The following is a 210916-nucleotide window of genomic DNA, read 5'->3' on the forward strand; positions in this document are numbered from 1 at the left end:
AAAAATATGAGGTGAACATGAAAAAGTGCCATCCGCTAACCAATGTTCACATATTTGCATTAACTTTAAATTTGTTTGAGTTGTAAAAATTAAAAACCTATCATGGTAACCGTCATAATTAACACTATCATACTGTAAAAAAGTCTCACCACTTGTTGTTTTCCTGTACTCGTCTGGTATTTTAAGATCATTTAGTGATTTTGGAATAGGCGGAGCACATATTTCGATTTTTCGAATTCGTTGAACGGTAAGCTTTAATTGATTTAAACTCGGTAGTTGTCCCGCTGCGCTTTGTGTAATCTATAATATTATGTAAATTATTGTCTAATAAAATAAAAATATAAAATTATGATTATAAAAATGTGTAATAAAATTTACTTCAGATGTTATAGTCCCCACAACACAGTGAGTTGTTAGTTGCGTATTTTTTGCAGTTTCTTTTAATTTTTGGATGGCCTTATGTCGGGAACGTGATTATTATGATCGGTTGTATGAACAACAACTTCACCTAATGAATGTAAACGTCCACGACATTTTTTTGTGGTATATTCCAAACACCTCCAAATGATTTTACCTGTTGTTTCACTTTCACGTTCTTTTTGGTACAAAAAAGATTTATATTTTAGTATTTATCCACCTTTTTGGTTGGTAATATACTCCATGGTGCTGGCTGTGTGCTGTGTTATATTACCAAAAGAATACTGTCGTGTGAGGACGTTCGTATACGAAAAAAACAAATTATTGTTATCTTCTAAATAATAAATTCTGCGATAATAATGACGCGCGAGATTATTGGTTTGCTATAAAATGAACCGCGACGTTATTTCCGCGATATTATTACCGCGACAATATTGTCGCGATAATTTGACGGGACACCAATTATCTTTACTGGTCTGCATGAAATGGATTCTTCTGCCCGTCGTTTGCACTGTTTGCAGTTTTTTCTTATAACTTGCCTATCGATTTTTACTGTGCATTTGTAGTATGATTATGACTATCAGAGAAGTCACCAACCCTAGTTTTCCCAGTTTCAGGAAAAAGAGCGCCGTGCAATTTATTTTTATTTCTTGAACATCTCTACTTCAATTCAACGTATTTTTTACGATACCATAAAATATTTATTTATGTAACTCGACTAATGCTAATTGTTTTGGTACCTCTTTCAGAATTAATAAATAACAATATGCACGAACCGATGATTGTTATCAAAAATTATTTATTTATTTAAATATAATAGAAATTCACACCGAGTAAGTGCATTTCATCTGTACATATTATTGTAATGGTAATAATACTGACGATTTAAAATACAAAGCAATATTTTTAAAATTATATAATCTGTAAATATTATGTAATACAAGTTATTTTTTTTCCATTGGTCTTGAAATTTTATGAATTTCTGTTGCAACAAATAAGGCCATTAACATTACATTTATATATAGGTACATTTTACATTTTACTTAATTGAGAGAAGAATACAAATAGGAGATAAAGATATACTTAAGTAATTAAGTTTGTAAATGAGAAGGTGATTTGTTGTTTTTGTAGGTGTCAGATTCACTTTCAGTTTCCATTTTGTTCCACTTTTGGACTTCCTTGAACTTTTGTTTGTTATTTGTGTGATATTATTTTTAGCACTGACCGAATTTTTCAGCTCTCATTAATGCTAGAGTTTAAAAAATACCTTTCATCAATATTTTTCTAGGTACACTCATAATTATTTATTGTATTCCATATATTACTATTAATGCTTCTGAATTAAATACTTAAACTCACCACTAAATATATTAGGTATACGAGATTAAAGATTCTGTTTTCTTGCACTAATGCACTTGCTTTACACCGTAGAAGGTTAATCATAATACCTGTAGATCCTTATTATTTCTCAAAATATCAAGAAGCAACCGCGACTTCAATAAAAATTCATTAATGCCTATCAAAATGTTTCGTTGTAATGAGATAAGCCAAATTATTTATATATATCTATATTATAAAGAGCTTAATATACATAAAAAACAAATTTTAAGTTATGTGGTTTAACCTTAGCAAATGTTGTACATGTTTAAATATTTTGTTATTAATTAATTTAAAATGTATTGATTTATTTGACATATATAGCTTCTCCTACCATGTATTTAACTATAAAGAGGTTTTTGAAAATCATATCTGAATACTAATAAATAGTTAATAAATTATGAAAATACCTTGTAAACATTTATCATGAGTTTAATTAGTATCCAACTACTACAGCTGTTTAATTTATTGTTTAAGTAGCTATTGGTCGAATTTCTATAATAAAGGTTAATTTAAATCGTGTTGTTAAATCTGCCTATCTGGAGGTCAAATAACAAGTTTAGTTACAGACTTACAGTACTATGTTTTCTCTAGAGAAACCATTAATCACCTCTGTATGGAAAAAAAATACCCTCATTGAAGTTAGTTTACAATCTCTGACATAATATTTGTAAACATAACACACGTGAATATGAATAATGCATTTAACGTAGTAAATTAACTCATGTCGGATATTGAATTTAGTCTATAGAGTATAGACTATAATATTTATTTCATGTAAGTATTATTTTTCAGAAACCTGTTATAAATAATGTGTACAAATAAATTTGTCTTTTGTTTTCAGGTTTACTATACCTACCTAAACAATTAAAAATTTAAATTAATATGTACTCTTGATTGGTGCAATATTTCAATAGTTAAAATAACTATTATGTACCTATTGTATTATTATTTATTTATACATAATATTTTCATTGAACTTTGGAACTTACATAAACAAGAAGTATGTTTAAAGTTGTATAATTGGTTGAGAATATTATAGTAGATAAAAATTATTGTATTTAATATAATATTATCTTGGATTTATTTCATATTCCAAGTAAAGCTATTCCATGATACCTTTTATTTTATTTGTTATTATTTACATTTTTTACATTCAACTATAAATGAATTTAAGTTAAATAATTTTAAGATGGTCATATAAATAAAAGATTGAAGAATAACCAAATTACTCGTTTCTAACAAAAATATATAAGTACTTACTAAACAATGGAAGGTTGCTGTTAATTTATCACAAGAACCTAGATGACAGCTTCCTCGGAATTACGGTTTTAGTAAATTATTTGCATTTTATAATATAATATTAATAATTCCGTTTAATATTAAAGTTTTAGATATCTTCTGAAATATTTGATGGAATTAATAAATACAATTATTATTACCTAGCTATCTTAATATTGTTATTAAAAATTAAACTGTTTTTGCTTATAGAACAACCAAATTCAAAAAAAAAAATGGTATAAAAAACGAGTTTGGGTAAATTGCAACTTGTACAATAATACTAAAGTACACTAGTAACTTGACGCATTCAAAAAGGTTAATTATGGTGGACGTGTCTACTCGTTAATTGTAGGTTGAAAATACAATACGAATAGGTATCATATTACTTTTAGTATTCTATATTAAATAAATTACTTCAAAAGTTAGCATAAATTACCTCATTAATTTTAGGACTGAAAATTAATTAATACACCAAATAAATACATTACACCTTAAAGGATTTGATTCAGATCATCTTAAAATTAGTGAATATTATTATTATGAGTTAATACAAATATTATGGCTGTTCAAGTAAACTTATAACCAATAATTGAATGCTAAAAAATAATTTAATTTAGGTAAACATAAATTTAAACTTTAAATTAATTAATTTAACCATTTTAAGTAGGTACATTGTTAAACTTAATATTTATAGACACTACTTTATAATAGTTTATATTATACTAGAATATATTACTCATGTAACTCTCTCATATATTAAGGATGTAATTGGAATTTATTTATTCCATAATAAACAACAATATTATTATAACTGTTGTCGTTTCAGTTTTATGTGGACCATTGTAAATATTAAGTACCTAAATGATGATCATATAGATGATAATAATAATATTTAATAGATGCACAACGTAAATGATTTTAGTTTTTATATTAATTTAATAAATGCAGAAAAATACAATTTTAAAAAAAGAATCAAAAATTATGCAAAAGAAATCTATATTTTATTAAAATAAATGTGTGAGGTTTCAGACCATTGACCTTATATTTTTTTTAAATAAATCTTGTTTTTTTTAATATTAATAGTAGAGATTGAATTTCTTGAACCCATTTATTTATTTATTTAAAGCACTAATGCTTTTGGAAAATGGTAAATTTTTTAATTGAAAAATGTATAGTTAACAGCACTTAATAATTGTACTTTATATTGGTTATAATGACCAACACTGACCCGTAAACTTTTTGTTTGAAAAAATTATAATATTCTCTACAATTGACAATTTTTAGCCATTTACAATATTTGAAAATAAAATGTTCCTTTTCTCATATTTATACACGAAAAACAATGCACCAATGGTCAATAGGGGCATCATAAATACAAACTTTGATCAACAATCCCCGTCGTTTGTGTATAATCCCCTCCAAAGTTACTCGTGAGTCGTGACTTACATTGGACGGTGCTGTAGATAATATGCTAAATACATACGAGTATACGAGTACCTACCTACTTTAAATTTTGAGTCCGGACAAAAGCTGTCTGTTAACGCTACGTTTGTGCAGGTTGGCGTTCAATATTTACCTGCTTTATTCATTTTGGGATTTTGGAAACAAAGTTACCGTCTATGATAAATGTAATATTATAATCACAAAAGATAATATTGATAAAATAAATAATGGTTTTATATTTAAAATCTTAATATTTTGTTGGACATTTTTAAATGGTTTTTAAATTATTTTTAAATTGTATACCAGTATATTTTATTTTATGTGAAATTTTACTATGTTTTGATTAAATTTCGACATTTATTTTTACCAACTAAAACTTAATTCTAAAAATAATTTTAACAAATAATAATAATAAATATACCAAAACTCCCATACAAATTTGTTATATAAGTTAAAATTTAAATTAAAACTACGAATAAAATATTGTGTTTGAAATTTTCGATTTGTTTCTCCAAAAAATATTTTTTTGAACGTCTTTAAAACTATATTACATAATATACAGGTGTATGAAAATACTGGTACTTACTGATTTTATATGTTTATACTTTATACAGGCCATTATAACATACGATTAACAACTTTTAATACACAATCAATGAGCCAATAGTGGCTAGTGGGATCTAAATAATTGCTTGTTGAATTTACTACCTGCTTCAGTCTTCATTTTCTTCATAAGATGATGTTTGCAGCCTAAATTCCCATCCACTCACGCCACAAGCAATAGTCCGGTTATACATGACTTTGTCGCATCATAACTCCCGTAAACTAATTCCTTTAAATTGAACTTATACAATATTAAACACTTCATAAATTGATAATAATTTAGGTACATGATTAGAATCAATTTAAGATTATTAATACAGTTAGTGGGTAAGGTTAAATTAGGTTAGACAATTTTAGAAAACTACAGTTTTAAAATTTTATAAATTGACTTATGCCTTTCAAAAAAATCAATAATATTTAAATCATGGTCAGAACTTATTTTGACAAACTTATATTTACTGTTGAGATGCTCGGACGAATAAAAATATGCTTTATTAGATAGATTATCTAGATTAGACGAAGAATAACAAATGTGAAGGTAAAATCATTAAAATTCGAAAATATTAATATATCGAGTAGAAATAGTATTTAATTACAAGATACAAAGTGCTTTCTTGAGAAAAAAAACTCAGTAGACTGCGACAATACTGCCAATGTATCCCGGACATAAACTATACAAACATAATATCGACATGTCTGCTATAAAAAGTAGCGAAAAGTGCTGAGTCGTGGATATTTGAGTAAGAAATCATATGAGAAACACTCTTGTGAAACATTAATGCACTTTTATTGCCTCAAAAACGATTTTCTGAAAAAAATGTCATTATAGTTCAATAGTAACTTCATCGTAAGCGTCCAAATGTTTTATAGTAATATATTTTAAAATGCATAACGTCCAAAATCCTAATATCATATGAAAATATTTTAAATACAAATAATAAGAAATAATTTTCTTCACTAATCTATTAATTAGAATACAAATATCCAACTCTTTCGATGATTTCCATTTTGGCCGTTTATTATAAAGTTTGCTTTATTAGTATGGAAACTATGTACCATGGGTCAGCTAACTATAGAAAACTATACTTAGTTAGCTAATTTATGTCTTACAGAAAGTATACGCATTTTCTGCATTTTCAAATATATCATTTTAAAGTGCATTGTTTATTTAAAAACTGGGAAGTTAAAATTGCCCATTAATTTATTATATTAATTCAATGTACAGTTTACATTTTATAATTTAAGTGTTATGAACAAATTTATAATTATTTATTCCAACATGAATTTGAATTCCTCATACTTAACTATTAAATGCTAAACTTATTAACTTACAATATCGATACTGCAATATAAAACATGTTTGGAATTATTTAAAAGTCAGCCACAGACTGTCAGTCCATCCCAACAAATTGTAATTACGTGGGTAGTACATTGAACAGTTTTAAAAAAAAAAAAATAGATTCATTCATTATTAAAACTGTTTATATAAAAATAAAAATCAGTATCAGATTAGTATTTATCGTCCTTTTTATAGATTCTTACACATATTTGATAAAACTTAATCATTTTAAATTTACTTCTACTTTTTTCATTCATAGTTCTGTGACGCCAATCAATTATACCTATACAGTATACACCCATAGTACCCAACTGAATTATTGTCTAGTGGTAATTTTTTTAATTAATGTTCTTTTAATTTTAAACTATAATAAACCTTGCAAAAGAATTAGTATCTACAGTAATAGTTTGATTGTAATATTTAAATACACCTGTTTATTTACCACGATATCACATCATAGCTTAATAAAAATACGGAATAATATGGATGTTTTGCAAATGTATTAAATTAATAACGATTGAACATGATTCATTATTAATGAATAATGATTAATGACGCACTGGTGTTTAATATATTATGTTTATTACATGCTATTCATTTTATACATTTTAGTTATATTTATGTGTGACTTTCGACAATTCAATTATTTGTAAATGGAGTATACTTTAGGACCGAGTAGTGTATATGATATATGGTGTGGGATATATAATTTGTTTCTTGTTTTTTTTTTTTCGTTTTCTTACAGAATTGCTAAAAATGGCGTTTATTTTTATTTCAAACAATAAAAACCTCTTTTTAAAATTAAAAAAAAAAATGTTGTAGGTATAGAAAATTGTTTAAACATAACAACGTTGCTTGTTTACATTCCGGTAATAGGACAAGTATGCCGTAAAATAGTACCGTATAACAAAAATAAATCTCACGGAGTCTCTAATTTGGAATATTTTTAAAAGTGTTTTTTTTATTTTAAAAAGAACGAGTTTTTATACAGTGATCAAATAGTTACTATTTTTCTTCCTATGGTGTTTGTTTCATTTCAAATACGGGTATGAATTCATAACTTAAATTACCTTGGGTCCAGCATATTTTCCATATATTTCATTAGGTATTTACTGGTGGTTCTGTATAAATGTCTCTTTTATTCTACATATCCTTATAATTCGAGTGCTCAACACTAAGATCAATTGTCATTGTCTTACAAACATTGAATATTTATTGAAAGTAGTATAACAGATTTATTTGATTAGGTCGAAAATCAATAGTTGCATTTCAAGATCCGATATAATAATATGCACTAATAGGTAAATGTATGGATGTATTATACTTGCGTTGTCAAGATCAGACATCTTAAGTCAAAATAATAGCTATTCTTGGATACCAATAAATATGTGTTCATCGTAAGCTCTTATGTTCCTTTTATGTTCCCTTCTCTTTATTTTCCACCCAGATGATAGTTATATTAATAATAATATTAATAGTATTAATAATAATAACACTAACACTAATAACACTTAGCTAAACCTATGATACCACTAACGATTCTATACCCTATAAGTGTCACCTAGAAATTTTCGTTGGCAACTGTTCATTTTTACACAAAGTCTACCAGCGATTTCGGCAATCGACTAATTAGTATTCAAAGCTCTAGAGTCTAGAATATTATTTAGTGTATGTCTTCAATGTTTCATAATTGAGCAATTAAGTTAGCTGCTGGTGAAGATATTAGGTACGTATATCAAATGGTTGAGACATTGAATCAAATACAGTAAATGGGTACAAGTTTCATTGCATAGTTATTTAGTGCATGTCTTGTCAGTGTCACATTAAATAAAGTTTATTATTATTTTGTATGATGTTTATTGTTTTATATTGTATTTATTTGTACGTGGTACTATTTATTTTTATATCGTGTTGTATTTGATTTTATAACTGAAATAAACGTGAAAATTTAGTAATTAAAGTTTTAAGCTATTTAATTCTAAAAATGTTCTTCATAATATATTCTTACAATACACATCAAAAATAATTGCCCATAATTTAAAGTTAAATTTTAAAATTAACAAAAACGTTATGTAACATTTCGGAGTAGAATTGTTTTATAAGTGCTATAATTTATCAAAGCTTTAAGATTAAGAACAATTGTACAACACTATCGTGCTAGAAGTTGAATGAAGTGTGACGAGTGTTCAACACCCAGACATTGTAATGGAACATGTAAAGTAAAGTATAGAGTATGGGACCCTACACTTTTGTTTCAACTTAAACAAAGCTCAACATTTTGAAGTTTGTACAAAAGTTTAAAATTGAATAAATTGAGCTTTGAAAAAACGAAGAGATAAAAATAAATAATCTGGAATAAACGTTATTGAATGTCATATTAGGTTATTTTGGGAATACATGGTAATATTATATTAGTCAATAAAACTAAAAGTGGATACTCAAACATTTATTTTTTAAATAAGATGAACATAATAATTATAATAATTATTATTGATGTGATGATAATATTTTAGACATAAATTATTACATTGTTAATTAGCATCTAATTGTATTTTGAACAATGACGGTAATTGCTTTTTTCTAAAAATTAAAATTCAATTTTTGAAACCCGGGGATGTCGCTCTTCTATATTGCAAGGGTTGAGTACATTTTGTCGTTGAGTAAGTCACTGTAAAGGTCATAGTAGATCGGTGCGAATGGCATAAAACTAGTGAGATTAGTTTGAAAATTTCTTTGTGTTCAGAAAATAATAATATAGGTACTATAGAAATGGCAAAAAAGTCTCTGCTATGGTTAATGTTTTGTGAATTGAAAAAAAACAACTTAAATCGTTCGTGGAAAAGTCTTACTTTTCGTTTAAATATTCAATTTTGTCAACATTTGAACTTCAAATAGGTATAGCTATACACGCAGACCATGCATATTATGTATTTTATATATTATTACATTTTTGTAACTAGTAATAACTTTTAAGTCTTAGACATTAGAATTGAATATTTTATAAAATTCAACTACAAAATGATTTGAAAACTGTTTTATTAACATTTGAACTTTGAATTATAAGCTGATAATGTTTGGAAAAAAAATAAGGGGTTTAGTATTTACTATTTTGTGAATTATAACATACATTTTAAATTTTTAACTGGAAATTACTCATGTCCAAAATATTTGAGCGGCGATGACTTTGTTAACTCTAAGTACACCCCTATAGACATAGGTTAGGTTAGGTTAGGCAGACATAGAAATAAGTTTTTCCGGTATTAAAACATTCTTTTGGACAATGGTCATTGATTAGAGTTGAAATTATTTACAGAATCTTTGTTAGTTTGGTGAAAAAAAGTCTACAGCCATAAAAAATAAAACAATTATTAAATGTGGGCAGTGATGAATGTATTGATTTTACATTTGTGTGTTTTTTTTTTGTATTAGTATACACGAAAAGTGGTCAAAAAATTATTTGATTTCAATTTTGTGGAAGGTTTCTGTTAGAAAAATGGATTTGTACATTTAATTGGTATTTTTGAGAGTTAAATATTTAAAATCACAAACACAAAATTGACTGTTTCTATAGATTTTACACGTTTTGTTTTTTTCTACGAATGTCAATAAAAAAATTTCAGTGTCACAAAACGCATGGAAATTTAATACAAGGTTCTTCTTCAAAGTTTTACAATTTGAAAATATTAATAATACATGTGCATGATTTTTTTGCAAATAATTTTGTATTTGAAAATGTATAAAATGTTTACTTTGTATAGCCTAGGATTGACAATTAAAGACATGGTATATCTAAAAATTGTATTTAAAAATACTATTTGTTGACATTTAATAGGTTAGGTCATTGCATTTTTTAGTATATCATTAAATTATATGTATAGGTACACAATAATATTTTAAAGTCCAACATTTTCGGTAAAAATTAATTCAACCTACTTTATTGCTAAAAGTAAAATAAATATACTTGTATACCTTTTATTATTCCATTTATCATAAAATATACTTAACGATGTCTTCGCTCATAATCGTTGTTCGTATGTAATGATTTATCATTGAATTTAAATTTAACTCATACATAGCAGTGACTTACTCCTCTATGACGAAATATACTCGACACAAACTGTTCGTAAGGAGCCCGGTCACATACCAGTGGCGTACACAGATATTTTAAATGGAAGGTTTTATATAAAAAAATTAAGTGTATGTATTTGTATCAAAATATTTTTTTTTTTAAATTGTATTAATTTTTATACATCATGCATATAGTAAAAATTACCAAAGGAGGGTTTTAACACCCAAAACATATATACCCCTTATTACTTTTGACCGTACACTGTACTACTCGTTGTCTCCGAATTCCGAGTTTCCGACAGTAATCAAAATGTAAGTTAAAGAAACAGAGATGCTACTAATGGATTTGTCTCTTCTCCCATGTCACAAAGTATATTTATATTTATATTTTGTCATTCATATAATTTATTTATTATGCCACTATATTACTATGTTAGTATTTAGTGAATATTCTTTTAAATAAAAATAAATAAATTTAAAAATCAAAATGTAAACACAGCAGACACACAAAAAAAAAATTCACATCATTGTAAATCCAATAGATTTATTGCTCTGTACAAAATCAAAAAGTTACATTTAGAAAATAAATGGCATTAAGATGTTAAAAGCAGAGACGTAATAGCAGGGAGGATGGGTCGCAGGATGTATTTTGTCACTCTTTTTTTTCTGCGTTTCATTACAGCTTTCTATATCATTTACAAAAGCACCGATTGCCAATGCATAAAAGTTTAAAGTTATTATTAAAACCATAATGCATAGAATATAATATGTATGGAGGTAGAGAATATTTTATTATTTATAGATGTATATTATTGGTATGTATAAAAAACTATTTTCAAGTTTCAACATTCAAATTTTTCAATTCCTAAAGTTATTAATGATATTATTCTTTATACTATACATACACACATAAAATACACGTATTTAATATGATGAACAGAATGGGCCTAATTATAATGACAATTTGGCTGGCCTAAATTTTAGCACCCCTATTAAACAACTTTATAGACACCATAGATTATTGGCCATAATAAAATTTCATCCAAACGTATTAGGTTGAATAAAATATGTTATACTATAATTTAAGTTATTTTCATTTTAAACTCACTTTAGACTACCAACTGCATGCATTTACATAACTGATGAGTGATAACTTATAAATAATGGTTATCTAGGCAGTCAGAAATTATATTATGAACATTATAAAAAAAAAAAAATTAAATCAGGATTTATCTATGAACTGTATTTATTGTCAACTAAAAATACTAACCAACGGAAATGAAGAACAAAAATTTCACTTGAACAAACTAATGCTTAGGTAGATAATTAAAAAAAAAACAAACAAATATTTCAAAACAAAATAGGTATCGGTCGCACTTTCATCTCTTGCTTACGATTCATACCTAGAAAATATTAGATAATAAATGAAATAAAAATATCGATTAAAGAAAAGTCAATACTGAATTTAACAAATGTTGGACTAAATTAAAACTCAACAAAATGTTTACATTTTGATTGGACTTGAATATTTAATTTATAGAACCTATAACGTCTGTTAACCATGATAACATTTACAGTTAAATTAACAAACAATAGTTATGTTTTGGGTAAAACTGTATCTACAAGTGTCTATGACTCCCAATGGTATTGCAGAAAATTAATTGAAGTTCTCAAAATTAATTTCATTAAGCTTTAATAAAAACCATTAAGTAAGAAAAGGAGAATAAATAATTTAAATAACTATGGTTACTAAAAAATATAAGCATTATTATCATCTTCTGAAGCACCAAATATTTATATATTATTAAATTATTATAGTCACATGATGTCAATAATTGTATGGATATAAATCATAAAATACGACGGTCGACGACACATGTTTTTACATTGCAGTTTGTCATTGTATTTTTTAAGATTAAAAATTATTAAAAGGTTTTACGATAATATTAAAGTATTACATTATGCAATCCAATATTCAGCGAAATTATAAAAATAAATATATATTTTTGGTTTGATTATGTTTTTTTTTTTTTTGGTTATTTGTTAGGTAAATAAAATTAAGTGAAAATATCAAAATAATATTGTTTTTTTTTCAAATTATGTTTCTTGTAATTTTGGGTTATCGATTATCTTTTATTTTTGTTGTTCTTATTTTTATCGGCTTGTCTTTGTTTAACCTAGAATTTTTGGTTTTTGAATTTACGGTAATTTTGTGAGCTATGCTCACGTGTAAGTGGAATTGGCTAAGAACTTAAATAATATTCAAGGATGAATTCAATTCATTAAAATCTTAACAAAAAAAAAATTAATGAGGTTCTTTGTAAATGTGTATATCAACTAATTAGTTTCATCGAATCTTCAGTGTACATTTTCCGTAGATTCTAAAGAGTAAATTTACCCTTATACAGGAAAGAACTAATATAGAAAACGTAGACCGTTATATTCTTTGATTATAAGTATCCTTAATTATAATTCAAAACAAAGTAACATTTTTTTTACTTCTATTCTAATTCAGAGTAATCATTCATAACCAAAAATTAAAATAACTTATTCAAACTCAACTTATATAGTTCCAATTTACGTAACTATGTTAGAAAAACAAAAAAAGTGGGCCAGTAGGTACCATTCTCCTGTACATTAGATGTGGTGGTGTGGATCACTATATTATACATGTGTTCAATTTGAATTCAATGATATAAAATGGTTGAAGAAGATTTTTTTTGAGAGAGAAGACTGTCCGTCAGCCTGAGTGTGTATAGTTGATATGAAATTATTAATATTCAATAAATATATTTTGCTGTTGCCAAAAAGTGGATGAAATTAATTTTCACCGAAAACATTGCATTGGACAACGTATACAATTTTAAACTTTAAAATTTCGTTAGGAAGAATTTTTTTTCTTTGAAAAAACGTTGCTGTGAAGCCAATATATTCATCGCTCCACCCAGAGTCTAAAATCTCAATCTAGTTAAATAAGTTAAGCAAATATGTTAAAATCAGCATAACTTCAAATTATAATTCAGTAATGATTAGTCTTGAGTAGAGTATATCCTATAGTATATATAGAGAATATACTTTATGTAAATGATTTCATTATTTAGTTAAAACAATATACATTATAATATACATAAATATAATAAATGTCTATAATATTATAATATAGTTAATTTAAGGCGTATTGTGTAAAATCTTAAAGAACGAGCAACTGTAAAAGACGGAACGATTAACGAGCATCTACCTACAGAAGATTTTAATCATGGTTTGAATATTTTTGTAGAATTGGCGAGAGAAATGTAGTGGAAAAATCGAAAGAACGAGCTTCATTTACAGACAACATTTTTTGAACAAACAAACACAGATTATAATACATTTTGTTTAAGGTAAGCACATCATAACATTTGTTACACTCGTTTGTAGAAGTTTCAAACAATTAGTTCACAAATTGACAACTTAATTGTTTTGATAAATAATGAACATATTCAACTATTGATTTATGATAATATTAATAACTTCAAACTTGGTATTATACATAATAAAAAAGACCTGTTTGTAACTTCAAAAATAAGTGGTTCAATATTTTGAGTAATTAAAGGTAGGTTTTATTGATTTTATATTCTTATTGGAAACATTTAAATCAATTGTATGTATGCTACTGCCTATTTATACAAATCTATACACACCATGTTTGACGGTAAGTTGCCAAGATCGTACTGACTCAAAATTAATTTACAATAATGAATTATTACAATAATATGATGTAAGTATATTTTATGAAATCAAAATGCAATATTTTTAAAAAATTGAACTTACTGAATTACTTATTGAAAAAAAAAATACTCTAGAACTTGTACCTACAAAATATACATCATTAATACATAAATAATATATATTGATAGACTGTCTTCGCTCAGAATCGTTTTCCGTATGCAATGATTTATCATTGAATTCAAATTTAACACGTCAATAAACACCACAGTAATTTACTCGAGGACTTACTCAATGACGAGATCCATTCAACACTTACTGTACAGCAGAGCAGTTACCTACTTTATCCCCTTTTTTGTTTGTTATTACGTAATTGGTGTATATAGAACGTTTTCTATTGTGAACCATTGCAATTTTAACACACACACATATATATATATATATTTAAGTATAGTTACTATATCTGAGAACAATGTGAAAACTAATCCCTTTTATCATATTTGCCATTTAATTAATTTTAATTAGTAAGTCTATAATTATTGTCATATTTAAAACTTTACTACAGTTTTCAATTAATCAGAATCAGAGACAGTGACTCATTATTTAGCCACCTCTTATAGCCACCTTAAAACGTCAGCGAATATGCGATCCAGACCAGCATAAAATGCTGTTTGAAAACATTATGATTAATAAAACAAAAAATTACTTCTTCCGAGTTCCATTTAAAATCGATTTTTGATTTTTGACAATATGACATAAATATATTTTAGAGCACCTCTAATCAAAACAACATTACCAGAATAAAAAAAATAAGCCACTAACGATCAAAAAATATTTGAATCACTACATTTAAAATCTAATGATATGGGTGTTATAGAAGAAACCCCTTAAAACATTACTCAGAGACAAAATGTTCTACTCACAAATATAATAGTGCACTATAATTATAATATTGCATATTAATTTTCCAACATATAATTTTTCATTAAAAACATTAATGTATTTATACATAAAGTTTAAGCAAACATGATTAGGTTAGTTGAAGACGTTAATGATTCATGAATGCTCTATTCTTAGACGGTTGTCATATTTAAATATTTTATATCATCAGTTGGTTTTTAGATAATACGATAAAACTGTTTACGGACATACTATGTAATATACAGTGTAGATTTTCAGAGGCATTGTTCGTTTTATTTAATTTTATTTAATAATACGTTATGGAATTACACGATGCACCTGTGGAAGACCGTACAAGATAAGTCATGTTTCACGTGCGTAAACCAAAAAATGATGAAACTAAAATATCAGTTCGGGCGATCTTGGGTAGTGTGCAATGCGCTGATAATAAGCTAAGTACCATGGACGTGGTAAAACTCGCTAACAAACCGCGTCTGTTGCGTTTCATGAAGCTTTGGGAAAAACATAGAATAAAAGCGATAGGAAATAACATCGATTGGAAATAAATTAAAGACTAAAGAGTAAAAATAAAATGTTCGCAAAAACAATTTTGCACTCCCACGTCAGTATTATTCCACACGCAATTAAGCTTTTTACTAAAGCATAAGTTGTCAAATTAATTGACTAATGATAAAATTATTGAGTCAAAGTTATACAAATACGAATCATTGCCTGAAATTATAAATATTTTTAATTTTCCAATGGATTTCTCCGACTGAACATTTTCCTTAAAGATACATTCACTAAAACCAAAAACTCCAATCAATTTTCCCGAAAACCATTTCTAATACTGAAACCAGGAATTCATTGACTGCAGTGGCTTCAATTCAGGAGGGGTAAAAGTTTTGACCATGTCTCATAACCAAACAAAAAAAACCAGATCACTTTACTCGCAAACTAATTTTCACTTATATTTTTATCTCGATATAATTCTGTGGCAAAAATAGTTTCATTTTATAAGAAAAAAGACTTGGAGGAGCTTAATAATTACAATACATATTTAAGTGGAGTGATTTTATATTTGTCTAGAGTGGTCGAACAAATTAAATAACAATAAGACAGAAACACGATTGCTAAAATTTACATGAAAAATTTAATGATTTTTAATAGGTGCCTTTAATGTGGTTTATTTGGTGTTATGGAGCAATTTAAGTAGTACCTAGTGGCCGCTTTGCTTTTAGAATTGCTACAATATCAACGTCTATATATTTGAACTACAATAAAACTATAAAAATGCATAACAATTGTATTACATTTATTTTACGTAAGTACCTACATTTTTTTCTATTACTAATACAATTTTCGATCATAAACTAATTCTAGTTTGGGAGTTAGTAAAAACTTTCGTCAACTCTTAACCTGATGCATCGTTATTGAATATATTTTTATCTTGGCTGCATATGTCTCATTTTTAACTATTTTTTTTTCATTGGTTAAGTGGAATCAGCATATACAAATGTCCAACAAAATCGATTACAGGCGGAATTGACATTAAAACGACACAATCGATAAAACCCATTTGCATCACAAATCAAAATAAATAACAGTCGAAGTAGTATACAACATTAAAAGACTAACAAAAAAAAAAAAAAAATACTAATAATGGTATTAAATAATATGTTGCCACTGTAATACCATATTTTCAACTTTTCATTCAATTTTATTGATTATGTTTACGCCATAATTATCTCATTTACTTAAATCATTTGGAAAAATTTCGAAAAGAAATGTTTAATTATGTTATAAGTTAATAAAACTAAAAAGTTTGATCGTGATCAAAGAAGTATGGCATACCTAAAACATTGTATATCAATTATGTAGACAATATTGAACTTGTCTGTATCAATGTGATAATATTATAATATCATTGTAGTTATGGCTTCTTTTATTTCCATAATTGGTATAACATGTAGTTGTATTTATTATTATCATTACTATCCTTGGTTTTTAAAATATTTAACAGGAGTGGTACAATTGACATTAAATTCTATATCCAACTTTATAAATTTAATTAGGTGTGCAGTATTAAGATTTTTATTTTTATTTTTCATTCATATGTATACCATGTTACCAATATAAAAAAAAAATATATATTATTTTAACGTAGATTTATATTTTGCTAATTGTCAAGTCATCGAATTGAAGCCAACGAGAAATAAAGATCGATAAATATTTAAAAAAAAAAAATTATAAAAGCTGAATGAATTACATAAAACTAATTTAATCAACCCAGTTGTTTAATTACTTATTTATACATGGTATAGTAAAAATAAGTATCTATTTATAGTTCCTATTACATATCCATATACAAATATCGATGAAAAAAAGTCCTTCAAAGAGGACTGTACTTGTTATTCATTTCCAGTCATACTAAAAAATGAATAATAAATTATAGAGTTAATTTTTGATTACTTCTCTCCATCACACAACATTTTATTCCCTTTCTAAGTGCTTCAGAAATATTTACATGGTTTTTAAACATAAATCCATTGTCCAAACCATAACATTTTAATGTTAATTTCAGACGTGTTTATTACGTTGAAGTGATATAAATTATAGAATCTCAATCATTGATACGTTAAACAATATTTTTGGTGTAAGCTTTTGGTAAATAATACAATATATTATATAGTAGGCTGTGCTTAGTGTTACTAGGCACTAAATTCTATAGTAAAAAATTAAATTAAATGTTCACTTTTAACTGAAAATTATTTGAAGAACATAACTATACATTAATGAATTAGCTACTAAACATTTGATTTGAGTATTATGAATAATTTATTTGTTCCTTGGTCATCGTTATATAACTCACAAAATCGCATACAATATCTGAGATAAGGTAAAAATGTGTGTCATATCATTAAACTTAACTTCACGAGTACAGTCATTTTTTATTTTTAATAAATAATTAGTATTATGTACCGAGTAGTAGCATAGGTATAATATGTAGGTTGATGGTGTTGTGTGTACGTGTGTAGAAATTGAAATAAATGTCACACATATTCACAGAAAGTATTAATTATAATAATTTTTATGGTAACTCAAAAAACACAATGAAAAATAAAGGAATTAAACATAGCACAATTATTTATATCGAAATGTATAAGCAGGCTACTTATGTAGGCATTTTGTTGAGTTAAAATGCCAAAAGTTCATAAAACAATATTCTGTTATTATTTTAAAATAATAATAATAATAATAATATTATAATAACAAAATTGAGTACGTTTTGGTGACGGCGCGGTGTATAGGCAATGTCGGTACATTAGCGTGTAGGTGCTTATGAACGGTATCTGGCTGTATTAATTATGTTCATTACATTTTATAATACAGCTAACTAACGCCCCTATTCCAAATTTATAAGAACATAACATTAATTGCATCTAATCAATTTGGATGCAATTTGCAGATAAACTGTTCACATAGGAAAATTGCGTTTAAATTTTTCATTGCTTTCATTATTTTCTACTACAAGGTTTTATAATATAGGTGAGTTAGTACGTTTAAGTTATAATCGATTTAAATCTACTAACGTGTTGTTGTGGTGTATTTATAAATTATATATTTTAAATCAATATGATAAAACTAAACAATAAACTAATTTATAGCTGTTAACAAAACATGGTAAAATTAATGTATATTACATTTTCATGTACAATACCTATGATATATTTATGATCAATTATAAATTCGTCAGTATTTATAATTTAATATTTGGAAGACATGTTTAACTAATAACAGCAATCAATTGAACATTTGAAATATTTTATGTGCTTAATAAATACCGATATTATTCATTAGAACGTATATGCATTGTATGATAATTTATAATGTTATATTAGTTTTCTTGCTTGACAACAGTACATCAAAATAACATAACAACATTTTTACAACTCCAATAACCTATTGGTATATTACATGACAAGTAACTTGCGCTTGAATGAAACTTCGCCTTATTTTTTTTTATGAATTCATTGGGCCATTAGGTGTTTTTTATATTAGGTTTTTCAACTGTGGGGGTGGGTAAAGTTGGTTTGGAACACGTCTATGTGTGGTAATGATTTTTCACTAACTACCCTGTGGTCACCCATCTGGGAACTAGTGACACCAGCCAGTGTTGGCAGTTTGAGCACATTTCTGACAGAAGCCAGACGCCGCGTAACAAAAAGAAAATTAACCACCTTATAAATATTTTATTGGGAGGAAAATAACGTAGTGCAGCCACGAGTGTAACTTAATCATTATATCGGTTTGTATTGTTCGAACTTGCTTTTGTTTGAACCACGAAATAATTATCATCGTAACTTATGTTTAAAATTAAATTCTGCTGTATATGAAATTATAATTTATACTTGTCGCTCATATCAATTCTATATTATATTATTATAAAACGATTATTTTAATTTTTTGTAGAATTAGGTAAATAATTGCTATATTAAAACTTTATTATTGATATTCACAAAAAATGTTCATACATTTTTGAAGAAATAAGTAATTATGATAATGTTAACACAGAACTATATAATTACGTACTCGAAACTGACTGTAATAATATTATGTATGCACTAAATTAACAATAAATCAACTCTTGAATTTCGTAATACGATTGAAGTTATACAGTGAATTTAACAAAATTATGAGAAAAGTAATTAATATTAATTGTTGAATTCCTAAAGTGACTTTTAGTTAAAAATGAGTTTAAAAATAATTAGATGGGATATAAAGCGAGGAAATAACATATAAAATAAAACAAATTATTTAATATACTTACCAACCTACCTATTCGATATTTTTTGTAAAGATCACTTGAACCTTAATTTAAACAAAACAGTTATAAATATATAAAATTTCTATACAGATAAACTCATATAAAATAAATCATAAAATATATTAATTCATGTTTGAAATCTTTTTACTTTATACAAGTGCTAAAGTGTTTAAGGAAAACGAAGGAAATTATTGTAAAGCTAATTAGATAAAATATTATTAAAATTGATAAAAATGAAGGAGTTTTATTTGGTATACAAACTTATAAGTTTACACTGTTCATGGATATTATGTGATTTAAAGCATATCCATTATCTTTTATAAATTAATGCAAAATTTCGATATTTTAGAAAAAAATACAACGGATAGTATACTGGTTGAATATAACTCAACTCACTTTGTATACCTTAACGTACAATAGTGGTGTGTTCTTTTATTCAATACAATAACAATAATCAATTGTTTTACATTGCTAAAAATAATGTTTTTGAACGAATTTCGATTTAAAATTAAAAATATAGGTACTTGTTTCTTAGCTACTAATTTCTTCAAAATGATTCTGCGGTTATTTACAGTTTTTTACGCTCTCAGGAAATATATTTTTTGAGGACTCCCTAAGTAAAAACCAAAATTATTTTTGAGTGTTCTAGGACACATCTAGTTTCGTCCTGCTTACATATATTGGGTAGAGTTATTGCTGAATTTTGCTTATTAATGTTAAGGCCATTAATAAATTAAATATCACTTATTTAGTACTTTGATCTTCTATCTATAACAATATTATAGGGCTGCAGGTACTAAATATTTCCCTTTTATATTAACTACCTAGTCATATTCATAACTCTATTCATATCAGTAGCAAACAACTTTTAATGATTACATAATATTAGGCATTTGATTTTTTCTACATGATAAAAAAATATGTTATAATATAAAGTGTGTATTGTCAACTATTGAGTTGGTCTAGTCGTATGATTCCTAAAGCTGTTTATGTATTCATTAATTTTAGTACGTTTAAATTGATGTTCATAATTTATGGTTAAAAATATTAGGCCGAGGAAAAAGGTTTATTGTTTGGCCACCTAAGTGCAAATCCCCGAACGTCCTTTTCCGCATTCCATTCCACTTTCCATCCATCGATCCGCTTGGGTCTGGGATGCTTGGCATACAATGTACAGTAACAATAACGTGACTGTAATTTGTCCCCGTGGCTACGCCTCTACGAAGAAAAAAAAGCTTTAATGGCCATTGAACGCGAAAGTTTTAGGACATCCGATATTTTATGGTCCAAGCTTTTATTATTTTTATGTTATCGGGAACAAAAAAAATATAGCTCATGTTTTTATGTGCCAATACAACAAATGTACTAAATTTGATTCAAATATATACCTAACGCCATATTTATAAAAATATAAGTGTTCAAAATGAAATAACCACGTAATGTTATGTAGATTTTACATACGTTTGTATATTTTTAGAGGACTGTATACAATTTGTGTGCATTCCTATTTAGTACATTCGTGCATGTTCCATTTGAAATCATTTTTTATAGGTAGTTTATAACACATGATAAATGGTCCTGCTAAATTTGTATTTTTTATTTTAACACTGCAGATTATTAATAAAAACATGCAGACAAGTACTATAGGTTATTACTTTATTAGTAATTATTAAAATAACTAAATTAATAACTAATTTATAGTTCATAATATTATATTTTATGATTGAACGATGTAATAAGGTATATATATTTTTTCTCCATACATACTAAATATCATTATGTATTATCATAATTATACCATTAATCATATATAAATGGTATTTCTTTAAATCAGTCCTTATAATTTTGTCTTAATTAATATTAATGTATTATCACAATATGTATCTAATTTTACGTAAACGGTATCTGGTTTAATGTTTTTAACTTTAACTTTTAGTTTTTGATAAGAACGCGTAAGATGCATGGTGTATACCCATTAAATATTTATGACAGTTAAAAAATAAATAATGATATTATGTTAGTAGGCATTAGTTTTTCTGCTATATATATTATGTATATTTTATACAGTACTTCTAAATAGTTAATATAGTAATTATAGTAATATAATATAATAACAATACAATAGAATGTTAAGAATAGAAAAATAATAATTTACTATAGGGATATTTATCTGATGTTTTTGGGTAAACTTTAAGTATGCAATTACAGTTTTCAATGCAATTGAAAAATTATATTTGGATTGAAGAATTGACAAGAAAATATTTGATATTTTAGTTTAATAACATATTATATACAATCCATGATGTTAATTCTTACTTTTTACTAAGTAAAAAAATATGTATTGTTAATGCCATCCAACTATACATTTTTATCTTTACAGAAGATCTTTTTTATACACTTGTCGTTAAAATTTATTACTACTGACCATTTCCCGTAAAAACTATATTTTTGTTAATTGAAAAAAATGACTAAAATAAAGGTGTTGTTTTTATAAATTAAATTTCACTAAAGATGTGTAGCTTATGGAGGGGTTGACACTCCCGGAAATTCCTGGAAACGTTCCTGGAAATTCACAAACAGTTACTGGGGCAGGGTAGTTTCCGGGAAAACAAAAAAAAAACATCTGTTTTATTGTAGGTAATTTTTGTTTTTGTTTTTAATAGGTAGATACTTTATTATTTTAAGTTAAAATTATTTTTTAATAAAAATGTAATATTATAAGAGAGTAACGGTAGTAAGTAAAAATTTACCAGTCATCAATTAACTTCGATTTCTTTTCATGTTTTAATTTTATATTTTATACCCACTCACATCTAAATGTTGGATACATCTTCCATAATAGCATTTAATATCGATACTGTATATTTTGATATGAGTAAAATATCAAAATTCAGTATAATATTATATATTTTGTGGTCGTACAAAAATACAACTAAAATTACCAAATATTTACTAACAAAAGCACAACGCACTTTTTTTTAAATATTTGTTTTATTTAAATTAGTTATTAATTCTTGATTGATTGATTTGATGATTTCAATTTGAGTGGTTTTTATGTAAAATTGAACTATGTATTGCATTAGATCAAGTATCTATAAACTCATGTTGGTAATACATATGGTAATAACGTATGTGATTGATGATACATGATAATACTCAGTAGGTTTGTCATAATGAAGGCCACACTCAATGCCTATAGGCCATGTGATAGGAAAAAAATAGGATTTATATTCCCATATAGGTTCTGGGACTAATTATCATGGTACAGTAAATTATAAACATAATATTAGCATTAATTTATACTATTATCATTAAATGACAAATAATGGTTGTTGTATTATATTATATAGGTATGTTAAAATACACAGACTAGGTGTATAGAGAGTGTTATGCTTAAATTTATTTTAAATAACTAACATGGGCACTTCTATTTTAATGTAATTTATTCAAACCGAAGTTAATCGTACTTAGTAAACAGGACAGAGGAAGATTATACCATTACTACAATTAAATAATATAGAACATTAGAATCCACAAACATATTTGGCAATAAGCAACCCTGTAAAACATTTCAGTAAGTGTCAGGTCCTAATTTTTCAATTTACTTGAACTACACAACCGACCATAATTTAATACAAAATTGAAAATACTAACCAATACATACTGAGTGAAGCTATGAATGTATCAATTTTGTAACGTGTATTTTTTTTTGCCAGTTTTCACTTTTTGCAATATGTCTTAAAAATGTTTAGATTTTCAAGTTCAATGTCTTATCTGATACAAAAGAGAATCTAGGTTTGTGGGAGGAAAGTGGGGAGCTACAAAATTCATAATTCCCAGTATTTCAGTATTTTTCATAATAATGGATACAATTTTAATAAAATTGTATACAAATATTATAAAGAAAAATAATAATAGTATAGTTATTTTGATGTAATTTAAAAATATTTTTCACGAGGATTTTAAACTTTTACGTTTATTATTATATTGTATAAACAATATGTGGCGGTGACATTTGCAAAACATTTAGTTTAATTTTATGCTATTTATGATTTGTGTGGTTACAATATAAAACGCGCTATTGACTATTGCCAATATGATAAAATTGAGTTCTCGAGTTATATCTTTTCATACTAAGAACGGATGTTAAGCAAAAATAAATTTTAATTCTGCTGCATCTGTAATATTTCAAATGTAAAATGAATTAAAAAATATGCTTTTTCCCCAAAATGTCTTATTGCAATCTTAGAATTAAGTCAAAATGTATTATTGCTTTTGTTGTAGGTATTAGAAAATTTAATTTTTGGTTAAAAACTGAAGTACCTATTATTGTTGTATGTTTTTTCCAAAACGTGTTATTGCCCATGTTAAACGTGTAGAATGGAAAATATATTTTAATCGAAACCTATTATTGCCAATTAGAAATATACAACTAAAACTATTATTTACTTAATTAATTGTTTGATGTTATTTATTTATTTATTTATTATTTTAATATTTTATTGTATCAAACCAAAGCACATATTTTTGCCTTGAAAAAAACAAGATTTTTCACCTGTGATCAACTGTTAAGATTTTAATATTACTTAAAATTGCGTCAAAAAATGCTTCACTTTTATCGGGAAATCGAACAATCAATTTTTATTATAATAAACTTACGGTAAAGTATTTTTATGATGTAAAATTTTAAAATATTAATTTTATTGATTTTGAAATTTAGTTGAACATGGTTTGGAAGAAATACCACTAAAGTAGGTCATTTTTGACTCAAATTGTTCGTGTTATGGCTAGCTTTCCTGAAACAAATTAAAAGTGGCAATAGCACGCGTTTTGTATTATAGCAATATGTTTGTATCACGACCTATTCACACAACGTAGAATATTGCGGTAAGTCGGCATTGGCTTAAAAGTTGGTAACAATAGTATAATCTGATATAAATACATACGATCAAAATAATTAAATATTAATAATATAATGAATGTAATGTTTTCGTCAACAATTGGCGGAAGAATTTCAGCGTTTTTTTTTGATCTTAAAATGTTTCCGCTACAATATGTGTGAAGTACCTACCGAATCAGAGCCGAATCTAGAATAATCTGGAACTCATTGTCAGCAAAAAACAGCGCTACAGAATTTGAGGCCAAAATAAAAGTAGACAAAATAATCAATTTAGGAAAGTTTTCAATATTTGATGAAGCAATAGCAACTGATATTGAGCTTGTCAAACAATTGGTAAATATTAATTCTCAGTCATTATAAGTTCGATTTTTCTTATTTTAAATTACAGATTTTCAGAAATGTTTTATGGTGCTCAATATAAGAGGCACTGTTAAAATCAGTGAAAATCTAATGACAGTTGTTCCTAGAATTATTTCTAAAGATTTCCAACTACTGAATACGGCATTCGGGTGAGAAATTAATGGAAAGAAAAAATTAAATTTTCCAGTACTAATACATATAAAAATACTTACTTGCTGTTATATAGCATCATTACTTATAACCAGGGCTGGTAAGTCCTCATACTAATAAACGCCAAATTCTAATGTGCTCTTAAAATTACTCAAACATGTACTTACAAAAAAACAATTAACTACATGATATGTAAATGCGTCAACTTATGAACCCTGGGTTATAATTCTTATGAATCAATATTTTGTTGAATGTTTAATTTTTAAATAAGTACCTAATAGTAAGTAAAAATAAAATAACTTACAAGTATCCTTAGTTATTGTTCCCCAGGAGCGAAATATAGAGAAGGAAGCATACAATTAAGAATAGCCTTAAAATAATATTTGTTTGAAGCATTTTCTCAAAATACACTTTTTTCACATTTATCTTCAAATGTAGTACAACAAAAACCTAAAATACCCAGTTATATAGTTCTAAAACAAATAAATGCATGCAGAATTAACAGAGAAGTCAGTACCTCTGATACTGTTAAAGTGAACATTCGGTATAACTGTATCGAACAATTCAGGGAAGTGAGAGTCCAGTAATGGTTGAGCATAATTATGCCAGGTATATTACTCTAATAGAACAGCCATTGCAGGTGCCAACATAGATGGTTAGTAGCGCGACAGTATTAGTTTCAATACTCGACCAGTATTGACTGTCACTCCTTGACCAGTACTGATAAAGCGTTATCATCCCAGGTCAAATGCATACAATGTATAAATCAGATTTAATAAAATGATTATTTGTTGCTTTTTTTTTTGTTCCCGAATTCCATATAGTTAGACGAGTATATTGTTTTCTTTTCTTTGTAGTTTATATATTGATGGCGTTTGATTAATAATTGTTAATTTTTCTTATTTTCCAAATGTGAAACATGTAGAAGAATCATCCTCTTTGGCGATAAAGTATCCATGACCTGTTATTATTGTATGGTCAAAACTTAGCCTTATGACAATAAGTACTGTAATAAATCAAAATTACCCAATTCAAAATGAAAATATTCATATCGAAATAAATCAACCCAGTATTGAAAGGAATTAATTTCAATGAAATGATTTGTTAAATAAAACATAGCATGACATTTGGTAAAAGACTTGAACTTTAATATAAATTATGATCCTTTAAATATGTATTACAACATCGATGAGAATCGTTGCTCATGCTTTAGAATATATAATGGTGTTAAACGTTTTAATCGATACTATAACGAACAAGAGAAACTTAGTTTATAAGAAGGTCAAAATATGGGTGGTAGCACAGTTAAGCAAGTTAAGATAAATAGTTAATATGGTTTGTTAAGTTTAGACAACCAAAGATCATTAGGTAGTAAATTATTGAATAAACCTACCCATTGGATACGGATAAAATATTAATATAGCTAAATATATTTCTCTCAAAATTACCCTGAACCATAAAAAAAATTTTAATTTTATAATGTTTTTAAAAAAACACAATTGGTTGTAGTGATTGCACTTATATTTTTATTTTTTTCTAGTTTTACATGAGTTAAAATTTATGCGTTTTTTAATATTTTATTTAATATTTTAATATTAAAGCACAATTTGATTCGATTGTCGGGTTTGTTATTAGTCAACAAAACTGATCGATACGAGAAAAAAGTAAACACATAATTGTCACAAACTCAAAATGCTTTATCGTTTATTGTGAAGAACTTATTCACAATAAGCAAAACGATCGAACGGTTCGTTTATAACATAAACAATTCAACGCCATCCTTCAAGGAATTGTTTTATCAATAAGAATTTTGCTTTGATTATTATTCTATGAAGAAAATCAAGTAGAATAATATATCCATCTTATTATAATTTATTATCAAGGTAAACGTCGTGAAAATATTTAATGATTTGTTTTTATTTGAAATTGCAAGATAACAAATGCGTTTTTTACTATACACACAACATACATCATGAATCATGATAAATAAAAAAAGTATTCGATTTTTAGTGATCAATTTTATGTTAAAAGGCTCAGTTATTACCAAGGTGACTAAGGTTAGTGTCATTATTAAGTTAATTAAACATTAATAAATACGTTAAGTTAAAAATGTAACATCTTCACCTTTGTCAAAAACAATAGTTGCCCAAAGTATATTACTAAACATATTTAATTTCCAATTAAAAGTCATAGAAATAATAATACATACACATAAACAACTATATAGTTATTATTAACTAACTATATTATTAATATTGTCCTATTAAAGTTATTTTTCAAATATCCGGGAAAAGTTGAAGTAATTTTAAATATAAAGCTGCATAGTGACAACTCTACAATGCTTCTCAAATCGTAGCTTTCTATCTTCAACCTCGAATATTTTTGAGAAAAAAAATATTCCATACTAATGAGACACTTGACCGCAACAGACCTCATACAGTATCTACTCTCCATTCACTTATTATAATAACTGCAGAGTAGATGTACAAATGATGCCTTTGAAAAAAAACTACCATAAATGAGCATCAATACAAGCTTTTGATATTATACCACGCATGATAGTACTTTAAACAAGTTAAAAATATAAAAGCCAACATAAATTTTAACCCGATTAAATCTTCCCACACATCATACAGTTTCAACTCATGTGTAAACGGTAATATTTAGGAAATAAAAACAAAAACGTCTTTAAAATAAGTATAGTAGGTATACCTAATATTTTCAGAATATGGCAAATATTTAATTATTTTAGTTTTACACTTAAGAATTCCCTACAATAATAGGACGTTAATATAAACATATAATACCATTATAATATGCAGGTAACAGCAAAATAATATACTTAGTAAGGTAAGATTGAAATATTTTCCAAAATATTCAAACACCTGACATATCTTGAAAATTGTAAAATATTAAATAGGTATTATTTAAAAATATTACTTGATTAATATACATTGTTCACGTTATATATAAATAATTATAAATTATGACACTTTCTAATTAATTTATTATAAAATTTGTTTTAGTTAAGTTTAATCACTAAACTGAGATTCGCATATACTTCCACTAAATAATTACAACTAATAAATTGAAAGTTATTAAATTTCTAAATAAAATATCATTGTGAAAATGGGGATATTTTAAAAACCATTTTATATAATATAATCGGTTGACGGTTAGTGGTTACTAAAAATAATATGTTAACATATATTTCTAAATCCGAACATCTGGAATTTACACGTTTTGGATTAAGTATTTTATGGGACTGACAATATATTTTATATATATTTTCAGAAAAAAAAAATAAACAGAACCACAACTTCGGTCCCACTCTGTTCATACATCATCATAAATATATATAGATATATTGATTTGTCATTTACATAGCATGAAAAAAAAACTATCGTCGTTTATGACTAGAGCTGTAGTTGTAAATCGTAACTCCAGGTTACGTTTACATCATTTGATAAATGTGAAATATCATACTCACACTACAATCTTTAAAAAAATGTAGAGTTTGTGCAAAAGTAAGCTGAGTTATTAATCCAACGGTTAGCTATAGTTATTTTGGTTTTGATGTAATGATTGATCCCCGATTCTGAATTTAATTAATTTTTTTTTTAGATTTATTAAAAATGTCGGTTATAAATTTTTTTCACACTTCAGAAAATATTAATAAAATCAATAAAATATCAAAATTATAAATTTATTAATTTATGTTCTATTGACTAGGACAGAGTTAACAAAAAAGGTGCAGGTATCTAAAATTTAAATATTAAAATTAAAAATTATTGTAGAACCTATACATTTGATAAAAGTTATTATTATTTTAATAAAACAACTTATGTCGATAAAAAAGACTAATTTTTTAAGAATATTTTTGTCATCGTTCAAGGGTATATTTAATGATGAGCCTATAAATACGAATAATAAATAATAATATAATAATAATAATAATATCGAACACTTGAGTATAAAAAAGAACTTGGAAATCAGTTGGGTAAAATTTCATATAAAGTTGTAAAAATAAATCACCTCATGTTTTAAATATACATATCTATATATATATATAGATAATATTATTCAAAAAAAAAATTGCTTTTTTAGTAGCGCCATTCCTTTGACAGTCTAAGGTACCAACAGAATATTGCACTTGTCATAATATTTTACATGATAACATTCAATTTTTGAAATGCTGTTACCGACTAAACTTGATCCAATCGTTTCAGACCGGAACGATAAAATCGAACGAGTTATCAAAACTTCCACCTCGTAGAAACCGTACGGACGGTGCAAACCAATTTCCGTCGGTCGACCGCAGTGAAAGTTGCTGCCCACTTGCCACTACCTACTATAGTTCTTGAACGTTAAAGCCGCCACATATCCTAAACTGTCGAGTTTAGGATTCGCCGCAGTCATAAACAAACTTTACACCTCTATTTGTACATAATATACATAAATGTATACGGAGCGAACAGCGTAAAAACGGTTGTTTATAAACATATACGCATTATATGCATTAATAACGAATGATAGACCGATTTGGGCGGCCCTTGAGCAGCCTTAAAAGGAAATAAAGCATAACATAATCTCTATTAACCAAGTCTCCTCTGTAGACTTCCCACACATAATGCTGCAGTTTGAAAATAATGTATTTGTTCAACATCTATTTTCTTTTGAATGTATGCAGCAACGTTGTTTTACAAGAGAAAATATCAATTCACCCCTCTGACGATTCAACTGTCAAATACTTGTGTACGTCTAAAACTAAAACTGTTACCAAGCCCCGTGGTAGACCACGAGTTGTCGAGAGAATAATGACTCACTTGACTGCGGAAAATGTCACGTGTTCCGATGATAACACCTCAGCTAATTATAGGTGTTGTAATGTATTCAAACAGATTGTTCAAAAACGACTCAAGTATTTCAAAGCCACCAAGAAAAAAAGTTCTTAGTCATTCCGGGATAACAAACCAGAGTCTTTCTTCAAAAACTTTTTCTACAATAGTGACTATAATATGTACTTTTACACTGTATTGCAGTAGAGTTAATTCAAGAACAAACATCAAATATTACTGATAACCATATTTTTATCATTGGTATTTAAAACCACACTATACTTCAGCGCGTTGCACAAATAGTTTAAAATACCCTCGAGAGTCGAGAGTCTAAGACTATTTCGTGTATCAACCTAAATGATGTACACTTTTACAGGTCATAGATGTAGTCATATAGATGATTAATTGTAGCGTAAGTGCAAAACAGTTCGATAGGTATAACAACTAAATAATCGATTCTATAAATTTGCCTAACTTTGCTTATAATATACGTAATTTATTATTATTATATTATATCACCTAAAAATATATTTTTTGTCCATGATCATGATTTTTGCTATAATATAAATCCGAAATAATATTATTATCAAGTTAACAAAGTATCACAATAGAGCCTTTTTAAACAGTTGATGTCTATGTTATAATATTGAAGTTCGTAAGATATTCAACTTAATTATACATAAACACAGCATTTCAGTATTCAGTTCATTGCACACAAAACAAACACACACACCTGTTAAATATTGGGATAAGAATATGATATCGTAAACTCATCAAATATTAAAATTAGTATCAAAAATATAGTTTAGTGTATTTTCGAACATACTATCAATTTCACTTTGTAATAATAAAATATATTTAAAAAAAAATGAAATTATATATCACGTCATATAAATCCATCATATTTTAAATTTTAATATCAAATTTACTTATCATGCTTACTGTATAGATTTTAAGTATTCTTTTGTTAAATAAAACGAAAAATATACACCCACCAAACTTTATTTTCGATTCGTTGATTTTTTTTTTTGAATAATTCATATTATGTTCAGTATATTAAGCCATTATATATAGGTCCCTACCATATATATCGCAAAAAAAAATATATTTTTCTTTGATAAGAACGTTTTGGTGAATTTAACTGAATACTAATTTTGTTTTACAACTTAAATCTACAGCATCATTTTTACTGAATAGGAAATATATACTTTGAACAATTAAAATAATATGTATTGAATAAAGAATATACAGTAGAAGTAAGGGAGGGGGGAGAATCGAGCACTCCATATGACAAAATTACGAAGAAAAAATGATTTATCGATTCAATGTTATAGTTTTTGAATAAAGTTTTAATTTAACTAAGTATAATATATATTATATGTTATGTATTGTTTTTATTAAAATTTAAAAGCTATGGTAGGCACTAAATATTAACTAGAAATAAATAGAAATAAGTATTGACAGGCACGATTTAATAATTTATTTATCATAGTATGGATTTTCTTTTTAGAAAGTACCTATAATATTGTATTTAAAATAATTGAAGCTCTATTTTTTTAAAGTTCTCCTATCTGCTTCGATTAGGTACGTTTTGATCCACTTCTATAGGTTTTTATTTTATGCTCTCAAATAATTATATTATGAAAACACGTTGTATCATCCTCGTAACATCGATATGTTTATAACGACACTCTCCACAAAGACACAAACTTTCTCTATCAGGTTTGGCTAACCTGTGGTATACAGGCCCATTCAACACAAACATTTTATCTTAATTTATCCACTATTTCAAATATTTTTGTTAATGGTTTACGTACAGATAGATTTGTCTTATATGAACTGTAGTTAAGTATAATGTGTGGATATCATTGATCTTGAATTTTGAATGTATAGTTTTTTGTATAAGTTATTTCATCGACATTAAATTAATTCGTCGATATTTTTTATAAATTCATAAATTCTACATAATGACACAAGAAGACGGATATCAAACTACAATACTTAGGTTCATTATTAGGTAAACAGACTTATTTTAAGATCCAGTATCAATTTGTAAAATAACTTAATTATAAGCTACGATTCTACGACATATAACCATTGATTATAAATATTAATTTTTAAGTATTCATAATCAATAATATAACAATTATGTTTTGTATATCATAGATACCTGATCATATTTGTGAAAGAGTAATATAACCATCACAAGAGATTGTATTATAATTTATTAAATCAATATAAAATGTATTGAATTTTTCTTCTTTATTTATATTACTGAATAACAAATTAATATTAACATTCTATATTATTATAAAATGTTTACAACTTAGAATTTTTTTCATGGAATGTTGGTTTTACAATAATTTTTTTCTGTTATATATTTATATGCTTTTAGGTTTGTAGTTCATAAAATGTCAAATACCACTTATATAGATAGAAATAATGTAATTTAGTACCTATATCGAAAAGACATTTTTTTTTGTTTATTATTTCTTTTCATAACAAAAAAGAATAAACCATTTAAAACCAACAATAACAATAATTTTAATAATACTTCAGTAGTAATAAGAACAATTTGATATCATAATAATACTTTTAAATGAGAAAATTGTATTTTCAAAACACATAAACTGATTGAGAAAATAAGTGTCATGCATCAAATGCCCATATTATTACCCTAGATACTGGAAATTTTCTATATCATTACGCTTGGTCGATCAAAAGTGAATGCGAGCAAAAGGGAAAAATATATCATATAAATTTAAATAATACAGCTATAAAATATTTACTGATAAGGTAGGGAACGACCTGTTCAATAAAACTTTTGCATGGGTCATAAATATTTTCCGGAAATTAAAATTGCTTATATGTATAGTATTATTTATTCATTACATAAACAAATAACCAAAAACTATTTAATTTCTTTGATAGAGGTTTTTATGTAGGTATATTCCTAATGATACGAAAATATTCATGTGAGTAATAATTTATTTGTCTTCGCTGCTGTTCTCCTTAAAGGTAAACCTACATTATTTAGCACATTTTATAACGATTTTTCTTTTAAAAATAATATTTGGTTATAAATAAAAAAGGAAATACATGATTATGTTTGAAAGAAGTATTTTCTCATATTGTATACAATATACAATGGAAAGTAACTATGTTTTTATACTTAAACATTTCATATGTAATATATATATATTTTTAGAAAATAAATGCAAACCCTACTTAAGAAGTATAGGTAGGTACTATTTGTTATTTATATTTCTAAAGTATCATTCTAATTATATAATAATAATATTGTATCAAATATGCGTTTTAATCATTGAATAATGATAAAAATCCATCTCTATAGTTATAGTTGTATTGTAATCATTTCGAATAAAAAAATATATTATAAAATAAATTTGTCAGTAATGATAACAAACACGCTATGAAATACAAATCGTAAAAAGCTTTAACTCGATTGCTAATTGATTGTAAATTTAAATAATTGCATAGTTATATCAGCAATAACCCTGTTATTGATGCCAAAATTATGTAAAAAAAAATTAATAATATTATGTACATAATTTATTTTAATAATAATAATTTTCATACTCACGCTATATAAATATTAAATATCAACTGTAATGTGCATTATTCTTATTCAAATTATGTACTTGACGAATGGATGAATGTTAAGTGACATTTTATTTGTGATTTAAATTTAAAAATGAATTAAATCATTGAATTAATTATTTTGATTTATTCTATTATATTATACCCCATAAGCTCTAAATGGCATTTATATGTTGCAGGCAGCAATGAGTTGAGTTTGTAGAATAATATTGTATAAATGTAATAAAAATTATATATATTTCAGAAATGTGATATTTTTTCAAATTTTATATGTTTATCTAGATATTTATAATCATGATCAAATAACACCAATTGTGTTTAAAGACATTTTTAAAATACTTTAAGATTCTAAGCGGAGGAATGAATGTATATTAATTGTTCTATGATGTGTGATTATTTTGTTTCTTTTTAGGTAATGTTTTTGTGTTGGTCTTCGCTTTTAGAACATTTTTTTGTTAGGGAATTGTAACTTGTTTAATACTTGGATGAAAGCTGGGGGAAGGGGATGGAGTCAAAAGGAAAAATTCCTAGTACCGCTTTCAATTTAAAATTATTCGTAATGTTTATAGACTTTTTTTCAAGCAAGTCACACAACCATATGAATAAAATTAATAATGTACATAATAAATGATAATAATACTGTCCAGTCCATAGACACGAGTTTAAGAAAAATAAGTATAAATTAATATCATCAGGTAGTATATATAAAAAATAAAATGTAGTGGTTTTGAATAAAAAAACTTCCTATTAAATTATAGTATGAAAAAAAAGAAAAAGCTTAAAGTGTCAGAAAAATAGAAAATAGAATTCTAGTACTCTGAAAATGGAGAATAGACACCACTAGTAATGCACTAGAAATTCGTACAATGGACCTAGTAGTAGTATGTATAAAAAAATATAATAACAATAATAGTAAAAACAACATTGAGTAATAAAAAGTTTGCTTAAGTACTTATCAACTATTAGATTGAATCTGAAAATATTTTACTGTCCAAATATATTTTTTATTGATTATTTTTGTGGAGTATATTAAACTTAAAAGTAGATTTTTTTTATTTATATTAAGTCATAAAGCAAAATTATTGTATTATTAATCTTAATATTGTGTATTTCAACCATGTTTGATACAATTGTCTATAAAGGCATGGCAACTTTTCTAGTTTTATGTATGTATAACCACATACTATGTTTGATGTCAACTTATTGTACTAATGATTAATACCATAATCCTTATACTATTAAACAAGAAATATATATAACAACATCTCGCAGTCATGTATTCTGTCTTTCTAAAAATAAAAGAATCTATATATCTTACCATGCTTGCACACACTAACATGCGTACTAGTAATCGAGTAATCAAAAAGCGCCCTCTATAGCTCTATGTTGCTACGCTTTCCATACACTCATTGCTTGTCTAGTAATATAAGTTCTATGATTAATATGTACTTACATTTTTTTTACCCTATTAATTAATATCTTAAGTATTTTCAATATAATTTATTTATTAGACGTATGACATTTAGTAAGCTTCCTATAAGTTATAATTTATAATACTGACATAACAATTATAATAGATGTATCGATATTTTAAACTTGTAACAATTTAAGACTGTTGCTATTTAAACTTAATATATTAATTTTAAACAACAACAACATTTTCATCGAAACAACCTATTGAGGAATATCGTTTTTCGTTCATGCTAAATCGCAAGATAGATAATGATGACACTTTAGTAATAAAGTTATTGTGATGACCTTTACAATTTTAAACTCATAACAATATATTGTTTTCAATTTTTCTTTTGGCGAGTCTTGAGAGCAGATGGTTGACAAAGATGGTTTAAATTGTTGTATTCGATTTAACCGTTCAGAATCTGATGGATTATAATCAATATAATCAAATAGATGTGCGCATTCGCTGTTTACACTTTGAGAACGAGTCCAATGCATCAGATACAAAGGGACGATAGATTCCTGTTCGTCTCCTGTGTACCACAATCGAGTATTATATTGTAAAAGTTGAATTTAAGTGTAAATTGTAAGAGCAAGATTTAGTTTAAAGTAACGTAGGTACCTACTGAGTTGGAACGATGTTTCGTGATGTCGTGAATGTAACGTTCACTTTACGTCGAATTCGGTTGATTGTAATTTTCTATGGTGACACTCCAACGCCGATGTTGCTAAACATCTGATTATCTGAATGCCAGTCAACACTTTTCATCAGCAATCTCATAATAACCATTTGATTGTTCCGATCTGAATTACAAATTAAATCCGTAAAATATTCGGCCAATGATTTATTTATTTTTTTAAATTAGTTATATTTGAGTTTTTCAGTTTTTAAATAAAAGTATTTCATTGCCGCTGAAGTAAAATAGCAATTATATTTATTGACAAATTGCTCTTAATTTTTGTTAATTATTCACATAGTCGCATGGATGTTTACGAACTTCCTTGAACTCCAAACTTAGTAATTAGATTAATTAAATATATAGATATACTCTGGTATATTCACAAATTTTCCATTTATCATTTTTCCTTATAACAATTTTTTTTCTTAAGTGATAATTGTGCACTCTTCTATTTTTCTAAGCTTAATCTATATAATTTAACAAATTTAGTATAAATATTTTGAAAAATAAAATAATCATGTATAGGTAAAGTCTCATTATTGATTATAGGATTTTTTAAAAATAATTTGTGCATAAAATAATTTTATAGCACCACAAAATATTTATGAGTAGAATATATTCTAGGTATGAAATAGGCAATAGCTAATAAATGCTAATATTTTGAAAGCGTCATCTGTTTGTATAATATAAGAATATAAGCAATAATGTTCGCACAAATATTATTTTTGACTTACGAAAAAATAGGTACCTATCTAAAATCGTAATGATTCGTTTAAATATCAGTTTGGTCAATATTTCTAATTCAATTTTGTTTATATAAAAAAAGTGTGTAAGTACATATTTTTTGATTTACAGGTTTCGGGAAAAATTACATATGCGAAATCTTGTATTAAATTTTCAAGGTTTCTTACCCAAAACAAATAGTTGTATTTTACTTAAATCTGAAATCCCATCTTCAATTGGTCTAACTCCCTCACAAAAAGAAGAAAAAAAGTAACAATAAACAGACTCTGCATCGGGCGCACTCGACCAACGCATGGATACCTTATGGCAAAGAATGAAAAACCTACGCTACTTGCAGAACCGAGCTATCAGTCAACCATATCCATATAGAATACCTCCAGCATACAGAGGAACTCGACAAACTCAACATTCCCAACATCCTTGACGCAGACAAAATATACCAAATTATAACTTTTTAAAGAAAATCTGAATAGTTCAATTTAATTTAAAATATAATAATCAAGAATATACATGAGACAAAAAAATTGTAATTAATACAACAACTAATGGCCGTTGTTTAGGTAGATAAAAAAAAATTTTAATTAAAAAAAGTTGAAAAGTGTAAGTACCCGTAAATAGGATACTAAAATACCATTGTAACATTTTGAAAATATTTCCATGTCCATTGCTAATATATTCTGTGTATATTTTGAGTCATAATAATTGTTCGTTTTTTAAATTCACAACAAAATAAGAAAATTGATTTATTAGATAACCGATTTTAAATCATTTTTTTTTTCAATTTTTTATTAATTATTTTAAAGAGGAGACTGGTAATGTTTTACTTAAACCACCATCAAAGTATTTTTACCGCTCCAAAAGTGACGTCAGATAGAAAAAAAACATTATTGTAAATTCATTCAATAATATGCATCTCTTCTCTCAGAATCTAAACACTAAGATTTTGCTTTTCATAGTATGTTTTTTTCATTTTTTATACATTACTTAATTAATTCAATATTTACTGTAGTACAAATTAGTTATTAATTACACATGGATCTTAAATATTTTAATTATTATTATTATCCACGAATCGTAAAATTGATGTAATAATATTGATTGGGCTTGTCTGGCCCTAAAGGTTTTGGGCTTAGCGCTGGGTTAACAATTAACAACCAAACCTTGTAAAAAACCATGTTCAGAAATCGAATAAAAAGCTTCGGAATAGTGGAGCTAGAGAAAACAAAAATGGAAACTACAAATCGGAAATATCTTTGAGTACATAGAACGTTTGCACATTATTTAGCACTGGAGTGGCACATACAGTGAAGCTAGAAATAATAGAATAATATGAACTTTAGATCGTTACTATTCAAGAAATTGGATTCCGGGAAACGGAGTCTCTAGACGTTAATAATTATACCATTTTCCATTGAAAATGTGATGATCAACAATAATTTAGTGAAAGTTTCATAATACATAAGTCACTAGTACCATCCATAATAGAACTTAAGGCGATTAACAAAAGAAGATTGTTATTGACAATAAAAAAATATTGGTTTGATATTACTTCAATTACTCCCCTACTGAAGGAAAACTCATGAAGAAAAATGAAATTTCTATGATGAATGAGTAAATGTAGTAGATGGAATATATGTAACAGAATATTATGTTATTTTAGGAGATCTAAATGCAAAGATTGGAAAAAAAAAAATATTTAAACCAAAAATTGGCTTTTATAGTTTGCACGAAATAACTAATAATAATGGTCTTAACCTTATTGACTTTGCGACAAGTAGAGGTTTAGTGATCAAGAGTACAATGTTTCCCTATACAAAGATCCTTAAGGGAACATAGAAGTCGCCAGATGGGAATTACACAAGTAAAATTTAAACTGTAAATCTCACTGTCTCAACTGTAAACGTCATGACAAAGAACTCGAGGAACTGTTCCAAAGCCCGAAAATTGCGAATACAATCAAGAAAAGGAGGTTTACATGGGTGGGGAATGCATGGCGGGGAGTAGGATCTATAGCCCGAAGAACAATTAAAAAGAACCCGGCCATTAAGAGACCGCAAGGAAGCCCACGTCTACATCGTGAAGATTGCGTGAAAGTGAATGCGGAAAGCATCAAACCAGAAGTACCATGGAGAATATAGGCGAAAGATAGAGATGGATGGAGAGAAATTTGTTTGGCGGTAAGGTCTGAATGACCAAAAACCAAAAATAAAATAAAATTATACTTAACATCTTCAATCTAGCAACCAGACGTGTAATATGCCAATGTGTAACTTGGCCAACTATACAAAGCTAATCCAGAAATCAAAAGACAAAAACCTCAAACATCTTAACCATTTAATAGGTCCTAGAAGAGCTACTGATAATTATTCGACTACTACAAGTATAGAAAAAATTTCAAAATTTACTCCTCAGGTCATCCTCTTTAATCCACTATATGATTATGTTACAATTAAATTAACAACCTTTAATCTGTATGTTTTTTCAAGGCGATTTCTATCTTACTGAAGTATCTTGACTAATTTATTGTATCACATAGCGAAAAAAAGACTTTGAACATATATATTTTTTAAATGTTATTGGTCGTTGTAATGAAATAGTTACCAACTTATATTCAATACTTTTAAACTTTAAAAAACAGATATAGTTCGATTATAATCGAAAGACTTAAAGTTAAAATTGTAGTTTCAAACAATTCTGGTCTATATTTGACCATACAGTGGAACATCCTCTAATTGACACCACCAAATAGCAGGACATTTTTTAAAAATTAACTACAACATTTAGACTATAAAGTATAGATAGTGGACAACATTTCAGCGACAAGGTATCTTGTATTTAGAGGTTCACTGCATTTTTAAAAACTCGTATATCCTTGTATAAATATTTTTTAACACTATTTTTAAAAACTATCTTATTGAACTTATTGATTAAATTAAATTAAATTAAACGACGAATAAGTAATAAATATTAGATCAAAAAAGTTTACATTGTCAGTAATAGTAAGTGTAACTGCATGAGCTTATTAAGTGCCGAGAGTGCCAGAGTAACATGTTGGCTAACACTTTTACTCAACATATACTGAATATTACAACACCTAGGTATAGACATGTTACCATGGGTATTATATGGTTAAAAATGTTTGCTGTTTGCCAATGCTCGTAAGTCAACGTAAGTTCAAATTTAAATACAAGATGTGGGTGACATGTCAAGAATCGTTTACATTCATTCACATCAAACACCTAAAAGCAACGAGTAAATTTTAGTGATCTGGAACAGTTTGAACTTCGCACAGATAAACTAGGTTGCAAGAAAGTGGTAACATGATTTAAATAAATTCCAATAGGAAACACTTTCTAAAGTGTAGACAGCCCCTCTAGGGGACTATATTCAATCCCACAATTTTTACTACCTTCGTGGTAACAATCAATTCTGTTTCAATCTAAAACTACAAGATCTTTGACTCGATTACAAATATATTTTTTTAAATCAATTTTTTAATACATATTATATGTGTACAGTATAAATAATTAAAAATATATAAATCTAGTGAATAATAATTTATTGAACTATATTATGATTGTATTAGAGATACATTAATAAAAAAAAAAAAAAATTCTAAACTAATTTGTTATTTTTATTATCTATATCATCAACTTAGTGATTCAAATAAGCATAAATTATTTATAAAATAGAAAATGTATAAAATATTATAATTACCTAATCAATAATCATAATTTGTATGATAATATACCCACTTCTAATGTAACACTAGATTCCCATATATTAATACGGAATAGGATATTTAGTTATTAGTTTTTAATTCCTATCACGATTTATTTCTATGAAGTATAAATATCGCATCTTTGAAGTAAATAACGATGGTGTAATTCTGTAAATTCCAATATTAAAACACATCATATTTAGTGCAAAAATTCAAGATAAACGAGACTCATTATTAAACATAATATAAATACTATATACAATATAATTGACCATTAGCGTACCCTCTATAAAAGGTTTTATGTACTCAGTATTTTTTAGATGGCCAAATCATATCATGTTATTAATATTTAATGAAATAATTTAAAAATTGTTTGTCTATATATAATTATATGTCTAAGAAACGTGCTTTTTTTAATATTAATATTAACGTTATTGCATAAAGATTTTATAAGATACGCCAGTAAATCGTTAAAAGTTATATTTTAATTTCTTATGATATAGGTAGTTATTAAATATTTGAAAAAAATATATTTTATAAATAATTTATGAGAAAATTTGAATAATTGTATATGGAATGGTATTAAAAGAATATTAGATTAAAATGATTTAATAAATTCCGAATACAAATCTCTTAACAAATTATTTATAATATTATTGATTTTACTTGAATAATTAAATTTAATAAAAATAATGTATTCTTTTTATTTTTATTTTACAATTTTGAATTAATAAATAATTGTATTTGTATGTATTACTATTACGTTCGTATATATTGATTATTGATAACTTATATTCCATACTACATAATTAATACTAAATCACGTTATAAATATTTTATATTTTCTGACTCAATACTAATATATTTGTTAACACTTCATCATTTCCATTATAATTAGGAACTAGGTGATTCATATTTATATTTAAATTGCATTTCCAAAATCGTTCCAAAATATTAGTTTCGAACTCCTTAGAAAATTTTTGTCACTTGTTCAAATGCTAAATTTAACGTTTATTAGTCTTTTAATTTATTTTTTACTTTGAAAAACTTCAGTTCTTAGTAGTTTCTTAATACTATCTGCATTAATGGTAATTACGGTTTCGTTTTAAGTATTTTTTTCTTATACGATATAAATAAATGATCAAAGAAAAAGTTAATGCATTGTTAAACTTAAATAAGAAACAACCAAACAAAATCTATAAATGCGTCATATTATAAAATTATTTTGTTCATAAAAAATATATAATAGTATTGTTGTTTGTGTAAATTGTATTTTAGTAAACCTTAAACCTGAAATACTAGGTAACAGGGACATAAGGTGTATGTCATATATTATTATACTGTCGTTAAAAAATGTTATCACTCTTGATGATATTTAGACTTCGGAGGTGTTAGAAGCACCTATGTTCGTAAACATTAAAATGTGGAATAAATGATTTATACGCACATACAACTACGGATTGTTAATATATAATAAGTATTTAACACAATAATCAGCTATTTTTTTTTTTTTTTTTATTAATCTTAAGCTTTGGCAACTGAGGCCATTAGCTGTAGTAGAATTTGTATTGTAGGTTTGTATTGTATATTTTTTGGGACGGTAGGGGGGAACACGTGTGTGTTTGTTTTTGGCAGAATTTCGAATGGGGCACCCGTAGGTTTCTGCCATGCCCCGGGGGTGGGGGATGGCAGAATCAACTATTATTAATGCATTTTATTGAAATTATTTAATTGTTATGGTTTTGTCTGAATAAATAAATAAATAGGTACAAATTATTTAACAAATTAATAAACTATTGAGATAACATTTTATGATAATATTATTAAAACCAATAATAAGAAATTGGTTAAAGTTGCAGTTTTGGTTTAAAATCATTTTTAATTACAAAGTAATTGGTACAAATGTACATTTATTTTAAAGGAAAGAGAATACAGATGGAACTCATTGCTGTAAGGTATACCAAACATTGAATACGTACAGTAAGTACAAAAAAAAATAGACAAATAATTAAAATATGAATATACTGTGGATCATTTCAAGTTTAATTTTATTAGATACAAGTTTTAATTCACAGATCTTGCCGCTTTAGTTGATACTACAAAAAAATAATAATAGCAGAATAGTGACTATGCAGATGTTGACTCGATAGCTTTTATAATAAAATAATATATATTTAGGTATGTAAGTTAGTTGCCATCAACTTATTTTCAACGAATGAGATATATATAGTTTTAGATTCTGAGTTGAGTAATATTGTATTAGTTTAACTAAGTTTCATGATTTTTTTTTTGTTCAGCTAACTTTGATAGCCTTTTGGAGCAGTAAAAATTCAATTCTCAACTTTGAGTGTGGTTTCTAGTAGAAAATTGTATCTTGTTGGTACCAAGGGATCAAGAGCAACAATTTTCCAGTACTTATTATCTGCAGGAGAAAAAAGAAACCGTAGATGCTTTAAACATTTCACTGTTACTTAAATTATCATTTTCTGTATAGAAACAATTGAAATTTTTTTTAAAAATGCTATATGCATTTTTAGGCTCGATCAAAAAGCTTTGAAAATGCGTTTTACAATATTTTATATACTCTGTTCTTATAGAAATTAAAAAATATTAAATATTGATTTGGGCACAATTTTTTTTTATGAGTTTGAAATTAAAATGTTCACAAATTGTATATTTAAACAAAAAAATCATGGTTTTAGTTATTTTGTTGAAATTCAAAAATATTATTGGTTACATGCAACTTTTACGAATATTATTAAATTGTATTTTATACAGTAACATTTAAAAAATATTTAAATTAATTTAAGGTATGCCCATTTATATCATGTACTTATTCGTGACCATTCTACAGTAAAACGGTATGAGGGTCAGTATTGGGTATTGACTCAAAAGTTAATATTAACAAAAGTTAACAAGTATATTTTATACTCTATTGTAATAATTAATAATATAATAAAAGTTAAGCTTTTGGCAACAATTAGCTGGACGACTTCAGCTTTTCATACTGTTAATAGTAAAATAAATCACAAATATAAAGTATATTATAAAATATGGGTAGGTACTTAGAATTATAGGCTGACGTTCCGTCTCAGTTAAGTATGGTATTTTGAATGCAATGATTTATCATTCAATTCTAATTTCACACATACATTGCAGTGATTTACTCAATTACGAGGCAAATTCCATATACATATACATTCCATACAGCAGCAGAGCGAGTACGCCGATTTTATTCGTTGAAAAACAGCTAATTACCTGTGCAATTATAATTTATAAAGTATATCGATAGCTTTGATAACCATACAATAACTTAATCTGAATATCAACGTATAATATTAATTTATTTCTTGACAAGTGGAATTGTGAAAACTAAGTTAATCTATTTTACGGCATTGACAAAGTGCTCAAAACAGTTTGGCCCTCATGATTATTATTGAATTTGTTTTCCTTCATATAAACAATCATAGTATTTTATATTATGAAACTTGACAAACCACATCACCAACCAACACATATATCTTGAACTTCCAAGTAGTTCTCGCATTAGACATGTTATTTAATTTGTACAAACAGTACTTTTTATGAAAATATTAAATAAATAAGTTCATATAGATCTTTTTCACTTTGCTGTCTTGCTGATATCATTAATTTATTGAATATAGATTCAAAGATATATCATTCGAATGTATAATATGGTCCTAGTTACTATAATATGGCAAACTCTGACATTCTACATCAACAAACACAATAGCGCAGTACCCAGAGTAAAGTTCAATTCAATTAACAGACTTAATTGCGCACACAGTTTTACATAAATAACAATAATAGTAGCACTTTGTCAATTATTATATAACATTCAACAAATTAATTTTTATTTTGTATTCATATATTCATAAATCATAATCCATAAGACATAATCTATGTATTGGCTGTTAAAAAAAAAACAAGTTAAGAAAGCTCACTAAACGAGAGTGCAGCTAAATTCCCGGGTTCAAAACGTATTTTAATACAACGCATTAAATTATAATTCCGGCTACAATTTATGAACAGTAACTACGGATATTGAATAAATAAAAATCAACAATCGTAATTATGTATACTGGTAACTAACGGACGGATGGACAGACACAACGGCGATGTTAAGGTGTTCTCCAACATTAGAAACGTAAGAACAATGCACATCCTAAATCCCTTTTATTTTGTTTTAACAACAATTGTTTGCAATGAAATCCAACACCTCTGTGTGTGTTAGTCCTATACAATTGTATTATGGCTAATTATATTTTTTGACCTAAAGAAAGATATATATATATATATTAATATAAAATATTTAAATCACAATTAATTTAATATTATTGATTAGGTAGGTAGGTATAAAAATGTGATTTTTATTTTTAATTGACATACTGCCGTCAAAAGTAATAAGTATAACTGAGTTAAGGGAAAGGATAAATCAGATAATTTGATTGATTTGGTATATCATTCTATTGACATTGAAGCAGATAGGTACTTACTACTTATCATGGTTAATTAAGAATTTTAGAAACTTCGTCACTATACTTTGACTGGCTAGATATTTTTTAAAAGATTTATTTATAATTATTTTCAGTACCAATATAGGTATTATATATAATTACTATTGAAAATTAGGTGACTACCTCTCCTTGCGTAGAGCTCTCCAACTTCCATTTAATCTTTTTTTAGAGACTCGAGAGTATATAAGCCCAGTATAAACTCTACATAAAAAATAATAAAACATATTTTATAAATTATCAACATTAGTAAACTTTTAAAATAAAATATAATAAACATATTACAGCTATGCCTCTTCAAAACAATATTTAAAATTAATTTCACTAAACCATGATTTCTCCTCGACTTTTCCACAGTGAAAACGTAATATATGATTATTGACCTTGTGTAAATATAGTAAGCTTTTTTTTAAAACTTAATATATTGGTTGCCATGGTAATTATTTTTGTATAATAAAGAGATACTCCTCAGCAATTTGGCCATTGGCTGACAATAGTTTCTTTTTTCTATGAATAATAATACTTAAATAATAAAATAAAATTAATCATTGTTAAGGTTTTGCTTACAGGGTATGTATTTTTTGTTATAATACATTATAATGTATATTAACTTATTTCATGAATAGGTAAGTTTTTCGGCTGTCTTGTTTTATCCTGTGGATTGGCAGTAGAACTCAGTAATAGTATTTTTGACTGAAGCCGCTTTCATTTACCTGCATTCATCAAGAAAGTGTTTCACTGTTAGTTAAATTCTGTAGGTTGAGAGTTTGGTTTGATAATCTTTACTCATAAGTTAATGCCGTGTGTGTATATGGAATGCCTCATTCTTAAACTTTGTTATTACCTATCCTTTTCGGTTTAAAGATTTTGTTTTTTTTCTCACTTTCAGTTGTTTGTATTATTTCTTTTAGCTTGATTTTCTTCTCTATTTTAGTAACCATTTTATTTTAATTGTAATATTGTGAATCTTCAGAGAGAATTTATTAGTTCAGTGTTTTAAGTGTATTCAATTATAAGCTCATTGTTTTTCATCTACAACGGTAGCTTTTTATAAATCAGAAAACTATGTCTACGACAACAAAAAATGTTGAATGTTTAACAATATATTCGGTAAAATGTACAAGCGTGAATAAATTCGCTTAAAAAAAAAAGACAAAAATGTCAGAAAAAAGCATATACAAGTTATCGCTACTGTATTAGATACTTAAATGTTACTCTCAGTTGGATTAGTCACCTTTAGAATCATGATTATCATATAGGTTTACTCGTGTGTTTTAAATATATACCAATATACCATGTACGAACGAATTGCATTGGTCAAGAGTACAATATACCTATACAAAATTTCAATATTGTTTGCAAATCTAAAAATATGAAACCGTAAATATCATATCGGCGTGTATGAAAAAATAAAAATAAAAATAAAAAGTTAAAAAAAAATTGATCGTTTTCACGTGCGTAATCGGTGCTATTTAGAAAACAAAACGTGAGATTTACGGCCGTACGCGGTGGTCCCCAGTTACACACACACTGAGTGCGAGTGCGTAAATCCACATAATATATATATATTTATTTACATGAGTGTGTATTTGTGTGCTTGTACAAAGCAAAAACCGATCTCTCTCTCTATATATATATATATATATATGTACACATAAATATAGGTATATACATAACTTTGTTTGTGAGTGTGTGTATGACGTGTGTGTGTGTTTATCCAGCACCAGCGCACCTAGAGCTGAGGGTAGTTAACGGTTTCACGTTCGCCCGATTCCCGCCGAGTACGCGCGCTCCTATCGCGCCACCGACGCCGTCGTCGTCTCGAGGCAAATAGACCAGTGACTAATTCGGAGCCATCGCGGTTCGACTTGGGTTCGGCGTGGTATCTCGTGGTTAGGTCTTCACGGTCGTCTTCGCGATTAAGACATTATTACTATATAGTCGTGCGTAACTCAACTTGCCGGACATCGCGTCGTTTCGTGTGCTTAACATATTTTGAGTAAATTATTTATATTGTTTATGCGATTGTCGTCTCGACTGGACCTCTGTTGTGCCATGAATAGACCGTCGTGTATATTGTAGTTTTTTTTTTTTATTTGCTTGGATTACTATTCTAATTTATTTAATTCCATCCGATCCGCTGTGCACCAATAATCGTATTGACTTTATTTTTATTTTTGTACAATACTTGGTGATTGCCCATCACATCACAAACGGTTGTCTTTTGAATAAAGTGCCGGCGAGTTGGATACAATTGGTAAGTATATAACAATAACGAGCGCTTTAAACAATAATTCCACGGAACTGTATACCTACACGTTATATTACTTTTAAGTAATAGTATTATTATAGTTAGCAAGTCGATACTTCATATTATAATAGAGGCCTTGGCGTTTAACATACTCGTACATGCTTTTGCCTGATATAAGTTATAAGAAGGATATGATAAAACAAATTGATACTTGAAATATTTTTTATTTTTTATGGAACCATAATCAATAATATTTAATATACGATCATGGCTAGACAAATATCTAAATCGGTAAAAAAAAAAAATTAAAATTCTATTCAAGATTGTAATCCCTCTAAATTCAACAGCATCCTGGTATCAATGATTTAAGGAATATTCAAGCCAGCGTGATTGTTTAACAAGTGACTTATAGAGTTGCGTGCGGGGTAACGCATAATATTTTAGATGGAAAAAAATTGACCTGTCTGCCAAGTGATAAGAAAAATCTGAGAAATGTTCAGAATTCGCAACTGATATTATTATATATACACGTATTATAATATTTTATGGATGCTGTCGTGTTCGGTGATAAATTGTTTCGCAACTTTTTAGTGTTTCGGTTTTATTGCGGTTAAACCGACGGTGACGCTACATACCAACATAGCGGGTAGGTGGCTCCAGAACCACGTTCTAACAAACAGGAAGTACAGTCGTTGATTTGCTTCCTAGAATATTGTGTAATCCACGGTGTCTGTACAACTCGGCAAGTTCGATTTTGGTTGTAGACGATATAGTCTGTCATCGCTGTGCAGTTAAACGTACCTATGCAAATAAGACGCAACTGTATCAATGAGTATACATCAGCTATAGGGGTGTCATACTTTGAGATTCTCCACTGTGACGAGGGTGTTGTAGATGTGTTTAACAGATGGTTAATATTTTATTTATTTTTTATTCATACCATAAGTAGCCTTTTTTCGGTTTATTACGTTTGCATTTCTTTTTTTTTTTTTTAAATGTTATTGTATGCTCGTAAAAGTTGCCTCTGTAAATCATTTTCACTACGTATTTCAAATGGTAATATTTTGAACGCAAGTTTAACTAACCTATATGAGTATATATTATATGGGTTCATAGAGCCTTGATATTCATTCAATAAATTAGCTTGACATTGTAATTATTTTATTTTAATATAACTGATAAACGTTATTAATCACGACGTTATTCATGACGTATAGGTATATTTTATGTATACAAATTATTGTTAATAGACACAATATTGTTATATTCGTTTGTTTCTAATGTTAATTCTTCTCGCATTCAGGTTTTTCATATAATACAAACAATAAAATACACAAAAGTAAAGCTACAAAAGTTTTCACTTTTTAATTTCACGTCTCACTATTTCGTAACTTACACTAGGTATTATATTTCTAGAATTAAAATTATATTTCTGATTATTGTTACTCAGATTTAAAACTTTAAATTAAATTTTTTAAAGAATAAAAACTTATACTTAACTGAAATTAAATATTATCAAACATCATACCCAAACTCAAAGTCGAATTTCTATATATTTGTTTTTAATTTACAAAAAAAAAGTATTACAATAATTCCATGTTTTTTTTTTACCTATTATTATTTAATATTGATTTAAGTTAAATGCAATATTATTTAATAAATAATAAATGTTTTGAATAAAGTAAAAATAATTTATATGCTAAAATATATCCAAGCAATGTTTATAAGTAGTATTATAACATATATTTTTCCCAAAATGTGTGTATGTATACCACTAAAACTTTTTACAAGTAAAAACAAATGATAATATATTGATGGATTCAAACAAATACAAAGATAATGGCTATATTTTAACAACGAATTATTAGGAAGTAAACAAAAAGCAGTAGGTATAATGGTGTATATCATTATAAACTTAAAAACAATGATAAATCATCGAATTCAAAACTTAATACTTAGCAGAGCTATATTAAAAACAAGCTTACAGAGATTTTTTAGTAAATGGTCGTCAAGTGTTGGTTAGCGTTCTTTACAATAAGTCATGGAAACTTATGAAAAAACTGAAAACCATATTTTAAGAGAAGTAAAGAACTAACTATACTTGATTTATAACTAATATAATAGATGGAGGTCAGGGGATCATGCAAATTTGAAAAAATGCTATCTGTCCTTAACTTTATCAAAATTGAGAGTTAAAATAATACTTATTAAATTGAAACTAGGATAAAAAAATTAAAAAGGAATGATGTAGAATAACTTAGAAATACGAATAAGGAATAGCAGAATAAGGTATAATAAAAATAAAAAATAAAAAATAATTACAATTTTATAATTAGGAGATAGGTATTAGTATAATATTTATTATATAATTGTAATATTATAATATGCACAAATTATTTAAACACACTCTCATATATTACTTAAAGCTATGTGGTATTCAAACCGTTATTTATTAATTTTCTCGGAGTCTAAAATACATAAATTATGTTTCACGTAACAGCCATATTATTATAAAACTTAAATCTTTAAAATTAATATTTAATTACGTTTATTAATAATCATGCAGTAATACAATTGAAAGAAAGTTATGAACTATCGTGAATGAAACAGTCTCAAAAGAATAAATTAATAAATTAAAGAATCGAAATATATTTAATTAAGTTAATTAAATACGGTCATGCATGCTTATATTGAACTATATAATTTTAAAAGATTGAAAACATGCCACACATTTTATACGATTGTTAAGAAATCAAAGTTTAATTTACTTTAAGTGGTTGTCAGCACTTGACAGACAGTTAGGAATTCTTACTGACAGCTACTTAATGTAATTTTCTCATAAAATATTGTGATAAATACCACATTTTCTTACTATTACACGCAATGGACCCCAAAAAAAATATGCTCTACTCAAAAAACTATATTTAACACATTATTTAATCATAACTATACGTAATAAAAAATGGGTATGCCATTTGGTATTATTCGATGTTCAACTATCAAGACGCGGTGCACATTATAAGGTCACGGTTACGGATTTGAAAGATACAGTTATATCATAAAGGTCGACGTTATTTATGATAAATCTCAAAGAGTTAAAATAGCGTTATAAGATATTGCTATAAATGTGTAAAAAAAAAAATACTGTCAGAAACGTTTAAAGTTATTTGCTCATTTAATTTGTATTGCAGAGTAGACAGTAGCAATTTTGGCATTAATTTTTCGACAAAAGCTTCAAACACGATTTTCAAGCCAATATCAACACTATCGCTATTGACAAAACTCCATCACTCATGTATATTAACATTGTATTATTTTGAATATAAGTATGCTCTTGAAAAACTAAGTCAATTAATCAATAGTATTCTATGTGGTTTATTTCACACTAAATCCACATTTAGGAGTAAGTTTCGTAAAGTTAAATCGTACACCAGCATTGAGGGCTATTAGAAAATGTTGATTGACGATGAAAATCATAGCCCACATAATATTATATCATAATCATTACATCTTTATAATTTAGGGTAAATACGTGATCACTTTTCGTTAAAATAACATAGAAATGAAAAAACCAACATATCTCAGTTTATTGAACCAAAATAACATATTATACATATATATTTTTTTAATGACGTGAGTTGGATTCTTTTGTAGAATCTATGGTTGTGAAACCGCTGGTGGAATCCTAAGCGAACTGGCATGATCACATTCTGAATGAACGCTGGTGGAGAATAAGTAATGCCCTTCGGACAATAGGGCTCCAATATATATTGTATAATATGAGGTTTTTTATTTTCTTTGGAATCAAGTGTGCATCTAAAAGAAAAATAAGAAAACTAGCTAACAATGCTAAGAACAAATATATGTATAGTGTATACATATTATACACAGTAAAAGTAAATTGCGTTACCTACAAAATCATTAACACATCGGTAGTAGTACTGTAATAATGCGTATACTATTATCATATTAGTAGTTTACTATTATTTACCTATCAAACTATCATTTACAATGATTGTAATAATTTAAAGTATAATGCATTTATTTTATATAAGCATACTATAAAATATAAATCATTTACCTGTATAATATATTGTTTTAATTTACTATTAAATTATACATTGTGTGTTTTTTTGTTGTATATCATTCATATTCTAAGGTTAGGTTACACATTTACAACTTGACCGATTTAATTCCAATTGGTACCTACTTGGTCCATAGTTTATTTTTATTTTTATTAATACTCTATAATTCGACCAGGAAGGTAGGTATTTAGTAATGTTTGGTTATTTTCTCAGGACTTGGTAAAATCCGGTTTTGGGTAGGTTCGGTTTATATTATAGTTTGGAACTGTAATATAATATTACTCTCCGTTTTTGAACTTCGTGAGAACGTTAAATAAGGTTCGAATCAAAACTATCTCCAGTGAAGTTTCAGAAGTTTGGTTACAACTTTTCGTGACGCCCGTGCACACAATGTAGTCATATGTTTTGTAGTCCATAGAGTAAAAAAAATTGTTTTACAAATAGTTATTTTAATATATTTAACCATGTTTCTATTTTTTATATTATAGTAACCGTGAAAAAAAAATATTGTTGTTGGTTGAATGTGGCAATACGTCAATTATTATGCAACACTACACATATGATCTTAGTTTGATTTAGGTTCTTATTATGTTCATCCCCCTAGACATAATACTCATCAATTATCACACGCTCATCTAATTTTATTTACATCACTGTAGGTCAGTAGTACTGGTGTATTGTGTATCACATTTGAAGAAAAGTCTCAGCACATTCAGAAAATAATTCATAGCAGATGATGAGTTCAGTTATCAGACTTGCTTGCGTTTCTTCAATATTTTGGGTAGTTTTTCCTTATCCTTAGAAAAATGAAATATTACATTTTTGAAGTACAATAAGCAATTCATTTTAATATTTAAATGGCCTATATTATATTTTCGGAGCATTCCTTTTACCCAAACAAGTATATTAATAGAAAAATATTAAATATACCATTATTGTTAAACTGATACATTCCTTTACATTCTTTGCTTCATTCAGAATTTAAAAATTAATTTAACAATATGCATTACCTATAAGAATGTACAATAAGAAAATTTTGTTGCAATTAGTATACATGAATAGAATGCAAATTTGTAATTACAAATATGCAAGACGACCAATTATTTGTGTAAAAGTAAAATTTTCAGTCAAACACAATACCTAAATTAATTAATACATTCATAGTTCCTACAAATAACTCATATATTATAAGTATGGTTTACGCTTATTTGAATTCTGACACCCTTTTTTCAAATAAAAGAAGATATAGCCATATAGGTAATAGATATTGAAAGGAATCAATATAAATGTACAACGGCCAAATTGACAAACCAAAAGTGGTAAATTAATAATGCTATTGAAATGTTTTTTAAATCATTTGAATCTACATGAATGTCGTCTTGAACCTACTTAAAGTGCTGCAACAAAATACTGAAGTAGTTGCCTTACACAAAATTAAAAAAACTAATCCAAACGTTTTTCTTAAGTCATTACGTTAGCAATATTCGGCGTGTTCAATTATATATTTAAAAAATAAAATAATAGTTTTGATAATTCTAAATCCATTTAGACTTTTTTTTCACTATGAAAAATCGAATTTAGTTCGAACGAATAAAAAAAATGTCTATCAATAATAATTCAATGGGGCAGTAACTGCAGACCGACTTCACTTTATATCCACAGCTACACAACTGCTAATGGTATTGCCGTATAATATACCCTGGTAAGGGTATCCATTATTGCAAATCTACTATCTATAATAAGCGACCGAGATCGGCCTGTAACTGGGACTTCCGGCAGAAGCTAACCCGTTTCACATACTGCACACGGCGCACATGTAGGTACGTACTCGGAGTGAGCGCAGATGGGCGTGTGGGTGCAAAGGGGTCACCTCCAGTGTTTATCTGCGGGCTGACATTAATTTCGACGTTGGCTGATAATGAATGACAGCTATTGCTTTTAGCCCAAGACCGGGTAATTAATCACCCGTCTATTCGGACCCGATGATTTGGATCCTTTCCGTCAAAACTAGCTACGTGGCAGCTGTATCGGGCGTCGGCGGCATCGTCGTCGTCGACCCAATCGCGTACCCCGCGGAACACCCTGTTGGCTGTTACGTTCCAAATTTTTATTCCAACTGCGGTGCGCGCGCGCGCGTACACGTCGTATTAAAAACGTGTCCAGGCAGATGGTGCGGGCAATAAATTTCTTGGCCCCGGTGAGTATAAAACCGCTGAAAAACCATTAAAAGTTCAACGGGAGGACTTAAATCACCGCGAACTCTGAAAACCCGTCGACACACGATAACAATTTTGGCCCGACTCCATTGACCACAATACCCACCGACCGACTCGAAACGCTGAAAATATAAATAAATGCCATACATTGCCGAGGTTTTGTTGAAATTGAAAAAATAGCTCGTGTCCACCATTTACCACGCAGATTTATGTCTTTAGGCTAGTGACTAAGTGGATCATATCTACGCAAAAGGTTACGTACAAATTACGCCATAACATGGACTTAATACTTTGGCAAGACGCTTGTACACAACTTGCTGTATCTCACACGATTAATATCCCTTTTGTTTACAATGTGGAAATAATTAATAATAACAATTATTACGTATTCTTGGAAAGTTGTATTGAACGAATATAGCAATTAATATTTATTATGATTTATGATGTATTATATTTATTACATGTATTGTGTGGGTGATACGAATGACCTTACTTATGGTTTCAGTGATTTTTTTTTTTTGATAAAATATTTTAAACAAATGATTGAAGTAGGTACACAACAGTGAAAATTATTCATATTAATCAATATATTTTAAAATATTGTTTTCACATTTTAATAAATAAATATATTATATTAATGTTAATACACTGAAAAATATGACTTATATTTTTATTTTTTTAAATTATTGTTACCTTACTTAATTAGGCATTATAATGTACATATAATATTTAGCATCGTTTTATTTATATAAATGAATATAATATTAAAATAATCAACAATATTAGTACATTTTACAAAAAAAAAACAATAACTTTGTTACTGGGCAGATTTTTATAAATAAATAAATTAAAACTATTTAACAATAATTTTCTTATTTTACAATTAATCTGTAGATTTTGGTAATAAAAAATTTAAACATTTTAAGACTGGAATGAATTGTAATGGAAAAAAATCACCTGCATTATTAATAAATTATCATATATACCATGAATAATAATAATAATTATTATTATTATTAAACTGAACAAAATTTTCTAACAATATTTTTATTTGTTGAGAAAAATGTATTTATAATCTATACAGTATGATACAATATATATGTTTGATAGCTCATTAGATTCATACTATTAACGGAGAAATAGAAATGCTCTCAGCAGAGTCACCTGACAAAGCAATTCATTTTTTATTCGTGTTTTGTTGTCTTATGTGTTCAACAATTCCTTGGGCCATTGTATTTTGAGTCTTTTCGGTATTTGTGTGGCTGAGGATAATTTTTGATTAATGAATTCGTATGAGAGTGTAGTTTTGAATAGAATTTAGGGTAGTAGGACTTGGCTTATATAATTTATTTACATTTGAATATAAATTATATATAATACATACACTGGTGGCTATTACAAAGTTCTAGTGAAAAATAATATTATACAATGTTATAAGTTAAGTAATATTAAGTTATTTTCAAAAAACTAATTCAATGCTGTATTAAACTAAACATGCATAAATAATCTAAAGAATGATATTATATGCTGACAACATGTCACGCAAAATGTACAAAAAACAAATACAAATAAAAATATTTGGAGAGTTGAATGGTTTCGTAAGGTCCACAGGCTAAATTGTATAGTATTTTTATCTAGCTTATATAAATGGAACGGTTTTAAAAGAAATTCAATAAAATGGTATGTTACTTAATAATAACGCCGGCACTGTCACACGTATGACCTAACTGAAAAGAGGTACCTATATAATACAAATTTCACAAAATAAATTATAGTTCCTTCAGTTCGTTATGAATATGGGAATGGTATTATGTTGAGAACCCCTATTATAATGGTAATCTTTAATCGTGGATTCGATAGTAATACCATGTGCAGTTGCATCGATTACCTTAATACATTGAATAATTATGTTCACTAATAAACTTATATGGTAGATTAATTGTTTAATACAAATTAAAAACTATCATGACTTAATGTAATAATTATACGAATATAGCATATAGTATCTATTATATTTATATAATTTGTGTTATGTTTGATAAAATTTAAAGACGTAAAGAGATTGATTTTTAGATTTAGAAATGTTTTATAGTATTCAACAATCATAAGTTGACAATTTTATTCGATTGCCATATAAGTAGGTTCAGTTACTATAAATATTTTTATCATCCAGTTATTTGAGGTAAAAATATAAATTTTATAGACGTTCTATAGCCGAGGATTTCAAAGTACACGAATTTTAATCATTGACCACTTTTAACAAGTTTTAATAACTTTCACGTTTTAAATTTTTTTTTATTTCACGCCTATTGTTTGAAAAAAAAACATTTTAGAAGAGCGAGGGAGGACATAATAAATTAGAAAGTAAAAGTTTTATTTATACTTTACACTTTACTCTATAATCAACTTAAATAAAATAAACTGTTTGTAGTATATTGAAATAAAAATATATTCTTAAAACCAATAACAGTAAATTATTTCATAAATTATTGTAAAACAATTTTTCAACAAGTAAATATACACGTAGGCTGAAATATTATAATACATTCAAATGAAAACAGGAATATTCTTGTGTAAAAGACATGTAGTATTTATCCCTAAATCCGCGTAGTTACTAATTTGTAGTTACATACGAAGCACATGTACTTTTTTATTCAACTTTAAGCCCTTGAAAAATAGCTGATTATTTTATTTTTATTATTCGTACCAAATACCTATTAAAAACTTATTTCTAATGTGTTGAATCTTGGGACTATAATTATTTAATAATACGGTAGTTATATATTTTTGCTTAGAACGTTATGAGTAATAATACAAAATGAAATTAAATGAATAAATTGAACAATAAATAATTATAAAATTAACAAAACTAATATTGATAAATAATATATATATATATATAATAATAATTGTATATATAGTGTTGACGAATATCAAAGGGTGACGTTTAATTCAATTTAAATACAAACTAAAAGACAAGATGAGCATTTTAATTAATTAGTTAGGTGTTTCAACTTAAATAATGCTAACGAATTATTATTTTAATTTAGTAATTCATTTTTCTGCAGCTCAAGAACTTAATAAATATTTGTTAAATATAAAAAACAAATAGTAAATATCATATTGCTTAATTACATAATACTTTTAATAAATTTTTCCTCAAATGGTTGTTAACATAGTCGAAAATAATTTCCAATCTAAAATTGAACGATTATACAGACACACAGTATCCATGTACCAACTTTATTCTTATTAATTTAAAACCTGAAATATTTATCCGATATTTCAAAAATAATATATAAATTGATTTAAAGTTTTAATGATTACATAAAATATGGTACACAATATTTATTGTTTGAATGATAATAAACAAAAATAAACTTGTTTTCATGGCCAGTTTAGGTACCTAATCAAAAAGTCGGACTGGAGGAAATTACTTTATAGAGCAATGAGTTTAAAGTTAAATCAGAAATTGTTAAGTATAAAATAACAATATGTTTTCTCCAAAAATTTAAGACCATTCTCGTAAAGTCGTTGTGAATAAACCAAATTAGGTAATTCATTTAATTTCATAATTTAAACTGACATTAAATTATAGTACGAGATTATAATAAAATTTATGTTTCTAAAATATATAAAAAAACAATTTTTAAATAGGTTCTAACTTTTGAATTTATTGTAATAATATTATGATCAATTATTAGTATATAAATTATAATTAAAAGGTATATCTATATATTTGAGGTAATAATATTTATGTTCCTGGGATTTATTTAAATACAAAATAAAAGTTTTTGTAAACATAACTTAAAAAAGGTACCATGAAAATATTGAGGCTTACTTGAATGTGTAGACTAGTAGTTTTGTGTATGAGCTATAAAAAAGCAATAATTGAGAAAATTTGTTGGGATTTCGTTGTGAAAATAAAACCGTTGTAGGTTTTTTCTTATTCTGAATTCCTTTAAAAATTCGTTGAATATTGTTTTCAATGACTTCAAAAACACATTATCATACTCTATTCATATATTAGATATAGGTACGTGTACAACCCTTGCACGTCGATTATTCTAACTATACGTGATTCACCTTTAGTATATTTAATGCAAATTTTAATTTTATTTAAATATTTAAACATTTTAAATTACGTCACTCGCTGGTTATACGCTTTTAAATGCAATTTAAAATGCTGAACGCGAGTGACACACATTATTTACACATACTATCGATAGCAGGTCAATAGGTTTAACCAACTGTTTTTGTTTTAGACCAATTTTAGCTGTCACAAAATTTCGTTTTTTTTCATCGGACATATTTATGGACTATGGTAGACGCGCCATTGTGGCTTTGTACAAAGTAATTCATTTAACACAGTTATTTTACCGGAGGCAAACATTCATTTTTGATAAATGTACAAATTAAAAAAAAAAACCTGGTACTTGATACTAACTTAACACAATTCATTTTAAGGTTTATGGTTTAATTTATTTACTGCGCAGCGTTCTTATACATAACGCGGTATATTAAACCATGTTTCTTTTTGAAAGTCAAACAAGTTTAATTTAACACGGTTATTTATAATTTATAATGTACCTATACGTATATATAGGTCACAGATTTAGTGAATCTGGTCCACAAAGTTCGTCATTATCACGTGTACTCATATCGTTATTGCCTATTTTGATTTTAAAATATGCGCGTTGGTCACAAATGGTGTTTTGAATTATAAATATTATGGCAGGAACGTATAATATATGAATAAGAGCTTTATAAAGCAATTTTGATGTCTGTCATTCGGGTTTCTGCTTCCAAACATTGGGCGTAGAGTCGTTAAAGAGAAATGCTTGCCTATAAAACAATGCAAATCCCGATTTTTTCGCTTGAATAAATATGCAATTGCGGAAACCCTGTACGGTTATTTCACTCTTCTTTCCCTCTACGCGTAACGAGTTAAATGGATAAATTATTGATGATCATATGAATAGAGAGACCTACAAAGCGACTTAGGCACTCACAATATTTGATTCCGTTGTAGGTATACGATAGGTTTAAGCACATACAGAGATCACTATGTTATGAATAAAAAATATTACACCATGCACTTCAAAAATGTCCTAGTTGTGTTTTTAGTTTAAAAAAAGTCCTAAACCTACATTTTTTATTGTCTATGGTTTAAGTATTTTGAAAATTTAAAGCTTAAAACTTATTATCTAGCCTATTGCTTAACATTTTTTTCTTAAAATAATACAATTAAAAATAATACATAAAAGAAATACTTGTACAAACTGCATTACATAAGACAGCTAAATGAAACACTTCTAATAAGTATTAAAATTACATTATGAAAAAATCTTTTTGGCAACTTTATACCATTAGCACTTAATATCGTTTCCTATTATAATATGTAATCATTTCAGAATTAAAAAATTTTAAATTAAAATGTCCAAATTATTTTTTATTTTTTCTTAATTTACTATTCATTTTATTCAAAATTTGTATTATTTATTCAAGTTAATCATGTTTTAATGCATCTAATACTAATTACAATATATATATTTTTAAAGTTATGAAATATGGTGAGATATAGTGGAGATATTTTTAATTTACTATTTTTTTGTAATTTTATTTAAATTATATGGTATCAGCCGCCGCTTATATTATAGTTTAGCAGTATGTATTGTAATTTGTAGTAGTCAATCAGCAGTTGACAAGGATTATTTAATCATTTTTATCAGAAGATGAGTGCATACTTTGTTAGCTTAATGTTCTATGAAACCTATTACCCTACAGTGAAGTAATGCTATGTTGAGAAATGTTTATCTAAAATCCAAATACTTGTTGTGTAATTCTTGGTTGACATAGCCTTATTACTTATTACCACAGTAAGTGAAGACACTACGTATACGCTTTAGAAACATATTCGAATAGTTTAAACCGTATATAATATGATATAATAATGTTTTTAATTGAAATTAAGTCTATATAGTACTAATATCTGTATTAAAAAAAAAATTAAAACCGCAAATCCTACAAAAAATTGAAATATAATCGTTACAAAAATGATGTTATAGAACTATAAATAATCAAATTTAATATGATATAGGTACTTTATTATTTTAATCAACAAATAAAACTGTTATACTTATAAAGTTCTTCTTGAATCCCAATGGATGGACTCGTCTAGCTTTCTTTACCTCAGTATAGGAGAGTAGAATATAGTTCGGTGTAAATGTGTGATGATGGGATATTATAATTGGGAATGATAAATTCAATGATAAATCATCACATTTGAGCGAAGATTGTTTGATATAGCGCTTTCCGACTTTCAACATTTCCCGGTTATCTGTATTATGTTTCAAGAAAATATTGAGAAAATCGAAAAATTACTTGTTCAAAGTACTATCCAAACTCGATTTTCCACCCTTTATGATACTAACCGAAGCATTGCGAGTTATCCTTTTACCCGGATAAGTGTTAACCATAAAAGATAATAATAGGTACACAATAAAGGTACCGTTCTAAAAGCAATAGATCTTTACTACACTATGAATCTTAAAATTATGCACATGATATCTCTATATAATACTATGCAGGTTGGAGTAACCTAAACTAACCCTCCCCAAAAAATATAAATACTCCACAAGTCAAGTCAATTGTATGCCTACTGTAAACTAATTATTAAATATTAAACTGATAGCCGTCAACCAAAATCAACCATATTATACGCATGTCATGTTTAAAGGATATAATTTAACACTGCGATGTAAAAATATTGCATTATACGAATTATAGGGAGACACAGTGTTGTAATAGTTAATGTTAAAAATCGTTTTTATTTGCAGATAAATATAAATAAATTGATAATAGATCATAATACTCGTTTGATATTAATAATAATTCAAGAACTACTCAACAATATTGTGACATAATAAAATAGGTAAATATACTATATTACAGCAGAGTTGTGGATGCAGACCATTTTTAATGACTTCGATGCCAACCACATTAAAAGTGCATTTCAAGAAAGACAGCGTTTGTGTGTGTGCGCGCACACGTATATTGTGAATGATAATAATTAATAACGCGTGTAACTTACCTTCGGTTATCACCACGTGTCATATTATGTCTCGTAGTCACAATATAATGGCATGGTCGCTGACGTGTTGATGATTGATTCACGTGCACGTCATTTTCAACTGAATTTCAAGTCTTGCAGGTGTTTTTTGACGGCACGAGTAATTTATTCAGACAGCCGCCGACTGTCTGGATTTCGGATTCTTGCATGGCTACGATCTTCAACAAGCATAATGATCACAGACCACCAACAACTCCACCATCGTCGTATATTTAGTTAAACTCACGAATGAGACCGTTGACCTTTCGGTGGTTTACACGATGACAATGTTAATGTCAACCGAGGAGCAAAGTGTACATCAATTGCGGTCCATCGTATATCGCTCGCACTATACCGTTGACCACACTTCAATCGCGGGTCCGAGTGCTGGTTGATTCGGCACCGACCGTGGGGACAAGTCGACTGGTGTCAAATCTGAAGATCGACTGAGGGGAGGGTCATTAAACTTTGAATACGACTCTCGACACGGGCTCTCAGCCTCGGTTTAATATAAACTATTTGATTTTTTTTTACCCGTAATATTCATTTTTTTTTTTTTTGGTTTAACGCTAATTTTCCAATTGTATTGCTTCAGATACAATTATAATATTATAATATATAAAGCCAAGGTCCGCAGACTGCAAGTTCCACTGGCAAAAAAAACACAAATACCGGTGATCAAGTATGCACTCGGTTATAGCTTACAGCTTTTGACTTCAGGTTTTCAGAGCATCAAAGGGCACTTATTTGTAGGTTATTATTTTTCGATGCATATTATATTGGTGCATAGTAAATTGTATAATTGTATTTATATATCGTTTAATAATATTATATCATCACGTCTAAACATGTTTTCCGCGGAGACCTGTGTTTGGACCTCTTACCAATATTTGCTCGTTATTATTGTCGTCCGTTGTCATTGTTTCGGCGTTGTCACGATCGTCCCTCATCGGTTATTTGTTATTCATTTGACGTCCCTTTAACGGTTATTGGAGTGGTGGCTCTGAAAAGAATATTTTCGTACGTATCTCTACATAATATAAATCCTTATACACGTACTTACTATTCTTATAAATCCTCAATGTAGGTATATATAATCGTATGGACAATATGTTACTATTACAGTAATAAATATAGGACATAGGTTGTAATAAAAATATATATCTATGTATATTTCATAAAAAGTCCAAATTATGTGTAAATATTTTTTATTTTTTGTAACCAAACCATAAAAATGAAAATTTCGTTTACAATAAGTTTCAAAAATACCTATTGGCATTATAATAATTATGTAATAAAAAAATAATATATAAATATGAATACATTTCATAAAGTGAACAGACACTGCCGTTTCATGTTGTTATTCAATAATTTCACCGATGTATAAGGTATTAAATATTTATGTATATGTACCGTGCGTCAAACAAATATAATATTTTATATAATATAATGTAGTATATTATACCAAAACATAATATGTATTGGCCTAGTGTACCACACATTATTCATGACTGTCCCTTACATTTTCATATCAATTATAGAAAACTAAAAAAAAATAATGTTTCGAATCGCGGATTTTTATGTCTATATGTATCTTCAAACAATATGCTGAAAAAAAACTAATCTAACATTTTTAGTGTATTATGATATTATATTCTCTAAATATTTTGAATATTTATTAAAATATCATCCATACGATTTACAATTAAAACACGATATTATTATATAGGTGAGTATACAAATATTATTAACACTTATGAAATATTATGTATAAATGATACGAAATATCCATATTATACATATATAATATATATATACCATAGAACTGATATTATTTAGGGATTTATATTTCATTTTTTTTCTAAGTAGGTAGTCAATTTGGGAGGCGGTAACATACAAATTTTTTAAATATCCATAAAACAACCACCATAATACTTTAAACAGCCACGCCCGGTTATTATTTTTTTGAGAGAAAAACTACCTACTATCTACTAAATATTAAATGATTCTTGCTTAATGTCGTTTTTTTTTTTTTTGTAAAACAGTAATCATATATTCATCAATAAATAATACCTTACACAAGCAAAAAAAGTCATATGATTAATTTTTGAATTAAATGGATAATCATTATTAATTAATACCAATTGTATACTCATTGCTCATACAGTGTAGTATACTGTATAGGTACCTACTACAGCGCATAGTGATTGAGCCATCGTATTTTTAATCATTTGTGTATTAAGAATAATAGTAATAATAAATAAGTGGTTTTAGATATTTTTATAAATGAACTGATACCCATGAAAATAATTGTAAGACTGTAATAGACAGTAAATAAGTTAGGATTCATGAGTTTAGATGAATAATGAAAATGAAAATAAAATGTATATGTTATATAATCTCAAAATAATTAAATCTCTTGCAGAATGGGAAACTGTTGGTGAATTAATTACATTATTTGAAAGAAAACAAATGACATATTTATAAGTTGTATTATGGTAGATAGGAAACGTATGCAGCGTCAAAAACTTAAAGGAATTAAGAACTGAAATACGAATATTAGAGGAATCAGGATTATCTTTGTACACGAAATTGGGATCCGGTTTAACGAGGGATAAAGACAAGGATTTTAAGCTTAAGACGAAAAGTAGATAGATTAATGCAGTGAGTATAATGAGTATTTTTTAATTAAGTTGAATATTTTCGATTTTATTATTTGATTAAGTCTTTGATTTCACTTCTAGTATATTTTATGATTGGTGAAAAATGAAAATAACTTTATAATGTCTATTTAAAAGAAATGTGTACTTCAAATAAATTAATATTACAAAATATCATATCTTATGATTTATAAGATATTTAAATTGTATTAAGATAGTGTTATAATAATTATAAAACATGATTCAATATTTTAATTAAAAAAATATACTACTTACTCATAAATATGTTTGTATTTACTTTTTAGATTAACTTTAAATTTCAAGTAATATTATTTTGTCAATAGAAAATATGGGGGAAAATGAATCCAATTATCTTATTGCACCAATAAAAGTATTCAATATTTGAATAAATAAAACATGGTAATGTACAGAACTTAAATTTTTTTTTTGTAAATTAATTACATTATTTATGATTATGAGTTATACTTATTATGAACGTAAAATGTATACGTGTTTTTTTGTTCAAATACTTGTATTTATAAATCTTTGTAGGTTATTAGTGATAAACTATAAATTATACTCCATTTTCCTATATTTTTCGTATAATATTGTTTGTTGAATTGATAGAGTAATGAAAATGTAAAAATTATATCATTTATTTTTACTTTATTATAGTGGACCAAAATATGTTGTAAAATGAAACATTTAGGCAATGATCCAAAATTAAAGTTTTAAACATTTTTTCTATACGTGTAAACTATTTACATTTTAGTTTATTCTCTTAAAATGTTATATTGATATTTAAAATCAAAAGTAGGGTGACAATTTTTAATCTACAAAAGACACTTCTCCAGGCATCTTCTGTGGTTCTAACGCTCATTAATTAACAGAATAATTATTATATCCTGACCTATTTTATAACGAGTTGAAATATTCGGGAGGGAATTAAGAAGAGTTAAGTTAATACAAGCAAAGCACACGAGTAGATATACATACGTATTATATACGTGTTTGCCTACTATCCCTATGGATCTCATGAATTTGAATATTCAGCTAATTTATTGTTGCCTAAAGGTTATAAGTTTATAGGCACCGTTTATCTAAATATCATACGTTATTAAAACTTAGATAAACAATATGACAAAAATAGAAAGATTTTAACGAACAATCAAATTTGGATAATAGAGGCTAATAATTATTATATTTGAATATCAATCAATGTACCTACTTACCAAAAATAAAAAATAAAAATTGTTTTTATTTTTTGGTATTCTTTGTGGTGAGTATTTTTGTCCAAAGAATAATATTTCTTTTCTTAGTAGGTAATTGATTTTAAAATATCAATTAACAATAAACATATTATTATAAAACTAATATAATGCCTAATGCAATATGTTTGAGGTCTTCCAAATATGGTGTGATAAAAATTAAATGTTGTTAGAAAAGGTTTAAATAATTTAAGTAACTTTTCTCACAGAAATCTCAAAATCTCAAAAATGCAAGTGCATCATTTTTTTATTATAGAAATTAAATTGATATTGGATATTAAAAAAAACAACAATTTAAATTGCTATGTTAAATTTCGAAAAATATTATTTGTAGGAACTTAAAAATTTTGCCTTCGTGCTCTATGCTTATTATCTATAGGACAATTACATTTTCAAAATATTTAGGTTTATTTTCAGCTATTTATACCATGAAAATTTTCACACCTTTCTTTGGTAAACCAATATTTACTTATTCTAAAGTTAGTTACAACTTGTAATATTATGTGAAATAAAATGTTTATAATTATTATTTTGAAATATAATATGCAATTAGTTTTATACATTGTTTTACATTATAAATCGATAATACGTATACATAAAATATCCATAGAAACATATTCTGACAAGTGATCTTCGCTCAAAATCATTTTTTATAAACAATTATTTATCATTGAATAAAAATTGAATACATCCTATTTAGGGCCTTACTCTATGACAATGTACATTCTAAAACGACTTACTAAACTACACAACAGAAGCCTTTCAAGTTTATTTAAAAAAAAAAAAACATAATTTGACACGTTTACTTTAAAAGTTTAATACGATCCTAACTTATTTCATTATATGTGTTGAATATTTAAATTTATCAGAGGTTTTTACATACAAATTCGTATAGTGAACGCGTGAGCTGATCTCATTTTAAATTTTCTGTGACTCAAATTTCTGTCAATAACCTACAAAACTGAAATGAGAAAGTTTTGATGATTTCTGTAATTTAATGTATTGGTTTTACAATAATCTTTGTTTTTATTTTTGGATCTGTCCACTATCCGCTGACCTTTGGAGCAATAAACATGCTTCGACCATCAACTTTTAAGGTGGTTTCTAGTATCAAATTTAATCTAGTTGATACTCTATGGGTAAAAAGTATTACGTTTCCATTACTTTACAAAGTAATCGAGAGGGAGGAAGTGGATGGAAAACCAAGGTTTTAACTTAAAATCGATTATGTTTATTTGTTGTAATTCAAAAATGAGTAAATATTGTCAGTTTAGAGACTTGAAATGTTCACGTAAATAATTATTTTGCTTAAACACAATACGTTTTTAAAAATATTTAAATTAATTTTAAATTATTTAAACCATACAACTATTCACACTGTTCATCCTTGAATCTACTGTATTATTTTAATAGTAAAAAAAAAATTACAAAATAAAAACCAGTTTAAATATAAAATAAAATATTCCTTGTAATATAGGCTGACAGGCCAGGATTATTTTTCGTATACCTACAAAATTTAACATTGAATTCAAATTTAACATATTAATTACAGTAACCACTCAATGACGAAGTATCTCGATACTACCTCGATTACCTACTACTTAGCAGAGTAAGTTTTTTTGTTGCCCATTGTTTGAGTAGTACTAACAGAATTTGTCGAATCAAAATAATTTATGACATAAAGTTGAATATGTAGTTTAGGTAAGTAAAGGTACTGTACATTTTCAATTGATTTTTATTATTTTGTGTTCATGTATTTTCTTCCTAACTCATTATGATATTTAACATGTTCACTGTGTACGGTGTGGTGTTTGAATTTAGCGTGCAGCAAAAAGTTTAAAGGGTGAATAATTCGGTTATACAAGAGTTGAGCTCAAATATATTTGTATACAAATTTAATTCCGAAATGTTTTTGGTGATACGCTAGTTGGGTCTTGGATTTGTTTTGGTATTATACTAGTGAGGTATCGAATTGTTGATGCTTGTACATACCTAATTATTTCAATATGCATAAAATATTGTGTGAAATTATCATAACGTTATTTTTGTTTTGTTTGTTTGTTTGTTTTATTTATTTTACAATACGCGTCAACTACCAGGGTTATTGGCGTTTCTGAGAGAACGCTATGATGTTATTTTATTTTTCTTATTAAGTATCAACCGATAAAAACATACCAATTTATCGTTTCTAAATATCGCATGTAACTGTAACAGTATACTCAAAAAATTACATAACTACATTATGTTTGGTTTGTTTCTTCCAGTAAGTACTCGCTATTAATACATTAAACATTACCAATAGGTGATAATATAATATTCGTATTCAATTATTATGAACATTTTAGTTGATTAACTATATTCTATCATTTTCTCTTTCATTTTTAATTTGCATTCAGATACTAAACCGTTTTATTTATAGTCTTAAAAATAGTTATTATTTCTAATAAAAACCAAATCATTCCTATTGCATTGTTTTAATTCATCATTAAGGACACACTTTTTCTGAATTTCAGTCATCTAAAACCTATACCGAATCGCTATTATTAACTATTAGCCAAAGGGCTATAACTTAGATAAAATAAATCCACAGCTAAAATATAGTTTGTAATAAAAACCATTATATAATATATATATAGACTTAATGTTAAGAAAAACCGTGATAAATTATTCGTATGACTTTTAAAAATCCCTAGCCTTTAACTAAATCATATTTATTTTATTTTATAATTATCCAAGTAATGCTCTTAACTTAATTGAATTAGTAATTGTATTGGCTGACGAATTATAGCGATAACATTACCTGCAGACTACACTTTAGTACATAGTCGAATTTCTTGAAATTATATTTTTTTATATCAACTTTTATAATTAAAAGAAAATAATATTTGAGCACTGGTAAAATATATATTATAAAATTCGTGTATATAATGCGTGTAATTTTGTGACGTTAGGTTGAGCTTGTTCCAAAATATGAGTACAGTAAAATGTGAAATTTGTAAATCATTATTAACCATTATTATTAGTAGGTAAATTGTGCTCATAAGTTACAAGGTCTATGATTAAATAGTTGTTCTGAGTATGATAACAATTTACTTGTCTCAGTTTTTCAATAATTGATTAGAAACAAAATAAGTCAACTCAATTTAAATATATTATAAAGGGAATCCTAAATTCAATCCTATCACAAATTACCAGAGCATCAATGAGGTTGGCAGAGATTATAGTCTGAAAAGCGAAAACCCACGTTTTACTCTGCAGTAATCAAAAAGCCTTAGGTGAATATTGCTTAAAAGCATAGCCGGAAAAATATTTTTATTATTAATGACATTTGAATAAATAAAAATGAGTACATTTTTAATTTTTAGTGACAACAACCAAACACTGTTTACATATAAAATCATCATCTTTAAAAATACATTATACTCATTGCATGGAAATTCAAAACTTTTCTTATTGTATTAATTCAAGTATAACTTTCATTTATTTTAAAAATACTAAACTACATTTTAGTCGACTTTTATACTATTCATTTTTCGTGGTGTGATCATTGCTTTTGATATGAATGAAGCAATATAGTTGACCTAATTAAGAGTTTCAATTTAATTATAATTAGACCATTTTGACGATTTTATTTAACCTTTCGTTAAACGTATGCAGTTATTTATCATAGATACACGCAACACACAATTTATGCATTTTTACATATTACATTTAATTAAAATTATTATTATTGTAATTTTTTGTTAGAGCACATCGAAGAAATTTTAGGGGAGACGAGCTTAGGGAGGCTTAGCTCCTTCAATATTAAAATTAGCTCCTCCTCGAATAATATTTTTGTTGAAATACTAAATCCTCCATTAAATTCTTAATATATAGAAGACGTGTTTTGAAGACGTTATTTTATTAGATGTAAATAAATATTCAATATTGATATTGGTTTAGATATCAGAAACTGTTTTTAATATCATTGAAATATCATTGAGACATATGAAAGGCTTTGATTAAGATTAAGAATTAGATTCGAAGAATCAGGACAGATTTACAGATTTACAGATGTATAGTTACTCTGAACTGGAATTGTTCCATGCATTGTTAATAAATTATAATGAAACAAATTTTGGATAAATTTGCAATTTTCGAAAAATAGAATACATTTATTATAATCAATATGTAACTAAATATGGTTATTTATGTTTGAATAAAAATGTTTGTCAGTGTAGTACGTAATAGATGTTACAAAAATAATAATAAATTAAAATTATTAGAATATATTAGAATATCTACTAAATGCAGGAAGTTGGCTTAAAAATAATATTAATATATTTACATGTCGCATTAGGTATTTTAAATAAAGTAAAACAGGTATCCACAACAGGAAGTGTAGAGGGGGCTGAGCCTACGATGTGTAAGTTTTAAATACTTTTTTTCCAACATACTTATCAATAAAATATTTTATCTTTTTTATTTGTTTTGTCCTTTTACGTTCTGTACGTTTGTTACTTTTGTTAGATATGTTCATTAGATTTCAATTTGCTAGGTATATTTGCTGTCCCATCCTACAATCATCATCAAACGTTTATTATGTTTACAAGATCACTCTGTGTTTTCATTCAGAAATTTCCAAGGACTTATATTTGTGGAGGGTTTTGTGCAGGAATATTGTGCTCCTGATGATCATTCATTTTGAAGTTACTCGTGATCCGTTGTCGTTGGTCAGCTCATTTACTATGAGCTATACTTTCTTTTCCATTGGTGAACAGATGGACGTGATTTTTTAGATTTTTTTGTTACATATCCTTCTATATATTATTTTTATTGAACACCATCTGATATCGTCATACATTCTTCTAAGTTTCTTATGAAATGTATCCATTTTAATAATTGAAATATTATTGACTTAAGTGGATTTTTTCGGCGTATGCTATTACGTTAATAGACTTAACTTTTAGTTGTATTGTACTTATACAAGTTCTGATTTAGGGTTGAATTCGTATTCACTTTCCATGGCATTTTTGTATACCTACTGAAAATCGTATTCCAAAATTATGTCTATTTTCTAATCCAAGTTAGAAAATGTTAAGTTCCCAACCACAACTTGTCCATCCTTCTTCCTGGAGTGCTGCTATTGTTACGTTATAGCTTCTTGTCAATACCTATACAAGATTATGGCATCTGTCTGTTCTGAAAACACTGAGTGTGTTCTATGTTGCAATCATAAAATCCTTTGATCCGTTTTTGGCTAGGTTAATCTTATTTTGTCTGTTGCCCGGGACTTTTGTATTAGTTTCTAAGCCCGTTGGTTTTAAAATGTGGAGTTGTTAGTTCCATGATAAACCCCCATACCTAAGTGGACTAGGCTACCCCAACACATTAAGATCCGAGCGGGGCTACTGCCAATGCACGTTGAGTGCATTCGGCGATGGGTTGCCACTTTCACGACTCCAGCAACAACTTAATTAAATTAACGAATACTATATACGGGGTATTAAGATTTCATTTTTTTAATTTTAATACGACTACACTATAATGTATATACGTATTGTGATCTGTACAATATTAAAATAATTATTTTTATTTATGTCATTTCTGCATATGTTACAAATAGTGAAGTAGACACACTTAAATAATAATTAATTAGTTGTACAATTAGATATCAAGATTTAGAACAATTTTAAAATAAGTTATTATAGTTAAAAGATATGTTGTCGTATTTAAAAGTTCTTATACCATTACAATTGATTTCAACGTATTACTGGACAAACAAGCATCAGAAACGTCTGCATATACACTCGATCTTCGTAAACCTAATATCATATCTATAATCGATTTGAGATAGTCTATTCATAATTCAGTTGCATTAAATATTAAATAAAGAGACTTGATGAATTTATATCACATTGGTTTCTATTGTTTACAAGCAATTATGACGATTCTGGATTTGGTGTATTGGTGATAGAAATATAATTTGTTTTTTTATAACGGAATAAATTGTATTATTATTGTTTAATATATACAGAACCCGCACTATCAGGTACGATAAGAGTACGTGCTGATTTTAATTACAGCAGTAATGTACATGTACATAAATCACTTGACGAAAAAATCCATCCATTGATCATAGTTCTTATTTGTTTTTGGTTTTTTTTATTGTTATTATGATTAAGAGCTCTGATTAATATTAATTGACCATTACAACACATGCACTTTGGGGTTTTATAAATTGCATTAGTTGATTAGCTTTAGATCATAAAGGGATTAAAATTATAAATAAGACGAAAGTAGTACCTCGTATGGAAATGTTTTTATTCTCCATAATTTTTAGATTTAGTTTAGACAACGAGAATGATTACGACAATAATATTGCGTATGTATGACAGTCTGTATTCAAACACAGGGATATGGTTTTTAGTTCAATCGATATTTTTGCCTTGGCGAGACTGCAAAATAATGAAGTGTTTTTGTAAATACATAAATTATTATCATCTCACACCTATATTATTTACTCAGTATATAGAAAAAAAGTTTTATGTGAAGGTGAATGGCTATTTATTTTTGCAACTTTATTTGTAGAATGATGCAATTACTCATGTAGCATCAAGAATAAATATGTGAGTACTTACATATAAAGTTTAATTTTTGTATTGTTACTTTACATTTTTACATTAAATCATACATTTTATTAAAAAAAAAATCGTGTAATTTACCTTACTAAAACATACATAATGATTTTTTTTTATGTATTGTATATATGTTTTTATATATATATTTTTTTTAATACTGAAATTAATCGGAAATAATTTACTACATATCTATTCGGTATATTGCTGATGAATACTAATGAAAATATAAAATAAATATGCAACACAGGTTTTACCGTCCCCTATTAGTTTTAAAATATGTTATTGATTAAACAATTTAATATAGCGTATTATGCTGAATCTTCATTTTCAAAAAGGACAAATCTATTTAGAGATCCTTGGTTATTTTTCTTTCTTTCACTTTGTGAGAGAAAGATTTTAATGACATATTTTAATTATCAAATATAAAGTAAACAATAAGAATAGAATAATATTATTTTCTATATGTGTTTTTCATTATATATTATATTCTTTAAAACAAAAATATTTGTATGTAAAACCGTTTGCTTGGATTTTGAACATGTTTTTTTTTAAAATAAAGTTTTACTGTCATCTTAACTTATTGTTTATAAGTACATTTTTGAACATGTTAAAACAGACAATTATTTTTATTCACAATAATAAAGTATTATAAATTGACCATAAAAATAAAATTAAAGCACAAGACACTTTAGTTAGCTAACTAAATAAAATAATATAAAAAACAAACGAAATGAATGCGTTATAATAGTTTTTAAGTACAAATAAAATATTAATAAGTAGATAAAAAAAAAAAATTAATTTTATGATGATGGTTGGAAAATTTCTTCTTCTATTTTCGTGTACTTTTGTGCTGAAGAAAATTCTGATTTTAAATTTGGAGTGAGACACACCGTCTTTCTGGCTTTTTGAGAACAAATTATTATCGAATATTGTAGTTAATTTTAAATTTTATATGTCACTACGACTTTGACACTAAGACTACATAATGTTTTCCGTGCGCTAGACACTCGTATACAATGAATATTATTAACAAATAATATTTATAATTGTACAATGTACATAGATATAATATTTTGGCTATTATAAAATTAAAATATAAATAGATATTGATAGTCCACAACACAATCACATTTGATAACAAACTTTCTGAAGTAGGTGAGCATGTACTTGTTTAAGCACACATCCATACAATAACAGTAATAAACTAATAACAATAATAATGTTGCGTACGATTTAGGTGGTACGTAGCCGGCAATGAAGTGATATTAGTTTATTAGTTTTTTATTTTATACCAGCATCCATTACAGTCCTAAAAAGAACCTAAAGTACCACTGAAAATTATAGATACGAGTAGTCTATTGAACATTGTCCAGCACAAAATATCGTTTCGAAGAAACGTGTGTTTTTTATAAAATTAATTTCAAACAGTTATAAATTAACAGTAAAAAGGAAATTAATACGGGACGGACTTAAAAAAAACCGGACGAAATGTGGCCCGTATAACGTTTGTCAGGACAACGAGGCACAACGTTGAAATACTGGACAATCACATATAATACGTATTATACTATAGTAGTATAATGTACATGATAACACTATAAACAATATTTTACAGCAGTCAGTAACTCTCAATTCAATGTCGTATTTCTTATGACTTCGATTTTCTTTGTTTTATGAAATTCTTAATACAACATTGATGCAATAATACTATAATATAATAACAACGTTTATTACTTCGAGCAAAACAATCGTAAAATGCGTAACTATTGAGAAAACCAAACCATGCTTGTGCTTATATTGCCTATCCAACGTGCCGTGTTAAGACTGTAAATATATTTAATATTATGTTTTATGTATAATATGTTACATTATTATACACTTATAACATTTTCTATACCTACTCCAAGTTGCGCAAATGTTTTTTTATTACTTTTGCTCTTGTTCGTACGAAAATTATATTTTGACACGTTCTGCAGTGGTCGTAAAATTTGAATAATTAATAAAATCTTAAATGACTTTCATATTTCCTGGTATCTTACAGACACTATAATAATATCAACATACTTATTGGTCTGTTAATTTTGTGTGATATTTATCAGTTGGGATATTTTTTTCCAGGGTTGACTATATTTTTATTGAGCAGAGCACGTTTGATCTAGTTCGAACATTATATATGAGACATGCCGGAGCCCGGAGTCTTGTAAACTGAATTCTGAGTACATTTTTCCATCATATTTGTATAATTCAATCCTTCAACCACGGCGCTTAGTGGTAGACCTCAGTGTACGTACGTGTGAGCGATTAAAAATTAAAATATATTTTTGTTTGATCTTGTGCATTCCACAAGAGGTGACCATGCAGAAAAAATTCATTCGAGTATCGATATTGTATAAAACGTCGCTCTCATGTTTACCTACTCGTACAACAAAATGTTTTGTTATGATATGTTTGCATTTATGTGAAAATCGTTAACGTTTACATTTGCTCTACGGCGTTTGTATGAAGTTTATAACATCGCCACATTTGATATCATATTTTATTATTGTATATTATATTACGTACTAAATGTCTAAGTGTGTACATCATTCATTATATCTGTGTATATATTATGTATTAAATATTAAGCTCCAACCCCCTGAACTAGAAGATTCTAGTATTTACTAGCTCTCGACCAATTTTTCCGGAGCTGACAATTTTTATACGAATTCCCTTTTTATTAAATGAAATCTATACTTGGACCAGTGTAAGATATATTAAGTAGGCTTGCTGTCTTTCCAAATCGAAAAATGATTAATCTTCACATTCTTAAAATCTTTCTAATCCAAATATGGCGTGTTATGGATTTTAGCAGTTTCACAGTTTACAATATTATGCAGGTTTTTGAGAAATAATGGACATTTTCTAATTTTAGCATGTGCAAATAAAATATGGCAATAGTATCTTATGTTTGATCAAGTCCATCTGCTACAAAAAAACTACTGTAATATATATTTTCATAAGCCATAAACTTTTCCTGAAATAATTAGATAAAAAAAATATGCATATAATGAAAGTCAGATGATTTTGAAATTAAAACTCTCACTAATAAAATTAAAATAGGTTTTCCGGGAAAACGGGATCACTCCCTTCCACCTGAAAAAAATTATCGCAACCTTAAAAAATGTTTTGCAAAAATACAGTATAATAAATATAATAATAACATTTATTTATTTGTTCAAATATTAAAAATTAATTATATTTTTCAGATGAAAGGAGTGATCTCATATTCCTATCGCCTAATACTTTCTTAATTTTCAGTAATTTAATATTTTATGATATCACTATTCACTATTGTAGATTGAACTTTATAATATTATACATAGTAAATAATTTTTTTTCTAGAGTCTTCAAAGAATTGATAAGATACAATATTTTTGCGTTTTATTAAATTTATTTGGGTTTTAGGTTATAATTTAAAAACTATAACAGCTATAGGCATTTTTAACTATTATTTTTCATATCAATATTTTATTATCTTAATATTAATATTATGGTCCTATGATCATTTTTATGTATGAATAATTTATTAATAATTAATAATAACACACACACTCTGTCTCGCTATTTATTAAATGAGTGAGTAACAAAAATTAACTAATAACATTAAAAAAAAGTAATAACCATAAATCAACAAATATATATTACATTTATTGGTACATAAGACGACAACAATAATTGTTTTTGTTGTTTTTATAAGAAAGTAGTAGATGATTCTACATTATTTTTTTATAAATTGATAAACACTAGTAATAACTAATGGAATAACTGATATCGATAACTTATAAGTGATGTATTATTTAACTTTGAAACTTCTTTTCAAAATAACATTAACATTGCCAAGATAATGTTTAAAAAAAGCCATTGAGTTATAATTTATTTATAATATATTATATTATATTTTTAAAATATTTTAATACAAATCTAAGAATTTTTTTTTCAAATAGAAGTGGACCAAATAAAAAAATATTAGGTTATAATAGCCGTTCTCAATTCATATACTATATACATGTCTTATGATTTACGCCTTATCCTCTAACACACACACATTACATTCAACATTTTATTTCTATACAATTTTATCAATTATATGATCTAAAATAATTAGTATTGGGGAGTCCAAATATACTAAAATATAAAAACATTCATTGTTTTTTTTTTTTAAATAGGTAATTCATAAAATTAATATTAAATCATTATCCAGCTAAAAATATCTTAAGCTAGACATAACTTCAGTAATCCGTTGGTGACCTCTCATCGTAGTCTTAGAAGTACTTGAGAGTCTTATTAATTATTTGTATGGTTATTATTATTCAGCTAGCCGATCTTTAACATGGTCTTAAAAATGTGAAGTAAAAAAATAAAAAAATAATGTAACAGTTCATTGAAAACTAATATTTTCCATAAAAAAAAAATATATGAAAAATATATGTTCTGTCTGATACTTAATAGTAAATTATAGTCAATAATATTTACGTATGACTTTAGGAATGACGATGAATCCAACGATACCTACTCGTATATTTGATATTATTTACTTATTATAATTTATTACAATTCAATAATTTAGGGTAATTTTACCATTGTGTTATTAATAATATTGAAACAATCATACCGTAATGTTTGATAAATTCAAACATATTATTGTACCTACCTCAATTTATCGGGTGAAAATAATTTTTAAATTGGAGTTGAAAACTATTTAAGCGCTTTTGTTGTTGACCAGTGTGGCATGTATATAACTAAATACAAACATAATGTAATACCCCTATAGCTGCCACTATAATGCAATTAAAGCGATTGGAGATTTTGTTACAGTTTTTCGAAGACTTTCGTTTGGCTAAAATCCAGTAATCGGTAATCCGATGTATAATAGTCAGGCAAACATTGTGTTATCGAAACGTTTTAGTACTGTAAAATACATTATAGTATATATCTAAATTTAGTTTCGTAAAGCTTTCAAGTCATGACAGTTGTAGAATACAGAGGCCAAACTATTTTCACAAGTTAAACATAACAAAGGAGATGAACTATTTTGGAAGATTGTAGGTTCCTCTAAAGTCCATCAGTTAAATCATTTATATAATTGTTTAATTACAAACGCTTATGGTGAATCATGAGTAAAATGCGGCTAAAGTTTAAACATACTCAGGTGATTATTCTTAGATCTGCTTATAATATAATAATGTAGATAAATATTCAATAATATTTTATTTACAATCCCAATCTATATGATAGTATGATACCTTAAATTTTGTATTGTTATGACAATATTTGAATGTGTCATATATTTAAAATTTATTTTTTATTTTTGTAATTTATAACAGTATTCCAGTATTCCATTTTTACTTTTTTAATTGACTTGAGAATCATTTTCAAATACAATTGTATCTATGAAACAAAAATATAAAATACATTACAACTATAACAAAAAACAAAATTTAAGTATTTGTTTAACACATACAACGCATATTAACTATACCCATCAATTTAAGCTGTATGGTTCATACTAAAATAAGTTTGAATAATTTGACTTATTTCATAAATCTAGAAGTAAAAAAAAAATATTTATTATGTTTAATAGAAGTTTAAAACTGAACACCAGTCATATTATTATCGGAACTTAAGCATTATAATAATGAATGTGATAGTTAAATAAATGAAAGGTAGCTTTTTTTCAAAATATTTACGTACCTTCCCATTTATAAACATAAATTATGTATGCTATTAATTTATTAATATGTGTATTGTCAATTGATTTGATGATTTATGTTTTGGAAAATGTATAATTAAAAACATTAATTATAACGGTTAAATACCTACAAGGAAAAATGTGTAAAAACGTATTTTACTCGTTCAATACTGACATGTACATCTGTAAATCTAAATAAATTAAATATTCTTGACAACAGCATGTCGAAGTGGATTCTGAAACATGGATTCTATGGCACGTGGCAATTGATATTATATTTTTATGTATTACTTGAACTAGTCACATCAAAACTCTGGAATTGATTCAATAATAAAATGTTACGACTATTTTGTATAATACGTCTGAGATCATTATACTGCTATATTGTATTGTGTATGAAAGTTCATATTACAAATTATTATAATTAGCCTACTTGAGTATGTTGTATTTAAATGTCTTTAAAATGTAATGTCGACATTTAATATTAATGTAAGATACAATTTTTTTTTTTAAATGGCACATAAAATCCTGAAACATATACGTTTATCATTTTTGAATTTTTGAGAAATGTAATAAATTGTTTAAAATTAATAAAACATATTTATAATTTTAAAAAGCAATTTGGGACAAACTATACCTATACTTTTTTGAATGTGTACATAACAAATAGAAGAAAAAATCAAGTGTGGATTCAGACAATTTATTTTGGAAGTGCTCAAGAAAATAAAAGAGTTACGTATACCTTTCTATTTTAGATTACATACATTTTAATACACATTTATATAACGGTGTCTCCTACAAGGGGTATAACGTTTAAAAAAAATGCTTCGTTTTTACACTTTGGGGTTGGTAACTGGTAGCAAATTGGAACTACATAGTTGGCATCTACTTTTGATAAATCAAAATTATAAATCCTCAATATTTTTCTTATTAATTGGGAAAAACTAAAAAAAATTGTAGAAAAACTTGAATTTTACCAAAAATCATTTTTTGTAAAAATAAATTTTGTTTTTTCTTGGCTCATAGTTATACATCAAACTTTCACCATAATTAATGCTTGTATTAACATTTTGTGTACATGATAACATTTAAAAAATATTTTGGAGCTATTTATAGGCACTAGTATCATCCATTGGTTGAAGTTCTACCAGAGAAACTGTTTCGATTGTACAATCACACACAATTTGTTATCAGTGTGTTTGCACTTTTTTTTATAGTGCAACTCCCACTGATGTATTCTAATTTTGTATCTTACTAGTAACTTTATGTGCGACATTGTTTCTGGTGTCACTCAACTAGACAATACCCTTCTAGTAATATAATTACTTCTCCCTACTGTGTATATCGGTGGAGTAATTGGTACGAAAAAAAATGCCTGCGTTTTAATTTGATAAAAATTAATAAAAATTTATCGACTTTTTTTTAGTATTTTTTCAATAAGGTATTATAAATAAAAACATTTTTATAGGGTCAAAAAGCTTTAAAATGTATACAAAGTTTCTTGTATTTTTTTTTTTATTGTAATTGAAAAAAGTTGAGATTAATTAGCAATAGTTTTTAATGAGCGATTGAAATTAAAATGTTGACGAAATTCGTCAAAATAGTGAATAATTTCAAAAATTAATTTTTTTTATATCTAAGACTTGAAAATTGAACATAAGATTTTTTTAAAGTTTATCGACCTAAAATAAAACAAAAAATTAGATGAAATTTAAATTAATTGTTAATGAATGTTTTATTTCAAATTTTAAAACATTGAATATTCATTCAAGAATAATAACAATTTCTCCTAAAACAATTTTCTTATTTTGTTTTAATTCCACAACTAATCACTTGCAACTTTCACAAAATATATATAAAAGAATATTTTAAACATGGCATACTGGTGTAATTTTTAAAATATGATTACTCTTTTTTAGCAATAAATAGACATTTGACACCATTTTATTTATAAAGTTTTTTTTCAATAAATATTGCTACAAATATTGAGTGACGGGTTATCTAAGTCTAGCATTATTTTTCGCATACAATTACGTACAAATCATTGAATCAAACTTAACGTATCCATTACATAAATTTACTCAACACCTATTGTTCAGCAGAGTGTCCACTTGCACTTTTTTTTTAGAACTTATTATTATATTTTATTACATTTTATCCTTATGACAAAGGTTATTTTTAAATATATATATATTTTTAACTTTTAACTTTGATTGAGTATACACGAGTTATAAAAGTGAATAGACATATTAATAACAAAATATAAATATTTGTACTTTTTTAATTTAATATAAAATAATAAAATATGGGACTGTAATAAAACAATACGATATATTTAGTAGATAATTTTTCATTTATGTATCTCAACTCGGTACTTATGTGAAATAAGTAAACACTCTTCTCATTTTTTATTTTGGTACAATACACTTATAAGTACTAGAATATTATTATGAAGTGTAATTCTGTTGGCTATTGAAGTAAAATAATAATCTGTTCCATGAAAAATTCGAACATAATTATTATGCGATATCATATTATGGCATAAAAATAATAAATACAACTTTTTACTAATCATATTTATTATGGTCCATGGAAATACTTCTTAGTCAAAATCAATCAATTGTAAATATTATATATAATACTTGTAACTTTATCAAGGTGAAAAAAATAATATATTCATTGAACTTTTTCAATGGATTTTTTTATATTACCTTTACTTATAGTTTATTTTTATTTTTTAATATTCTTTATCACTTCTATTCAAAAACATTTAACAAAATTAAATCCTTAATTTTAATTAATATATTTCATAATTTAAAATTGGTTTAATAACTGATGGTTGTTTAGGTACTACCTACATACAAAATATGCATAGTTGTTTACATGTATAGTTATTTATATCATTGGAGATACCTAATAATAAATGTACTCAAATTCTGAATTTTGGAATTTCGAAATATAATCAAAGATCATATTTTCAAATGCTTGTGTTAAGGATAATAATCTTTTAAACTGGTTTTACATACATTTAAAATAGACATACAATTAGATCTTGTATTTATTATACTTGGGCCATTTTTAAAAATTATTATTATCGATGGATTAATATTTATGATAACAATTTTAAAATCACCATAGCCCCCATATTTTCTTATAAACTCATTACTATGGGCCTTTTATATTTAAAAAACAAAGTTAAATAACTCAAAAACTACTAGTACGAATTTTGATTTCAATACGTCAACAATTTTAGGAAAATGATCTAATGTAAAATTTATAGTTGAACAGGGGTGTTCTTATTTGAAAAAGAGAAGTTTGCATCTTCACGTTACACTTCTTGAGTAGTGCGAAATATCTCAAGAATTTGAAAAAATGGTTGGAATATATATTTAAAAATTTAAAAAATCAGATTTTGAATAGCTGCATTATTGAAGAAAAAATTGGTGAATCACCCCTTATAATTAATATATTTTGGTAATATACGACTTAAAGCTTACAAAATATACATAATACTGTGTGAATATAATACAATATAAATAATACTCGTTTATCAAGTATGTGCAAACTGATCGAAATGACCCAATAATTTCGAAAAATAATACGACAGTAGTGCGGTTCTAGATTATTATTAACATGAAACCTATTTGTATAGAAACAATTACGTTGCTTCAATAACCCATGATGTGGCTCTATTCACGGTAGTTACTACATTTTCTAATGGTATTTAGCAAATTAATTTAAAAGCCCATTTCAATTCTTATTGAATGCAAAGTAAAACGTCATTACAGTTAGTGGGACATACTATTTCATACGGTTCGACGTTTTAAGTAAGTTCTGCGGAGGTGGCGGACGATGAATTCTGAATAGATACCACGAGGGACGCGTCACAACGTAAATAAAATAATCCCGTCTCAACACGGTGGATAATAATATGAGTCCCCGTAGTCTGAACGTCCAGGACATTGTTTAAGGATTTGATTTTACGAAAACGTGACGATTATACGTATAAATAGAGCGACGGTCGTGCGTCGGAAGTGGTTTACCATGACGGAAACACTCATTAGGTACGTTAAATACGGACCGGAGAGATGATAGTTGGGTGGGTAAGTACATGCACCCACCACCACCATCATCACCACCGCCACAAACACTTCCTGGACTAGATGCGTACAGCCAAAGAGAAAAATGAAAAGAAAAAACTGCGGACAACTAAAATAACTGTATAGGGGCCGGTAACTGTGGCAACTGTGGTACATAAATCTTTGGCTTACCGTCGGAAGTGGCGAGTTTATTTCTTGAAAAAGTATTTAGGTGGCCTTATTACGTGTACAATAATAATGTAATGCAATAATAATAATTATGCTATTATAATAATAGAATAGACATCGTACAACAGTCATGTCCTAGCGTGATTTTTGTTGCCATGATACATTTGTTTCCAAAATAAAAATGTTGATTTTTTCCAAATGTTATATAATTTCTTATGGGAAGGTAGTAGGTACACTGTAGTCTGTACACTGTATAGGAATTATTATTTTCGATCAATTGTTTTTCTCAAAAGTTTAATATTTCAGAAGATTAAAGCAATCAGCATTTACAACGTCCCGTTCAATAATGTTATTAGGTACCTTTATTTAGTAATAATCGTTGTTAAATATCAAATTTAAATTATATAATGTGAAAACTAAAAACCATACATTATAGGTGAAATTGTATTATTTCATAGAATATCATACCTAATTTGTTATATTCGTAGAAATATAATATAATTTATACACGTTTTGTATAACATTGCTGTTCGAGTAAGCGGTGACAATATTATAGCTTTTTGCTATACATCTCGCCTGTTTATTACGACCTTACCGACAACGGGTTTTAGTTGAATTTTACTATCATTTTTCCTATTTTTTCTGGCGATGATAACATAAATATATTCAGCCGTATGTGTTATATTATGTTTATACCTACAGATGTGGAACACAATATATTATTATATGTCTGTTAAGGGTTTTCTGGATATATTATCCGTAAAAAATAACTCGCAGTCAATATAAATATAAAAATTCCAGTGAAGAGTAATTTATATTAAACTGTATATAGTTACTTCGTGTCAGTTAAGTTTTATTTTTTCGCTCGTCCTTAATAATGCTGGCCCAAGATCGAACTTGCAATGCCACCTTAAACTTCAGAAGGAATGCTTAATAATTTGGCCTTAGCACGTGCAGACGGTACTGCGTCGAACGATTTCAGGCGTCCCGTCCATGTTCACGTATTCGCACGGATAATATTGTGAAGTTAACCGCATTTTATTAGAATTTTTACTTAACAGCGTATCAAGATAATATCTGCTTACGAAATGCAACTTTTTGGGGCGCAGAAGATGTGACGGTAGAAGGGACGGCGGAAAATAAAAATAAGAAAAGAAAAAAAATTATAATGATTTAAAAACAATCATTGTTCTCGGTAGACAATCGCCAAACGGGGTCTGGACCCACCCCTGCAGGTTTATGACTATAAATCATAATATACTTCAGAACCGCAATGTCTTCGATGCGCTTTGAACCTTATCATCGTCGACCGTGTATAATAATATTATTTAGGCGCGTTCTGATCCGTGACCGGTCCTGGGCCTCCACCACTGACTGAGTTTTCACCATTATACCAGGTCACAAGACCCTACGTAATCGGCTCTACGTGGTCGTTTCATATTTTAATCATAGAGGTTTTGTCCACCGTTTATTCATATCGGGCGGTTGAAGGAAGGACACCACACCCATTTCAAAAATATCTTTCCTAATACGAACGAATGTTATACGAACTGATTTTGTATTTATCCTGTCATGTTCATATTGTACAATGTGTATTAGATTGTGTAAGTTAATTAACATGTTGATAATATAATGTCTCATAACCGCATAGTACCTATACTATTACAAGTAACGATCTATTAGGTTGTTTTTGTAAAATTATTTCAATTCGAAGAAGATCTACAGAATTGTACTTATTACTAAACAGGGTGAAGCACAAAAGACCTTTTTTTTATGAACCTTAAATTTTTTATATTTTTTGTACCACTTAAGAAGTGTTTTGTGGAGATGTAAACTTCTGTTTTTCAAATGAAAACACTTATATTCAACTATAAATTATACAATAGATAATTTTCTAAAATTGTTGACGTATCAAAAACAAAATTCGTACCAGTATTTTTTGAGTTCTTTAACTTTGTGCTTTAAGGATAAAAGGTCCATATGATGAGTTTATAAGATAATATAGGGGCTATGGTGGTTTTAAATTTTTAATCATTTATATTAATAATTTGTAAAATATAATAAATACTAGATCCAATTTTGAGTCTATTTTATATTTATGTAAGACCAGTTTTAAAGACTATTATTATCCTTAATTCAAATGTTATAAGACCAAGAAACCACTCATTCAAATTTTGAATTTGGTACATCAAAATGTTCAAAAAAGTGATGCACTAATTAATTCATAGTAAAAGAGGGAAATTATTTGAAAAACAGAAGTTTGTACCACCAAAGATACTCCCTTAGTCCTTAAGTGGTACGAAAAAATTCAAAATTTGAAATTATGATCTTTGAGAATAATTAAATTCTAAAAATTAGAATTTTGATAAATTAATTACTAAATAAAAATATGGGGGTGAGCATGATTGGTGAATCACAATGTATACTATAATATATTATATTATTACTATTGATATTATACTGGACGTACAGAATTTAATTGCTAATAATTCACTATACTAGTGACTTGACATTTTAACGCAATGAAAGAAATTTCCACTTGACTAACAATAAATGAAAGCAATTAAACCTTAATCTGGCATTTGAGACAATATAAAATAACAGCTCAAAACTCTCATATAATCTAATTTTAATAAGAACTGACATACTTTTGTGGTATGGAATGTAATTTAATAACACAGTTATTATGAAATGGTTTTTCGTTTAATTATAAATCGTATACAATATGCATGTACAATATGCATTAATTTAAATGTACTCTGAATATTAAAATTTTTAGTTTATTTTTATTACATAAGATTTGTAATTTGTTTCCTTTTTTTAGAATTCAAATTTTATATCTCAAGAGTCAAAATTATTATTCATAACCATTTATTACGATTTTGTATATCTTAGAATTTAGGTTATGGATAAAATACTTTGTTTGTATTATTATGTTATTTCAATTTTATCAGAAAAGAATTTCTTGTAGTGAGTAAGACATAAAATGTCAATTTTTGAGTTAAATAATACATGACGTAACTGACTGGATATAATATTAATGCTTTATTTTTGTACTAATCATATTTTATGAAGTAATAAAAATATGTGAAATGTGAATATTATAATTTAGTTTAATAATTTATTATGACATAAGTTTATTTATTCAGACATACAAACATCATAACATTATGTGTTTATTAATATATCATAACGCAATGAAAAACAATTCATAAATATTAATGTTGTCTGTTGACGTATTTGCTTGGACTTAATTAACTTTATAATAAAGTGTACTCATATTTCACGACAGTGTCTCTTATTATAATATTGTTAGTTTTTCTTATTGAGTTTTACTTCGGCATTAATTTTGTGGAATTTTAATTAAAATAAAATAGAATGTACGATATTTAGTCATCACTCATTGAGTCTCTAAGAGGTTTGGTCCTTATATTTTCTATGCTAATAGTACTTATTTGTGTTCCAAAAAGCCAACTGTTGATAATATACTGTGGGAAAAGTATCATTGAAATAGATTCTTATTTTTCTCATCGACTTTTAAGCTCATCAGTTTTACCTTTTTATGCTGTAAAAAATGATATAATAATTAAAATTTTTTAATTTTTTTTACTGATGTATTGCAATAAAAAGACATTTGAAACAATGCGATTATCAGCCTCAAATTAACTTCAAGAGGAAAGTTAATTTATTTTTAGAATTATTTATACTTTATTAAAATTACATAATATATTTTGTGCATGGTACAATTTATGGATAATAGTAGTGGCCATTACTACAGGTAATTGACATATCATGCATAAAAACATACCTACAGACTATAGGTATCTCTTCTATTATAAATCCGAAAAAATTACTACTTATAATTTGAAAAAATGCATTATGTGACGTCCCTGCATCTTGTGCATACGGTGGTAAATGCAAATACAGAAGTTCCCACCAATTTTCTTTTTTATGAATTAAAAAAAATGATTAATACGATTCAAGCGAGGTGTCCAGGCATGTAAAAACACCTCCCTACCTCTTGGTTGAGCCATCGTCCATGGCACATAATTGACAGTATAATGTTAAAAAAAATAAGCACTTGCCATTCATAAAATATAATTATTATGCTTCAAAAGAATGATATCAGAAAACCGGATACTAAGCTCCATACAGCTGTTTTACGGATTTATGAATTATGATATAGAATATTATAATACAAATGAGACAAACTATGAAAACATTTTACATTTGGACCTAATCAGATAGAAGCATTTAATAATTGATAATTGTTATATTCGGTATAACATAATATTAACACCACCGTTTACTATTCGTGAACAGTGAATATAGTTTATATTACCTAGCTACGTTATTACCTGCTAATTAATAACTATAAAACGAACGCATACAATATGATAATTATAATCAAAACAATATAGACAATATAGTTGTATGTATTCTGACTTAACCATAATTGGCGTTTGATGTTAATCAGTTTAACAAAACTCGAACGAGTTTGTTTTTTATTGTCATCGTATTTGTCGATACACACTACACCGTTGTATTGGAAATGGTTTCGAACACAAAGAGGATATAAAATATAAAGCGTATAATTTAGGAACAATAAAATAACGCTTCGGTCTCTAGATATTGATTTTGTCAAGATTTATATCGGCCGAACAATGTCGAAAAACTGAAGAAACCACCAAAATAATGGTATTAATTAAATTATTACTACATAGTTGTGTCGTTTATTGGCTGTTTTGAAGCAATTGGATGGGAAATTTATTTTATTCTTAAACTGGGGTCGTATATAATATAAAATTATAATATTTCAATCGAATATAAATATAAATTATTTATTATAAATAATAAATACAAGTTTGAAATTTCATTTAGTGTTACCCGTATAAGTACCTGCAGTATGTATCAAAGTGTACTTAAATAATATTATTTTTGATAGTAATATTCATTTGAATACTGTTTTAATTTTCTTAGTGAATACTTATGATGAATATATAAAATGAAAGATTATTTGCTTATGAATTAATTTTATAAGCATTATAATAGTATAACATATGTTATTATTATATTATATTATATTATATAGAATGATATTATCTATTATGTACTTACCAGTTACCTCGGATAAACATAATAAAAATGAATTTCTAATCACTATTCATGATTATCACAATCAAAAAATTATAAGGTATAGTTATATATTTTAATAAAAATTATAATTAACTATATTGAAAATAATTTTCTGCTGGATTCGATTTGCAAAAGATTGCATTTTTTTAAATTGCATAATATAATAATATGTTTAAAAGTTATGATTTTTGGTAAAGGAAAGTGAATAAAACATATTTTCACTTTTAATACGTTTTTAAGGAAATTTTAAATATACAAAAAAAAGAACACAGAAACTCTGCATTCTGCAATGCTTACATTTCGAAAAGGAGCACAGTTGAAAGGATTTTTTTTTGTTGAATTAGTTATATTTTGAATTTTCTTCACCTTTTATGAATTAAAAGAAAATATCCAAATCAGTAAGAAAAATACTTAATATGAGTGTTTTATACTCTTTGACACATTTAGATAAAAAATCTTACAAAGTAATACTGTTTTAAACTGGCTTTATTACCTGACTTCACTTGGAAAAAATGAACTAATTTGCTCAGTGTATTTCGATTTGAATGTACTTACGTCATCCAGTTTTGGAGTAGGTTAACTTTGCATTGCGGAAAAACCAATTCTAACTTAAAAGTCTTCACCGTATTACCGTATAGTGGTTTTTAATAGGTTTGTGGTATAAAATATAATGTGAAGTGATCGGGGAAACATTATTACAATATTAATTGTCCCGGGAAAAATTTCTATTCCCTATAAATAAGTTTTCCGTGGCCGTGGGTTTGAGCACTTATGGTACAGATTTGTATCAATAAAAATACACCCTTGAGTTACAAATCTGGAATAATTATTAGTTTATTTTAAAAAGTACTTCATTGTAAGTAAGTTAATTAATCAATGAAAAAAAAAATGTATACTAAAGTCCGTTCGTTTTAATGTGGTGACTGGAAAACTCACTGCCATGTATCATTTTAAAAATAAACAATAATTTGAACGTAGTCATAAATTATTGACTTTGAATTTTTTGTGTTGGTCAATTCTATAGTGTGTATCTTGAGTATAATAGGTGTAACCTAATTTTTATTCAGATGTATAATTTATTTGCAAATTTTCATGATTTTAACAAATCTTTTTTTAAACTTAAAACTTATAGATATATTTGTAGCTTAAAGTACAACTGTTGAGAACGATGTGTTATTATTTTACTTTCGATGGTAAAAAAATATAATCAATTTGTACCAAAAAGAAAAAAGTTAAAATTTTCAAAACTCTATGCATAACTCAAAAACAACCAACATTATTTTAAATCTATATCGTTTCTAAAAAATGCTAATGTAAATATTTGGAGAATATGTCAGGTCTCTATGGTTATTCATCAATGAATTAAAACAAAATTACAAAATAAATTATGCATTTTTGTCAAAAACCGGTATATACTACCATTTATTATTAAATATTTCCGGTTTTCGTAATTGCTTTCAGTTTTTTCCGATTTTTTCGAAAAATAATGAGCATTATTAATATTTTCTCCCGTTTTACATAGTATAATACATATTTTATTGAATTTTAAACAAATTCAAAAAAAATATACATACTTTATTATAATAATTTTCAAATAGGTAAATATCTTTTGAATAAACAATTATTCAAACTTATCCGTTTTTGAACAGATATCATAAATTTAGTACCTATTGTATAGTTCATACTGGAAGCACTTTAAAGAGTTAATTTATTACATCCTCGAACATTAAATAAACATGAACATTTTTAATTTCTCAAAACTTACTCATTATTTATATTTTATACAGACTAATTTTAATTATTGACTTTTCCCATTCATAAAAAAAATCCTAGAGAAATGGATATTTCAATGATTTTTCAGATATATTTTAGATTCTGAGCAGAGCGATGAATGTATTGATTTTACAATGTGTGTGTTCTTTTTTTTTTTTTTTTTTTTTTTTTTTTTTTTTTTTGTGTCTTTCATCACGATTTGGGACAGTAAAAGTGCTTCAATTTTCTTCAACAGCAACTTTAGGAAAGTAAATCTAGTTGATACATTCGGGAAGTAAAAATTTAAAATTCTCAATAATTTTCAAGCGAAAATTTTTAGCGGAAATTAAAAAAAGAATTTGAGAGTAAGTCCAAAATTATTTTATATGATAGTCTGAATTTAAAATGTCGACAAAATACGTACAAATCACAAACATTTGCAAATTTTTTTAAGTTAGAAATTAATAAAAATATTTAGTTTCATAACTAAGATTTGAAAAAAAAAATACAAGATTCCTTAAACATTTTTCTTCCTTTATCATAAATAAAAATTCTACCTGTAAAATATCCTAGAATAACATACCGTTTCTGCTCAGAATCGTTTTTCGTATACAATGATATCATATCATTGAATTAAAATTGAATACAATCCATTACAGCGACCTTCTAGACACCTATTGTACAACAGAGAAACATCCACTTATCGGCTTTTAAATGCACAAATAAACCAACATTTAGGCTAAGTATATTTTTTCAATACTTGTTCATAGTTAATTAAAATGCCATTATAAAATAATCAGCTATATTTTTATTTTTATTATTATTATTTAACTATAGTTGGGGTATTTCGTACACATAAAATGTATATAATATAGGGGTCCCATAAAGTGCGCAACTTTTAAATAATTAATAACACAGTTATGTATCAATCGAAATATGTATTTATTTTTATATATTTATATTCAATAACATCTCCGATTTAATGGTGGAAAACAATATCTGGTATATGACCACCTCCGCTAAGTCGGCATGCGATGACGCGCTCGATGAAATTAATAATAACCCGCTCACAGATGTCTGGTGTGACGTCGGCAATGACGCGTAAGATTTCCACTTTCAGTTGTTGAATGGTACGCGTACACTTTAGATTTTACATAACCCCACAAAAAGAAGTCACAGGGGGTAAGGTCGCAGGACCTGGCAGGCCACTCCTGGTCACCTCGCAGTGAAATCAGTCTTCCCGGGAATTTTTCTTTGAAAATCTTAATTGTTTCACGTGAGCTGTGGCATGTCACACCGTCCTGTTGAAACCACAAGTTTTGCATATAAATATTTTGAAGGAAAGGCCATAAGAAGTTGGTTGACATGTGACGATAACGTTCTCCATTGATTGTAACCGTAACACCGTCGTCCTCAAAGAAAAACGGGCCTATCACTCCACCGGCCCAAAAACCACACCACACAGTGGTTCTTTCAGGGTGCATTTGATGTCCGTAGGTTGCTCGTGGATTTTCATTCCCCCAAATCCTGCAGTTCTGTTTGTTAACAAATCCACTGAGGCGGAAGTGTGCCTCGTCACTGAAAATTATGTTTTTCGCGAAATTTTCATCCACGGCCAGTCTCTCTTCAATCCATTCACAAAATCGTCTTCTTTGTTGATGGTCCGCCGGCTTAAGCTGCTGCACGAATTGGATTTTGTATGCATGCAGATTGAGGCCTTTACTTAACATTCTTTGCAATGAACTGCGTGGAATACTCAGCTGTTGTGACCGTCGGCGAATTAATTTCCCTGGACTCACTGTTACATTTTGTTGCACAACAGCGATTTTTTGTGCATTGCGTTGAGTGCGATTTCGCCCAGGTGACTTCACACAAGCAACAGAACCAGTTGTTTCAAACTTTTTTATCAGTCCCAAAACTGTAGACTTGTTAGGTGCTTCATTTCTTCCGAAAATCGACCGAAGTCGCCTTACCGTCTCAGCCCCACTTTCGTGATTTTGGTAATACGTTTTAACGATCTGAACACGTTGTGTATTTGTAAACCGCTCAATGACGACTGAACTAATATAAAAAAAAAACAGCTAATAATTAAATCGGAGTAATAATAGATACTAGAAATGAGAAGAACAGGGCTGCCAACAAAATATTTAAAAAATGACGGCCGATTTAAAAGTTGCGCACTTTATGGGACACCCTATACTACCCATATCTATTATATTCATTTTAATTAGTTATATAGAACATTAGATTAATGATCCTAATATTCTATTGAATGATATAATAATAATGAATATGAAATCACTTTAAGATTTCAAATAATATATTGCAGGCATATTTATCGATGATAAATTGAGTTATTGTTCGGATAATTGGTTGTATCACAAAAAATGGTACATTAAAAGATTGTTTAAAAGATGTTAAAACAAAAAATGAACGGTAAAAATAGATTTTGTTTGTGTTGTATTAATATTACAGAATAGACTGTGCTTATAAAAACAAATATCTATATAAAGTATAAATCAATAAAAACCATATTACATAATACAATATTAAGACACATAGGTAAATATCCGTTTTATTAACTATAGATATCACTTTTAAACACTAGGAAATTAAGACAGTGAAATCCATGAAACGTAAATCCAATTCAATTGGTTGCTGATGAGTAATGACGTAATTCATCCGCCCTTCGCGTTCGCTATTAAACAACGTTTTAATTTTTCATTCAATCAAAATCATACACGTCTCCGAGCAATTTTGTTCCAGTAAAAATTACCGGAGAAAGTATTTACGTCCGTCAAAGATCAAACACGCCATTAACTATAAAGGAATTAAAATCAAAATCAAAAGAATAAATTAATTTTTCATAGTCTGACTATATTAAATCGCACAGTCATCAATAATAGTAATATTCATTATGACATACGACGAATGACTAAATTTATTTGATCATGTTGTTTGAACAGTATAATATCTTGTCTGTTGTATGCAAATATCAAATAGTCATATCTCAATATTATTTCGATAAGCATACCCCAGATACGACATACACACAAGTTTCCGAACACTGAATAACTCGCATTGACGACCGAGAAAGTCCTCTGACTTAATAAATTTATATACAGTTTTCACTGTTAAATGCTTCAGGTCAATAGTCATAACGAATGATAATATCAAATAATATTGTGTACACTGCAGAGCGTACATCAGCAACATCTGACCATATTACATTTCCAATTACATTTAATTGTTTAAGTGTGTCATACCTTTGTGAAACATCCTGTGTAATAGTTACATACATAATATTTTATTCTATATGTAATGGAAAATTAGTTCTCTCCCTTGAAAACTTATTACTGCCAACGCAATTTTTCACAATTTAGTCAACCACCAGTGAGTCAACTTTTTTAAACTTTTGTAGCACATATATATCCTATAATGTTATCAAAATATAGTGGGTTAAAAATAATATAATGCGAATATAAAGTGGAGAAATATTTCAATACGTGCATCAACATAATCCAATTATCCCATATGCTGATAGGTACCTATATTTCAATATTGTGAAAGAAATAATTGTGTAATGAAATATGGTAAGAAAAATGTAAAAATAAGAAACCGACCAGCGCGACAGCTATAGTCGTTGGTACAACATTGAAATAAACATTTCGCAATATACAATTGTACATATTACACTGTATAATATAAGATTAGTATAAATATTAAAAAAGAGTCATTTTCGAAGATCTCAATTAAAGAGAGTCATAATTTGAATAAGTATGATTGGATTTTGGTAGAAAGTGTAAAAATATTTACATAGTGGGAATTAAACAATTTTCGCTTACAACTAAAGATACTGCTAAAATGTAGCAGTTTTAATTTGAACTTTACAATTAATATGTATATAGTAATGTGTAATTGTATGTTTAGCGTCTATATTTTTCTATGCAGATGATTATATTGTAAAATACTCCATACTCGTGCTTTTATTTGTTTGATACTCATTTTTGTTTAAATAAAACATGAAGATATTACTAAGAGGAGAAGCAAAATTATAGCAAAATATCTGAAGTAACCTTACGGATAAACAAATAATAACGAAACATTACGTATATTTGGCCCAATATACACAATACTAAACAACAAATGCATACACAATGCTGACAAAATACATTGTTGAAATTCAAGTCATTAAAGACGCTATGTTACATTTTGATTTCCACAAATACATCTGAAAATATTTATTTCTGAGTGACAAAAGAAAGCCCCATTGTTATAATTTTTTCTTGTGAAATTAATAATTTTTAATATCGGAATTCTATAAATAAAATGTGAATGAATAGAAAATTTAAATTCAACATATTTTTATTTCTACAATACACAAGTACTTAAATTAGCTTCTTCGATTTTCAATACTATGTTTCTTCCACATAAAAACAATCGATACTAACGAAACTAAGTTATAAATTTATTTAATAAGTATCTATACAATAAATACTTTAAAAAAAAATGGCTATCTGCGAAAATCAAAGACTTATTCAAAGAATAATTAATTCCAAATTCATATTTTATAATACATTTTTAATAATTGATATAAGATCCCAGATAATTTGTTTTTTTACTTTTAGTTCTTTAGTTTAAAAATATTTAATATATATTAACACTAGTGAATCATTTGATGAGTATTTTAAAGAATTAATAAACGAGCACGAAATTCTGAAAATTATTTCAAATCTTAAAGATGATACTGCTGCTGGACATGACGGAGTTTCAGTGAAAATTATAAAATCTATATCTGGAAGTATAATTAAACCATTAACATACATTTATAATCTAAGTCTGAAAGAAGGTACTTTTCCTGATAATTTAAAACTGGCAGTTGTTAAACCATTATTAAAAACTGGAGATACTTCTTGTGTAAATAACTATAGGCCTATTTCCATGATAAGCAATTTTGCTAAAATTATAGAAAAAATAATAAAAGGTAGATTAATCAAGTTTTTAGAAAATAATAAACTGCTGTCCAAAAACCAGTTTGGTTTTAGACCAGGTTTGGGAACCGAAAATGCCATGTACAGTGCGTGTAAATTCATATATAAGGCTCTTGATAATAGTAAAAAGGTTACAGCAATTTTTCTTGATCTAGCAAAAGCGTTTGATACGGTAAATCACCATGAAATGGTCAACATATTATCGAATTTTGGTTTAAAAAATATTAGTTTAAACTGGTTTAGAAGCTATCTAAAAAACAGAAAACAAATAGTTAAAATTAATGACATCATGGGTGAGGAGATGGAAATTAATTGTGGAGTACCACAGGGCAGTGTGATGGGTCCATTGCTGTTTATTTTATACATAAATTCTATATGTGATATGAAAATTGATGGTCAAATAGTAACATACGCAGATGACACGTGCCTACTGTTTTCAGGTGATACGTGGGATGAAGTTCGCGTAAAAGCTATACAAGATTTTAAAAAAGTAATAAACTACTTAAATCACAGAAAACTAACAATCAATTACAATAAAACAAATTTTATAAATTTTTCCATTAATAAGGATGATAAAAGTTTTGATAACTTAGAATTTAATATTTATGATAATTTGGATTCTTGTAATGTTCCAATATATCAAAAAATAGCTAGAGTTTCGAGTATTAGGTATTTAGGTTTGACATTTGATAAAAATATGAAATGGAACTTACATGTAAACAATATTGTGATGCGTATGCGTCTATTATCGTTTAGCTTTTATAAAATACGGTCATTTTTACCAATACAAACTATGCGCATAATTTATCTAGCACTATTTCAGGCAATTTTTCAATATGGTTTATTGGTCTGGGGGGGTCTGAATCAAAATGCGTCTAGACCACTGCAACTTCTACAAAAAAAAATTGTTAGAATATGTTTAAGTAGAAATACGTTAATTGGTTCAACTAAAGAAAATTTTAACTTATTAGATGTATTACCATTTGAGTCTGTATATAAAAAAATAATTATTATATTCATAATAAAAAATATTGAATCCTATCTGGACATGAACAAAGAGAATTTTAAAAGAGAAAATAGAGCATTTGATGCTAGATTGGATTATTCAAAAAAAACGTTTGGTCAAAAATTCATAGACTATCTAGGTCCAAAAAACTATAATCAAATGCCAGTCAATATAAAAAAGGAAATATTCTATTCAAAGGGGAATACTATAACCACAGGTATGAAAAAAAAAATTCAGAATTGGTTATTTTCAATACTTGTATAAATAATAAATAATAAAGAAAGATTATATAACTGTAAAATTTTATTTTTAGCTATAAGTATTCTATTTGTATGTTTTGTTTTCTTAATTATTTTATATGTAAATGTTTATAGTATAATATTATTTAACTCTCTACCATCACCACAAGCATGTGCTTAAAGATGGTAGATAATTTCTTTTGTTTTAACATTATAATGTTGGAAACAATAAAAAAAAAAAAAAAAAAATACTATCTTAAAGGTACATATTTTTTTACAAGCGTTTAACATTTTTGATTTTAAAATAATAAATACCAAAAAAGTTACATTATCAAATTTCGTAAAAAAAACAAATTATGTAGAATTATGCTTATAAATACCTATATAATTATCTATACGTTATTTTATTCTTTAACTTGGTTGTCGTAGAAACAATATTTACCGCTCGTCAGTGACGAATTGTATACTCAAAATCATAGAATAAAATACTAAATGCTCAAAATGCCATATTAATAATCAATAAAACCATTTACATAAGAACATAGTTATAAGGATGAGTTTATACAGTTAATTATTTGGTACATTTAATTTTGTAACATTTTTTATTGGCTGCAACTATTATGAGCCATTAAAAATGAATTTACTTCATTATTTGAGTGTTTTTTTTATTTGTATTTAAAGTTTTCTATTGATTTAGTCACTAAAATATTATAATACAGTTGGACTTAGTTAACTCGAAGTTGAAGGGACCGGCTGAAAAGCTCAAGTTATCCAAGTATAATACAATAATAGGAAATGCTAGGAACAGGGAAAAAGTTCAAGATACCGATGATTTTGAGTTAAAAAGTTTAACTATATATGGAAAAGAAAAAAAAATTACATTTTTAACCGAAAATTTCTCTGACTTTTCAATAGCAGATAATATTTGTATCTCAATATAAGAGAAAGTTGAGGAATTTGGATTTTCGGGTGACATCAAAATATTTCCTTATAAAAAAATAATTTGTACACGTATTATAATTACTTTAAAATAAGTAAGTCGTAAATAGGTGTTCCCAGGTCACTCGTGTTCATCATATAATATAATATCAAAGAGCAGAATAAAATGTACCCAAACGCCATACATTTAATAACGAATATGTTCTATTAAAGTTTCTACTAAATAAATATTATTATACTGTGTGCATATATTATAATATTATATATTCATGGAATGAAAAATCACACGTCACGGCTCAAGAGCACAATACTCCGTTATAATAGTATAGTCAATTTAACTCGTAAATTAAACGAACAATGTTCATGAATACGTGAGTACAAAGTTAATACGCATAAAAGTTGATTTCGGAATCGCACGAAGTCTGAAATCTGGATATAGCGTCGACGAATAAACGCCGGCCGTGTCATCATTACCGGCCAGCTGGCATCATCGTCTGCCCAAGCCGATTTCCATTTTTTCCGAGATATAATCGCAGAACAAGTGAAATACTAGTAAGGGCTGGTGTGATGCCATGTAGGGTATTACTACCGGATATACCTACATACACCTGATGAGTCGATACGGTTTATTATTACTTTTCGTCCGTTTTTAACTTTAAAATAAATAGTTTTCCAGCAGTTTGAATGTATGTCATTTTAATACTATTTTGGTTATGCTTGTGGCTGTAAAATTCGTAACATTTAGCCTCAATGCTGCAGCGTGTTGGCTAAATTAAAAGTAAATAATAATTATAATAAGTATGATTTATTCTGTGTTCAAAATATCTATGTCACACGAAGCTATTAATGGCGCATCGAGTATCTTTGTATTATTTTGTTATTGACTGACATTGGAATTAGTAATTGTCTATTTACTTTTATTGCCTTGTCGATCAAAATATCTATGTCACACACAATTGTATTCTCCGATACAGTTATGAATTTCTTTCGCCTGTAGATACTTTATGTCATATCATGGTAAAACATTTTTAATTTATTTTATAAAAATTGTAAAATTTAATAACATTCTTATAGCATACCTACGTGAGAATAATACAGTGCAATAAAGTTAGTAAAAGGTTTTTTAAATAATATTTAATATGTATGTGTCATATACGTATACAATATAGGTATATATTTGTCATATATGTGTCAGTTTGAATCTCTAAAAATGAAGACTTCAAAAGTTCAAACAAATTCATAGGTACCATCATGAGGCTGCTGTATAATTATTTTTTTTGAGAGAAAAATTTTTATAGCTTGTTATTAAATTAAAATCGAGTATACGTGTTACTACTAGGTACCTAAGTACTAATAGGAAATATATAAACTTAATTACCTACTAGTGTAATTAATTTATTGCAGGATATTTAAATACTGTAGATGTTAATAAACATATACAGTTTCAAACAAATATGTAAGAATTATAACTCCAAAGCTGCTAAATTCCAACATTAGAATAATATGTATTAGATAACTATTAAATCAGTCGAAATAGTTGTAGGTATTTGCACTACAAATTTAAATTGTCTATGGTAATATTATATAATTTATTACCCGTACACTATTTTTTTCCATAATGTATGGAACTCTAAAACTCTAACCAGCCGGAAGAGTGGGTTTTTCCTAACTTGTTTAATATATGTTATTGATTAACCAATCAACAAGCAAAAGTTTTTACAGTCTCGACAAATTAAAGTACTACACTCTTTGTTAAGTCCTCCGTGGCTACGTTTTATATTTTTATGAACGAATAATAAATAATAGGTGTATATGACGTGTCGTGTGTATTATTGAATTTTAAGCATGATTCAGCACTTACAATATTATTCTTATAAAAAAAATATGAAAATTAATACGAAATCAATTCTCAAATTTAAAACTATCCGTGAATTGTGTATATTATAATATCTTATCGTACTTGATAACATTCAGTAATATGCTGGGTTATTAATTTTTGGTATTTTCCTTCTCGATTTTTTTATCTCAAGAACTGGGAATTAAAATTACTAAAAGGAACCGTACTGAGAATTCCAAGAAATAGTGTTGATAATCTAAATAAACAAATTAAAAGTTTTCGTTGTTGAATAAAAATATTATATGGGTAATTAATTTTTTTAAGTGAACCTAAATTTCGAGGTAAAATGTATGGAGTAAGAAGAATAAAACAGCATGATCTGTACATATTTATTTAGTAAGTATTTTCTAAAATTGTCAAGTTAGATTCGTTAATACGTTCTTTAAAGTATACACGATATAGGTACCAACATGGTTCAACTTTTCCTACATTTATTTTCCGTCTCTCAAAACTTTATAAATATTCTAAAAGCGTGGTTGGGAACGTTTAATTGAACAATTATTGTAATCTTATAATTATTCTAAGAAGACATCAGGGGTTGCCAGTACCCAAGTCACAGCTATTCTCTCACTTCAGCTGGACTTTGCATACTAAGCTACTTCTTACACTCACCTAAAATGCAATGTGTAACTATTAACGCTGTATAGTATTAAATAAATGTTTTGTATTATACTTTTTTATCCTTACTACTTTACCGCACATTAGCATATTGTTAAAAAATATACCTGGTGACATGCAGGCAAAAATGTCGATTAAATTATTCTAATAATTGCAGAACAATCTTAAATTAGTTCTCTTACATCCAAAAATAAATATATTTGAAAACACTATTGTCATCCTGCATAATCGTATTTATAATATACAGCCTTATAATATGTAGTATATAATATATAATATATGTAAATATATTATGTTATATCATAACAGTGTATGTTCTCAGATCACGGATGAATAGTGAATACAAAGTACATAAAAGAACTGATCACACCATATGTGCACCTACTCCTATACAATTTTGATATAAATGAAAAATCATATGAACTATGTATAACTATTAACTACCCTAATTCATTCTACATAATATATTATTATGAAATTACCATGTGTTACCTATCATGTTAACAATGTTATTGTACCAGGTGTATTCAATTTCCAGCCGAGTCTTCTTTCTATTATTTCACTCACTTTTTCCGAGGTATCAGTAGAGTTTCATTATCTGATAGTTTTCGATTATCCACTCTCTAGGTGTTAGCGTCCAAACAAAGGTTGAATATTTTACTTAAAATTACAGTCTCAAAGATTGGGTAGTAGATTGTTTTCTTGTATTTTACTTAGTGTCCATGATTCACTTTCATATCCATCACAGCAGGCCGCATAAACGTTACGTAGAGCAGGGTCTTTAAACTTTTTGTCAACATTCTTGACTTAAGGATTTCGTTTAGTCCATAATAGCACCTAAATCATGCTTTATCCTTGCTCTTGTGTCAGTTTGAATCTCGTTCTTCTATGTAATGCGTGCCCTAGATGTATGAACCACTGTGCCTACTCGTTTGAATTTATATGAACCCATTTTCAAATGAGTTTGCATGTCATCTAAAATTCTTAAAGTCTTCCTTTTTGAATAATCAAACGTAGGTACATATTATACTTGTTTCGTGTTAATTTCTAATCGTATTCGCTTCACTGACTCTAACAAATCCTGAAATTGTTCTGCAAACTGATCTTTTTAGTATTTAATCCACAATTAAATTTTCAAAACATAAAAATTAATTTTATGCTTTTGCCTATTTATTCAATAAACTTAAGATATATGGTGAGTCAGTATGACTCAAATGTTAATAACTATAATATGCTATATGCACATTGAACATATATAATAGATACTATTATACATTATAATAATTGAAAATTAATAATATAATACATACAATTTCACTGGCAAATACGAATTAAACCTATCGAAATGCTAATAGTAAAATATACAATATACATATATCATAAAATATACTTAGTATAATATAATATAGGCTGACAGGCCGTCTTCACTCAGAATCGTTTTTCGTACCTATGCAATAAATCATTGAATTCAAATTTAACACATACATAACTGTGATTTACTCAATGACGAAGTACACTTTCGGATTCGACCAGTATTGATCAACAGAGCAGTTCCCTATTTACCCCTTCTGCTTATTTGTGGTACATAAAGAGTATAAATAAATAATCTTAAATTGAAAATTAATACATGAGATTGAAAGATGCTATATTTAAATGTTTCTAATATATTTTTTTTTTCAGATGGAAAACATTTAATGATTGTGGTCGTCTGGTAGTGATGGAGTTGGTTCCAGTGGTCTCTGTAATTCTGTTATACGCCATCGTGGTTACCAGTAAGTTTGTTCTTAAAAAATAATGCTAAACAACTGTTATTGTTAAGTGAAGTTTTCTGCATGTTCTATTTAAAAACTTCCTATTTGATCGACTATAACAATACAGTAACAGAAAAAAAAAACTTTATGCTTATGGTATATTTCTCATCGACATCATCATTTAATGATACTTATAACATACCTAATAAACAATAAAGTATTTTTATATTTTATAAAAACTACTGTAATGATAACAATATGATTCACTCTCAAATCTTTTAGAATTCATATGAAGTAGGTATTATAGTGGATATAATATTGTATTACTTATGAATAATAATATTATACTGATTATATAATTAAGCTTTTGATAACGAAACTGTGTGTTCAACCCGTATATAGATATTTACATTAGCACATTAGACAAAGAAAGATTAATAAATTGTGTTAAAACTATGCATTTATGATAACATTAAAAAGGATTTGGCTAAACCAAACCTCCAAGAAATTAAGTGATAATTTACAAAATTAAATGTCTAGTTTCTTCACTCTAAACTTCAAAATATTTACGTTATAATAAATATATTATGCATTCATATCACATTAAAACATAACAATATTTTAACTCTTAAAATAATATGTTTTATTACATAGTAAAAAAATATATCTTGAAATTGACTGAACAAATAGTTTACACTGTATATTTTAAGATTAATGCCAAAATATGGACAAAATTAGTTACCTTCCAATTTTTAAAATGTTTAATTAAATATTGTTAATTTTCTCATTAGGGTTGGATGGATTCATTTAATTACATACAAATTTAATGAATATAATATTAATGCCCTTGTTTTAAATGTAATATTTTATTATTATTATTAATTGCTTATTAATATTAATACATTTGAGTCGAATCGCACTACTGCAATTATTTTAATTTTAGAATAATAATATAATTTTCGAACAACTGTAATCTTACTTTTATTTTGTTCAAATTAAACATATATATTTTACGAAAATATATAAGTTTTACTTTGTGAGTTAAATTAGCAAACCTGTAATTTGGCCTTTCTTTATGACCTTTTCAAAGATTTATACATGTTCCAAACTTTAAAACACGTGCATCTACTATTTAACATGTTTTCCCTAGAAATTAGTCAAGTTATTAATAATTCTAAATATTATTTTAATTGAACTATTTATTTGCTTGTGTTAGTGTTCAAGACAATATCAATACATTTTCTATACGAAACTAGTCTCAATATGTTTTATAGAAATTAAAACCTAAAAAATTAGGAGAAATAAATTTAAAAATCTTTTTTCACACATTTAATGTTTATATTAATTTTCTATTCAGATTCAAAGTAATATTTCATTTAAAAAACTATTATGAAATACCTAATATAATAATAAGTACATCAATTAGGTATTTAGTTATTTTAAAATTTCACTGAATGAAGTCGGAATACAATATAATATTTTGCTTTAATTCTAGAAATGTAGTAAAAAGTTATTTTTAACATAGACAAACTAATGATAGTTTTTTTATATTTTTAATCAAATTATTAAAATCTAAAGGGTTTATAAAAACACACAATAACTATTGTGAAATGAAAGTAAAACCAAAGTAGATAACCAAAAATTATGTATCAGTCTTATAAAAACATGATAGGTTTACCTGTATTCAGGAGTATATTAAATTTTGTGCATTATATCAATTTAATATGAAAAAATGCTGTTAGTCAATCATTAATGCAGTTTTAATTATTTGCTTGATTTTCGTGTTCCTATATATTTTATATTATTATTCAACGCATTTGAAAAATTTCTTTTTGCAATTAAGTAATTTCGTGTTGATCAATATAACTAAAATAATTGAAGTACCTAATACAGGAATTGGTGAGCCATTGAAACTGATGTCTTCAATTTGGAAATTCATTATAAATATGGTATTTTTAAATTATGATAAGAATACAATACAATAAACCTTTATTAAATGAAAATAATAATATGATTGTGAATAGTAAATAATAACATATTTCAACTGGATGCATTCCCTCAACTTATTAACAGATATAGACATGTATTAATTATTAATTGCCTCAAACTTCAAAGTATTTAGAATAGTTTATACTAAAACATACCACCTACGTATATATTTGTAGATAATAATACGTAGGTACTATATTACATGCGTTATTAATTAGATTCTCAGGATAATTGCTCCATGTATACTTTATAGATAAAACAATTCGTGGAAATATTATAGAGATTGTGTGTTTGGGACTTATTTCGTCTCACTCGTCTTGCGCAGTATTTTGTGATTTTATATTGTAAAGTAATGATAACAATTTATAATCAATAACTATTTATTCACACTTACAACCATTTTTTTTGTTCAAACCTTGATTAAAACGCAGTAACTAAAACACAAAAAACTCCAATCTTTATTTTTTTTTTACAGTTTTCGATATTATTTCCCTATACCTAGAGGTACTATTGACAGGTATCAAAGAGAAACTAAAGAAAAAACAAAAAATATAACCTCTTCAAACAAAATCTTTAGTACGATGAAGACCTATTTCATTATAAGATTGTCTAAATTCAGTAACTCCGAGCTAAATTTAAATTAAAATGGTTGTATCTAAGGTGCACTAACCACGTAATACAAGGGAGATTACTTCAATATACATACTTAAACATATAAATTAATAATATTGTAAATCTACTAAACCATGTACAATCATCTACAATGAATCACTGTGTCTCGACCAATAAATAAAGATAATTTCGGAACTATTGTTTATTACGCTCACAACACTATTAACTCTATTATAAAACTTATAGATTCTGACAATATCAGTTTTTGAATGCCTACATTTTAGTTGGAAATATTTCTAATTTGTGCACATTTTTTTATAAAGTTTCTACATATTTTTACTTTTATACTTGATAACTAATGAGTAAAAGTAAAAAAAAAATGAATACACTTTGTGCTTTATACTATAATCATCTCTGTCAACACTAATTATCCACATTTTTACAAATTATTTAATCTAATAAACATTTTCAAACATATTCTAACAAGGTTTCTTTGTGACACTACACTTGCTCGCATAATACGATTGTCCGTGGCTAACAAGCCTAACTGTAATTTGATTCGGCAAATCTATCATTTTTGCCTCTTGGATTGTATCATAAACAATGTGTATCTAATATCTACATAGGAACTATATCCGTAATAATTAATATAGGTAGTACTTATTACTACACATTATACACAAAGCATTCAAACATATAATATAAACTAATATGCAGTTTACATTTCACGAACAAACATTTTCTAACTGGTATCATAGAATTATTTTGAGTCACCGGAACTACCTTTTAGAATGAACGTCGACCTTTTAAAGAGCTTTACACGGTTCAAATGGTTTAAGTGGTTTGGGAATATAAGCGGTCCTACGTATTATTGTATATTAATGTATATATTATATTATATTACGTAAGTTTATGTATATAATAATATGGGCTAGTAAATGAAAAATGGTGAGTAAGATAATTTGTTCGTTTTTATAAGAGTCTTCTTTACAGTAAAACTTTTAACAATATAGTTGTTGTCTAGTTTCTCATACCTATATTTTAATATTATATTAATATACTTATATGATGTTACATAGTTAAACTTCTTAAAATTAAAATAAATCTTATTTCTTTGATCATTTAAGTCATACATAAAAATAAATCAACTATAATTTATATATAAATATAAAAATAGGTATACTTACGTACATTTATGTACATATTGTGTAATTTATGGATACTAAATACAATTTTTATTTTACAAGACTATCCACTCATAAAAATCGATAGTTGAACAGTTAACCTAATATGTTAAATTGTTAAATAAATAACATGTTTGAGCATATTATCTATATTAGGTAGGTACATGTATATTGTGCATTTGTACATGATGTGATCCGATAATATTTATCAAAGACAAATAAAACAAACGTGTTACAGAATAAAAATATATAATCACATTAAAAGCCAATTCATATTACAATTAAATAAAACTCAAAATATTGGAAAATAACACAGGTTATTCATAAACTGTAGGTAAATTAAATTCAACAAGGAAATTTAGTAGGTCTATTAGGTTATAATTACTAAACGGTAGTAGCATTGACAATAAAATACTATAATAGTATTTATAATCAATACGGTAGTAGGTACTTGGTACAGTTGAAAATATTTAACCAGTTATTTAAGAGTGATAATAAGTAGGTATAAGTATACCTTCCTACAATTTCGGTTATAAGAATTAAAATTAAAACAATATTTATTATGTACTTATAAAATACTACACGCATTATATTAATATTCTTGAAAACTACAAGTTCCATTTTTAAAGTAAAATTATTTTCTACAGAAAATAAAACCTATGAGAAAATGTATAATTAATGTGAATATAATGTGTTTTCCTTATTAAAATCAATAACTAAAAATATGTTTACAATATCTGTGCAGTTTTTATCATTTGACTGTATTCGTGTACCGTCTAGGTTAAATATTTATTACAGAATCAATGTATAACTTCATAGTTTTTCCTATAAATGGTTAGAGATTTAATAGTTGATTTGACTGGTTCCATTATTATAGTATTATGGTTTCTATATGACAACAAACTATTTTAAAGACAAAGACAATAAAATTCATCAACTTTAATGAATCCTTAAAAATAGTATAAAAACTACTGAAATTGTAGTATACTAGCACATAATATCTATAACATATTATAGAGGAGAAGCCACATGATATAGTATAGCATTAAGTTGAAAAACTAGCCATATTCTATTATTCTAATACACATTATTATAAAGGTATAATTAATTTCATCGAAAATATTTCATCCTATTCGTCACAGCCACAATGAAATCAAAAACATTGGGAGAGAGAAACCGTTTTGAATATTTACATTATGTGGAAAAATTGAATTTCAAACTTCGTCTTTTTGATGATTTAAACGAATTAAAAAGTTAAAGAATATAGTTATGGACCTAACAATAATCATAACTTAGATGGAAATATATACAAGACAAGCCCAATATGCGACTACGAGACGACGCAGTGGAAAAAAACGTGCTTATTGGTCAAATACGTAATTATAACACACAAAAATAAAAATAAATAATCGAATTGGGGAATAAATAACTCTAAGTAAAGTTTCAAGCACAAACAAAGGTTAAGTTTTCACCACGATAAATATGAGAAACACAATTTAAAATCCTTTTTTTGATCGCATAAAAATATTAAATTGTAAAATATTCAAAGGATTAAAGGAATATATTTTTTGTTATTTATATAATTGAAGCACTATTGTATAATTAATGTATATTTTAAAACGATATTCCACAACAGTAAAATCAAAACTATGATTAAATGATCATCAACATTTATGAAAAAAATAAATAAAAAAAGTGTCTTCAAAAATAATTTATTAACTTGTTTTCAAACATTATTCAATTTTTGAAAAACGAATGATTTATGTTGTTTTTAACGTTTTGCACATATTTATGAACTATAAGAATGATGGTCATTACTACGATTTTAACAAACAATACAGTGGAGTATTTGGATTTGAATTAGTGAACATAGCTTTTAAACATTTGTGTTTTAGCGATTGTGACTCTTATGTTATATATTTGAGTATTTCTTTTTTATTCTTGAATTAATTTTTCCTGAATAAAAAATAATATTTTAAAAGTGTTATTTAACCTCATAAATTGTAAAAAATATATACAGATAATACATTAAAAAGGTTTAATTTTGCAGATGCCAATTAATAATAATGATAAAAAAATGTATCAATGGTTTTGTAGGATGATAGTGATGCTCATTTGAGCTGCATATAATTCTATTTTAATTGACTGTAAAATATACAAATATTTAATTACATATGTTTTTTTTAGTCAAATTTGTAGTACAATGCTATAGATTTCATTTTAATTTGTCGAATACCTGTTATTTGTTTTTCTGTAATATTATTTATTAATTCCCAAGTTTTGTAGTCAACAAAAATAAAATATGATACTATTATATATTATTATGGTAATTGATACCAAATATTTTGTTTATTATTATTAATTAAAAGATAAAAGATAATTGCAATATAATTTTATATCAAAAGTTCTGCATCACCATAATACTAACGATGTATTATCATGTAACTCTAGTAAAAGTAGACTAATTAATTATAACGGATATATTATGTTAGGCTCCTTTTATAATAATTAGATGTGTTTATTATATATATTTACCCAGAGAACAAATAATATGACTGGTTACCTGAATAGTTTCACATATATTATGCACATATTTTATTTCATTCAGCATTACAGCTTGTATACAATTATGATTCTTTTAAATTAAAATTTGTAATCGTAAATTTAAATAAATGTTTTAGAATTGCAAAAAGAATCAATGATAAATTGTATGCCTTGAAATATATTTGAACCATCTTAGTGTATTATAACAATATACATTTTAATAATATCGGTTCATCATCTTTATTATTAGTAATATACAGATAGTTTAAAAAAACATGTGAGCATGATTAGTGAATCAACCCATGTACCTATTTTACTTGAATCAATTATTCAACTTTTAATTTTCAATTTAAATTCCAACAAAAACAAAATAAAATAATGTTTTATCTCATATTAGTTTTATAAATAAATCATAAGAATAAAATAATATGGGTTTACTGGTCGAATTTTGATCACTGGACGATACCATTTATAATACACATACACCAGCTTATAATATACATTTATTTATCCAATCCTGACTGTTTGGCAAAGGAGATAATGATGAATATTGAAAGTTCAGGCCCAAGGGTTTCTATATTATGTCGTCGGATAGTTTGTTTTTATCCATTGCTCCAAGGTTAATGTACACATGCGTATGCATTTGACGGAAATTATGACACCACTTCCGCACATAACAAAAGTTCCTCACAAGACATCAGGTATCCGTGGGTGGGTCTAGTGTGACCTATTCTGAGCCTGTTGATAACCGTGTCTTGTTTTCTGTATGAATGATTTTTAGGTGAACGAAGAATAGAATGTTTTATTTCCATATATTATAATTTAATCCATACATCATTTTTAGTAAAAAGTAGGACATTTTTAATGAATTAAAAACTGGATGAACGTAATTTGTTGTAAAAAAGTACGACCAACAATAAAAAGAAAGTCATTTTATAAGGACGTTGTATTCAAAATTCCATCAGAAAATTAAATTCGGGATGTAGCATTCCAATACAATATTATTTTCTTCTAAAATGCACATAATATTAATAATTAATCCGAAGATAGCTGCTGATATAGCACAAAATATGTATAGAATATCAATTATTATACTATGTATATAACTTAATTAATTCATAACAAGTAATAATTATGGTTACGATAAACAACAGTATAAGTATCAAGTCAGAATATATTTTTGGTGATAATTAATTGATTTTGTAAATTTGATCAGAGTTGATGGTTAAATAAATGTTAATGTTACCCATAAATAATTTTGATCATTTGTGAATATTTCGAATTGAAACAACTGTTTGTTATTATAATTCCAACTGTCTCCTAAAACAGTCTGAATAGTGTTTTCATAAAATACATTCCAATAGAATATGTATGCATGGTGTTTCATATTCGTTGATACAAATATTTTCTATCTGGAAAGTTATATCTCCAATAATAATTATTACATTCTATACGTGAGACGTGTCTACTTCATTATGAAACGTTTGTATGTGTACTAGTATGCAGTATGCCAGTATTTATTAATTATTATCAATAAACTTATATAATCTATACATAAACCAAGCCTATACAGTGAATTAAACATTATATTTTGAGAATCAAGAAAAACTGTTTAGCTCGTACTTAACTAAAAATCAGTAATACTGGGTAGTTGGTATAATTTTATGATTGTGTCACAGTATACAATTATTTTGTGTTCATTTGATTAGGTAAAAATTGTATTTATTAAACCCATTTGAAAGAACATTATATAAAATAAATAATGAAATCATTAACACATTAGGTATGTTTGTTTATTTATTATATATTATATTTACTATTATTTATAAATTATGAATAAATGTATTTTTTGTCTAACTCTTCATACACCTAGACATGTTACTACGGTATTTTATTGCTATACATTTGAATACAACGACTAATCGCAGTATAATATTCGAATTTCAAAAATTATTCCGAGTGGGGCTTGTTTAAGATTGCTCTTTTCGGATTGATAAATTATTAACATTTTTCGATATTTTTTGTAAACTAAACTATTGAAAATATATAATTTAAAACTCTACAATTTCAAATTCAACTTGAAACAGCTTATAATGTAACTGCTTGGACCTTTCACTCAAATTAACCTGAATCCGTAACACTCTTAACAAGTTCTGAACTCAAAGCCTGAACGATATTTTTCAAAAAAGCCAAATTAATAGAAACTCGAATAAATATTTATGTTTAACCCGGACCTTAAATAATTGTTTATATAACAAATGTGATATTATGATATTATGCAATTTTTGAGGGTAGTTTGATTTTGCAATAATTAGATATTCAATAATAATTATTGGCATGAATAGTTTTCAATAAATTAATTGTTATAAATATTTTTCATTATGAACACAATTCGCAACATTGTGCATAGATTCGTTCATTCATTTAGTAGTATTCTATGAAATTAAATAATATTTTAATTAGTATTCTGTTATAACCCATTGTCTACACATTTACATGAAGTAGTATTCGTAGTACCTGCTATGTTTCAAATTAAATTTTTTTGAACTATACGTAGCACCCATATTCACCCGAATCATAATGATTACGGGTGCCCAAACGTTTATTAAAAGTTTTTATTCAGATTTTTGAACACCAAAACATCCAGTCCCATTGGGAAATGCAGAAATCCGAAACCCAAATATGCAATAAATGATTCGGGTGCAAATCCCAGATTTCTCATTTCTCGGTTAATACAATATCATGATTAGTGGTGTTATTATAGTAACAATTCATCATTTAACCAAACCATAAATGTTTGAAAATTATCAGCTAACGCCGACAGATTGGTCTTATAATATCAATGCGTAACCGTGAACAATATAATATTATAGTATATTATTACCCACATAATATTTTATTCATTTTATAAACAACACATTTTGAATTTAACAATAAATATCATATTGTATTGATTATTTATTTATCAACATTTAGTATTATGATTGTCATTTATTGTCATGGTGTTTAAAATATCTAACCATACATCTTCACTGCTATACAAAGTCTTAAAATTGCTTATGTTAAGTTGTCTTATGAACGTATTATTTGGTATAAATGTATTATTATTTATTTAGATACCTAGCTACGAGGTTAATATTATATGGTGAAAATGTGAAGTATTATCAGTTCAATGTTCTCCTTTTTTCGTATTTTCAATTCGTTCATGAGAAAGGGTTGTCTTATAATATGATACTTTTGGCATTTGTCCCGAAAAAAACTCCATTATAATATGTGCTGCGTTAATATACCTTAATGGTAAGCGGTAAAGGCTGTGTTAAGAACTAAAAGTGAGTGCTTTTGTTTTTAATCCAAGCCGGAGTACCTATTTTGAAAATCTCGATTTACCTTTTCAAATGGATTCTCGTATATGGGTGTGACGTGGCTTTCTGACAACTTACAAATTGTATTATCTCATCTGAATTGAACACTGATCCATAATTTCTTTATCGTCTACCATCTGAATAAAAACGGTTTACATCAAAAGGGTTACCCACTTAAAAATTAAATTAAATTCTTAACAAACATCTTTCTAATCATAAATATTTTATTGTAATAGGTATAACATACGACTTAGCTATACAAAATGTATAAATATATTATTATATACTAATTAATTAACACAGTGCGGACCATATCGTTAAAAACAAACTCAATACGATTTGGTTATCATCGAACCAATTTATATTAGCCTAGAACTGTGATTATTACGCATGAGTACATATACATATGCATTTATACCTTAACATAAAATTACATAAAATATATTGAATATAATTATTATACTAAAGTATGCTATTGATTTATTTATATATGTATCACTGTTGTTTTAATATTGTTATATTTGTTATTTTTTTTGCATAAATCTTTTTAACTGAATGCAGATATAAGTGAATTGAACAAGTTAAAAGTCAAGTACTCATTTACAATAATCATTCATTTTTGTAAAGGTTTTTTTTTTAAAGAAAATTATAGAAATAAAACTGAAGTGCTCCTTAATCAAAAATATGTTTAACTTGAAACAAAGACCATCTTGGAATATATTCGTTTAATAATAAATTGCGACCAACTTCACTAAAATAATCTTAGATCTAAAAACAAACCAAACAAGTAATATTTTTGAATACTTAGATCTAAAAAATGAAAAGAAGAGTTGTATTGTATTACTTACAGTTATATAGTCGGTTATTAAAGGAATCATTATTAATTTATTACAAATGAGAATACATTTTAAATCTATTTACAACTGAAACATAAAATTCAATACCGTTACTCATGATCAAAACTTTATCTTGGTTTTCACATGAAACTTTACTCAAGCACCGATCCCATCTAATACAAAATATTACTTCCACTTCTATACAAGTGAAGATAAAAAAAATTTTGGTAGACTTAAACGAAATTAGATTCATTAATAATTGATAACTTCTGGATTGAAATTTGATAACATTTAATCAAAAAAAAAAATAAAAAATTCTTTGACTATAAAATGGATACTATGTAATTGTATGTATCGAGCTATTACGTTGTTGTCAATTGACCATCTAAGTTAGTAGATATTTACTTATTGGGGTACCTATTAAACATACGTTTCTATTAAATTAATTTTACAAAAAAAAAAGATAGTGCCGTGTTTAAACAAAGCAAGCTGTATGTTGTATTTGCATTCTGTGTCTTCCTAAGACACATGTAAGTACCTATCGAATATTCAAATATGATTTATTCACCTATGTTAAAATTTGAGTTTTGACTAACCTTCTCAGAGTGTGTTGACTATCGCACAAGGTTTATTGAAGAACGATGGTAGGATACTGGAAATATATCACAATGTCTTAATGGTATCATGGCTTTATTAAGTACGCAGTCGAGCTTGAAGCATTAAAAAACCTACAAAATCCGAGTTGATCATCATATCCAGGATAAAGTCACTCCACAACAGTAATGGTATGTTCCAGTAGACGTTTTAAAACGCCTAAACGTACTGTCAATAATTATAAACTGCTTGGAACAGCACCGAGCATACGAGTTTTTTGTTATGGAAGATGAAGGAGGAGTGCATAAACCAGATATTACTAAAAAATTAATTAAAAAAACGATTAGAACTTTTTACTATTTATAAAATAATAAAACCATTTATTTTTAAAAGAAGTTACAAACTTACAACCAATTACGCTCCTGCCAGTTAGCAAAAACCTAGGATATAATGCAAATATTATGTTGAACACTCGTTGTCTGTTGCGTTTTTGAAGCTAGTCTTAGAACCAAAAACTTATCGTTGACATGCAAACTTTAAAATTATTAATATGATGACGACAATAATGATAATTATAATAATAATATAGCTGTCTATTTAATCATGAACAACCAAACCTAACCTACATTATCAATTGTTATTTTTTTTACAAACGTTACATAAAACATTTTGAATATTAAGATATTTCGGTATTTATTTGAACTCAACGCGAAAGGGAATTGGCGTACTTGAAATAAGTAAGTTATCGATTCAAAAAATAAAATAATACATACTGACATAAGAACAATTACTTAGTAATGTATCGACTTAGAGTATAGTAATATAACTAATGAGCTGTTATAGTTACTTTTCGTTTCATACCTCATCGTATTGTTAATGTGTATTTACTTCTGATACGATGTTGTTACGTTTAAAGATTTGGACGAATGCAATAAAAATCTCACAATATCATACATTTTTTAATTTTATAATTTTAAGTATAACAATAGTAAAATTATATGTTTTGACCAAAATTCTACTGACCATATACTAGTCTTACAAATACGAAGAAAATAAAACAAAAGTTGACTTCGTATATATGAAAGATTTTCCAAAAACAATATAGTTTGAATGATTTATGCCATACTTACCAATGGGCAATGAATCATTACATCTGGCAATTTTTTCGACAACATAGCAAAAAGTTTTTTTTTTGGCACATTTATGATTTTTTTCAACTTTTCTCTTCTATATATATGTCAACACATTAACCACTACTTTAAAAACTTTCTCAATATTTTAGTGTGACGCGCGTACTTACGTATGTAAGAAAACCGTCCATCATAGAAGGTTTTCAATAACAAGTAAATAGGTAGGAAGTATATTTTTTAAATAACACAATAATAACATAAAAATAGAAATAATTTGTTGATATACCAGCTAACAAGTATGATTAACGATTATAGGTCAAAAATGAGTATTATATTTTATTTAAAAGCAAATTTATTTTTTTTGCATTTGGGAAATGATAGTGTTTTTGAAATATTTTAAAAACATTTTAAAATATAGTTATTATGCCATTTTTAAAAAATTAAAAAAAATATTTTTTGAAACATTGTCATAATTATGTCTGTTATGAATTTATTATTCATGACAATACACTACTAAATAGTTGAAAATTAAGTTATTTTTGATCCAATTTGTTGAGCAATATTATCTTGAAGTTAAATTGTATGTAATCAACAATATGAATATCTTCTTGAATAAGCCATAAGGTATTCAATTAGCTCAGATAAAGGTTTACTGTAATGTATTTCTATGAACTTAAACATTTTCTCGTGAACGTTTGTTGAATGTCGTTGTTCCAATTGAAATACTTTAAATAAAAATCGTATTTTTACCTTAATTCGGAAAATCTTAAAATACAGCATTCATTAAAAATATAATATTGTGCATCAAAATTTTTAATAACACACATTTTTGAGAAAATATAAAAATATTTTTAGTATTCGTAATGAATCAAATCAAATGTATTTATGAAAATTGAACCATAAAACATTAACGTTATTCTGTCAATGAGTGTTTTTTTATATGCAACTAAAAAGTGTCTTATATTAAACCCGTGAATCAAATTTCAAATTTTAATTTTAATTTTTCAAGATATTAATTAATTATAATACTCCGAATTAAGTTATAAATCAAAAATGTGTTTATTTTTCAATTTCTTTTTATTGTTTCAAATTATAATTGTGAACAAAAAATAAAAGTATTAACATAATATAATTTCATGATATGTAAATACTATTATATAGTTATTAGTTAATAATGTATAATATAAACATACACTATACATATATTATACTACGTAACTATATAACTTTATATTCTATATAGTTTAATTCTTTGAAAATGTACATTTTTTAGTCAATTTCGGATCAGACCCTGATTACCTAGTATACCCAAGTACAAGAGTCCTGTCGAGTGTCAATCAATACTATGTACTTACTAGCTTGTCATCTATGTAGGTATTTAAAAATATGATTCTGGCATCATAAAAATAAAAAATAAGTTTGTATATTTTTTTGGACGTTCATGTCCATAAAATTGTCTAGTACCTAACAATTGACACCCTTCAATAGCCGACAGTTTTTAATTTCCTGTTTCAATATTTTAATAACCTTTGTATTTTAAATATTGAATTTCCTTTTTTAATATTAGTAAAATAACATTATTCATAGTTAAGTAGATAATATTATATAAGTAGCAGGTTTACTTATATTAGATAATACAATTTTACGTATAGCAATAATTAAATACATTTTTTAGGTCAGTAATAATATTATATCATATTATGTAGTCTAATTAAAGTATACAATTTATAAATATCATTAAAAACTTGTGGCATAATATACACCGAGGAGAATTTTTTAAATTTTAACAACAATGTTTCTTTTATATTTGTTTTAAGTTTAGCCTTTGATGTTTAAACTTGATTTTTAATATTCTTGATAAATTCTTTAATATATTTTAGTTTAGTGTTTTTAATTATATATTATAAGAAAATCACACATCCACTCTTAAAAAATGGATACGTGTAAAGCAGTTTTTGGGAAATTTTAAGATCTTACTAAGATTATGTAAGTATATAGTATTTCATTATTTATTGAATACAACTTAAAAGTAGCTCTAATATCAGTACTATTGTTGGTTGATCCGGAATCATAATGTAATATAAAATGTTTTCAAAAGCAAAAGATCTGATTAGGCTGCAGTAAGTCTTAGTAAAGAAACGATATCACTATACAAAAATATTTTTATCAAAATTCAATTATTTTAATAGTGTAAGTTTTTATTCTTACCAGGACCATAGCCCTAATTGTTCTTCCCCGCATGACACAATTTTAGTATACAAATACTAAGACGCTGTGTCTTCTTAACTGTTAAGTGTGTAAGTGTATAATTAATAAACTTGTATGAATTAATAAAAAAAAAGTTACATAGAAAATTGCTAATGCATGGTTGTAAATTAATCTTATAATATAATGTTTATGGTAATTTTAATATAGATATTATATTCTATAGGACCAATTTTAAGATTTTTTTTGAGATACATCTTAAACATCTACAACTACAAAAATGATTCTATCAAAATATATTATATTTAAATGTTCAATTTTATCGAGTAACTTTGACGTGTTGGATGATGGAAAAAACACAACTGAAGTTTTAATAATCCAGCGAAATTTCCAAATACCACGACGATGGGCCGCTTTGAGTGCTATTGAAATGTAATCATTTTGGTCGAGTAGGTTTCTTGTCGGAAGTACATGGAATTTTCCCAATATAGAACTGGGAAGGGTTTTATAAGGAGTTGACAGGCCCGGAGACAAGCGATCAAACAGCTGATTTGTAGTTGATGATTGATGATAGAAAGCGTGGAAAACATCTTATAATGAATGCCATGGTATGAACCAAAGGCATGTAACTATTATGATAATACGTATTATATTGTTATCGCTGCATTTTTATTTATAATTCAAAAATGTGTGGTTAAGGATAGCTACCCGAACCAATATTTTTGAAGCAACTATTACCAAATACAGTAAAATCTCGTTAAAATAAACTAAAAAAGGTTAGGTAAACATGTACATGTATTGCGTAATACGAAGTTTGTTATCTGTCCCTACAAACCAGATATAATATTTCTAAATCAGAAACAGAATGTATTTTCAATGTACAATATTATAGTTTATTGACTGCGTATTACATAGTATAATTAAACCAGTCTCTGCACGTTAGCCCTACCAAACTATTGAATTATAACTATTATGTTTCTACTTTCTTGTATTTAAATAATAAAAATACGTTCACACAATATTATCACCCAACATTTAACTTATAAAATTAATTATTTTAAATTGTACTCGTAATGAACCAAACCAAAACTAGATTTCTAATAGAAAAAAATTCTACTTACCCATAACTAAATTTTATAATTTTATAATATAATATATTTTGATAGAATCAAGAATTATTGTTTTTATCATAAGAAATCCAATTGTTCAAAACTAAATAATTATTATTACAATTATGTGACATCCTTAGTTTAAGTCCAACCTCACAATCAGATTTGTACATAACATGCATCGGTAATATATCAATGAGTCGGAGCAGTAATAAAATGCTGAGACACTGAAACTGGCCAGTGTTTAAAACACTTACTATCAAACAAATATTGCAAGAAATAGCCATAATAACTGTTACGTATATAAATTTAATGGTAAGCACAAATATTTCATGTAGAATGAGACACAGCAATAACGCTAGCACTGATAGAGTTGGACAGTCCCCTATTTTATATTATTAAGGTATATAAAAAAAAAATTCATAAAAACATTACTTTTGTTTATTGGCAAAACACTTGGTAGAAACTATTAACCAAACTAAACCAAAATAAAAAGTCAATCATCCACTGATTTTTCTAAGAAGACCTCTCCAGAAGACAAAAAACAATAATAAACTTAATCAGAATAGAACACACAACAGTTACCTAAAGATACCACGTAAATAGAGGAAATAATATACCAACTATCTACAACACTTGAGTCATGCAACTCACAGCCAAAGACATAATAATCAAATGCCATAATACTCAGCAAGACCACGAAGAAAGTCTTTTCTCTATTCCCTCGAAGATATTTTCACTCCAGTCACAACTGCTATAATCTAATTACTCAAATACGTTGAACTTTCAATAATGTACTATGAAATATAAAATTTTAATGTAAATTTAATTTACATATCTTAATATTTTAACATTATATTATACTTTGTAATTTCCAATGGCAATATTAGCATTCATAATAAATTTAAGTAGCTAATTGCGACTGATATACATTTTTTTTTTTTGATCCTTTAAAAGTAGTTATAAACAACAAATATTCACAAAAGGTGAGTATAGAACAACGACAACATTTTTAAAAGAACAACTTAATGCTAGATTACATATCTTCTAACTTCAAGTACACAAACAATCTAACCGAGATATCCAACTTGTGTAATGGCACCCATTCCGCTAAATTTAAAGGATGTTAAATTTATAAATATATTTTCCTTCTTCGTAACACAAATAAGAATAATAAAGATAGCTGCCGCTTTCCTCTTTTCAAGTCATTTAACACTAAAAACTAGAATAATACTATTGTAAACTCAATACTGATATTTTTATACATAAAAAACCTGTACCATATTCGTATCTAATACATAGAAAATAATACCTCATCCTCTATAAACTAAAGGAGTCCTACAGCTAGCTAAATAATTAATCATCCGACGTCTGACTTACAGGTTTTAGTTAATTCTATTATTTTCCTAGTCATGAAAGTTCTTTAAAAATTAAAGAATATGACGAACAATAACTTACATACTCCAAATTCTAGACACATATTCAAATAATTTCAAAACATATTGTCTTAAAAATCATAGAAATGAATTAATATACAAAATCCATTATACTAATTAGGTGCATTACACGAACAATGATTTAAAGTTGCTTTTATTTCGGAATCACACTTATTAAAAACTCTCGTATAGTCGTATGTCTAAATAGTTCAGTATATAACTTGATAATGGAAAATCGCCATACTGGAGGCAACATTTCAATACAAGATACAAAAAAAAATAACACGCAACTTACTATTTTCGATGACTCATTACAATCATGTGCTATGTCCATTAAACTGAACCATATGTATGCTAAAATAGCAACTATTTAGTTTCCACTAAAACACAAAGTATCAGTAGCTCTATTTACCTCCTAATCTAACTCACTTGGAAACAATTTTATCGTATGTGGAAACATAAATTACAAACATAAACAATGGAATTGTCGAGGACCAAATCCTCGAAGAAATCCACATCATCAAACCCCAATTACGAAATAATCTTTCGGTGATGGCTTTCCTAGTCCTGGTTAAAAGTCAACATCACCAAAAAAAAAATCTGAACATCCTAGACTTATTTGTTATAAAATGACACACGTCACCTGTTAACTCGTATGGAAAACTTCTCTGAACTCAGTGTTTATCTCTAACTATAAACACAATGATTCCAATACGTACATCTAGATGTTTCCTTTTAGATGATAACATAAAATAGAAAACATTTAATCCAACTCTTACGCGAATAACAATGCCTAATATCCAACTAAGTCAACAGAAGACATTAACGAAGCAATAAATTAACTTTCCACACAATTACAATCGATAGCCAGATGTAGAAGAACCGGCAAGCCTTACATCGTCGCAACCACTCTTCACTCAAAAATAATTCCTATCCTCTAATTAAAAATCTAGTTGCTGGCGCCATGCCACAAAGCCCACCACAATGCCTTAAAACAGTGCCTTTAAAAAAATAAATATATATATATTCTCCATTGTTAAAAGCGTGACTCTATTGAATGACTTCTTTCTCGTGTAATTTATTAGCAGTCAATTTTCGCATAGCGTATTTTATGTGTTGTGTTTCACTTATGAAAAATATGCATTCAGCGAGATACGGATAAATTTACTCTGATGAATAAATTATGTATTCTAAAAAACACTTCTTATTAGTTCACTCACGTAATCCAAAATTTAATATGCTAGGTATTTTAGAAATATAATATACACACAGCTCAGTAAAATGTAATCGTTTAACTTTTAAAATCCTATAGCTATATTTTATTAATTAATATCATTTCTTCCTCACTCAAGTGTCAAACCAATTGTGCTATATAATTGAAATAACATCTAAAACAGTTTTTACAAGATTTTGATAAGATATTCCAGTTGAATAACTGATTACACTTAATATAATGATAACAATGAATACATAAGAATGTATGAAATACTGAAACAATTCTTTTTTAACATATTCTGTTGACATAACTCAATAATTAATATTTTTAGTTGTATACATTTTGAACAGTTTAAACACAATTATTTTGATTGTATTTGTTAACATATGTAATAAAAAATATCTAAATGAAACAGTTGCCTAATTTACATCAAAATGCATTCCACCTTTTTTTATTTTATAATTTATACATGATATCGATTGAAATTAAGCTTTCCGTTTATTTATTTACTTTTTACATACAAATTGTTATATTATGATTCATACGTATTATATTATTGTTTAATGAAAAATGAAAATGTTACTTTATCCTGTGAAAGGTTTGATAGCACTACACAACAAAAATGTAGTGATCACGTGTCCGAAATAAAAATAAAAGAGATATTTACTTGTTGTGCTATAATACCATAAATCCTAAAACACGTTTGTTTTATACAAATATTTTAATTCACTATAATGGAAAAGTTTTTAAGTTTTGTTTTTTGCTATCGTAAATTTTAATATTTCATAGCGAATATAATAGAATATTATTTCACTGAACTTTAGTATAATATACTAAAATTGAACATTAATGTACAATTAGATAATACTTATTGTTTTACGTTCACGTGCGAGTTCTGATATTAGGTTAGTTTATTTTGATAAGATATTTTTTAATTTAAATTATTGTTAAATTCAGTATGCTGTATAATATTACATTTTGAAAAGCTTGAAAGTTGAAGATGTTACAATGACCACTGCACGGTTTTTATGCAAAAACCAACTTTGTAATGGATTGCTCTTTCTGTTGAATAATGTTTATTCAGGAAATTATTATGGATTGTTTTTTAATTCGAGCTGATAGATATAGATTACTAGTGTTGTTTATTTGTAGGTATTTTCTTGAAACTTGTTAAAAAAAATACTACAATAGACGTCAGTAACATTTTTATTGAGAAATTAAATTTTCTGTCACCTCCCTATATAAGTCTGCAGAACGCCTAATATTCAAAAGATACTAAAAGTAAATGCGTATCAGTTAATATAAATAAAACAATAATAAATTAAATGATTTAAATATAATATTACGGAGAGTTGATCAGCTGAAAAATTGTACGAAAATATTATACTTGCATAATTGTGTCAATAAACCTTTTGGTGAATAGGAGGCATCCAGGTTAAGTTGCATTCCTAAAATAAATATAGACTTTAGTAGCATCCAGCATATTTACAAATGATACTTTTAGTATAGGTATACTTATGACACACTTAAAAAATAATTCAATAAACTCAATTAGTAAGTATTATAATTAAAAATAATTCGTCCCTATACATAAAATATAATATTGTATTTAATTTTTTTTTTATTTAACTATTTGATTGATATTTCACCAATTTGTTTAATTCAAAACTCATTAACGCCTTTGACATAAGAAATATTGTTATCTTAGTCATGATATTATTATTGAAATGACAAGCATATATAATGAACGGTTGTAATTGTATTATTTATCTTTATAAAAAATTTAAAACGATAAAACACTTTTGATTATTTGATTAGGTTAACTATGCCGTAGCCATGACATAAAATCGTTAAATCAGTAGCATATAGTATATATATTTATAGGCAGGTAACTAAAAAGGTAACTAAAAAAACGTCCGAAATCCCGGGACGCTAATACCTGTGAAAAAAAATGTAACTGAACAAAATGTGCAGTCCGGGACGCAATACTTATTTGGTTTTCTTCTCGTAATGCACATGTCATGTATAATTTATACTGGTATACGAGTAACGCAGTTTACCTTATTAGCAAGTTGTATTGTTTTTTTACACATACATAAACTGTGATATTTCGTGTTTGTATTTTCTTAGTCATTGACAGTACTATTATTTGTGCACCATCCATCTATGAAGTAGGGTATTCTAACTGAGTACAAATTTACTTACTATAAAATATATTCCATGATCTATTCGTATATTGTAATATGATATCTATGTTAAATATCTTGTAGTTAGCTAAAAGTGTATACCATTTAATTTGTACCGTCCATTCGGCATTGTTACAAAATCATAAATTGTCTTCGTAAGGTTATGAATTGACCATAAATTTGCATACTATTTACAAATCAATTCAGATGTATATATATTTTTTTTTTGAAAATAATTGTATTGATTTTTAACGAAATTAACACTAGGAACACTAGTATATTGTATTATACCTAAGTTGTGTAATATTAGATTTGTATACATATATATTTTATACACACAATTTAAACACAGCAATGAATTAGATGAAGAGTCTGTATAATTCAAATAATTAATCAATACATATTTATGTCTCTTATGAATTTCGGTTCTCAGTTACAAATCGTTAATTGATACTGAGTTGACTTACATTATTGTATATTAAAATTAAAATAATGACTTGTATTTTTATTCAATTTAACAATAGGTACTTCAATGTGTAGTCAATGATGTGTACCTATTTATAGTTTATACTTCTGTTCAAAAATACATTTGTATAATACATAATTCTGAAGAAGCATTACGATGTATTATTCGTATTTTGTAGGTATACGTTAAAATAATAACAGTCTAATGAATAAATTAGTAATCGATGAACATTTTGAAATTATTTATAGATATAATTTTCACAAATTGTCATTTATAATGGTAATTTACTATGGTAACACTTCCCTTAAAGTACATATGCGGGTGTATTCTTACACAAATCTTTGCTTACTGACATCTGAACCACACAATCGTGATTTATAATATAGATTCTTAGGATATTTAATTATCACATACAGCAGAGGTTTAATACCTAGTTATTTATTTTTCAGTACTTACTTGATATTATAAACGCACTAAATTATAGTAGAAATATTAAAAACGTATAAAAGTATAAATTGAACGGATACATAAGTACACAGCATTTAAACAAACAATTGTTGTTTCATTCGGTAGGTACTCAGTACTTACACAGTGCACATATTATAATGCATAATACTTAATACATTTTAACTTATTATACTTACTCATTACCCAGAAAAAGTAATTACCTATCGATTATATACAACGTTTATTGTAAGAAAAATTAAATGTCTACCTACCTTTTTTAATCCAATGGAAAAAATAACGATTTGTTTTTTTAACTTTTCTGTGTTACATAAAAATCAATATAAAACATTAAATTAATTGTAATTATAAATACAAATATGATATTAAATATATATTTGATCCCAAGTTCTGAACGTTGTAAGAAAGTACTTAATATTAAAAGTCATTAAACATTACAAACTTGTTAGCTTATTAATACAATTTATTTTTATATTCGAATGCAAATTACATTGTCGTTTTCTCCTCGTCCTTTTAATTACAATTAATTACATCAATATTGTAGAGAATGGAACATTTTTTTTTTAATCGCTGTTCGGCACAAATTACTTCTGTATAGTGGTTAAGATAGTAGGGTGCTGTGTGATCGTCTTGACTTTAGAAACAATACAAATCATGACATTTATGAATTAATTTAATCGCTTATATACATTTCTTCTGAATATTTACTAAAGATTGTTATTATATTATTGTTTTGAATTCAACTATCGATATTTGAAGAATAATGTTGGATATTCTAATAAAAAACATACCCAAACATAATAGATGTTAATTACATATGTCAATACGGTAAAACGTCTATTAAGAAATAATAATTTTAAAAAACGATTCAAATAGTTTTAACTTAAACCCAAGTCACGTATACACTCGACGTTTTTAATATAACCGAATATAAATACAATTTACTATTTCCTCGTGTACGTTCATATTCACTAGTTTATCGTCGTTCATCAAATCATCGTTCAATGATGAAATGAAAGACACTGAAATTCCATTGTAAAGTCAGTTTAATGTAATGTGATATTGTCCGGTTCGTTGTGTTGGAAAGCATCTGGCGAGAAAAGTCATTAAGTGACATTGGGCCGGTTGTCATGGACCCTTGGAATCCGATGAAATATTCAGCAGCTACCGTTTATAACGTCCGGATCATGAAGTATTGGTGGTGGTTCTAAACGTTATTATACAGGAAAATTCATTCCAATTTGAAATCCGTTCTCATCTCCAACCAGGATATTTTAAGACGACATAGCTGAGTTATCAGAATCAGCAAACATTTTTCGCTAACCGCAAATACTCTTATATAGATTTATAGATAATGTCAATTAATAAGTTTTCATAATTGATTATACAATGTGTAAGGTAATGTTAGGTATACAATTAGTTTTTTTGAATACGTATACGCTATTATGACAATAATATATATAACATACATGTATTTTAATTGATGGCTACGCAGGTGATAAACTAATCATCTGTCTGTATAAGATATAATACTGTTGACAATAATTAATCGTTAATAGATGATTATATCAATATCAAATTATTTAATTATTTTACTGTTGTAATGCAGATAATAATAGAAGTACGTTCAGTATGGAGAATACTTATGAAAATTAGAAAAACTTTCGGCTTTGGTAAAGTTACAATGGATTTAAAATGAAGGCTTCCTATAATGAATTGTGTTTATTTAAAATATAATATTATTTTTAGAGTGTTAATCTATTTTAAATTCAAGTTAGCTGAAAACTTAAGACTGAAAAGAAATAACAACTGCCAAAATTCCAATTATATAAACTTGGGAATAGTTGTTAAAACTACAAACAATTTATCTCTAAGTACAACTGTTATTAAAATGCATATTTTAATATAGACTATTGAAAATACAGAATTGTTTGACATAAAATTATACCTACTACTGTTAATTATTAATTTTAATTTTATACATTAAATGTTAAACCAAATATTTTACATCTCATTTTAACTAAACTAGTTGTTTATAATGTACTTAACTATTATAATGTCTATAATTTCTATAGTTGTTTTTCATTGCTTATGTTTTAATTTAAATCTTACATAGGTATATTTATAAGTAAAGAAATACAAAAAATATTTTTGCGTACCTTACATAAATGATCATAATATTAATTTGAACTAAATGACAACGCTTACAGACTGCCACTTACAAAATGTACATAATCATGAGCGTATATACAGATTAAAGTCGTGGAGACTGTAATGTTCAATATTTTATTAGTATACTGAAAGGAATGAACCAAACTACTTGTCATTTTATTTAATAGTTCATATCACTGCCCAGTGCTCATATTACCGGGGACAAAGCTTTTAAGGTATATTATAATTTAATATTTTTTTTTTTAAGTTGTAACCATGGCTGTTTTCAGCAAGCACTCATCTAAAATCGTTACTATAATTACATTTTTCAGAAATAATATCGTTATAACTGAACAGGACATACTTATAAATACCACCATTTTCAAATCAGTCAAAAGAAATTATCCACACCATTTCCCACTGTGAATCGATTTGTCTCTTTGTACCTCCTAAAAAAAAAAAAATATTGCCAAACAGCTGAAACAACTGGCTATAGATATTTTAGAGCAAGTTAAAACGATTTATGAAATGAGTGTACCTTACCTTTCTTATCTACCGACATAGTTACCCACACACATTATTTAACTGCTTTAAGAACTAAAAACCGAGTTTCATAGATAATTCTGAACAATTTTTTCATTCAACATAAGTAATACAAACACCATTGAAAAGTATTATCAACAATTATTTAACATTTTCTAATTATTTATTACAAACTTTTACCATATTACAATGATATAAAATATCATTTATGTCTCCAGGCTATATTATGACCTTTCAATGTGTTACGCGGAAATCTCTGATTTTCTACCAGATACTAACACACTATCATGTTGAGTCTACCTGTAATTGGATGTCTAATCGTCTGTTACGGTTTTGCCGTTTTGTGTGTAGATTAAAAAGCTGTAAAAAACTCACTCAAGCAATCTTTTTCCAATTATATCTAGAAGAAAACAAACTAGATAATATTTAGGTACCTACATAATTTTTGGTGGCAGAGGGGAAGTCTGGGGGCCAGAGGGGAAGTAATGCTAACGCGGTCCTCCCTCTGGTCCTCGATACCATAAAAAAAAAGAAGGTACCTACATAATATAAAAATTGATTTAACTTTATTTTTTAATCAATTGACTAAAAAAAAAAAACCAATACATAAATCTACAATTTTTATTAAGGCATTATAAATAATTAAATTTGAGATTAATATTTTTAAGTGATTTTAGCTTATAATTCATAAGTCATCGAACAATAATTTATAAATATATGATTGTGTCACAATAAAGTATTATATTTAAAAACCATTTGATCACTTATATAAAATTAAATATATAACAATTGGTCACTTGTCTTTACCTTATTAGCTATCGATTAATACTTATAATTTTATCAGTTACTTGAATTTGTTAAAATACAAAGCATTATTTTATCTAATATTTAAAAAAAAACTGACAAAGGGTGTTGTATTGTAAAGTTTTTAACTTACATTATTTAAATTTAAAAAAAATTAAATATATTTGTATCTACTAATTACTAATTACATAAGTATACGTGTAATTAGGGCAAACTTAATTATCTCTGTAAAATTGATTACCAAGACTTTATAATTAATGACCTTAAATCATTAGTTTTAGGTAAAAAGACATTTACTTGACCAACAGTTTTAATCTTTCCTTAAATTCTCAAAATGTATTAAATACAATATTTGTTGAGTTCAGTCAATCCATATAATACATAATAGAACAGCTTGTTAAATTCAGTAGGTACCTTATAAAATATGCAACGTAAAACTGTTTACACAAGCCTAAGTAATCTCCAAGCTAACAATTTTGCAAATGTTGAGACCACCCAATATCCTAAATGTTTTTTATGGTAAGTATTAAAATTAAACATACTTTTTTAATTTTATTTGAATAAAGTCTCAGCTGTAGAAGCCAAAATACACCATTTATTTTTAGAAGCATAGACATATATACAATTTAACTTATTAAGGTTGGATAAAATAAAAAATATAAACATTGATAAAAAAAACAAAAGTAATAATAATGTGCCTAAGAAGTTATATCCACATATTTCTTATGCACTATTTTAATATATGTTTTCTTCGTGGTAGGCGCATTTTAAGGGCACACATTTCTAATAGGCTTATTTTTTACAAGAAACGTTTGATTAAAGAAGTCAGTTCAGTAACGACACTTTCAATGGTGATTTTTACTATGTAAATATATTTATGTTATGTTAATTTAGTAGATCTGCGTATCAGAAACTTTTTAAATAACGGGAAAGGTTTTCAGGAATGGTTCATGCAATTTTTATACTAAAGGATTTAAATCGTTTTAGAGTAAAGTATGATGGTGACAATATAAGCTGGTGCTGTTTCTTTAAAATAAAGCATAATAATATGTAGATTACGATTTCTTGTATGGTTTGTAGTGTGAAAAAGGTCGTTAGTAGTAAGTATTGGATTCTTTGGTAAATATTATATTTATTTTATAAAGCATACTATAATTTACAAATAATAAAATATAATATATTTTTACTACCATATCATTTAGGCATATGGTTATTTTTCATTTGAAAATTTTAATTCTGTTTAAAATGTATGAACACAATTGTACAATTATTCATACAAAAGTTTAAGAAAATGTAAACCATTCATTGCACTAAATTTTATCATCGAAACATATTATTTTCTTAGATTCTACTAAGAACATATTATTGTATTATTTGTTCGATAATGAATTAAAAAAATTTTCGTTTCTATTTAATTTGTACTTAACCATTTTATTATTTTTATAATTAATAAATTAAAATGACTTGCATTTATTTGAAAAAAACATAACCCTCGTTATTTATTAAGTTAATATCAACAAAAACAAATTAAGTTAAAAATGAATACAATTTAAATGCAAAAAATAAAAGTTTAAAAGTTAATATTAACTTAACTTTAACTTTTAATTACTAATTTATGATATGATAGATTGTCATAATATCAAGGACATACAGTTTATAAATACTACCTATAGGTATACAGTAGGTGCACTCTTCAGTTTAATCTTCACTCTCCAGTCATTCAAAATATTTTGAAGGATAATTTTAAATGTAATCATCGTTGCCATAATAATTTACAAGCTTGCTTACAATAATAACCATAATTTAGTAAATTATTCTTAAAAAAAATGTATTTTAGTAATAACAAAAATTTTTCAAATTAATAATAATGGATCGTCAAATGAATCAAATAAAGAAATTAATAAGTTTTTATTTTCTAGACTGAAAAATATATTGAAAAATAGATATAATTATCCATATTACGGAAACAATTTCTGTTGAGTGAAATTTAGGACTAATATCTTTTTTCCCCACGTCGACACCATTCAACACCCTAACTCAAATCCGAATTGATAATACCACACTCAAATCACAAAGATTATTAAAAATAACATTAAAATATTTTACTATGCGAGGAAAAATATAAAATCATATATACGTTTTCATCGTTGATTTTCGTGACAAATATCGTCGACCCTATGCCGCTATTACATGAACTAACAATCTTAGTTCATGGGCTAAATCGATCATAAAAAAATGTGTATAATACAGCACAAAATTTTATCTATGTTTAAAATAATAATAATAAAAACATTGTTTCTGTCTGTACGATTAGATTTATAAATAGTACTTAATAATTAAAACCAATTTTAAAGTTTAATTTAAAACCATATCACCAGCTTGATAACAATTTTGTAAGAGTTAAAAAAAACTTTTACAAAACGAATAAGTATTTTAACCTGTTACAGAATCGTTGTATTGAATTAAACAATGCAGTTTCAAGTATTTCTATACAACGTATATATGCACAAGTAATAATAAGGAAAACTAAAAAGAAGAAGAATTTCAATCTACTTGAGTGACGTACGTTTTAATCTAGTAATATACTTTCTTTTATATTCCATACATTTTGAATAATAAATCCACAACGTAATATTTTTTAAAGTATTAATATGATCGATTACCATGTTATCATTTAACTGACATTTTTTAAGACAATTTTGATATATTTTGATATTAGTTATTACTTATTATTAATATTTTTAAATAGTATTTAGGTACCCAATATTCTGTGAGTTTATTTATTCTGTTTATGCCCGCAGCGTTACAAGACATATAATAGTTTATGAATTATGATATTTTATAGTTATAATATAAAAAGTAAAGTAGGTACCTATGTAAAAGTAATATAAATAAAACATTTAAAATTTAAATAGCAATGGGTGAATATGAACATAATTTTGGTCTAATGTATTACTAAATATTGTCTCTACTAACAATCATCAATATCATGAATATTAGGGAAAATAAGAAAGAATAATAAATTACTTACATATTTTATAATAAATTTGTTGATTGTAAGGTTCGACGCTTTTAAACGATACAGTTCTGAACAGTGGTGTAACTGAGTTTATCAACCAAAATTAAAATCCAGAGCTGTTCCGTTGAAATATATTTTTATTCTATTTATACATAATTGTTTGTTTGTATACAAGTCTCGACTCATTTTATGGTTTAGAAACAAACTGTGGGTATACTAGATTTTAGGTACCCTGCATATTGATAAACAATATTAAGTAAATAAGAGTTTATTCATGAAAGGGTTGGCATATCTGGGGAGCAAAATATACCTTTGCCCAACCCACTCACACAAAAATAACACCACTGGTTGTAAATTTAATACCCGCAATGAAATATCCAGGTAGGTAGTTAGGTCCTGCGATTTGTATACCATACTATTTATTTCCTTCCTTTTAATATATTTTGAGGCTCATGTCAGCAAACGGACACAAGACGATGCTTTAAGAGGTAGTTTTAATTTTTTTTTTTTATTGTTATTTTATTTAGAATTTGCAGTAAAAACTATTACAGAAGTGTATGGTTATAGTCATTGATAACTGATAAGTTAAGATATCCCAATAGCAGTGAGAAGTATGTAAAAAGGTAATTTTTGTGTTTGACGTCTAGCTAGTCCCTCGTTTGACTGTGGATTGTTTTCTGGTAGCTAATTGGATATAGCAGTAACTCTAGAGGGTAAAAATATGAAATTCTCAGTTTCTATTTTATAAAATAACAAAGGAAACTAACATAAAACAGTGTAAAAATAAGAATATATTTTATGCAACATCAGTTTACGACAAAATTAATTTTGTTATTTGCTGTTTGTAATTTAAAAAAATATTTTGTTTTTATTTGAGTTATTTATAGACTATATGAAATGTTCGACTGTTTTTAGTTATTTTTTTATCTATGTTGAAATATTTTTATTTCTAGATCAAAAAATTATATGAATTGTACAATAAATTTATAGTCAATGTTATTACTTATATTTTGATAAAACATTTGAATATTTATTACAGTTGATATACGTTTATAGGCGTTATTTATAGGTAATATTATGATGATTAATAAACGGTAATTGAATACCTTGAATTTTCAGATATTCACTTTCATTCCCTGGAATTCCTGACATGTTATGTTCCTGAAAATTACCAAGACTTACTCAGAAGTTAATTACAAATCATACTATAGAAGTATGCAAAATGTTTATCAAAAATTCGTTCAACCTACAGTATTACTTATGGACAATAAATTACTAATATCACCTGACATAAAATATAAACAATAAAAAATGTTTATAAATTTAAGCTAGCCTAAGAATAGTATTTCGTATATATTATGCGATGATTCATAATTGAATTCAAATTCAACACAATATACAACGGTGACTTCCACAATGACGAATTACATTCAAAATCTTCTTTAATCTAGAGCGCGTTCCCCTATTTTTATTTATTGATAGTGACATACTATATTGTTATTTCGTTGAACATTCGTGTTTTATAAATGCTTTATAAAATAGTCATTTTAAAAACGAACGCTTTCAAAGCCATTAGTACTAGTTATAAAATAACTATATAGGGACTTAACAACTTTAATTATATCAATATAATGAACTGGGTTTTGGCCAACAATTTAGAGAGACATGCCCAATCTTATAAGTTCTTAGTGAATAATATGTTAATCGACAAACACCCGATCCAAGCTTAGTAAATACTTATCCTGAAACTAATATACTGTAAGTGTGTGTTATGCTCACTGCTCACAACAGTTCACTAGCTACGTACTAATTATCCCCTACTTCACATTTTAGTGTTCATTTTATTGCAATCTAACCGAGAAACCGTGGCAACAAAGATTTTATATCAAAAAAATGTCTTCTATGGTTATTTAGCTCCAATCAATTCAAATTTTAATTTTTTAAGCCATTACAATTTTAAATCAATATAATGAATTATAAATAATAAAAAGATAAAACTAAAAAGTATAACTTTAAAACTTATATTTAAATATTATATAAAGTCGCTTGAAAATAATCTTACAATTCAAATCTCACAATTTACCTGGTTTATTGTATATTAAGATAAAACAATACAAGTTTAAAATTTATATCCTGCAGAGTTCAAAGCATTTTTTAAAACTGTAACTTACACTCAAGTTGCGGGAGCCTTTCCAATTGTCATTATATTAGATTACCTAATAAAGGCTATATATAAATAAGGGAATTTAATTTTAGTATTATATTTTCATTGTAAACACCGAGGAAGATTACAAAGAGCGACGTTCAAATAAAAAACATGGAAGAAAAAATCAAAACTTTAAGAAAAACCTAAATTTATATTATTATTTGTCAAATATCAAGATTATTAATACTTTTTCAATATTTCAGCCAGGATTTTCCACTAACTAGTAATTAATAAATCGTTCGAATAACGAACGGCTAATTAGTAATATGGAATTTAGATCCTGAATATCGTCCTGTAGTGAGATACAAATCATAAATCACCTATCATTTAAGTATGTAACAGAGTTAACATAAAAACTAATATTCTATAAATAAATAATCTAATAGAAACAATAGAACCATTATGATTCAAGTAGGTAGTCTGATTCTGATAACGGTTCAATGAATAACATAGAAATAGATTATTTTGTTCATAATATAAATCAAACTAACCGAAATCAGTATTAATAGATCCCTGAGTTAAATAAAGAAAAATACAAGTAAGTAATGATATAGGTAGATGTTAGGGGTTATCTTTAAGGCTTTAAGCAATATCCGAAAATCATAATATTAATATTTTAACATGTACTTGAGGATACAACAAATAAACAAATATCCACTTTTATCGCAAATGTTGCTCAAGTTTCTTCTCCACGAGTTGGAAGTAGCAGTTAGAATAGTAATAGGTCAGTAGGACACTTCATAAATAACATAGAAACAACATTTATGTATTTCGGTTCTTATGCAACAAATTTCTTTATACAGATATAACAATATCTATAGTAAACTAGTTAAGTTAACTAATTATTTAAAACAAACCGCAACGGTGTTAGAACTTTTACTAGAAATAAGTTAATACCAAACGTAGAACGTACGAGTAGAATGAAAATGTATAATAATTACCAATACTTACTTCTCTTCAGTTTTAAATATTACCATTACAGCACTACTATAGGTACAAATTAGATTTTTGCATAACTACACGTATACAAATATAAAATATGTTAAACGATAAGAAAGTAATTTTAAATTTTGAAAAGTTACCTGATTTTTCAAGTCATTCATGAATAAACAAGATGAAACAGAAACTAAATCGACGATAATCAAATTAATAAAATAACATTAATTTAGATTGTGTCAAAAAAATATCAACTTATATTAAGTTTGTGAAAATAATTAATCGTCCAGCAAATGATACGGATGATTATCATATCAAATCAATTAATTATGAATACCATAATAATGCGTAACACTGAAATAAATATATTATCATCTTTATAATTCTCTTCAATAATTAATATTACAAATTTCAATTTCGTAGGATATTATATAAATAAACTTTCTATACAAATTATCATGGATAATCAAATAACTGTTTGTAGATACTAGATACTAGGGCTACTAATAACTACTGTTGTATACACCGATTACTTCTAACCCAAACTACAAAAACAAAACATCAATTATTTTATAAGTGATCAATTTAATTACTTATTAGTTATTTGTTTTAAAGTGACCAAATCACACTACCGAATAACCCCATTCCGTCTTTCTTTAGCACTACTTAATATTATAATTTTGCTTTTATAATATGCTGATAATAATTATTGTTGGCCAACTAATATTTAACGACTAGAGACTTAAATTATAAAATGTTTATTGTAATCGTACTCAATTGTTTTCTTAACCTAGTTTTAAATGCTAGTAATGTTTATGTCTTGTAACAGACCTACTTCTTAACACTTAACTTAATGCGATTAATACGTACAATGCAATACTACAAACTACGACAGTGTGGAGAACTGTTAGATTGAATAATAGGTAGCCTTACAATATAATATACTATTAATAATTTACATTTAAAATATTTAACAATTTGTTGTTTTGACATTTGTGGTTATCCAACAATTATTGATCTGTAATCGGCCCATTTCAGATTTATACATCGTTCAGTGATATATATATATATTATATTATGTATGTATTATATGATTGCTAAGTAGCATTGAATTCATCCTCCCAGATTCACTTATTTACGCGTTCGTGTTAAGTAATATTATACTTAGTATTTCTAGGTAGATATACCCAAAAGAGTTTACAGATGGACGTTACTTACGTTGACCTCACAGGCATTTGCTCGGATCAGTCAAGCGGCTCTCTGAAATGTGCTGCAAGATTATGGTTACATTTTGTGAACATTTTCCATCTCTTTATTTAAACCCGGACCGTACTTTCTGTCCAAACGTGTATGCTTCGGGGAAGCAACATCTCAAATTTTTTTCTCCTATTTTTGAATGGAATTAAATCGGTTTTTCCATGCAGCACTGTCAGTTTTTGGTTTTTGCGAAGACTTGAAGTTGTACTTGACCATAAATTCCCTTGACTATACTCACTTGTCGTACAATATAATTTAGACAATTTTTAAACGTGGATTTTCGCGTGGGCTTAGTGTTATGAAGCGTATCGCCAAAAAATCAGGACCTTCAAAATCAGGTTATCTGAACTCTATTTTTTGACATTTCTCAGATTTCTTAAAACTGTATGATTATAGGTAACTTAAAAGATATTGAAAGTTTTATAATTCAATAACTGCATAACAATAATTGAGTTAACATTTTCAGTGTTTTTATATTCACCCTTCTAGTGCTCTTATTGGACAATCTGATTCTGATAGCCTCTCTCTAGCTCAACGCCTGCTTTGAATGTCCTTCTCTTAGGGTTCACAACTATGCAGGTATATAATGTATACGTATATTATAATATATAACTATATCAATATCACAATTATCACTGGTAATAATTTTTTTTAGGAAGTCATAAATATTTTGTACGCTGTTAGGTTAGATTAAAATATTCGGATAGCTTGTATAAAATATTTAGGATTCAATTATTGTTAGTGACTCCAAATATCAAATGATCTCTAAAAATATATATACCTCTACCTCGTTAGCTTAGCTATTATTTGTGTCATTTTGATTGTCATTTAATATTTTATAATTTATATGTGATAACCAATAAGTAGGTACCTGAATTATTTTTAAATTGTATAGCTTGTGCTTAATTAATATAATTAAGTTTATGCTTCAAATTTTATTAGTAATTAGAAAACTTAATAAAATATTCCGAATATTAAAACAATTAATCATCAGTAATCATACTTAAAACACTTTAAATACTTTTAAAAAACATGCATTTTTATTATAAACCTCTCATAGTTAAGATAATTTTTATAAGGTTAGTTATGTATTTTGACTAAAGTATATCAAATTAATTATTGTACTTTTTACATTGATAATTTAATTTAGTTGTTTACTCATATAATAATATGTGAATACTATTTTAACACATGTACTTCAATAATTTCATAGCCAACTAAAACTGTTATAATATAAGTTGTATAAAATATCGCATTTAATAATTATTCTAAAACCATTAGTCTAACAGTTTTATTGAAATGATACATAACTCTGTCAGCATATACGTTTAACTTATGTTAAATGTTTTCGCTGAATTTTGAATAAAACATATACAAATAATTCATATTTGTACATATTATTATTAAACTGTATTACAATAATATACAATAGTCCTTTTATTTATTTTGACAACTACCTTTCAACAAAGTACATAATTCCAATTTAAAGTTTAATTTTACGATTAAATTAATTTAAAAGTATCATATACCTAAACTTACTTTTTCCAGTAACATTTATGCTTAGTTTAAGGCACAGGTGTATTTACAAGGATGTAAACATTCCAAGCGTAGTCTCCAACTTCAGTTAAATCCCAAAAAATGTTTCCAAACAAAGTTTAGGCATTGTATCACCATCATTTTTGACGTCCATTGAATCTGCTCGTAAAATGAAAAGTGTGGTTGAACAATGAAATTCGGGGTATAATCGTTGTACACAAAAGATCGAAAATCTTGCCAAATGTCGTTAGTTGCCTCCAACTTCGCAGTCTCATTAAGGGCATTACGTCATTTATCAAAAAATATCGTCACCTCGCCTATCCAAAAATACGTCACCCACATCAACCGACCGAATAATAATAATAATAATAATAATAATAATGATAATGGCTAAAATATTATCCTTATGCATGAAATGTGCCCCTCAGTCTTGGGGATATTGTCTTGAAAAACTACTTAACCCTTCCTCTATATATTTCAATGATAATAACAAAAAAAATGAACTATACATCATTTATTAAACGTGTATTTCAGTTTAATCTTATTATACCCAATACATTTTTGTGTATGCATTTTTACAAAGATATGAATATTGTATATCTGTATAGTAAATTCTTATCTAGTTCTAGTATGTATGACATATACATAGGCATGTAATTTAAGATTTTTTTTTAAATTCTAAATCATTCAAATTATAATGTATTTTCATGATTACAAAATAATACTTGTTTTTCTTAACCGATTGTTTATATTCTCAGTTTTTTAGAATTTCTGCTATTAATTGCTTAATAGTTAATTTGAATACTTTAAAAATTAAATCAAATAATTTACTAGTTGCCAATAGTAAGTTTAAGGTACATATAATATTTTTCACTGTACAATTAAAAGGAAAAATTTAGTATTCCAGTAATAACTCACAGTATCCCCTTACAACTCACATTAGAATAATGAGTTTATTTTTTACTGTTAAAAAAGTACTTAGATGTAATGTTACAAAGAAATATGAGACAAAATATGAATAGTAATCAAAATTAATGTATATTATACATAAAGTATTGATGTATTGAAAACAAGATATTTAAAACAACACTGAAATTATATAAAAATACTATTTGATAAATAATAATTGTATATTAGGTTCCTTTAATATATTTTATGTTACATAATTAAAATATGAAACACAACATGACAATAGTAATGAAATAATAAAATCAAACTGTATACCTATTACAAACAACGATAATATTCCTACATAAGGTATATGTGGTTGGTAAATAAAATTTATATTCAAAAATGTATTGCACAACCTGTGCTATGATAATATAGTTGAGCTACATGGAATACTAATCATGCCACACACAATCCATAAGTTACACATAATTTTTTTTTTTTTGATAAGGAAATAAAATCCATTTGAAATGTTTTTTCGCAGATTTGAAATAGCACAGAAAAACGTATAAATCTAACTGTATCATTGGTACAACTTCGCAGTTTTCAGTACTTTAACCAACTGGGATTAATCATAAGTTAACGATAAAAAATCTGATACAAGTCCTGTGGATACAGAGGCAATGATAAATCAAATTAAGTTCAGCAAACCATACTAAACAGTGCACCAAAAATTATCAAGGCTAGATATGTTTTCTAAAAATGGGCATGTTGGTATAGTTCTTCAATTTTTTTCTTAGAGTTTTTAAAATCTAATATAGAAGAAATGTTATTTCATTATTTGAGATGATGAATATGTTCATGTATTTGTATTATATTTAACCCATTTGGTTACTCAATAAAACAAGATTTAAGGAATACAATTTCTAATAAACGTATGAATTACGTAATTATATTTAAGTTCAAAATATTGAATAATAATTTTTATTTGATGAGTTACTCTTAGTTTGTAAATAGCTAAAAAAAACCTTTGAACAGTGATTATTCTCAGGCTCATTTGTGTAAATGCTATGATTTTTAATTACTTTAAAATGTGTAATAATAAATAACAATACACAGCTATCGTGCATTGAGATGAATTAAACAAAAAGAGTAGTCTGACACACATGGATTACTAACCATACCGTTCTTTTATTGTTATTTTTAATTTTGTACAGTTTCTTAACAGTGGTTAAATGCCAAAGAGAATTAAATTTCCTGATAAAAACCTTTATAAAAAGTAAACAAAAACATTAATTTCCAGTTTTCCAATTATATACTGGCTAACGATTTTCTTTCCAAAGTAAAAGATTGTTGTCACACACCAGTATAAAAGCATTTGTACACAACAGTTGTTCTGAGAAACTTCAGCTGGCATATAATTTATTGGTAAGCCATGTCTTAAAAGTAAAACGTAATTCATAACAGGTAGTTCAAAATAAGACATTTTTATGACAGCATAACTTATAGGCAAAAGTGGCACATAACTGTGTTAAAAACTTAATTTTACATACTTACATATAACTAAAATATTTATTAAAAAGTCATATTACCTTTATGAGAAGTCACAATTGTTTTTCATGGGACACACATGACACACCTGAACTAACCTAACCCAAGTACTCAACCACTTATTATTAACGACAATGTTATCTATATTGTGTAAAATGGTGCATTTAAAAACCTTCAATATGTACAAAATATTAATAAATCTATAAACTACCATTAATGCCACAAATATTTCTATATATATTTTTTAACTATGCAAATGTAATTTTTAAATTGTGTAAATTGTCAATAATAATATCTTATTAAATATACTAAAATAATTAAAAATAATAAAATATATCCAAATGATTAATTCAAAGAAATTTATTTATATTTACAAAAAAAAAAGTTGATAAACATTATATACACGTAACCATTTATTAAACCTTTTTAATACGTTTTTAAAATGCAAAAATATTCATTACTATATTTTTAAAGAATATGTAATGAATGAATGATATGGTGTATCTTGTAGTACTGACATTATAGCGCCATTCTGACGCCCAGGTTGCATTCAATACATAAATTAATCAAAAGCAAGCGAATACGAGTTGTATCGTTTACACGATTCTCTAAACTATTGTTCAACGATGTATTTTATACTATCAATCTAGTTTTAACGAGGAACTTTGGTAGCTATATTTCTATTGAGTATAAATAAATAATACGTTTGAAAATAGAAAAATAACTGAAAGTCGTAGATATTTTAGATGGCTCTAAGTACAGTGTGAAGCATCAGATCTGAATTCACCTTTAAAGGAAGATCAAAAAAATATGGAGGGTGTATTCTGGTAGCAAATTATACCTTACTGATTCTTTTAATATTATAAAATTCCCATTGGTTTTTGGTTTTAAAATAATCAGAAAAATCTATCTTTATTTTTAAACAATTTTTTATTCATGCCTTCGTTTACAAAAACTGAACTATAAGCTTAATAGGTAAAGTTAAATGAATAATAACATTAGAAACACAAAAAAAAAAAACAAGAATTAAAGGGTTTCCAAGTGGAAGCACTTTTTCAAGAGTATAGTTATACTCAGCTATTAAATTTACATAATAATGATTTACTTTTTTACTTCTTCATTTTAGATAATCAGGTAATGTCACCGCTCTATTTTATTATTTTTTTTTTTTTTTGCTGTTTGTAGAGTTCATCAACATTATTAGGAGAGACTTTTAAATTTACGAGTTATAAATAATTTTTTGTACCTTTTTGATAAGTTGGGAAATGTCATTGACCAGAATGACGAATAGCGGATTAATATTATAGATTTGTATTCATCGAAACATTTAGAAAGGATTATCGATCATCTATGATGCCTATGTTGGACAAAGTAGCATAAATTGTTTTTTTTTTTGGCGTTGTAATCCATCAAATAATCGTAGGATCCAAATATTGTTTGCACTTTGTAGTGTGCAAAGTAATTGGTAGTTAACTTTTGAACCTGGCACTTAGGTGTTGGGACTGCTGTTGACGTGGTCGTTTTTAGAAATGGTAGGATGCGACGTCGTTGTTAGAGTTAGAGTTCTTTTTAGACAGTACATTTCGTATAATTTACAGGATGGTCACTGTTACATACTCTTGTGGTTAAGCACATGTTTAAGCGAGATCACCGTATGAGACAAAGAGAAGGCTGTATGAGCTATAACTTTTGATGTAGTCATACGATTGACGATTCAAGCACTGAGGAATTTTTCGTTGTTACTGCGTTATTCTTCCACTTCGATTTTATTTTATAATAACGATTTTATACCGAAAATTGATATTGTTATTGTTCCCATTTGGTTCGAGATCAACAGAGAACAGTGGCTTTGAGCTTACGGGTTGGTGATGTATTATATTATATTATATATATATCATAATGAGAACTTTTTAATCTATTTTTACTGAAATTTTGGAAACAAGAGTTGAAATTGTTTCTTCCGTATATTTAAATCTAATGAATTGTGAACAACTTTTAAAAATAAAAACTGTTTTAAATTGTTTTTTTGTTTTCCAGTATAGGGCTTATTTTAATATAAACTTTTCACGAGGATCCGGGTAATTTAATATAGCTTATTGGTATTACTTTTGTCATTTTTTCAAAATAATAATATAATGTCAAATAAAAACAAAATATGTTGTACTGATATCAAGGGACAAATAAATCGTGTGTCGCGAATGAAAAAACTAAATGGACTCAAATACTATAATTTGATGTTTTTTTATGTTGTGGTTAGTGTTAAGTTTGTAGAACAGTAACATTAGTTAGTTGAGTAGTGTACAATGTTGAGTCATAATTATGCCAAACTCTACAGCGGCCACAGACAGATATTGGTACCAAAATTTTTATTAAATTAGTGTTAATAAAAGTAATTTTTAATACGAACCTTAAATTTATAAGCTGTTAATTTAAGTTCATTCTTTCATGAGTATATTTCATAGTTTGAAACAATAGTTTCTACGATTCTTTATAGTTATCTTTAGTTAGTAAATATGGATTCAGATATGTCGTTTAAGTATTAGTTGTACGGTTCATATTGTAACCGATTGTAATAATAAGAGTATTTTAGAATCTACTGCTAAGAAAAATAAATTCACATCATTAAAAATATGCTAGTTTGAAAACAGCTATCTTATATTTTTATAATAATATTATACTATATCGAATATAACCCATCAATACTTAATACCTAATTTATAAATAGTTTTTAGTTAAGTATAATGTTTTTATTTTATTTTAAATTCCAAAATTATAAACACATTGATACGCTCAAACGGCTAATACATACATAATATAAAATAAAATAATCATCGATTTAAAAGAACACAAATATTCATAATCACAAGTATCAATCTCATTATTTTTTCTATAACTTTATAAAATTTAAAATAGTAGTGTTCTACATTTATTTTTTTAACCGAGAATTTCAAATCTGTTATAATCACATGTTAAATTAATCATGTTTGATTTTATTTAGTAGTATTCTAATTTCCACCATGTTAGGTAATACAACACTCTAAAATATCATCATACTCCTTTAGGCCATGCAATATACATATATTTTATAAGATTTTAAACGAAGTTTATAATAACATCAGTATAAATAACAACCATTCTCTAAATTAAGACATTATAGTGAATTGGAAATTTAAACGCAATATTTCTGGTTAAAAATTGTACTTCTTGGTTTATTTTTAATTATCACTGGGACCTTTGAACGTCGAGCTTGTGGTTGACAGTCATTCAATGACGCCTTTACAAAAATGTATTTCATAAATTTAAATAATTATTATACCTATTGATTTGATAATATTATATTGAGCTAATTATTTGAGACTAGTTTCAGGTTAATGTAACTGAAATTATGTACAGATGATTACAATTGTTTAACGCCTGGGTCATTTGATCCTATTATAATCCAAATTCATACGACTATTGTACCTACAATGTATGAAAGGACAATAACGAATAAAATATCAGTTTTGATCGTTCTAAGTTGACGATAAGGTATATATTTATTGTTATCATTATCGCTATTCTAAGTACAAGCACGAGACGCATACAACAACAACCAGCATATAGTGTTGTGTAAACTACAGAGCATATAAATGACCACCATAGCAATATCAAAAAGTGTTAGTGTTTCGTGCAAATAATAAAATATAAAAATATCATTCAAAAACCCAACAATAAGCATGATGTATTTTATTGGGTGTATCATCGACAAAGTTCTGCAATAATATTTGGAAAAGTTTAATACATTACAGTTGAACAAAAAAATGACGATTTTTCTGCTTTCGGACACTTTAAATATTGTTTAAAACTAAAAATTAAAAGCCAACAAAAGCAGAAAGACTAAATATTAAATTATTTTTAAATAATAATAATAATTATTTCTTTGATATTTTTTTAGGTTGTACTAATTTTATTTAAAAGAAGACTGTTTCAAAAGTTATTGCTACTTATTTGGTGATCGGTCGTTACTCGTTAATATCGTTCTTCAAACATTTGTTTTCAAAGCACTGCAAAACTAACATCTTCATTGTTAATTCACTTGTCAAAGTATAGATAGAAGTAAAAAATTTAACTTTAAGATTACTTCATTTTTTTTTTAATATTAGAACACATTAAATATAATATAATGTATGTATAACATATTTATTTAGATATAATAACAAAAACACTATCTACTTCATTTATATTAAATAAAATAAATAACCCACTTAATGTCTCTACCTCTGTTGTCTGTTTCTCACTCTCTATTCTTTCACAAATTTAAGCATAAATTATCATTACTATATTGATATTGACTGAAATCGTGAGTATTCATTAGTATCTAATCAAATAAACTTAAATAATTACATAGATACTGTAGTATAATGCTGGGTCTTCAATCAATTTTATAGCGAAAGGGAGGAACTCGATTTCCTTCTTAAGTTAAAGTACTCTAGGATATCAACCATATTATATATTCAAATTATTTTAATATTTTAGCTCATTATATCGAAAAGTTTAAATTAAATATCTAAGTGTTAACCTTTTTGGAAATTTCGCTTTCCGAAAATGTTTGATTTGTACCTACATGCTATCCTAAACATTGATATTGATCTTATTTTTTTCATCCCTTCGGATTTTTGGTAAATTTACACTACTAACAAATAATTTTCAAGTAGCAATACCTATATGTTTTGTCTTATAAACAAGTTAGTCTAATAAACATTATAGTACAGATGAATTTTAAATTCCCTAAAAAACAGATTATTTTTTAAGAGAATTTGCACTCACCATCAATTAAATAAATTTCCAAATAAATTGCCTTTTTACATACTACAATCAAATATATAACATCCTCAAACATGGGATTTTCGGTACTTTTACTATACAAATTATCATTAAATTGAATGTTGAACCAGGAATTTAGTACACTTAAAAACGTCAAATATATAATTATATTTTTAATTGACCAATAACACACTAAATAGGGACTATAAAAATAATTATGTTAATGCACATTAGTATAATTTTTATTTTAATACGTTCAATAAATGTTCAACCAATTATAAAGACCCTACTACACAAACATAATAATTGGAATGTAATAATAGCAATAAAGAAAATTACTAAAAATGATTGATAAAACCTAAGCATAGGTATTTTGAACTAACAAAATTATAACATATTGATATCAGCATATTATATATTTACGATTTTTATAGTTATAAGTACTTGAGAATAAATAAAAATTATTTATTTAGTTAGTAAATAATTTTTTGAACTTTGTATATTACAACTGTTTATTGTTATATACCAATATTATATTATATACTATTCCAAAATGAAACAGATAAGTCATTTGAAATTACTAATTTCAATACATGAGCTCCTACATTCAAGTATAGACATTTTACAATCGTAAACTACCACAATTTTATAGTCTTTATCTATTTAAAATTCTTCTTATTGGATCGATGAATGTATCTATCAATCTATGATATGAATGTTTTTGTTTTTTTTTTTGGTGCTTTAGTGGGTAAGCGTCGGGAAAAAAAACAAAAAATTAAGAAAAAACCGAGATTATTACTCAAAATTGATTTTTGACGAAATCTATTTGGTTTTTGGTGTAACTCTCCAAAACAATTTCCGTAGATTTATGAAATTATCATTGAATGTACTTGCATTTTCTATGCACCATATGTCTTAATATTTTTACTCGTGTTGAACTATTAACAGACATATGAAATTTTTGATCAATATTAGTATTTTTTGATTTATATCGATATAAACATTTTCGGTCGATCAAAAAACTTAAAATGTAATTCAAGGTTCCTCGTAAGTTTAATTAGAGGAAATTAAAAAAAAAAAATTAAGCATTAATCCACAATAATATTATTGTTTTATGATCATATTTTGATATAAGCGTTTTGACGAAATTCGTAAAAATCACGAAAACTTGCAAATTTTATTGAATAAGAAATTCATAAAAAATGTTATTTTTATATTTAAGAAATGAAAATTTAATTAGATTCTCATTAAATTTTCTTACCCTTTACAAAAAAAAAGCTTACTGTAAAGTGAAATTACATTTTTAAGAGCTTTTGAAGTTGAACATTGGATATTCACCTGTAGATTAACGAATTCACATACAACGATTTTCTTATATTGTTATTTAAAAAATAATATTCATAGGTACTTGAGATTTTCATTAAATGTTTATTTTATCATTTTCTTTACATGAAAAATGTTTAAAATATTTGCAATGCATATATATATATATATATATAATAATAATCTATATATATAAGAATCTAATTTGATTTTGGAGACGAAGGAAACCGGTTTTGAACCCTCATCATACTAATAATAATTAACTAATTACCAATTATTTTCATATATTCACCGCGATAACGATGTCTGTTTCTTTTTTTGTTGCACGTTTTATAATCGTTGTATTATTTGTATAGCCAAAAAATAGTCATATATTTTTAAATTAAATTATAAAAAAATAATTTCTTCCGGAGGAAGATCGGGCAGCTAGTATTTAATAAAATTGTAATCGTTAGATAACAAATTTGAAAATTGTATACAAGGTTCCTCATAAGTGTTTATAATAGCAGTTGAGAAATATTAATAATCCATAGGCATGATTTGTACATATTAAAACCAAGAAAAACGGTTTTAGTTATTTTGTTGTAATTTTAAAAATAATATTATTCGTGGCTTTATAACTTTTAAGTTTTAGAGTGTATTATTATATTTTATACACAGTCAATTTTTTGGTTGGTTAAATTTAACATACTGTAGTACCTACAGCAAAATCAATTACTTCAATCACAATAATAACATCAAAAATACTTAGTAATATAATATAATAGGTTGACAGACCGTCTTCGCTCAGAATCGTTTTTCGTATGTACAATGATTATTGAATTCAAATTCAAGTGATTCGACACATCTATTACAGTGACTCTCTAGCCCCTAAAGTCTAGGGTACACCTAATGTTCAGCAGAGCGTTACCCACTTACCCACTTTCTTTTAAGTAATATATTTTATTTAAAAAATAATGCTAATCATTTGTAATAATTTTCACCTTATTGTATTAAAGTTTTCAAATTTATCGTAGTAAAAAACTATTACAATAATAAATATTTTTCTGTTTTACTTTAACGACGATTATATTTAAAAATAAAATTACTTAATTCAAATATAGAGATCTAAATAACTCAAGAAGAACGACATCACTTTGAAGTTCGTACCTGAGAATGATAGTCCCAAAGTGGTTAGGTTTAACATTGGAGTAGCATTTCTATATGGTAATTAGTTTTAGTACCCATGGGCCAATTGTACCTACCGCAAGTCTACATTTTTAAGGGGAGTAAAGATTGTTATTATGATGCACATAGTATAAATAAAGTATATTTTAGTGTTATACAGGTTTGTACAAAACGTAATACCCTGCACAAGCGTACAGTCTTAAATTAAATATACTTTGTCATACAAGTATTTAAATAGGTATAAAAAAAATTAAATTTAGAATTTTATTATGTATAAATTATAAAAAACCTGATAAGACACATTTTAATAGTTAATAGTAAAAATTCTGCTAGAAAATCAATTTTCTGACTCTGTGCAGTAGTATTACTATTGGAAGATTAAAACGCACAAAAAGTAAACAAAGCAGTAAAATACAACAATGAACAGAAATCACTTTCCAAGTATAGCACGCAACATCAACCTTTTTACGTAAACTATAACCATATTGTGGAGAAGTGTTCATTTATTATAAAAACAATCAATTAAACAACGTACTTAAACATCACTAGATATCAGCAATTAATAAATTAAATTACATCTCCAATCTCCTCCGTTTTCCTCTAAATTGCAAAATATCACTACATAACATACTACTAATACATAAATATAGCTCAATCAAAAGTCCAGTATGCTCCTATATAGAATTGCAATTTGATGTTAGACCATCTAATATCATTTCAATTCAGTCATTCCAATCTATTTTGTAATTGATTGAAGTAGATTTATATATATATATGTAAAAAATAAGACAATCACATATTTCGTATATAATATTTAATTAAATCGATGAAAATAATGAGCTATCAAATAAAAGTACGTAGATACTGAGGAGATTGTCTACGAATCATCTAAATACGCATTTATACAAAAGGGTAACAACATTCAATAGGTGTGATACTTATTATAATATAACTGAAATACAATTATTTTTATTATGGTTAAATTAATTATTATAATTTAATTAGCATTCAATTATCATATTAAAATTAAAATTAAGTTAATAAAGGAATTTCAGAGAATTATAATTAGGTACCATCAACATTTTAAACTTAGGTACCTAAAAGGTATTTCATTCATTACTTTCGCGTGATTTTGTTCAGAAATAATATTATGGTATAACCTGTCCAATATCCATAAATATGTAAGTTAATAAATTATTTATTAAATCGTTCAAGTAATTTTCTTGATATTGTACACATCCTTATTGTAGAAATATGTTAAAAATAAGATGAAATCTGAAAAAAATATAAAAAGTATAAGACACAGAAACTTGGTTTTGTTACATTTATGTTTAGCCCACCCACTTTATGAAACATAAATTTGTCCTGTAGCGTTATTAATAATAAAGTAAACATTTTATTAATAGTGAATAAAACGACTAAAAATCAAACATTTTCAAATATTATGGTATTTTTTTTTTTTTTTGAGACTAATTTGTTGTATTACAAGTCTAAATAAAAAAACAAATACCACCATTAAAATACAAAAGGCAGTTATATTATTTTATCTCTTGAAATGTAATTAATTAAATTTATGAGTCATTGAAACCTACCGTTTTTACGTAGCTTTCTATATCGGTACAGCGGTACCTACCTACAGTTGTTAAAAACTTGTAATTTTACTGTATAAGTATGAGTAGAATATAATATGCTATTGCCTTATTAGTTCTGGGTAAGTTATATACAATGACTATTAGAAAAGTTAAGCTACTTTTTGGAGCCTAGATTATCCACTATCATAAGAGTTTAATAAAATATTCGTTATAACGTGTATGCTCTAATTCTTAGTTATTACTTATTAGAAATCTATTGTTATTCAAATATTTTAATTGGAATTACAAATGTTTCGTAATAACAGTAAACAAAATTTTAAGTACTTTCATACATAACCTGGAGATATTTAAATAACTAAAAATAAATACGCGCTTAATAGTTAGTAATTTTATACGGACCTGCTACGTAACGCTTTTTTTTATATAAATTAAAAATATGGTTGTATGCATACAAAAGTATTAGATTTCCGTTTGCACGCATTCCTATGTGAGCACTTTTTTTCTCCACTTACACCATTGGAGATATATTATACTTCTAAAATGCCAAGTTTCTAGGTCTATGGGATTGGTTTAACCGTTGATTAGTGAATGTATCAAATATGTTTATTTGCCCTGCAGTATAAACTCAATAACTACTGGACCATTTTCAATAAAAATTATATCAATAGATTTCTTGAGACTCTTCAGGGCAGATTTGTAGTTTCATTTTTTACCCACCCATGAATTTTGTTTCGGCTCACGCACATTGAATGCTTTAATGTTATATAATAATATAGAATTGACATTGATAAGAGATAATAAAATAGTTATCTTGATTGGTCATAATGTTCGACATCGTATTATATTTTGACATTCAAGCAACAAAGTTACTTATTCTACATAAATATAAAATTCAGTAACAGTTATTATAATATTATATGAGAGGAATAGTGTATGGTTGAAATGTATATACTAAAGAAATATACCTGTTTCTCCAACGATTTTGACAACTACCGGTAATATTTTAATTGAAGCAAAACGGAAACGATAGTTAGACAGATTATAATAGATAGTCTGCCAATACAGATATTTATAGACGGATTATACCTAAATGATTCATAGTATGAAAACCTAGTGTTTTTGATCAATCGTCACCAAATTTTGCACACGTGTACTACTTTATTATTTGGGATCCCGGAAGGGTCATGGCAGTATTAGCATAGGAGCCGCTTGCAGGGTAACAGCTATATTATAATATATATAAAAGGCATGGAGTATGGTTGGATGCTATAATAGAATAAATAAATACTCGGCCTATTTTGACGATCGGGGACGGTTTAGATAATATTATATAGTTATTATTTAGGGTGACTTATACCGCATAGTATTTGTATTTTTTCTGCTTGAAATTGGTTCAGGTAAAAATAAAAAGTTACTCATCACAATCCACCCCAGGCGGACTGCCTAACTCAGTTTCATTCATCCCAGGGCCACATCGGGTAATACACCTAGTATATTAATAAAAACCAATGCTTGTGTATGTGCACACAGGGGCAGCAGAGGCAGGTTAGGTTAGGTTAGGTTAGTATTACTTGTTAATACTTGTATTGAATAATGGGCCACGGTAAAATTATATTTCCACAAATAATGACCAGTGTAGATAAAAAAAATTATAAAATTTTATTTTTTTTGGTAAAATATAGATAAATATTTTATGATTATAGAATTTACCAGAATAAAACTTATAAACCTACAGTCTACTATAAAAAAAAATAGCCATGGTTTTAAATCAAAAAAGTATATGAATATTAATTAATAAAGGTTATTATTGTTTTATTTACGACTTTAATTATGTACCATATTCTTACCAATTATATTATTACTTTAATTATTATTATTTAAAAAAAATTAATAAACATCTTCAGTATTCTATCCACAGATTCAGTGTAATTATTTTTAAAATATATATTTTATATTGTTATTAATGTCTGTTTATTTTATTATATTATAAATAATAAATATTAAAAATTAAATATAGGCTTGTGGAAAAGTGCACCTTTAGTGGTTTAGTATTTGACCATACAAATTTTTATACAAAAATAAATAACCAATACAATTTTAATGTAGATACCCAATAGTAAAAAAGTAAAAATATGGGCCGGTTTTAAAAGTGAATTTAAAGAATGGAACGATTCAATCCCTTGCTGCCTCTGAAACTGGAGGCTGCGCACGCGTATGTGTATGTGTACAAGTTGTCCATAGCCAAGTCAAAATTTTAAGATTTCTTTTTGGGCTCACGTAGGCTTATGAAATACCTACAAATATTTTTGTTGATGGGTTTGGGTTGCCTTTGATTAAATAAAATAAGATAGTTATTTAAATTGTTCATACATAATTTTAGACTTGTATTTTCTATTTAGTCAAAATCACCCAAATTACTGTATCGAAAATGTATGTAACTTATATTTAACGGAGTTTAAGGCAGGTTAAAAATGCTGAAATGATTTAAATTGACACGGATAACGCCGTGCAAAGTCTCCTATTACGTAGGTACATAGATGAATGTATTTTACGATCATAATAATTTTAGACAAAAAAATATTATACAAACATTTTAAAAAAAACTTAGAGCTGTACATTTTCATGAAATTGTTTTGTTGTAAACAGAATTCATATAAGCTGTGAAACTCATAAAAAAATTTTTTTATGTAGATTTAGTTTTACTTTACTTTTTCTAAAGTTATAAACCATTTGTTAATCAAACACAAAACACTAACTGATAATGTAGTATTACAAGTATATAGTCTATACATTATAATTTATCAATATTGTCAATATTTTTTGTTATTATTAATAAATACATAATATTACGAAATTTGTAATTCTATTATTACATACAATGAAGCTGGAAACGTGATACGTGTACCTCTACCGACATGCTGTATCTAACACTTGCACAAAAAGAAAGGGAAAATTGAAAAATTGAAAAAACTTGAAAAATACCAGTGCTGAAAATGTTTAATGCAGCTGAAAATTTCAATGAAAAAGACCATTTTTCATATGTAAATTTTCGAGTTTTCAGCTCTAAGAAAACTGTATTACATACTTGAGGACATATGTGCTAATAGCCATTGTTCAGTAAATATATTTTTTTGATTACATAAACTTGCCATAATGAAATTCACATACTTTTAATCAACAGAATTTTGTGAGTTTATAATACTTAGAAATATTTTATTTTTATGTAAGGACGAAGGAATTAATTAAACACCGAAATAATGTGAATTCGAGAAGTGTTTTTTTAATTGATTTTCTTTGAGAAACTCCTGATATAGAAGGAATTCACTATTTACTATGTTTAAAACAAAGCCTAACAATTCAATTTATTAGGCTATAATAATACAACCGTTATATTATTCAAAAGTTACATAAAGCGTTTGTAGACTATAATATAAGTAATGTAGTACACAGCATTTATAATGATGGTCTAACTTTTCAAAGCGAGGATTATGATATTTTCATTACTTCATCGCCTAATTGACGGTGGAATATTTGCAAATATTTGGCCTCAATATTTTTTATGCAGTAGTGAACAAAAAGGTATCAGAATAATTTGTAAATAAACTTTAAGCCATGTGCAAATTAGATAGCTCGCCATAAAACCAAATAATGTAGTATATACCCAAACAGTAACATAAAATTATGATAAAATTTTGATGATTGTTAATAATTACTATATTTTCGAGGGTCAATATACCGTTTCATTTATTCTGAATCATTCTGAACAAAAATAAAATATAATGCATTCATAGATTGTAACTGCAATCATGACAAACATTGGAGGAATATACACTTGGAATATTTATTTTTTCATATGGATATTTGACTTTCAAAATCATTTTGTTCTGTTTCCAATATTCTAATGTGGTTTTTATCTAGTATACGGCTACTTTTCACGCACCAGCCAACAGACGCTATCATCACCATACTGCACCCTTTCCCTTTGTGTCACCTTTTGTCACGGTTATTTGCATATGGCTGTATGAATACAAAATTGACATAAACATATTATATATATAATCTGTGTATAAACATACAGCGTGAGAATAACGACGTTAGGTAATGTAAATCTAGATTTGTAAATTCACGTTTTACTCAGACTCTGGAGACGTTAAATTGCATTATTTTGAAGCATGGTATAGTATTTATCTAGCTATAAATACAAGGAACTCGATCATCCGTTTTCAATAGTCACTTGTCGCTACACTTATACGCAGTGTAAAAAATCACGAAACGGTTGATTGATTCATTTAGTCTGAAGTACCTACCAACCACCAAACTGATTTTGTCTTATTCTCGTAGTACGCTATGTACTGTGTCTATCAATTTGTTCGAACGTATTAGTGTTAAATATATATATAATACTTAGGACACAGTTAAAGTGAAATAATTGAACTAATCTAACCTTGACTTAATGATCTTGTTAATAGTGAATGATGACTAGACTTAACTTAAGTCATACTTCCTATTTCATCACTTTTAAGTTTTAAACTTTGTACGGTATTTCAAATTTTGCATTATTATAATCTTGGGTATTGTTTGCAAATGTATTCTTACAATTTGTACAATAAAATAATGAATAAAATATTATCATATTGTTTTTAAAAACCTGTACTCGCATGGTTTAAAACTTTAACGCTATTATTATATTTTATAATATTGTAATTCCTATCATGTTGTATCTTAAATATACACTGTGAATATCGTATTGAAATAACAAATTCTAAAATAATTCTTATCAGAAGTACGCAGTAAAATCAAATATAATAGAGTATTGTATGAATATTAGACAAAACGTTGTGAATTATGACATGTGAATAAAAATATAGCAATAATATTTTGTTCCTTTTCGTTACCAAGACTAGTAATTTATGGTAGTTGGTAGGGTGATGATAACACTATGAAATATAACATACCTGTTATATTATGTTCTGAATTTCTTTTAATCTCATAATATTACATTATTAACTATTATAAAAAAAAGTAGTAATCATACCTTTTTGAACAAATTGTATGCCAAGGCTTTCTACATAGGTATCTACTAGATATAAAAAAATAATAAATTATAACAACCAGTCACATTGAGATCTTATGTATTAGTAAGACCTGTGTTCATGTTGAAGTCGGTGATATAATACTGTTTGACAAACAAATGTTATAACTGTTATAAGTGTCATAACATTTAAGGAATAATAAAATAAGATTAATTTACTCGGTACTCAACAAATAATATTTTTTTTAAACATTGTCTTAACATAATAACATGTATTTGTTTAGTCACTTAAATAGTTTAACTGCAACAAAGAGAGGGAGATTTGTACATTATTCAAAAAATTGCACTCAAACCAAATTTTATTGTTATTTAGATGTGTACGTTTGAAAAGTTCATAATACATATCTGATATAATGTATTAATTGCACAAGAAGAATTTAAAAACAACATTATAAAATAATCTTGCAATAAATACGAACAAATATAATCTTAACGGTATCACATTGTGGTACAACAATTTTTTTTTATTGATGATTCGTATTCAATTAAAATAAATATATACTCTTTTTTACTATAACAATAACACACCATACAAATAAATAATAACAGCTACTATAATAACTAAACACAAATGAGTAAAAAAAATTAAAATGTTGAGGCGCGATCCCCAGAGATTCAAACTCTAATTGCACTACTGTTTATATACACACACAACCTAAAGAAAATTAAGATACAAATTTAATGAAAAATATAATTTAAAACAAATGGCTTTAATTATTACAGAATATATTAATGAAATCATTTGTTATACCTAGCTGTACTAAATACTATTATTAATTAAATACAATACAAGGTGAGCCATTTATCTGACTATGTTATCGCTGTAAGAGTCCAATTTTAAGATTAAAAATATCTTTTTCTTAGATTTTCTAATTTCGATATAACTTATTTATTTAATATAAAATACATTTACAAAATAAATCCAATTCTTTATCCATTTCAGTTTAACCTGTGCTTAAATATTTTTAAATCTTAAATATTTTGTAATGACTAAACTTGCTTTGTTTTCCTATTTAAAGCTGAACAAATTTCTCATTTTTATAGAATTATAATATAAAATGTATTATTATACAAAATATAAGGTGAATTTAAATTTTAAATTAGTGAATCATTAAACTGACCATTATATTTGAATCAAAATATTAGAAAATCTAAGAAAAAAAGATATTTTTTACAAAACATAAAAACTGTCACGGAGTGCACTACTTGCCACTGCGTTTGTATTATTTATTTCAACTGGAACAAAACAAAAAACGATAGCAGAATACATTAATTTCAATTGTATTTTAATTTTTGGGTTATGTCAAGTAGTACAGATATGAAAATATATCTTTTATATAAAATCAAAGGTCTAAAACGGATTACCATAGAAAATCCACAGTTTCAGACCGATATTTTTTTTTATCAATAAATTGCAGGATACGTAGATTGTCGTAGCTAATTTGTATTACTTACTTTTTACTTTTCAACACATCAATGTTGAATTTAGTTAACCCACCAAAGTCTATTATTGTTTTGTAATTAATATATAACTGACGTTGGTTATAGAAAAATTAAGATAATTTGATATTATTTTAGACCTGTATTTCATATTTGGTCAAAGTAACCTAAAGTAACTGTGTTAAAAATCTTTGCAGTTTACATTAAACGGAGTTTAAAAATTAATAAAATGTAAATCCACGAGCAACATCGCCGTACATGATCCGCTAATATATATTAAAAATAATTTTGTACTCCATAGTTTGAAAAAAATATCAACGAGCTGAATATTAACGAATAAAATAACGTACAATTATTTGAACATAAAATCTTATTTCTAACTTGCAACATAAAACAAATTTCTAACCACATGAGCTACAAACCTATTTAAAAAAAGGTCTGAATAGCCCAATTATTTTTTTTGTTTAGTTTAAGAATTACAAAATGTTTTTATATTGAAAACTCTATAAATACATAAATAATGTATAATTTCGATCCCAACAATTTCCTGTTTCCAACTATCTCATTCCCGTGAACAGAACAACACAACACGTAAATGTACCGAAATTGCCTATACACAATGCGGCCAATGGACAAAAATAAATATAATTAATATTTAAACTTAAAACATCCAAAATAACAAATTCTTGTACACAGGAAACCTTACGTCATAATTCGTATTTACATACATGTAATTTGATTAAGAACTTAAAAACTATTTAATATATATTACTTCATATTACTATTGTTCTTACAATATTCATATAAAAATTTACAGTCAACTTCTTTTTCTTGACAAAGTTACAATGTGTCGCATTAAATTTATTAGTGATAATTTAAAAAACCGAATATATAAAGAATCGAAATTATATGATTACAGTCTAGTATAGGTTATTATTAGCTTTTTTTTAATTGTAATATACGATCCATACATTTTTTTTTTTACAAAATAAGTAACATTTTTTGTCTGTTGTTAATTTTGACGTGTAGTTTTAAGATGTGAGTAACTCATTAGCAACACTTTCATCTGTGATAGTTTACTGTAATAAGTCACTGGATCGTTTTCTTTTGAGACAATCGGGAAGATTCTCAAACATAGACTAGGAACAAAAAACCATGGTTCGCATTTAATCAGTAGAAACGTTTTTCATTTTAGTCAATCCTACGGTACTGTTTAACAAAGTCCTCATACTAAAAACCAGAATAAATTATTTGTAGAAACTATAAACTAATTTATTTTACTCGTTTATTATGCAATTGGAAAAATTTAATGACAAAAAAATATACTTTCCATCAAATATATATATATAATTCTAGAATAAACATTTACCTTAACAAAACACTAATAAACGTGAATATACGACCATGCAATATAATTATATTATGCATACACAGTAACGTATTATTGTAAAAAATAAAAAAACTATGTAAAAAACTCATTTAAACAACTCATTTAAATGTTTCCTATAAGATTATTCTTGTACATATATTTATATTTCATAAACACCCCATCAGCTTAATGAACTGAATATTTTCATACAATAACGATTGATTACATAAACAAATTCATAACAGTCGATTTAACACATGTTTCAAATTTAAATATATAACCATAAATTATTATATCAAATATAACTAAATGTATAAAACATACATCTATACTAATCTTTATTTTTTAAATTTACACTTCCAAATATAATCACTTATGTACACATGATTTTTTTTTTTGAAACATCAAGAAAAATTGAATTCAAATATTTTTCTGGTAAATTAACATAATAGTTTTTAACAAACCATTGATGCATTAAATTAAATCTATAAATTCTAATACTATATAAACTATTTGTCAAAATGTTAAGTTATTATCGTAGTTTATGGATTAATAAAAACAATATTATTAATAATAAATGTGTATAAATAACATTAATGTGTTTAGTGACCTATATATTATATTAAGGTACAATTGTGTTTTGCTCTTAAAAAATGAAAAATCAATGTATAATAAAAATATAACATTTAAATATAAGTAAACTTCTAGTTCTGAACAATTTTTCAAAGAGCTAGGTTTGCTAAAGTAATTGTAGTCTCAAAATTGGAGATTTATTGGAGATGGATCAAAAAAACGATATTCAATGTTAAAATAACATACATGCGATGACCAATCACATATACAATGGAAATTTGGCCAAAACCAATGTTATCAAAATAACCACACATTAGTCAAAAATTTAAACATTCTCATGTAATAATTTTATTGAATTTAAGCTAGAAATTCAAATTGTATGTGCTTGTTAAACAGCTTGTTTGAAATTTTCAAGATATAAGACATTTTATCTGAGTATATTCAAAATATATACCAAATAGTGGAGAATGTAGAGTACTAGAATAATGAAACATGTTAAACGCGTACATGTTCAAGTTTAGAAATAGCTGAACAAATTGAATTGTCACTCGTGACAAGAAGACTAGTGTAAGTTTCAAAAAACTATTTTGTATGGTTTAGCTGCCATATTGTAAAATATTTTATGAGACGATATTTTTTTTCTTTTAAAAATACTTAATACAGTAGAGTTGTTAAATTTATTGTTTTAACACCATTAAACCTGTAGAGAAAGTCTCGAACAGTTTATTTTTAGAAATGTTGAAAACGTAGATGAAATTCAATGGTTTTTAATATTCAACGTGTTTGAAAATAACCAAAAAAAGAGACAAACTTATCTTATTATTATTTGAAATACCTACAGCAAAGTCCATGTCATCTACGCATACTCGACGCTTTGCTTTTTATATATAATATACTATCATAGTGCCTTGAGTAAATTTATCAAAAACGTATAAATTATGACAACACTACAGTGGTTGTTTTTAGGATTAATTTTAGGTTTAGTTAAGCTTAGTAACTATTAGGAAAAAACTTTATAAAAAATAATTTATTGTTTTATTTTTGATTTCTTAAAAAAAGATTTGGAACTTAACCTAGACACTTAATATAAGTCCGTAGCTATACTGAAGTACGTATAGTGCTGTTGATAATATTGTATCATACTACTTTCAACTAAACTGAAAATCGGTACCTAAAAAGTAAAAAAGTATTGTTATGCGTATTATTACACATTTTCTGACGGCATATAACCTTACGCCTATATATCTGTCAATGATGAGTGACTCTGTCGAAGCGGAAAGAAGCGAATGGATTTCACGGTTTATCTCCGTAGACAGGCAGACCATAGGGCAGACCTATTTATAATTATACCGATATATTTGTGAAGGGGTGGGCGTAATTAGGGGCTAGATGCTTATCTCCTCATAGACGATTTTAGCCCTCTATGTACGTTTTTACTCCGATCAGTAACGATTACGGGTCGAAGGAATTATTTGATAAGCCTAGGCGACAACGTAACACGTCAGGTGCTCAAAAAGGCCGAGCCGGAAGTCTCAGTGCGAATGAGTTTCATCGGGTTCCGGTCGGTCGCGGTATTATCGCACAGGGGCTCGTTTAACAAAATGGCCCACTTCAGGACCGCGGGCGAACGGTTGACAAAGCGAATTATAGCAGTTTTGTCGATTAACGGGTACTCCTCGTAACCACCTGCCACGACATTAGAGGCGCGCTGCAAGTCGTTCAACATTTGCCGATCATTGGTTGTCGTCGAATCGAAGTGGACATTCACGACCAGTAAGCTAATGTCAGTCGATTCACCGTCATCAACACCTTAGAAGACACGCAGGACGCCCTTCAGATGAGATAAACGACGACGAGTTCGCTGTGACGGACACAACCCTTTCTGGGAGATTCATGGCTCAGGTAAATGTGACACGACGATACGAGCAGCACCCCAGCAGGACTCGACCGCGTGCACCTCTGCTACGACGTGTTCAAATCGAAAAACGAGTCGTCTTCGGTATTACAAATCTTGAGCAAAGCGACATGTTGAACACAGTATTATTTACGATATATTTTATTATCATCTGGTAGCTAAGAACACAATATGCATATTGTGAGTGTGTATCTGGGAACATTTTATTTATGCTTAACTTTTTTTTTTAATTTCCACGAATAATAATAAATTATGAGGAACGTTGTATTACATTTTTTAAGTAGAGTTACACTAAAGAACAAAATCGATTTTTTTAAAGACTGGTTTTACCTAAAAAATCTCAATTTTTTTCTTAATTTTTTGGGTATTTTTCGTGATGCTTTTGACAAATATTAGACATTTTTTACTTTTGACCAATCAAGTACCAACTAGATTCACTTTAGTACCAGGAAAGATGCGAAACATACAACATTATAAAATAATTATATTTTAATATTTTAATTAGAGAAATTATTTTAGGTGAGGGTGCATACATTTATTTGTTTATAACAAGTATAGTAGATAGCTATTATCTCTGGTACCTATAAAAATACACCAAGTACAAACACGTAAAACGTTCGGGACAGCGTTAAAGATAAGAAAGTTACAAGTTTCTTGCTTATCGATCGATTGTAAAACACGAATTGCAGATATATTATATTTTAAATAAAATACTCGGAATGATAAATTGCACTTACTTTAAGTCACTTCAGATCACTGATTAAAATATTTAGTATTTTTGTCATATGATTTATATCTTATCAACTTTTTGTAGAATGCCAATCATTAATTTGTCACCTGTTAATGCATAAATCAACCTTCAACAACTGTACGGTTAATAGCAATCTGTATACGAATATAATTCAACTGAATAGTAAAGAATTTCAAATTATTATAGTTTTATATTTTAGGAACTTACGAACATTTTGGTTGCTAAAATTATAACAGTGTATTAGAGTAAAACTTATATCAAAATTGCATAAGTACTCTTTGGCTCTCGTTGTATCATACAAACAATTATATTGTTTCTTTATTCATTTTAACCCAATATGGAAACTTTTTGATGGAAATTCGAATAGTTACTATGTTTGGACGTAGATAATTTTGTTCTTGGTAGTTAAATTAACACAAGTTTCAACAATTCCAAAAAAGTTAATATATGCTATATTTTACTTTGGGTAGGTACCTACCTAGTATACGACAAAACAAATGATAATAGAGCTATCAATTAAATCAATCAAAAAATATATTCATATAAAATTATACTATATGTAGTTAAAAATTGTTTTTTTTCTTTTTGTATAAAATAAAGGATAAAAAGATTTTAAAATAAAATGTAACGATGAATATAACGACGAATGTTGAAGCTTTGTTTATTAACTTCATAACTATGTACGAGAATTAAGATAGAGCAATTAAAATGATATGGGGTTAGACATTATAAAATTTCACTTTTACAAACCTAACATTAAAAAAATTAAAATCCAATGACTAAAATAGACTTAAATGTATTTTAAAAAAAAATAATAATTTTCTTTGTCTTGGTTTAATTTAGGCAAAAAATACAATAATCTCTTCCTAATAATTTTCGTACAAATATAGTGCAATTCAAATTAGAAAAACATTGTTGACAGTAATAAACAAAATTAAGTTATATGAAGCCTTCGTGTATATTAATATTAACATTCTGAGTATCTGGAACTAATATTCCCATGAGCATTTTCTTTTTATAATACTGAGAGAAATATTACTTTCCGTCTTCGTAAATTTGATATAGACAGGTCAAAATACATCGGAATACCAATTATTTTGTCCCTTACTAACGGGTCTCTATTAAGTCAGGTTTCGGTGTATTACTTTAGAAATATGAATATTTCTAAATATTACTAGTTTTATTACTTTTCACATGATTGTTACTGGAAAAATGTGTTTAATAAATCTGGGAAAAAAAGTGACAAGTACCAATTTGATAACGTATACCTAATACCAATTAGTACTAAAAAATATTCTTCAATCTATTATGTTTTAGAAGCAACGTTTGAAAACGATGGAAATCTTGAAGCGTTACTCAATCACGTTTTATGGGAACCTACTACAAGCAATTCACCGACGACAGAAGAAGATAAAGTTGCTCCATACTTTGATGAAACATCTACCCATAACAATGTCACAGTACAAATTGGAGCGAATGTAGATCTCCATTGCAAAGTGAACCGTTTAAACGACAAAACGGTAAATATAATGTGAATTAAAATATCAAATATTCTTAATTTGTATAGACGTATGTGTACATCTGACATTTGTGTTTGCAAAATTGCAACATTTTTTTTTCGATAAGCTTTTATTTATTTTAATTATAATTATGAGTTATAATGTACTATGAAACTTGTATGATACCAAGACGTATAGCAAAGAATAAACAAGCATTGGTTTATAGCATTATTGGGAAAAATTGTACAATGCAAGAACTTTGGAAACATTAAAAAATCAACTTATATTTGATGTTCAAAGAAATATTACTAACTGATAATGTTTGAAGAAATATGTTATTTAATTATTTTCGTTGTTAAACTTGATGAAATTAAAAAACAAGAAGTGGGAAAGTGAGTACGCGTAAGTGGAGACGTGTTAGTCACTATTAAGGATTTGTTAAATTTGAGTACAATGGTTAAAAATCATTGTACATGAAAAATGATTTAGAGCAAAGACGCCCCGACAGCCTGCATAACTAAGTACCAGGGCCGAAATTGGAGGGAGGAGTGCTTGAGGTGCACTGCGTCCCTAAAAGGGCCCTTTTATTATATTTAGGGAGCTCTTTTTAGACATAAAGATTTAAAATAGGGGGTCACAAAGTTTAACTCGCACCTGCGACTTTTCATCTCTAGTTCCGGCACTGCTAAGTAACCATAGTTTATGATATTGGCTATTAAAGGAATTCATTATACTATTAGGCATTCCCATAGAGTGGATTAAATTCATAATTGTGGAAAAAATGTTTTATTGGCAATTTATAATTAAAAAAAAAAACGAATGAAAACCCAATATTTAAAAGTTTATAAATAACTTCAAAAGAGTCAAAATATTTTTCAATTTGTTTAATGTATAAAAAATTATAAAATAAATGCTGAGCGAGTATTTCAAGTATCTTAAGTATCTCAAGTAAATTACAACAAAATAAGAAAATCGTTCAATGAGAAATCGTTACGCATTTAAGGACCAATGTTTTAAAAGTTCAAACTATCATAAAAAATTAATGTGACTTTCAGGTAAACTTTTTTTTTCAAAGGTAGAAAAACTTATGAAATATCTTGTATAAAATTTTCAAATCTTAGATATAAAAATAAATTTTTTTATGAATTTCTTACTCAAAATAATTTTGCAAAATTTCGTAATTTTGACCAGTTTTGTTGAGATTCTAACTTCAGATGCTCATAAAAAATATTGTTGATTTACGCTTAACTTTTTTTTAATTTACACTAACAAAAACTTATGATGAATCTTGTAATAAATGTTCGAGTTTTTTGACAGAGTAAACATGTTTTGTGGATTATAAAGAGTCAAAACATTTTGTGTATGAAAAGTTGTCGTAAAAAAAATTGTGAAATTGTAAAGTATTAAAAGTTTTTAGTTTATTAGTAACGCCAAAAAACTAAATCAATTTTGTCAAAAACTGGTCTTGCACAAATATTTCTGTTTTTCCTTGATTTTTTTGATTTTTTCTTACGCTTTAGAAAACTACTGAAAATTGTCAATTTTGACCTTCGAGTAATATCAATTAGATTCTGTTTCCCACAAAAAAAAAATAAATAAGAAGAAGAAAAAGTATTATTTTACTACTTAACATGTTAGACACACAAAATAAAACACATTTTAAAAACAATGTCAAATTAATAAATTCATCACTCAGCTCAACGTCTAAAATGTATCGAAATTTACTATTAGTATATTTCTCAATACTTAGTAACTACTGAAAATGTCAGTCACTAATCCAATTAAGTCTTTTACTTGTATACGTTTTTTTGATTTTATTATTATTATTAATGGGACTTGAGAACATAAAAATTAATTAATTGTTTTTGAGCGTTTGAAACTAAACGGATATATTATTTAAAATATTTTCTTGGATTTAGAAAAACTAAAGTAGGTACATTAAAAAATAGGTTTTAAAATGAATGTTAAATATATTTTTTGATATTTTAAATCGAGGTATTGATAATTTTTAGTAGAATTGGTTGATTACAACAATGTGTGGCTTATAATTAAAGTTCCGTGACCACATACCTCAAACAAAAAATGGAAAAGAAAAGAAATTATGAATTTAACTAGTTATGCATTTGAATAGGTATACACTAAATATCATATAATTACAGTTCCGCAATAATTATCTACTTCAAACCAATTTACAGCCCACGGAGAGAAGTCAATCTATGTACGTAATGTAATTATGAAAAATATTTCCCTTTCAGACATAGCCCTTGCGTTTATAAATTGATGAATGGATATAAGAATACGGTAGTCGTGTAGAAGAGTAAAAATATGCAAAAGAAAAAGTAACTAAAATGCAAAAAGACTGAGTATAAAAATATCTATAAAAAAAAAAACATTAGCCCACATTTTCCAATAAACCTAATTTCCAGTAATATAATATGATTATATTACTATCGAGTTTAGCATAATTGTTTATTCAAAAAAATAATAAGGGAGTCAAATTATGATACACTGACGTATTTTATAATTATAATTATATAAATAACTAATCAATATTGCTATGAACATGGCAAAGATGACTATCTAGCAATTATTATACGTTCAGAACTCCAACTGTGAATATATTTGCGTGTGACAAGATAAATTTTCATTGGTCCGTATGGAAGACAGTAGTAATCTCCGGTTACGAGTCTTTAGGGTTCGACGCCGACTGATTTATAGTAGGAGAGCGCTTTGCTAAGACAGAATTCGTTGCACGCGTAATCAATCAGACCTTTTCGATCGAATACAATGGTTTTCTCTGTACGACATTCATACCACCAACCAACTTTATAAACTTTACACAAGACTTCTAGACTAGAATTCTAAATTTATGTGTACTGTTAGGGGTTTCAAAGTTTCCAACAACGTTTTTTTATTTTATTTTTTTAATGAAACAATATAAATTAGTTAGAAATTACATTTTAAACAACATTCTTGACATAAGTGTTGTAGTTAATATACATATTTTACATGACTTTTAACTTAAGATTCAAAATTGGTTGGTTGGAATATAAATCGGAAAATTTTAATAACAATCTTTTAGATGATAAATAATTTGCTCAACTAATATTTATTTATGTAACATACTTTAATAACAACGTACATACCAATATACCTACAAGCTTAAGATTTTACATACTGTTTACTACTTAGCATGGTTTAGTCGTTTTTAATTGGATACTTTCTATAGTAACATTATTAAAATATATTTGAAACTATACACATTACACATATGCTCAACTTAAGTAACAATTTATCAAGATTTTGAGCTTAACCATATACTTTTTATAGCCATTATATATAAACAAAAATACTGTTAGGTATTCACCAACACAATTTATGATTTTTGTGGCTAAGCTATTCGTATCTTTTTGTCGAAGCTAAATCCCGAAAATTTTAAATGTCTAGAAAGTGCTGATTCGAATATTTTGAGAATATTTACAATAAAAAACAAAATCACTTACATTGACCTGCAATGAAGAGTTACACGCGGAAAGCATAATGTATACAGCAAAAATGAGTTATTTTATGTTGTATTTACTATTAAGATAATTTTTTATTTAAAACAAAATTGATACTAAGCTTTTCTCAAGTACAAATATTTGATTGTCTTCGAAAATAATCGTCAGAGCTTGTCTTCCGATAGTTATTGAACTGTTAGATGTTTCAATGAATTCATTCAAATCGCCAGTGACAGTGTGACACCATGACACGACTAATTAAAGATTATTTTAATATAACGTTACTTAATGTTATTATTAGTCAACTTATAAATACGGGTGCTTGTGTATAACGGTAAAACTTTTCTTCCGTAAATACATTGAAATATTTCTACATCGGTAATACATACATTACACTATATGTATACTCAACAATGCACATTGCACACGATACCAAGTAGGACATTATTGATTATTACTATTAAATCTACCAATCAGTTGTGACATAATAAATTATAGTTACTCGTAGTGATATTAATAAATTAATTATAACTTCAAAACCTACAGAAAGTAGTTATTCCAATTACATTTTTATGATTTAATATTTTCATGACAGAGGAAATAAGATATATCAATTCCGCTTTAAATTATTTTAGTTAAAATAATAGACGGTATAGAAAAATATATATTTTTTATACCACAACATTTGTATGAAATAAATTCTTCAACAAACGTCATTCTGACTATAGCCCCTAAAACACATGACAATCGAACAGGTTATTCGCTCTCCATCAATACCCATGTGTCTTCGTGTTGAGCTTTCGTATCGCTCCGCTTACTTCGGTCAGAATAGTATTAAGGGATCACAGATGTATAAAAAGATGAGGGGAGCAATTGTGTTTGCTGACTTGCTTCTCTTCTTTTTAAATCAAAAAATAAACAAACATCTCGTGATTTTGAGACAGGGATAGTGTATAAAATATTTACGCAGTAAAAACTATTTTTTAACACATGTCTATTTGAATGATCCAACACGTATTATCTAACTAGGTTTTTCTTCTATTTTATTGATTGAACTTTATGTTTTCTTAAAGAATATTATAAAATTGTTTTATTAATTAGTCGTGTACAAGTATTATACTTATAATTACTATAATACGACATTATTAATACATTGTATTCAAAGACGATTTTCTTCATAACTTTTTTAATTAATTATTTTAATAGACCTAATATTATTCATTAGATTATTATTATTTTACAATTCCAGTTCTGAAAATAATCAAAACTAATTTAAATTTCAAATTATAAGTATAAAAAATATTTTAACGCTCGGTATCGTAATATGCAGGAGCTTATATAAATATGTCAACTATTAGGATCTCTGTTTGACGATCCCTTTTTTTCCAGTAATTAGTATCTAAACTAATTGTATTTCAGCAAATTAATGGCCATCTCTGCGCCTCGTATAATTTACCTTATAATTGAAAGCTCTCAGAAAAAACTGAGAGCTATAGGTACATACGCTACATGAGTAAGAATATATGACGGCCAGATAAAGAGATAGAATAAATATATTGGAAGCTATTCCATGGACCGTGATATCTTAATAACAGGAAAAAAATAAATAGTCCAGAGCATATTAAAACAATTCTACAAAATTGGTAGGTATATAAATATATAATAACCGTGTCAACCCTTTCGTTCACAGTAAATTTCATTTTCTGTAGTCCAAAAGTCAGTGAACTCTGGTATTATCAGGATATTTGAAAATCAATCATCAACCCTGGTAGAGTGGTAGGATGGTAAATTTGCTCGTGAATTATATAAATCAATTTTAGATACATAATTCGGATTTTAGTAGTAGGTATATTCTAAATTCATCAACTGAATAATCTATATAAATACAACTATATAGTGATAACCCAACGTAACTAATACTCTATACCTACATACACCATTGCTTCCTGATGCATGTTATAAATACAAAATGCATACCTATTTTTAGGCCATAAAAAGTTTTAAAAAATGTAAGTGGTTTAAAAATAAATATAACATAATTTCCCATTCAGAATACAGTTTAAAGATATATATTCATCTTTTATAAGGATACTCAATGATATTATAGGTAACCTATAACATATTATAGGGGTAGTTAAATATAATAGTGGGTGGTTTAAAATATAAATGGACAATTAAAAATAATGTTGTATCAATTTATTATTATTTTTAATATTATTAAAAAATTGATTGAAATAATTATTTGTTATCTAATCCGTTATTTCAATATTGTTTACAAAATATATTATAGATATTATATTAAATAATTAAGAAAACACAGTCCAAAAGTAATATACTATACTATCCATAATTTTGCTGAATTATCTAATAAACTTGTATCAACATTTTTTTATGTAATAATAATAAATAGTAGAAAATTTCATTTTTAAAATAACTATGTTGATAGTAAGTAAGAGTATACCTACTTAGTACTCACTAAACTATAACATAACCAATATTCATACAATTTTAACTAGAAATCAAACTTTTAATATTTTTAGGTACTTTTAATTTATTTTTTCATAAATATATTTACACGTTCCAATATAAATCACCAATTCAATTTTATATTCGAGTTTCAATCATATGTGTATTTAATAATTGTAAAAAAACGAAATAAAATGTACAAATCAACTATTCAATAAAATGATCTTCTGGGAAAAAGATAGCATATTTATTTTTACTATGCAATAGAAATTGAGTTCAATTATCATTTATAACGTTTAATAACAGTAAAAATATTTAAAAGAAGTCTCTACATAATTTGATATTCTTTGTTCTATTATTACTTTCAGCTTATAGTATTTTCGTAGTATATTGGGAATCACATTTCAACCTTAGGTGACTTACCAAACCAATGTGATTTTCCACTAAATAAGTGAGTTGACCTGTTTATGATAAATCTTGTATTACATTTTAAAAGTTTTCGATCGAAAATATTTTGAATGACATTCATATAAAAAAAACTTTAAAAAATTTCGAATGTCTTTAAATCATTTTTAAATTTAACAATATACATAGGAAATTATAATTAAAACAATAGTGAACTATTTCATGTTACCACTATACCTAATGTTTTTTTGAATCATAACAAAAACCGTTTGAGAATAAGTATTAACTTATTTGAATATCCTAGCCGTCAAAATTTAAATTTCAATCACTCGTAAAAATTGACGTGGCGTTATGCTTTTTCTTACTCTTGTACAAAAAAATGTCAAAAATCTTATGAAAAACTTGTCATTCAATTTTTAATACTAAGATATCAGAATTAAGGTAAATATGAATTTGTAACTATAAAATAATTTACAAAGTTGTGTGATTTTGATGAATTTTGAAAACATATAAACTTTAGGCATTTATATAAAAAAAAGTCGTACATTTTTGATAGGTATTTTATAACATTCACGTAAGAGCCTGATATTTAGTTTTCAAGCTATGTATTGTAATTTTAAATTTCTAAAAAAATACCACAACAAGACTCCAAGTATTGCAAAAATTATGTTTTCTCAAAAAAACTAATATAATTAATACTAAATGAAAAATTAATGTTCATAGTACATCATTTTTGAATTATAACAACAACAAAAAAGATCAATTTTGACAAAAATGTATTTTGTGTTAAAATGTTGATTTGATTTTCCTGATTATTTTAAAAATAATTTGATAAGTTATACTTTTACCCTCTATCATCAAGTAGTATTTAAGAACAATGGTTCACAAATAATTTTGAAGACGGAAACTTTTTTTCTGCTACAAAATATGATCACAGACACAAAAATAATAAATATGAACATACTTGATTGTACAACAACTAAATAAATCTAATATTATGGTTTTACAATGATATTTTCTTTTTTTTAATGTTTCTAAAGACAATATTTTTAGAATTGTATTTTATGATTCTCAAATTTTTCAAATAAGAAATAAGAAATACATTTTTTTTTTTAAATTAATAAACCATGGTTACTGTTAATGTATTTAAAAAAAATATGATAAAAAAATTGAGTGATATCATTGTCTATACAACGCTAAATGAAAATTCGGTTTTTTAATTTGAAATTTAATCAATCGATTATTTCGAATATACTTTTTAGTGTCGAATTATCGTAAATGGTTATAAATATATTGTTATGTTCAACTTTGCTCGTTTTTGTTAAATCTTGAAAAGTTTAGTTTCTGAAAACATTTGAAACACAGACTTTGAATATTAATTTATAGTATGCTGAATCAAAAGTTTAAAAGTATAACAGTCACTGTGACAAATCAAATTATGTACTACTTCAAATTCATTACAGAAAATGAAAGTTTTTAAAGTTAAATTGGAAACTCTTTAATTAATTATTGTCATATGTGCTAGGTACGAAGATGCTCTAGTCCTCAAATACCCGATCACCCTAAATAAATGAATAAGTATACTGAGAAAATATTTCGAAAATAATTTTCAATTTTTGTTCCTTACTAAACGGAACGATTGTATTAGTTTTACAATTATGTGTTGTTTTTTTTATTTGTCATCAACTCTTAAATATCAGTATAAATTGTTCGGTTTTTCACTTTGAAAGTATTTCCTAGTAGCGAAATTGGATATAGCTGGTACCCACTTTTGAGGATCAAAAGAAAAAAATTACAATACTTCGCAAAATAATCCGGAAAAAACTAGAATTTTAACTCAAATATTGGATTGATGGTAAACTACTCGGTGGGGTGAAATTGCTCAAAAATTGTTATTTAGTCATTCAACATCAAGTATATTATACACATAATTAGTTCTTTAAATAAACCATTTTTTGATAATGTCAGTATGGTTTCGAACAGCAAAAACAAATCGTCAGTTGATCTGTGAATCATTCAAACAAATACATCCTCATAAGTGTGGTTTAAAGCTATTAATCAAGGTTCGCTTAGAATTATTTTTAAAATACGACTGTTTATCAAATCTTTCTAATTTATAATAATTATACAGCATATATTAGGTGCACAGCATCGGGAGACAAGTGCCCAACACCCGGTAACTTTATATTGTCTGAATAGGACCACATTTAAATTTATTTAAATATACTTTTTTTTTAATACCGTAGTTAGATTTATTTTAAAATAAAAACCTCTCAAGATATTAATAAATTATTATATCGTGAAAGCTTATATAGTATCAAAACAATGAAATTTAAACTTGAATTCATCATAAATCACAAAATAATAAATTAATATCTTAGATCTGGAAATCATATTACACTCTCGCGTTATTAATTGTGTTCATATTTTTTAGCAAATACCAGTACTCATGTGTTATGTAATATTCAGATAAAATTTAATACAAGGTGGATTATTCAAATATTGTACTATGATCCTAAATGAATGTTGTTTTAGATTCTCAACGTATCGATGAAATCTATTGATTTTACAATGATGTCTGTTTTTTTTTGTCTGTCATCAACATACGAGATTGTAAAAATTTCCCTATTTTCAACATCAGCATCTTTTCTGATATGATAGTGAATCCATTTGGTGTATTCTGGAAGTCTCTAAAGCCCTCCCCCCCCCTCAAATATAAATTGCATGGCATTTATTTATATAATAAATAATTCACACTCCATAATGTTTTAATGAATGAAAAGTATAAATACAGTTATCAATATCATTATCAAATCATATCTATAATTTTATAATTAGAATTAGAATAGTATTTTTTTCCAAAAAAAGTGTACCCCCCATCTCTGTTTCAAATTTCTGGATTTTTTTAAACTTTAAATACCTACAACCAATGTTTTAACATAATCCACGGATAACGGTCTCGTAATATTTCTTCAAATTATTATATTAACTACAATATTCAACATAGTATCAAGAATTAAATATAATATGATTTAAATCAAGTAGGTTACCTATGTATGTTAACATCATTGTTTAGTAGGTACCTAATCTCCACATCTTCATTTTATTAACACCGATATGTTTTACGACTCACCAATTTACAATAGGACGCAATGAACAAAACTGTTAGTTGGTGATTTTATGAACCGCCCACATAATGGAACCCTGATTCGATTAAGGGTATAAGACCCATTTTCCTACAACCCTTTTCTAAAATGTATTTATTCCTCCAACTTTCTAGAGAAGATTTACTACCCCCTCATCCTGCTGATAACGTTTTCAATTATCAATAAATTATCATAGATTAAAATGTATACTATAGATTACATAAGAAGTGCTCGTATATTATTTTGACGGTCACTTTTATTTTTTACAATCATTTTAGGATTATTATTGAAGAATCCAGATTTACGAAAACGATAAATCGCTTATTTTTATTCTTTAGTATTATAACATGTTTACTATAATTTATTTTTTATCTTATACTATTAATTCACTATACAATTATGAATTCATTTGCAAAAAAATATATTATTTTTATTATTTTTTATATTTTCAACAATTTTTTCCAAACTATATTAAATGTATGCATGTTTTTCAGAAAATCATTAATAATATTAAAGTCACTTTTTAATATTCGCTTATGTTATAATGAATTAATATTTTTTTTTATTCATAAATGTCTACTTTACAAAAAAAAACTTTTAAGTAAAGTGAACACAGTGGTTAAGCCATTATTATAAAATAATAATAACAAAAAATTCATAAAATCACAAAATTAAACCTTTATTTTTTGGTAATGTTATTTTTTAAGCAACATTTTAAATAACAAAGTATTTTTAATATGTAAACAATGATTGATGAAGTGTTAAACGAAAGTTAATCATTATAATGTGTGCTACGCAAAGTTTGTATAATCTCCAATTAAATTGCATTATAAATCATTATGCACTATAGTCTGATGTACTCATAGATTATTAATTATAGACTCCTTTCCAGACAATATAACTTATAATTATAAGTATGAAATATACAATTAAATAAATGAAATTAAATAGTTTAAATTATAGAACGTATATTAACATAGCTCTACTTTTTTATCAAATTTAATTTCTCGTTTTAGTTGTTTCTTACTATTTGCTGACATATCTAGAGATAGGTGTAGGTAAAGATATGGTTGTTTCATAATATATAATATGTACATAAGTAAATATTTACAATTTGTACCAAATTTAAAGTAAACGACATAAAAAATCACTTCATAAAATTGTGTTCCCAATGTTTCTAATATTATTTTTCAGTTTATTTGTGGTAAAAAAAAATATATTTATATTCAATTTGAGAATCAATAGTCTTAATTTAATATATAATAATGGATATCGTTATAAAATATATCAGCATTCTCTACTCAACCAATTAATAGTTATATTTTACAATATTCAGCTTTATTCTATACCCATGAATTACGGTGACATCATATTAGCATTCAACACGCATAGTGAAATATAATATTCTACAATGAAATATATTGTATAAAGTATTTCATGTATTTTTAACCAAACCCACTGGTGTCATTTCAGTTTTTAATAGGGGGAGGCAAAAAGTTTTGGCCAGCTCATATAACAGTAAAAGAAATAAAATCTTCATACAATTCCCATCTTACATAATTTTGTATGTATTATCATAGGCAACCATAGTTCAATTTTATTGCAAATACTATAAGAGGAGCTGCGACGTCATCTTAGAAAACATTTTTCCACAAATTGAATTACAATATAAACACTTAACACGACTAGGTACTTAAATAATTAAATGAAACCGAAACAGTTAAGTATATTAAATACTATCAGAGGTAATTTAAAAATCGCCTAGTTCCAACAGTTATTTTGTTTCATAAATACTTTATAGTTGATATATACTGCAGTGTAGATTGGAATGAAAAAAAATAATATTATTGTACATAGCTCGATCCACGTACAACATTTTGTGAAATACCTATGTACCTGTATAATATCCCAGCGTTTTTCCGTCCAAAGCGAGAAAAAGAATAAACAATAATAGCTGACACTACTTACATAAATACATTTTACCACTTTTCTACATACACTCTCAAGTTACTATTATATAAATATAATAAACTAACTTACACAAAAAAGAATCTACTACTAAAATCAAGACTGAAATACTATTATTATATTATTATTAATGTGACGATAAATTCTTAGTACTTAAATAATATTTGACTTGCCGAAAATGGCCCATACCATAAAAATGATCGTGTTTTTTCACCAACATTTAGGCTGTTTTTAAAATAAGACAGGATCAAATACCCACTTTGTCTCAAACGACGTCCCTGAATAAACCCTATTAGCTTTTGGAAAATGATAATACATACATTTTTTTATAGATGAGAAATTAAATATGTTCGTTGCATACATATAAATCATTCTGGTCACTACTGTGTAGCTACAATATTTTTTCAGCCAAGTTTTAATTAAAAAAGTGTTAACGTAGTGTAAATTTCATTTACCTACTTATATATTTTTTTTTTTTTTTGATTTGTTATTATTTTTCAGAAATGTGAGTTCTTTTTTTGTAAACTAATATGCAAACGCTCTAATAATTCTAAATGAAATATAAATGATTTTTATTTAATTAGGTTTGCTTAGTCAGAAACTCAGAAACGTACAAGATTCAATAACATGGTCACATGGGTAATATAACCGTAGAAAAAATTCAAACTGAACCTATTTTTTAGCACAAAATATTTCCCTTATTTTACCATTGAAAACGAAACAGTTAACATTACGACTTATGTACTAATGAAATGAAACTCTTATCAATTACTTAAAATTAACTGTTGACATAAACATTAAAACATACATCTTTAAAACCACAGCAAGATATTGTTCTATAGAGCCAAATAATTAATACTAAAATAATATATTATTACAATTTAATATTTATTTCAATGATAAAAATATATGCTATTAAATATCTGATACGGGTATTTGGGTATTTTTAAAAAATGTCAAGACATACATATTTATGATACGGTCTTATAAAATATTTAATTATTAAAAGTATAAAACTATTTAAATATATATATATATATATATATATACAGGTAAATGGAATATGAAGATTTTCTAAACAATAAACATTATGATTCATTATCACGAAAAGTATTAAAGTTTTTGTAAATAAATATTTAACGTATTTTGAAGTCATAATAACGACTACTAGTACAATATACTCGAACTATAAGTTAATATTATTTTGTGTATTTAGAGTTTAGAATGCTTTAGATGAGTGCAGTCGAGTAACATGGATATATTCAATAAAATAATATTTATCTACTCTGATTAAATAAATGTAAATACTTAACCTTAATTAACTAGTTCAATCTTGGATTTTAATGCATGGGAGTACTTCGAAAAATATTTTTTATCACAATTTAAAGTTTAAAATATTTTCATACAAAAATGATAACAAACAATTTAAAATTTATAATATTAAAAAATAGTAAAGATATAATTTTTTTCAATAATGTTGTGTTATAAATTCTAATAAATTTAAAATGTGAATTTAAAAAATGTTTTCAAAAAGTTAACATACCTGCAATAGTTTTTGAAATAATGAGTGTTTAATATTAATAAATCACAAATTATAACATAAATATTTCCAGGGTGAGAATTATACTATTAATTAAAAAAACTGTTTTAGAAAAGACATCATAAATAGATAATTATTATTATTTATTACTTTTAAAATTAACACGTTTATTGATTTGCATTTTTAAGTTGTCTCGTCGACTGTTACTGCTCTGTAGCTACTCCCCTCAATCTAATAATATCTTACGCACATATTATGACTCCTTACATGATAATAAATGTTATAAAAAAAAACACTTATATAACACTTATATAAGTAAATTATAGTTCTAAGATCTAAATTTTTGACCGTGAAAATCCTACTTATACATAAAAAGTTTTCGGTTTATGACTTATAAGATTGACTGGTCTTATCTTAACCAAACCTTAAAATTACAGCTGTACGAGGTTCTTTTGAAATATTGACATTCAGTTCATGAGGATTTACGACGAAAAAAATAAAACTTAGGTGAAAAATATGAAGCAGTATCTAAAACATTGTGATAAATTTTGATTTGATATTTGTTTTCGGGAATAATGAGATGCCCGAATAAGTAATTTAAAGTAATAATTATATCTTAATTAATATATATTTTTTATAAACTATATAAAATGATCGGGCATTTCTCATTGTTTCCAATTTCTTACTTTACCCAGTTAGGTTGGTTTTATTACTTAAATGTTTAATTATAGACAATAGACAAATCATCTTAAACAGCTTTTAGCCTGTTCGGGAAATTTTCAATTTCGATCAATGAATAAAAATTATTATTTGTCTTGTTTACAGGTGTCATGGGTTCGAAGGGCAGGTGATAAGATGCAACTACTTTCATTTGGCCACCACGTATACAGTACAGATCAGCGTTACGAGCTTTTATTTAAAGATCCAAACGATTGGCAACTCCGTATATCTTATCTGAATGAAAGAGATGGAGGTCATTATGAGTGTCAAGTATCAACTCATCCGCCAATCGCGTTCACTGTTTATCTAGCTATTATAGGTTGGTATTCTTAATATTGTATAGCCATATTGGTTGATAAATTAGCTACAAATAACTGTGTTTTGGGCCATAAACAAACATGTCTACCATAGTAACATCCCGTTATGAAGATGAAAAATATCACGCCTACTAGGAAATTATTTTAGTTGAAATAGTTGTAATATAATAATAGTAATTTTTAATATAATATGAAAAATATTATACTTTTAGCTATAAAATAATTAAGTACTAACTTTAACTATGTTAAACGTGCTTGTAAATCTTCCAAGTTGTGAAACCCTTAAAAAACGTACAGTGATGTAAAAGTAGATGAAGGGTAAAATGTTTAATGTTCAAATTCAAATTTTATTTTATTATAAATATCCATCTCATTAAATATAATTAATAATTGTCGATGTCTACTATAACATACTAAAGAAAAACTATTCTATGTGCAGTTTTAGTTGATTTAAACAAATGGTTAGTTTTTTGATAGTTATTGATGTGCTAATAGGCAAGGTTAAAAAGTTAAAGTTAAGTTAATTTTAACTTTTTAACTTAACTGATTTTTATCGTTGTAAACTTTATAAATTACAAGTCAATTTTATTTCGAATCCAAGTTACGTTCATTTATAAATAATTAAATGGTAAATAATATAATACAATTATTATTGTTGATGCATATTGTACAAGCATATAATTTTTTTATTTTAAGCTATATTACTGGCTATTTACCTATATATTAAAAAATAACTTAACTTACATTAATAAGTTAACTTTAAGTTCAGATATAACTTTTAACTTAACTGAGTTTAAAAAAAAATATAAAAACAATCAACTTTTAACTTTTAAAAATGTTTTCTATCATTTTAATTTAACTAAATTATAAATTATGATTAGCCTGCCCAGGTTTTCCAATATGTATTTAAAAATTAAAATCACAAACTTAATTTAATCATCCAAGATTAAAAAATCTATTAAAGGATTATAAATTGAATATTTATACTGGAAAAATATCATATTATACAATAAATGCAAAATTCGTTGAAAAATCTATTGACATAAATATACAACCAATTAAATATTTTACACACAATCAAATTAATGATATAATCATATCCACCATTAAGCGGGTATATCAGTCATTAAATAGTTTATGAATTAAAACTGTATTTACATTTACAAGCCTTACATTACAAAAGAATTCTACTTAAAAACAGTCATGATTAAATAGAATTGTATGCAATCTATTAAATTATTTAGCATATTATTATTCCATTTATGATATCCAAATGAAAATATAAAATATGATTATATTTTTGAAGGTAAAGGATCAATAAAATATTGACAGATTTTTTTTTTTGAAAATAGTTTTAAAACATATTGCGAATAATTACAAACAATTATACTTGAAGGTTCTCGTGATGCACATAATACAATTATATAGGTCCTTTAGTATGCACTATTTTAGAACTTAAACCGATTTATATTTTATATTTGGCTGAATCACAATGTACCAATACAATGTTTCTGAAAACCATTTAAGATACTATAAATATTTTTAAAAAGAATTGTATTTTTGTTTTTCTTATAGTGCCTCAATTGGAAATAACAGATGAAAGAGGCGTACAAGTGAAAGACAAATTCTACTACGTGGGTAGCACTATAGAGCTAAAATGCTATATAACCAAAGTACCCCAACCAAGTCAATTCATTGTATGGCGTCACGAGACGACAAGCCTAAATTACGACACAAGCCGTGGCGGTATCAGGTAATAGTAATACTGAATGTTTACAGAAACAAATCACCCCTACGATATAACATTATATATACCTACCTAGTTTATTTTTCTTATATTATTTTTGAATCAAACATCAATTTCTACTTCAATTTTAAACAAATTGAAATATACAATAGATCTATGTTAATACAAAAAATTTAAACTTATATTATTATGGTTCAAAGTTGTTTTTTTTTAATTAATTCTTAACAAAAATCATTATTTTTAAATTTAATACATTTTGATATTGGGAACCGTTAACAACTTTTTTACCAAAACTAATACTTACTATTATGTGTCTCCGAGTAGGATATTTATAGGTCCTTACTATCTACGCAATGCGTAAACAAACATAACTCAATGTGTTTGAAAGCTTCGGGAAAAATAAATAAATACACGTTCAATTTATTATTATGTATTTAAACTTATTAATTCTAAAACTATCTGCATTATATGTTTTTTTAAATTTGGGTTCTTCAGTTAAAAAAGTCTTAACTAACCAAAATATTGGAAAAGCTACCTAGCCTAGTAGCCTATATATTGAGATGTACGTACACAACGTATTGAATATAATGTATAGTGTTACACCATGTTTGTACACGTGAATAGCTTTTTTAAAACTATTTTTGATACTTATTATTTTCCACAATTATTATTAGTTTATAGAATAGCTGGCTTATCCAAACTTCCGACGTCAAAATAAACAAATTACTTTTTGTTGTTTAAGAGTTCCTTAAAATTCTAATAATATAGTAGTTTATAATTTATAAAACTAATTTATGTAAATATTTTAAAAATTGAATAAATTATTAATATCCATAAAATACCCAAATAGTTTTATACGCTTTATTTCTTAGGCAAGATGCGGGTAGAGGAGTATATATAGATATTTAATGGTATATTTACCGTTGAATGTGTACTATTAGGACAAACATGGTGATACACTCAGTATACTCATATTATGTAATGAAACAAAAATAATACAATTTAATGTTAAATTCATCAGTTGGGTTTATAAGTAAGAATTAATGAAGACTATATAAATAATGAATATTCAAATGTCAAATATAAACTTACCTTAGGCTGAATAAATACATTTATACGCCATTGTTGTTGTTAAATTCTAAAGATATTTAGCATACTAATAAAATCACAACATAAATGATAATAATGAGCTTTATAAAAGGATAAATTGTAGAATATACGCATGAATATCACAAATAACTAAATAACTGAACATAATTAAAAAATAATTTCTGCTTATTATAGACTATCAAATGACATAGACGATAATAATGAGGTTTTTAAGTAGATAAATTGTAGAATAAAGTATATACTATCAAATATCACAAACAAATAAAAACCTGAACATAAAAAAAAAAAATTTCTTCTTATTAAATACTATAAATACAATATATCGTATATTGTTACGTTTTAAATAATTATAATCTATAATTTAGTTTAAGTAATAATAATTTCATATCAATATTAATGTTTAAAAAATAATCATGCATCATATAATCAATAAATTTAATTATTTTATGTAGTAGGTTAGAGGTAGATAAATACTTAATGGTATCACTTCCATAATAAGATAAAATAAATGCGCCCTTAATAATATAATATACATTTATAAAATTTCACTATATTAAACTAATAGTTCATTTAAATGTCAATAAATATTAAAATCATAGTATTTAAAAACTAAATAATGTGATTTAAAACACGAAGTGAATCTTAAAAAAAACAGTAATTTAAAGAATACTAAATATAAAATGAATACAATATTGTAAAAAATTGACTTCCAATCAATTACACCAATACTCAATTTACAATATTATGAACTTAGCTAACTGAAAGCAGAAACTTATTAAAAATAGATATCCGTACAAAATACAAAAACCGACCTATCGGCATTTATTTAGCTTCGATTATCTAAGAGCAGGAGAGTGTTTTGAAATGGAACAATGGAGAAAAACGCATTCAAAAAAATTATTCTGAACCGAGTTTGATGAAAACTGAACCTATACTTGCTGATATTTCTATAAATTTCTTGAACCGTTGTTGGTAGTTTTTCACTACCTACCTACTCTTAAAGAAACCATTATATATGAACATCGGAAAATAACCTATTAAAAACAACATAATATATACCCTTAAGGCACTACCTGAAACTTAATGAATACTCACTACTCCTTTAATTACAAAAAAAAAAATAATGTTCTTAGGAAATTCCAAAAAAATATATATATATTCATGTTATAATCGTATAATCTTTGTAAATCTAATAAATTATTTATACACCTTGAGATTTAAAATATTTTTTTAAAAAATGCATAGTTAATAAACTTTAATATTACATAGATTGTAAAAAAACAGAAACCATATTGCTGGTTAGGCTAAATGTAATATAACTACATAATCAATATTGCATTGCTGCATACTAAGATGATTAAGACGATATTAAGATTTACGACTTATGTATACACTTCTCGTTTGTTATGGTATATACCATGGTTATTCTCATTTTTTCTATTCTGATTCTTGATTATTATTTTAAAATGTCTATTCGTGGTGTGTTTGTTTCGGTTTTGGAAAAATAAACAAATAGTCCAAACATTTTTGGAAGTACAATACTAACTTGATCTTAGATAATATTATAAATCGCGTGGTTCCAAATGAAAAATAACAGAATCATAGTTTTTTTTAATAACGTCAACTGGAATTTCCCAACGTCTTCTATTATCTACATTTTTCCTACTTAAACTATGATATTATGTTTTTTAGCATTTTTTCCGGTTCTATTTTATTCAATATAGTTTATAAACATACAAGTATAAATTCAGTAATTTGGATTATATACATTAATCTTCAGCCAAAGGCAATTCACTTTTTATGGCGTACATATTATTATTTTTAATGATATATTCCAGGTGGTTCTCGATACCAATTTGAATATAAGTACAAACTATAACGAAAATTATAAGCTATAGTATTAATTGCACATCGTAATAATTTTAACGTTAGAGATGAATTCGTTTTAAATTTAATATTTTACTTTTCTCTTTCAAGTGTTTATATTAATGGTGATGTGGAAGTTAAATATAACTGAAAATCCCAGGTGATTATCCTTTGGGATTTACCAACGTTAAGTGTGCTTAACTTAAGCGCCAAGGTTAGATTATTCATATTACTTCACGTTTATTACGTGAGGGCCATTGCTATAATGTGTTATAATATTACATAAAACAATAATTCTATTTCATGGTGTATTGATTTTTATTTTTATGTCTTACACATTCTGCATTTTTGCTAGGTATACCTGCAATAAATATGTTTTCTAATTTTGTCTAAATATGAAGCACATAGGAAGCAAAAGCTTTACTTTTATGACGTACTGAAATTTTGGGTTATAAGACTTACAATGTTAGTCTTAAAGTTAAAAAACGATTTACTACTTTTAATGAAAAACTTTAAGATTATTCTATTTTTTTTTAAACAAAGAGTTTCAAAAGTTTTTAACAACAAAATTCAAGTACAGAAAAAAATCTTATTCCAGCATATTGTTGATGTACTTTATAAATGTATGGTGATATTTTACATTGCTACTTCTTATTTTTTTAATTATGTAACTGTAGTTTTAGATTGGTTTCTAGGAATCACGAAATTATTGTTATGGGCTTCAACTATTTATAATAATAATATTATGTGAACAATTTCACAATAAAATTTTATTTTCAAAATATTAACCGCAGAAAATGTAACTTAAAAATTTATATTTGTAAAAGTATATCATTTATTGTAGATACAAAGTTCATATGAAACCGATTTAAGCTAATACAACAAATAATAGCTTAATCAATAATCATTTAGTTATTATATATTTAAGTTATTTAACAATGTATATTAAGTATATATATATTATATATATTGTGTAATAGTAAAAGATATATGCATAGAACTGCACGGATTATATTATGTATATTTTGTTTAATTATGTTTTATTATCATAAATCATAAAAAAATCTTGATTTTCAAATAAAAAAAAATAATTCCACAATATAAGAACAAACATTTGAACTTATATTTATATATTTGTTTTGTTTAGAATGTATTTAGTTACAAAGACAATAGAAATGGAAATTATACCTATGTAGTATGTAGGGTCGCTAGCTATACAGTACAGAGATTTATTTAAAATTTATGACACATAAATATTAATTCAAATGTATCTTTAGAATTTACTAATCTACTAATGTAGGTAACTGTTTTAATGAAAGAAAACCGCAAACTCTCAAAATATTAAACTTATAGGTACTTAAATTGTTTTGTTTATTTTTATCAATGTATTGAATTAGTTTTTTTTTTCTTTGGAATACAATTTTTTCTCCGTATGACTGAATATTTTTTATAGACCAAGCTTTGTTCGTCACATAAATATTACTTTGGGTACTTGTCTTTCAGTTTGTGAGATTTACTTATTATTAATAAGAAGTAAGACTTGGTTAGTTCAAAGTGTAAGGACCTGCGAACAAATCGAGTTTTAAAAAAAAAATTATAAATACGACTATTTTTGTTTAAAATAAAAGTTATTAAGATTCATTTTGTATTTATGAACAATTTATCATTTTTCAAATCATTAAATGCATACCTACCTATTATTACATATTTATACAAATAAATGATACGTATAGGTACATCTGCCTATAATATTTTATAATTTTAAAAAGGTATTAGTTATTTTTCAGTGATGTTTGTTATTGACCGCATATCTAATCATTTAGATAAACCTCTTATCAGACACAATAAAATTAATTACTTTATTTTCGATAGTAAAATGTACTATGCTCATAGTTTTATACATATGAAAATAACCCATAGGTACATCGCTGATCTTAATAAAGTTGTAAGTTCGAGTTATCAGTTGAGTATTTGAGTTAAACACTATTTTTTTACCGTGTTGAAATAAGAAATTCTAGGGACTTGTGAAAAAATTTAAGGTATCAATGATTTAAAATTAATATAGTTCGAGGTATCCAACTTCGACTGTAATATTAACTACAAACTCCATTTTGTATTACTTAGATACGTGGTACAAGTTTAATAAAAACACATTTAAATTCTATCTTAATTGTTTACTCTAAAATATTTATCCACATTGTGCAGGTACGTACTAAATAAAAATTGTATGCTGAAACTTATTATAATCTTATTCAAAAGTAAAAAGAACAACTTTAAACTAGGGCGTCCTATTGTGCATGATACAAAATTATTTTACCATGTTCATATATTTGTTATATGGCCTAAAAACGTAATACTTATCAAAGACTTCATTAGATTAGTATTTATTGACCAAGTATGTGGTCTTAGATTCTAAGAAGAGCGATGTGTATTGGATTTACAATGATGTGTTTTTTTTTGCCGTCATCGCCTCTTGAGACAGTAAAAATACTTCGATTTTCTTCAACAGCAATTTGTCTAGTTGGAAAGCGAATCTAGTTGGTACTGTGGAGGGTCAAAAGTAAAAAATTTCCAATACCTAGTTAAACTATTATAGTTTTCAAAAATCGTCAGGAAAAACATCAAAAAATTAAGAAAAAACTGATATTGTATAGCAAAACCAGTTTTTGAAAAAATCGTTTTTTGTAGTGTAATTCTACATACAAAATAAACGTAGGTATATGTAGATGAAATTTTCACTGAATGTTTTACATTGGCGATTTCTATGCACCAGTCTTGCTTGGTCAAAAACCTTAAATTTAATAATACAGCGTTCTTCATGAGTTGTTGTTGGTGGAAATTAAAAAAAAAAGTCATACGTAATTCCCCAACAATTTTTTAAGAGCTTCTCTAGTTGAAATGTTGGAAAAATTAATCAAAATCACGACAATTGACAAATAAGATAAAATATCTAAGATTTGAAAATGTTATACAAGATTCGCCTTAAGTTTTAATATATTTAACAAAAACAATAAAAAAAAACAAGAAAGTCAAATTCACTTTTTAAAAGCGTTTAAAATTAGACATTGTATATTCACCTGTAAATTAACGAATTCTCATACAACGGTTTTCATATTTTGTTGTAATTTAAAAACTATTAACCCTAAGTACTTGCAGTTTTCATCAAATGTTTATTTTACTATTTTCTATTCGTAATCAAATTTTTGTTTCGTCAAAATATTTTGATTCGTGTAGAGTTATTTATAAACATTTGAAATTTAAAATTCGTTGAAACACCTAAAAATGTTGATTAATGTTCCTTCGTGTGTGGTGTCGCTATTCGCTAGTCTTATTTCCATCGGCTTGAGTGGCATTAACAATGTTGAGTTATTGCCCTGCGGACCAAGTATACAAAACAATTAATAATCATATTATTTGAAACATGAAAAATTCACCCAAATATTATGAATTTTACTTGGTTTATAACGAATACGCCGCACATCATAATTCCAATACTTTTTCACAATGGTTGACAAATGTGTTTTTAAACTTGTCGAAAATTCAAAAAAATATAAAATTTAGTATCAGCTGTGCTCAAAATTCGATGGATTGACAAGACTACGAAAAACTTTTGGAGAACTTTTACCGATTGAAAAAATGTGTTGCTAAAAACAATACGTAAAAAAACAGATTATGTTAGGACCAAAAAAATAAACTTTAACACAATGCAAATCATGAAATGTGTGTGGCACAAAATAACAACATTTTTCTATTGATGTTTGCTACGAGCGTGAATATGAATTTTTTCTTGAGATAGCATGATGATACCACCATAAAGTTTATTTATTTTTTATTTGATTCTTTTCTTGAGAACCGCTTGAGCTTTCTCCTTAAAGGCATTGTAAGAAAAACTGCATCGTTTTAATAGTATTTTTGTTATTGTTTGGTACACACACACGAGGTTCGATCTTATTTTTATAACCACCAAACAGTCTTTATTCCACGTAATGGAAACTGCTCTAACGCTTTTGTGAAACCCACAGAAATAATAATGCTAGTAAAAGTTTTGACGTACAAATTACTCTCAATAAGTTGAACTTTTACTACGTACATAACAATTTTCGGTTACGGCGTAACTCCAACGTGGCTTAATGGTATCAATTAACACGTCATACTTTTACGGTTAACAAAGTTTATTTTTCAATATTACTTTCTAGTAGGTACCGTTAATATATTTAACATAGTTTCTGCCGTTATATTACAAATAAAATATGTATACATTAATAGGTAGGTAAGTCATTTTTCACACTTCAATAGGTATTACTTACTGATAATACCTATTGAAATATTATACATACCTAATTATTTATCAATGTGTCTATTTCAAATTTCAAAAAATTAAAACATTTTATTTTTAAAACCATAACATTATTATTACTTTAATAATACAGAGAGCTTTAGAACGACTGTCATAAAATGACTTCATCGTTTTTTTTTTTTTTTCGTATTAAATAGTAAGACGTAAGTATCTATAATATATTAACGTAATAGCTGATATATCAAAAATTTGTCGACAAACATTTTTATAATAATAATTTCTTCTCCCCACAAAAAAAGGTATTTTTATGAATAAAATAATCAACAATTTTCATTTTTTTTTTTATATATATCTTTCAGAGGTCAAACTTATTATATTTGTTAAAATTAAATTCTACCACTCAAAACTTCTCAAGGAATATACTATAAAAATGTAGTTATAACAAAACATATGTTATGTGTACTTTTATAAATCTCTACTGCTTCTATTGTGCGTAGGTATATAAAATTTTCCTAATAAAACGATCGAAAGTAAATACCTATAAAAAGTTACATAAAAAATATGCATAAACAATCAATGTAGATTGCGCACTAAATAAATTCTCGGAATAATTGTCTTATTACACATGCTCTGATAAACGAATTTAATTTAATTTAACTTATTATATTATAAATGGATTATTACAGACCAATAAGTACCCACATTGTATACTACCAAAGCTTTTTATTGAACAAACCTGTCTACTTTAAAAAAAAAAATAATTTATAGATATGCAGTCAACTTTTGGCAATTTAATAACCGTTATAACCGTACCCGTAAGTTACAAAAAATATAATGCAATTTTAAGTGTTCACAAAATAATCGATTGATTATAATAATTATATTTTACTATCAAATATTTTATTAATTATAATTTATCTATATAAATTTAAGTAACCCAAAAATATACAATAGGTATTAATAAATGAGACAATTAAGTATTTTGTAAAAAGTAAATTTGTACGGAATATTTATAAAATATACCTATACATAACAAGAATAGGTACGGTCTGCAATGTTTATATTTTTAAAAAGACCTTTAAAATATTTTTTTACAGACATTCTTTGCAGAGTAAATAAATATTATTATTTTCAGTAAAAAAATTATTTATTTTAATATATACAATATATCAATTTATACATAGTACCTACATATTACAATAAATTGTTATAGATTGGTAAATAATTTAGTGTGTACAATGATAATTCATTACCCACTGATGTATTATTTAATTTTTCTATTAAAATAACTTTATGTCTCGAAAACTGCATAATTTTTTTTTATAAATTCAAATGTATTATTTATTTACATAATTCAGTACGATGTTATCATTTAAATTAAAACTCTCCCATTAGAATTAATTTAAATTATAGAGAAAATTTAAAAAAAACTCTTTAATACTTTCATTTATACACATTTTGGCCACTAGTAATAAAACATTAGATAGGTACAGTGAGGTACACATTACACGGGAAATAATAATAATAATCTAGGGGGTATGTTTGATGGGATATCTCAGTAAAATTTATTGTTTGAAATGAAAGGCAATTTTTTTTCAGAATTTAAAATGTGTGTCCTTTGTATGTTAATTTTCAAATAAACTATAATAATATGTAGAAGGGTGTTATACTGTTATAGCCTACATTATGTAGTCTGTAGGTTTAACAACTACGTCAGCAATAAACATTTACTATTATAAATTATAAATTGTTTAATAAAATTAATTTTCCACAAAATGCTTTGTATAAAACGTATCATATTCACTATTACTGCAGTACTCATAATGTTCATAATGCAACCATTATTTTGTTTATAAAAAATGATGATTACATTTTATTAGGGAATCGATTGAACATAGAATTGAAAATAGTTAATAAAATATATTTTCGTTGCGATGGATGTTGAATCCGTAGGACATAATGGCGTGTTTATAACCTAATGTACCTACGCGAGCGAGCAAAATAGCGTTAGAAACATTAATCAGTTTCAGAAACCGTATACTAGTAATTCTGCTATTGTGATATGGGGAACTGAATGGTTGAACGACGAGCTTTACGGTTTTATTTTTTTATTTTTTAGAGCTCCCTCAATTTACCACTTTACCTTGAACATACGACCCTCATTTGCCATTTGTATTCCATTTTAAACGACAAAAACATAATGGGTTAAATTTATAAGGGTTTAGCAAAAAAGTCAACAAAGGAAAATATTATATAATACTTTAAAGTTACAACAACTTATTTATTTAATTCTAGACGTTTTAAATCCTGTAAATGGGTTGTTACCTATAATAGTACCTTCTTCCTTATTACTCCGATGCACACTTAAGTGTGTTTATCCATATTTGCGATAAGTACAATACAACCATCATATAACTGTTACGGGTCGTTTATAAGGGTGTAGAGCGTTTTCGCTTACAACTTCATACAAACATATTTTTTTAATTTTATAAACTAAAGGGGCACTAAAGTAAGAAGTTCGGTATTCTATGGACTACGAGTATATAAAGTAAACACACAGATTGATTCAACAATATTACATCACTAAGTACTTTTCTTTTTTAAAATTATGGTTAATATCGTATGATTATGTAAGACTGAGTTCAAATGCTTTAATCTTTACAATATCTCTTATGAAACTTCTATACATGATATAATCGTATATCATTATAAGAATTGAAAAAATTAAGTTTACCATGTATGATTAAATTGAAGCAATCTACTAAAAATATTTCACTTAAGTATAAAACAAATTTAATCGATGAATAAATGCATTCCAGAGCTCTAACAAATAAAAGAGTTCCATTTTTTAAAATATATAGAATATAAAATCTGCTATTAGATTGATTCGTAGTAATATGTTTAAAATCCTTTAACAAAAATGAACAAATGAACAATATTTTAATCAGTAAGCACACAATCAATATTGTTTTCACAACATCTCGGAAAAATAAAATAAGCTTCATGTTTTTAATTTTCAAAAAAATATCAATTATGTTAAAACAAAATATTAATACATAGTTGTAAATACATAAATGCACTGCAAACAATGGGAATTAATATTGTAATACCATCTTATTCGAATTGTAATGAACAAATTAATCAAATCGTAGTCATCTGATAAACAAAACTAAACGATTGAAGTTGGAACAATGGTTCTGAGATAGGCATAATTTATATTGAAACAAATTTAAACTAACGTATAACAACAAAAATTATTTTTAAATGTCTCATGTTTCCTAGTATCAGGGAAAAGGGAAAAATGTTTTACATACAGAAGTCCTATATTACATTCCATGCATACATATTTTATGAGCAACAAACAGTTTATATTATAGGTAATGTAAGTTCTGAAAAATATCTATTTCAATAAAACATTATGTATACCTAATTTTAAAGTGCCCCAAAAAAATTATAATATATATATTATACATACCTACTCGTATACATATAAACTATGTTCTAAGAATGTCGGATAACACGATAATTACGATAATAATATTAAACATTATGGTTTACATTTGTTAGAAATTCAAAATTATTTTTGAATAGAAATGTTTTCAATTTTTAATTGCATAGTTTATAAATGGCAGTTATAGGTACCGTTTTCAGTTTTGACTAGTCTATAGTGTATGGTGGGGCCTTGTTGGGAAACTATAGTATTATCTACACAACTACACCCCGTTGGTAAATTATATATATGTCTAATTATTTATAATATACCATATGGTTACTGTTGGCAAGTTTCTATTCCACTTATGTTTAAGTAGACGAGGGAAAGTTTGAAGACATCGTTGCGGTTAAGTGATTTAAGTTAGTATTGAGCTTATGATGAAAGTGTCGGTTGTCAGAGATTGCTAATTCATTTACCACGCTAGCATTTAGTTGGTAAAGTAAAATAAAACTACGGTGGGAAACGTTGGAAAAGAACATTTTGGAGTGAGACGTATCATAAATCCTGCACAATGGTCTGGACATGAAAAGTACCTATTCAACTAGGTATTTAATCTCACGTGCGAGTATACTTGTCAAGCGGGACTTATTGGGGATTTATATGGTTTAAATTCTCCGAGTGACATTATTACTTAGGATAAAATACCAATAGGTAACATCATTATATAGAGATTCTTCAATGATAATTAATATTTGGACTTAAAGTTCAAATGCTCCCATACACACTATGTTTAATCAAAATGTATTGTCTATAACAGCTCAATGATCAAAACGATTTGTTTCACCCTGCATTTAATGACGATTGTCATTTAATTTAAAATGTCTTATTTTTATTTACAATATATACTGAAATCCTTAACATTTCACAGAAGGAACAGCAAAAAAAATATTTCAGTTTAAATTTAATTTAATTCACAAAATATAAGGTTTATAGATTCTGAGGAAATTTTTTTTTCACGTATTATCATTTACTTCTAAAGTAAAAAAAAATCAGCTACGAGTGAAATGACAAATGAAAATACATTTCCCACTAGAGTAAAAATATATAACCATTAAACAATCCACACAAAAGTAATAAATATTAGCTAATTGAAATTAAATTGAATTCCATAAAATATATTATTTTAGTATATAATATGCCTTACCCTAATTAATTATAATTTACAATATAAAAAAAAATTTATATGAATAGCATGAGTTCAACTTTATTCAAATTAAATGACAAATAAAAACCACGCAACCATTATTTTTACCCAAAAAAGTTTTAACGTGAAAGTAAGAACTCTAATTGCTACACAGTTATATACTGACACCACACTTTTCGTTGGAATTAATGATAACTTTACTTGTGTATCAACAGTGTAAACTTAAAAAAATAACAGAATATCATTAATTTTGAAATTTAGCACAATTAAAACTTTAAGGTGATTAAAATTGTCAAGTAAATTTTGAACAAGTACCATAATATCGACTATGGTGCATTTCCTTAACCATGTTATTTTATATTCAAAGTATAGTATAGGAATGAAAAATTATTTTCAAAATGACAAATATGAGCCCAGAAATCATAACGAAGATTGAAATGCATAAATTTTACAAAGTATGACAAATTTATTTATTTTCAATACATTTTATAAAATGTATATGTTATAGTAAGACTTGAAGAAGTGCCAAGATGAATATTATTAGTTATTATACTTGTAAAATAACTATATTTTCTATTCTCACAATATAATATTTGTATAAAAATTGACATTCAGCATTTTTTTTTTTATGATCACTTATTTTATAGAGACGATGAGAATATTAATTGTCATATTATTTTCAAAATATGAAATTCCATACCAAAATTTATTCATAGTCATACTCTAGAATGCAATATTTCTGCAAAAACAATTTTGTTCATTTTACGTGAGGTTCTATACTTCTATATGACCTATATAATAGGTGTACATCATAAAATATAATTATTCAAAAATAATTTATTTAACAAATCGTATTTTATAAAACAGTACATCTAAACATCCTATATTTTAATTGTTGTAATAATTAATTTATAGGCTATCGCAACAATTTGGGTGATTGAGGAAATTAATATGATCCTATATGTATTAAACTACAATTTAATTTAAATCATCTGTTATTTTCTATAGGTATGAATGAAGTCACATTGTAGAAAATCATTAAAACTAAATTCTCTTTATTTGATGTTTACACAGTATAAGGTACATAGAATTCCATTGTAAAATCATTGAATGTAAAATGAGTGGAACGTTATTACCAAAACTCCGTTTTAATTATTTTCCAAATAATTTTTGAGTTCATTATAATTACTGCTTTTGTGGTTTTCATACAATATATATTATCTTACAATTGTTAATATTTTAACGACCTTGAAAATTAATTCTAAACTTATGTGACATATTGAATAGATTCTATTCCATTAAACCCACCAACGGAAATAAACTAAAATGTTATTGTGTGTAATTTATTATATTTTTACTATAATATTGTTATCATAGTTCTAATTCCTCGCTGGTCTTAGGTTTTCTAAAGCATCAATATGCACGTTTTGTTTTAAATCTATTAGTGTACATTTTCATTTAGTCAGTATATATTTCAAGGCTATAAGTCACCTCTATTAATATTCTATTTGCGACACATTATAATTACCTATTACCGCATGATGTTCAGTATGCGGATCCAACATATCTGAATTTAACTTAACAGAAAAAAAATAGCATCATTATAGACTATAGTGAAACAATTATTTTTGACTGTATAAAATTATGCCTGCCGACCCTTTGGGTTCAGTATTATACAAATTGATTGATCAAGCATTCTTACTCCTTTTTTCTTCAGTAATGCAGTTATTCAAAATCTAAGTTTTAGAAATTTTAAATATGCTTAAGGATATAATATGGGCAACCATATTTTTAAATTCTTGAGATTCTTGTACTACTTATGTAATGTCTTGTGGTGATATAAACTTGAGAACCCCTTCTTGTACTGTCAATTATTTAGAGAATACTTTTTCTGAAAATGTTGATGTACCAGAATCGAAGTTCGAACGAGTAGTTTATGACTTACCTACTTAATTTTGCATAAGTACCTATACGAAACATAATAGGCCCATGATAATGGGTTTGAAAGATATGAGTGTATGGTGATTTCAACATTTTAGTGATCAGTATATTATTCTATTAACATTAATAATTTGTAAAAATGGTTCAAGTATAACAAATACTAGATCCAATATTACGAATATTTCACATATTTGTAAAAACATTTTTAAGGACGTTATACTTTGTACAAACATTTTAATAACTGAGAAACAATTCGTTCAAATTTGGAACTAGGTACATCAACATTTTCAAAAAATTAACCACTAAATAATTTTAAGTAAAGAGGGGGTATTCTCATTTTAAAAACAGAAGTTTGTATCACCATCAGACACCCTTGCTGTAGAATGAAAACAATCAAGAACTTTAATAAATGGTCTGAGCATATTTTAAGATTCTAAAAATCAAAATTTTAATAAATTCATTATTAAAGAAAAATAGGGGAAAATTATGCTTGGTGAATAACCTTGTATTATATATTCAAATTACTTTATATCACATAACTTCGAATTCAGAATTTTAAACAAATTCTTAACACTACTTAAATCCGAATCTAAAGAAAATTAAAATTATGGTTAAATGGTGAGGAATCGTGTTAACGGGGCTATATGTAGATTTGTATACCATACTCAATATTCTGACTTAAATCTTAACAATTGAACATGCATGAAATAATTATGCTAAAATCCCAACAATAGCTGTGAAAATAATAGTATTGTAACATACATTAAAAAACTGCAATAAAATACGTCGATTATTTAGACTGGTCAATTACGATTTACAAGGTATAAAACAACATACAAATGATATTTTACTTTTACAATAACATAACATTATACCAAGATATAGGTTATAGGTACCTAGCACCCGTGTACATCTTAACCCGTGTACTAATCACTAATCTTTAAAAAAAATGTAATGTTCCTGGTTTCTTTTTTTTTCCTATATGTTTGGTTATTAAAATACTTTGATACGTCCAAATTGTTAATAACAACATTTTGTTTCTACTTTTCAGCGTGAAAACCGATATACTGACAAATGGCGCGAAGAGCAGACTTTTTATAGCCAACGCACAAACTTCTGACTCGGGAAAGTACACTTGTTCACTAACTGATATAGCGAGCACATCAGTAACAGTGCACGTCTTAAACGGTTCGTAAATATTTATATTTGAATAACTGAATGTAAATAAAATCTATTTAAACTTTATAATCACCTTTAGACTGAATTTAGTAATGAACGCAGCATTTGAGTTTATAAATTAATAAAATGTATTTTATAAATTGTTATTAATGCAAATCATGGTAACACATTTATTATATATGTACCTTACTCCATGCAGAGAAACCCGTCATAATTCCGTGTCATTGAAATGTATTTGAACTCATAATTATTGTAAATTCACTGTCAGTACATTTCATACATAATATCATACCTACATCTTATTTGTGAAGTTTATTAACACAAGGATTTTATGCAACTTACCATGGAAATATATTCATAAAAACAACTATACTCAATTTAATTTTAAATTCACAACAACAAAATTATGATATACCTATTATAACATAACTATTTAATGTATAGTTCAGTTGCTTACTAAAAAAAAACTATTATATATAAAACAATTATTATTATTATTATAATGCTATTATCATGTTAATTTCTAAAAAATTCTTTGTAATATGAAACAAAACAGTGATTTCCAAACGTAGGGCTGTAGGTATGTATATTCCCAATAGGGTGGGTTTAATTGAATTCTTACCAACTGTCAATCAAAAAACCGTAAATATAATTTTGAATAAATAAAATATGGTTTTATTGTGTAGTTTGTTACGAAGAACGGCCCATGTAGCGTGTCATCATATTTTTAAACACTCGTTCAAACAATTCAATAAGATAAATTAAATTCACATCATTTACTACCTACTTTTCATTTAATTTAATTTTTGTTTTTAGGAAAAGTATCAGGACAAAATTGGTAAACAGACTTTTTTTAAAAAAAACATACACATTTAAATCATAAAGAACTTAAAGAAAAATTAATTGGAATTAAAGTAGACTCCACTCTTGAAACCGAATTTCGTGAAAAATACTAGTCTAACTGTTATATTACAGCAAGAATATCCATCCATTTCAAAAGCCGCCTTGACTATAATTATTCCTTTCACATTGACATATCTCTGTAAATCTACATTTTAACAAATTAAATATTGAAACTCAATCATAGATCATACCTCTCTAAGTTCTACAATAAATTAAGAAGTAAGCTTGAGCATCACTTTTTAAAATATAACACTGATCATAAATTAATTATAAAGAAGAATATAAGGCCATCTAAGTATAAAATTAATTTTATAAATTATACCCTCATTGTGTCTAGTCATTACTAGTTTATTTATACCTATATATATTTAAAGTTTGAATTGATTATACAATTATTTCCAAAATAATGTGTTTATTATTTATTTAATCGGTATTTTTGTAAATGTGATAAAAGTTTAGTTAAGTAAAAAAATTTGTAGGGCTTATGTAGTGATAACAATTTTACAGTCAATTTAAAATCGCCACATTACAAAAAATCTGAGAATCATTGAAATAAAATATTTGAAGAAGCAAAGAATCTATACCATACATAATATGAATATTATGTAATAATTATCACACATTTTACTAAAAAAAAAGTAGTTGAATATTGATTTTCAGTACCTAGTAGAACATTTATTTAAACAATTTATTCAAGTACATAGCTATAATGTTTCAAACGAAACAATTATTATTGAACAATGTGATGTAAAAACAATTTAAAATAGATATGCATAAAAAAATCTTAATGTTTAATATTTGTTTTAATATGTTTGTACTTTTGTCTAAGCTGTTCCATGATATGATTTTATATAAAGTCCTAAGAAAATAATAAGACTAACACTTATTGTGTAACTATATATGTATAATAATAACTTTGAACCGTGACCTTTCCAGAACATTTTGAAAAGATTATATGAAAAATAAATTCTATGTCTCGGGCTTAAGTCCCTATTTATTACAACAGATATCAAATAAAAGCAGGTTAACAAAAAACTAAATATTTTCAAACCCACCCACACCAATTAACATGAATGCATTCTAGCGACATAATACAGGTAGAAACTTTATGCTGTCTCTAAATCGACTGCTCTTAAGTCGTTCATTTATTTTATATCTTAGTATTACTTAAAAATTAATTAAGTTAAATTATTATTAATTTCCATTATTTAATTAGTTAAAATAAATATATAGCACCCAATATTTCAGTTTATATAGCCGGTTTATGGCATATTATGGTAGGTACTTAATATACCTAAATACTCAATAAATAAACTAAAATATTATTGCACAAATAAACAAGTGACGGTTACTAGTATTTTAATCAAAACCATGTGCAATATGTAATTCTAATATCGTTTATTCAACGAGGTAATCGTTAAGTTTCATGTTTTAATAACTAACAAACTCCTAGGTATTTTATTTCATATACAATGCATGATGTGAAAAGTTGAAAACAACGTAAGGTGAATACACCTATGTGCTATATTTATAAATTATTAGTGGAATCGACTAAAAATGTATTATTAAAATTAAGACGTATTTTAACTAAAAAATTCTATTCTCGTGATGTTTGCTCGTTGTCTCTGCATCCTCCCGGGACCAAAAATAGAGGATATGAAACACAGTGCGTAAAGCATTTAGTGAAAAATTGTCCGTTGTTGTGACGGGACCAGCAACTAAACTTATGTTAATAGAACTATAATACTGCAGTGTACCAAACTTTACACATATAAGTATCACAATAATAGTATCAGTAATTTAGGGACGTGAAATGAACTCCACAGCTAATTACCTACTTAAATGTAATGTGAATAAAGTACTGTAATCTTTTTTGAATTATACACATATTTTATTTTCTAAAACAAAAAAAAATGCTTACACAGATTGAGATATACCAACGTCAAAAATGAAATAAAACATTCATATTATTATTTAATCCAAATATTGATTGGGAAAATGTGTATTTCTGGACATATAATATAATGAATGTGTGTATTTTGTGTTTAGGAGAAACTCCAGCCGCAATGCAACACGGCGGTAGCAATCGGTGTGGCAGGCTACATTCATTATGGGTGATCATCACATTTGCATGGATATTGTTTCGATTAAGTTGACATGATTAATACGCAAATGTGCACTGTGTTCCAGACCGATATGTTACTTATTATTATAATTAACTATTGTTAACTTGAATCATAAAAGGAAAACCATAATAATCCCGATAACCCGACGGACATGGATAAATTGATCGATTGATACCGAATGAATGCATAATATTATAAGGTTATTGAGTATAAATGTATGATATTTTACAATAATATTATACTCGTATGTTGTCTTTGTTGAGTTTTTAATTACTCTGTATTTATATTTGTATTATATAAAACCTATAACTCCTATCACAGTTATTATTACTATTATAATTATAATTATTATTATTATTATTATTATTATTATTATTATTATTATTATTACACCAAATTATTAAAGAAAAAAAATCTATTAAATATTATACTGATAATTTTAGATGGAAATTTAATACAGCTTGTATAAAATTAAACGACACATATTATAACAGAGTTGGCATTTATTTTTTATCGTTTTATTTGATATACGTTTATTACTGACATGCCCAACTATAAAATATAGGTAGTTACTTCCTAATCATGTTATATTATATTGTATTTCTGTTTTTTGGTCTGAAAATCTAAAATAACATCACGTTTGTCAAAATATTTAAAAGCATAAAGTATTAAACTGATAAAATAGTACTACATTTGTACGTATATTACCCACATGAAAGTACAGAAAACCTTAAAAATGTATAGGATGTGACCTACCCATTATTAATTATTGTCCATTCATGTTATAATACTGATTAAAATTTTTTTTTTTCCGTGGATGTTAAGTTTTATTAAATACTACAAAATTTAGTGACAACAATAAAAACAACTATTAAAAAAATAAAACAAATTGTACTTATAAATAAAAATAAACTTCAGTATTGTCAAAATAGAAGCCTGCTATTTCTTTTTTTCATTATTTTAATTATTTAAAATAATTTAATTTTTTGAGGATATAGCTAAAATTAGTGGATTCTGTTAGTGATTTATATTGGACATAGAATCTTCTCTAATGAACTTGGGTGAGTTCATTGACTATTTGAATTTTAAAGTATGTATGAAGGGATGCATTTAGGACATACCCCGATGGTAACCGATACTGCAGCTATCAGCCGGACACAGAGGAATTTAAAATTATTTATTTGATGTAACTTTAATTTAATTTAGTTTGATGCCTTGGTTTCAGAGTTTGAATAAATCAAAAGCCAAACTGACCTTGCAATTGTTTTGTATACCACTATTTTGATTTTAAGGTCCATTTGGGATTTTAATAATGAACTTAGTAGACACCCACTACATCAATCTTAAATTGATTATTTTTGTTCTATTATATAGTAGTACTTGAGTCTTTTATGACTTTGATGATTCCTTCCATTGAATTTAAGGGGATCGGTGCTGGACAATTATTTTACACAAAACATACCAATCTTTGGTCTATACTGATCGACCTAAGTATGCGATTATAATTTGGATTGATCAGTCAATTTGTGCTGTTTCACAACCAGAACCCCCCCCCCACACTCTTCTCCCCAAACAACTATAAATTTAGTTTGAATATTTTGAAAATTTCGGAATTTAATAAGATATCTTAAAATGTGAACTGACTGATCGATCTCAAGTAGACATTACCTATAACGAATTCAGATCAGTTTTCTGATTTATTATCGCATTATTAGATCGATCTGTAGGATGGACAAAGAGTACATACAAATGAGCATAAATTGTCTACCGTTCACGAGAGCAACGCCGAGGCAGTGACTTGTACGTGAGCGTGCGGGGGCGCTCCACTATTTCCTTTACACACTGCCACACACTACACACACTAATGATCACTTACTACGCACACATTTGCAAGACCACATGCGTGTAATTTGAAAACTGCTTATTTCGAACTCCTTACAAACTCTCCGCCGCCACCAATCCCCTTAAACTAGATATGTATAATATTAAATACATTATAAAAATATTTGTTTTTGCTATTTTTCAACAAAATTATAAATATGAATTTTTCAGTGTTTGTATACTTAATAATCATACAATTTTTGTATGATTACGTATGTCTTACAATAAATTGTTTGATGATATTCACTACTTTAATCAGTATTAATATTATAGAACAATAAAATATTAAATTAACAACTTAGTATAACCGTCCAATTATTACCAACTTTTGGCGATCGATAATCAAACTCGTTTACACTCATCAACTATTGTATAGTTTTATAAATTTACGAGCCACTGAGCAGTGAAAATTTCTTGGTCAAGTTAGCAGCAAAATCAATACAATCACCATCACTCATGATTCGAGGATTCAAAAATGTGACTTCCTATATAGTCAGGTAAGACTTTTTACGTTATTAGTATTTTTAATTCAGAATCTAACAGTCAAACGATATATTCACCAAATAATAAAATGTTTTAAATACTTGATTGAAAAACAAATCTTATACTTATGTATTATACATACAAATTATAATTATAATAGTTAATTATTAGTGTTTCACATAATAACTTACAATTTTATAAATCTGAAAATTCCTTATATATTAATTTATTATAGATATTTAATACCTACCCACTTTTATGTCAGCAGTGTTGTTACTGCATATAATACAATAGTTTTGAATAAAAAAGTGGAATAAAATGTAATAATGGCAACCTAGCTGTAAATAATTGGATATTTTTTAGCATTATTGTTAAAATTAAATATTGATATTAAACAGTTTTATAAGTAAACAACGTAAAATCCATATTGTTTCCGTAACGTTTATACAGCCAAATATTTTTTTTTTACTTTTGGACTTCGACCAATATAGTCGAATATTGTAGTTCAAAAGTTTAGGTTATTTTTTTTTTCTGGAGAAATGAAACACAGACCGGAACCTACCGACCAGTGTAATGCGCCACAGAACATGGTTTTTTTTCCATTTCAAAGTTTCAAGTAAAGCAATAAAAAATAAATTAATTTTTTATCCTAACCAAGTCTGATTAAAGTACGAGGATTTAATCGTAATAAAAATAATATTGGTGAACTATTTTCACTCGTAATTTGAAACAAATATCTCAGAACGAGAGCAGAAATTGTAAACAATGTAAAAAGACAAAACAACTTATATAATGATAAAGGTGCTCATCTGCGCTGACTATATACTTATTATTATATTTTACAACACACCGTTGTAACGATAAAATGAAAATATCGGCTTTTGTACAATTTCGCGTGGTAACAAGACCCTGTGGAGAAACGCCATTAGGTTTGATACAAAATAATTAGGTACCTAACAACCTTTTAAAACGCACTGGGCACCGCCACGTTAATATGGATATGCATTAATAAAAAGTAACTTAAAATTAAACAGTAGATATATTATACATATACAAATTATAGTACCACGATTCTTATTCTGGGTTAATTACTAACGAGCATAATAAATTATTTTACCTGAAACGTTTCGGATTTATTATGTTTGTTCGTACCAATTTACATTTACCTCGTCGCGGATTAATATTCAAGGCGTAAAGATAAAACATCGTCGTCGCACGGCTTCAGCCACTCACGATACAACACTCAGCTATACAACTTATCAATCAAAACCCACACGTATTGGAGTATTTTTAACGAAGCGTATTGTTACCGAAAAAATATATATAAATGTATAAATATTTTTTTTTACATTTTTTTCAAACGAAAATGATGCTCATTGTGTATATACCTATGCGGCTACATATTTTATTTTTTACTGCACATTTTCTGTTATCCGGTGTATACCGTATATACATAGTGCGTACATGCTACATAATAAGTGCATACATATATATTTATGTATGAGAGTATGTCTGTTATATATAATATATAGGTATAATGTATATATATCTTGCACGTATATCTGTGCGGTTCGACGAATCTCCCCATTCATTTAGGACTCCTCTCGTGTGCCAATGTACATAAACTAACAAAACCGGGCTTGGCGACGCGAATCACACAAATACGAAAAAAAAAGTTTTAAAAAAAAAAGAATCAAAGAAGAACAAATAACGATTAAACTCGGTAAACGGATTTTTTATTATTATTTTTATTTTATATGACTTTGTTTTGTGGCCGTAAAATAATACAAAGCACGGACGTTGTGGAATAAATTGAAAATTATAATATTATTTTCTGTGTGATGTTTTAACAACACGTTGGATGTCAAACCTGATTATAACTAATCTACCACGCTTCAATATTAATACGTACAGTATATCAAACTATAGTTTATAGCCGTTGTACATATTGTTGGCTTCCTTGCAAATAAAAATAAATTATTTATATATTCCAACATATAATTAAGTATGTATATATATTACAATATAATATAATGTACGTATTGTTAATTTTTCACGGAGTAAAATTTCGCCGATAAATTACGTTCAAATCCATACGAAAAACAATGGGCCGTCCGGGGGTAAATAATGCGACTATGTTATAGTCGCAATATAACCGTTCCGACGAAATTCCAATTTTTCATCGGCATTGGTAACGAAGTTTTTGAATTACCATTATTTACGTATTCAACGTCGCGTCGTCGCTGAAGTTGTTGGTATATAAACTATGGTGGTGGTGGTAGTAGTAGCAGCACCGATGGCGCTCAACGATTAACGATGCATGTGTGCACCCCCGTAGCTAGACCAAATATTTGGAAGGGCAAACAGAACTTTAAAAGTGAAAGAAGTATTAAAAACAGATTAATAATTATTGGTTTGTGCATGTCGATTACAATCTCCATGATTTGGCACTGACCAATATAGCATTACAAGCTTAATTCTTTAATCATAATTACATTACACCTACATTGCTTTAAATATAATTAAGTATAATTTAGAAGCAATTTATAAAGCTGTAATTTTGCACACTGATAAAAACGCATGGATAAAACCCCAGTGGCTCATACATGTGTAGACATGGAGAATTATTTTATTTTTAAAATGTTTTAGGTTAAGTACCTAATATATTTGGTCATAGAATTATTCTCTTGCCTGTTTTATTAAATAGAATGTACATTTTTTTAATTCAAAAATTTGGTAGGGGTGGCAATGACTAATTGGGGGTCCAAGCGTACTTTTGGCCACTAAGTCATGGTATATACGCTCGCAATCACAACCTACACGATATGCGTTTCAGTACGCCTAAAATAACTCTGATTTATTCATATTAATCATAATAATTTAATCACAAATACGTCGCACGAGATACAAATGGTACGAAGGGTGATAAAATATATTATTAACAATATTAAACGCAAGTTTCCGCGCATCACTGTAATAATAATGCCATAATGCAATCCCGATTAAATATTACAATATCGATTTTAACTTCCTGCACAATAGACGGCTTTACGCGTTTAGTGTGTTTTAGTAATAATAATAACAACAACAACAACAAAGAGGGCATATTTTGTCCGTCGCATTAACTAGTTTAAAAGTTATTTTTTTTTAATTTAATTAATTAACTTAAGAACTTAACTAGTTTAATTGACTACTGACGAAATAACTTAGTTTTTTCAGATGATTTGAAAATAAGCCATCAAGTTAATATTTGAAATGATTTAAATTATTGGTTTTAATGGTTCTTTTACATTAATAAATTGATGGGGCTCTGTATACCCGAGATTAAAAAAAAATAATGTATAGTAGGTATTATAATAAAATAGTAATAATACTATAATTTCTGTTAGGTTTCCTAATAAAATAATACTGTACCTACATAGATCCACTCAAAAATACTTTTGTGTGATAAACTTATTAATTTAAAAAGTAGATTATTTTTAAACTAAGTTACGCAAATATTTTATTCCATATCAACAAACTTCGTGAGTTAAATTTATTATATAATGTTGAATATTAACTTTCCCACCCTTGAACATTGGTGTCCTTTTTGAAAATTATGCGTATATTATAATACTCTACTTCTTTGAGGGATGATTGTTTTTAATTGTTTCGACAAATTTATTTTGATGAACGTTTTTTTCTTGACATGCGTATTATGGAGAGAACGTTTTTTTTTATATAATATATAATATGATATATTATGTTCGTTCAATCGATCTTGTTGTTCGGTTTCCTTTTCTTTTTGACGTTCAGTAACAAATAATTGTACTATCAAACATGATGAACTGGAACTAAAAATATGTCGAGTATTAAATGATGGCCTAAAATATTAATACAAGATGATGAATTACGCAATATAGTTTCGAGGAAGATTATTTTTTTTCTCTTTCACCTTAAATAAGTACATGTCGACAGCCTAAATAATTGTTTGCAAAACTTACGTCATTGTTTGTATCCATAAGACCCATTTTTAATTATATTTTCAAATAATTTAAAATAATTCTATCATCAAATAGCGTTAGTTAAATTAAGGCTTCACTTTATTATTTAAAAGTCTGTTTCCGCATAATATATTTTGACTAATGGGTCACCGAATAACTCTGACTTTTCAGGAAACCCTTCGGTATGCCAACGGTTGTTTTCGCTACTGAAAATTATTACGATAGAAATTAATTCTTCAAAAATGATTAAAACCACAACTATGCCCAAGAATATCGAACTTATAACTTTAAAACGAAAAGGTCAATTTCATCGAATTGTTAAAACCTTTTTGTATGAAAGATACCCAACAATATTTCGATGTAACGTAATATTCATATTTCTATTACTAAACATGTAGTGATTTCATATCGAAAATATTAAATATAAAGGTAAAACAAAAATTTAAACAATATTTTTACTGTAGTTTTCCAGTATATTTGCATTTAATTCATTTTTCTTTTCTTAAATATAATACCTGAAATTTAATTTCAAGATAATTGTATAGTTATAATGTTTACTAGATATTTTCATTATTTTTTTTTTCAGCAATAGTGCTATGTACAATAAACAATGCACCACACTAAATATTATATATTATAATTAATTTTTATCGTTGCATCAGAAAAGTTAAATAATTTACAGTTAATTTATATACCAGTGTGAATTAAATTATATCATTTAAAAAATAATAATTGTGATGAGTGCCATACGTATTAATAAATTACTTTGAATGATTTATTAGAATAAACATCAAACAAAGTACACTTGGCCATCTAACACAAGAATTTAGAAATAAATATTAAATTTAAACGACAAAATGTAAAAACAACTTGTGAGCTAATTGTAATAGAAAAAACAAAATATCACAACGGCCAGAAAGATCCAAAATCCAAGTAGATTAAAAAACTGCTTAAATAAACTATAGTTTAAGAATTCTATATTGATTTTATAATGTAGCTGAGTTACGCGGATAAATTCAATAAATTATAATACAGTATAAAATATATACCAATCAAGGAAGTGTACTACTTAATAATATAATCAACAAATAAACAAGAAAAAAATATAGTACATTTTTAAGAATGTTCCTGGCGTATTTTCATTTATACTTGTTAAAACAATAGAGTTTCACAGGTTCTCTGTATTACATTTATAATATTATAACACTCAAATTACAAAACTCTAAAACATAGTTTAAAGAAATAAAGAATGGCAAAGTATCATTATGACAATCAATGCATTACAAAAATAATGAAAATGAAAAAGTTTATTCATTTCTTTGAATAAAGAAATCTGAGTCTAAAATACTTACAATTAATAAACGGTATTTATTTGAAGACATATTTATTAAATAATGCTCAAAGGCGAATTGGGAAAACGTTCTGGTTGTGAACAATCTCAATTTACCTGATTACAAAATAGTCCCGGGTCTGTTTAGTTTTCATCTTATCTCAATCTATTTTTATTTCTGCAATAAATTCGATGTATAAAATAAGCTACCTCGGTTTACTTACGGTTTTGAATGTTTAAGAATTATAAATAATATTATTCAATTGTAGATATTTTAAAAAGAAAATAATAAATACTATTTTCATGAAACCTTATGACGTAACAATAACAGTTTCTTGTAAAATAATAAAGATCATATTAAAAATATAATAAAATATGCGATTCTGTGTAAAATGCAAACATTACTCTTCAACCATGCAAATTGAATGACAATTTTGACACACTTTTTTATTATTATTTTTTTTTTTTACAACTCTGTTTTTTACTTGTTTTAAAGATTATTTTATTTAATATATTTAATACAATTAATATTGGTTGTAATGGCAATAGTAACAACTAATAAATAATATGGGTTGTTATTTGTGACTGAAAATCGTTTAAAACCATTAAACTAAGTTTTTAATTAACTTATAATTTGTAACTAACGCTGTGTTTGATTCCTTAATCATCAGTAAATATACTTTACTTAAAATAATCTTACGATCGCAGTGATTCATCATTTTCAAATTAAATTGACAACATGTCCGTCAAAACGATCCCAACTCCAACACAGTGTTTGTGGGTTAATGCGAAAGTGCGAAAATATGAAATTTCATTGGATATCTTCGTGTCTCTTATTTTGCATAATATTTATGGTTTTTACTATTTAGATTCTGAACCACTTGTTTTATTTAAATTATTTACATGTATGTATTCGTGACCATATTTTCACGTACACCAAAAGTTATTCTAAAAGTTCTACGCATAGCATTTTTATAGTTATTAAACGTCACCCAGATGACAATTTAAATGGCTATTTTTTTAGAGTAGTTTTTCTTTGAATAATCTGAAAAAAACTACTGAAGAATTGCAAGATTCCAGTGAATATTATGTGCAAAAAGTGGTATAATGTAGTTTCGACGAAAAATATCCAAAGAATAAAAGTGCCATGACGTGAGGTTGTGAATAGTCGTCCATCAATTTCAATTTTAAAAGGTAGGGGAACTTTTGCCTGTTAAGGGTTAGAAGATCTCCATGAAAAAAATACATCACCACATCTTATATTATAATAGTATTATCTAATAAAATTTAAGATGTAGGTATACCTACTCCAGGTTATCACAAAAATATACATACCTACCTGTCAGCTGTCAATATTGTGTTTGAACACTTTGAACTGTCGTTTATCAACGATATATTAAACGTATATTAATATTATAAATCGACATTTGATTGCATAATAATATAGTTTTTATTCATTTGAAATTGTTCCATACTAAAAAAAATCATGGTATAATATTTTGAATAAATATAAAATAAAGTATAACATTATATTTACTTTACTTTATAGTTGATAAAATCAGAGGAGCTGTTAAAAAAATTTGATTTATTTGGCACCTTCATGTAATTACAGCGTATAAAACAAAACGTGTATACAATAAACCTCGAAAATTCTAAACCCAGCCAGATTGGACAATTAAAACAAATATCCATCAAACCATATATTTTATTAAAAAAAAAAATTATAAAAATCTGTCTGTTAAAAAAAATGCTCTCTTTGGAAATGTGCATTAATTAAATTAAACGTGCAGTCAAACGCACAATGTACGTCGCGCAATGTCGAACGGTGACAATAATTATATCGCTCAATTTTTTTTCGAAGTATACCTCCTACTATAATATAGCCTATAAATTATTTCATGGATATTCATGTTTTTTTATCATAGTTCAAACCAAAAACAATTTTGAACATATCATCTTTATTGATTTTTAAATTATTTTTATACCTATACAAACGGTTATTAAAAACAATAAACACTGCACCCATACAACGAGAGCCATCGGAATAGTACAATAATATCAAATTTATTCTAAATAAAAACGCTTATGCCAATAATTAACCAATGGTTTATAACAATTTATAATTTATTTCAGTAAATTACATCATTATCGGAAACAAACAAATATCGGACAATAGAAACGACCGTTTATAATATAATATATTAATATACAGCTCAATGCAAATAACATTTATCCACCAGAGTATGTATAATTTAAGAGGCATTTTGAATATAATATGCATTATGCATATTATGGAATTGGGCACGTGGAGTCCAAATTTATAACTTAACTATTGTCTACATAATGCAAATACTGTTTAACTGCCACTGAATTATGTCATTTGACTTAAGAAATAATTTAGTACCTAACAAAAAACGTACTTATGGAATATTTTCAGGTGTGCTTCACTATTACAGTATTTTAAGTATTTGTTTTTTATTAAAATAAAATATAAGCAATTGTAGGTTGCGATAAAATTATATCGAAGTTCACCAATCATTAACTTTATTTTTTTTTTCATATAAATATGGGGATCACGGTGATTTTTTGGAGAATAATAACCGTATGAAATTTTAAAATGTTGATTACAATAAGGTACAGGATATTTATGAATTCTAAATATACAACTGTTTGTCTGTGACTGAACCAGACAGGTTCAAGTGAACTCACTCATTAAGACGGATTAAGAATGAGCAACCAACAAGTTGTGATGTTGGACAGGAGCAGATCCAAAGGACCTCACAAATGAGTGGCTACTACTAGATATTATACCATTAATTATAAATAGGTACTCAAAATCTATAAATGCTGTATTTATAATCAATGTATAGTTTATTTGTGTTGTGACAAAATTGTAACCCTCCCTCAGATCTGTGCTCTGGATCCGTGCTTGATGTTGGGGTATGTTAATAATTGGCAGCGTATTGCGTATCAAATTAAAATTGGACAGTACTCCGATTTACTGGACTATTTTGTTGGATTTTCATAAGTAGAACCTTTTTCTTTAGGAAATTTACTCCCAACATCACAACTATAATCGATTATAATTTTATTTTCCAAGTAAAAATTTTGATTTCGATTTATTAGACTTCATTGGATCACTCCACAATTTTATTGCATCAGTTAATTTTCGTCAGTAGAGTAGAGGTAGAGCTTTTTTTTAAATGTGTATAATTAATTTCAACAACAGGTACAACATATAATATTTAAATAAATTGGTCTTGTTATGAACGCCGTGAATATTGTTTATAATATCATTAACTATGTATTTAGTCAATAACGTTAATGACCGGTAAATAACGTTATTTTCCGTTTAACGTAATTTACCGTAACATATACATATACGATAAACTATATATTATGATGCGCGTGTCATTTTACATTATTTCTGTATTATCATGGAATCCCACCATAATATTTTTGATTACTTTACAAAATATTTTATAATAATCCTGCTTCGACCCACTACAAAATGATGTATACCTACGTGTACCTTGGTAGTCTCGTTTCCTCACTTGTTCCGTGCACTTATTGCTACCAGGCTATCGGTTTAAGTAAAATATATTATAATAATATTTTATTTAAATATATATGTTAAATTGTACTTGGTATAACTGATGAGTATCTTGTATGATTATTAATACAAAAATCCTTTCACATTCCTCCATTTCAATGCCGCCTATAGGGTGATCAGCGAGTAGGGGTAGTCGCCCCCCTTGGCTTTTTCTGGGTCAATTATCATAATCATAATCAGCCCTAATGGCTGGGATTTTAATGCCATAAAAATTCTAAATGATGCACTAAATTATTTTTATTTTTTTATAATTTGGACATTGGACATAAATTCTGATATGTATTTTAAGGGACTATAAAAAAAAGTTTTGAAGAGTAACTGATAGTTTTAGACTTCAACAATCTGAAAAATTAATCACTTCTTTTTTTTTATAGGTTTAGATTTTATATTATTTACCTGCTTTACATAGACATAGCTTATTAAATTTATATAAAAATCATGTCAAAGCATTTACAAATTTTAAAATAAAATTTCAAATTCAAATTTAAAAAAAATGTAATTAAAATGAAAAAAATTACCTTATTCTAATTCAAAAATACTCAAAACGTGTATGTCATAAATTAAAGAAAACATGTCACAAACAATACTTAATCACTAATCAAATACTGAAACAAAAATTTAAAAATGAAAATATTTTGCCTCTACCAACCCTTGACAAATTCTTGCAGACGCCATTGCTCCGTTTGGTGTAAGTGTATTACTGATACACTGCATCAATGATAGACAACGTCTGACAGTCACTACCACATAAAACAGATAAATTTAAAAATAGTCTAGACAAGGACAATTTAAAGTTAAGGAACAGTTAAAACAAAGGATTATTGAGTATAAAAAATGTATTGTAATGCAAGTTGAATTTTGAATTTAGTGCAAACATGCGGGATATCATTTCAGTTGAACTGCAGAACTTTCTCGATAACAGATTAAAATGAGTTAACCACAAGCGATTTTTTCTAAATAGTCGTAGTCTTTAATAACTATTATACCTTTAATAGTGCTGGTGCAGTGTTGCAAAGGTTGTACACTTTACAGGATGTGCGACCGCAAACTGAGCGCTTATCGTTTTTTTGTGGTTTATATTTTAAAAAATATTTATATATATTATATACTTCTTGATATCGATATGAATATGGTGCACACTTTACCTGAAAAAAATAATACAGAGTTAAGGATCAAGACAGTCACGATTTTTAAGTTGCCCGGGAGTTTGGATGCATTGCATTTATAGATGGCACAGGGCCTCTCAAATCATAGCACCGGTGCATACAGCATTAAGTTTCTCCTAAGACAGCAATTAGCGTTTATCAAAATGTTGTGAGATGCTTTTTAAAGGTGCTGATTAAATCCTTACTATAAATCTTTGCTATATCTTCCATTATCCAAACCTTAAATAGTATACTAACTTGACCAATGTAGGGCGTTGATTAATTTCTCCAACTGTTTTTACAAACTATTAAAATGGACCCAGAATACAACTATTGAGGGAAAATTTTTGTACTTTTTCATTTTTTTAAGTGGTTAGGAATTATATAATAAGAATTTATAATATCTTGACATTAACTGTTAAGTTACTTGACAACTATTATAATTACAATTATTTAATAAAGAAAATCCTTGACTTTTACCAGCGAAGAGATTTAAGTTTTAAAATAGCTTCTACTGTTAATGCAAGGAACACATAAACTGGAAATTGGTAATTACGACGTACTTTGGCGTAGGTACTAGAGGTATTTGAATAAATCAGTTATGTATGATCTATAATATGAGCACTTGTTTGAAACTCCTCGTTCAATGTATGTATAGTACAGAAATAATAATTTTAATAGCCAGTTTTCATAGGGAAATCATGAAAAATATATTTCCAACATAAAATAAAACTATAAAACTAATTTTTAACAATATTTTGAATATTCTATAGATATGGCAAACATTAAACTATTCCAAATCCATTCTTATTTTGCGACAATGGTAGTAATCTACAAATATATGCCACGGGGTTTTAGAATAATGACATTCTTAAAACTACTATTTTACCTAAAAGTAATTTATTTTAGTTTTATTTGAGTCTATAACAGATTTCAATAAAAATAAATGTATCAACTGAATGAAGTTTTGAGCAGATATTTGTGTACATAAAAAATAACATAAAAACAAATATTGCCTTAATTAAGCAATTAATATTTAAATACTACTTCGTCAGTATTTCAAATTTCTAGATAAAATATTAAATCTTAAAGAAACAAGTTAACAGAAGAAATTTATTCCCGCTAATTCTATTAAATTAAAATCTATTTTTTTTTTACGTGAATGAACAAACTGCATGTAAACTATGGTATAATATGCTACCACCAAAAGCCTCAAAGGCACTACATATTTATTTTTAAAGTAAATTATCATATCACATAATTTTTTATCCTACTTATACGATGCATATTAAGGATTCTATGTTTCTAAATAATAAATAAAATAAAATTTTTAAGTATAATATATAATATCGTTGAAATTTAAGACACATTTACATAATATTTTTTATATATTGTTAAGTACCTTTTTGGTATACATACTTAACGGGCACAAAATATTACTCAAATTAAATTTTTATGAGCGTTTGAAGTTGAAATTTTTACAACATTGGATATTCACTCGATTTCTCTTGTAGCGATTTTCTTATTTTGTTGTAATTCAAAAACGAATTACTGTAGACACTTGAAATTTACATCATATGTTTGTTTTTTCAATTTATATACTTGATAAAATATAAAATTTTTAAAAATTTTTAGCTCGTTTTAAGCTAGTGACAGAAATTTTCAATTTTCAATTTTCATTTTTTTTTTCCATAAATGTCAATAAAATGTTATTCTTTGAGTCAAAAAGCATACAAATTTAATACAAGACTCTTGATATATTTTTATATTAGCAGTTGAAAAATATTAAAAATATTTAGTCACGATTTTTTTTACAAGCATTTTAAGTTTAAATGTTGACAATATTTATCAAATTGAAAATTGAAAGTTGAAATTGATTTTGTGGTTAAAAATGTATAAAATTTTCAATTTTCATAGCTAAAGATTGAAAATTTAAAACAAGGTTCCCCTTAAGTAGTTTTTTTCGTAACTAAAAAATCTAAAAAAGATATGAATACAGTTATTTTGTACAGATATTTTAAGTTCAAGTTTGGACAAAATTGCATATTAACACAAAGAATAACGTTTATCATCTTGTTGTAATTCGATTCCAAAACGGCCCAATTTCACATAGGTGTATTTAATATTTTTAAAGCATCACTGATAATTTAAGAATAATATTGATTCAATTTACCGGCTACCATATTAACAATAAATAATAGCAATATAAAATATCCTAGACTGACACACACGGACGCACCGTCTACACTCAGAATCGTTTTTCGTAGACAATGATATGATATTGTTGAATTACAATTTAATACCATCCATTACATCGACCTCCTTGACACCTAATGTACAGCAAAGCAACATCCACTTACCCGCTTTTTTTTGGAAATTATTGTACACTCATGCAATGAGTTTAAGTAAGGTTTTCATTGAATGAGATTCACCGTATGTGTGTATTTGTTACACAATATACTCCTAAAGTTGAGTTCTATAAATAAACACAAGTACACAATTGACAAAATCATATAGATTTTATAATTGATCTTTATTTTCGCTTCGACGATTTAACCACTTTGCCATCAGCCCAACATAAATTTCTAATATTCTACTTAAATAATTAATTATATTATATATTTTTTATACGATGTAAATTTAGTAAATATATGTATTTTTTTTACAAAACATTATTTATTCCGTTTCATGTATACAATTATTAACTAAATAAAACTAAACATTCTGTATACAATCACAATTATGTGTAATATACTTAATGTATAATTATAAAATGCTATTTGATCCAGTTATACACACAGTACTAAAACGTTCTTCGAAAGAATATAATATTTAACTTTTTCCCACATTAAATCTAATTTAGTAATTTCGTTACATCGTTTATATTAAATATTATATATAACGCCAATATTTTCAAATATGGCTTAATGAACATATAATAAACGTCTAGGAATAAGATATTTGGATGTAGCTTGCAAGTTTCAATACAATGTACATGTATGACAACCTTTATGATTATAAAAGTGTATTTGAAGACATAAAAAACAGAATACAACGATGATTCTAAGTGGACCTTATGTAACCCAATTTAATTTTTGAGATTGAATTAGGTATACCTTAAACTTTTAATAATAAATATAACTATGCAATATGCCAATATTATATGGCATAATTTCATATTCTCAAAATTATCAAGAATTATTAATTTGTACATCTCTTTTAAAAAAGTTTGATTCGTATACGATTTTCGTCGAATATGCATCATATATATAATAAGTCGTCCCTTTAAATCTTCCAACATTCCCTTCGATATTCAAAATATTTTATCTACCCAACAAAAAAAAAAAACATTATATTCCCTCTATTTTGTGATTCTTCGACCATACAGGTTTTATCCTTTAACTTTTGAAAATTTATATTCTCCAAATTATTTACGCCTGAACAAGTAGTTTTTCAAATCACATTAACAAATTATACAAAAGTATAATATGAAATATAGTAAGCACAAATAATGTTTGAATATAAGTACATCGGCATAAGAAAAAGCAACAAATAACGAACAAGCAATTGATCATTTATTAACTAACTAAAATTATATATATATATATATATATGTGTGTGTTATGTGTACACAATAATTTTTAATGAAAACAATAATCATTGCACTAAATCTATATGTATATAATTATAGTTTCTAAGTCATAACATAAAAGTTTAATTCCTATTTTAACTCGTTAGCAAACGACAAAATACGATGTTTTGTTTGTAAAATAGTAATTCTCGAAGATTTTACCTACCATCAAACTTCTTTGTCCACTGTGTAGTATCAAATAAGGATGAAATATCTTATGTACTCTACTTTATAGAATGAAACAGGCAAAAACAATGACATACATAATCGAAAGTCTAAAGACCTCAATCAGTATATTATTGGGTGTACTCATATTAGTCTAGTCGTTTACTGACCGGTCAAACCTATCCTAGAAATATTATCCGAATTTTTCGCCTGTGGTTAAAAGTTTTCCAACAACATTATAATCTATTTATTTGCCTGTGATTTACTATAGTGGGGGGCAACACTAGTAACTTAGCGATTAAATGGATTACAGCCGTGAAATAGTGTGCTGTAAACTTTGTAAGTCCACGTGGTTTAACAGTTATGTTATTTATATATTAGGTTTTGGAATATACACTTCTATCAAGTACGGGATAAATGATAATGTTTTTACTGCATGACTGAAATTAATTTAAGTAATCTTATGTTAATGCACGTTTTTGATGTCATCCACGAATTAATATCCATACGATTCCTCGTTAAAACTGACCGGTTTTTATATTTATAAACGAAAAATTACGAAGGAGATAATATATATTATATTAAGTGTAAAACTTCATCTCACATAAATACACAAAGAATCGAAAATGAAATCAAACAAAACTCATTTCATAACAATTGTATAGATTCAATTGTAAGGATTTAAAATCTAAATCGACCGGTTTCGTTATTATTATTCATGCGGAGGGTAAAAAAATGTTAGGATAAAGTCTAAAAATATATATTAAAGAATTTTTAAATATATTTAAATAATTTAAAAATGTAATGATTAGGTTTCACTGTCGACAGCGATTGTATAAAAGTAATGTATGTGTAACACTGATATATTACATTCAGCCGAAATTTTACAAGAGGCTTTTCACATCCAACTGAACTACAATCGCATTATGAATTGACTCCACAACTTCTATATATGCCTAGCTTCTAGAAGTTAACTGATTATAAACTATAATATCTTTGTTTTATGATTTTGTTTACTAGCTACAAATATTATTTTAGTGTCATCTACCACAATAACGTATAAACCGAAATTAAATTCACCTTCCCATTGTAGTACTAGATTTGTATGTATAACGTATTTGCACAATTCGTAGAGATGTAGACACGCAAATAAATAATAAGCAACTAAATAGCAGCTTATAATAGATGAAAATTAATTTTCCACGAAACCATCTATAAAATGAAACTTTCTAAGGATGATTAAATAATGCCCGTCTTTGTCATCTGCCATTTGAACTTGAATTCTATAACAAATAAACTTTATTATATTTAATTCAACTAATACTAAAAAGTAGATTTTAGTTATTAATATTTCAGTATCCATTTGGAACCCGTTAGTAAAGTTTAATCAAACATTACCGGGTACAAAAAGTGTAAAATTTCATAACTTTGAGTTATAGTTTACATACAATTGCCATACATCGTGTTTGACACCCAAGTACCGCTATAAAATGCTAATTTGTTCAAATATGTATAACATAATAAATATCTGAAATATTTTTAGGTATAATTTTATGTTAATAATATATTACTCACATCACTACTATACAGACATACAGTCTACACCAAAAAAATTGTATTAAAAATTAAAATAGTTGAATATTTAAAAACATTATTGCAAGACGTAGAGTCATATTAATTTATCGTTTAAACTTAATCTAGTCTAAAATATTTTGATATATTAAAAATCTTTCATTGTTAACAATATCAATAAATTGTTTGCCTGCTTTCTTACTAATTTATTATAACGTCTTCATTTTTGCTTTGCAGATAGAACTTGGTTGGTTTTAATTACAAAACATCATTAATTTTTTCCCGTACTTAAAAATATATAACATTTTGTCGTTATAAATATGATCTACAATAATTATAGTCATCCAAACTGTTAATTAAATTTACATAATTTAGAATAATATCAACGTAGAAGAATAATAATAATTAATTTCATGGATTCATTAAGGAAAAAGCAGGTTATTGAGTTATTAATATAATTGTATGCAGACAGTACTATAATAGGTATACGTACTCAGAAGTCTCAAATAATTGCATAATAGCAAATACCTATTAATTCAAAACGGCATTTTGAGAATCCCTTAATATTATATTTTAAACAATGACCCTGGTCGTTCTATCATAATACAGCTCTTAAAATGTAAATATTATAAAAGCATGAATACAATATAATAAACGTGAATGGTAGTTATTAAAATAAATCAATGATTTATTTAGTGCTTCAACTGAATATAAAAAAGTAACTTTTTTTTTTTATTAGAACTTTTGGCGTACAACTATTATAGTTTGAAATAAAGTAACTATATTAATCGGTAAAACATAATACGTGACATACTATTGCCTAATAATAACTCACAATAGGATTTATATCTTAGATCATAATTTGCAATTATTCTGAACTTAACTGAATAATTATTCTTATCAGTTGTCGTGTTTGGAATTAATGATAGTATCTTCTTTACTACCAAATTAGTGTTTCTTGTACGATTAAATAGCTATAGCTTTCAGCTATTTTTTTTAAACCAATTATTTCATTGCATTATTATAACCAGTCCATGCTATCTGTTATAGCTGTATTATTGCAATCATTTTTTTTATCGCTTGTTATTATGAACACGTGCATGGAAAAATAGTAGATGATACGTATAATATACAAATATAGTACTAGTTATCTTACCGATTAACTGCGTTTTTATAAAATATTCTTTGATTAAATTTGATGTGTTCAATTTTTTTAGTTAACCATTTTAAAACTAAATCCGTCTTTAAGTTTACCTATTAAATAACTACATTAAATCGATACAAACGTGTAGCTAAATTCATATAATTATACAAATATTATTTTTATTTTCTATATTACCAATTAGTATTATACATAACTTACTTACTATTACAATATTACATTTTCATCATTTTAATCATGAAAACCGGTAATATTTATACAGTATAGCCCCGTATAGATATCAACAATAAATAATAATGTAGGTAGGTATGTTACACCTTACTTCTTTCGTAATCGAGGAGACCAATGTTTAATTAGGATAATTTTGATGATTATATTAATTGTTTTAATATGAAAATAAATAAGCAAATAGAATAACTCTATTAGTAATTGATAAAAAAGTATCATAAGTTTGAATGCTATATTATGTATTTTTACCTATAAATTAATATTTATTATTTTAATTTAAAATTAGTTTTCAACAGTCGTAGATATGATAGTTTTTTATTTGGCTAGTCAATTGTCCAAAATATATTTATTATCTAAAATAACAATTAATGTAAAATACTAAAATAACATTAATTAAGGGGGACGAGGTGACCGAGTGGTCTGACTCTTCCACTGCGACTCAGCCGGTCGCGGTTCGATCCTCGGCCACCGGGCGGCATTTTTCTCCGGACAAGTCGCGGTGACCGGAGAGCAAGTGCTGCCATCCCCCACCCCCGGGGCATGGCAGAAACCTACGGGTGCCCCATTCGAAATTCTGCCAAAACAAACACACACGTGTTCCCCCT

At 26.4% G+C, this 210916-nt stretch overlaps 1 protein-coding gene across 1 annotated transcript; it reads left to right on the plus strand.

The window, feature by feature from the left end:
* Positions 1–46786: 46786 nt before the first annotated feature.
* On the plus strand, positions 46787–191460 carry LOC111035477 (basement membrane-specific heparan sulfate proteoglycan core protein-like). The gene is made up of 7 exons (XM_022317119.1): positions 46787–47222; positions 99431–99522; positions 157069–157271; positions 171101–171314; positions 172888–173065; positions 187962–188098; positions 191042–191460. Exons 2-7 carry the CDS (start codon positions 99468–99470, stop codon positions 191146–191148), a joined length of 894 nt encoding a protein of 297 aa, XP_022172811.1. The 5' UTR covers positions 46787–47222; positions 99431–99467; the 3' UTR covers positions 191149–191460.
* The last annotated feature ends 19456 nt before the right edge of the window (positions 191461–210916 follow it).

Source organism: Myzus persicae, unplaced genomic scaffold (genome assembly GCF_001856785.1).
Source record: "Myzus persicae strain clone G006 unplaced genomic scaffold, MPER_G0061.0, whole genome shotgun sequence".
Lineage (NCBI taxonomy): Eukaryota > Metazoa > Arthropoda > Insecta > Hemiptera > Aphididae > Myzus > Myzus persicae.

Bases quoted from the DNA above. Each gene is read 5' to 3' on its own strand.
- LOC111035477 (XM_022317119.1), top strand. From the start codon at position 99,468: ATGGAGTTGGTTCCAGTGGTCTCTGTAATTCTGTTATACGCCATCGTG. The intron at 171,315-172,887 runs GTTGGTATTCTT...TTTTTCTTATAG, and splicing joins TGTTTATCTAGCTATTATAG to TGCCTCAATTGGAAATAACA. The intron at 188,099-191,041 runs GTTCGTAAATAT...TTTTGTGTTTAG, and splicing joins AACAGTGCACGTCTTAAACG to GAGAAACTCCAGCCGCAATG.